The sequence below is a fragment of the Cetorhinus maximus genome, chromosome 25 (genome assembly GCF_964194155.1).
Source record: "Cetorhinus maximus chromosome 25, sCetMax3.hap1.1, whole genome shotgun sequence".
In the NCBI taxonomy this organism is placed as follows: Eukaryota; Metazoa; Chordata; class Chondrichthyes; order Lamniformes; family Cetorhinidae; genus Cetorhinus; species Cetorhinus maximus.
The window spans coordinates 4,747,830-5,036,187 of NC_135903.1; the positions used below are offsets into that span (position 1 = coordinate 4,747,830).

General features: G+C 42.9%; 4 protein-coding genes, 1 non-coding gene and 1 pseudogene across 6 annotated transcripts in view; 4 read left to right on the top strand and 2 right to left on the bottom strand.

Annotated features, from left to right (window-relative positions):
* The first annotated feature begins 16,507 nt into the window (after window positions 1-16,507).
* LOC144667823 (gasdermin-A2-like) lies at window positions 16,508-41,912 on the top strand. The gene is made up of 10 exons (XM_078529318.1): window positions 16,508-16,642; window positions 20,691-20,902; window positions 23,535-23,727; window positions 25,641-25,794; window positions 27,546-27,654; window positions 29,920-29,994; window positions 34,615-34,745; window positions 39,407-39,581; window positions 40,821-40,894; window positions 41,678-41,912. The coding sequence occupies exons 1-10, from the start codon at window positions 16,590-16,592 to the stop codon at window positions 41,894-41,896; spliced, it is 1,395 nt and encodes a 464-aa protein (XP_078385444.1). The 5' UTR covers window positions 16,508-16,589; the 3' UTR covers window positions 41,897-41,912.
* Window positions 41,913-49,643: 7,731 nt separating this feature from the next.
* On the bottom strand, window positions 49,644-129,564 carry rapgefl1 (Rap guanine nucleotide exchange factor (GEF)-like 1). Of its 2 annotated transcripts, none has more exons than XM_078529319.1 (17): window positions 129,534-129,564; window positions 104,590-105,188; window positions 87,470-87,557; window positions 83,797-83,938; window positions 79,766-79,863; window positions 78,578-78,614; window positions 75,448-75,526; window positions 74,406-74,579; window positions 72,546-72,643; window positions 65,469-65,591; window positions 64,572-64,750; window positions 60,700-60,790; window positions 58,068-58,118; window positions 56,319-56,406; window positions 53,648-53,712; window positions 52,729-52,783; window positions 49,644-51,107 (listed from the first exon to the last, which is right to left on the bottom strand). In XM_078529319.1, the coding sequence occupies exons 2-17, from the start codon at window positions 104,975-104,977 to the stop codon at window positions 50,983-50,985; spliced, it is 1,881 nt and encodes a 626-aa protein (XP_078385445.1). In that variant the 5' UTR covers window positions 104,978-105,188; window positions 129,534-129,564; the 3' UTR covers window positions 49,644-50,982. The 2 variants fall into 2 exon arrangements, with proteins under 2 accessions (XP_078385445.1, XP_078385446.1); XM_078529320.1 differs by lacking the exon at window positions 129,534-129,564 and adding an exon at window positions 112,312-112,334.
* Window positions 129,565-129,706: 142 nt separating this feature from the next.
* Window positions 129,707-200,306, top strand: med24 (mediator complex subunit 24). The gene is made up of 26 exons (XM_078529321.1): window positions 129,707-129,868; window positions 131,915-132,053; window positions 133,107-133,189; window positions 134,341-134,379; window positions 143,016-143,089; window positions 147,681-147,904; window positions 149,541-149,652; window positions 151,037-151,184; window positions 152,251-152,364; window positions 154,619-154,666; window positions 156,798-156,880; window positions 160,080-160,166; window positions 163,243-163,354; window positions 164,004-164,146; window positions 165,025-165,062; window positions 166,962-167,044; window positions 168,936-169,111; window positions 170,436-170,535; window positions 174,012-174,187; window positions 175,521-175,785; window positions 177,050-177,231; window positions 180,283-180,376; window positions 187,847-187,946; window positions 191,049-191,129; window positions 193,003-193,151; window positions 197,007-200,306. The coding sequence occupies exons 2-26, from the start codon at window positions 131,924-131,926 to the stop codon at window positions 197,121-197,123; spliced, it is 2,958 nt and encodes a 985-aa protein (XP_078385447.1). The 5' UTR covers window positions 129,707-129,868; window positions 131,915-131,923; the 3' UTR covers window positions 197,124-200,306.
* Window positions 165,512-165,620, top strand: LOC144668106 (small nucleolar RNA SNORD124). Its single transcript, XR_013573424.1, has one exon. It is a non-coding gene; the product is annotated as a small nucleolar RNA SNORD124 (small nucleolar RNA).
* A 77,969-nt stretch (window positions 200,307-278,275) lies between the features above and the next one.
* Window positions 278,276-278,638, top strand: LOC144667718 (cytochrome c oxidase subunit 6C pseudogene; annotated as a pseudogene).
* Window positions 278,639-286,141: 7,503 nt separating this feature from the next.
* The window catches only part of LOC144667719 (uncharacterized), a 6,466-nt gene continuing 4,249 nt past the window's right edge, over window positions 286,142-288,358 (bottom strand). The window contains exons 4-5 of the mRNA XM_078529171.1: window positions 287,730-287,882; window positions 286,142-286,316 (exon numbers count right to left, since the gene is read on the bottom strand). Of these exons, the coding sequence (XP_078385297.1) occupies window positions 286,149-286,316; window positions 287,730-287,882 (321 nt within the window). The 3' untranslated portion in view covers window positions 286,142-286,148. The remainder of the gene's footprint in view (window positions 286,317-287,729; window positions 287,883-288,358) is intronic.

Genomic DNA, 288,358 nt, shown 5'->3' on the forward strand with positions numbered 1-288,358 from the left:
ACTGAGATGTGGTTGAGGAAGGGGCAGGATTGGCAGCTCAACATTCTGGGATATAGAATCTTCAGGCGAGACAGGGGAGGGGGTAAAAGAGAAGGATGCATTGCATTATTAGTTAAGGGGTCAGTTACTGCAGTAAGGAGAGATGATATCTTGGGAGGGGGCATCGAATGAAGCTTTGTGGGTACAGCTTAGGAATAAAAAAGGGGCAGCCACATTGTTAGGTGTTTATTATAGACCCCCAGATAGTCAGCGGGAAATTGAGGAGCAAATATGTGCACAATTTGTGGAGGTCTGTAAAAACAATAACAATAGGGTAATTATGTTAGGTGATTTCAACTTTCCCAACATTAATTGGGATAGACATAGTGTTAAGGGCTAGGATGGAGTGGGTTTCTTGAAATGTGTACAGAAAGATTTTTAGGTCAATGTGTAGAGGGTCCAACAAGGGATGGTGCAGTACTGGACCTAATTCTGGGGAATGAAGCTGGACAGGTGGCTGAGGTGGTGGTGGGCGAGCATTTTAGTGATAGCAACCACAACATGGTACAGTTTAATTTTGTTATGGACAAAGTAATCAACAAGTTGCAAAAAAATGTTTTGGATTGGAGGAGAGTGGATTTTAGTAAAATAAGGCAGGATCTGGCCAAGGTAGACTGGGAACAGTTATTTGTGGGGAAATCTACAGAGGAACAGTGGGGGGTGTTCAAAAAGGAAATGGGGAGGGTACAGACTCAACATGTTCCCTCTAGGGTGATTGGACGGAGTAAAAAGCCCAGAGAACCGTGGATGACCAGAGATATTCAGGTTACGATGAGAAGGAAAAGAGAGGCTTCTAGCAGGTACAATGGAAGCAAATCAGCAGAGGCATTAGTGGAATACAGACAGTGCAGGGTGGAGCTTAAGAAAGCAATTAGGAGAGTAAAGAGGGGATATGAGAAAGCTGGTAAAAGTAGGGAAAGTCCCAAGATATTCTATAAGTATATCAATGGGAAGAGGATAACCAGGGAAAGAGTAGGGCCCATAAGGGACCAAGGGGGCAATCTATGAGTGGAGCCAGAGGACATCGCTAGAGTGTTGAATGAATACTTCGCATCCATCTTCACCCAAGAGAATGAGGATGAAGGTATCGAACTCGGGGAGAGAGACTGGGAGGTTCTTAAGCAAATTGATATAGGGAATGACAAGGTATTGGGGATGTTGCCAGGCTTAAAAGTGGACAAATCTCCAGGTCTGGATGATTTGTGTCCCAGACTGCTGAGGGAGGCAAGGGAGGAGATCGCAGGGGCTCTGACCCAAATTTTTAATTCCTCTCTGGCCACGGGGGAGGTGCCAGAGGATTGGAGAACATCTAATGTGGTTCCGCTATTTAAGAAGGGTTGTAGAGATAAGCCAGGGAACTACAGGCCAGTGAGTCTCATGTCAGTGGTAGGGAAACTATTGGAGAAAGTTCTGAAGGAGAGTATCTATCTCCACTTGGAGAGGCAAGGTTTGATCAGGGATAGTCAGCATGGCTTTGTCAGAAGGAGGTCATGCCTAACAAATTTGATTGAATTTTTTGAGGAGGTGACCAGGTGTGTAGATGAGGGTAGTGTAGTTGATGTATTGTATATGGTTTTCAGCAAAGCCTTTGACAAGGTTCCACATGGGGGACTTATAAAGAAGACAAATGCACATGGGATACAGGGTAATTTGATAAGGAGGATTCAAAATTGGCTTAGTTGTAGGAGGCAGAGAGTGATGACAGAAGGATGCTTTAGTGACTGGAAGCCAGTGTCCAGTGGCATACCACAGGGATCTGTGCTGGGTCCCTTATTATCTGTCATTTATATAAATGACATAGATGATTATGTGGGGGGTAGGATTAGTAAGTTTGCGAATGACACAAAGATTGGCTGGGTGGTTAACAGTGAGGTTGAGTGTCTTGGGCTACAGGAAGATATAGATGGGATGGTCAAATGGGCAGATAAGTGGCAGATGGAATTTAACCCTGAAAAGTGTGAGGTGATACACTTTGGAAGGAGTAATTTGACTATATGGGACCCTTGCCTTTATCAATTGAGGCATAGATTACAAAAGTAGCGAGGTCATGTTTGAGTTGTATAGAGCCTTGGTGAGGCCACAGCTGGAGTACTGTTTGCAGTTCTGGTCGCCACTTTATAGTAAGGATGTGATTGCACTGGAGGGGGTGCAGAGGAGATTCACCAGGATGTTGCCTGGGATGAAACATTTAAGTTATGAAGAGAGGTTGGATAGACTTGGGTCGTTTTTGTTGGAGCAGAGAAGACTGAGGGGTGACCTGATCGAGGTGTACAAGATTATGAGGGGCATGGACAGGGTGGATAGGGAGCAGTTGTCCCCCTTAGTTGAAGGGTCAGTCACAAGAGGGCATAAATTCAAGGTGAGGGGCAGGAGGTTTAGGGGGATGTGAGGGAAAACTTTTTTACCCAGAGGGTGGTGACGGTCTGGAATGCACTGCCTGGGAGGGTGATGGATGCGGGTTGCCTCACATCCTTTAAAAAGTACCTGGATGAGCACTTGGCACGTCATAACATTCAAGGCTATGGGCCAAGTGCTGGTAAATGGGATTAGGTAGGTAGGTCAGATGTTCCTCACGTGTCGGTGCAGACTCGATGGGCCAAAGGGCCCTTCTGCACTATGAGATTCTGTGATAATGCAGATTGTAATTATGGTAAGGACATGGGTGGATTTAAATAAATCAGGAGATCTTTAATTGTGTTATCTGCCTTAACATAACTGAGATTAGTCCAGCAAGAAACTCAGATCTTTGTATAATTTGGCAAGTTGGAACTGTTTAGCCAGTGGAAGCTTCATGTTACTATATATGACTCACGTTGTAATTATGGTTTTACATTCAATGACTATTTACAAGAACAGCGCTTATATTTAAATGGTGTCTTTAAGGGCCCCAAGGTGCTTCACAGAGACAGATTCAGACAAAAGTGGATGCCAAGCCAAAGAAGGAGGTATTTGAGCCGGTGCCCAAAATTTTGATTGAAGAGGCAGATTATAAGGAAGGGGAGAGAGAGAGAGCAGGAAAGGCAAAAAGTTGAAGGTGGGGGGAATTCCATACACGGCTGTAAATGTTGAGTCGATGGGAGGGTGGGTGCACACAAGGCCATTGTCAGAGAGAGTTATGGGGGCACGGGCCATGAAGGGGTTGAAAATTGAGGGTGACATTTTTGAGTTGGGGGTTTGGAAGTCAATGAAGTTCTAAAAGGACCGGAGCATTTGGAGGAAATCTGCACAATTATTAGAGCGGTTTGATATAGTTTTTTAACTTGCTCATACGGCGTAGGCATTGCTGGCAAGGCCAACACTTGTTGAGACTAGCTAAGAGTTAACATTGCTGTGGACCTGGAGTCACATGCAGGCCAGACCCAGGGAAGGATGGCAAATTTCCTTCCCTAAAGGAGAAGAAACCAGATGGGTCTTTATGACAATCAATAATAGTTTCACAGTTACCATTGCTAAGACTCGCTTTCATTTCCAGATTATTTTAATTAATTGAATTTAAATTCCACCAGCTGCCATGATGGGATTTGGACCCATGTTCAACAGTAGCCTGTGCCTCTGAATTAAGTGACATGACCACTATGTCACTGTCTCCCTTTTGTGGTCCTGTGTGTGTTAATGCACATTTATGTAGGCTGTGTGGGTAATACTGTGGGGGTATATGCATGTGTTCGAGAAAAGTGCATGAGAGAGTTGGCGTGCTTCACATGTGCATGGCTACAACGCGTTGTTATAATACGTTTATAATTAAATAAATAAAACATCATAATTATTGCAGAATAAGCAAAGCAGTTAATTGGTGCTTAGTGACTTCAACATGCAATGCCAAGTCTGGCTGGCACGGTGCCAACCTGCACTGCAGATATCTCCACTTTGAAGGCTGTTTGAAAGTTTTCATTGTTTGTCTAAATATCATTGCTACATACTGCTCATTATGCTAATATTTGCTAAGATTTGTTGAGGCAGGCAATGATTTGTTGATAGAAACAATGATTCTACTGCTACTTCTATATGATGGGAAAAGCTTATAATGGGCTATCCAGTTTTGATATCCATTTGATGAGATCTTGAGATGCTGGGCGATAAATGAGGAGTCCCCTACAAAGGATTCATTATGATCCAGTTGGGGACCAGTAACCTTTTGTTTGAAGTAGACGAAGTTTGAAATATTAGTTCCCCACTAGGAGAATAAAGCCAGAAGATTACATGGTTTTAAACAAACAAAACAAACTTTATTGTGCAAAGTCAGAAAAATAAAACATGTTGCAGTATCAATCTTACTCTCTAACAATCAGAATTATCATGAGGTAAATATAAATTAACAGTCAAACTGTGCTTGAACACCCCACACTGCACATTAAATGGCAGATGCGACCAAGACAGATCCTACGGAGTTGTCCTTTAAACTCAGTTGCAAAGGTGGCTGCTGCTGAGCTGTACCTGGAGGATGAGGGCACATCGATAACCATACGGCCTCAAAGCTGGCTATGTGGGGTCTAGAGGCACCAGAGCTGGTCAGGCAGGTTCCAGCGAGGGATGGAGGGAGTGGGGTTGCTTAGGGCAGGAGACACTGTTGCCACCGGGAGTGCCTCCCATGGGCCAAAGAGCGCCGATAAGGAACGCAAACCTCCCCACCCGGAGCATGCCGGGAGGCTACCAGGGTTTACCCGGTGATCTCCACACATGATGGAGGTCTCCCCAAACACTGGTAAAATGTCATAGAAGGCAGGAAGAGGCCCTTAATTGGTCACTTAAGTGGATCAATTGGGTGCGGTCAAGCCGTCTGCCATCTTACCCACTGCTGGGGAGGTGTCAGCTGTGGCTCAGTTCATAGCACCCTCGCCTTTGAATCAGAGGGTTGTGGGTTCATGTCCCACTCCCAGAAACCAAGAACTGTGATTGTACTCGAAAGAGTAGCAATCTGTGACTGTTGATAACTCGAAAGCATTTAAAAGATCGCTTCTCGGCCTTTTGGCTAAGATCAAGTGTTGCAGGGGCGACACCATGGTCCTGCCAAGGCAAGGTCGGGATGGAAGGGCGATAACCAATCGCAATCCAAATCCATACCGTGGGCTACCTATCACCGTCCGAGTCACGGTGAACCACAGCGAAGGAGGATCACCTATGGATCGGGGCTTCTTCACCAGGAGGATCCTGTTGAAGGCGTGCGGCTTCCAAGCTCCGGAGATCTTCACCCTGCACGACTCCCGCAAAGGTGGTTATTTTGACGTGACGTTCAAGCGGGTGGCAGACTGCATCCGGCTCCTGAGGGTGTTCGAGGAGAAGAGAGACCTGCCGGAGATGAAGATCCTGACGGCGGACCCGCACTTTTCTCTGCCGTTGCAACGGGAACGTGTGGTGATGGTGCATGTGTACAACCCCTTCGTCCCTGTCGCCGACGTGGTCACCTTCCTCACCAGGTACTTCGATAAGGTGGGGAGCGGCACCGAGATTCGAGACGACTTGGGGATCTGGACAGGCAAACGCCTGTTTAAGGTCACGCTAAGGACCGATGGTAAGGGAGCCATTTTCCACCCTCCCTCCAGTTTCGCTATCGGGGGAAACCGTGGCTACCTGGTCTACGCTGGGCAACCCAAGCATTGTCGCTCATGCGGCAAGGCTGTCATGTGGCGGCCAACTGCAGCGCCTCCCTCTGCAAGATCTGCAAACAGGAAGGGCACCAGACAAAAGACTGCAAACAGGCCAAGTGCTGCAACCTGTGTGGCGAGGCAAGTCACCTCTACAGGACCTGCCCCAAACGCTGCCGTACTTACGCACAGGCAGCCAAAGCCGACCAGGGGGAAGCAGAAGAAATGTTTCATGTCACTCCAACCACCAAGGCCCCCAGGGAGCTCAACGGGACAAAGGAGGACACAGAGAGAGACAAGGTGGAGAAAGAGATTGAGGCAACAGAGAGCCAATCAACAGCACTACCCCCTGAACCTCCCACTCCTCAGGACAGCGAATCAATGGAGGAGGAGGCAGCAGTGGAAAAGCAGCAGGGGGAGTGGCGGACGGTGAAGAACAAGAAAAGTAAGAGGGAGCGAAGAAGAAGCAAAGGCGTTTCCCAGAGAAGCGGCAAGAGGCGTCTCCCATCCGACACGGATGACAAGGGCAGCAGCTCTTCGGATGATGAAGTGCCAGAGCGGCACCGACAGAAGAGGCGGCAAAGCTCCAGGGCGTTGGAGGACGAGACACCCGAGCTCCAGAAAATTGGAGACAACAAGGAGACCAGCGCACCCCAACTTTGCCTGCAACCTGAGGAGGCCAGTGCACCACAGCCCCTGGAATCTGGGAGCAGTGAGGCAATCATCGCACCCCAGCTCCAGGAAGCCGGGAACAGCAACACCCCAGAGGGGGTGAGTTTTGGAGAAGCTTCTCCAGCAAAGGTCATCTCAAAACCCGCTCTCTACGTGAACCTCCAGATGCCACTGGAGCAGAACACAGCCAAGGAGATCTACCTCAGCCCATCCAAAGTGAAGGAATTTGAGCTCACTACGGGTATGAAGGAGCAGACTAAAGGTCTGGGACTCTCAGAGACAGTGGGTTTGGTAGGAGAATAAATGCTTCAAAATGGGTTTAAAGATTGTATCCATAAATGTGCGTAGCATTAAATCTACTACGCGATGTGTTGCGACCTTGGACTACCTAGCCAAGGTCAAAGCTGACCTGTTGTTTCTGCAGGAGTGTGCGATACCGCACCTCAGCTCCTACAGGCAATGGTCACGATGGTGGTCCCACGGGCCATCGATCTGGTCGGGCGGAAACGACTCTCGTTCCTCCGGCCTGGGTATTCTGCTGCGGGGAGGCAACTTCACCGTCTCCGAGGTCAAGGAGGTGGTGGGCGGGCGACTCCTCGTAGCAGACGTAATGTACAAGAACGCTCCACTCCGGTTAATTAACGTGTATGGCCCAGCACAAGGGGCTGAGCGGCTGGAGGTTTTTCAGCAGCTCCCACTGCTGCTGGCGACCTCCAGGCCGGTCATTCTGGGCGGTGACTTCAACTGCATCATCGATGCGGCTGGACGATCCGGCAGGGCCGACAGCAGATTGGACGCTACGTCCAGATCCCTGATGGAAACAGTTAAGGATGCCAAGCTGCACGACGTCTTCAGCAACCCTGCAGACGGAGCGCAGCGTAGATACACCTGGTCGCGGCCAGACGGGTCCATTCGTTCCAGGATAGACTTCCTGTTTGTGTCCCGTGCATTCACAGTCAGATCCACCGAGGTCAAGCCGGTGTTCTTCTCTGACCACTGCCTCCTACTGGCGGACTGCCACTTGGAGAAGGACCTGAGGGTGGGCAGGGGGGCATGGAAGCTAAATGTGCAACTGCTGACCCCAGAGAACATTGAGGAGCTCAAGAGGGATTACAAAGGTTGGAGAACCGTGAAACCCCTCTTTGAGTCCCTGACACACTGGTGGGAAGCGATCAAGGGAAGCATCAAGAGGTTTTTCATCCTCAAAGGCACCCAGAAAGCTAGAAAGGAACAGAGGGAAATGTCCCGACTCCAGAAAAAGATGCAGAATCTGCTCCGGCTGCAGTCGATGGGGGTCGATGTCAAGGAGGAGCTCCAAGAGGTGAAGGGCCAGCAAGCCTCGCACTTTGCCTCGGAGGCCTCCAAGATCATCTTCCGTTCCAGAGTCCGCTCCGTGGAGCAGGATGAGACGTGCTCACGTTTCTTCTTCCAAAAGGTACACAGAGAGCGCTCTGTGATCAGCAGCCTGAAGGAAGAAGACGGCTCAGTAAAGTCATCACGGTCCGACATTCTGAGGATCAGCAAATCCTTTTATGCCGGATTGTATGACGTGAAGCCCACGGACAGCACGGCCTCCCAGTCCTTCCTGTCCTCTATCACGGAGGTCTTAGACCACAGTACGCGGGAGAGCCTGGACAAACCGCTAACTCCTGATGAACTGACTAAGGCCCTCGAGTCCTTCGAGAAGAGTAAAACTCCCGGAAGCGACGGCTTGCCGGCGGAGTTGTATTCGGCTCTGTGGGACTTGATCGGCCCAGACCTGCTAGGAGTGTACGAGAGTATGCTCCTGGCCGGTAGTATGTCAGAATCCATGAGGAAAGGCATCATCACCCTCATCTACAAGCACAAGGGGGAAAGGGAGGAAATTAGAAATTGGCGACCCATTTCACTGTTGAATGTGGACTATAAGATTCTGTCCAAGGTCATCGCCAACCGGGTCAAATCCGCTCTGGAATTGGTGATTCACCCTGACCAGACCTGCTCTGTGCCAGGCAGGAAGATCTCTGACAGCCTGGCGCTGCTCAGGGATACGATTGCCTATGTACAGGACAGGGGTGTGGATACCTGCCTCATCAGCTTGGATCAGGAGAAGGCCTTTGACAGAATATCGCACACCTACATGGGGGATGTGCTCTCCAAAATGGGGTTTGGGGAGGGAATTAGAAATTGGATCCAACTGCTCTACACTAACATCAGTAGCGCAGTCTCAATCAATGGGTGGGAAACAGATAGCTTTCCGATTAAATCTGGAGTCAGGCAGGGCTGTCCTCTCTCGCCTGTCCTTTTCGTGTGTTGCATAGAACCCTTTGCCGAGTCCATCAGGAAGGATCCGGGCATAAGAGGAGTGACGATCCCAGGCAGTGGAGGCACTCAGGTAAAAGCCTCCCTGTACATGGACGACGTCGCCGTCTTCTGCTCGGATCCGCTGTCGGTGCGCAGACTGATGCACATCTGCGACCAGTTCGAACTGGCCTCGGGAGCCAAGGTAAATCGTGGGAAGAGCGAGGCCATGTTCTTTGGGAACTGGGCTGACCGATCCTTTGTCCCCTTCACTGTCAGGGCTGACGGCCTGAAGGTGCTGGGGATATGGTTCGGAGGGACCGGGGCATGCGTTAGAAACTGGAAGGAGCGAGTGGCTATGGTGAAAAGGAAACTGGGCTTGTGGGAGCGACGCTCCCTCTCCATTGCGGGTAAGAACCTGGTCATCAGGTGTGAGGTACTCTCGCTGTTGTTGTACGTGGCGCAGGTCTGGCCCATTCCAGACTCCTGCGCGATGGCGATCACTCGAGCCATCTTCCGCTTTATCTGGAGGTCGAAAATGGATCGTGTCCGCAGGGACGCGATGTACAAGCCTCTAGATAAAGGGGGAAAAAACGTGCCCAACATCGCCCTCATACTGATGGCCACCTTTGTGTGTGGCTGCATCAAGCGGTGCGTAGACCCTCAGTACGCAAACACCAAGTGTCACTACGTGCTGAGGTTCTACCTGTCCCCGGTGTTGCGAAGGATGGGTCTGGCCACGCTGCCGCGGAACGCTCCAAGTAGTTGGACCGTGTCGTACCACCTGTCCCTGGTGGAAAAATTTATGCAGAAAAACACCTTTGACCACAAGTCCATCAGGCAGTGGTCAGCACGTAACGTCCTAGAGGCCCTGAGGGATAAGGAGAGGGTGGACCCTGTGGGATGGTTCCCCGAGCAGACTGTCAAAGTCATTTGGCAGAATGCCTCATCGCCAGAACTTTCCAACAAGCACCAAGACGTAGCTTGGCTGGTGGTGAGAAAGGCCCTCCCCGTCAGATCCTTCCTACACGCCAGGAGGCTCACCCCCTCTGCACGTTGCCCTCGAGGTGGCTGTGGTGGGGAAGAGACCGTTGTTCACCTCCTTGTGGATTGTGCCTTTGCAAAGAAAGTCTGGAGAGAGATGCAGTGGTTGCTGTCGAGGTTCATCCCGAGCAGTTCTGTGACACAGGACTCTGTGCTCTACGGGCTGTTCCCAGGGACACACACCGAGACAAACATCAACTGCAGCTGGAGGATCATCAACTCGGTGAAAGACGCGCTTTGGTCTGCCCGAAACTTGTTGGTCTTCCAGCACAAAGAGTTGTCCCCAACCGATTGTTGCGGACTGGCACAATCCAAAGTCCAGGACTACGTGCTGAGGGACGCACTAAAGCTTGGGGCAGCTGCCGCAAAGGCGCAATGGGGAAGGGTCGCTGTCTAAGACCTTTCTACCACAGCGCACCGAGAGACTGGGAACTGTTTAGAGCTCCTCGGGCTGTACAGATCAAAATGAAAGGCTGTAAATGATTGTAATATTGTTTGTACTGATGCACCTGGTGATACATTTTGTAAAAGTTTAACCTGGATTGTACCCTTGTAATGTTGTTATTGAAATGGTTTGGAATGTGATTGAAGATATTTTATGAATAAAGTATATTTTTACAAAAAAAAAAGGTTGTAAAGAAAGCATATGGAACGCTCTCCTTCAGTGGTAGAGGTGTAGAATATAAAAGTAAGGATATAATGTTTGAATTGTATAAAACACTGGTGAGGCCACAACTGGAGTATTGTGTGCAGTTCTGGTCACCACATTACAGGAAGGACGTAATAGCTCTGGAGAGAGTGCAGAGGAGGTTTACAAGAATGTAGCCAGGGTTAGAAAAGTGTAGCTACGAGGAGAGATTGGATAGGTTGGGTTATTTTCCTTAGAACAAAGAAGGCTGAGAGGTGACTTGATTGAGGTGTACAAAATTATGAGGGGAATAGATAGAGTGGACAGGATAAAATTGTTTCCCTTGATGGAGAATTCTAGAACCAGGGGACATAGATTCAAGATAAGTGGCAGAAGGTGTAGGGGGGACATGAGGAAGAACTTTTTTACGCAGAGGGTAGTGGGTGTCTGGAATTCGCTGCCCAAGTTGGTGGTAGAGGCAGAAACTCTAAACTCTTTTAAAAAGTACCTGGATCTGCAGCTAAAGTGCTGTAAGCTGCAGGGCTATGGGCCGGGTGCAGGAAGGTGGGATTAGAAAGGGCACCTGGGTGTCCTCGGGCTGGCATGGACAAGATGGGCTGAATGGCCTCCTTCTGTGCTGTATTTTTTCTACGGTTCTATGGTTTTTTATTTGGCACTCAGGAACTGGCATGACCTTTCCATTTGGACTTAGTGTAAAGTTTTAATGCTGAAATCACACCATATATGGAGAGGGTTGAAGTTGTATCAAGTTGTAGCCATGGGATGTTGTGCTGTACCCTATGGTTGAATCTCTGGATTCATTTCAGGGTAGGGACAACATTATGCTTCACACCACTTAACCAATCCAAGTAGGACAGCGTCTTGATGTCAGTCTCCGTGGTCTTGATTTTAATACTCCCACCCTCCAAAGGCTTTGAGATCCAGGCAAGGGCTAAAATATCAGGATTGGGCAACCCACCCCCATTCTGCCTTGCTTGTTAGGTTTTTCTACTTCTTGTGCTTACAGAGTAGACAAAAATCAAGACACCAACTACAGACAAGGGATTGGTTAACACATAAGTACATAGGTTCAATTATTAAGGATTTGAGAAGTTGGTAGCAGTGTTACACGGTTGGACAACTTGCACATGTTTGAGTTGATAGTTTCCTCAGAAGACACTGAGACTAAGGCCGGATTTTCCAGCCCGCCAGCGGTGGGCTTCGTGGTGGGCAGTGGGGGGGTGGTGGGGGGATGGTGAAGAATGCATTGTGAGTGAAAAACCGGTTTCCTGATGGCGGGAAAGGTTACCTAGAAACCGTTTAGCATATTATTAACAGAATCTAAATGAGCATCTGACTGAAATTCCGGCTGGAGTTGATGAGATTGCAGACGGAGGGGACTTGGAGCACTGGACACCCTTGGAGAGTCCTGAGTGGAGGTCCCCGGGGTGTCTGCCTGCCATACCTCCTCCCTTTGGGTGCCTGAGGGCCCCTCCCTGACTCCTTGAGGGAAAGGGGCTCCTGGAGGGAGCTTGCTGGGTCCCATTCCCCTCTCTTATAGCCACTGAAAAAGCTCACCCATAGCTATATGGCAAGTGCAGGTCCAAGAGCATCTCCGGCAGAAACTGCGCGTTTTGCTGGACCAGGTTCGCCATGGTATCTGCCATCCTCCCCATGGAGACCTCCATGTGTGCACATGTCAGTGCCACTACAGCAGAGAGCAGGTGGATGGACTCCTCCGCCTCATGTGCCACTCTGTTGAGGACCTCTGACACCTCTGTCTGATATTCCCTCGTCCCTCGCTGCATCTCCAACATCTTGTCCATAACCGCTCCCAGAGGCTTGTCATCAGACTCGGAATTAGGAGAGGCCTCTTCCCCTGCACTCCTCCCAGTGCCGGGGACCGTGACTGTCACTGCCTCCTCCTACTGTGGACACGTGTGCGGTGACCACCAGATTGTGAGGTCCAGCCTAAACTAGATCTATGACCCATCAAGGAGTGTCTGGGCTGGTGGATTCTGTGAGGGTTCTACATGTGAGAATGTGCTGTTGTCGTTATAGTCCGCGGTCCCCTGTGGGCTGGGGCTTAGCTCAGGATTAGAGTTTGGCCCCACCCTCTTTCAGCTGGCACCTGTAATGGGAAGAGGAGAGAATGATTAACTGCATGGGCTGCCTCTTACATTGCACAGAGCCTCACCCTCAGGTTTCAATGTGCAGAGGTTAAGCATCCTTGCTGGATGCCTGGGGGAGGCTAACCTGCCGTTGGCACGTGCACAGTCATGATCCTCCCTTGCCAGCTCAGCAGCCCACTCTTCATATTGTGTGAAGGGGCGGACATCAAGCATGCCCCCTCCTGTCTTCACCCTCTCATGCCTGTTGCGCACTATCTTCTCTTGTGTGAAGATAGAAGATGGTTTGTGAGCACTTCTGATACAGGTGCCAATCTCCGCTGACCCATTGGCAACTGTGTGCGCCATATGAAAGATGCACTGCTGCTAGTCCCAAAGGGCACTTCAGCAGCACCCTCTTGACCCGTGAGCTCTAGTAGCTGGAAAGACAAGGAGAACAGAGGCATGGCAACGGCAGCAACATCTGCAGTTGCCCTCTATGCCAACCACCCAACTCCCGCCAAGATTTGTGCCATCTTGTGGCTGGGTCAGCAACTGTGGTTGCCTCCCTACCACAAGAGGGGAGACAGTGGCGTAGTGCTAATGCCACCTAGTAATCCAGGGGCCCAGGCTAATGCTCTGGGGCCATGGGTTTGAATCCCACCATGGTAGCTGGCGGAATTTAAATTCAAATAATAAATCTGGAATTATAAAGCTAGTCTCTCAGTAATGGTGACCAGGAAACTATCAAAAAACCCATCTGGTTCACTAATGTCCTTGAGTGAAGGAAATCTGCCGTCCTTACCTGGTCTGGCCTACATATGACTCCAGGTCCACAGCAATGTTATTTACTCTTGAAATGGCCTAGCAAGCCACTCAGTTCAAGGGCAATTAGGGATGGGCAACAAATGTTGGCCTTGACAGTGACACTCACATCCACTAGAAGAACAAAGAAAGAAAAGCAGACTATATGGACCTCATTGGGGCTATGAGCACCTTGTGAAGGGGTTTTATGCATGTGCAGCACAGATGTTGGCCTTGCCATTGAGGCCCATGTCCAAGTTCCCATTTAGTGAGGTGGGTATGAGGACTAGAGGGTTCACTGCCCTGGCAACATGGATTAGGTCATCCATTCTTTTCCTGCACTGCAGAGCAGTCCTCTGAATGAAATTGGCATTGACCACCCTGGTGACCTCTTCCCATGCAGGTGTGGTGGGCCTCTTCCCATCCCTTGGGAAAAGGACATCCCTCCCGTCCTCTACGGCTGTGTCCAGCGAGGCATTGCTGCGCCTTGGGGTCGGTGCTTGCTGTTTCCTGCCAGCCATGTCTAGATCCAAACCCTTTGCACGATGACTGAGTCGCTCTCTGGCGGGGCGCACGACTTCCTGCTGCCCCACAACGTGATTCACCAGGAAACCCCCGGCTGCATAATTAATGAGCCGAACATCGCGCAATTCAGCGGGTTTACCCACTCGGCTCCGCGGGGTGGGAGTCCCCCTGACTTCACACCCCCACCACGGGAATTAGGCTCAGAATGGAAAATCCCACCCGAAGTGTGAATCACATGATTTGTGTTATTTCCCCTCTAGTGATGTACACAGAAGACACAACCACAGTCAATTAAAGGTGCTCCACAACACCAGTCAGGACATTAATGAGGCTCCTGCAAAAGATATACCAAAGTCGTGGTCCCATGACTGAAATTTAAAAGAAAGTAAGACAGCTAGGCGGGAGATGGGACTACAATATGTTAGTGAGATAAAAGCAAAAAACTGCGGATGCTGGAAATCCAAAACAAAAATAAAAATACCTGGAAAAACTCAGCAGGTCTGGCAGCATCTGCGGAGAGGAACACAGTTAACATTTCGAGTCCGAATGACTCTTCAACAGAACTAAGTAAAAATGGAAAAGAGGTGAAATATAAGCTGGTTTAAGGGGGGGTGGGACAAGTAGAGCTGGATAGAGGGCCAGTGATAGGTGGAGATAACCAAAAGATGTCACAGACAAAAGGACAAAGAGGTGTTGAAGGTGGTGATATTATCTAAAGGAATGTGCTAATTAAGGGTAGAAAGCAGGACAAGCAAGGTACAGATAGTCCTAGTGGGGGTGGGGTGTGGGGGGGAAAGGGATCGAAATAAGCTAAAAGGTAGAGATAAAACAATGGATGGAAATACATTTAAAAATAATGGAAATAGGTGGGAAAAGAAAAATCTATATAAATTATTGGGAAAAAAAGGGGGATCGGAAAGGGGGTGGGGATGGAGGAGAGAGTTCATGATCTAAAATTGTTGAACTCAATATTCAGTCCGGAAGGATGTAAAGTGCCTAGTCGGAAGATGAGGTGCCGTTCCTCCAGTTTGCGTTGAGCTTCACTGGAACAATGCAGCAAGCCAAGGACGGACATGTGGGTATGAGAGCAGGGTGAAGTGTTGAAATGGCAAGCGACAGGGAGGTCTGGGTAATGCTTGCGGACAGACCGAAGGCGTTCTGCAAAGTGGTCACCCAGTCTGTGTTTGGTCTCTCCAGTGTAGAGGAAACCGCATTGGGAGCAACGAATGCAGTAGACTAAATTGAGGGAAGTGCAAGTGAAATGCTGCTTCAGTTGAAAGGAGTGTTTGGGCCCTTGGACAGTGGGGAGAAGGGAAGTAAAGGGGCAGGAGTTGCACCTTCTGCAGTTGCATGGGAAGGTGCCGTGGGAGGGGATTGAGGTGTAGGGGGTGGTGGAGGAGTGGACCAAGGTGTCCCGGAGGGAATGATCCCTGTGGAATGCCGCCGGAGGGGTGAAGGGAAGATTTGTTTGGTGGTGGCATCATGCTGGAGTTGGTGGAAATGGCGGAGGATGATCCTTTGAATGCGGAGGCTGGTGGGGTGATAAGCGAGGACAAGGGGGACCCTATCATGGTTCTGGGAGGGAGAGGAAGGTGTGAGGGCGGATGCGCGGGAGATGGGCCGGACACGGTTGGGGGCCCTGTCAACCACCATGGGTGGAAAACCTCGGTTAAGGAAGAAGGAAGACATGTCAGAGGAACTGTTTTTGAAAGTGGTATCATCAGAACAGATGCGACGGAGACGAAGGAACTGAGAGAATGGTTAGTGAGCCTGCCCCACACCCTCCCCGCCTCACAATTAATATTGGGTTAATGTTGCTGCCTTGCTGTTTTTAAACTTATCTTTACCAAGAACATTGCATTTTATCTAGAAAAGCTTTCATTTGGCATGTCAGTAAAATAATTATGCAAAATGGCTCTCAATCCAGCTAACATGGTAAAGATTGGTGGAATCAAGTGTTGCAAGTAGTGTGCAACTTGAATCAAGAACATGAGCACTAGCTGATATGGTCTTGGAGAAAGGGACACACTCCCTGTCTGTCTACCAGAAACAGAGTGAACACATTCTACCCAATCTGAGTCTCCAAAATTAGAAATGCAACTGTCAATTCATGTGTCACATTTAAGGTTATGGACAGCTTAACATTTAATTAATTTAACAGCTTATATTTATATAGTGCCTTTCATGTCATGAAACACCCCAAGGTGCTCCAAAGGAGATTTAAGAAGGAAAATATGACATCAAGCTGCATAAGGCGATAGTAGATCAGATGACCAAAGGCTTAGTCAAACAGGTAGGTTTTGAGAAGCTAGTTAAAGGAAGAAAGCAAGCACAGAGGCAGAGAGGTATAGCGAGAATATTCCAGAACTTGGAGCTCATGCAGCTGAAGGCACAACCACCAATGTTGGAGAATTATGATTGCTCTTCTCTTTTAAGGAATAATCACTTATACCCATAAATTTTCATTTTATTTGTGTTGTTTAACTCCTGTTACACGGAGGGAAGAGTTTCACATCAGTGAAGCCTCTGGATAAAATTGTATTGTTGAGTGTTCAAGAGAGAAATCTATTCAGAGAGAAATAACTGAACCAAATCCTCCCGTGTGAGTCCTTCTCTGTCGGCAAGTTATTCTTTCTCTTCTTTAAAATGGTGTGATTTACCCCAAATCTTTTTTTTTAAATGTGTGAAACACTTCCCACATGCACAATGTCAACTGTGTGCATTCTATGGTTATGCCTAGGATATAATGGAAGTTACAAAATTACTTTCTTCCTCTAAATCCCTTGTGCCTCCGCCCCCAACAAAAAGATTGTGAAATCATTTTCATGAAGGGAGTTCCCGATCATGTGATTGGGATTTCCCCAGCTTCTGTATATAGATATAAAAGCCTGAGAATCAATAAGCCAAATGACAATGCAACCTTGGACTGAAGACACATATTTGGGAAGGACAGAAACAAAGTAAGTGGTGTGAGTCAGTTGGATATTATTGTCGTGTCTCGGGAGGGACAGAGTACCATAATGTACCCGGGTGGTGCAACCATTACTGCAAAACTGTGTTCGTTTTGACCCATTGAAGTCAAGCAGTTCTGTATTGCGCATGTGTGAAAGAGTGGGGAGAGAGGGAGAGGGAAAGTGGAGAGTGGGAAGGAGAGGGGGAGAGTGCAGGGAAGAGAATGTGAAAGAGTGGGGAAATAGGAAGTGAGGGAGAGAAGGAATAGAGGGAAGGAAGAGAGGAGGGGGTCGGGAGATGAAGGGAGAGCCAGGAAAGGTGGGGAGGAGAGGGGGAGGGGGAGGGCAGTGGGCAGAGGGAGAGAGGAAATGGGAAAGAGAGGGAGCAGTGTGGGAGAGCCAAGGAAGAGAGAGAAGGGGAGAAAGAAGGGGGAAAGAGCCAGGTAAAGAGAGTAGGTTAGTGGGAAAGAAATGGAAATTAAGGGGGAAGGGAGATTTTTTTTTATTCGTTCATGTGGGCATCTACCAGGCCAGCATTTACTACCCCTTCCTAATTACCCTTGAGAAGGTGGTGGTGAGCTGCCATGTGGCGTAAGTACACCCACAGCATTGTTCGGGAGTTCCAGGATTTTGACCTAGTGGCAATATATTTCAAAGTCAGAATAACGTGTGACTTGCAGGTGGTTGTGTTCCTACACACCTGCTTCCTTGTTCTTCTAGATGGTAGAGGTTGTGCGTTTAGGAAGGTGCTTTCCAAGTCGCTGCAGAGTTTCTTGTAGATGTTACACACTGCAGTCATTGTTTTTTTAAAACTATTCATTGGATGTGGGCAGTTTTAGGAGTCAACCACATTGCTATGGGCTAGGTAAGGACAGCAGATTTCCTTCCCTAAAGCGGGGATGGGCCAGGTAAAGAGAGTAGGTTAGGTTAGTGGGAAAGAGATGGAAATTAAGGGAGGGATTTTTTTAAAATCATTCATGTGGGTGTCACCAGGCCAGCATTTACTATTAGGACAATGAGCAATGGTTTCATCATTTAATTCCAGATTTTTATTGGATTCAAATTTCCACCATCTGCTGTGGTGGGATTTGAACTTGGGCTCCTGGAGTATTACCCTGGGTCTCTGGAATACTAGTCCAGTGACAATACCACTATGCTACCACCTCCCCCACTGTTGGCAGAGGGAGTGAATGTTTAGGTAGTGGAAGGAGTGCCAGTCAAGCAGATTGATTTGTCTTGGATGGTGTTGAGTTACTTGAGTGTTGTTGGAGCCGAACTCACCCAGGCAAGCGGAGAATATTCCATCAGACTCCTGACTTCTGCCTTGTAGATGGAGGAAAGGCTTTGGGGAGTCAGGAGGTGAGTTACTTGCTACAGAAATCTCAGTCTCTGACCTGCTCTTGTGGTCACAACATATGTGGCTGGTTCTGTTCTGTTTCTGGTCAATGGTAACACCCAGGATTTTGATGGTGGGGACTCAGTGACGGTAATGTTGTTGAATACCAAGGGGAGATGGTTATATTCTCTCTTGTTGGAGATGGTCATTGCCTGGCACTTGTGTGGCGCAAATGTCACTTGTCACTCATCCAAGCCTGAATGTTGTCCAGGTCATGCTGCATCCAGGCACGAGTTGCTTCGGTACCTGAGGAATTGCAAATGGAACTCAAAAATTATGCAATCATCGGTGAGTATTCCCACTCCTAACTTCATGCTGGAGGGAAGGTCATTGATGAAGCAACTGAAGGTGGTTGGACAAGGGCACTACCCTGAGGACCTTCTGCAGCAATATCTCTAGGACTGAGATGCTTGGCCTCCAATGACCACAACCATCTTCCTTTGTGCTGGGGATGACTCCAACTAGTAGCTGGAGAGAGGAAGAGAGAGGGAGCTGCATTTTCAAACTTAAAGATATAATTTTAACCCACTCAATGGGAAGGAGTCGCACAGATGAATAAAATGGTGCTCGTATCTTCCCTCTGCGCTCCAAGGATTCCTGCCCATCACCATTTTAACTGCTGGATTTCTGGCGGTGCCAGGCTCTCTTGCTTTAGGCTGGTGTTAACCTCATTAATATGTAAACATCAGGGTCCAATTGCCCAATTAGGACAGTGCAATTTTAACTGCTGATTTCACATGTCATGCTTATTGCTGGGCCCGTGGGTGAAACGAACCCAAACGTGATTATATTTCAATGGTTTTTTTTCGGTTCCTCTGATGGCAGAGAGAAGCAGGAATGCTCCTTGGTTCCCAAGGGAAAATCTGGGCCTCTCCCACCTTAGGATTGGCTCCGTCTTCCCCACCTGCAATCTCCTTTGGAGCAACCCACCGACCGCTTAATCCAGTGCCGGGGAATGTTGCCAGACAACACAAGGACGGCAGCTCTCCGACTGCCTGGAATTCCATCCCTGCCCACCTGCCAGACGGAGCTTCATCCAACATGGCAAACTGGGCACGGGAATTCCAATCCTCGGGGTCTGAGCCTCTGCCCACTTCGAGTTAACATCCAGTCCAGAGTGTTTGAATGGACACCGTGCGATATTAAAATGTTGCATTAACAAAGGTATGAATCCGTTGGTCAGAATATCAGAAAAAGAGCCATTGATGCAGTTTTCACTGTTAGTGAGTAAGCTGAACATTGTGTTGGTTGTATCATAAGCTGTTATTTGAAAACATTGTAGCAAGGATCATCTTATAATTTTACTGAATAATAACAACATTTCATTAACACAGGATGCTAGTCTGGAGGTATGTTGTGTTAGTGAGCCATGATGTTTTGAGAAATTCTGGAATGCCACAGTATGTCAGTGATTTTTTGAAAATATTTTAATTGTACATTTTCTGAAGGAAATTTCTTCCCCATGACACAAACAGCCTTATACCAAAGGCTGGAAACACTGCCAGATTTTCCATACTCCCCTCATCTGTTGTTCTCCAATAACTTCCCTGGACTTCTTTTTGTATGTCTTCATCTCTCCCTCTCACATTCTCTCTCTTTGTCTCTGTCCCTCTCTCTCTCTGTCTTCACTCCTGTTAGTTTTCTTGTTCAATTATGAACTCCATTTTTCCTTGCACCATTATCACTTCCATCATTTAATCACTCCTGTCCGACAACCTATCTGATTTTTCCTTCTGTTCTTTCTCTGCCCCCTTTCCCCAACTCTGAACTTGTCTAAAAGCTTTGTTAAAAGCAGTTACAGTCCACTTTCCAACCACAACTTTTAGTTACTTAGCACCTATAATATAGTCAAACGTCTCAAAGTACTTCACAAGAGTGTTATCAGAAAAAAATTGATACCAAGCCACTTAAGAGGTGTTCAGGCAGACAACCAGAAGCTTGATCTTATTGTATGCCTTCGTCTCTCTCTCTCTCTGTCTCTGTCTGTCCCTCACTCTTGATCTCTTCTGCTTCTCTCTCTTGTTTTTAGCTCCAGTGCTATAGAGAATGTACTTGCTGACCTCTGTTCGCAACCAGTTCACAAACATCTTGATTTTAAAACTCTCACTGGCTTCCCCCCACCCACCATGTTCAAATCCATCCATGATTTCATTCTTTCCTGTCTCTGTAACCTCCTCCAACCTTACAACCTTCTTATAACTCAATGCTCCTCCAAACCGGGCCTCTTGTCCATCCCCCACATCCTGTGCCTAGAGCCACCCAAGCCCCAAGCTGTGAAATTTCCTGCCTAAAGCTCTTCGTACCTCCACCCCTCTCCTCCTTTAAGACCCTCCTTTAAATCTGTCTCATGGTCATCTGTTCCAGTGTCCCAGTCTTTGGCATGGTGTCGATTTTTGTCTGATCTTACTCCTGTGAAACACCTATGTTCAGGACGTTAAATGATTGCAAGTTGTTGATTGGACTTGCTCTTACTTCACTGCTTTTCCATGCCACTTAATTCACAGCCTCCACTCCTCTGGCTTGGGAAATTGCCAAGCAGAGCCAACATGGAGAGAGAAGTCATATCAAGCCAGCCACTAGGTTAGAAGTTCTGCCACACCATTGGGTCAGGATATATTGTCTGATGGTATCTAATTTAACATGCACCTTCCCTCGTTTTAGGATGTTTAAAAAAGCATTACAGCACCTGGTTGAACAAATCGATTCTGGAGGTGGATTGATCCCAGCCACCAGTGCTTATGAATCAGAGAAGTTTCAACCTCTACACCTGGTCTACAGGAGAACAAATGGCCCATTCTGGAGAAAACCAACATATTGCCCTACTGAATTCGAACTGAAACATGTACTAATCGATGAAGATACCTTGGTGCCAGGTAGGTCGATGTGTGTGTTCATCGAGCGATGTTGTCAGCGTCCTCAACAATGCAGGAAGGCGGAGGGCTGAATGGAGTGCTTTGTCCTTTCTTCTGAACCATTTTTATCTCCTTTCCTGGACATGTTGATTCTTGTTGGTTTACTATTTTGCCAGTAACCCCCAGTATCTCACCCAAGTGAGGCCAGATAGTGAGTCAGATGTTTGTGGGTTCAAGTCCCATTCCAGCACACAATCTATGGTGACACTTTAGTGTAGTACTGATGGAGCGCTGGAGAGTAGGGGACCGCCACATGTTAAACTGCTGTCTCAGGTGGGCATAAAAGATCCTATGGCACTATTTCAAAGAAAAGCAGGGAGATTTCCCAGGCATCCTGGCCAATATTTAACCCATAATCAACATCAATGAGAAATGGATTATCTGGTCATCATCACATTACTGCTTGAGGGATCTTGCTGTGCACATACTTTTTTTACATCAGAACAATGACTGCACGTCAAAAGTACTTTGTTGGATGTAGAGCGCTTTGGGACATTCTGAGGTTGTGGAATGTGCTGCATAATTGAAAACCCTTCTTCTCTTAAACATATGATATTCCCTTATCTGACATCATATTTGTGTCATTGGATAATGTAAAGGCTTAACTCTAACACTACTCTAATAATAGCTGCTGAGCGTGTGCATAAGGAGCTAGATCATAATGACGTCACTCAGGAAGAGGTGAGTGCGTATGACCTCAGAGAGGAGCAGTAACTCTGTCCTGACATTCTGTAATCTTGTATATAGTTAGCTATGTTAATAAAAGTACTTCTAAGCAAAGATCTTTGCCTCCAGCCAAATCTCTTACCAGAGTAAGACACCCAATGTCTTCCAAGACAGCCCAACCTAATGGGGAGGTGGTGGCATAGTGGTATTGTCACTGACTGGTATTATAGAGACCCAGGGTATCGATCTGGGGATCTGGGATTCAAATTCCCACCATGGCAGATAGTGAAATTTGAATGTAATGAAAAAAATATGGAATTAAAATATTGTTGTAAAAACCCACCTGGTTCACTAATGTCCTTTAGGGAAGGGAATTGTCTAGCCTACATGTGACTCCAGACCCCTAGCAATGTGGTTGATTCTTAAATGCCTGCTGAACTTTGGCAATTATGGATAGGCAATAAATGCTGGCCTAGCCAGTGAGTCCCACAACAAACAATCAAGAGGGGGGACTTGAGTCATTATTTTCCGCACTTTGAGTAACTGGAATACCCTGATTAATGCCTCAGCTGAGACCGCCTAGCACAACACGGACCACAGGTGGACCCCAGACCATTTTTGTGTCAGTACTTCAGGAGCCCATCATGTGGTGAAGTCAACACGGGGAGTATTCTTTGAAATCCTAACATAAGATCTTGCAGAGTCCCATCATGTGGGTTATTATTATTGATATTGCAGAAAGGATGATCAGAATTACAGGAGAGAACTTTAAAAAGTCTGTCCCAAAGTGCATTTGTACTCTGAATCTCCCATCCCACTGAATGGTTTCTCAGAGCTGTATGTGTTGCTACAGGAAAGAACTGAACAGACCCATGGAGAAGGAGTGAAACTAGGAGTGGAGAAATGGGAAAGGGGAGGGGTGTGGTGGAAAGAGGTAAAATCAAAAGGAGATCCAATGTGGGCCTCTCCATTTACCCATGAATGGGAGGTGAGCAATAATGGCTTCTTTACTCAGAAGAGCAAAGTACATACAACAGTGTCAACTTTAGAAAATCTGAACCTTTTTAATATCCATGGGGGAGATATACGACTTGAGCCCAAAAGAATGGACAATTTCTCTATACCAGCCTGAGGCCAAAGCTAAATTAAAAATCAGACCTAATTTCAGTGGGAGTGACGAGCAGTGGGACACCAAAGAGGCCACAAGGAGGCACTGGCACCAGTTCAGCTTATATTGGGCAGCCATTTCTTTGTGGGTCATTTTGACAACTATACATTATAAACCAAATACAACCTGGCAGGAGTGGGGAGTTGGGGGGTGGGGGATGGTGGTGGTGGCAGATTTTAACTCTGTGTAAGTGAATGAGCTTTGATCTGGGTTAAAATCAGGCCTGTGGTACAAGTTTATCTTCTTAAGTTGGACATGCAGCAACTAGTCCCTCTTATTGCTCCATCTTAAGGGGTATAGTCATTGTTTCAATAAACTAAATAAAGATGACAATGAATTGTCAACATTGTCGAAGAAAATTGCACACGCACACACACATGTACACACATGTATACACACACACACACATACATACACACACTCACACAAATGGGGCCCCATTTTTGCCCCCACCACCCCACCCCCACAATCCTTTATTTTGGCTTGGAATTTACAAAAGGTTGCAAAGCCAGATGTTTGCTTGTTTTCTCTCAACCTTCCCCTCACGCCTCTCCACTTCACTGCGCTGCTCCGCATTGTGGTGTCATCACTGGCAACAAGTCATTAACATCAACTCCAATAGCAGGTGGGAAAGAGATTTTGCCTGTCAATTACTGCTGTTACTGAATGAAACAGATTCAAAGAAACAACAATACCAATGAAAAAAAAGATGTGAGCCTGTGTTACATTTCAGTGAGCATTTCATCTAATTCCGTGCAGTTCAGCAGAAGGAGATGCCCTTCAGTTTCTTGGAGACAGTGGATGGGTTGATCGAAGGAAAGGTAAAGGTCAATCTTGATCGGGTAACAGGAAAAGTCGAATTATCGAAAACCAATTACGACACCGTTCAACTGCAAGGAACAAAGCAACTTTACATCAGTGTCTCCGAGCTAATCGAGAGCCTGAAAATACGGTAAAGCACATTAATGAGAATATGCAAACTGTGGTCATTTTTGGTGATGTTGCTTTAGGAAGAATCAATTGTTACTGTAATGTGAATGTGAAATTGATGGGCAGAAAAAGACCAGGTGAGACCTGTCCCACACTCAAGAGGTAATACTTGTTCCTTCCTCCATGACAGGGTTAGTAGATTGTCAACAGAGGATTTTTCAGTAGCTTTTATTAAATGCATCTAAAAAAGATTGGTGTGTATCAAAATTAGTTTTGTGGAAGTCATTAGAAGAGTATTTTTGGATTGGAGGTTCAGTGCAAATTCTCAAAGTAAGTTACATTCTTAATATTTATTGATTCTAAAGTAGTATAGCACAGAAAGAGGCCATTCAGACCATCAAACCTGCACTGGCTCTTTGAAGAAGCAATCCATTTAGTTCGACTCCTTTGCCCTTTCCACATACCCTTGCAATTGTTTCTCTTTCAAGAATTGATCTAATTCCCTTGGGAAGAACTGCTATTGAATCTCTATCCACCTCCTATCAGGCAGTACATCCCAAATCCTAACTACTCATTAAGTGAATAAGGTTTTCTTCATGTTGCCTCTGGTTCTTTTGTCAATCACCCGAAAACTGTGTCCTCTGATCATCCACCCTTCAGCCAATTGAAACGGTTTTCCTTTATTTCCTCCTCCTTCAGGTACCATGCCCTAAGACAGTGTTGGTGGCCATGGCCTTCCATTGGATTAATGTTAATGTTGGATTAGTCCAACATTAGGCCAGCCAAAGTACTGTAAAGATCTGCCATTGCCAGGAAACTCTCCTGCGCTCTATCAGGCATATTGATAGCATTTACAGGCTGATAATTCACCTGTTTAGCTACATTATGAATGTACCTTCTATGGCCATCAAGTGCCTGGAGTGGGATTGAACCTGGAGCTTCTAGCCCAGAGGTAGTGACACTACCCACTGCACACTAGACCTCCTCTTCCCTTTATTGGCTCTATTAAAACCCTTCATCAATTTTTGTCATGCATCAAATAGGTAATAGGTGAATTAGTGTAACAGACTCCAGGGGCCGAATTTTTAAACAGTTGTGGAAGTGGGATCAGAGGCAGACAGGGCTGCAATTCCCCGCCACCAGCTAGCATGCCACTTTAATGGCATAGACCCACCTTGGGGCCATTTCTGAAGAGCCTGTTTGAGGCAGGGTGGCGGGGTGATGGAGGAGGATGGCTACCTTCCCACAAGAGGCGGGTAGCCAATCAAGCCCCTATTAAGGTCAGTGAGCAGACACTGCTAGAATTTTCCGATCAGCAGTTACGACCCTTCATTGATGCAGAATCCCAGCGATGAATGATGGCAGCAGGCCAGTTTCCCATCTATAATTTTTAACCCTCCTTGGCTGGGTTTGCAAGATGGCCAGAACTGCATCTGCATGCAACCTTGTGCAATGAGGGCCAGCTGACAGCTGTGGCCATTTTTTATTTTTAAAGTTTTTTTAAAAAAGTCTTCAGAGGGTGCCCCCATCCCTCACCTACCTACCCCAGCAGCACACGCCTCTGACAGCAGGGCTGCCAGTGCGTCAGTACTGGAGGGCATCCATCCTAATGGCCCTCTAGCCTCAGGAGCTGCAAGCCATCCTTGATTGGGCAGTGGTCCCGGCGACAGCCATTTAATCGGCCTCCTCCTTAAAAATCGATCCATGGGTCCAGACTCCAGCATGTGAAGGTTCCTGACCTGCGTTTCCTCTTGACCATGGGCTCAGGACCCACAAATAAAAATTCATTCAGCCCAGGTATCATCTGGTGATGTTAGTTAGTGGTATCCTCTAATTCTAGAGCTGTCAGCTGGGTCTGCATGCCAGGATTTCTGATGTATTTGCAAATTTGATGTTCTGAATTCCCACTCATTTACAATTCTCTTCCTCTTCCAGGAAGCTTGGACGTTCTTGGGAGCTGATGAAAAATATTTACTCAGGAGATCTCTGCATAGTAACCGAAACAGTGGTGTCTGTAGAGCCCATCACACTGAAGAAAGTTAACAAAGGAGGATCAAAATTCTATGTCACCTTACCCTACATCTCCAAGGTAGGAGTGGCTGCAACCTTTGGGCATGAAATGACCAATATTACCACGTCAGTAATCCTTTCCCAGGCTGCTGCTGCTTCTCTGCAACTTAGATTAATGAAATGAAGCTGAGGTTAAAAAAATGATTTTTCATAGATAACATTTTGGACATAAAACAATCCTCTGGACTTTGCAGCCTGTCCCATAGAGATGCCTTATGCATAACAACACAACAATCTGCATTTATATAGTGTCTTTAATGTAATAAAATGTCTCCAGGCACTTCACAGGTATGTCATCTGTAGTGCTCAATGGTTGAATTCTGTGTTTGATTATGTGAGTCTGGTAACTGATCTATGCTACCTGCGCTTGATTGGTTAAGCCTGGGGGATGACTCAGAGCTAGAGTAAACAGACAATTTGCTCACAACTGAGCTGTAAGCATGAGTGCAGACGTTTTGTGATTGCAGAGATATTTTAATTTAAAACTCGTACAAATAAAACCTACTGCACACTTAGAGTCTAGTGTCATCTCTGCATTGCTCTGATATATAAAACATATACAAGAAACTGGTGAAACACAAAGTTATCAAACAAATTTGGTTGGACCACACTTAGTGTACTGTATACAGGTCTGGTCCCAAAATAAAGAAAGGATACCAAGGTGTTGAAGAGAGCAGACATTTACAAGGATGTTACCAGAAATGCATGGGGTTTACATAAGGAAAGGATTGACAAGCTGGGCTCTTTTCTCTTGAAAAAAGATGGGTTGACCTAACAGGTGCCTTTAAAATTAGGAAAGGCTTTGATGGAGTGGTAATGGAGAAAATGATTCCTCTTACGGGAGGAACAGAGCTAGAGGCCATCAATATAAGATAATCACCAAGAAATGGAGAATTTGATCAGAAGAAACTCCTTTACCCAAGGAGTGGTAAGAATACCACAGGGAGTGGTTGAAGCAAATAAGATAGATGCATTCATGGGGAAGATAGACATGTATTTGAGAGAGAAGGGATTAGATAGTTAGGATAGTAGATTTGGTTGACGAAAAATGGAAGGAGGCTCAACCACCAGCATGGACTTGTTCGGCCTTATAGCCTGTTTCTGTGCCTGAAATCCCACGTAATTCTAGGTAAACTTTGTCACCAAGTCACATCAGGGGGTATCAGGGCAAATGACCAAATGTTCAGTCAAAAATTATTTTAAGAAGTTCCTTAAATGAGAGAGAAAGTGGAGAAATTTGGGGAGAGAATTCCAGAGCTCAGGTCCTAGGTAATTGAGGACATGGCCTCTAATTGTGGAGGGATTAAATTCCAGGATATGCAAGAGACCAGAATTGGAGGGAAGCAGAGATCTCAGAGCATTGTAGGGCTGGTGGAGATTACAGAGGTAGGGTGGGATGAGGCCATGGATGGATTTGAAAACAATACAAACACTACCAATCTCACCTGAAGCCATGTAATATCCTGGAAGAGGCAGTAAACCCTAGGCCAATTAGCAGGAAGAAGATTCAAAACAATCTGCTCTGACCCCCTTAGGTAATCAAAATAAGCACAGGAGACCACCCTGGTTCTGATTAACATTATAACATTACTGAGAGGAATCCAGGGTAGGATGCCCTGCAGAAAAAAAAAATGAGAGTTCAAAGCAGTTAGATAAACCCTTGGATTCACAAAACAACTTAAGCCATTGATTTGTGCTTATTATGAGGGATGTAAATCTCCACTGCTCTGTGTCTCACAATTTCACTTCTGATGTGTCTGCCTTTTTTAGGCAGGTACAGAATGCTCTCTTTTGACAGAGAGGACACTGGAAATTCCTAAAGGAACGGTCCTTGCCTACAAAGTGTGGGACCTGACTATATCAGAAGATGATACACTCTGTAAGTGATTTTGCAATTTAAGTGTTTTACCCTCCCTTGACATTCCCCGGGCCAGACACATTCCCCTTCTGAAGGTTTGGGCAGCTAACCCTCCAGAAGGCCTCCTTCATTGGTGGTCAGTAAATGACATCTCCATGCTGGATGTCCCTGACTGACGAGGCTTTTTGATTCGTCCAAACTTTTGCCATGGTGACGTCTTTGGAGAAACTATGATAAGAAGGAAGCCAGAAAAGAATAAAACTGGAAGATTGTGTTAATCCAGAAATAGTGACTAGGCAACTCCGGAGACACAAGTTCAAATCCTACCATGGCGGGCGGTGGAATATAAATTCAATTAATCAATAAAATTAATTAATTAACAGAATAAAAAGCTAGTCTTAGTAATGGTGACCATGAAACTACCAGATTGTTGTAAAAACCCATTTGGTTCATTAACTGGTTCAGGGGAAGAAATCTGCCGTCCTTACCTGGTCTGGTCGACATACGGGCCAGAATTTTTCAGTCGGTGTGTGGGGGTGGGCCCAACTCACTGGTGCGTAAAATGACGCGCGATGACATTGGGCGTGCATCCCGACATCATCGCGCTGTCTCGTGATGTTTCGTTCGGCAGGCGTACGCCGCGGTCGGCTGCACGCCCGCCGAAAACTGATAGGCCTATTAAGGCCATTAACGAATTAATTAGTGTCATTGTTGACGCTGCCCGTCCAACCTTACGGTTTGGCGGGCAGACGAAAAGCCCAAGCGGCTTTCACGTTTTTTTAGGAAACCTCATCCACGAGCGGGATGAGGTTTCCTAAAGCTTTTATGCATCAAATAAAAAAGTTCTGTGAAATATAAAAACATGCCCCATCTCATGTGACACAGTCATGTGAGGGGACTTGTTTAATTAGATTTTTTCCCATTTATTTAATTATTTCAATAGCGATTCAGTCTCCCTGAGGTAGCTCCGTGCCTCAGGGAGATTGAAGCGCTCTTTTGCGCGCATGCACAAAAGAGCGCTGGCCCCGACTCTCCCTCCTCCCCCTCGCCCGCACAGGTAGCGCTGAGTGCTATGGCTCGCATCTTACACTGAGCTGACCTTAATTGGCCTGCCCATGTAAAATGGTGGCGTGGAGCCGATCGCGGGCGATGGTCGGCTCTGCGACCACCCCTGCCCACTCCCACCGAGCCCGCCCGCTGACTGAAAGATTCAGGCCATGGTTCCAGATCCACAGCAAAGTGGTTGATTCTCAATTGGCCTCTGAAATGGCACAACAATCCTTCTCATGGTCAATGAGTGCCAGCCTTGCCAGCAACACTCACATCCCATGAACAAATGGGAAAAAAAATGCTTGAGTTTTAAAAGATTGACGATTATAGCAATGGGGAGAAAAATCAAGGAAGAGATGGAATTCCCTTACTCGAGAAATATTAGAGTTGAAGATGGTGTAATAAGCATGATTTCAACACAGCAAGGAAGTAAACAGTTAGATGGGTGCCTGGGACAAGAGGAACAAGTGAGAAGGAGCCATAGTGTGGACAAAATAGAAACAGGTGAGAGAGGCAGTGACAGCAGGAGCTTGAACAGTGGGGAGAGGTGGGGGATCATTTAGAAACAAGAGGTTTTTTTTTTCTCATCTACTTTCTAGGTATGTAACAAGTGTCAGCCAAAGTATTCCTAGATATTTGAAGTTTTACATGGACTTGTGCCTTAGCGCTCACACACATGACCCTTCTCCATGTGTAACCTTAGAGCTCACCCACATGACCCTTTCTCCACATGTAAATATAGATAGTGAATATTGGTGAGTATTTATCCATAAGTGACATTATATCCAAGCTGAATATCCTCACTCAAAATCCTTACATTTGCAGAGATGAGTGGATGGTTTTCAGGAATGGGAACAATGGCTGATTCTTTTTTCTCTTCCTAGTCCAGGGCAGGACCAATTGTAGTGCCCCTACTTTTGCTCCAGGTAGCATGAGCTAACTCAGCACAAGCCAAAGATTGAATCTGGAACCTGCTGAGTCTGCATGAGTACATTTCCCCTGGTAAAGCGTCCTCACTTTCCTTGTCTTCTGCACTGTCTGCAAAGTGGAAGAACTTCAGAAGCAGTTCAGCCATCTGATCGCACATTTCACCCTTTCAATGAACACCTGACTCTCCATTGAGTAAATACTTCTGTATACACAAGATAGTAAAACAGTTGAAATTTGTGGCTAACAGCTCCATTAGGTTTCCAGTGTTGCTCTAATTCAACGGCTCTTTTCTCTATTCCTTTTCAGGCATCTCAGTGGCAAAAAAGAAGAAATCATCAAAGTTTCAGCTGTGTCTTGACAATATAGACGGTAAAGTTAATGGTGTAGCCACTTGGAAATTATTAAGAGGATAGACTATGTTCCTGAACAAAATAGAAGAATAATGGAAAGATTAAGCTACTGAGTTGTCGTGTATGAATGAGGAATAGAATGACAGAATAACAAAACTTAAAGTCAGAGAATGGAAGAATTAATTTCAATTCCTCCTTCCAACAAAACAGTCTTAGAACAAAAACAAAAATACCTGGAAAAACTCAGCAGGTCTGACAGCATCTGCGGAGAGGAGCACAGTTAATGTTTCGAGTCCGCATGACTCTTCATCAGAACTAAGTAAAAATAGAAAAGAGGTGAAATATAAGCTGGTTTAAGGGGGGGTAGTGGGACAGGTAGAACTGGATAGAGGGCCAGCGATAAGTGGAGATAACCAAAAGATGTCATAGACAAAAGGACAAAGGGGTGTTGACGGTGGTGATATTATCTAAGGAATGTGCTAATGGGGACATTAAGGGTAGAAAGCAGGACGAGCAAGGTACAGATAGCCCTAATGGGGGTGGGGTGGGGTGAAGGAATCGAAATAGGCTAAAAGGTAGAGATAAAACAATGGATGGAAATACATTTAAAAATAATGGAAATAGGTGGGAAAAGAAAAATCTATATAAATTCTTGGAAAAGGGGGGATCAGAAAGGGGGTGGGGATGGAGGAGAGAGTTCATGATCTAAAGTTGTTAAACTCAATATTCAGTCCGGAAGGCTGTAAAGTGCCTAGTCGGAAGATGAGGTGCTGTTCCTCCAGTTTGCGTTGAGCTTCACTGGAACAATGCAGCAGGCCAAGGACGGACATGTGGGCATGAGAGCAGGGTGGAGTGTTGAAATGGCAAGCAACAGGGAGGTCTGGGTAATGCTTGCGGACAGACCGAAGGTGTAAAACAATCTTAGATATGGCTCCATTGGTAGCATTCTCGCCTCTGAGTCGGAAGGTTGTGGGTTCACAGTTCCACTCCAGGATGAGCACAAAGATCTAGGTTGACACTCTAGAGCAGTACCAAGAGAGTGCTGCACTATTGGAGATGCCATCTTTTGGATAAGATGTTAAACCAAGGCCCTGTCAGATGGGCATAAAATATCCTGCACCATTATTTCAAAGTCTAACAGGGGAGTTATCCCCAGTGTCCTGGCCAATATTTAGCCCTCAATCAACATCAGTCAAAAAAAATTTGGTCAGTATCACACTGCTGTTTGTGGGATCTTGTTGAGCGCACATTGCCTGCTGAGTTTCCTGCAATAGAAGAGTCACCACACTTCAAAAATGTTTCATTCATTTTAAAGCATTTTGGGACATTCTGAGTCATGAAAGGCGCTTTCTTTTATTTCAAAATCTTTTGCAAACACAAGGTCAGCTTCCATGTGTAATGACGACTCTCAAACCTGCCTCACCATCACTGCCATTGGCTCCAGGGTTGTTGGTGTATCTGACAATGAGACCTGCAGCTCAACATCAACAGCTGGCCTGTTGGTGTACAGTCTTGATGGTCTCTTTGACCACGAGCTGAGCTTCATTGCCTTTTATCTGGTCTGTCACCAAAGCCATCTTCATCTACCTCCAAAATATTGTCCAATTAACTGCTGAAGCTCTAGTCTATACCATCATTGACTTGAGAATCAACTTCTCAAATGTTGTTTTTCACCTTCACCCTTCAGCTAATCCAAACTTCTACAGTTTCAATCCTCTCTAAATTTGGTCTCTTACCGCATTATCCCCAATGATTCTCTGAATCCCAAAAAGCACCTTCGAGATTCTAATACTCAGTTTTACATTCTTCTGTGGCATCTCCGAGTTTATTTGAGACATTACCAGTCATAGCCATGGCCGCTCCAGGGACTTGAGCAACAATTTAGGCTGACACTCTGGTGTAGTACTGGGAGAGTGCTGCACCATCTTTCAGTTGAGTCCCTGCCTGCCTTCCCAGGTAGACTTTAAAGATCCTGTGGCATTGTTTCATAGAATAGAATATATACAGCATCTGGCCCAACTCATGTGTACTGGTATTTACACTCCACACAAATCACCCCCTATTCAATCTACCTCTTCTCAGCCTTTCAACACTTCTTTCTATTCCCTTTTTCTTATGTACTTGAGTAGATTCTTCATGAAAACATCTAAACTATTCACCTCAACCACTTTCTGCGGTAATGAGTTCCACATTCTAACCACTCTGAGTGAAGAAATTTCTCCTTATCCCTCTATTGGATTTATTAGTAACTATTTCGGGCACCTAGTTTTGGATTCTCCCACAGGAAGGAACATTCTCTTCACATCCACCCTAGCTGTCCAATTCGATCATAATTTTAAAGATCTCTATCAGGTCTCCACTAAGGTCTCTATTTTGGAAAATCTCCCTGGTATCTGGACCAATATTGATCCTCAGCCAACATCACCAAAGAGATTTTCTGGTTTACTAGACTGATACCTGGAATGGGCGGGTTGTCTTATGAGGATAGGTTGGATAGACTGGACTTGTTTCCGCCATTGTTTAGAAGATTGAGGAGTGACTTGATTGAAGTATATAAGTTCCTGAATGGTGTTGACAAGTTGGATGTGGAAAGGATCTAGGCCAGAACTAAGGGCCACTGTTTTAAAATTAAGGGTGCGCCCTTATAGGACAGGGATGAGGAGAAATTATTTTCTCTCAAGAGGGTTGTGTGACTTTGGAACACTTTGCCTCAGAAGGCAGTGGAGGTGGGGTCACTGAATATCTTTAAGGCAGAGGTAGATAGATTCTTGTTAGGCAAGGGAATTGAAGGTTATCGGGGGTAAGTGGAAATGTAGAACTCGAAACACAAACAGATCCGCCATCATCTTATTGAATGGTGGAGCAGGCTTGAGGGGCCGAATGGCCTACTTCTGCACCTATTTCGTATATTCATATGTACTGCACTGAAGGGCTAACCTAGACCTGAAGCGGTCAGCAAAGGCCTGTAGAGTTGCATTATCATGAACGGGTAAAGGCCAAAAATGTGATCTACTGCTTCTGAAGCTTTCCCTGTGCCTGCCCACAAATAACCTGTCGTTACCTCATAATACAAGGTCAACTCATTTAAATTTTTTTCCCCTTGTGTTGCTCATGCAGAGAGTCCACAGGCGGAGGACTGTGGGTGTACCTACACCAGATGGACTACAGCAGTTCAAGAAGGTGGCTCAACATGACCTTCTCAAGGCAATCAGGGATGGGAAATAAATGCTGGCCTTACCAGCAACACCCACATCCCATGAATGAATAAATGATAAAAGAAATTCCAGTGCAGCAGTGCACGGGCTTCTGCTCCAGAGGAAAATTGGCCTTTGAGGTACCAAAGAAATGCAAGAAGTAATTTGGGTGATCCAGGCAGGGATTCAGTTCAGCAAGCTTACTGCCTGCTCCCCTTTTGTGCCTTAATTTTCTTTCACGACAGTGGCTACTCCAAACTTTGTCTCCAGTCCCTCTCTTGCAGTCCACGTTTGTGGCAGAAGCTGAACGAATTTAAATGAGTTGACCTTGTATTATGAGGTAACGACAGGTTATTTGTGGGCAGGCACAGGAAAGGCTTCAGAAGCAGTAGATCATATTTTTGACCTTTACCCGTTCAGGATATTGCAACTCTACAGGCCTTTGCTAACCGCTTCAGGTCTAGGTTAGCCCATCTTACTGAGGCTACTGCACACATTCTGCACAGACTCCTTTGCGTTAGCTGGAAGAATTGGTGTGTGCTTGTTAGTCCAGATGTACAGCCATCTTCAGGGCTTTGTGCCTGATTATACAGTGAGCTAACTCTAGATTTTGCACCATTTTGTTATTAGCCCATAGATGTTGCTCCCAATCTTCAGTGATATTTTCATGTGTTTGTGTCATAGCATCTTATAGCATGAGGAGGCCATTCTGTCCATCATGCCTATGCTGGCTCTTTGAAAAAGCTATCCAATTTTGTTCAAATCCCCCCACCCACAACACTCTTCCACTCCCCTGCCCCACCTCCATTCTTTTCCCATAGCCCTGCAAATATTTACTTTAAAGTATACATCCAATTCCATTTTGGAAGTTATTATTGATTCTGTTTCAGCCAGTGCAATAACTCAGTGTTTTTAAAAAGAAAAATCTCCTCAACTTCCCCTGGTTCTTTTGCATATGGTCTTAAATCTATATTCCCTGGCCACTGACCTTCCTGCCAGTTACTTCTTATGTACTCCAGTAAAAGCCCTCACAATTTTGAGCACCTCTGTCAAATCTCCTCTTCACTAGAATGGAAACTGCAACTGTTTTCATTCAGTAACACTTCATTCAGTGAACAGTTTCTTTCAAAGAATGGTGGCACTTGGGAGACATCAATCAGGAAATGGAAAAGATTGACCAGAGCTCCTGCTTCTGAATACCTCCCGATTGTCCCTGTCGAAAAATATGTGTGTGTGTGTGTGTGTTTTGAACTCCTCCTCTTTAAAAGCTTTCCATTTGAACTTTCTACACATCCCAGCCACTATTGTCTGATGGTTAGTGCAGTTAACACCAACACCATACCAGCGTTTAAAAAAAATCCACACAATGTTGATATCGATTCTCCAGAATTTTACTGCTTCTAACGTACTGTTCGTTGTTAAATTCTATTAAATTCTATTTCTTTCAGTTAAAGGAGTTAAAGGAGAGCAAAGTTTTGAAATCTGCTGTGAACTTAAGTGTCTGGAAAATGTTCTAAAGCGTCAACTCCTGGACCATATATGTCAGATTATTGAAGACTCTGAACTTCATTCAGTCCTCAGTGACTTGGTAAGGTGAGGTTTTGATTAAAATATTAAACGGAAAGGATTGATTCCAGGTTTACTCCCTGGTCTGTCTCAATTGGTGGTGTCATGTCCCAAGTGTCTCTGGATTAGGGAAGAGATTAGGAGATGCTTCTGATCACTATCTGTTGTCTATGCCCCTATGCCATTGTAATGTAAGGGTACTCAGCAGAGCAAGGGTTAACTTGGGACTGGAGAATAGTAGCACCCATGGTATGATGTATAGAGTCACATGGTATTAAACTCAGAGAGAACACTCTGGAAGCAGCCTACATGCATGGCAGCAGCAGCGAGCATGGCATTAACTGGAATCTGTGCATTGTTAATGATTAACAATAAATGGTTCATGGTTAAACAAACAAGTTTCAAGGTCTCACCATTGAGACATCAAACGAACCCTAACACAATACTATCCAGTAGCTCTATGTGTAAAGCATGTTTGTAGAGGGATATTCGGTGAGGACAGGATTGAATTGGGTTGCAATGTTCCTCCAATAAGCTGCTAATATTGTTGACTCAGTCGACATATGCAGACCAGACCAGTCAGTGAACATCACCAAGATTTTTCAACCATAGTTGAACTCAATCCTGTCCTTCGCGAATGCCCATTCGCATAAGTTTTGATTCAGGGTCCCTATCTAATGATTAAGCCTGGCTGATGTTACCGCCAATTCTTACCCAGCTTACACACACTGAGGCTAATTCCAACATCCCAACCACTGTCTCCTTTGAGATTGCGTAGGTAACTTAGCAGAAGTAAAGATATACAGGAAGCTTCCCTTTTCAATTGCATTAGTGAAGGCTGCTCCCTCACATTGTCCTTTAGAATGGGGATGATTGATCAGTTATATGGAACAAATCCAAGGGTAGGATTTTCCATGCCCGCTGGAGTCAGGCGTCATGTTGGGCATGAGCTTGGACAATATGGCGAGAAGGCCAAAAATCAATTTCATGACTTCATAAATTGTCAGAATCATCCTCCCCATGCTGGATCATCTGAACATGTTGGCGTGATTGCACTCCAACGTGTTTCAAACTGTACATAAGCAATGTGTACCTGGCGAGTTGCACTTGGCTCAGAACTTCCAGGTTTGTTTGCCTACCTTGCTTCGGGCAGCACTCGCAGTCATCAGCGCCAGGCTTCGCAGGCAGCACCACATCACTTTTAGGGGGGCTCACGGCAGGTCTCTACCCACCAAACCAGCTGTAAGGCGGGGGTGGCTTTTCAACGGCTTCAGAGCTAGGGCCTGCTTGGGGAAGGGGGAGAAGTGGCCTCAGGAAAGTGAAGAGGCTGCAGAGCAAGGGCTGTACTGGGGAAAGGGGGTATCCCAGGGTGTGTGTGGGTGCACAGGTTGATCTGTGCAAGTGGCCTCAAGATGGTGAGGGCTGAGGAGGCAGTCTCCAGAGGAGATGAGGCCAGATGGAGATGTGAGAGTGTGTGTGAGAGAGTGTGAATAGTGATGTCCCTTGAGCTGGCAGTGAGTGAGATGCCAATGAATGTGGATGGGCTTATGAGTGTGTGACTTTAGAGTGATGAGATGGTTGCCTTACCCTAGTGGCACGGATGAGATCATTCATCCTCTTTCTGCACTGGATGGCCAACCTCTTCTGTGCAGCCTTGGCACTGACCACCACTGCCACCGACTCCCAAGCCGGAGTGGTGAGATTGCTGGACCTCCTGTGGCCAAAGCAGAGATGGAGGACATCATGGCATTCCTCTGAAAGGCATTCCAGTGATGTGTCCTGAACTCTTCTTGGCTTACAGGGACACGACTTCACTGGAGCAGTCCTGGGCTGCGAGCATTGAGGACTGCATGGGCGGCTGCAGTTTAGATATGGCACCCAGAGTGAGGTAACGGCGTGACGGGCAACTCCGAGGCCGCCTGCCAGTATGACGGCGTATTTCCTGTGGCTGCATAATTAATGATTTGGGACTGGGGCAATACGGTGTGAAAAGCTGCCACTGCTGCCGGCAGGTAAATGTCCTCTTTCCCGCTTGCTACCACACTTAGTGCAAATCTGGGACGGTTAGTTTTGCTAGTTTTACTAGAAGTATGCAGTGACCAATCAACACTTCCATTTTGGGCACCCAAAGTTGACATCAAATACTCCCCAGGGAAGGGTCCGTTGCATGTCTCCCGTGGTTAAGCATGGAATAAGACCCTGCCTACACTGTTGCAACAATGGGGCAGGATTTGTTGAAAAAAATAATGGTGTTTGAATGACTCGTGCCATTATCAATGTGCCAATCAGCAAGCAACCTGTGGTGAGGAAAAGATACCTTGTGAATTGTGACATGCCAGGAGTTGCTGCACAATTGACAGCGTTACACCATTAGTTTCAGGAAAATTGAATCTCGCATTTAACCGCCTTGTGAGTTTTTTGAAGCTTCTGCATTTTTACATTAAGCGCCCATTAATCTCATCACAGAATGTTAAATCTAGTGATTAATACCACAGGTATCCTTTTAATTTCAAGATAATTGTTAATGACTGCTAACCAATTCCTCTGGCCCAGAAAGTGAACAATTAAATTAGGATTTAATAGTCATTGGTGTAATAGACTAGTGAATTGTCATTGCTGGATGTTTTAATGATGGGGATTTACACGTAACAATTTTTTCTTACTTTTCCTTTCTGTCTTTTTTTCCCTCTGTAAATCCAAACTGTTTTTATCTCCTCTATTTCTCTTCCTGTACCTGATTTGATATTGAATTCACCCACTGTAATTCACCCTCCTTCTCGGTTCTCCCTTTGTTTCTATCTCAATCCCTAAATCTCTTTGTTTAAGGAGATAGACTGTTCCGCTGTTCACCAAGGTCCCACATGTCCTGTTATCTTTACCACGCTATTATTAGTTTGTATTTCTATCAACTTAGAGGGCAAAAAATAAGCTGAAGGGTGCAGGAGAAAGTCTAACGAACTGGGCATGTTGCAAGATTCTCAGCTCCAATATACCGTCACTGTATAAAAGTGTGTACTACAAGATCAGTGAACATTTTTACTCAGCCAGTCATATGCTCTTGCTAACTAAAATTGTCAATTACATGTGTTGAATTGTGGGCTGCTTTCTGCTGTGGATTCAGGTCCTAAATGTAATGAAAGAAAGAAAGAGATTTCATTTATATGACGCCTTTCAGAACCTCTGCATTTCCCAAAACACGTCATAACCAATGAAGTACAATCACTAATGATAGTGTAGGAAAACACAACAGCTACATCAAGGTCCCACTAACAGCAGTGAGATAAATGACCAGGTTTTAGTGAAGTGGTGGTTGAGTGATGAATGTTGGCTAGCATACAGGGAGAACGTCTCCACTCCTAGTGACCTGGGATATTTCACATCCCCCTGGCCAGCAAGACAAATCCTTGGTTTAATGCCTCATTTAAGAGACACTCTTGGTACCACACTAAAGTGTCACCCTGGATTATGCACTAAAGTCCTGGAGTAAGGTTTGAATTTATGACCATCTTACTTAGAGATGAGAGTGCTACCACTGAACCAAGGTTGACACTTAATTTAACTTGCTCACAGCCAGGCACTTGCATTCCACCAGCATTAGCCAAACTGTTTACTAATCTATCGTGTCACTCTCTGTCCAAGAATAGTGTGGCTCTAGTTTAGGAGACAGTCACATTCCCCAATTTTTAACTGTGGAAACTAGATAATTTCACAAGGATCACAGCTTCTTTGTGACATGATTATTGGGTTTCTTGTCTGTTGTTGGAACATTCATCCATGCCCTTGATATCTCCGGGCTCAATTATTTCAATGCTGTCCTGGATAACCTTTCATCTTCCACCTTCCAGCTCCTCCAAAATTCAGCTGCCTGTATCCTATCCTACACCAAGTTCTCCTAACCTATTGCTATTGTGCTCACTGACTTACACTGCCACCAACATATTTCATTTAAAATTCTGATCCTTGTGTTCAAGTCCCTCCATAGCCTCAACCTGCCTATCTCTGTAACCTTCTCCAGGCCTGCAACACTTTGAGGCCTCAGCTTTCCTCCAACTCTGGCCTCTTGTAAATCCAGTACTTTTGTTGCCCCTCAATTAGTGGTCACATCTTCAATCATTTAGTCCCTAAACTCTGCATTCCCTTCCTAAATCACTCTAGCTCCCTCTACTTGTTTAAGGTTTTCCTTATAATTCACCATTTTGACCAAGTTTTTAGTTACCTCCTATTATGTCCTTTAGCTCAATTTTTGTTTGGTTACACTTCTGTGAATCTCCTTGGGGGTCTTTCCTCCTCCTCCAGGCACCATGCCCTAAGAGGGCATTGGCAACCATGGACTGCCATTGGATTTGTCCATGATAATGCTTGGCAAAGTATTGCAGTGGTTTGCCATTGCCTTCTGCATGGCTGACCAGTAAATTCCCCACTCCTGACTGTCTGCCATTCAGCATATTGGAAGGATTTACAGGCAAATAATCAACCTGTTTGGCTACATTATGCCTGCACCATCCATGACCATCAAGTCCCGAAGTGGGACTTGAGCCTGGAGCAGAACTTGTCCAGAGGTAGGGACACCAACCCACTGAACCACAAGACCTTGGGATGTTTATGCACATTAAAAACACTATTTAATTAGCAAGATGTTGTGGAATTGGTCGTGTTTTTCATTTACGCTCTTTTGTTTCCCAGCTTTGTGATGCTTGTGCTGGAATCAAATATAAACTCTCAGTTTTGAATAAATTTGATACAAAAGGAAGAGAATGTGCAGAGAACCTGCTGGGCATCTGGAGTGAGGCTCAGTTGCAGAACGCTGTTGAGAACAAGCTTCTTAAAGCAGTTTGTCTTCTCATTGCAGCATTGGAAGGTAAGGAACCAAATCTGAACCTTCAGCGTGGACCAACAAACCAACATCTCACTCTTCTTACTTTGAACTATCCTAGAATAGGTGCAGATAGACACAGTCTTCTACAAAGGGAAAGTTGTAGCATACAGTAATGTAATCGTTATATTCCTGAGCTAAAGGCCTGCAATAATAATCCAGAGAACAAGAGTTCAAATTTTTCCTGGCAGATTGAGTTTGAAAAAGAAAATTTGAAGATGTCACATTAGCATAAAATCTCAACTGGTTCATAAAGTCCTTATGGGGATGAACATTTGCCATCCTTACCTGGTATGGCCTGACTCCAGTCAGACTCCAACATGGTTGACTCTTAACTGTGCTTTACAGTAACCTAGTAAGACACGCAGCTGCCTGAAACTGTTACTAGCCCTCTGTCATGATGTACTCACCAGATTGCAGGATGGGAATTAATTGACACTCTTTGACACCAGAGAGTGAATTTAAAAACCCTTTGATTTTTGGAAGCTATGGCCTTGATTTTAAACCCCTGCCTCTCTACCCCACCCAACCGGACAGGAGATGGCCAGGCACAGGATTGAAATCTTGAAATTTGAAAGGTCGCTCCATTTTTTTGGACTTTTTTTTAGTTGTTCCTGGGATGTGAGCATCACTGTCTAGGCCATCCCTCATTGCCCATCCCTCATTGCCCATCCCTAATTGCCCATCCCTCATTGCCCATCCCTCATTGCCCATCCCTCATTGCCCATCCCTCATTGCCCATCCCTCATTGCCCATCCCTAATTGCCCATCCCTCATTGCCCATCCCTAATTGCCCTTGAGAAGATGGTGATGAGCCACCTTCTTTTACCACTGCTGTCTATGTGATGTAGGTACACCCACAATGTTGTCAGGGAGGGAGTTCCAAGTTTTTGACTCAGCAACAGTGAAGGAATGACCGATGTAGTTCCAAGTCAGGATTACTTGCAGCTGGTGGTGTTCCGATGTGTCTGCTGACCTTGTACTTCAAGGTGATAGTGTTTAAAATGTGGTGTCGAAGGAGCTTTGGTGAGTTGCTGCATGGCATCTTGTAGATAGGGCAGCAGTATATAGTAATGGCTATGACTTAGACCTTTGGCAAAACTCCCTCTAAAAGCAGACGAGGAGCTACTTAGGATACAGAAGTCACCAGTGCACATGTAGAAAGTCTAAGAGGAAGCACCTTACCCTCGAATCTTTGCAAACATTCTCTTCTCTTATTTTCAGATCTGCCACCAGCAACGCTGCAATTGTTAGTTCAGAGTTTGAAGATGCAGATCCTGCAGCAGCAACTTAACGTGGTAAGAAATGAACTAAGACCGGAAAAGGGGAAGAGGCAAATAAATACATTTGGATGAGGGAATACCCAGGGGTGAACTAAACTGGAAATATTGAACGTGCGGGAATTAATAAAACAGAAAATAATGAATACCTGAGAATAAATTAAAAGGGGAAATATGGATTATTGGGATTGAATAATGGAGAATAGAAATAAATTAAAATGGGAATAATTGATACCTGAGTGGGCAATGAATAAGAATAATATAGACTCAACAATTAATTAAATAGAGATAAATAAAGATCATGAATTCCAATCGAAATTCTAGATACCTGGGAATGAATTCAAAGGGAAATAAGAATGACATAATGCATCATGTTGGGAACAATGAATATCTAGGAGTGAACTAAATTGAAATCAATGGATAAGTAGGTGTGATATCCAGGTAAACAAAATTCAGCAGCTCAGACAGTTCAATAACTGTGGAGAATGACTGTACTGGGCTGCCTCTGAGAGCAGGAGTGCCTTCTGAGAGGGGTGGTGTGAGTTTCTCGTGAATCCAAGTGCTGAACGAAAATGGCAGCAAGCAGCAGCAGCAGTCATTGCTGGCACTGAGGTTGGATCTGCCATTTGGTGCCTGGCTGTGGTTAGGTTTATTGCTCAGCTTAGCCGATGAATAAATAAATGTACTTGGCTGCATCCTTCATAACTGCAACGGTGTTTCAATGCTGGACCAGCCTGTAAATCTCGCTTGTGGAACCGAAAAATTGCAACCCTTTCATTTCCCTGTTTGTCCTTTCTGAAGGTCACCAACATCATGAATGATCTAGAGCATAGCCAAGTGGGCCAGCTTCTGAAAGTGGACACCCAAGGTTTGCCCGAGGCTGCGTTTGGAATAACGGCAGGGATTCTGAATGAAATCGGAATTCAGATGGAGAGAGAGGGCATTCGAAAGATGAGAGAAACAAGTCTCTGTGAACTGTCCATCGCTTTGTACTGTCTGGAAGCACTGAGCAACCATTGAAAGGGTGAATCGGACAAACTTAATGCACTGATTTGTCTTTTTTATTGCAGTGGTCTCAGAGAAGATCCACATACATTTATTTCCATTGATTCTACCTTCATTTACATGCTTTGAGATAATAGTCTGCATGTCTCTCATAGATACCATTTTATCCACACTGAGATTACAGATGGCCAAATTTCATTTGCATTGTTCAGGAAAGTACAAAACAGGAAAGCAATCTGCAAAAGGCAAATAGGTTCATCAACTCAGAATTATAAAGGATATACAGCACAGAAAGAGGCTATTCAGTCCAAAGAGGCCATCCTGGCATTTATGGATCACTTGAGTCTCCCCCCAATACTCCCTCACCAAACTCCATCAGCCTCTGTTCCCTTTTCTCTCGTATGTTTCCCCTTAAATACCTCAATGCTATTCACCTTAACCACTCGCTGCATGCGATAGTGAGTTCCACATTCTGACCACTCTCTGGATTTAGATGTTTTCAATTCATGTTCCAAGACATTCATTGGAATATCAGAATAATTTTCCATTAGTATTGCTGAAAAAAGAGACACGCTGTCAAATCTTTTCACCTTGCACTAATCAGAACAGACACAAGAATGCCAAATTTCAAAGAAAGCAACAATTTATACTGCATGAGAAAAGGGTCCAGATTGGTTGGCAGTCAACATGCTGACCAATTTGTACCCTTTTCTCATGCGGTATAAATTGTTGTTCACGTTGAATGTCTCACTCAGCTGCACTCAGCTTGTTCAATTCTATTTACTGCATTCTTAAATCTGCAAATTTGAAACTTGTGCACAATACTGCTGAGATGTTAAATTTTGTTTGCTAACTTCAGTTCTATTAATTCATGGGATGTGGCCATCACAGGCAAGACCACCCCTTATTGCCTATCCCTAACTTCCCTTGAGGAAGTGATAGTGGGTCAACTTTTTCAAAGCTGAGCAGATTTTCAGGGGACAGTTAAGAATCAACCATGTTGCCATGGGTCTGGGGTCACATAGGCCAGACCAGGCTAGAACAGTAGATTTTCTTCCCTAAAAGGACATTAGTAATCCAGATGGATCTGTAGTTACACGGTCATCATTACTGACACTAACTTTTTATTCCAGATTTATTTAATTAACTGAATTTAAATTCCTCAGCAGCCATAGTGGGATTTGAACTCATGTCTCTGGAATATCAGTCCAGGCCTCTGGATTAGTAGCTGAATTTTACACCTCCCTGAGGGAAGGATGAAAGGCTGGCGGGGCGTAAAGTTGGGTGCCATGGCACTGGTGCCATGCCTATTACTTGCCCATCCCCTCCCACCCCCACAAATTTTACCTGCGGTGAGGGATACCACTCTCCAAGCTGCCAGATTTAACTTGGCGCAAATGTAGCTGGACCAATGTGGGGGTGGGGATGGGGTGGGGCGGGGTAGGGGTGGGGCAGGGTAGGGTTCCTCCTGTTTGGGCACCCTGTACCCGTTAGAGGTGCCCTTTTTCAGGGCATTCCCAGCAATGCGCATCTTTCCCCTCCCCCTACCTCCCCAGCCCACCTGACCCCCAACCCCTCGCTGGGATCCATGGCTCCTTAGTTTTGGGGACTGCCTGTAGTCCAAGCAGTGGCTATTTGATTGGCTGCTAGCTCTTGGAGGCGGGGCTTCCTCTGCTATGGTGGCAGAAGTTCACCTCAAGACTGTTGGCGGTTAAATGGCTGTCGGGACAAGCTGGTCAAACGCAGGCTGGCTTGCCTTTAACCTATGCACTGGGAGTGGTGTGGGCTAGGGAACCCTGCTTCCCACATAAAATTCAGCCCATGAGCTCTGTACTACCGATCCCCGAGTGGCCTGACAAGCCACTCAGTTGTGTTCGAGGAGCTGAATTACTGCTATCTTTTTTAGGTCAACTAGGGATGATCGATAAATACTGACCTTACCAGTGATGCCCACATCCCATGAATGAATAAAAATAAACTCAGCAGAGACTGAGGATTGAAGCTAGCGCCTTCTGGTCTCACACACACAGTATGTGATGGAGGACAATTATTTTTGTACGTTTACAACTGTTCTGCATTTCAATTCTAGTTTTTTTGTACATTTATATGACATTACAGTGTTATTCATATGTTTACCAGCAAATTAAAAGCTTTACTTGTTGAGACCATTGGCAAATTCAGTAAGAGTGACAAACCCACTGAGAGGGGGAGAATAGGAGAAGGAAGCCCTTGCATCATGAGCAAATGCTGCAAATTGTTGGAGAGAGAATAAGAAAAGCAAATGCTTAATATAAGGGACTGAGAACAAATGGGTTTTAGGAACGTGAAGGGCAGAACTTTCTTGACTCCGGGGTGGTGGGAGTGGAGTCGGGCAAGATGTGAAAATAGCCACGTTGGGACAGACCCCCAGTGCATTCACACCATCCGGGGTGTTTCCCTGGGGTGGTCAGGGATGTGAGAGTCTGCCTGATGCAAGGTGACAAGCAGCCAATCTACATATTTAAGGCAAAAGCAAAATACCTCAGATGTTGGCAATCTGAAATGAAAGCAGAAAATGGAAATGCTCCCCAGGACTGGCAATATCACTGGAGAGAAACAGAGTTAACAGTTCAATGTTAATTCTGTTTTTCTCTCCCAACAGGTGCTGCCTGACATGCAGAGTATTACCTGCATTTTCTGTTTTTACTGCTTATTTAAGGCTCCAACTAGGGGCCAGTCACATCACCTGCTGGAATTTTGCTGAGGGGAGTGCCTCCCAAGCCCTCACTCCGTGCAGAGGTCACCAGCTCCACAGAGGCAGCCTCTCTGTTGGGGGTGCCAGCAGAACTGGAGACTCCGTTCCCCAAAGAGTTGGGGGGTGTGGGGCTGCTGGGGACGCTGGTGTCAAAGGCAGCACCTGTGACTCAAACACAGCTGCCAGATTGGTTTCTGATCCAATCGGGGTGCGGGGCGCAGGGGAGTGGGGGGGGTCTGCCTGCTTGGCTCCCCTAAAACATTTAATTATTTTCACCCTTCCTTCATTTGGATGTGCCCTTGTTTTCTCCTATCCACACGAGGTGCACCTACCCTCCTCTCTCTCGAGGTGTCAGCTGTGGCTCAGTTCATAGCACCCTCGCCTTTGAATCAGAAGGTTGTGGGTTCATGTACCACTCCTGGAAAACCAAGAACTGTGAATGTACTCGAAAGAGTTACAATCTGTGACTGTTGATAACTCAAAAGAGTTACCCTCCTCTCTCGGTGGGGCTGCCAAGGCTCTAGAAATGCAGGATGTAGTTGGGCTGACAGCGTTGGGAACCTGCAGAGGCAAACTCAGAGAGGGCCAATTAGGAGGCCACTTCCCTGAAAAATAGCTCCCCTGGTCTGGATCCTGGCAAGTGTGGTCCCAGGACCACCATTTCACCCTGACATCAGAGTCCTGCAAACCACAGGAAATTCTGCCTTAAGAGTCTGCATTCTGTGATAGGATGCTGCCTATTATTGCTGACCCTTGCTGACATAATTTAACAGCCCGTAGTCACCGTAAGGTGCCTCAACTGAGGGTCCAATATTCACACTTGAGTCTGGTGTGTGAGTGTGGGTGTGTTGTTTAACTTTGAGGAGAGAAGAATTTCCAGCTGAACTCAATCCTGTCCTCACCACAATTTAACTGGTAAATTGATGAGCAAATAACTTAAACCTCATGAGTGGATATAATAAACCCGAGATAAATAGTGGGGAAAAAATCATCAGAAATTTCCCCAGCTTGCGGCACACCCCTTCCAATACAAGGAAACAACACAAATTCCTTCAAGATACAGACAAATATACATTTTCCAGCAATTAAAGAAAGCTACATTTACATGGCATTTTTATGACCCCAGGGCACTCCAAAGCACTTTATAGCCAATGAAGAACTTCTGAATTGTGGTCACTGTTGTATGTTAGGCAACTCACACAGAAAGCTCCCAGACATTCAACGGAATAAAGGACCAGATCATCTATATTTTTAGTATTGTTGGTTGAGGGGTTAATTTTGACAAGGACATTGGGAAGAACTCTCTTGTTATACAAATAGCTGCTTAGTATTACAGAACTTGAATATTGCTGAAAAAAGTGACATATCTTACACTCATCAGGACAAATGCAAGAATACCAAATTTCAAATGATCATAATTTAAATTACAGGATAAAGGGACGCTGATTGGTTGGCAAGACCCCATGGCAATGCCTCAGCCAATCAGAGTCAACTTGCCAACCAATCAGCACCCTTTTCTCCTGTTGTATAAATTGTTGTGATCATTTGAAATTTGGATTCTTGTGTTCGGCCTGATGAGTGCAAGATGAAAAGCTTCGGCAAGTAGTTAATAATCCCAAGGCACTTTATTGGAGTGTCACCAATAAAATTTGAAACAGAGCCACATAAGGAGATATATAGCCACATAGGACAGGTGACCAAAAGCTTGATTAAAGAGATAGGTTTTAAGGAGTGTCTTAAAAGCGCAGAGGTAGAGAAGTGGAGATGTTTGGGGGGAGCTCCAAAGCTTAGAGCCCAGGCAGCTGAAAGCAAGCTTCAATAATACACCACTTGGAGGAAGCAACGAGGGTGAAAAGGGCACAGGATGTGCTCGGGGTGGGGGACTTCAATGTCCATCACCAAGATTGGCTTGGTAGCACCAATACAGGTCGAGCTGGCCGAGTCCTAAAGGACATAGCTGCTAGACAGGGTCGGCAGCAGGTAGTGAGGGAACCAACAAGAGGGAAAAATATAGTTGACCTCATCCTCACCAACCTGCCTGTCGCAGATGTATCTATCCATGACAGCATCGTAGGAGTGACCAAGAGTCCTTGTAGAGGCAAGTGTTGTGTGGCATTACCACCGTGCTAAATGGGATAGATTTCGAACAGATCTAGCAACTCAAGACTGAACATCCATGAGGCACTGTAGGACATCAGCAGCAGCAGAATTGTACTCAACCACAATCTGTAACCTCATGGCCCAGCATATCTCCCACTCTACCATTACCATCAAGCCTAGTTCAACACTAGTTCAATGAAGAGTGCAGGAGGGCAGGCCAGGAACAGCACCAGGCATACCTAAAAATGAGGTGTCTACCTGGTGAAGCTACAACACAGGACTACTTGTGTGTCAAACAGCATAAGCAGCAAGTGATAGATCTGATCTGTTGGTTGCGGATCACTTAGCTCTGTCTAAGCTCAGCAGTCCTGCCACATCCAGTCGTGAATGGCGGTGGACGATTAAACAACTCACTGAAGGGGGAGGCTCCACAAATATCCCCAGCCTCAATGATGGAGGAGACCAGCACATCAGTGCAAAAAATAAGGCTAAAGCATTCGCAACAGCCTTCAGCCAGAAGTGCCAAGTGGATGATCTATCTCAGATCCTCCGGAGGTCCCCAGCATCACAGGTGCCAGTCTTCAGCCAATTCTATTCACTCCACATGATATCAAGAAACAGTTGAAGGCAATACTGCAATGGCTATGGGCCCTGATAATATTCTGGCAATAGTATTGAAGACTTGTGCTCCAAAACTTGCCGAGCACTTAGCCAAGCTGTTCCAGTACAGATACAACACTGGCATCTACCCGGTTATGTGGAAAATTGCCCAGGTGTGTCCTGTACACAAAATAAGGACAAATTCAATCCCGCCAACTATAACCCCATCAGTCTACTCTCGACCATCAGTAAAGCGACAGAAGGGGTCATCAACAGTGCTGTCAAGGGCACTTGCTTAGCAATAACCTGCTCACTGACGCCCAGTTTGGGTTCTGCCAGGGCCACTCAGCTCCTGACCTCATTACAGCATTGGTTCAAACGGGGAAAAAAGAGCTGAACTCCAGATGTGAGATGAGAGTAACTGCCCTTGACATCAAGGCAGCATTTGACCGAGTGTGGCATCAAAGAGCCCTAGCAAAACTGGAGTCAATGGGAATAAGGGGGAAAACTCTGCTGGGTGGAGTCATATCTAGCACAAAGGAAGATGGTTATGGTTGTTGGAGATCTATCATCTGTTTCAGGACATCACTGTAGGAGTTCCTCAGGGTAGTGTCCTATGCCCAACCATCTTCAGCTGCTTCATCAATGACCTTCCTTCCATCATAAGGTCAGAAGTGGGGATGTTCGCTGATGATTGCACAATGTTCAGCACCATTCACAACTCCTCAGATACTGAAGCAGTCCATGTCCAAATGCAACAAGACCTGGACAATATCCAGGCTTGGGCTGACAAGTGGCAAGTAACATTTGCGCCACACAAGTATCAGGCAATGGCCATTTCCAACAAGAGAGAATCTAACCATCACCTCTTGACATTCAATGGCATTACCATTGCTGGATCCTCCACTATCAACATCCTGGGGGTTACCATTGATCAGAAACTGAACTGGACTAGCCGTGTAAATACCGTGGGGAGCAGGTCAGAGGCTAGAAATTCCGCGACGTGTAACTCACCTCCAGACTTCCCAAAGCCTGTCCACATTCTACAAGGCACAAGTCAGAAGTGTGATGGAATATTCTCCACTTGCCTCCAACAACACTCAAGAAGCTTGATACCATCCAGGACAAAGCAGCCCGCTTGATTGGCATCCCTTCCACAAACATTCACTCCCTCCACCACCGATGAACAGTGGCAGCAGTGTGTACCATCTACAAGGTGAACTGCAGGAACTCACCAAGGCTCCGTAGACAGCACCTTCCAAACCCACAACTGCTACCATCTAGGACAAGGGCAGCAGGTGCATGGGAATATCACCACCTGGAAGTTCCCCTCCAAGACACTCACCATCCTGACTTGGTAATATATTGCTGTTCCTTCACTGTTGCTGGGTCAAAATCTTGGAACTCCATCTCTAACAGCACTGTGGATGTACCTACACCAGCGGTTCAAGAAGGCAGCTCACCACCATCTTCTCAAGGGCAATTAGGGATGGGCAATAAATGCTGGCCTAGCCAGCGATGCCCAGAAATGTAAATGAATAAAAAAAGTAACGGAGTGATTGAAATTGAGGCCAGCATTAGGGAGTTGCAGGTATCTCAGAGGGTTGTAAGGAAATTGAAGAGATGTGGGAGGGTGAAACCATGGACAAACTTGAAAACAAAATCACGGCGTTGCTGGACCTGGAGGCAATGTCGGTCAGCCAGCACAGGAGTGATGGATGAATGGGATTTGGTGTGATAAGGGCACAAGCAGCTGAGTTTTGGATGATCTCAAGTTTACGGAGGGTACAACATGGGAGGTGGTCGGTCTTGTTGCACAGTAGCCTGTGTCCCTGCTTCTGGGCCAGGAGCTCTGGGTTCAAGTCCCACTTCAGGGGACAATGGCCACAGAAGGTGAGTTCAAAACTTGGCTAAACAGGTTGATTATCAACCTATAAATCTTTCCAATATGGCTGATGGTAGGAGCGAGAGTTTCCTGGTCAGCCATACCACAGTAAGCAATGGCAAACCACTGCAGTACTTTGCCAAGCATAATCATGGACCAATCCGATGGAAGTCCATGGTCGTCAATGCCCTCTATGCCATGTCGGCATGCCAATGCCATTGTACCTGAAGGAATGCGACTCCATAACGACACTGCAGGTTTATTTGCAAAGATTTCCTCTGGTTTTTTTTTTCAGATAAACAGCAAAACACTTTTAAAAAAGAACCCGATTCTGCTTTTGTTACAAATCGCAGAACTATTTACAATTTTGTTGCACATTGTGTTCAGAGTAGTTCTTAGCGCCACATTCCTGTAACTGAAAAATATGAAACATTAACCAGATCTTTAAAAAAATTGTTTATTCTTATACGCATAATTTCAGTTTGATCTGTAAGTGCTTTCTTTACAAGTAGGCAAGACAGAGAAAATCTGACGAACACTGGGTATCTACACCCATAGACTCAAATGAAATCAAAATGAGATAAAGCATTCTTTGTACAAAAGTTTTTAAAAATGTGGAAATTATTTCCTAAATGCAACATTGAAATTAAAAACTGATAGAAATAACTGATCCATTTTATGTTACAATTCAAATTCTACAGCAAAAAAAAAGGATACAACTCTAAAAAGGCATCTGATTGAGTGCCAGACCAGTGTGGATGTATTCCCCTTCAACAATAGCTTAATAATGCTCCATCTGTTGGTAGTGTATGAAGTTGCAGTCATGAATCCCCAGAGAGGTGGTATACAGCAGCTTAGGGTGTTTCCCCATACAGATGGAGGCAAAGGGAATAAAGAATGTTAGTGTATCCCACCCCATCAATCTTCAGGTTGCTCTTGCATCTGTCCTCCTGGTTCAGGGTGGCATCAAGATTGAGTGAGGAGCCAGTGATCTTGTCTGTTATCTGAAGTAGGCAGTGAGGTGGGAAGTCTTACAAATAGAGGGGAAATTAATAAATATTTCAGAATTGGTGGGTGACGGTGAGTAGTGTCATTACTGGTTGCTAGTTTCACATCGATAACGAAGCAATTGGTCTTTCCCAAAGTCAGGTTTAAAACCTAAGCCATCTGTATCTTGCCAAAAGAGGGAGCCAATGTCCTATGTCACCATCTATTACAGTAGTATAAATACTGAAGGCATTAGAATTAGATCTTCAGTTAAGTGAATCATACTGGGTACAAGCAGAAATGAGGATATTCCCGAGAAAGACCAGTACACATGTATCACTCCCACTCTCTCCACTTCCCCATTCTGTTTTTGGCCTGTGTGTTGTTTGACAGTATCTCTTGGTTTCTGAACACATGACCCCATGGTTTCGTTAAACGGAAGATGACAAAAAGTAATAGTCCTAGAGAGCTTGCAGGCATTCTGTGTTCTCTGCTCAAGGTCCTACATCAGTGCACAAAACTCTTGAAAGAATACTGGGCACACACCACAAGGGTTCCTTGGCTGCACCAGTCCAGTGTAATATATTGAACGCGTGAATGGAATAGGTCTAAAGCCAGGCCTGGGTCACTTTGAGGTCAGCTTTTCTAGCGCACATTCAGCGGTATGTGGCAGATCTCTTTTGGTAGGTTGGTGGTTCTACACAGTGAGTTCAGATCAGTAGTGGCACAGCCACATACACTTTCAACGCCATTGGCTAGCATTGCAGACTGGAAGCGGAGCAGAACATTCCATGGTTATGGGTCCTTGGGCTCTAGTCTGTAAGAGAGGTCGTAAAGTAACTGCTGATTGTCGATCACATGGAGCTGACGGATGTATGCCTTAATCTCGATGTGGTTTGCAGCAGTTTCAGCTTCTGGCTCTGGCAAGGAAAAGATAAAGCTATTAGTAAGAGAATGGAAATTCTCGGTGCTAAGAGGCTGAGCAACAATCGTGGCTCAGTTGGTCGCGCGCTCACCTCAGAGTGAGGAAGGTTGTGAGTTCAAGTCCCGCTTCAGGGCTCTAAGCACATAATCTAGGCTGACACTCCCAGTGCAGTACTGAGGGAGTGCTGCATCGTTGGAGATGGCATCTTTTAGATGAGACATTAAACCGAGGGCCTGTCTACCCTTTCGCTTGGATTTAAACAGTTCAATTATACTATTTCAAAGGAGAGCGGTGTCTAACCAATATTTATCCTTCAATAAACATCACTAAAGATAAATAATCGGATCATTATCACACTGCTGCATGTGGGAACTTGCTGTGTGCAAATTGGCTGCTGCCTTTCTGCCATAATAACAGTGACTATGCTTCAAAACTACTTCATTGGCTCGAAAACACTCTTGGGAGCCCTGAGGCTGTGAAAGGTGCCATAGAAATGCAAGTTCATTTATTTTCTTTTTTTTTAAGGTACCTAATGCATCACCCAGTAACAAGCTGAGCGACACAGACTTGGCAAGGCCCAAGCTCTTTCTCAGTCTGTGTTGCTTTCGATGCTTATTGCCAATATAGTCACGGAGGGGGTATACAGGTTCTCTCAGCAATCCCTGGGTCAGGGAGGATAAATTTCAGCTTCAGGCTCTCCCAATATTTATTACCCATTTACCCTTGCTAGCACTTGGGTGTAAGGCGTGATTTCAATGTCTTTCATAGCTGATAGCCGACCAATTCTCTTACCTACAGTTCTTACTCAGGTAAGATAGAGCTGGAATGAGGCAAGAGCCAGCACCTTCAGCAATGGGACATTTGTCACACCATTGTTACTATCACAGCTCTATTGACTTTTGTATTTATTATTTGCTTTTCCAGCATTATTTACTGCTAAGTCACTGTTTACAGAGTTTTCCGAACTGATTTAATCTTCCCCCTTTCAAAATGCTGGATTGTCAACTTTGTGGAGTTATGATACCAAAATGTTTATGATACTGGGCGAGGGACCTTAAGGTCTTGTGATCAAATCCCGCTGCGCAAGCTGGGAAATCTGGTCATTTGTAGGCTGGTGCCAGACAAAATGACTATGGAGGCTGTCAGGTGGTTGTAAATACTCAATTAGTTCACTTCAGGGAAGGGAAACTGCCACCCTCTATCTGGTCCAGCCCCGTTCTGTCTCCAGTCACAGTGGCTCTCTTAAGTAGCCCAGCTAACCACTCAGCTGTAGAAACCTTCTACGCTACCACCTTCTCAGGCAAGAGTGGCCTTAGCAGTATAATTCACATCCTGAGAACAAGTCTTATTCTAAAAAGGGCAGCCCCTCATCTCAACATCAAGTACACCAACCTGGACCTGGTTCTGGGTCTGGGTCTGGATAAACCCATTAATCTCAGTCTCTCTAAGAGAGAGAAAAACCAGACGGGCAGAGTTATTTATTTAGAACAAATGTAAGTTGGGTGTGTGTCGCCAAATCACTAACCCTGAGGATGACATCTACTGTTCCCGCTAAAGTTAACAATCTAGTGTTATTGTAAAAGAGCTGTCTCTTTAGTTTCTCTCCATTAACTTACTGAGCGGGGTACTTCGATACCTCCTTATGGTCCGCACTGCATTGGCCACCATGTGCTGTAAGAGAGAAGGAGATGGTCGATCCAATGCAAAAGGTTTAGTAATGTACCAAAAGGCAAGATCCTGTTTTAACACCTAATTACACCTGAATTACTCTTGCATATAATTATTTTCCTGCTCCTTGCCAATTTTCGTCTTTTAGCAATCCTGTGAAGAGCCTTGGGACATTCAACCATGTGAGAAGTGCTATATTGTTCATTGTTGTAAGGTTGGCACATGCTATGCAGCCATTCCCTTAGTCACCTTGTCTGCTGCTGCTCTGTATTTCAGTTATCAGGACATGCACTACAGCAGCCAGGCCAACTGTTCACCCTCCTCCTCCTCCCCCAGAACGATAGGAAAGAGATAGGAAACCCACATTCTGTTAAAAATCATGAGTAATCATCTGCCGTAAGTTTGCATTACTGCTGTGTCACAGTTCTCCGAAAATACTAACGGCCCATGGATTTAACAATTTGCGCTGCAGAGTGAGTCAATATTTCAGGAACTGCTGCTTGACAAGTGTGTCATCGGACTTATCCGTTTATCTGTCAGACAGAATGACTTCCTAGTCCCTCATAGGTGCCAAGCAACTTTCACCTGCAGAGTACCCCACAGTGCAGGGTTTCAGGAAAACAGTTTTACGCAGTGAGCGAGGTCTGATTGGCACCAGGTTTAAGCTCCCTGACAGAGGCAAGTTGAAAAAGAAGGGTGTTCAATATCACTGATTACCCTTTGCAAGAACACTATCCCTTTGAAGACTGGGAGATGCAGTCTGCTAGAATATTGTCCTATTGGAGCTGGAAGGTGCAATGTGCTACAACACCTCTCTGCATTGACTATGAAGTGTACTAGAACAGTGGGAGGGGAGGGAAAACTCACCATTTTCTCAAAGTTCACCAATTGATTCAGGAACGTTTTGTTGCCCTCATGTATGAATGTCATGTCTGCAAAAGTCACCAAGAAAGAAAACCACTGTAAATAATCCAGTAATTATAACTACCTCAAACCACCTTGAGTTTTGTATTAAGCTACAGTGTCCACACACAGTACTGATCAACACATTGTCTCTGAGATGGAGTTTTAGGATGACAATTAAATTGAATCATTCAGGATTCTACAAACCTTCACCTGGATACAGGAACGTTTAGTACACGGATTTTTATGGATCTATAACCTGATATTATTTCTCACCCCTCTTTTTCCAGGGCCTCTGTTTCCCTCATTTTTCTCTGATCCTTTTTACACAGCAACTCACAATGGGCCTTATATTTCTGGGCAGAAGCCAACGGCAAATTTGCAACTATTTCTCAATAAATGTTTCTAGAAAGTTCTGCTAATCTGCCTGGAGTGACATGCAGGTTTCCTTCCCTAAAGGATATTAGTGAACCAGATGGGTTTTTATGACAAGCGGCAATAGTTTCATGGTTAGCACTAGCTTTTAATTGCAGATTTTATTAACTGAATCTAAATTCCACCAGCTGCCATGGTGGGATTTGAACAAATGTCCCCAAAGCATTAGCCTGGGTCTCTGGATTACTAGTCCCGTGACATTACCACCATGCCATCATTTCTCCCACCTTGTGCTGTGACCAAGTAAAAGAAAGACCTGCCTTTAATGTCGCATATTTCAGGACATCAGGACATCACAAAGCACTCCACCCCAAACGAAGTTCTTTTTGAAGTGTAGTCACTGCAATGTAGGAAATGTGGCAGCCGATTTTTGCACAGCAAGATCCCACAAATGGCAATGACCAAATAATCTGTCTTAGTGATGTTGGCTGAGGAATAAACATTGGCCAGGACACCAGGGACAAGTCTCCTGCCCTTCTTCAAAACAGGATCGTGGGATCGTTTAAGTCCACTTGAGGGGCCAGACGGGGCCTCAGTTTGACACTTCATCTGAAAGACAGATAACCGTTTGATATTTATAATAATTCACCTAAATTCATGTGTGAGGAATTGCAAGGAACCAGGAGGTGGCCATTGCCTATGGAACTATCTGGGCAATGTAGCAGTTGGAAGTTCCTTCAACAGTTGTTTAACTAGCATGTACAAATTTTGATGGCTCCTCTCAATGAGCAGTGCTGGTGTGTCTCCTAATATAAACAGACCCCAAGATTCAAAGCCAGCCCAGTATAAAGATCATCTTTCACCTGCAATTCACAGGCAGGCGATCCTATTCTTTTACTTGGTCACAGCACAAGGTGGGAGAAATGGTGGCATGGTGGTAATGTCACGGGACTAGTAATCCAGAGACCCAGGCTAATGCTTTGGGCACATGTGTTCAAATCCCACCATGGCAGCTGGTGGAATTTAGATTCAGTTAATAAAATCTGGAATTAAAAGCCAGTCCTAACTATGAAACTTTTGCTGCTTGTCATAAAAACCCATCTGGTTCACTAATATCCCTTAGGGGAGGAAACTTGCATGTCACTCCAGGTTCATCGTAATGTGGTTGACTCTTCACTGCCCTCTGAGTGGATAGTGAAAGCTGGAACCCTGGATTTCTCCCCCCTTTACTTCGCGCAGGATTGGTAAGGCTAATTATAGACCCCGGTGTGCAATGAACTATAAAAATCAGGAAAATCCAACTGAGCTCTGATCGTGAACCAGTTATTGGCCTAATTTTACAGCAGGTGGGGGAGGAGCTTGCTTCTGGAACCAGCCCAATTGGAGTAACTCGTTCCAGTGTTCCTGCATCGTGTCCTTCTTTAAAGGGTTTGGCGAGGTGTCAGCTGTGGCTCAGTTCATAGCACCCTCGCCTTTGAATCAGAGGGTTGTGGATTCATGTCCCACTCCCGGAAACCAAGAACTGTGATTGTACTCGAAAGAGTTTAAAGGGTTTGTAACAAGTTCTGGTTGGGGTGAAGTCAGCCACTTAGCATCAAACCGGCAGCCAGCTCTCCAGTGACTTCAACTGGTGCATGATCAAGGCTATTCGCATTGAAGTGCAGTATGCCCAAGTTCAGAAGACCTAGATAGAGTAAACAAGGAGAAATGATTGCCTCTGGCAACAGCGTTAGTGACCAGAGGACACAGATGTAAGGTCATTTGCAAAGAAACCAGATGGAGGTGTTTATAGGCAGTGAGTTATTACAATTTGGAATACTTTGACAGGACGCTGGAAGCCGATTCAGTAGTAATTTTCAAAAGGGAGTTGGATAAATGCTTGAAAAGGAAAGATTTGCACAGCCATGAGGAAAGAGCAGGGGAGTGGCACCAATCGGATAGCCCTTTCTAAAGAGCTAGCACCGGCGCAATGGGCCAAGTGGGCATATCCTGTCCTTTATGATTCTATGAAACCAATCTATATCAAGATTGAAACAAAAAACTACTGCGGATGCTGGAAATCCAAATCAAAAACAGAATTACCTGGAAAAACTCAGCAGGTCTGGCAGCATCGGCGGAGAAGAGTTGACGTTTCGAGTCCGCATGACCCTTCAGTTCTGCTCTTTCTTCGACTCTTTTCTTCTCCGCCGATGCTGCCGGACCTGCTAAGTTTTTCCATATCAAGATTGACCTGGCTCTAGTGGCAGTGCCACAATCTTACCTTTTATCAGCAAGGGAACAAAAGGAATAAGGGGAGGGTTCATCCTGGCAACTGTGTCTCTATAGGATTTATGATTACGTGAGGGATCCTGTAAAAAAAAAGGAAACAAATTTTGGTCTCAGTCATCAGTACAATGAAATCTAGAATATCCACATGAATGAACAGCCCTCCTGATTACTGGACCGAATTTTCCTGGTACAAAGTCTTGCACGAGACATTGTGTCACAAGCCAAGAGGGACTGTTGATGCAGTTTAAACTTGGAATGAACCCCAGCCAGATAACGATGGGAGGGTTTTTTTTCCCGGTGCAACTGATAATGAAACCATTAGCCTGGTGAAGGAGGAAGGGAGGAAAGTACCAGCTGTAGGTTTTAAATATTACACCAGCTGGGGTACAAGGGAAATTTCCTTTCCTGTAGTATGGAGTGGGAGGCTGTGACATTTTGCTGCACATAATTCTAAAGCTGACAGATGAGCTGAGACAGTGGGTATAATTCTTCGCTTGGCGGGCGGGGCGCGCGCCCGACCCGACTGAGTGTAAAATGACGTCAGGCGGGCGTCCCAGCGCCATCGCGCGACATTTCGGTCGGCGCGCGCCTGCCGACAATTAAAAGGCCTTTGAAGACCATTAAAAAAAGTTCATTCAAATAAATTTTCCGCTGCCTGCGTCCAACTTTACGGCCGGTGGGGCAGACGGAAGCGCCAAGCAGCCACGGGCGGGATGAGGTTCCCAAAAGCAAATAAAAATAAAATAAAGACTTTGATTTTTGATTAATAACATGTCCCTGCTCATGTGAGGGTCACATGAGGGGACATGTTTCATTACATCTTTTTTTAAATTATTTTTTTTCACACATCTTCATCTCCCTGAGGCTGAGAGCTGCCTCAGGGAGATTATGTCGCGCGCATTTGCGTGAAGATTGTGCTCACCCCGCTTGTCCTCTTCCCCCGCCCACACGGGCAGTGCTGAGCGCTGCCACTCGCCTTTCACGTTGGGCGGACCTTAATTGGCCCAACCAGCGTGAAATCGCCTTCCAGGCCTGATGGCGGGTGGCCCCACCCCCGCCAAGCCTGCACGCCAAGGACAAAATTCTGCCCAACGTTCCCTTTTTGAGGGGGGGGGGGGGGGTGGGGGCTGGTGGTGGTGGTGGGGGAATCAAGACCTAGGGGGGCACAGTTTCAAAATAAAGGGTCTCTCATTTAAGCCAGAGATGAGGAAGTTTTCCTTCTCTCAGTGGGTCGCTGGTGTTTGGAATTCTCTTCCCCAACATGCAGCAGAGGCTGGCTCATTAAATACATTCAAGGCTAAATTAGATCGATTTTTAATTGTCAAGGGAGTCAAAGGTAATGGGGGACAGGAAAGAATGCAGCAATCAGGCCACAATCAGATCAGCCATGATTTTATTGAATGGTGGAGCAGGCTCGATGGGCTGAATGACCTACTCTTGCTCCTATTTCTTATGCTCTTAGATGAATAGTCAATAAAAAACAGGGGAGCTCATTCCTCTTTAATAGACCAAGGACTAGAAGAGAACAATCTCAGCAGACTGGTCCAACCACTATGATTAGGGGCCAGTAGTTTGCAAAGGACTCCTGCTAACTTTCTAGCAATGCTAGTCACCATTCAGCCTCTGGTGAATGCCTTATTCAGGGGGATTACTCTTTATTGGTGAATGAGGTGGAAAACACAACACCTCGACCACTAAGTCAGGCCATTTGATCTAGAGCGAGAGACTGCCCGTCACTTACCGTTAAGCTCTCAAATTTCTGGAACAGCTTTTTGCATTTTGCAGGCAGTTTCTGTAAAGCAAACAGGACAAAGTGGGAATAAAAAAATGTTTCTTTTTGAAAGGTCAAAAACAGAAACTCAATCAAGGACAGTTTTCTTAGGTTTATAAGACTCTTAGTGGGGGCTTGACCAGTGTAGGTGCTGAGAGGATGCTTCCCCTCCTGGAGGAATCTAGTGCTCGGAAGCACAGGGCGGGATTTTCCACCCCCGCCCGCTCCTGGGATCGTCCAGTTCTGCCGAAAGTCAATGGACTTATGGCTGGGCCGCCAGAATGGGGCCAAAAAATCCCGGCCACAGTTTCAAAGTAAGGGGGTGCCCCACTCAAGAGGGAGATGAGGGGGAATTTCTTCTGTCAGAGGGCTGTTAGCTGTTTGGGATTCTTTTCTCAAACAAGCAGTGGCGGCCGGGTCAGTGAACACATTCAAAGCTGAGTTAGACGGGTTTTTGATTGACGAGGGTGTCAAGGGTTATGGGGGGCAGGGAAGAAAGTGACGCTAAGGTCACAGTCAGATCAGCCGTGAACTTACTGAATGGTGGAGCAGGCTCGAGGGGCTGAATGGCCTACTCCTGCTCCAATTTCTTATGTTCTCATGTTCTACTTGGGCCTGCGTGCGCTAATTACGAGTTTGCACTTCACATTGAAATCTAGTTTGTTTAAAGACTCACTGACCAACATCAAGACCTGAAGAGCTGTTGTGGCTGATGAATAAGTGATCTCGCTCACCCTTCAACCTCTTGCTTTCCATCTGAAACTTCCTTGTCTTTCTCTATTTGATCTAAGCCAATGCAGTCATTGTTTTTTTCAAACTTTCCTCTCTTGCTACACTCCACGACCCTGCACGATGTTCCTCCACTCCCTGTCTTTGCCTCTCGGACATCAGTGTCACACCACCTACTCCCTTTCCCAAGCCCTTAGCACTTATCTTCTCAACTGAAACATCTTCCTGTTTGTATGCCATTCTCTTGCTTGTACATTCAGATGTGGTGCCAGCGGTATGGGCATGGACCTCGTCCCCGTAGGCTGCTGACCACCACAGAGAGCAAATATATGAGGCTGTGCTGCCCGCAGTACAAAAATGACCCCCTTATCCCAAAGACAGGATTGTAGAAGCTCCTTTTCACTAAGACTGGTCATGTTGACACAATGGGTCGCAACAAATGGATAACTGCATGACTATGGTCAGTAGCACTTCACGGTAATAGCATCCCTTCTCCCAAAATCGAGAACTATGTATACTGCAGCTAGTACAACAACAACCTACATCCATATAGCACCTATAACGTGGCAAAATGGGCCACAGTGGTTCACAGTTGTGGGGGTAAAGCAAAATTATGTGAAGTGTAGTCAAAGAGACCAACTTTTGAAGTTAGGATGATATGGAGCCAAATGGATGACTTTAGGGAGGGAGCTCATGACGACAGTTGTGAAAAGGCTGGAGCTGAGGACTGGTTACAGAGGGGAAGGGATTGCCACAATAGGGCAGATTTTCGGAGGCTGGAGGGCACAAAGTAGGGATGTAGGGCTGTAGAAGGTTGTGGAAGTAGGGCAGGAAAAGGCATTTGAGGGATTCAAAGGCAAACATTCTGAAATGAAGGCATCGGAGGGGACAGGAGGCCATGAAGGAATTAGGGTGACAGGTGAGCTGGAGCAGAGGTGGGGAAGAGAGGTCAGGATGAGTTGAAGTTTGTGTGCGGGGGTTTATGCTTCAGTTTGGCTGCACTGGGAGCACCATCCTGCCCCAGAAGATTGTGGATTTATTCTCAGTTCTAGTAGAGGATTGTTGCCTTCAGGAGAGGAGAGAAGTCCAGGCCAGAATTTTAAGCCAAATCTTACTTGTCATAATAAATATGGTGAACTAGATACCAGAACACATGAGGTGGTCAGAAAACCTAATGGGTTAATTAGTAATACCACAGAATCGTTACAGCACAGAAGGAAACCCCCATTTGGCTGGTCATGTCTGCACCAGTTCTCTGAATGAGCAACTCACCTAATGCCATTCCCTGCCTTCTCCCTGTAACCCTGCACATTCTTCCTTTCCAGATGATAATTCAATTCACTTTTCAATGTCTCAATTCAACCCGTCTCCACCACACTCTCAGATATTCCAGATCTTAACCACGCACTGCATGGAAAACTTTCTTCTCATGTCTCCATCACTTCTTTTGCCAGTGACCTTAAATCTGTGCCCTCTCGTTCTCGATCCTTCCACCAATGGGTACACATTACCCTACCTACACCGTCCAAACCTCTCCTGATTTTGAATACCTCTATCAAATCTCCTCTCAACCTTCTTTTCTCCAAGGAAAACTGTCCCAACCCCTCCAATCTATCTACGTAACTGAAGTTCCTCATCCTTGGAACCATTCTCGTGAATCTTTTCCGCACTCTCTCTTATGCCTTCACGTCTTTCCTAAAATGTGGTGCCCTGGACCGGATGCAATACTCCAGTTGCAGCCGAACCAGTGTTTTATACAATTAATATTAATTCATTAATATATTGACTTATGTTCATAATAACCGTGACAATGAGCATAAACAGCACAGGCCACTGAACACAGGCATTCTCCGATTGTCAGTGATTTACTCACCTCCCAGGTCAGACAGAGACGACTGACAGCTGCATTGCACAAGCCCATGATGATGGCGAAGAACGAGAACAGGTTCTGCTTCTCCCTACAGCTGGGAAGCGAAGGGAGGCATTAGGATCGACACGGATGAACAGGTGAAATATTCCTGCGTATCAGGGAGGGGCAACTCAACCACAACATTTTCACACGGCTTTTTTTGAGTCCAGTAACTTGCAATTACACTTGGCACCTTCAATGTATAAAACACCCCATGGCGCCCAACACCTTGGTGTACAGAAAAGAGTTGCCGCGCCAAGGAAGGAGCAATTGAGTGAGTGACCAAAAGCTTAGTTGAAGAGATGGGTTTCGTGGAATTTAATCAAGGGTGAGTGGGAAAGCCAGAGGGTTTAACAAGGTAAAGTCTGAAGCCAAAGGTTAGGGGTGAAGAAATATCAGTTTTAATAATTGAGAATCAAGGATGCAACTGTTCATGGCTGTATTCAACGAAGCATGTCAAAGCATCAACTTACAATTACACACCACCTTTAATGAAGTCAATGTTCTGAGGCATTTCACAGGGGTGTGATGGACACCAAGGTAAGTAGCAGGGTTAGGAAAGGACTTTTAACAGCCTGGCCAAAAAGGTAGGATTGGGGGAGTTTTTGAAGGTGGGGAGTGAAGGAATGACACAAAGGAGGAGGGGCACACCAGAGATGAGGGCTGCCGTTGGCTGAGGTCTTGTGCCATTGATGGTGCAGAAGGGAGCCAGAATCAACAAGACCAAAGGCTGAAATGGACGTATAAGATCCAAGGACCCTATTTTAAAGAAAAGCAGGAAGTTCTACACCAATATTTATCCCTCAGCTGACATCACTAAAACAGATTATTTGGTTGCGAACACATTGCTATGTGCGGGAGCTTGCTGTGCGCTAATTGGCTGCCACGTTTCCTACAACAGTGACTACACTTCCTTGGCTGTGAAGAGCTTTTTTGGGATGTCCTAAGGTCACGCAAGGCACTAAAATAAATGCAAAAGAAATTCTTTCTTCCAATTGCAAAAATAAACAATGGAACAGATCTCAAAACTGCCAGGGCTACTCCTGGGTTCCAATAAGAATAACCATTCCGCAGCCAGAGGATTTCAGTCTCTTTTACGGTTCAGAGTTAGGATGTAGAGGTGCAAAGTAGCTCATCCGGGGGTAATTCTACTGCTGACACCCATGGCTGGGTACCTAAGCCACACAGCACGAGTTTGGGCAGACCCTGCCCCAGCATTTTAAATGGTCAGAAAATCGTGGGCAGTGAGTGACCAACTCTCCAATCATTTACTCTTGGGGCTCGAGGCTCACTGTGAAATCGGAAAAGTATCCTTTAAAAAAGTGTGTTTACACAGGTAAAGGCACAGGTAAATATATCTGGGTAAAAACAACGAATTTTTTAGTGCTATTGATGTTAATTATTTTTATTTTAAAAAATATTTTAATTAACATTATCTATATATGCATATTAATGTATTAATAATTTCAGACTTCCAGCATCTACAGTATTTTGCTTTTGTGATATTAATTATTACTGTTCCTGTATTGTTCAGAGGGTCAATGACCCCATCAGTGTTAGGTGGTAATGACATCCTGTTGAGTTTATCGGATTAATGGAGTTTCCAGCACAGGAATACTCTGCTCCGTGCTCACACTTGCTGCTGTGTGTATGAGAGTTACAGCAGAACGTCCAATTACTGTTGGTTAGCCATTAAGCCAGGGAAGTTTTACTGTTGACAGGAGTCCAACCAGGATTTCCAGTGTTGATGTTTAGGTTAGCTGAACAGGTGCTGAGGGAGCTGTCAGCTTAAGGAATGTGAACTTTAAACAACAGGCCTTGTCCTGTAAGTGACTGCACGCCACCTGCTTGGTGATTCACAGCCGACACTCTCACTGGGTGGAGTCAGTCAGGCAGGCACCCCCTTAAATTCTTCGAATGGCAGATGCTGTGGTTGCCCTGAAACTGAAGCCACTGATTATCTCGTGCAGTCTGTGTGAAACGTCTAGACTGCATGCAGAAAATAATATCTGATTAATGTGGGATGGAGCACTCCTCCTGCCCGATCATAAACAAGATCCTTTATCTCAACTGCTCCGGTTCATTCACCTGACAAGGGCGATTTTTATCACTTCTAGTAAACTGTAGGATTTCTTTTCCTCCTGATCCCTCTTCTCCTGAATTGGGCTGGTGAACACAGCTTGCTGTGTCTCACCTGGTCTTGATCTATCAGCCGAGCCATCACTGCGTCTGGCGTGGCAGCTGAACTTGACATTCTCATCTCACACGCACAGATTTCTAGGTTAAGGTCAATGGATAGCAATCTGGAGCGGGAACTTTGGCTGATTGTGTTTTCTATTTTCCCAGCCCAGGGCACCGAGGTCAGTTGTAGGGGGCCCTCTGCTGTGGCCTCAGGACTGCCCTTAACCGCTTAACAGACAATAAAATATTTTTGAATTGTTGTCTCTGTAACTATGTGGCTTTTGGGGACAGGCTATTTATTCCCAGTCAAGATCATTTTCTTTATTCTTTCCTGGGATGTGGGCACCTCTGGCAAGGCCAGCATTTGTCGCCCATACTTAAATGCCCTTGAACTGAGTGGCTTACTAGGGCCACTTTAGAGGATCTGGGGTCACATGTAGGCCAGACCAGGCAAAAGCAGCAGATTCCCTTTAATAAGTGAACCAGCTAGACGGGTTTTAAAAATCGATGATAGTTTCATGGTCATCGTTGCTGAGGTTAGCCTTCGATTGCATATCCGAACTCCGCCGCCGAAACGGGGCCCGCTGCCATTTTGAGTGGGCGGGCCAATTAAGGCCCCGCCGTGCGGCCTGCCCGATGGGAAGCGCTATGCACTATGCACTCCCTGTGCAGGGTGGGGGGAGGGATTCTCCATCTGTTAAAGTGCATTTTTTCGCGCATGCATGCATGAGACTCAGGGAGAGCGCTGACAGTGTAAAAAACATTAAAAATAGAAAAATATTAAAATTATTAACATGTCCCCCTCATGTGACAATGTCACACGAGATGGGACATGTTAATAAGAAACACATAAACTTTTTTGAAGTTTTATAACCCGAACATGAAACCTCATCCCGCCAGTGGATGAGGTTTCATGTTTTATCAGGAGCCCCCTGGGGCTCCCGGCCTACCCGCCAGCCTTAAGGTTGGCCGGGCAGGGCATTTAACAAGCTTAATTAACCTGTCAATGGCCTTAATTGGCCATTGACAGGTCAGCGGGCGAACAGCTGATTTTGCTGTCCACCCGCCTTCCTCAATATTTAAAGGGACCGGGATGATGTCGGGGGTTCCTCCCGACGTCATTTTCCCCTCGGCGAGTGGGCCCCGCCCCCCAAATCGCTGACAGGAAAATTCTGCCCCAAGTCCCCAGAGTATTAGCCCGAACCTCTGCATTGTGACATTGCCACTATGGCCACCGCATTAACTGAACAGCCAGTTAATCTCCTTCTGATCGTGTTTGTCTTAGACATGAAGATTGGCCACTGGGGGATTTCCCTGCTATTCTTCTACACAAAGTGCCACAAGATATTTTACATCTACCTGAAGGACCCCATGAGGAAAGTTGGCACCTGCAACCATACAGCTCAACACGAGAAAGCACCATCCTAAATTCTGTGCACAGGTTTAAAGCAGGGCGAGAACCTGCAACCTTTTGAGCCAGAAACAAGGGTGAGCCAAGCTGACACTCACTCAGCACAGATAGGGGGCAAAACAAGAGTGACTCCTGGCCTGGATGGTGTGGTGGTGAAAACATGCTGTTACAAATCTTAATACATTCTACCAGCTTCCTGGTCTCCTCTCTCACCGACACCAATGAAATCCGGGTGAGCACTTACAGAGCAGCGATATTAATGAAGGTTTTGAGAAGCTGCACTCGTTTGCCCAGGCGCTCACACATTAGTATCTCAGTCGCCACCCAGTGCTGCACCTCGCTGCAACGCTGCAGCACCAGCTCCAGGTTCGCTGTTCGCCTCCGAATGCTCTCGTTCCGGAACACATAATGGATCAGCTCCAGCTGTAAGGAAATCAGCCACACGTTAACACGGAGCAGAAAGAATTTACAGCACAAACACAGACCCATATGGCCCAACTGGTCTCTGTCAGTGTTTATGCACCATGTGAGACTCCTCTTTATCTAACCCAATCAGCATATCTTTCCAATCCTTTCTCCCTCAAGTGTTTATCTAGCTGCCCCTTAACCACCTTTTGCTATTCCCCTTTAATTAATTTTTAAAATAATTTGGATGTCGCTGCCAATGCCAGCCTTTACTGCCCATCCCTATTTGCCCTTTGACGGCAGTTAAGAGTGAACCACCTTGCTGTGGATCTGGAGACACATGTAGGTCAGACCAGGTAAAGAACCAGGTGGGTTTTTCTGACAATCAGTGGTGGTTTCACGATCTCGATTACTGAGATTAGCTTTCATTCTGAATTTCTTTTGAATAATTAATTGAATTTTATTTTTAAAAATGTATTCCTGGGATGTGGGCATCGCTGGCTAGGCCAGTATTTATTGCCCATCCCTAGTTGCCCTTGAATTTTTTAAATTTTAACTTCTGAAATTATAATGGAATTTAAATTCCACCAGCTGCCCTAGTGGGATTTGAACCCATGTTCCCAGAGTGTTAGCCGGGGTTTCTGGGTTACTAGTCCAGTGGCATTACCACTATACCACTGTCCCCCCCCAATATTACATTGAAAGTTGAGGTCTGAGATCTGAGGGAGGCTCATACCTCGTGCACACAATTTAAAAGCTCCCAGTCAAACATCGTGATCTGATTGGCCATTTCCACCATGTTCATTTCATTGATTTCTGGTCCTTCGTGAGGGAGGCGCTCGACAGCTGGTGGCGGAACCTATGATCAACACAAGATGAGAGAATCAATAATCGGCACTTACGTAGCATGTGAGTCAGCGTCACATCTGCAATAAGCAAGGGTGCTGGCATCTCTTTAATATTGATAGCCGCCATTTTAACTTCTGAAGTTCTAATGGAACCCAACAGCTGGTAAAAATCAATGGGCAATAGCCCCTGCCAGAACTTACAGGCCCGAACCCTCCCGGGGACCGGCAATCTCCTACTTTTCCGCACCACGTCGGGGCTCCGTGTTTCTGGCCGCTACTTCTGTTCCTGGCTTCTCCAGAAATGTGGAGTGTGTCAGGAATGGAGCTGCTTCTTCGTAGCACTGGACTGTACAGAGAAGGCAGGCTGGGCCCCTTTTTACAGCACCAGCTGCTGTATTCTGGTAAGTAAAGAGTTTAAGTGTCTCAAAGCTTCTTTGAAAAGTTACGGAGAGATGGTAACTGTGTAAGGGGGTAGGGCGGGTGAGGTAAGTGGGTAAGTGTATAGGGTGGTGAGGTGGGGTTGGGGGGGGAGTTGGGGGGGTCAGGGAGGGGTGTTGGGTGGTGGGGTCGAGTCAGGTCGGGTTGGAGAGGAGCTGGGGCTTCGGGGGGTGGGCGGGAAATCAGGTGGTGAGGTCGGGTTGGGGAGGAGCTGGGGCATCAGGGAGTTGGGGAGGGGGAATAAGGTGGCGAGGTAGGGTCAAATTGGGTTGGTGGGGGTGGGTGGGGTGTGGCTTGGGGGTTCAAAGAGGGGGTCAGGTGGGGGTGGGGGGCAGAGGGGGAGGGTCCAGTTGCATAGTTACCCAGGAGTTAGAGTAGGATTTTTCTGTCTAACATTTCCTTAGTAACTATCCAGGTGAGTAAGTCAGAACTGTCCGAAGTCTCTGACTCCAACTCAGAATTGGAGTCGTTTTTGTCAGATGCCAAGAAGTTGCCCATCGGAAGCTCAAACCTCCCAGGCAATTCTCACGGAGTCATTGCATTGGGACTTCCGAGGGGTCCCGTATCGCATTTTTTGATGCTACGTCTGGCCGCTGACAGTCCAGGGACCAGTAGATCTGGGGCGTGGTTTTCTTGATGATTATTGGGTTTGCTCTATTATTCCAAGGTGGACTATTCACTAGGGCAGAACTTGTATTCAGAACATCCCAAAATGTTTTACAACCAATGGGATATCTTTGAAGTATAATCACAGGGGTCATGTAGGTAAACAGGACAAGCAATCTGAGCACAGCCAAACCCCACAATTAGCAAATTAATCAATCACTGGATAATAATGGTATCGGTTGAGGGAGAAATATTTGGCCGGGGTAACTGCAAGAATTCCTCGCTCCTCTTAGTTTTGATCCATCTGTTCCATCCATCTGAATTGGCAGACAGGACACCGATTTACTATCTCGTCTGAAAGACGGCACCTTTGACCACGCTGCACTCCCTCAGTACTGCACTGAAATGTCAGCCTAGATTACATCCCCAAGTCCTGCAGTGGCGTGTGAACCTACAACCTTTTAACTCTGAGGTATCGAACTAACTCTCAGATGGTTCCAGTTAGGAACGTCCGGTGCTCCTACTACCACAGAACTGATGGTAACACTACAACCATGAAAATTACATTGATGATTTACTACATTTTTTAAAAAGGTAAATGCCATAACAGATCGAGTTTTACAGATACTGATAGACATGCTGTGTATTTCCAGCATATTTAGTGTTATATTTCAAAAGTGCAGTTCTATGTTTGACAGCATAGCCCTGATATCTGTACAATCCATTTAACACTGAGGTTAGAAAACAATAAGATAATTAGAGAAGTGGTGATGGGCTGAATAAATATATTTCACTATGCTAATTAGTTGTGGCGGGTCTAGAAAGCGTTCAGTGTACATATATTAATTGGGTAAATAGAACACGCATAGGCCAGGATTTTCAGCTCGGTGTGTGGGCACGTGCATGACATACACGTGAATGAACACGCCATGACATCAGGCGAGCGTTCCCATATCATCACGCACTCACACAATATTTTGGTTGGCGGATGCACGCGGGAGTTGGCAGTGTGCCCGCTGACAATTAAGAGGGCTGTTATGCCCATTAATTAATTAAAGTGAGAATTTCCCTGTCCGTCCAACCTTACAGTTGGCGGCCAGGCAGGCGAATAGGCCAAGCGGCCTTTGCATTTTTTTGCGAAACCTCATCCATGGGCGGGATGAGGTTTCGAATAGCGATTAAAAAGATAGATTTTTAAATATCACTTTTTTAACGTGTCCCTGCTCATGTGACAAGAGTCACACGAGGGACACGTTTTCCTTATTTTTGAATTCTTTATTTTTCACGTTAGAAATCTTCAGCTCCCTGAGGGAACTCTATGCCTTCCGGGAGCTTCCACTGAGTGCACCCTCCGCGCACGCGCAAATTTTGGCGCTTGCGCTCCTCCCGCTCCCAGCCCCACCCCCACCCCGGCAGCGCTGAGGCTATCAGCACGCGTTTCACACTGGCCGGTGGTTAACTGGCCAGCCAGCGTGAAATCGCGGTCGGGGCCCGATCGCGGGTGGCAGCCCGTCGCTGGTGCTCCCGGGCCCGCCGGACGAGGTACAGATTCTGCCCATAGTATTCCTGAAAGAAAGAGACTTTTTTTGTCAAAGTTTTTTGTCTTGCACTCATCAGGACAATCACAAGAATACCAATGTCAGGGGACACAACACATTTATACTGTATGAGCTCATTGGTTGGCAAGTGGACTCTGATTGATAGAGGCATTGTGCCCCAAAACTATCATATTTTTCATAATATTATTGTAGGCTCATGGGTGTGAGTGTGGATGGTTCTGTCTGTATGACTGCTTTAATTAGACTAGAGACGCTTAGGCTACAAGATTGAAATTATCAAAAGAGCTAGGTATAGCAGACTTTTGAAATGAAGAGAGATAAGCTAAAGCAAGGGTTCCAGAGAAAGAGTGTGAAGTAAATTTGCATTTTTAGATAAGTGAAGGGGTTGTTTGATTTTCAAAAGGATGGTGTAATGTTTGCAACTAACAAGATAAGCGAGGCAAAGCAATATGTTTATTTTTCCCAGGAGTGCTGACCATAATGATGACATGAAAGATTTTTATATATTGGGAAAAGTAAATTTCCAAAGACACAGAGACACAGAAACAAGCTTGGAAGGCTAGGTGGAGATGGCCATGTAAAATCTTGACAGGTACACCGTGTGGAGCAGACTTGGGAAATGCCTTTAGGCACTCTGAAGAAGAAGTGCTGCTCCAGTAGCTAAAGTTGTGTTAAAAACCTTTGGAATTTGACTGTCAAGTGGGTGCTGTGGTAACCTTGCTGGATTGCCTATTGAAATTTAAAATCTATTTTGGACTGTTGCCTTAAAGGAGGTGTGCAGTTGGGAGTCAGGTTAATCAGGAATTTTGGGATTTGTTATAATATTAAGTAACTGTAATCTTATGTATGTGTTTGAATTCTTTTCTTTTGTTAATAAATATTTTAATTTAATTTTTAAATTCTCTAAAGGTGTTAGTGGACTTATTACTTCTGAATTCAGTGCACAAATATTGTAATAAATGCAAATTGCAAAACTGTTGTGATAGCTTGGCCAAGTTTCCCTTGTGGATTTGGTCCACCTGGCACATACCACCTGCCACATCATAACAGTTGCCATGGAGAATGCACAGGCATACACATAATTATTTTACTCAGATCTATGGTGCCTTGATTTTGGCAGGAATACGCAAGTTGTATCAGTTCATCCTTTGATAAAACCATGGGGGAGGATCTTCCGGTCGGCGAGAGGGGGCGGGGCCCGCTCGCCGACACGTTAAATGACGCGGGATGACATCGGGCGCAACTCCCGACGTCACCCTGCGTCATTTCCATTTTCAGGTCGGCGGGGGCGCAGCCGAGTTAGCTATGTGCCCGCCGACCTGTCAACGGCCTATTGAGGCCATTAGTAAACCAATTTAGGTAATTGACAGGGCTGCCCTTCCAACCCTAAGGCTGGCGGGCGGGCCGGGGAGCCCTGGCGGGCTTAAGAAAAAGCATGGAACCTCATCCACGGGCGGGATGAGGTTTCATGAACGTTTTTAAATGTTTAATAAAGGTTTGAGTTAAAGCGATAGACATGTCCCAACTCATGTGACAGTGTCACCTGAGGAGACATATCAGGGAAATTTTTTAAACGTTTGTCTTAAAAGTTTTAATTCCGAGGTGATCTCTCTGAGGCGGCACTTAGCCTCAGGGAGATCTGTGCACTCTTCCGGACGCATGCGCGAAAGAGGCACTCCCGACTGAAGGAATTCCACCCCCCTGCCACCACCGCACAGGGAGCACATAGCGCTTCCTGGAGGACGTCACGCTGGGTGGGCCTTAATTGGCCTGCCCACTTAAAATGGTGGCACGTCCCCGATTGGGGATGCCAATCAGAGGCGCGCCTGCCCATGCTCGATCTTTCCCATGGAATAAAACAATTTGTTTAAACTCTGATAGTTCATTTTTACCAGTAAGGAAGCAGCCAGCTATTGCACCAGGAGGAATTATTTTCAAGATCAAATTTAGTTTGAAGCACATTGTTTCTAGCTTTCTCTCTATAGGACCTGCCTCTTCCTGGGGTAGAGTTGTGTAAGAGTCTGCCACACTGCTGTATCCCATTCATTTGGTCATCCATCATGAGTAATCGTCAGCACTGAATGGCAGTGGGAGAGCTGGTTTAACGTTTCATCTGAAAGGCACCACCTCCGGCTGTGCGTCATTCCCTGAGTGCTGCACTAATATGTCCGCTTTTTCAGTTAAGTGCTGGAGTGGGTCTTGAACCCAAAACCCTCTGAATTAGAGGCACGAATGCTACCAAATGAACTACAGCTGCAACCAGCAGTAACTCTATGACAATCAGAAATAACAATTTGTAGTTATATATCACATTTAACGCAGTAAAAAAGGAACAGGGCGTTTCACAGGAGCCTTGATAGGAGTTTTTCCCCTTTCCTAGCCCAGGGGTGCTGGGGCTAGGCATGAAACCTTTCCCAGGCTGAGATTAGCTAGCTCAGCACAAATGAAGGACGATCAATTATGGGTTTAAAGGTTTCTGCTTTAAGTCAACAAATTGTTTGGACATGTCAACAATGAGGCAGCGAAACATGAAAACACAATTGAAAGACATTCTCCAAACCAAGCCAGCGATTTGCTGCTAAATTAATCTTGTGCTTTCTCTTCATGGAACTGAATTAGTTCTGCAATTCTCCTCATTCTAACAACTACTGTCGTCTTGCTTAGTTTTGGGCAGTCATGTTGGACTTTGGCTTAGCACAGTTCATTATGAACAGATGTAGTTTGGGACAGGCATGACAGTTTCTCATAGGCTGATGAAGTTTGGCACTGTTTGACACTGCCAGCTATTATCTGGTGTTTGCTAGCACAGACTGGTACAGTCCTTTGTTCCTTATCATTCATGCCTTCATTAGCTCTAGACTTGACTATTCCAACACACTCCTGGCTGGTCTCCCACATTCTACCCTCTGCAAACTCGAGGTCATCCAAAGCTCTGCTGCCCGTGTCTTAACACGCAGCAAATCCCGTTCCTCTGTCTCTCCTGCTGACCTACATTGGCTCCCAGTCAAACAACGTCTTGGCTTTAAAATTCTCATCCTTGTTTTCAAATCCCTCCATGGCCCGGGCCCCTCCCTATCTCTGTAATCTCCTCCAGCCCCACAACCCTCCGAGATATCTACGCTCCTCTAATTCTGGTCTCTTGTGCATTCCCAATTATAAAGTGCTTTACCAGTGGTGGCCAAGCCTTCAGTTGCTGAGGCCCCAAGCTCTGGAATCCCCTCTCCCTGCCTCTCTGTCTCACTTTCCTTCTTTAAGACACTCCTTAAAACCTACCTCTTTGATCAAGCTTTTGGTCACCTGACCTAACATTTCCTTGTGTGGCTTGCTGTCATACTTTGCTTTTTAAAGCTCCTGTGAAACACCTTGTGGTGTTTCATTACGCTAAAGGCACTATATAAATGTAAGTTGTTATCAATATAATTAAGTTAATAACAATTAAAACATTGCCTCTTTTTACATTGATTATAGAAATAAACTGTCCCTTACTCTCCAATTTCAGTGGTCAAAAGTGCTTGCTTAACACCACAAGTGTCAAGGGCAACTAGGGATGGGCAATGAATGCTGGCCCAACCAGCGAAGCCGACATCCCATGAATGAATTAAAAAAAAACCTCCCGGGCTTCTCCTCAAACACCAACAACAACTTTGCATCTATAGAACACCTTTAACACTGTAAAATGTTTCAAAGCATTTCACGGGAGCATTACCCAACAAAATTTGACACCTAGTCATTAGGAAAATATTAGGATAGATAACCAAAAACTCGGTTGAAAAGGTGGGTTTCGTGGAGTGCCTTAAAGGAGGAGAGGTGGAGAGCTTTAGGGAGAGAGTTCCAGAACTTAGAGTTGTAGACAGTGGAAGGCATGGCCACCAATGGTGGAACAACAAAAACTGGTGCAAGAGGCCAGAAATGGAGTAGCACAGAGATCGTAGTGGTAAAGTGGTATGGCATAGTGGGCTAGTAATCCAGAGACCCAGGATAATGCTCTGGGGACCCGGGTTCGAATCCCACCACGGCAGATGGCGGAATCTGAATTCAATAAAAATCTGAAATTATAAGTCTGATGATGAGGCCATTGTTGATTGTTGTTAAAAACCCATCTAGTTCTCTAATGTGCTTTAGGGAAGGAAATCTGCTGCCCTTACCTGGTCTGGCTTACGTGTGACTCCAGGCCCACAATGCCCTCTGATAATAAATCCTGACTTAGCCAGTGACGCCCACATCCCATGAATGAATATAGAAAAAAATCTCAGAGGCTTGTCGGGTTTGAAGAGGTTACTGAGATAGAAAGGTGCAAGACCACAGAGGCATTTGAAAACACAGACGACAGTTTTGAAATGTGATGGAAAGTTTCTGCCTCACCAGTGATTCCACAGACTCCTTGGTGCAGGCGAACAGATGAGTGTTAACGCCTAAGGTCGTAAACACGGAATCCTCGTCCAGCCGAAACATCGTTTTCTCTGCAAAACAAAAGCAAAGAGTTTGAGGGTCACATCGGAAGCCCAGTATTACTAAGGCAGATGGAGAAGAGTCACATTGGACTCGAAACAGGGTTAACTTTGTTTCTCTCTCCACAGATGCTGCCAGACCTGCTGAGCTTTTCTGTTTTTATTAAAGACGACGGAGGGGCTTTTACCAGACCCAGCTGAATCTTACGGCCTCAGTTCAGGGGGGAACGTGGACACATTTGAAATTTCCACCTGGACAACGGTTGTTGGCTTTTCACCTTCCCCATGATCCAGTCTCCTTTTGAGATAAACTACTAATTTCGCCAAAAAAATGATGCAGCATCTCAGCCACAGTTACAGGGAAATCTACCCATTTGTTTTCAGAGTTTAAACTAATTTTGGCTCAGCGACAGGACCCTCTTGTGGCTCCTTGTTTGATCATGACTGTTGCAGTCAGTGCTCTCTTGCTCCCTCCTAAGTTTCAAATACACTGTCAACATGCTCCTCCTCCCTGCATTGAAACCCAGATTCGTTCCTGAGATGGACTCAACATGTTGCAACTCCTCCAGTCTACAATCATCAAATTCCAAGCTCGGCGTCAATGCTTCCTAATTTACCTGGCTGTAAGGTATTAGCTTTGGTCCAGCTGGTAACACGCTCATCTCTGAGTCCGAATGTTGTGAGCTTCAAGACTCAGTCTGGACACTTGCACACAAGATGCTCCACGATGCCTGTACTGAGGGAGTGCTGCATTGTTGGAGGTGCTGTCTTTCAGATGAAATGTTAAACTGAGGCCCCACCTGCTCTCTCTCAAGGCAGACGTAAAAGATCTCTTGACACTATTCGAAGAAAAGCAAGGGCGTTCTCCCTAGTGTCCTCCCTTCAATCAAGACCACTAAAACATGATCTGGTCATTGATTCTTGCTGTGTGAAAATTAGTTGCTGCTTTGCAACAGCGATTTTTTAAAAATTCATTCACAGGATGTGGGCTTCGCTGGCTGGGCCAGCATTTATTGCCCATCTGTGGTTGCCCTTGAGAAGGTGGTGGTGAGCTGCCTTCTTGTACCATTGGTTGTAAATGCTCTGGGGCATCCAGAAGCCATGAAAGGCACAAAAGAAATGCAAACCTTTCTTTCTCTTCTATTCTTTTTTAAAACTTGGTGGCATCCTGTACTATCAGCCTTGGCCTACAGACAGGCTACTCAGTGAACTATACTTGGACTTGACATTGACAGGTTGACTGCTGACTCACATGTATCAGATACTTCAAAACTCGAGAATATCTTATACTTCAAAGGGTTTTGTGTAAACTGAGTTCTCCAGCAGGTGTGTGGGGAGACAGTTTGACTCAATGACAGTGCTTTACTGCTTTTGTTTTGCAGAAAGCACTCTAGGTATTGTTCAGGTACCAAAAAAAATGGAAGGACGGCATGGAATAATACTCACAGAATCTTAACAGCACAGAAGGTGGCCATTCGGCCCATTGTGTCTGCACCGGCTCTCCAAATGAGCATTATGACCTAGTGCCAGTGCCCTGCCTTTTCCCCGTACCCTTGCACATTGTTTCTATTCAAATAATCATCTAATGTCCTCTTGAATGCTCTGCTCTCTGTAAAGACTACCACGACCCACTGAAAGCCAGGACACTTGCCATCCAACCAACTACAGACAGAGGCTCAAGAAGAAAGTAGCGCCAATATTTACTAAGTATCAATGCATAAGCCAGATCTACAAAGGGAAAAGGTTTCAGGCATAATGCATAACAAGGTCTTACCCCCTGATGATCTTATAGCCACCAGTAGCAGGTTCTTGTGCACTGGCTCCTTTGATTCTTCTTCAGAGTGCTGAAGTTTTTCAGCTACAGACAATACAATCTCCTGCACTGACGCTGACAGTCTGCTTTTGATGGTCACGTAGGAATGATCACTCGAGTAAACACGGCAGAAAACTGGTGGGAGAGGGAGAAATGGAATGAAGAGGAGTGTCGAGGTAATTCAAATAGAAGCTGGCTTCATAAAATCTGGTCTGCACAGAACCAGTAACAACAGAACCTTTTCTTTTAGAATTCACATACCGTTACTCATAGGATGTGTCCTGGTCCATTTAGCTATCACACTTTGCTAATATTTCACTCACTCCGTGCTATGCCTGGCTAATTACTACATTTGGTGGTTATAACTCAGATAGCCAGGCAGTGAAGGGTATAACTGGAGTCTAATCTTTAGGCACTTAAAAGCTTTTATTTACAGAGACACACATTATATATCGTGCACCTCCAATTCGACAATCAGTTTCAATTTGCTTCTACCTACATGGGCACAGGTGAATCCCCAGCACCCGAATACAATTAAACGTCCAATTAATATGCAGTTAACATAGGTTGCTTGTAATATCTTTGCACATCCAGGAGATACGTTATTACTTTGCTGGGTGATTTATAGCCCTGTTGCTCTTAACTGAATGGAGTCACATGCTTGGAAGGCTACTAAGTCAGACTTGCTCCCCTTCTAATGTTGACTCATCATCTGTCTCTCACTTGAACACATCAAAGTGCCAGCATCAGCAACTGCTTTCACATTGCTGACTCCCAACACGTGAATCAGTCCCCCTCAGCTGCAGCTCAGAGCAAACCAGTTCAGCTCGAATGTGTCTGAGTTTCAGCGAGAGGGTGTACCCACTTAACATGGGTTGCTTCAGTTTGATTGGAAGCATTTACCTGTCTAACATGAGTTTGGTTCATTTTAGTGGGAGAGTTTGCCTGGTTCAGCCCAACGGAGCTCCTCATACAGTAACAATGGCAAACCATTCAAACTTACTCTCATCTGTGCCACGTAGAGGCTCCCTCTGCTGCAGGCAGATATCGGTACGACTAAAGTGACGGAACAGAGGTTTAACCTGTTAGAGAGAGAGAGAGAGAGAGATAGAACACCAGTGCGTAAACATTTTGCTGTCTCCTAAATATCAAAGGATAGAATTTCTGTCCATTAGGATTAATATATTATTCAGCAATTTATCACTAAAAGCCTAAAGATTCTTTGCAGAATATGGAGCTTCGAAGAAGGGCTGCCTACCTTGCAGGTCTCTTTCCCTGTTGCTCCCCAACCACTTTGTATCATAGAAAGAGCAAACTGTGATGCTCTTCTTCAGAGCTGAGTTGCCCAGTATGGATTGTGCTTGTCTTAAGGCACAATCTTGATCCGTGCAGTAGATACTTTTTCTGGCCCTTCCAACGGTAGCACAGCCTTCAGCCACTGTCAGAAAAGCTCTATCTAAAGGCCGCCAAATTGCTACTTCTTTTCCTTCTTCCTCAAATCCCACCTTGAGACCGTGTTTTGGCTGCCACTCTTGCTATTTGCCTTGAGTCTCTCCTCTGGGAAGCAGATTGGAGTGGTTATGGCATTAAAAGCTACTGCTTAAATGCAGTAAATGCATAATCTAGGACAACACTTCAGTGCAGCAATAAGGGAATGCTACATGGTCTGACTGGTCACCCTTCTGGTGGGATATTAAATGAAGGCCATCTACTTGTTTGAGATGGTCAAAAATCCCGTAGCATCATCTGAATAAGAACGGGAAGTGCTCATGTTGTGCTGGGGAACATCAATAAATCAAAGTTATCACATGGTAATAAACTGCTCACCACAACCAGTCCATGCCTGTGATTATTCACCATCTGAGCAAGTAATATTCCCTTGTTCCCATATTCCTTCCCTTTCCTTTCAGCCACTGTTTCAATCTAATCTTGAATGTTGACATAGTTTCTACATGAAGCACGAACACTGGAATTAAATTCCACAGCCTCACATCTTTGTGTGTGTAAAAAAAAAAACTCCTCCTCTCCCATTCTTTTAAATCTGTTACCTTTAATCGTGTACCTATGCCCCTTAATCTATCCCGCAGCCAGCTCTACCAAAACAGCTTGACTAGTCATTCCATTTAATGGAATCTTGCTGTGCACAAATTGACTGCCAGTTTTGTCTACAAAACGATAGTGACTGAACATCAAAAATAACTGATCGACTGTGAAGGACATCCTGAAGACATGAAATGTGCTAGATGAATGAGAGTTTTCTTGGCTTATTGTCAGCCTTGTGAGACTGTTCTCCTGACCCACTAAGTGAATGAAGCCAATTTAGTTTTTCTGCAAAGATTTTACAACACGGAAACAGACTGTTTAGCCCCAACAGTTAGTGTTGATGGTTATCCTCCACACTGGCAGCTATTTTAATCCCAGAAGAACATCTGTCTTTGTTCTTCTTTCCTTCAAACGCCTCTCTAACCTATTCCTAAATATTGACATGGTCTTTGCTTCAATTACTAACTCCAGCAGTGTATTTCAGAGTCTCACAACCTTCTGTGTAAAAATGTTTCTGCTGATCTTTCATCTTAAATCTCTTACCTTTAATAGTATCAATATTCTTAATAACTATCCACTCAAAATGCTTAAGATGTAATGGAGAATCATAATTCCGTCAATATACTACAGACATGGTCTCCATATTCCTAACTCATGTTCTATGGGGAGCATGTCAAATCAGATAAGACAAACAAATAAGAACAGAGCGCAAAGCCTGGTAAAGTGTTGTTCTCCCAGTCCTAGATTTTTATTAGTGGTAAGGTATCAAATGAAATTTTTTAAAAGTAATAAGCAAGTTTAATTTATTATTCCTTCTCCTTCTAACTTTCTCTCTGCTTACTACCCTCATGATTGGGCTCGGTTCTATCGCCCATGTTGAGCAGCAACTTCTGACCAATCCAGTAAACTTGTCTCCATCCAACTGCATGAAACGTTTAACTCATTTATTTTACTAAAGTTAAATTTGTATCATCTTGGTCTAAAAGGGTGGGAGTGGAGTGGCGTCAGTGCTGGGAAAATGTCATACCTTTCTTTCAGACACCCTCTGTTTAGGTAGAGCACAGGATAGGTGAAGAGCAGAATATTAATTCAATCCCAGTATGACATTTGCATTTTTAATTGGGCTAGCTTTCCTCATGGGTTCTCTGAATAAGATCATCAATTCAGGGCTAATTTGTGTCATAGTTTTGGTCTGTGAACATACAGGGCTCACTTCACTAAAAGTATGGGCAAATTTAATGCGCCCACGTCATGACATCAATGGCATCACAATATCCTTAAGGTCAATAGCTACCCAACTCAGATTGAAACAGAGCTATAATGACATCTACAAGGCACAAGTCAGGAGTGTGATGGAATACTCTCCACTTGCCTGGGTGAGTGCAGCTCCAACAACACTCAAGGAGCTCGACACCATCCAGGACAAAGCAGCCCACTTGATTGGCGCCACATCCGCAAACATTCACTCCCTCCACCGCCGATGAACAGTGACAGCAGTGTGTGTACCATCTACAAGGTGCACTGCAGGAACTCACCAAGGCTCCTTAAGCAGCACCTTCCAAACCCACGACCACTACCATCTAGAAGGACAGGGGCAGCAGACACATGGGGAACACCACCACCTGGAAGTTCCCCTCTAAGCCACTCACCAACCTGACTTGGAAATATATCGCCGTTCCTTCACTGTTGCTGGGTCAAAATCCTGGAACTCCCTCCCCAGCAGCACTGCGGGTGTATCTGCACCACATGGACCGCAGTGGTTCAAGAAGGCAGCTCACCACCACCTTCTCAAGGGCAATTAGGGATGGGCAATAAATGCTGGCCTAGCCAGCGATGCCCACATCCCGTAAATAAATTTTTTAAAAATATGCTGCTCACATGGTCCTGGGACTGGCCTGAGACGTCAGACATCTGTTTCACATAGGTAGAGGAGGTCTTCAACCCATCAATCTTCGCTCAATTTCAACATCAAACTCATGGGTTATCCCACTGCGCCATTCACTCCCCTTTATAACCAGTCTACCCTTTAGCCCATTCTTTATAGTTTAAAAACATATCAGGAACATTAAAAAGTGAGGGGAGGTTTTTACCTGTTTCTTTCTCAAGTGGCTGCATTCCTCAGGTGGCCTGCATTTGAGGTAAATAAATGGTGTTAATGCTGGAGCCTATGTCACACTGTAGTCAGCGTCATGATGCAGATAGAGAAAACCATTTAGGCATTTAGGGCAACATCCACAGGGTGTTGTTAACAACTATGTTAACAAATTTACCATTATAGCAAACATCTCAAGATAATTCCATCAATGCCACAGGATTCTTTATTCACTCTGCAGGCATAGTCAGAAACTTTACTGACACTAAAATGTATTATAAAACATCACTTAAACAAGCTAGGATATTGATCTCCCACGGCTGTGCATCTAATCTATTCAACTAAGAAAGAATGCCAATAAAAATGTTTGTTGCAGCACTAGCATAGTTTACCCTTTGGATAGTTGAGCTATCTTTCTTTTGGAAGATAGGGCAGGGTTCCCTGGGAACGTGGCAATGAGGCTACTAGGTCTGTCTGGAAGTTTCAGCCTATAACCCCTTTTTCTAACCACCTGCCCCCATACTCCCACTGGACATGTCTATCCACGTAGCGTTATCAGCTTCCTATTGAAAGTGAGCAGACTCTTTCTTCACCAATTGGATCGTTCTTGGCTCTTAGCCAAACTATTGCCCCTCTCCAACATTTTTCTAACCAACAAAATAGCGTGCAAAGAAAAATTTATGAAGCACACAGATAACGTCAGAGGGTACAGTAGTATTCTGGTTGTGCAATCCAGATAAAATGAGTTCGATTCCCACCATGACAGTTCACGAATTCACATTTGGCTTAAAATAAATTCTGGCAATAAAAAGCTGGTATCAACAAAAGGTATCCGACAATTCATCAGCTCTTTCTGCATGAGCCTCGATGGTAAATATTGCAGGCAATCTGGCTTCGGAGGCCACCACAACCAAGCCAGATTCTCCCCTCACCTCACATCCTTTGCATAGTTGAGCAACTGCCCCGGAATCCCCTTTCCCTCCTTAGCCCACAAGCACCCCTAACAGAGCTTGGACTGAGCTTGGCCAGTTGACCATAGGCCAAGGATCAAAGTTGGAGACTGCACTTATCTTTAATTTCAATTCTACCCACTATCTCTCTGACTTGGAATTAAATTGCTCGCCTGTATGGTTCTCCTACATTGTGTTGTACGTGGCTTGTATTTACACCGTCTCTCTCTCCTGACCTGTATTCCACTGTTTCCACCATGTGCTGAAGCCTCGTCAGCTCGTCTTTCAGGTTAGGATAGAGGTGCAGGTCTTTTCTGGCGATAGCGTTCAGGTCCTATTTAATAGAAATAAATACAAAGATTTTTTAAATCAAACTGCTGGGTCTGCAAAGTTGCTGATGTGCAGCAACACCTGCTTTAGCAAAATATGGAATTGTTACACATTTGCTAGTGTGGAAATAGGTTAAGACTCATCACACTCGCAACCATTTCATTAAAGCACTGTCACAAACAATGATATTTTCTAGATTACATATAAGGCAATGATAGTAATAAGGTCATGATGGTGCCTTTGGCAGCATGGGGTACAAGAATTAAGTAGAACAGCTGAGCCAAATTCAGAATTTTAGTTTGAGTTCAGGGCAGTAGAACAAGAAAGTATAAATTTAAGATGTCTGCAGCACAAAAGGAGGCCATTCAGCCCATCGTGTCTCTGCTCCAAGAATCCAAGAGTAAACGCACTGCTTGGAGCCACTAAAAAATAAATTCAGTATAAAACTTTGAAAATAAATCTGTATTCAAGGATGATAAACGTTTGGAATGACCTGCTGGGTTGGTAGGGGGGATTGAAAACATTGGAACTAGGTTAGGAGAGCTGCTGAATCAGCAGAATGGACTATCTGGCTGGAGAAAGGCATTTTCTTTGTCCTCTCCCTGACATGACGGCCTGAGCTAAAAGAGGCTGCTGTTTATTCTCTCGGACTGAACACTCAGCCAGCCATGGTGTGTGTTTACAGGGGCTGGCTGGTATGGGCCTTCCTGCAACAACAGGTCAAGGGTGCAGCCAGCAAACCAAAGTCACTTCCCTGATTTCTCAATGACTGCGCACCAAACAAACTCCACTTGAGGCAAAACAAAAACAGAATTACCTGGAAAAACTCAGCAGGTCTGGCAGCATTGGCGGAGAAGAAAAGAGTTGATGTTTCGAGACCTCATGACCCTTCAACAGAAGTTATGAGGACTCGAAACGTCAGCTCTTTTTTTCTCCGCCGATGCTGCCAGACCTGCTGAGTTTTTCCAGGTAATTCTGTTTTTGTTTTGGATTTCCAGCATCCGCAGTAGTTTTTTGTTTTTATCCACTTGAGGCAGGTCTGCACAACGTAAATTGGCTACAAGTCGCCTGAACGGGACCCTGACAATTACTAATAGCACAGAAGGATTTGTGCAGCTATTTCAAGAGGCATTTTCTGAGGCTTCCTGTGGTTTTCCATGTGCTCTACAAGCCCTGATAGCACTGAAACTGCACACAGTAACATTGTGTGGAGTAACAGTTTAGCAACATGCATTTGATTCATCTCAGCATATTGTCATAACGTATACTAGTGATGGCTCAGTTGGTGGCATTCTTGCCTCCAAGTCAAAAGGTTGAGGGTTCAAGTCCCATTTGAGTGCGAAAATAAAAAGCTGATGCTCCTCCAGTGGGCTCTACTGAGGGAGCGATGCTGTCTTTTGTTAAACCGAGACCCTGTCTGCTCTCCAAGTGGATGTAAACGTCCCCATGATACTATTTTGAAGGGCGGGGGAGTTCTCCCTGGTGTCATGGACTATATTTATCCCTCAATCAACACTGCAGAAACAGATTACAGGTATCTGGTCATTATCACATCGCTGTCTGTGAGAACTTGCTATGCGCAAATTGTTGCTGTTTTCCTACATCATAACAGTGACTATACTTCAAAAGTACTTAATTGGCTGCAAAGCACTTTGGAATATCCTGTTGCTGTGAAAGATGCTAAATAAATACAAGTTTTTCTTTTGCTAGGTACTTCAATTTTGCTTGAGGCTTGGAAGAATAGCTCTAATTTACATTCTCCAATTATTGTAGCATCTGTTTTTGCTGGCTCCCAGAATTTCAAAGTCCCGTTCCAAAGTTCCTCCAGGATTATAACCGCCTTACCTCAGTGACCTTCTGCAGCTATACACTCCACCTCTCCAGCTCTCAATTCTTCCTTATTCCCTGCTCTCTCCACTGGCTGTCTAACTTTTAGTCACCAAGCCCTCATTCACAAACCTATCGCCGTGATGCCCCTCAAACTTCCTTCTAAAGCTTTCACAAGTACCTACTTTGACTTAGACTTTGACCTGCCTCTCCTGCCCCTCCGCCCCCAACTCCTGCAACCTGCTCAGAGACAAGTCTTGTGTTTGGAGAGCAGGGGCATTATGTAAATACAAACTGCTGTTACTGCTTTGTAAAAGGTAGTCGGACTGTTCAGCTGATGAAATGTCTTTGCTGCCTATTGGCTTCCCTCTTGAGAAACAGTTTTTCCAGTTTCTGCTTGTCACACATGCGTCACAGTCTGGTTTACAGTATTTTATAAAGGAAAGGCTTGTATTTTTATAGAGCTTTTTGTAATGATGGAAAGGTAGCAGCTAATTTGTGCCACAATGTGATAACAACCAGATTATCTGATTTTTTTGGTGAAAGCAAAATACTGAAAATCTGAAATAAAAGAAGAAAATGCTGGAAATACGCGGCACATCTGACAGCATCTCTCCGAAGATGCTCCCAGACCTGCTAAGCATTTCCGGCATTTTTACAGCCAGAGGTAATGTTTTCACCCCTACCAGACTGTAAACAATATGCCAAAAAACTAATGGTTAAATTTCAACGAAATTTGGTACACAGATAGGGTAGGCCCAAGGAAGAAATGATTAGTTTTTGATGAAGATGCAGATACTTTTTCAACTAAACAAAAGCTTGGGGGGCAGGCATTCCTTGGTATATTCCCCATGGCAATGCCTTGACCAATCAGATTGATCTGCCTGGTTTAAATTTAAAAAGCTCGGCAGTTAACTGTTCTTTGGTGGTCTATATGGCAACGCCTCTACCAGTCAGAGCCCAATTATCAACCAATCAACAACCTCTTCTCATACGCTATAAATCGTTGTTCCCTTTGGAATTGGTATTTTTGCAAATCTGTTCTGATGAGTGCACGATGAAAAGCTTTGACAGTATGTCTCTTTTTTCAGCAAAACTGGAGTTTTTTTTAAAAAGATTCATCGTTAACATTGGGAGACTGGGTGAATTGACATTTTAAAGAATGCTGAGAGTTGTTTTATTCAGAATGTTGTTGACTGTTTTAGAATGCTGTGGAATGTCTCAGCTGCTGTGGTGCAATTTGCCACAGCTGTCAAAATGTGAGCAGAGTTTTCAGAGCAGGTTGCTGGTTGTGGATTGGCCTGACGCCTCCTCAATGAGATGAGAGCTCTTAATAAAAAGATGTCTTTTTCAGCTTTGTAGTCACCGCGCTTCAGCTAGGCAGGGAAAAGGCCTCGAGGACGAGCTGCATAATTGTAATAACGTTGAGTTAACACGGCCTGGCGGAGGTATGCGTTCTACTGAGTGCCCTCTTTACTTATCTGTTTTCATTTCTGTATTTTTGTGATGTTGACTGGGGGATAAATATTGGCCAGGACACTGGGATAACTCCCCTGATTTTCTTCAAAGTAATGCCATGGGATCGTTTACATTCACCCAAGCAGGCAGATGGGACCGCTGCTTAACGTCTCATCTGAAAGGCAGCATCTCCGACCGTGTCGCACTCCATCAGTATTGTACTGGAGTGTCAGCCTTGGTTTCTGTGCTCAAGCCCTGAAGCGGGACTTGAGCCCAGAACCTTGTGATTCAAGGGCTACCAACTGAGCCACGGCTGGCACACAAATAAGTTAGCTCATAACGTCTTGAAGGACATTATCATGCTCACCTATGGCTCTGGAGTTTAGAACAGGCATATCCTTTAGAACTAACACCACTGTCTGTTTGGAAAATGAGTGTGTTCCCAGAAATCTATGAGTGAGTGTATTACAGCATAGTAGATGCAGAATTCACCCTCTAAGTGCTAAATTTTGTTTCAAACAATAATATTTATTTCAGATTTCTTGCACCTGCAGTATTTTAAATTTTTATCATGGTATATTTTTCACAGTACAGTGATATAATTTCAGTCAGGGAGTATGAAAATAAAAAATAATCAGGGCCAATCTCCTACCTTCAGCAACCTTACTGCAATTTCATCTTCCAGCAGGAGATCCTTGCATTTCTCTGCCCATTCAACTGTGATTCTCAGAACTGTCTGCTTCTTCAGTTGAGGATAGGCTTCATTCCAGTTCTCAGCTCTTTCAGAAGCACTCGTGCAGTATGTTACATGCTGTTAAGGAGAACAGCTCTGAAACCGTTTAAGGCATCCCCATTATAACTCAGTGAAGGGGAGAAGGGCCATTTGGAAAATCTGAAATCGGCTAGTTACATAAAAGATAGTTGTTGTTGAAGAGACAGTGAGGGATCCTGATACTATCATATCTTTTACTAATTTACTGAGTGTTCGTTACGATACGTGACTTGGGCAGGTAGTTTTAGGTACGGAGTTTCTTAACTTATGTACGAGGCATTGGATTTAGATGGTCAAACCTTGCATTATAGCAATCAAGACTGCTGAGCTCCATCACCCCTTGGTCAGCACTATTTATAATTTTGTTTCCATAAATCAGAAGGTAATGCCCTCTTTGCCCAGTCTCAAATTCTCCACCTGCCCTGAGGGCACCGATGCTTGTTAGTATTCTTTTCCATGGGTATGGATAGCCCCTCTGGCTTCTGGTTAGTCTGCCCATATGCCAGGGGACTAAGCACAAGCTCATCCTCAGCTAACATAGTAACATACGTACACAAGCAAACATGTGCACACACCTTTCAACAGGGGTCACAAGATGGTGACTGTGACTGTTAATTCAAGCTGATATTTTTCCTTGGCTCCATTCTAAGTTTGAGTTCAGTACTCCTACAGCTGTCTTGGCCGAGGTCAGAAAATTCAGAGCCGATTGGGAATGGAAATGGGACCCTTTCTACTCTGAGTCCTTCAATTCTCCACCGAGTGATGCATGGAATATTTCTAAATTGGCAGATGACACAAAGCTAGGTGGGGATGTGTGTTGTGGGGAAGATGCAAAGCAGCTTCAAGAGGATTTGGTCAGACTTAGTGAGTGGGCAAGAACATGGGAGATGGAATATAATGTGGAAAAATGTGAGGTTATCCACGTTGGTAGGAGGAACAGATGCGCAGAGTATTTCTTAAATGGTAGGAGATTAGAAAGGGGAGATGTACAAAAGGACCTGGGTGTCCTCGTCTGTAAATCACTGAAAGTTAACATGCAGGTGCAGCAGGAAATTAGGAAGTCTAATGGCATCTTGGCTTTTAATCACAAGAGGGTTTGAATACAGGAGAAGTAAAGTCTTGCTTCAATTGTATAGAAGCTTGGTTAGACCGTACCTGGAGTACTGTGTGCAGTTTGGTCCCCTTGCCTTAGGGAGGATATTATTGACTTAGAGGGAGTGCAACAACGGTTCACTAGACTTGTTCCCGGGATGGCGGGACTATCCTATGAAAAGAGATTGGGGAAACTGGGCCCGTACAATCTCATTGAAACCTACAAAATACTTAAAGAGATGGACAGGGTAGATACAGGTAAGATGTTTCCCCTGGTTGGGGAGTCTAGAACTAGGGGACACAATTTCAAAATAAGAGGGAAACCACTTAGGACCGAGATGAGGAGAAATCTTTTTACACAGAGGGTTGTGAATGTTTGGAATTCTCTATCCCAGAGGGCTGCGGAAGCTCAGTCATTGAGTATGTTGAAAGTAGAGGTTGACAGATAACTAAATGCCAATGATGTAAAGGGATATGAGGATAGTGTGGGAAAATGGCATTGAAGTGGATGATCAGCCATGATCGTATTGAATGGCAGAGCAGGTTCAATGAGCCTATTACTGCTCCTATGTTCCTATTCACCCGCTAGACTATAAGAAAAGCTCACGGTGTGTTGTATTTGATTACACCACCAGATGGAGGAGACCTAATTGCTGCAGGGACTGAACGTGAATGCAAGTCTCGAAGGGACTGTGTTTCAATCTTTGGTGTCACTCTTGAATGCTCCATAGAAACATAACATGCAACAACAGATTGCTATTTGTGGAATGTGTAGTCCTACAGCCACAACAACATTGTTAGTGTAGGACTAGGATGGGATTTAGGGCAGAACAGGGTAACTGAGGTTATTAAGAGAGAGCGTTATTAGGCTTAAGGCTACATACCAACACCGCTCTAGATTTTGCATTCCTCTATATCCCTTTCATTAATGGAAGTCCTGGATGACTAAGTATTGCTTGGGCTAATGGAAGCAACAATTGATGGGGAAGTACATTGTCTTCGTGGGAACTCAGCCAGGCGGGGCAGGAGGGGCTCAGGTTCGATCCCAGACAGAGCTGAATTGACTAACCTCAGTAATGAGGGTGGCCAAAGTGCAGAGTGCTGTTATACCCAGCACCAGTCAGTTGGCAAAGCAGAAAAAGACAATTCCTCTCCGAGTTGATTTCAAAGCAGCCCATTCTGACTGGACGTCAGGTGAGGACTTAGCTTTTTTGTTTTGCCTCACAACTACAACTTACATTTATATAGCGCCATTAATCTAATGAAGCATCCCAAGGTGCTTCACAGGAGGATTATAAGACAAAGTATGACAGCGAGCCACATATTAAGTCAGATGACCAAATTTTATAGAGGTAAGTTTTAAGGACCATCTGAAAGGAGCCTCGCAGTCAAACAGCCTCACTATAAAGGCTCATTTGTGAAAGTTTGCTACTTGGGCCAAGAATCGGATGGTGGCAGGGACGTGTCGAAGCATACCCCAGGAGTCGGTGGCCAGGAAATTGGCAGTCACGCCAGTTTGCCATCAACATGGGAATGAACGTTCATAGATGTTGGCCCAAGGCTCATAAGAAATTGATCCTCAGGTCTCAGTTGCACGAAACTGGCAAGTTTTTACCTGTGGGGGGAATCTATGGTGGAATGGGGGTGAGGGTGATGTGGTGTAGGGGCGATTACCAAGTTTCCAGTGGCCTCCAGTATTTTCTAGAGCCATGAGGAGGTGTCCTTTAAAGACCCCTAGTGTGGCCACTTTGGTAAATAAGTAATTAGCCATAATCCACAAAGGGCCACAGGTATCTCTCTCCATTAGAGAGAGACAACTGGTTTACACAGCTTGAGGGGCACCACTCCACATGAAGCCTGGGGCAAGGCAAGGAAGCAGGCCTCCATGAACTAACACAGCCAGCATGGGGATTGATTTCCCCGCCGTTGGAATCATTATGCATCACACCCCAACCATCTAGCCAACTGAGCTAAAACCACCACTGTAGCCCCCAAATATTTGAGCGGACCACGTGGGCACAGCGTGTGCCCCGTCCAGTTAAAACAGGCACCGGGATCCTGATTTGCAAATTTTAGGCACATAATATCTGCCCTGGGGGCATTTAGGTTTGCATCTGGTGCACTTGTGGAGGGTAGAAGGGGTGTGACAGGGCTTGACCTGAAATCCGTTCCCCCCAAAGCTCAAGAAAACGGAGGTGACGAGGTTTACTTTCTCAAAAGAAAAAATGCAGAGAACATTAAAGAGAAGAAAAAAATGAGAGTTGTGTTTATTTGCCAAAGATGATGGGAGGTCTCTAATTAAAAAAATAAAAAGACTAGGATGATCATTAATTTGGGTGTACATTCGTTTGTGGATAAAAGACATTTAACCCAATAGCTGATAGGAATATTACATATTTTGTCAGACAGACGTGGATTCCCGTTTGATTTAATAATGAGAGTGATGCAATGTTTTCCAAAGGAAGGATATTGTTTGTGCAAAACCTGAAGCAGCTTGTCAGTTGGCATGAAGACTGAGTGGGTGAGAAGGAAATCATCCAGTAAAATATCTGCAAGAAGACAGAAAAAAAATCATCAGAAACACTGCTTGAGTTCACTGCTAACATATATATATTATATATAAATAAGTATTTTACACACAATTTTAACTGCGATGATCTCGTTGTGGCTAATGACGCTGTAGTGTCCAGTTAGTAATGACGCCTGGGAACTGACTTGAAACCAAAAGAAACCTGCAGGACCTGAGCTGTTGCCATGAGGCACGAGGCACAACACAAATAAGATGTCCCGCCCGAGGAGACTTCTGCAGCCGCTAATTGGGAGGGCCTGGGCTACAGCTACAAAGAGAAGCTGTGAAAATAAATATTAACAGGAGTGGTGTAGGATTCTTGGCAGCCTGAACAAGGGTGTAGCACAGGATTTGGCACTTGGGTGGTTTTCACATCAGAGTTTCCAAGCTTCAGTTTTTGCTGTTTAATGGTGCTGGCATTCTTCTAGAATAAAAACAGAAAATGCTGGAAAAACTCAGCAGGTCTGGCAGCATCCGTGGAGAGAGGAACCAAGTTAACACTTTTGAGTCTTATATGACTCTTCCTCAGAACTGGAGAGAGGTAGAAATGTGATGGGTTTTACGCTGTTGCAAAATAATGGGGTTGGGGGCAGGGGGAGCAAACTAGAAAGTCAGAGATAGGTTGGAGGCCAGAAGAGATTAAATGACAAAGGTGTCATGGAACACAAGACAAAGAGAGTATCACGTGTCAGTGCAGACTCGATGGGCCGAAGGGCCTCTTCTGCACTGTGTGATTCCGTGATTAAAGACTAAAGCAGGCGTTAATAGCGGAATAGGTCAGCACTGTCTGAAAGCAGAATGTGTTAATAACAGAAAAAGGGTCAGTGTTGTCTGAGAGCAACTCTTGAGAACAAGATACAGACCGGCACCTGGGGGGACAGGGGGGTGAATCAAAATGGAGGAGAGAGTTCACGGTCTGAAGTTGTTGAACTCAATGTTGAGTCCAGAAGGCCATAAAGTGCCTAATTGGAAGGTAAGGTGCTGTTCCTCTTTCTTCTCCCTCACTTGGCTGTCACGCTTCTCCTGAGTTTTACTATGGAAGTTTGCGTTATGTAACTGCAAGAGAATTTCAAAATGTAATTGTGTTTAGAGAACTATGGCAGGAGGGGTAAATTCTGCACTGGTTTTTTACAAAGGCAAGTATTGATCAGAGAGGTAATCTATCTCTTGTTGCCTCACCTACCAGAGGAATCTAAGGTTTCTCCCCCTCCCCACACCCATTATCTGCTTCTTGACTGACCCGGCAGTGCATGTAAAGGAATTAATCATTCTGTACGGAGATATGATTGCCAAATTTGAATTTTGTTTGAACATACATAAACTCTTCCCGTAGTCGTGGCTTAATTGGATAATTGTGCTTCGAATTAACCTTATTCTATTGGCTTTGTGATAGGTAATATTCTTGCCTCTGATTCAGATGGCCATAGGTTTAAACCCCATTTCAGTATTGGGCAGCCAATCTAGCCTGACACTCCAGCGTAATGCTGAGGGAGCACTGCATTATCGGAGGAGCTGTCTTTCAGACGAGCTTTTAAACCGAAGTCCCATCTGGCTAGTTTTGGTTGATCTAAGTTAGACATTAAGCATAATCTGAATAAGAACAAGGGATTTCTGGCCAATGCTCATCCTAATCACCAAAAAACATAACTGGCCAGCCCTCCCAATTGCTGTTTGTAAGATTTTCTGTGCCCAGTTGACAGCTGCATTTGCTTAGGTAAGCTTGCGATGCATTTAAGCACTTAATAGGCTACGAAGTGTTGAGAGTCATCCTGAGATGTGAGGAGAACTATATAAATGCAAGAACATTTCTTTTTCTTCCTTCTATTCCACTCACTCTCTTATGTTGTATATGTTTCTCAGCACGTTCTAAAATGTGGATTCTAATCTACCAAAGGCGGAGCATTCCTCTGATGGCTGCAAGGGTTCTAAACGAAATGGTTAACCCAGTGAGATTGTGCCAAAGTGGCCCCAATTTGGCACCTGTTTTGATAATCTCAGGCAGACATCACTGTGGATTACAACCAATTGAAAAAGGAGACATTCAATCCCATCAGTCTGGCAGGATCTGAACTCAGGTTTTTGAATGATAGAATGCCCATCATTCCTGTGCTGGCCCTTTCGTAGTGTTATCTTTACAGGTAAGCCCCCAGCCTCCTTGCTCTGCACATTTCTACATTTCTAACTTCCATGATTTTCTTTCTACTTTCTACAATTTCTAACCCCTGAAAGAAAGGCTTGCATTTCTATAGCGACATTCACAACCGCAGGCTTTCCCGTAGCGCTTCACGGCTGATGAAGTACTTTGGAATCGCAGTCGCTATTTCCTATATTACAATGCTTCAAAAATACTTCATTGGCCGTGAAACACTTTGAGACGTCCTGCGGTCGGGGAGGGTGATATATAAAGGCAAACCTATTCGGAGCTACTCAGCATGCTACAATTTAGCTGTCCCCACTCCTGCCTTAAAGCCGCTGAACGCAAAAGCCTCACATGTGCCATATAAGTTAACCGTTTCCTGTGCAGGTTTCATACGCCACCATTAAACATCGTGTGTCAGGGATTGTGACAGGCACAAAAAAATTAGTTCCCATCACAGGGAAAAAAAGAATATTGTGGTTGCTACCTGCTTCTTTCACTGAGGCGTGTCACAGGAAATGCCTGTCCTCATTTTACACAGAATTCAAGGCAGCATTGTTTTTCTCTGGCCAGGCAATCACTTAATTACAAGATAAGATTCCACAAATACACAAAGCAAAAATCATTTACCAGGAATATAAGCACACCTACGCAATGACCTCTGTGGTACAATCATATTGGTTTCCCTTTGCATTTGGAGCAATTACTGAAGCAGAGTGTATACACAGATCTTTTTTTTTATTCTTTGATGGGATTTGGGTGTCACTGGCCAGGCCAGTATTTGTTGCCCATCCGTAATTGTCCTTGAACTGAGTAGCTTGCTTGGCCATTTCAAAGGGCAATTAAGAGTCAACCACATTGCTGTGAATCTGGAGTCGCATGTAGGCCAGACCAGGTAAGGATGGCAGATTTCCTTCCCTAAAGGGTATTAGTGAACCGGATGGGTTTTTACAACAATCGATGATAGCTTCCATGCCTGACACTAACTTTACATTTTAGATTTTTTATTGATCGAATTCAAATTCCACCAGCTGCTATGGTGCGATTTGAAGCCAACCACCAGAGCACGAACCTGGGTCTCTGGATTACTAGTCCAGTGACATTATCACTATTCCACATCTGCCTCTGTGGAATAAGATTTTATGGAAATACTTTGGATATTTTATACAAACACTGACGATGACATATTTGGGAGTATTGCTGCATAGTTTTGGGCACCATAGTGTCAGCCATGACTCAGTTGGTAGCACCTTTGCCTCCAGAACTGAGGGAGTGCTGTCACAGATGCTGTTTTTTGGATGAGACATTAAAGCGAGAGTGCATTGTCTAGCAAGCCACTCAGTTCAAGGACAATTAGGGATGGGCAACAAATGCTAACCTTGTCAGTGAAGCCCATATCCCATGAAAGAATAAAGAAAACAAATTATCGAGAAGAAAAACAAAGAGATATCCTGGCCAATATTTAACTCTGAACCAACATACTAAAACTCAGAACATATGGTCATTATCACATTGTTGTAACGGACCACGCCCTAATGTATGTATTTTTTGTTGAAAAATAGGTGTCTGATATGCATGGAAACCATGCTGAAGAATCTCCAAACCAAGGTGATGAGAAATCCATCAAGGTGGAGTTTCTGTTCTCTAAATAGGGAGTTCACACTCTCTTCTGTCAGGGAGATTTCCTAACTATCTGAGTCCAGTGTGCTTAGGCAGAGGCTGGTCACAGCCAATCCTCAGGAATCCTGAAGAGTGATTGTTTTGTCATCTTGCTCCTATCTGAAGCATAGGCACAAAGCAGGTTCCACTGAATGGTTATTCCAAATGTTGAAGGGACAGGGCTTTAAGTGCCGCAGTCCATTTCGCTCCAGCCTGATCACCGCAGCCACTGAACCCCTGTTTATATCACCATCTGTTATCATATCTGGATTCCGCCTAACATTGTCCAACGAGTTACTGTACGTGGGAAAGGTGACGAGACAAAATGACCCTCCTCCATATGGGATTGACATTGGTGCACTGAGTCGTTACCTTGATCAGTCAGCTCCTGTGGCATTTCTGATTCATCCTGATTTGCAAGCTCATTAAACTGGTGTGGAATAATAATGGATGGGTAGTCGGGTGGAATGTAGAAGGGCAAGAACACAATTGAAGCTTTTGGATAATCCAACATCGCTATTGACAACTAAACTTGAGTATTTTAAACAATTTTTTTAACTATGAAATTTTATTAGTGTCTACTTCCTTCCAATTTTGGGAATTTTTCCCATTTCCCCTGCCCCCCCTCTTTTACTGGAGGTAATGACTTTTGAGGGTGCAGTTGACTGTGCTGGCTTCCTTCCAGTACCTTGTCCAACTGACTAATCTCCCTACATGAGCCAAGGCTGTTTGATTGCTGGTGCATTGTGGCTAAACCCAATCCTATCCAATGTCCACACACGTTCTTTCCAACAACGGCTACTGGGTACCCGAGGAACACAGACGTACTAAGGCCAACTGAAGAACCCACTTGCTGCTCACCTCCCTTTTACTCAAAAGTGCAATTCCCTCCTATTTTTCTCCAAACCTCTTTTCACCCTTGGCTGTGCATCTCTATTGTCGGAGATTGCGGCTAGGGTTCTGGCAGGAGACCCTCAGGAGGGCAGCGGAAACATCTTAGGGAAGTCCTCAAAGTATCCCTGAAGAGGTCAAATAGACCAGCTGACCCTGGCTTTTGGCCAACCAAACTGGAGAAAGCTCATTCGGGAAGGCACCGAACACAATGAGACGCTTCATCGGGAACATGCAGAGGCAAAGTCGAGGTGTCGGAGGGAGCACACAAACCTCCAAATGGCCACTCTACCCTTCAAGCAAGCACCACTTGTCCCGCATGAGGCAGGGACTGCAGAGTGCACATTGGGCTTATCAGCAATCTCGGAATCCATTGAACTGGAAGGGAAGCAAGTCATCGTGGATCCTGAGGGACCGCCTAAGAAGAAGAGAGCACAGTGGGATGTGTGAAATTTGCCACCATTCAATAGGAAGGGAGGAGGCCCATAGCAGATGAGGGCATAAACTCAGCAGAGATTGAGGGAAATGAACCTGTGGCTGGGGGAGGGGAGGGTAGGGGGTCTCACTAATCCATGACACCACATTTAGTCTCATATACTTACATGTGACTAAGTCTGGTTATATTTATATCTAATGCATTATGATTGAACCTCATCTGTATAATAAGGCTACACTTACTGGCATAAACCATTACTCACCATCTTTCAATTAACTATTTGCAAATGACATGACTATTACACATGATTTTTCTACACATCCTCATACATATATGCGTGTTATAACCTGTTCTCTGAGGAATGGATTAAATTTCCACTTCATCATCAACATGATGTCAACCGAAGTTCAATGTAAGGAAATACGTAGATATTGGTGTGAAGAATAAGGAGGCCATCGTCATCTAATCCCTTCGACATATCCTTCTATCCCTTTCTATCCCTAAAGGGATTTGTGGGTATAGAGACACAGCTCGCTAAAAGTAGTAACCTAGGTTAACAAGGCCATAAAACAAGCAAGGAAAGCATCAAGGTCAACAATAGAATTGAAAATCGGAGAAGCTATGTCAAACTTGTACAGAACCTCGTTTAGACATCGTACCACACTTGGAGGTATTGTGAACAGCCCTGGGCTACATAGTATAAAAAAGATAAAGAGGCACTGGAGAAGTTGCAAAGACAATTTACTACAATGATACCAGAACTGTGACTTGGAGCCTGATTTTAACTCTGTGTAAGTGAATATGTTTTTAGTGAGTGTCTAGCAGAAACGATTGAAACATTTGGGGTTCATTGCTCTAGGAAAAAAAGTCTGAGGGATAATGTGACAGATGTTTTAAGGCTCTGACAGTGGTTAATAGAGTAAACACACAGGAGATGTTTCCACTTCCAAGTGAGACCAGAACCAGGGGCTGTAATTTAAAGATAGTCACTGATAAATCCAAAAGGGAATTCAGGAGAAACTTCTTTACCCAGAGGTTGATCAGAATGTGGAATTCAACAAAACAAGGAGTAGTTAAGGCAAGTCGTCTAGATGCATTTAGGGCAAGTTAGATAAATACACAAGGGAGAAAGGGATAGAAGGATATGTTGAAGGGATTAGATGATGATGTATGGAAGGAAGCTTGTGGACCATAAACACCTGCATGGACCTGTTGGGCCGAATGTTCTATTTCTATGCTGTAGATACTTCGTAATCAAGAACTCCAAACCAGGTGTAGGATATAGAGTAAAACTCATTCAACAACTGCCACTTGGGATTGCCGACATTGTTTTCATGTCAGAACTTAATGCTTGAGAGAGAGAGAGAGAGAGGGAAAAAGAAAAAAATACTTTAAGCCAATTAAACTGGGCTGCATTAGACCTCAGTTCCAAGTGTAGGATAAACAGTGAGGCATCCATCCTCACTTTGTGCAAGATTTTAACAACATAATGAACAGCCTTCAAGGGCCTGTTATATTTATTAAAATGTCCATGTTATAAGTCAAAACTCTCACCTGGCTTGTACCAGTGTCTGACATTGCAAACTTACTTTATTGTCTAATGTAACATTTGAGAACAATTCTTCAACAGTCTATCTGACACTGTTTTATGTCAAAAAGAGAATCTCCGTCCTCTGAGATATCAAGATCTTTTTAAAGTTGTGGCAATACGGAGGTGAACTGTATGTGATTCATTAATGAATCAAAATGAACCAAAGGTTATTATTTGGGACCATTGTGCCAAGTCCAGTTCATTAGCACAGCCAATTCTACTGCTTATTCATTTTGACCTTCTACGCAGTGTTAGGACTGCAACTACAGTGATTCCTCACTCAGCGTTGATTCGATCAAAATTGTTTCATTATAACGTCGCTGATACAATAGGGAACATACATCCCTTTAATGTCATTAAGTTCTACATGACGTTGTCTACTCTGTGTTGGTGCTGATTGTTCCAACTTTCTAGTAGATTTTATTACAGAATAAAAAATCTAGAAAGGACGGGTAAAATTTTTAGCTTGGCAGGCGGGCGCCCGCTTGACCCGACCAAGCGTAAAATGACTCGCAATGACGTCAAGCGAGCGTCCCGACGTCGTCGCGCACTGGCGCAATATGTCAGTCGGTGGGGGCACGCGCCGGAGTCAGCAGTGCGCCGGCCGACAATTAAAAGGCCCGTTAAGGCCGTTAAATGATCAATTAACTTGAATTTTTCGCTGCCCGTCCAACCTTACGGTGGGTGGGCAGACGGAAAGGCCAAGCGACCTCTGCCATTTTTAGGGAACCTCATCCACGGGCGGGAGGAGGTTTCCCAAAGCAGATAAAAAATAAAATTAAAAATTTAAAAACTTAATTAATAACACGTGCCTGGTCATGTGACAGAGTCACATGAGGGGGATATGTTTCATTACATTTTTATTTTCTTTATTATTTTTATTTTTAACTCCTCATCTCCCTGAGGCAGCTCCGTGCCTCAGGGAGATTATAAAGCGCGCACTTGCGCTCATGCCGTGCTCGCCTGGCTCACACTCTCCCCACCCCCTCCCCCGCACAGGCAGCCACGAGCGCTGCCCCACGCGTTTCACGCCGGGCGGGCCTTAATCAGCCCACCAGCGTGAAATTGCCACCTGGCCCCCGATCGCGGGCGGCCGTCGGCTTCCCGCCCACCCACCCGACATGGGTGAAATTCCGTCCGATATGTGGTTAAAAAAAATGCAATAAAATGGGTTGATAATTAGAAACTATTTTGTAGGCACTGTCAGTGGGCAGTAAAGGAGGCTGAATAAAAATATATAGTGGACTGTGAAAACAGCTAGTAAATCTACAACATACTGTTGCATTTCCTGTTTAACGTTTGGCAGTTTATAGCCCAAGCCATGGCCTAACAGAGTGTTTATTCTAAAACAAAAACAGAATTACCTGGAAAAACTCAGCAGGTCTGGCATGCATCGGTGGAGAAGAAAACAGTTGACGTTTCGAGTCCTCATGACCCTTTGTTTTTATCAGAGTGTTTATTCTACCCCATTCCAAAATCAAGAAAGATCACAAGGGATAATGTGAAATGGCTAGAAAGCTATAAGACAGCGACAGTAAACAAATTACCTAGACAATGAGCAGGTAAATAAATAGACAATGAGCAGGTAAATAAAAGCACAAACTATTACACTAAACCCAAGAAAAATATTGGGACTAAAACCCCTAAAAACCTAACAATGCTGGCAATTAAAAAGGTAGGAGCAGAATATTTACTCAGAGACCAACAACCTATTCAAACAGAATTTGGGCAGAGGCAAACAGCACTATTTAAAATGTTTACACATGCTCAAAAAGAGCAGATAAAGAGATACACTTCAGCTGTACGGTTACACAGGGAAGAAGTAAAGGAATGCACTTGTGTTAGACAAAAAAAATCATTAGTGCAGGTTCAAAAGGGAGGATCGGGAGTAATAGGAACAAGGCAAAATCTGACATCCTTACCTGGTCTGGTCTACAAGTGACTCCAGACTCTCAGCAATGTGGTTGACTCTGAACTGCCCTCTAAAATGGCCCCGCAAGCCATCCAGTTCAAGGGCAATTAGGAATGGACAACATATGCTGGCAAAGTGCAGGAGAAGCTGATTAAATCAGTGCTGGCTTCAACTTTGGCTCTAAAACGGTTGTCAATGGCAGGGAAAAAATGGTCAGAGGGAGGGTGTAGTTCTGGGATCTGCAAAACAGTGAATTGGAGACGACTGTGCAACAATTAGCGTGCCCGCTGTCAAGACAAGGAAGCTGCGGGCAGATGAAAAGCGAGTGTCAGGCAGTCGTTCAGTACTTCAGGCTCAGTTCAGATTGGGCTGTCCGTATGTGTGCCGATCACAAGCACCCTTGCTCGACTGCTTCACAGCACGACAAGCTGCGGTAGCTTTCCCCCCCCCCATTATTAATACTATAATAGGAGTCTAGGACTAGTTGTAGGACTTAAAGGATTTATTCTGGCTAGACTTTAATAGGTTAATGAACAGTTATCGTCTCAACATTTACAATGGTGAGAATGGAGAGTCTGGGGCTGTACAATTAAAATTAATAGACACTCCTCATTATTATCCAGAACAGTCTCCAAGAGGTATGAAGCAAGAGCAAATCTTGGCAATGAAATGCACATTTGATTTAACAAGTAGAAAACTGAATTGGACAAGAAGGGGGAGTTTGATGGAATGCATGTAAGTGCTTATTATCTATTCCTCAAGAAACAATCCAAATGGACATTTTCTCCTGATACTGGATAGAGAGATATGGGTCAAAAGCAACATATTTCTTCACTTTCAAATGCTTTATTGCCTAGGTAATTAAAAAAATACTAAGTGCGTGGAAAAGCTTATTCTTTATGTGGATTCTAAATGCATCATTTTACTATCACAGGAAAGCTTTCCATTTTAAGAAAGCCTATTAAACGTATTTCTTTGACAAACCATGTATGATTAGTCTCTTTATTAACACATTTATCTTGTCTTCTAAACGAGGTTAGGGAAATTGGCAGCTGCGTCTCCTACATTACAGCACTTCAAAAATAGTTCACTGAGCACAAGGCACTTTGGGACGTCCTGAGGTAATAAAAGGTATTGCGTAAATGGACATCTTTCGTTTTTCTTTTCGTAACTACTGGTAATACTTCCAAGAAGTAAAACCAGTGCAGAACGTCGCCCTGAACCCCAAGAGCAGAACACCATCCTAACTATACCATCTGCAAAAAAAAAAGCATTTCCAAACTCCAACATCAAGAGCCAATGCCCATCCAATAACAGCTAATCCTTTACGTAAAATTAACAACACTTAAATTTGAAATTATTTACAGCTCGGACATACTTGAGCAATGAGGAATCTACCATGAAGACAGTAAACGCACTTCAAAAGTGGCTTATTGACTGAAACATTTTGGTCTCTCTCTTGCATATCCAATGCCAGTATTACAAATTCCCAGATAAAAGCAAAAATAAAAGCAAAATACTGCGGATGCTGGGAATTTGTAACAAAAACAAAAATAGCTGGAAAGACTCAGCAGGTCTGACAGCATCTGTGGAGAGGAAGACAGAGTTAACCTTTCGAGTCCGTTCTGATGAAGAGTCATATGGACTCGAAACGTTAACTCTGTCTTCCTCTCCACAGATGCCGTGAGACCTGCTGAGTCTTTCCAGCTATTTTTGTTTTTGTTACAAATTCCCAGGTCAGGTACAGTGGAGCTGTGCAGATTAAACTCTTTTGTCCTAGGAATGAATGCACCTTAATGCTAACCCTAGAACAGCAGTGCAGAGTACATCAGTGACAAGTTGTTCCTGTTTTAGCCATTCTTTCTTACTTCCTAAATGAAACTGTTGATTCAGTTGTCCTTTAAACTCAGTTGCAAAGGTGGCTGCTGCTGAGCTGTACCTGGAGGATGAGGGCACATCGATAACCATACGGCCTCAAAGCTGGCTATATGGGGTCTAGAGGCACCAGAGCTGGTCAGGCAGGTTCCAGCGAGGGATGGAGGGAGTGGGGTTGCTTAGGGCAGGAGACACTGTTGCCACCGGGAGTGCCTCCCATGGGCCAAAGAGCGCCGATAAGGAACGCAAACCTCCCCACCCGGAGCATGCCGGGAGGCTACCAGGGTTTACCCGGTGATCTCCACACATGATGGAGGTCTCCCCAAACACTGGTAAAATGTCATAGAAGGCAGGAAGAGGCCCTTAATTGGTCACTTAAGTGGATCAATTGGGTGCGGTCAAGCCGTCTGCCATCTTTCCCACTGCTGGGGAGGTGTCAGCTGTGGCTCAGTTCATAGCACCCTCGCCTTTGAATCAGAGGGTTGTGGGTTCATGTCCCACTCCCGGAAACCAAGAACTGTGATTGTACTCGAAAGAGTTGCAATCTGTGACTGTTGATAACTCGAAAGAGTTTCCCACTGCTGGCAAGATGACATGGTGGTGGGAAGACCTTGGGTATGTCACCCGCCATCTTCTCATGCCATTTTTCCAGCCATCTAGCCCATCCCAAACGGGCTGGTAAAATTCAGCCCATCATCTTTCCATTAGGCAATAATTTACTTTCAAAATTGGTGGTTTCCACAAAGACAGCAAGACTAAGCAATGATTATTTACTTAAAAAGGAAGCAGTTAAATGCAGATCTCGATGGAGGAAACAGGCTAAAGCAGATACTTGGCACTTATATCAGTCAGGCTGATGGGTCTATGGCTTAATGTGCAATAAAGTGGCCTAGCCCCATAAGAAGCTTTGGGAGATCAGCCATGATCTAACTGAATGGTGGAATAGACTCGAGTCCCTGTGGGAGTGTGGGCAAAAATCTACTGATCTCCTATTAGTGCTTACACAACAAATCACTGCATATTAACGCTCACTTAGAGAATGTATTAACTGTTAACACGGTGTGATATTATTACTCAGCATTTTTTGGTGAATATTTCTACTGATAAAAGTGAGGGAAGTCAGCGCGATGGATCAAAAGAACTTTGCTTTTTGCAATGATTGTCAGCGTCACATTTGACCTCAGGAACTCACCACTCAGAGAGTACAACTTGCAGTTAAAATTTTGAAACAAAGTTGAAATGAGGTCATTTGTGGATGTGGAGTGTTTTGAGAGATTAGTTAAGCAGTGAATTTCTCTAAATGCAGCAGAAATCAGCAACAGGTAGCACACATTGAAGATATGCCTACACAGGGTGCAGAATACAACAATAAACTTAACTTTATTAATGCTATCATATGGTATTGCATTGGCATATAGGAAAATGTCTCTGAACAAAAGGTTCTTTAGATAGATATTAATCTTATGTAGTACGTCAGTTTGCATTTGTAAGACGCTGTACGGTAGAGCTCTCATGTGTGAGAAATTGTTAAGTCAATAGCATGCTTGAGTACATAATTGAACTGTAGAAGATGGTACAATCTGAAAATAAAGGTCACTAGCTGCTGTTATTGAATCGGTGTCTCAAACAAATTGAATTTCCACTTATGGAAAATGCTCACATTGTGAGCCCAGTCCAATAACAGAGAATTCTTTCCGTCAAATTAATGATAAGGCTGGTGCTTTAAATTATGTCTTCTTACACCGTCAGGTCCATACAGTCGTCAGGATCCTCCTGTGCTTACTCTGAAAACAATGCGGTCATTAATGACCTGCATTTATATAGGGCCTTTCATAACCACAGGACATCACAAAGCCAATGACACACTTTGAAGTGTAGTCACTGTTGTAATGTAGAAAATGCAGCAGCCAATTTGCACACAACAAAGTCCTACAAACAGCAACGAGCTAATGACCAGATAATTTGTTTTTTTGTGTGATGTTGATGGAGAGATAAATAAACAACCATGACACTGGGGATAACTCTCTTGCTCTGCTTCAAAATATTGTCAAGGGGTCTTTTTATATTCACCTGAGGGTAGATGAGGCCTCAGATTCACATCTTATCTGAAAAACAGTACCTCTGACAGTGCAGCACTCCTTCAGTACTGCACAGAAGTGTCAGCCTTGATTTTTGTGCTCGAGTGCTGGAGTGTGACTTGAATCCAGAACCTTCTGACTCACAGAAGAGAGTGCTACCAACTGAGCTACGACTGACAAAAGAAGATCCCACTTATCCTGATACACACAACAGCCTTTGATGGATGGAAAACTGCTTTCAATAATTTTTCTTAAGGATTTTTCAATTAATGGGCTGTTAGACTCACGAATATGATTTTTCTGACCTTCCTTTTCCTGGTGTTCTTTTATCTGTCAGAGCGTGAACAATGTGATTCATACCAGAATAAAGAAAACCAGGACGAGCGTTCAGGTAAACACATACTTCACACTGAGATCTGTTAAAATTACAGCTCTTTAAATCCAATTTCTCTTTCTCGGGCTGCAAGGGGAAAGAGTCTGCATTTATTTATTGTCTTGTCCTATTTGTCAGGAAGCCCCAAAGCACTTCACATCCAACAAATTATCTTTTGAGATGCAGTCATTCCTTTTTGATGTGCATCGTGCGCTCGGTGCAGCATTGAAGTGTCAGCAAAGATTATGTGTGCAAGTCTTGGAATGGGGCTTGAAGACAGAACCTTGTGACTTGGGATACTGCCACTAGTCATTCATTCATCTATATGCACATCCATTAACAAGACCACCCATGGTGTACACAACTACAAGACTACCAGAGACTTTCTTGTGCGTCCTTCACTGAATGCTTCCCCCTGATATTAAGTCAAAGGCACATTGGGAGAGTGGGGTCTGATCACGTGGGAAATCCGGGTGTAAGTTCAGTGTCTCCGTATGGCGTTTTGACGCGGTCACCTGATTATCATTTTACATTCAGGTTTGTCATCAACTGCGGGCAAGTTGAGGACCCACATGACCCGATCTCAACTCCAGTATTGAAAAGGCCAATCCAAAGATGGAATTTCAAAGAGTGGGGAGGTTTGGCACAGAGACAGCAACTGCAGAATACAGACTCAGGATGTTCAAAAGCTGTGTCCCATTTTAATGATCTCCCTTGATGTACTGTTGGGGGCTGTGAAGAGTGGAGGAAGATATTATCCCATAGCTGTAGGAGGAAGGAACCTGCTGCTGCCACTTAGAAGGCATGGATGGAGGTGGTCCATGGGGTCAGCAGCAGGAGTCTAGCGGCACACTCTAGATTCAATGCAAGAAGCTCTTTAATGACCTAACCAGGCCAGGAAAGGTAAGTAGTTGCACACTCACCTGCGCCCTGTTTTGTGCACCGTTCCACCCCGTCACTCTGCCTTCTCTAACCCATTCTATCATATCAATCATCACATTCGCTTACTTTGCACATATATCCATCCTTCTCTTTCTGTGCACTTCCTCAAAGTCTCACCTATGCTGTCACTTACCCTCATCTTTATCTCCCTGACAGCACCCTCAAATAACTTCCATTCAGTGAACAGATGCTATTACAGTCATTTGTTAGACGTTTAATAGTACAGAACTTGAGTATTGCTGAAAAAAGAGACAAGTCTAAGCTTTTCCTGTTGTACTCATCAGGACACTTGCAAGAATACCAATATATGGGGCAAAACAACAATTTATACGACATATCTTCACATATATAGGGTGGGATTTTCCTCCTTCACCCACCGCCAGGATCGTCCTGGACTTCTGGCTGGGGGGGCAGGGGGGGGGGTGCTGCCCGTGACAGAGCCGGAAAATCCCGGCCACAGTCGTTTGTTAGTTCTGCTTTTCTCACATTGCAGAAGAGAGCACAGAACAGGAGAGGGAGATGGAGAGAACTGGAGGTGCCTGGCACTGATTCCCGACTGGACAAGCGCAGGAGAGGCAGTATGAAAATCAGTGGTGTCCGTACAGTTCACAAACACCGATGTGGGGTTGAGAGGATTGACAAGCGCGTGCAAATCAGTGACACCCTGCACTTGTAGGAAGCCAGTCAGAGACTCAAACTCAGGCACCTGCTCATCCTGACTGGCATCGCTGTTTATAGAATTGCCAGCCTTGGTAAACAACTCACCTGACACCTGACTCATGCACTTTATGGGCCGCCGTCCTGGATATGTCCCTGGCAAATCCCTGGGAAGAATCCAGAGGTTGAAAGTGGTGGTTACTTTGACAGCTGCTTTTAATATGTGGTCACCAGGTGCAGCAGGGAGTCAGGCTTCTCGTAGGAGGCTGTAGGTGTCGGCCACCACCTGACATGACAACCCGAGCCTCAGGATCAGCAGTGCTTCAGAAGATCAGGCTCTGCCTGTCAGCCCTGTGCAGAGGATAGTGGCTCCTCTCCGCTGTCCAGCTGCAGCTGGTCCTATTGTTTCTTGTCCGAGGCCTGCCCAAGGCAGCTCAGGCGCCGCCCATCCTGATGCAATTCCGAAAGCCTCCGACGTGTAGAAAGTACCCTCTCAGCAAAAAAAACCCTTTCCCATTCACAGGTAAGAAATCAGCTATAAGCACAGTGTTTATTGCAGGTTTTTCCATGGGTTTGAATCAGCACTGTGGAGCTCAGGCCACAATCTGATCAGCCATGATATTACTGAATGGCAGGGCAGGATCAATGGGCCCAATCATCTATTTCTGCTCCTATTTATCATGATCTTATGATCTGTGTTCTCTCCGCGTTTTCACTGGCAAGTTTCAGGAGACCTAGTGAACCTGAAGACGCACCATTAAATTTAATGGGTTGAAATATCTTTCCAATTCAACAATTAGCAGGTTTTTTTAATTCGTTCACAGTGTGTGGGTATCGCTAGTTAGGCCAGAATTTATTACCAACTCCTAATTGCCCTCAAGGTGGTGGTGGTAAGCCACCTTCTTGAAATGCTGTAGTCCATGTGGTGTAGGTACATGCACCAACGCTGTAAGTGAGGGAGTTTCAGGAGTTTGACCGAGCAACAGTGAAGGAACGATGATATCGTTCCAAGTCAGGATGGTGCATAACTTGCAGTTGGTGGTGTTCCCACGCGTCTGCTGCCTTTGTCCTTCTTGGAGGTAGAGGTCGTGGGTTTGGAAGCTGCTGTCAGAGCAGCCTTGGCGAGTTGCTGCAGTGCATCTTGTAGATGGTATGCACTGCTGCCACTGAGGTGGCAGGAGTCAATATTTAGGGTGGTGGATATGGTGCCAATCAAGTGGGGCTGCTTTGTCCTGGATGGTGTCGAGCTTCTTGAGTGTTGTTGGAGCTGCACTCATCCAGGCAAGTGGGGATTATTCCATCACACTCCTGACTTGTGCCTTGTTGATAGTGGCCAGGCCTTGGGAAGTCAGGGGTAGAGTAACTCACTGCCGAATATGCAGCATTTGACCTGCTCTTGCAGCCACATTATTTATACAGTTGGTCCAGTTAAGTTTCTGGTCAACGGTAACCCCAGTATGTTGACGGTGGGGGTATGTAATAGGCAACCTGCTTCTCCCGAGTGGTTCACATGGACGCAGCCTCATGCACTCCAGTTAAACTGTCAGAGCCAGTTCCCGGTGTGCTAATATTTTTGCACCCCTCACTGCCCACACCCAAACCCACGCGCTCCTCCAGGTTAAATCACCTCCAATTGTTTTTCTATTACCAAGAAATCACATCCAACATGGCTGCCGGGCTTGATCCAAGTGAATGCCCATTGCCAGACTGCTGGGAAAAACAGACAACTACTCACCGACCCACTAGAGAACCAATAATAGAAACATGCAAAGCACAAAAGCCAACAAACCCAACTCCCTCTCCCTGAAGAAAAACAGCAATTAGCTCTTTAGAGTGATCAACAGCTGCCATAATACAAGCAAACTTTATGACTGGACAATAAAAACAACATTGCAGAATTTACAGGAACATTACGTCTTCCTGCTCACTATTTTGAAAGAAACTGATGCATTTAATTTAAATTCACTCAATCTTTTGGGGGTAAATTAGCATTTTGTCACTTTAGAAGTCTCAGGTTCAGCACTCATGTTTAATGGAGAGCCACATCCTGTTTACATAGGATTGTAGACCCAGCCATTATCCAATTACAAGATTTCTTTCAAAGGAGACCACAAAGTCATTTGGGTTCAGAACTAGAATGACATTTTGGAAACCCAAATGGAGCTTGAAGCACTAGTCATGTTTTGCTCTTATCCTGCCTAAGCTTTAAGCGTGCGTTCACAATCTTTGGCACAGAGCCAGAGAAAGTGGCGCCGTACTTGTGGAAATTGACCTGAATCCAGGTTTTAAAATCTGATCTACTCAAAATTTGATCAAATTGGCTTTTTTAACTCTGCTCAATCAGTGCTCATCATGAACGGGCACCTCCACCACAGTGTTTGACAGTTACATATATTCCTGTCCAAGTGGCATAGGTGCTGCTTCCTTCAGTCTTAGATATTGACAATGTTCTTACACTTACCTGCATCCACGCTGTTCTTTGAAGTCTCCACCAGTCCCTCCAGCACATGCTCCACGATGTTCTCTGGGGTGTCGGAGAGATGCCACAACTTACTGCTGAGCGTGGACCCATTGGGGCTGATTTCTCCTGACGACAGGGAGGGACTGGTCAAGTCATCCTCTGTGTCTGTCCATTTACTCTCCAGGCAAGCAATGTCTGGGCTAAACTCATCCTTGGGGCTGGGGCTGTCACTCCCGGACACTGTATCCTTTAAAAATGGAAGTATTTTGGACGCGCTCGGCCGCCGCTTCAGCGTCCCCGGGAAAAAGCCATCCTTGTCCACGCGGCTTCTGGTCAGGGTCGAGGTTTGTTTCTTCAGGAATTTTTCTATCTGCTTCATCCCTGTCATCGTTTTTGAATACTGATCGGAGCTGAATGGTTTTCAGCGAGTCTGAACGCCTGTGTCTTCTGGGTGGGGCTCTACCTCATCACCGAGGCTGTTTGTTTCAAATGAAGGCGAACATAGTGCTGGAGGGCAGTTCACTCCCATTGACTGTTTGAAGCAAAACAGGAATTTCCATGGCAGTCTGCAAGCTGATACTAGTAGGTGAGAGGGAGAACTGGGGAGCAGAAGCAAAAACAACAGAGCAGTAATCAGACAAGGTGCTAGACATTCAGCGAAATTAATTCCAAACCTTGAAAATAATGGAAAGGGAATTTCCGGAGATTCAAATGTTTGACTTTCAAAGTTCCTCTCAACTTAACCCTTTAAATCCTTCCATCTTCTGGTTATTTTCTCCCTTTTCTCAGCTCCCTCCCAGTGCCATATATCATTCTGTGCTTGAATCGGGCAGTTAAGAAAGATTTGCATTTATATAGTGCTTTTCACGGCCGCAGAGTGTGCCAAAATCAATCCTTTGCAGCCAACGCTTTTTGAAGCGTGGTCACTGTTGTACAGGATTGGATCTCTTCCCGGGGTAATGCTGCCTTGTGACTGACTACTAGGAGGGACGGTGAGAATCTCAGGGTGAAACGCACACCAACTTTTCAACCCTCCCAGGGTTAGTGCTTAACTTTCACTTGACACTTTTGCCCTATTAGCATCTCCCTGACCTTTTCTCCCGAGGACCAGGTTAAGAATGGGAACTCACCACGTGGGGAATTTCAGAGACCCATGTGATTCCACAACACGTAGCACAGAGTTGGTACAGCATTAAACTATTAAGCCTCTGGTTCCTACTTATAACAAGCTCCTGTCAAGTCAGCGCAATTCTTCAGATATATTTTTTTGAGATTGCTCAGATTGCTTGGGGAAATCCTAAATCAAATCTTTAGGTGATGTCAGCTGGAGGTTACAATAGTCCCTATATCCCAGGATTATAAATCAGCCAGGATTCCTGTTCCTGATTATGATCTAATGACTTTCACTGGAAATGTGTGCACAATCATAGAATCTTACAGGACATAAGGAGGCCATTTGGCCCTTCATGCCTGTGCTGGCTCTTTGAGAGCTATCCAATTAGTTGCACTCCCCATAGCCCTGCTATTTTTTTTCCTTTCCAAATATATATCCAATTCCCCTAAGGAAGTGACTGTTGCATCTGCTTCCACTACCCTCTGAGGCAGTGCGTTCTAGATCATAACAACTCACCGTTAAAAAAAAAGATTAACATTGAACAACGATAAGCTTCAGTTCTGGGGTCATGTTCCCCCAGCGGGTGAATGATGACCCATCTGGTCCCAACGTGAAGAATGGTCACTTGAACAAGTCACTGGAGGATCCAATATTCTTCGAAAAATCCCCAACATCTGTCAGCACTTTCAGGACAGCAGCACCGAGAGGATGACGGTAAGAACGTAAATCATACTGCAATTGGAAGTAGCACAATCTAATAGGTCCTACGGGCTTCTGCACACTCTCAAAGTAAGTTGCATTGACATGGGTTACATGAAGTCAATCCACACCACTTGCTGTCTGGCCATGCTATTATGGGAATGGGGTTAGGCTGGGAGATGGCAAGAAGGGATATGCTCAGCCCCTCAATCTAAATAATTGATAACGGTCTTATGATTAGCAGGAGAAGTTATTTTCTTTTCCAGCCATTTCTCTACACCATCCGAACCTCCTCCTCCCCCCACCACCCCCCACCCCCCACCCAACCAGCCCAAGAAAATCAGCAAAACATACTTAGTTTTAATTTGACAAATTGCTATCTCAGCCCTTTCACTGCTAACGTGTCCTGCATCAAACACGCGTTACTGGCTCGTTAAACAGTCCGGCACAAACACAGGCACATAAGCACCAGTGTAAAAATATCAAAACGGGGTGGAGGCTAAATTTAAACAAATGTTAATCATTCTTGATCACATTACTGTTCATCACTTCAAATGGTAAACTCAAGTGACTGACACGAAGAGTAAGTTGCTTCAGTCTGGTTAACCCTTCATTATCAGGATAGTTATCAGTCTTGGTGTGAATACTGCATATCACAGGTCTTGAATATTCAATCTTTCACAGCTGTAGTAGCCAATAAATTATTTTTAAACTCCACTGGGTGCAGTGGTAAATAAAACACAGAGTAAGGACGTGAACAAATTGCATTACATTTTCTTCAGGAAGCAGGGAAAAGTTTTGATGTTTTAGTGGACTTTCTGATGTAATACTGAGCAGCAAAGACCAGGAAGATCCCAGGCACAATCTTTGCACCGAGCACTTAATATGCTAATCTTAGGCCAGTGAAAGGTGGTTGCAGATGGCCGCAGTGTACCTGGGCTTCAGAGAGTGAAGAAAATAAACCTTCCCACTCCAGACTATTGGCCAGCGACCCTTGCTGGATGCGTGGATATTAGATGGGTACAGACTCCAGCTCAATGCCATGGTGCAACAGCAGTCACCTGGTGGCCTTCCAGATGAAGGAAGGCCACTGGATTGAGGTTCCAAAGGGACGTTGACACCTCTGGAACTGAAAGAAACCTCTGGAACGGAAACCGCTTATGATTCAGTGTCTTCAGGGGAGACGAGATATTTGAAGAAAGGAAGAGAAAAAAAACCAGAGGATATTTGATCTCAGTTGGTCAGATTATCCTATCTTCCTGCTTGCATATCCCTCTCTCCCTGAGCTGGCTCTGAGTTCTGCGTTGCGTCTTCTTCCTGGTTCACAACTCATGCCTCATGTCACACCAATTCAGAACCTCCTTTTTCCGACTGACTGACTACATGCCCCTCTCTCCCCTCATGATTATATACTCCCCCAAATTAGTTCATTAAGAGTTTTGAGAGAGGGTGAAGGCCATTTGAACTTTGTATTCTTTCTCTTCCGATTCCCGCACTTATATAAGACTCCACTTGTCACCCTCTGATACCTTTGCCAAGGGGACATTCTCTATGTGCAAAGCCAACATGTCTATTCAAGTGTCTTTTACTTTGTGAGCCATTCGGCTGTGTGACATTGAGTCTTAGGAGCGAATATACATGAATTTAAGATCCGTGTTTCCACTGCTGATACCAACAGACCTTAGGTTTCTGATTGAAGGTTTATCCGCCATTGAGGTGAATATATTAAATATATTCAAGGCAAAGTTAGACAGATTTTTGATCCACAAGGAGTCAAGGGTTACTGGGCGGGGGGGGGTGCAGGCAGGAAAGTGGAGTTAAAGCCACAATCAGTTCAGCCATAACCTTATTGAATGGCGGAGCAGGCTCAAGGGGGTGAATATCATTCTCCTATTTCTTATGAACTTATGAGGTAATAGCACCAAGGACAGCCCTTTCTAAAATTCCCAGCAAACCAGGGAATAGGAAATAGGAACGCAAATAGACAGAACTGCCAGCTCATGACTGCATGTTGTCAACAAACAGAATGTTGGACATCCATGGCCCAGTGAGCACCAGAGATGTATTGGACCATGGGACAGATCACAACCCAGCTGGTCCTGTCCTCACCAGATGCCCATCCATGTACTAGCATAGGTAATCAAGAATGGGAACCTAGCAGGTTATTTTCTGCTCCCTCACACGGGGATACTGAGACTGATTGTTTTACTCCCTAATGCTGCTCTTGTAGGTATTTCTAAATTAATATTTTGCACAGAATTTACGGCATAGAATCAGGCCAGTGTTTACAGTCCGCACGATATTATAGCACTCTATTTACTTCATCTCACCTGATCAACGTGCCTTTGCATCCATTTTCCTCTCATGCTTATCTAGATTCCTGGTAAATGTGTCTATAATATACTCAGCTACTCCATGTGCTAGTGGGATCCGCATTCTCACCACTCTCTGAGTGAAGCTGTTCCTCCTGAATTCTTTATTGGATTTATTCATGACTATCTGATATTTTTGGCGCCTAGTTTTGGATTACCCCACCTGTCATAACATCTTTACGTCTACCCTATCGAATCCCTTCATCGTTCTGAAGACCTTTATCAGGTCACAGCTCAGTCTCCTCTTTTCGAGAGAGAGGTGCTCCAGGCTATTCAGCCTTTCCAGATTGCTGAACCCGCTCAGTTTTAGTACCAACCTTGCAAATGTTTTTTTTGCATCTTCTCCCTCTGTATCTTTTCTTCTGTGCTAGAAATTTATCACAGTGATTTTACTTACTCTTTTTGCCAAGCGCCTACTGGCATTGGCTAGAACCTGATCCTCTGTATACAGCACTGGGAGAAAAAAAAATCCTCAACTCACCCTTTTAGAACTCCACGCTCTAGCACAAATTTAATTCGACAGGTCTGTGCAGGGAGCAGCAGGCCCATCAAATCTCACTCACTTGGATTCAGATTCATTCATATAGCCAAGTAGAAAGAAATTGCATCTGGTGTACATTTATAGGGCAGTAAATGATGTTAGGGCAAAAATGTCCCTACGGCAGGAAATACCCCAGAGAAGAGAATTAAGAATTTGGATTGGCATTCATAGAATCATAGAGTGGTACTGCACAGAAGGCCATTTGGCCCATTGTGCCTATGCTGGCAATTCATTGACTATAAAACAGCAAGTTAAAGTTTCCCTTAACATATTGTTTTTTTGACAGGCTCATCCACTCCACTGATTTAAAAAGCATGTTTTGATCAATAGATAGTAGATTTTAATTAGCTAGCTTTTTAAATAATGGGACAATTTATCATTAACAAGCAATGATTTTTGTAAAAATTTACGTGTAAACTTCACTCATTAAGATGCACCAGTGAACAACAAGGTGTCAGCTGTGGTTTAGTTGATTGCCGTCTCCCCTATGAGCCAGTAGGTTGGAGGCTTCAGGTCCACTCCAGGGACTTGGGCAAATAATTCAGACTGACACTTCCGTGCAGTACTGAAGGGGTGCTGCACTGTCAGAAGTGCCACCTTTCAAAAGAGGCGTTAAGCTAAGAGGCATATGCCCGCTCAGATGGGTTAAAAGAACCCATTGCACTGTTTTGAAGCAGATCGGGGGAGTTCTCCTCAGGGTATAAGATATTTGTCCCTCGATCAAAACCATTAAAAAGATCATCTAGTCATTATCTCATTGCTGTTTGTGAGCTTACTGTGCACTGATTGGCTGTTTTGTTTTCTACATTACAACAGTGACTACACTTCAAAAGCACTTCACTGGCTGTGAAGTGCTTTGGGATGTCCTGAGATTGGGAAAGGCGCTACTTAAATGCAAGTCTTTCTTTCTGATAGTTAACAACCACGGAAGTAACCACGTACAAGTACAGTATTGCAGTGGCTGAAAACAATTAACAAACAACATATCTGAAAATCAAAAACCTCTACTCTTGAGATGCAGTTCTTAGAATAATACCTGATGCTATCTTAACAGTAATAGCTTAGTATCAACAGCATAAAATAAAGAGGTTTTCACACCTGTGACAGTCTTCTTATGAACAGCTCTTTACTAACACTGTGCAAGGGAAGGGAAATAGAAATAAAACACATGATCAAGCCATTGAGATGAACAAATGCACATGGAGGATGCCCTTGGGAATCTCCTTGTGCTGCAGTGCCATATATGTTGATGGAACATCAAATGGAACACTTGATGTAGGCCCACGTCAATAACATCCACATCATTCAGTATCTTTGTTCAAGTAAAATGCAAAGTCTACAAATCTAGCGGCTAAAGTTACCAAATAAAATATATTTTCCAAATCTATTCTCTTTTTTTGTAGCCAATTGGTAGACATGAAATACTTTTAAAATGGCAAACCATGCAAAAATAAATGCACCAACCGCACAGAGTCATCTTTGTTGGATCCAATCAATTAAACGCCAGTCTCATCATTTCTATTGACAGTAAAATCCTGGAATAGCTCTTAGTTAAGTCAGGAAAGCATTTAACACATGTTTTATTGGTGACTCTCTGCCTTATTTAGAAGATTGCGGACCTCCTTTGGCATTGCTCACAGATAACACTGAGCACACTCGTGACCCTTAGCTGCTAACACGGAGCCGAGCTGTAAAATGGCCTGTTCCTTTAAGCGCTCACTGTGGAGTACGGGTTGCTTCAGATAATTCCCAGCTGCTTGTAAATCCCTTTCTGTTTAGTTTAAAGGTTGCTTTTCATCTGCAATAGGAGGTAACATCTGAAGTGTGACAAAAGGCGGTGTTTGAGGTGTGATAGAAAGCGACATCTAAAGTGTGACAGGACGTGATGTATGCAGAATGACAGACATGTAATTGATGCCGATTTTCTATATGTGAGTGGAGCTGTTCACAATGGGTCAGAGGTTTCACTGTTTTAAAGGGACAAGACCATTATGCCACATAACACACCATGTATTACTATGCTGCTGTATAGTAGCTGTATGCAACTCAGCGTGTCCTTTTAAGATTGCACCATCTCCCGTGGTCAATTTGAGACTAACTGTTCTTAGCTTTTTAAAAATACTTTCCTTTAAGAGTCCATTAAAGGTGTTTTTGGTGAATGTTTCTCCGTATATTGGAATTTTCTTTTGTGTTTAACCTTTTAAAGTGACACAAAATGTAGCATCGGTAACCGTGAACACCCCAAGAATGATGGGTGTGTCTGCAAACCTTTGGAGAGATCAAGGGGTAAATATATATACAGGCATATATATATATATATATATATATATGCATACAGTACCAGGTTAAATTAATAGATATGCATGGGTATCAAACATAATCTGTGGAATCTGGGTGGTAAGGCACTTAAAAAACATTCTAACTGTTATCTTTCTCCTGCTTCCTTGTCGGAAGTATTACATGAATAATGCAGCAATGCATCACATTTTCAGCTCTACCAAGATACTATGCGGACATTTGGGGCCTTTTATTGAAGGAATTGTGAAACTAAACTGAGGTGGAGGGGTGTAAAAAATTCATTCCTTCTGGTAGATGATGGGAGGGCTGAAAGGTGGGGGTGTTCTGCTGATCGAGTGTTCCTTCTATTTTACAGGAACAGCGTAGTTTACGAGTGAGATTTCAAACAGCTCTTTGCAGCAGGTGGTGGAGACCACCAGTGAAAGATTAGCTGTGGGCTAATTTGGCAGAATCCAAAGTGCAGCAATTTAAAATTCAAAGTAGCAATTTTAATCAACATGGGATCTTTTCTTAATAAATTAAGCTTTTTTTTTGTGTGGAGAGGCAGGTGGGGGTGGGGTGGGGAAAGAGAGGCAAGTTCAAAGAACAATTGTTCAAAGTAAATAATTTCCCAAACGGCTCTTGCATATTCCTCAAGGAGTGTGGGAGCATTGATCAATCAATGTGAGCTTAAACATGGTGGAAGTACTGCAATTTACCTGGATTGAAAGGATATTATAAAAATTCTCTTTTGCGGAATCCTTCATCAACCTTTAAAACGCTTACCCGTTGGTTTTTCTGGCCTACTGCCGGGGAGGGGATATTTTCCCTCTGAAGTATCATCATAAAAATGGAGGTAAGGGAGGAAGGAATAAAGAACAAGGAGGAAAGGAAGATTGATTTATTTAGTATTTAAGTTGATCGCACTTTGTTGTTATGTAGGAATACATTCCAGCTATTTTGTATCAGTCAAATTCCCAGAATAAGATGACTATTCATTCATTCTGTCACTGACAATAATGAGAGGTCCTACGGTTTTCAAAGGATTAATCGTCATGTGGAAGTATTATATAAGATACTTTGACCTCTATAGAGAATTGTCTGGCGTACAATTTTCTGCTTTCGGATGAGATGTTAAACCAACGCCCTGTCTGCCCTGTCAGGTGGGTGTAAAAGGTCCCATCGCACCATTTTGAAGAAGAGCAGGGGAGTTCTCCCTGGTGTCCTGGTCAACACTTACTCTTTAACCAACATCACGACAACAGGTTATCTGGTCAGCATCACGCTGCTGCTTGTGGGACCTAACTAACTGTGGGCCAAGTGGCTGCCGCAATTCCTACACTGAAACAGTGACTGCACTTCAAAAAGTATTTAATTGGCTGTAAAGCGCTTTAGGATGTCCTGAGGAAACTGCACATCCTTCTTTTCTCTTTTGATGCCTTGCGATTCGTCCAGACTTGAGAGAAGGAAGGGAGTTTGTTTGGGTGCCAATTCATAGGAAAAGTCCAAGTTATTATTGAGAAAAAGTTGTTTAAAGCACCTACCTTGTAATTTCACAAATGTGCTCAAACCAAAGGATGTTTCTCTTGCTTCAAAGTGGCTCAATACTTGGTGTAATGCCCAAGTTACCGACATTCAAAGTCTTTATAGCTGTGTGTCACCACTGTGCCAACGTAATAACTACATTTAGTTTAACCTATTAAATGTAATTCATGGATGTACTTGGTGAACTTAATAATTAGTTAACTTACTGCCTGCATTCAGTAATTAATTTCTCACTAACTTTAAAAATCTAGCTGTGGAATACATTTTAACTACAGCAAGGGAACTGGCTGATTTTTAATCATATTTCTGTCTGAATTTAATTTATTTCAGATGGCTGCACTAAAAAAGCAGACAAAAGGAATGTCATGAGAATGCATTAACTGTGTATGTGCTCATATCAACGACAGAGATTTTGAACTCAAGACTATTGGTAAAAGCTTGGCCATTTTATCAATGAACAACGTCATTGAGGTCAGCTGGTAAATGCAACTTATTTCACACCACTGATCTGCATGGTAGTCAATGAATAGCGACCAAGAATTCAAACCCTGACCAATAGTCCCCTTTCCTAGCTCAGAGAACATTGGAACAGGAGTAGGCCATTCAGCTCCTCAAACCTGTTCTCCCATTCAATCAGGTCATGGCTGATCTGTATTTTAGCTCCATCTAGCCACCTTGGTTCCATGACCATTGACAGCTTTGCCGAACAAAAATATTTCAATCTCAATTTTGAAATTTTTGCCACTTAAGCCAATTGCAATACCTCCATTGCTGAAACAAGGACTTGATGGGCCAAATGGTCCCCTTCTGCACCATTAGGACACTGAGGGCAGGAGACAAGAAGGGATAACAGGACCACAGTTTGGGAACAAAACATCTTTGGTGTATGGCTCTAATGTAAGTTATCTTATTCCCTCTCTGCCCCATGATAAATATTCAGCTAGTTTTCTTAAAGAGATATCATTTGGCCTACTCAACTTATTTGGACCTTGGACAGCTGAGGACAATTGCATAATTCCAACGGCATCGTTGTCAGTATGTAAAGATCATTCCAGTCACAGAGAGACATCACCTCACTAAGTAGAACTGCCTTGATTGCATGTGGTAGCATCCTTATGCACAGCTCTTCCAGTTCTCAAGATGACAATGCTCCCCGGAGTCAGACAACAGCCTTCCTGGCACAAAATAGACATGCTTTCCTCCATCAATGCACACAATCGGTGACATATCGGCAGGGGTGCAAAGGCACATGTTCCCTGTGGCGTTTCTGAGAGGGGGGTGGGGGGCAACATTACAGTCCACACTTCAAATTAATTCGGTGGAGAAACAGCCAATTGCACCAATGCTAAATATGTTGTCTGACTGATTATATTGCTTCTCAGTGCAGTCCTTGCATCAACATCTCTGCAGGCCCCTGTTTCTTTCTTTCATGCTAAATGGCACAGTTCAGAGGATGAGCTATACTGACTTCAGTGAAGTACATATAATGAAGGGAGTGTCCAGGATTATTGCCAAAGACATGCTTCGAGGAGTGCTGAATATTGGCACCAGGTAGAAAGAGACAAAAAAGACTCCGTTTTCTGTCTCTATCAAATCCCACCTGAACAGCAAAAAGAAAAATGTTAACCCAAAATCCCATTAACTGATAAACAAAAGCAATAATTTCTTTGAAGGGCTGTCCAGGTGCTGAGCTCTTCTGAGCACATTGAAAGTACAGCTGTTCCCATTTAGTCACTGAAGTGAAGGAACAAGTTGATACTTGCCTGCATTTCCCAGTAACTGAAGATGGGGCAGGTGTTTGGAGAGAGTGGCTTGTTTACCTCAACACAACCAACAGCGTGCTACAAAACTTGAATTCCTGACCCATCAATCTGCTGACAAATACAATGTGGATGTAATGGAGATAATCATCACAAGTAGTCACGTTCAGTGATTGACATGAGCCTATTAGACAGCACTGGAAATTTCCGATTTAGGAAAGATTGTGGAAGATATCATGCAGAGGATGAAAAGAACTGAGGAAGGGTTTAAATATTCATAAGGTCATAATCTAATACGACTATGAGCACTTTTACAGCATCTTTAATGTAGGAAAATGTCTTAAAATGCTTCAAGGAGTATAAGACAAAAATTGACATATTATGAGGGGCGACTAAAAGTTTGGTCAGGGAGGTAGCTTTTAAGGAGAATTTCAAAGGAGGAGAAGGAAGTGGAGAGGCCAAGATGTTTAGTGAGGGAATCCCAGACCCGAGGGCTAGCTGGAGAAGACACATGGTGCCCATGGTGGGGCAGAAGGAGTGAGGGATAAATAAGAGGCCAGAGTTGGAGGACTGCAGATTCGCAGAGGGTAGTAGGAGGTTACAGAAACAGGAAGGCACAAGGTCACGGAGGAATTTCAACATGAGAAATTCCCACTCAACCAGCAGTCACTAGTACTGCACTGAAGTGCCAGCCTAGGTTATTCGATCAAATCCTGGAGCGGGTCTTGAACCCACAACTTTTTGGACTTGGAAACCAGAGTGCTCCTAACCGAGTGCATATAAAGCGCCAGTGGTTGTGAAAATGCTGGTTTCTGAGTGGATCTGAGTGGATAATGATTACTCCCGCCCTCTCCACCCCACCACCAACAACCCCCATGCCCAACTGAATAAAGTATAAGAATTTGCACACCACTTGAGTCCAGCGCTGAAACTTGAACATGGCAAACTGTAGCGAAGGAACGTGGTCCAGTTTTATTGTGTCTGGTTTCAGAACAGCTCGTTTAGACTGCCGGGTCCTTATCTTGGCACGTATGACTTGCATTAGAAAGGAGGCCAGTTGATGTGGAGACAGATACAGTACATGGAAGCTTATGCCTGAAGGAAAGGAATATGTTTGGAATGGAAACAAATAGAACAGCAGGTAACACGACTGTAGCACATGAAGAATCACACAAACATGTGGCTCAACACATAGGACAAACAGACAGTGGTGTCACTACAAGACGGAGGAGTGCAGTCCAAACAGAATAATAGAGGTTGGGGAAAAGTTGTTTGTCTGAAATCAAGATAATCATAGAGTCATTACAGCACAGAAGGAGGCCAAGACAGGCAAAGGAAGGGATTCAGAGGCTGTATAGTATAAATTCTGAGATGGAATAATGAATGCTCTGTACACACCCTGAGACCTGTGGTTGAATTACAGATTTGTAACTCATTCTCGGGTATGCGCTTTTTAAAAATAATGTGTCATCTATAATTATAAACGATGGATTATTATTTGGGCATGCTTTGATGTGATAGCAATGTTATGATAAAGTAACCAAGGACCAAGTGAGTAAGTGAGACATTTGATCTGAAGACGTACACAATACCATATGACAGGTGGTGTGATATTAAATGGCTGTATTGAAAAGCAGGCTACCAGTTTATATTATCATATAGTATAAATTATTCATGAAAGAGGACATTTCCCTTTACTTCATTGTCAGAAATAACCATCTCCTAAACCATAATCCTGAGGCATACAGCATCTCGAAACTAAAACGTGACAGGGGAGAGGAGAGAAAGATTTTCATTAAAATATGTAAAGTTGCAATAATTCACATTTCTCTAAAAGAAACATTTCTGTTTCATGGTTTCAGGATGCCTAATGTGTATTACAGCCAATTAGTCCTTTTGAAGCGTAGTCACTGTTGTAATTTAGGAAGTGTGGCAGACAATTTGCACACAGCACGCATCCACAAACAGCAATGTAATAATGACCCTGAGATAATACCTCCAGAATTCCCCAAAGATCATTTCTTGGCTCCTTCTTCATCAATCTGTATTCTGCCACTTGGCAGCATCATCTGGAAGCACAGGGTCATCTTCCATATGTATGTTGATGACAGCCAATTGTGCCTCTCCACCACTGGCCTCATCCCCACAATCAGCTCTGTACTCTCAGATTGTCTCTGTTAATAAGTCATGAATGATCCAGAATTTCCTCCAATTTCTCTTTGGTCACCAACAAAAGCTCCACTCTCATCATTGGCACCGTTCTCCTCCTAGCCTCCTAGGCTGCTTGCTTAGGCTAAACCAGGCAATGCAAAATTTTGGCATCCTGTTAAGCAAGCCCAGAGCTGAAGTTCAAGACCTTCACATTGCCCATCATCAAAACCCCTTCATTCCACCTTGAAAACATTGCCTGCTTCATCCAGACTCATCCTGACTAACCAACACAATCCTCATCCACTTATATCACCTCTGGACTCAATCTTTCCAATATTTTTCTCGTTAGCCTCCTGGCTTCAAGTGTTAAAAATATTCCTACCTGCATCCTGTCCCAGGCCTTTAACTTTGTTCTGAGATTTGGGTGACACTGGCAAGATTACATTTACTGCCCACCCCCTGTTACCCTGAGAATAATCTGGTTAGCCTTCTCTTTAAACCACTTAGCCACTTACCCATGAGATAGATAGATAGGTTCTTGATTGGTAAGGGGATCAAAGGTTACAGGGAGAAGGCGGGAGAATGGGGTTGAGAAACTTATCAGCCATGATTGAATGGCAGAGCAGACTCGATGGGCCGAATGGCCTAATTTCTGCTCCTATGTCTTATGGCCTCCATCTCATTGACCTATGCTAGTTTTTTGTCTCATCAAATCTTTGTTATTCACAAATCCCTCCATTGTCCAACCCTACCCAACCTCTTCTAGCTTATGGCTGTCTCTCAACTCCTTCTCTAAACTCTCTAGCTTTCAAAAGCTCCCTAAAACCAATTTCTTTAACCAAGCCTTTCACCACCTCCCTTAGCTCATCCCCTGCTCTCAAAGTCTCTGTCTCTTTCTCTCTCTGTGAAATGTCTTGTGATGGTTTTCTGTGTAGAAGGTGCTATGCAAATGCAAGTTGTTGCTGTTCTCAACACTCCTGCCACCCCCCGCCTTGCCACGCCACCCCCCCACCCATCAGATAAAAATGAAACCCATCCATCCATCAGGTCCTGAGAAGAAATCTTGCCAAACAGCGAACCTCACTAAATTCAAACAGGTAAATTCAATGGTAAAATGAAATGGAGCATCAGGTAATAATAGGATTGTGCTGTTAATTAGATGCATTAGTTTTTAAATTTGAGTCTGTAATTTAGCTAGGGGGCCATGGTATGTGTATTTAGTCACATAAGATTAATTTTTAATTACACAGAGGTGTAGGGATAGTGTTTCGATATATGAACATACAAATTAGAAGCTGGGGTCTGTTTGGCCCCTTGAGCCTGCTCTGCCATTTAATATGCTCAGGGCTGATCTGACTGACCTTAACTCTACTTTCCTACCTACCCCCTATACCCTTTGACTCCATTATCAATCAACAATCTTAACTATATCTTATGTGGTTTCATGATATGTAACTGTGAGGTTTGCTAAGACAAAATGTTTAAGGGATTAATCAGCCTAGTGGATGTAAAAGATCCCAAGAACATTATTGGAAAAGGAGCAAGAGAGTTCTCCCCGGCATACTGGCCAATATTTAACCTTGAGCCAATAACACTGAAAAAAAATCCAGTCATTTTCTCATTGGTATTTGTGGGAGCTTGCTGTACACTAATTGGCTGCCATATGTACGAGGTACGAGGTGTACAAGATTATGAGGGGCATGGACAGGGTGGATAGGGAGCAGCTGCTCCCCTTAGTTGAAGGGTCAGTCACAAGGGGACATAAGTTCAAGGTGAGGGGCAGGAGGTTTAGGGGGGATGTGAGGAAAAACATTTTCACCCAGAGGATGGTGACGGTCTGGAATGCGCTGCCTGGGAGGGTGGTGGAGGCGGGTTGCCTCACATCCTTTAAAATGTACCTGGATGAGCACTTGGCACGTCATAACATTCAAGGCTGTGGGCCAAGTGCTGGTAAATGGGATTAGGTAGGTAGGTCAGGTGTCGGTGCAGACTCGATTGGCCGAAGGGCCTCTTCTGCACTCTGTGATATTTCTCTACAACAGTGACCATGCTTCGAAGTACTTCATTGGCTCTAATGACTTGCGCTGAGCTGTCCTGAGGTCATCATAGACATGTTATCAATACAAATCCCTTCTATCTTTCTTTGAAGTAAGCATGTTATTCTTTCTGACTGTGAAGGCATCTAAACACCGAAATATATTAGTATCCTATAAACGGCATCCTTCTTAAAAGCCATAGTGGAGCTTGCTTCTTTAATCCATCTGGTTGAGAAATGCAGAAAAAAAAATGAAATACATTCCAGACCTTTTTTAAAAAAAAATCAAGACTCCCTTTAATTTAAGGATTTAATTTGGTTCCCGACATGTGCAAGTTGAAAGGAATTTACTGTACTCTAAGGTGTAGTATTACTTGTCACTAATCCACTGCAGTCCTAGTGGTGCTGCAACATCACATAATTTAATCATCCTCCACCCATCAATGGAAATCCCCACCCTTTACACGGAGGCAACAGATTGTACTAAATACTTATATTGTTAATAATAACGTTGCTTATCCCAATAATACTGATGGTTTTACTTGGAGGCATGAATATCAGGAAGATCCAAGATTTTATCCCCAACCTATACTGATTAGCTAATCTTAGCCTCATACAGGCATTAAAATTTGGGGAAAGAACTTCTGGGTTAGAGAAGGCAAAAATCAACCAGGATTCTTGCTCCAGATTGCTATCCATCAACCTCTTCTGATAGTCCACGTGCATGGATGTAGGGTTCGGGCACAGTGCAGATTCAGATTCATCGCCTCTTGGCTGACAGACAATAAGAAAGTAAATTCTGCTCTGAAGAAGGGTCATATGGACTCGAAATGTTAACCCTGTTTCTCTCTCCACAGATGCTGCCAGACCTGAGTTTTTTCAGCATTTTCTGTTTCAGAAAGTAAATAAGCTCCACTTTTGCAGTTTATGTTCATCTTAATGCAATTATTCTCATTGACATCATTCCAACACACGCATTGCTGTCCACATCATAGAATCAGCTGGAAAGAGGCCATTCAACCCATCTTGTCTTGGTAAACTATCCAATTAATCCAATTTACCTACTCTTTCCCAATAGCTATGCAAATTTTTCCTGTTCAAGCATTTGTCCAATGCCCTTTCAAAGGTTACTGAATCTACTTCTTCCACCCTTTTAGGCATCGTACCTGAAAGGAAACCACACAAGAGGCTTCTCTACATGATTGAAGCCACTAGTATTAGTGGTAATATATTGAGCTTGATTGGGATCTGACTGAATGGATGTGAGCAAATCACAATTATAGATGAGTTTGGATCTGTTTGGAGCCCGGTCACTAGTGGTGTCCTACAAAGATTGGTGTTGGGATCATTGTTTTTTATGATCTAGATGTAGGCGTTTGAGGGCAGCATCTGGAAATTTCCAGAGCCTGATCCCAGGATCTGTGCAAGTGTTAGGACTGTAGAGGATACTCAATGTGTTGGGAGATTGACCTCACGACTGGTAAATAATGTCTAATTTGGAAAAGTGCAGTGTTTGAATTCAGGCAGAACGAATGCTCAACAGACGTACACCCTTGAGGGAAAAGCATTGAAGTAAATAAAAGAAAGCGATCTGGGTATTCAAGTGCATACATCCCTAAAGGCATATGAACAATGCCTTGAAGCAATAGTCAAAGCGAATGCTGTGTTGAGGTGATTTCACAGGACAATTGATTATAAGACAATGCATACTATTTTGTCTTTGTACAAAGACCTTGCTCAGACTTCACTTCGAATACTATGTCCAGTTTTGGTCTCCTCACATGCTGAGTGGATACTGGGCTGCCAGACCAATTCCAACTATAAAGCATCTTAAGTAAAGCAAGACATTTGGAACTCCAGGCTTTACAGAAACGTAGACTTAAGGTGATCTGATTAAGATAAAAGCAAAAAACTGCGGATGCTGGAAATCCAAAACAAAAACAAAAATACCTGGAAAAACTCAGCAGGTCTGGCAGCATCTGTGGAGAGGAGCACAGTTAACGTTTCGAGTCCGAATGACCCTTCAACAGAACTGTTCTGTTGAAGGGTCATTCGGACTCGAACCGTTAACTGATCTGATTAAGGTTTGTTCAAAGAGAATAAATTGTGTTCCAGATGACAGTTTGTTCCAATTAAATAGGTTAGGGAAGACCAGAGGTCACAATTTTAAATGTAAGATCTAGGTTAGATGCAGGGAGATGGGTCTTTTCCCAGGGATTAGTAGACATCAGGAACAGGCTGCCCTCTCATGTGGTTGACGCTGATTCACTGAATTCCTTAAAGCGAGAGCAAGGCCTGTTTCTGGCCAAGGCAGACACATTAAGGGAGGTACTATAGGGAACGCAGGACCAGAGTGATCCCTGGACTTATTTCGATTGCCTAGATAGTTGGAGAGGAAATTCCCAGGTTTTTTTCCCCCCAAACTGGCCTGGGTTTTAATCTGATTTTTCGCCCTTCCTTGGAGATCACATGGGGGCCAAATCTTCCAGTCTCAGGATCTTCAGAGACTGGATGTAAGACTGAAGATATGCATTGGGACCCTGCGGAAGTCCTGAAGCGCCATCCTACATGGGAATTACCTGGGGTGTTTCAACTTCTGATGGGCACTTTCCCTGCTCCTCAGTACCCGCTGTGAACGTCTCCGACTCTGAGTTAGAGTCAGAGACTTCGGACAGTTTTGTAATACTTACCCGAATGGTTACCCAAGAAATGTTAGGCAGATTAAAACCTAATCTAACTCCTAGGTAACTCCACAACTGACCCCCAATCGCTCACACTGAGCCTTCGACTACGCACCCCCAACCACCCCCTTGACCCAACCAGACCGGACTATCCCCAACCCGACCTACCTGCCCCTTGACCTGAACCAACAATTCCTGGCTCACCTAGCCACTCACCCGCTTAGCCGCCTACCCACTCAACCACCTGCCTCACCCAACCTACCATCCTACCCACTCACTCATTCACACACTAACAATTAAAGTTTGGGCATTTAAACTTACCATACAGCTAGTTCTGTAAAAAGGGGGCATGTCCTGTCTTCTCCTGACTCTATTCCACTCTGACAGAGTCCCCCGAGGGACGCTGCACTGCGCATTTCTGGGAATGCTGGGCTCAGAAGGTCCCAGAAGAAATTCGGAGCAGTGTCGGGTCAGGGGGATTTGCGAGAGCAGCGGCGAACCGACCACCATTGCCGCTGCTCGGAAGATCTGGGCCATCGTTTCTGTGGAGTGGAGATTGTGTGAGACAGGCTGGATGGGCGAGAGGGTCTTTACTTGTCCGTCATTGCTCGTGTGTCCATAAAAGCCATTATTCTCTTTACTGGGGCAGCTCTCAGGCTGCGCGCAACTCTCCTGTTGTTCAAGGAGGAATTTTTTGACTTTGAACATGGCGGCAGTAGACTGCAGTACAATTAACAGGTGGACTCAAATTTTTATGCAGGGATGAAGAGAAACGACTAGGTAAATGCCACAGCAGCACCAAAATATCCATATCTTTGGTAGATATGGCACCACCTTAACTAATACAGCCCAACTCTGGGAACAAGGCACACTCCAAGGCAAAGGTTCAAACTGTAATTGACATTTTGAGAGTAGCAGCAAACTACACAAGTGAAACCAGGTAATAGCTGTCGAGCAGGGAGGGATGATTTTAACATAAAATGATGGTAATGGCTTGGTGGGTTTCAAGTTTAATAATGCAGCAACTCTCTGATATCTCATATCTGCTTAATTGGATTTTTGGAGGCAATGACGCTGTGCAGTCATATAATAATCCATAGTTTTAAGATTTTTTTTTTAATCAGACTAATTAACTCATATCTTTCTGTCTCAATATGAGAGACTAGAGATGAGAGAAAGCAGTGACAATGGGAATGAGATGGTGCAGGATGTACTGTCCTTAGATGCACCATCCTTAAATTAACCCTTAAGATGAATTTGCCCCTTTATGGAGTTTGAGGGCCAAGGAGTAACACTAAGCCCTTTACAAGTTTAGACGCAGTGCTGAATTTTGGAGTTAAAAGCAAAAAACTGCGGATGCTGGAAATCCAAAACAAAAACAGAAACAGAAAGACCTGGAAAAACTCAGCAGGTCTGGCAGCATCGGCGGAGAAGAGCACAGTTGACGTTTCGAGGACTCGAAACGTCAACTGTGCTCTTCTCCGCCGATGCTGCCAGACCTGCTGAGTTTTTCCAGGTCTTTCTGAATTTTGGAGTGCTGTGCGATGCCAGAAGCGTTTAAAATTCGGGTGCACTGACCATCATCCGATTTCTATTTCTGGTTCCATTCCAGTGTATACTGATTACTTTTTATCTTTTGACTGTCAGCATGTAAAATCCATGTATAAATTTGTTCTGACTGATACTCATATTTCAGCGTTTTGTTCACATACAACAGAGTGGAAACCAGATTTCGAAGAGCGAGCATTAAGCAAAGCACGTTGAAGGCCAAATTGATTCCTGTGCCTTTGTGCAATGCGAGTGCATTCTTTTGCTCTAGTTATACTGAGGAAAATCAATGAGCACACCAGTGTTGCTCCTACTGAGGTGGCATTTTATTATTTAACAGGATTTATTGCATTTTGTCGGTTTGGCAGTATGCTTTTCTCAGAGTCAGAAGGTCATGGATTCAAACTTCACTCCAAGACATAAGCAGATAATCTGAACTGACAGTTCAGTGAAATTCTGGAGGACTGCTGCAATGCTGGAACAAGCATTTCGTTTTTGGATTAGACGTTAAAGCAAGGTCTGATATGTCCACTCAGGCAAACACAGGAGGTCCATTGCACTTTTAAAAGATTTGCTAGAATGGGACAGGGAATAAAGGACTTCAGTCTAGATAAGCCAAGAGTATTCCCCTTAAAGCTGAGAAAGTCAAGGGGAAATCTAAAACAGTTGTTCAAAATCAAGAAAGGGTTTTGTTTTGAAGAGTAAATAAGAATCTGTTTCCTTTGGCAGGAGGGTCAAGAATCAAAGAAAGTAATTAGCAAAAGAGCCAGAGGTATTGCACAGTAGAATTGTCTTTTTCCAGTTAACTTTTTCTATTAGTTGTCCCATCAGAAAACACAGCCTAGCTTACAAGAGAATGAAAATGGAAAATGGAGTTGCAGCGCCACAGTTCTTTGTTATCAAGTCAAGAAAACTGCTGACTACTAGGGCAAGTTATATCTAAAGAATAAATTATTAATGTCATATTCTAAAATTTTTTTGACCATTTTACACAAAGAATTTGGAAAAAGGGTGACTTTAAAATTGTAGTTTATAAACCTTGTCCTTTACCTCAAGGGGAACAAAAGGAGGGTTTGAATCAGTTGGTAGTTGAGATGGAAATGAGCCATGCTTTAAGTTGTTCAGAGTTGTTAAGTCCTCATAAAGGGTTAAATAATAAGTAATTTATTGACTTGTCTATGTAATCAATGAACATCTCGCACCCATTGTGCTGGAAAGTTTTTGGTTTCTTCTTGACTGTGAACTGTTAGGAAATAAAACATTGTCAGACACCCAGGAGGCAGTCTGGACTTTGGAAAATGGACATTGTACGAGCAGTCAAGTAGCGCAAGCTTGTGAAAAATAGGAAACTACAGGGAGAGGAGATAATACCCTCAACCACAGGACAGAACAGAATGGCGATGGGTTATTCTGTTTAAGCTATGTGAAATGGGGCTGAATAGCATATTCAGTATTTTCATGTGATTGTGCAGAAATAAGTTGCATTAACTAAACTAAAATTATTTAACTATAACTATTGTTCTGTATGTTTGTCTAACTCTGGGATATTGCAGCTTTAATGATGCAAATCATCCAGCACTGAGTCAATCTATTTTCGGAAAGATTGAAGAAAAAAAGACAAGGGGATCCAGTCCCGATCGCAAGGGAGTATTAAAGTTACACCCTTGGGCCCCAGAACTGTTCAAGTAGATATAGCGCATTGTGAGTCAACTCCCATAGAAGTAAGATACTTAAGAATGCTTAAGGTGGAGCGCGGGGAGAGCGGTGACTGGGCCCAAGACGACATGTTATAGTAGACCTGAGTCCGTGACAAAGTATAAGCTTCATCAGTTTCTGGAGTGTTGGATGCGGATTGAACATGCTATACTCCCCACATTATGATAAATGCACTCAAAATTAGCACCAAAGCAGTTCAGTCGACAAAAATTAAAAATGCTAAATGGCATTTTGGTCTGATGTTCACTTTTTAAATGAAAAGAACCAGTAAGACTTGGCTAAAGTTCACAAATACAATACAGTTGTTTCCGTTGAAGGGAGAGGAATCTGTTTTCCTTGTCAAGTTTGCTCCAAACTTCCTTTTTTGAAAAGAATAATTGGTTTTCCCAAAGCTGTCTATTTGTTGCACCTCCTGAGCACTGTTCCAAACACACAGTGTATCAGTGACAGCTGCCATCATGAAATAACAGCTCCCCCATCACCCTCAATCTTTCAAAAAATGAAGTGTACTCTTCTTTGTGTTGGCAAACCTGATTTTCCTATTGTTAAACCCTCAAAACAATGGCACAGTTTCCAAGCTGCAAAGATGTCGTGGCACTTTTCATCAAAATCTCTGAGGCAGATCAAGTCCCTTCCCAGAAAAAGGCAGGCTCATCCCAAGTGCAATCATGTGTCATATCCTAGATCAGAAACTTGCATACCTGACCTCTTAGTCTTTCCCTCCTCTCAGCCTAAGGAGGTTTGGGGGAGATATGAAGGTACGAGGAAGGAAGCTATTTCCTCAACACTGCTCACTAGGTATCACATTGATTGATTTTACAAAAGGTCAATTTAAAATAGTGCTCTTTGGGGGGGATCTCTTCCTTCTCCCTTAATGTTTTGTTATTTACTACATTATTGCCCTTTGATTTGAAAAGGTGCAATTAGAGCAAGTGATAACATGCCCTAATACAAAACAGAAAAATGCAGGAGTTCTTGTCGTTTTGACAGATCAGCAGATTAGATAAAGGTTGTACAATCTTCTTGTCAGTGTGGAAGAGCAGTAAAGAATCTTGCAGATCTCAGAGCAATGTGTGTTCAGACGTGGTATAGCTGGGGGGGATATTAACGTTTTATTGCTATTCAAATTCTGGCAGCTTCAAACCCATCCTCAACAATATGTTCACTGAGTGAATGTTTCCCAGCAGCATTCGAGTACAATTAAAGCTTCAACAGCCGAATCAAGCTTTTGTTTGGAGCTAAGCAATATGGAGAGTGAAGGAATTGGTGGCGACCCCCATCTGAACACTTCTTGTAACTCAGGATACTGAGGCCCCCTGACAAGTATCGATAGCAAAATAGGAATGATTTGACAATCCCATGTTCTGGGAGGGAGCGCTGGTTGGGCAGCCATGCTTACAGGAACACAAGCCAGAGGTGGGCTTACAACACTGTAGCTCAGCTTCCGCAATATACAATCCCTGTGTGTGCGAGACCCTGGGAACATTGGGTTGTGGAATGATTCCTAATGGATCCACAACTCACAACTTCCCCATAACCCTCTGGATATCTGCACTCCTCTAATTCTGGCCTCTTGTGCATCTCCAATCTTAATCGCCCTGCCATTGGTTACCGTTCAGTTGCCAAGGCCTCAATCTCTGGAATTTCCTTCCTACACCTCTCCACTTCTCTACCTCATTTTCCTCCTTTAAGACACTTCTTAAAACCTAACTCTTTCACCAAGCTTTTGGCCATCTGTCCTAATATCTCCTTATGTGGCTTGGTATCATACTTTGTTTTATAATGTTCCTGTGAAGCACTTTGGGACGTTTCATTCCATTAAAGTTGCTAACAAATACAAGCTTTTTGCATTATATCTGGAGATTTTTTTGTGTAGATCAAAGGAAGGGATGTTAGCACTGGGAAATGGAGCACTTTCCTACTTTTAACAATAAGTGCTAAGCACTCCCAGGTCAGGTACAGCTCCAAAAACAAGCAGCACTACTGTACCAGCGTGATACTTCCATTTCTCATACCATGTCAACTAAATGCAGAGAATTGCCGATTTAGTGGAAAATTTGGAACATTTTATTTTACCTTGAACTCATTCCACTAACAGCTGTGTTGAAATTAACCTAATTGATTTCACGTAGTACATACTGTGGTAAAGGGCTACACCCAATATCTTAACCTCTCTTTCAGATACTGAATGCCCTGCTGTATAATTCCTGAATTTTCATTTTCTCCCTCTTACTCATGCTCTTCCTGGTAGTATGTATGGCTGTTTTTTCTATAACTTTGCTGGCTTCCTTTCTGTTATACTTACTCTCCCTCTCCGAGCCCACCTCCGAAAAGGCAGTAATCATTTCATAGCTGGTGCTCACACTGTCAGGGCTATTTTGAAAATAGGCACAAAAATAAATATTTGCAAGTAGGTAGCATCTTTCATGACCACCAGATGACTCAAGGTGCTTTACAGGCAATGAAGTATTTTTGAACTGTAGTCACTGTTGTAATGTAGGAAACGTAACAGCCAATATGTCCACAATGAGACCCCTCAAGCACAGATGTGACAATAACCAGATCATGTTTTTTTTTGTGATGTTGACTGAGGGACAAATGCTGGCCAGGATTCCAGGGATAACTTCCCTGCTCTGCTTCCAAATAGTGCCATGGGATCTTTCATGTCCACCTGAGAGCATCTCGAATTAACATCTCAACCAAAAGGCAGTACAAGGGGCAGCACAAAACATCATACAACACTGGGAATTGGCATCTTTTTGTCAGGAACTACTGCCTTCTCTGATGGTCAAACCCCGGGTAAAAACACCTCCTTGTGTGGGATTATACTACACAGACCGTAGGTTCAACTCCTAGTCTGTGTTGAGTTAGCTAAAGTCACCAGGAGTGCTGATGGGGACACCAATTGGCTACAAGTGTCCCAAAGCTGAGGAAAGAGAAAATAGTCAGACAGCTTCCTTGCCCCTGCTAAAAGTGGGCACTGGGCGAGAACTAAATTGGGCTTGGCTGTGATGCCCCTAACAGCAGTGTGTGCCCAATGAAGAACTGCCCCTTTGGTGAGGGAGTGGAGAGTTATTGGCACCTGTGGGGCTTGAATTTACCTCAAGCAAATTCAGGCTGGGGGAGGAGAGAAAGCACAGCAAACTGAAAAGCAAATAGGGAATGTCTCCAACTCTGCGAATGTTTATATAAAAAAAAATAACGCAAACACGTTTTACTATTGTAATGGAAAATTGCGACATATGGAGCAAGGCATGCTATTGCGTTCATGTGTAAACAGCCCTGTTACTCCGGGCTGAATATTTAATGGCACAGGAAATAAACCATGGCTTTAATTCCAGGCTGTGTAAAACAAAAACTTTATCACGTATAGATTCAGAACTATAATGGGCACCTCTATTGAGGGGAGGGGGGGGGGGGTGCAATCGCGACTCTTTGGACTTAGATGGAGTATAATGTAGGCTCGCACCCCAAACCCACCCCCCCCCCCCCCCCCCCCACCACAAAGCAAGCTGACCCCATTTCCCGGGAAGCATGGAGAATCAATAGGACATCTGTCAGTGCAGCCAACCTGCAGGCAGGGAGGCAGGGTGGAGGGAGGCAGGGTGGGTGCAGGCAGGGTGGAGGGAGGGAGGGTGGAGGGTGCAGGCAGGGTGGAGGGAGGGAGGCAGGCAGGGTGGGTGCAGGCAGGGTGGAGGGAGGGAGGGTGGAGGGTGCAGGCAGGGTGGAGGGAGGGAGGGTGCAGGCAGGGTGGAGGGAGGGAGGGAGGCAGGAGGGAGGGAGGGAGGCAGGGTGGAGGGAGGGAGGCAGGGTGGAGGGAGGGAGGGAGGCAGGGTGCAGGCAGGGTGGAGGGAGGGAGGGAGGCAGGGTGGAGGGAGGGTGCAGGCAGGGTGGAGGGAGGGAGGGAGGCAGGGTGCAGGCAGGGTGGAGGGAGGGAGGGTGCAGGCAGGGTGGAGGGAGGGAGGGTGCAGGCAGGGTGGAGGGAGGGAGGGTGCAGGCAGGGTGGAGGGAGGGAGGGTGCAGGCAGGGTGGAGGGAGGGAGGGAGGCAGGAGGGAGGGAGGGAGGCAGGAGGGAGGGAGGGAGGGAGGCAGGAGGGAGGGAGGGAGGGAGGCAGGAGGGAGGGAGGGAGGGAGGCAGGGTGCAGGCAGACAGGGCAATCTGCATGAGGATTGCAAATGCTGCAACTGCTTAAAAACCAGAACCCAATGATTCCGAAAGACGCAGCAGCCTCGGGAGGGATGCAAGTGCTTAAAAAAAAGAGATGGGGGGGTGGTGGGAGGGGGAATGAGGCTCAACAACCTTTTTGGATCCTAACCTGCATTAATAGGTGGACAAACAACCCACATCTCATTTCTAGACAGATGTAGGCATCTGGTGCATGAATATATACCGCACACACACATATACTCACTCACACACACACGTCTACAGGCAGGTGCCCTGACATTATCTTAAAACCAGATCTCATGGATTTTTTTCAGCAGCAGAAACAAGCCTGACTTACCATCTCTGCGCTTCCCAGGCAGGTGACGGGGGGGGGGGGGGGGGGGTGGGGGAAAGCTGACCCCGGTGCACGCTGGGGGCTGTAGTTCCCTCTCCCCGCCCCCTTCCCGCGGTCCCGCCGGCCGCCGGACTACAGCTCCCAGGAGGCGCCGCGCCCGCCGCCACCTCATTGACTCCATTGGCCCGGCCCGGCCTCGCCTTCCGCCAATCGCCGCCGGCGTTGCTGGTCGGTGCGGCCTCCCCCCCGCGGTGGGCAAGATGGCGGAGTGTTTGGCTTGAGGCGCCCGGCCGGTGGGAGCGGCGCTGAGTTTGGAATTTAGTCAGAAATATTTTCAGGTAAAAGCGCCTTTCGTTTTACTGTCTGATCCACGTTATTTTTCTCTTTGGAGGGAGGGCTCGCTCTGGCAGCTTGGCACTTCCTGTCATAGTTAATCATAAACTAACGCACTGCACAGTTAATGGAGGATAACTCACTACAGCCTGGCCCCAAACCATGGATAACTCAATACAAAACAAAAATACCTGGAAAAACTCAGCAGGCCTGACAGCATCTGTGGAGAGGGACACAGTTAACATTTCCAGTCCGTCGGACTCTTCAACAGAACTGAGGAAAAATAGAAAAGAGGTGAAATATAAGCTGGTTTAAGGGGGGGGGGGTGGGACAGGTAGAGCTGGATAGAGGGCCAGAGATAGGTGGAGATAACCAAAAGATGTCGCAGACAAAAGGACAAAGAGGTGTTGACGGTGGTGATATTATAAAGCGAGTTTTAGTAAACACCAGGCGAGAAATGGAAAGCAGTGAAGGCCAATAGGGCAAACGAGAGAGGCGGGAAATCCTGTCGGGAGAGAAGAGCAACACTTCTTCAAGGTAGACATTCCTTGAAGAGAGGTGGCAGTCAAATTAAACACTGAGATAAAAGCAAAGTACTGCGGATGCTGGAAATCTAGAACAAAAACAAAAATACCTGGAGAAACTCAGCAGGTCTGACAGCATCTGCGGAGAGGAATACGTTTCGAGTCCGAATGACTCTTCATCAGAGCTGAGGAAAAATAGAGAAGAGGTGAAATATAAGCTGGTTTAAGGGGGCGGGGATGGGATAACTCAGTACAGACTGTCACCCCCAAACCATGGATAACTCAATACGGACTGGCACCCCCAAGTCAAGGATAACCATTGACTGTCACCCCAAGCCAAGGATAACTTACTACAGACTAACACCCCAAACCATGGATAACTCAATACAGACTGGCACCCCCCAAACCATGGATAACTCAATACAGACTGGCACCCCAAACCATGGATAACTCAATACAGACTGGCACCCCCCAAACCATGGATAACTCAATACAGACTGGCACCCCCCAAACCATGGATAACTCAATACAGACTGGCACCCCCCAAACCATGGATAACTCAGTACAGACTGGCACCCTCAAACCATGGATAACTCAATACAGACTGGCACCCCCAAACCATGGATAATTCAATACAGACTGGCACCCCAAACCATGGATAACTCAATACAGACTGGCATCCCAAACCATGGATAACTCAATACAAAAGCAAAAATACCTGGAAAAACTCAGCAGGTCTGACAGCATCTGTGAAGAGGGAACACAGTTAACATTTCAAGTCCAAATGACTCTTCATCAGAACTGAGGAAAAATAGGAGAGGTGAAATATATATTGGTTTAGAGGGTGGGGGGGGGAGTGGGGGAGTGGGGGGGTGGGACAGGTAGAGCTGGATAGAGGGCCAGTGATAGGTGGACTGTCACCCCCAAACCAAGGATAACGTACCACAGACTGGCACCCCAAACCAAGGATAACTCACTAGAGGAGAGCTACTAGAGCAGAGAATGCTTTACTACAGGCGCAGTTGCACTAGAGACCTGCATCCTTTGAAGAGAAGAATAGATTTTAAGCAGAGGAGGATATGGGCTACAGGGAAGGTATAGACGAGTAAGATTATTTCTGGATTGTTTGAGTGAAGCACTGACAATAGGACAATGGGCCAGATACTATCTGTTGTAAATATTTATGGTTCTACCTCTAATTTCTGTGGTTAGCACAGCTCAAAATAGGCTTTGCAGACAAAACCAAAGTTTAGAAGGATGGTATTTCTAAGTACTGCTGGGTGTCTTTCCCACTTCATTTGAAATAAACATGTCAGCCATCCACAGTTTAGCTTTAGTGAACCTGAAATCTGCATTAATAAGGCTTTTTCATTCTGGAATGTTTTAATCCTAACCATATCACATTATACATTGTTCAATACACAAACCCATCTTGATTGTTTTGATTGCATTGTTATAAGGTAATGACATCAACATGGTTGGCATGATGAAGCTGTTTTATTTTTTCCCTCCCTTTGCTGGTACTAGGGCTTACAGATGAAGGTGGTGAACCTGAGGCAGGCCATTCTTCAGGCCTGGAAGGAGCGATGGACAGACTATCAATGGGCCATAAACATGAAAAAACTTTTCCCAAAGGGTCCCACGTGGGACCTCCTTGGACTCTCAGGTCAGGCTCTCAACAGTGTGAAATCTGTTCCTGAGCTTTGGAGATGTGATGCCTTGGCTGTTTAAAACAGAAAAGCAAAAAGCTTTTTAATGGATGAATCTTTGTATCATTTTAAAACAGATTTGGGAAATAGCCCATTCTTCTGTTTTGTTAACCCTGTGACAATTTAACCTGGCTGCTGATGTGAAAAAAGAACAGATATCCAGAGCTAAACTAACTAGGCAATTGATCGGAAGCAAAAACCTGTCTGCTTTTCTAGCGAAAAAAGCAGAATCTATTGGAAACATTCACCTGGTCAGGTAGTGTCTGTGGAGAGAACACACAAATTAATGTTTGTTGTGTAGATCATTCTTCAGAACAATTTTCTAGCTGTTAAGTTATTAAGAATTGCCCATGTACCTCAATGGAACTGAGATATGGGATCTTTCTAGAATGGAGTTTTTAATCCATAACTTTAGCAGTTTACTGGAACGCTGGTACTGCCTTAGGGACACCAGCTGTCTGATTACTTTATAAGTATCCATTGTCCATGTGTGGATCTAAACAATGAACTTCTGCAGACTTTTTGACTAGATCCTGTTGAGGCCCAGCCTGATCCTAAGCTTAACTGATGTCCACATGCATCCACTTTCAGGCAGCTGCCATTAGTTAGGAATTGAGAGCAGGAACCCAGATAGATTTCTTCCCTCCCCCAGCTGAGGCATGTTGAGGCAAATTTATAGTGTCCTTACAACCATTTTAGCTACTACCGGCTAACACAGCACAGTCCAATGAAATCAAACCTAGGGCTTTTCTATCATGTAGGTCAGCATACGTGGTAAGAGTATTTTTAACACAATCATTCCAGGAGTAACTGCAATGAAATCCATCCTCAGTTCATTAATGTTTCAGTGCTGTGTTTTTGGCTGGATGAATTGCAATTCTCATATTTGAACTAGAAAAGCATCCACTGTCATGTTATGGTATTACAGAGTACCCAATATGCTTAAAGATTTTCAGAGTGCTTTTGTTCACTAAATAATGTTGCTCTGATCTTGTTTCAATTTCTTCTAGATCACCTCCTGGAACAGGCTTTGGTGGGCCCATCCCCCAATCCTCTGATTATGTCCTATTTGAAGTATGCCATTAGTTCACAGGTAATGTGACTCAAAGCTCCATAAATCAGTGGTGCCCAACCTGTGGGCTATGAGTTATACGTGGTTCCCAAACCATGGTGTTTGGCATTTGAAGCCCAGACAGCTCAATCCTATTTACACTTGTTCTCCTGATCTATTGTGCAAACTTTGCAAGTGAAAATCTGTCTTTTCGTGCTCTTTCCTAATTACTGATGAGTGTTAAAACAGAGCACCGGCATATTTTGGTCTCAGCAAACTGAGATAAATGCAAATTAAATGGGAACTCGTGGCTAAACTTTATATATGCCTCTAAAAGCTGCATGGTACTCACCTATATACCCTACAAAGGCAAAACCTGACCACCCCTACAGTGGATATCACTATCTTTCCAATAGGAAAATTCATCTGATGTACAAATGCAGTATTCAAAAAGTCATGTACCATAATTGGACACTGGGGGTCACTGCCCAAAGTATATTTGCTCATTAAAATCAGGGTTATTCAACAGTAAGTTTTAGTGTTCAAATAGGTTGATTTTTGGTGTTTTCTCATTTGCAACTTGTAACTTTGTTCCACTTCCTCCAGTTCTTAAGAACAGGTAGTTCCCATTGACATTGTAGATGTACTTCGCTGTGGCTTGGAGCATTAATAGGCCTATTGAATATCAACCTACAAATTCTTAAGAAAGCATGTACAAAATAATAATGTAGGAATTTCATCAGCTGCCTTGTCTTCCTCTCTTTCTACAACGAATGATCTAACATCTGGAAGGCCCTTCGTTTATTAGTTGATTGTCATCATATTACACGTTAAGTGTGAGGAAAAGATTTTACAAGAAATGGAAACTAAAATCCAATAATAATCTTGTAAGTTTCTCTTTCAGTTTTATTCTTGTCCATTTTATTTTAAATAATTTCCTCCTCATTTCAATTCCATAAAGCATAGCCAGCCTGCTACTTGAAATGATGTGTTTTGCAGCTGGAATGTGCTTGGCAAGCATGAGTTTGTTAACCTCTAGTGCAGAAGAGACAATGAAGAGATATCCAGTGCAATAAGTGTTGAGAGACTGCCTGTTTAATTCCAGTATGATGTATAAAGATATATATCATAACACATTGTGTTCAGAAAAGCTATTACTTCAGTTTCTCATTTTCTTCCACTTGCTTTTGCAGATGGTGTCTTATGCAAGCGTGATGTCTGCTATTGCAAAGGTCTGTATTTGAATAGTGGAACGATTTTAGAATGCAGAAATCTGCTGGTACGTCTAGTACCTGATTTCAGAGAATCCCTCTGGTGTGCAAGATAAGAGGCAATATTGTTCTTCTCTATTCTCCTGCTCTCTTTCTCACTCCCTGTTTCCCTCCTCACAGTCTGATGTGAAGACATAATGCTAGCCGACTAAATAAAATATCACCTGATCGGGTTTTGGCAGCAGTACTATTTGGAAGTATTGTTAACTACTCTTGGGACATTTGTTCTAAGGTGCCTATCCAGCTGCAAAATGTGGTCCATTTTTAATTACTGTAGTAAAAAAATCAAGAATGTAGCTACATGAACAATGCCCAACCACACCTGACATAAATAAAGAGGCATATAATTTTCATTTAGAAAGACAAGATTAATCAAAGACAGGATTTGTTAAGGGAAAGTCAAGTCTGACTAGCATGATTACAGGAGGAGGGAACATGAAAGATTGATGGGGGTAGTGTATTTGGCATGGCCTATATGGATTTTAGCAAGGCTTTTGATAAGGTCCCACAAGGGAGACTGGTCACAAAAGTACATGGATCCAAGACATAGTGGCAATTTGAATCCGAAATGGGTCAAAGGCAGGAAGCAGAAGGTAATGGTTGATAGGTGTTTCTGTAACTGGAAGGATGCTTCCTGTGCAGGATTCAGTACTGGGTCCTTTGCTTTTTGTGGCATATATTTATGGTTTGAGCTTGAATGATTAAGAGGTTTGCAGGCGGTACATAAATTGGCTGTGCAGTTGACACTAAAGAAGAAAGCTCTAATGGATTAGTCTGGTGGGCAGAACAGTGGCAAATGAAGTTCAACCCGAAGAAGTGTGAGGTAATGCATTTGGGGAAGACAACAAGGCAAGGAAATACACAATAATTGGTAGAATACTGAGAAGTATAGAAGAACAGACGGACTTGAAGTGTATGTTCACAGTTTCCTGAAGGTAGCTGGACAGGTAGATAAGATGCATAAGATGGTATACAGGAAACTTGCCTTTATTAGCCAAAGCATAGAATATAAGAACAGCGATATTATGGTGAAACTGTATAAAACACGAGCTAGGTCACAGCTGAAGTACTGTGAGCAGTTCTTGTCACCACACTATAGGAAAGATGTGATTGCGCTAGAGGCAGATTTACAAGGATGTTGCCTAAACTGGAGAATTTTAGTTATGAGGAAAGATTGGATATGTTAGCATTGTTTTCTTTGGAACAGAGGAGGCTTTGGGGAGATTTAATTGAATTATAACAGGTCCAGGAAGAGTGGATAGGAAGGCTTTATTCCCCTTGCTTAAGGGCTTCATAAGCAGGGGCATGGACTTGCAGTAAGAGGTAGGAAGGTTAATAGGAGATTTGAGGGAAAATGGATAAAGTTGATTTATGTGTGCAGTGTACCATCTACCAGTTTTCACCTCATTCCCATTTTTTTACCTGACTCTTAACGAGTACAATTATTCTCCTCAACCACCGCCCCCCCATTTAGTTTTTATTTACTCCTATTATGGGGACTATTTTATCCATTAGTTTTCATTTCTGATCAAGGCTTTACACACAAGACATGCGTCAGTCTCCTCAGATACTGATGAACAGTGTTCCCTCTCAAGCCATATAGAAGTTCTCAACATGCTGCACTGTGAACTAAAGGACAGTAGAGAGATCTTTAAACTAAGCTAAATAGTGGGGAGCGGGGATCATGTGAGAGGAGATGTGGTAAATCAAAGGGAAACAATGAGATAAAAGTACAGGGTAGCGATTTGGGTAATGATAACTAGAGTGTGGCAGGAAGAGATAAAGAGTACAAACTTAAGACTGCACCAGCAGATAAGGCCAGAGATTGCAAAAATGACTAAAAAACAGAGTTAAAGGCTCTGTACCTGATTACATGCAGCATTCGTAACAAAGTAGATGAATTGTTATCACAGATAGAAATAAGTATGTATGACCTGATAGCCATAACATAGACATGGTTGCAGGGTGACCAAGGAGCAGGCTATTCTAGACCTCATAATGAGCAATGAAACAGGATTAATCTGTTATTATCCTATCTGATATTACTACTGGGCAAGTCAGATCCCAGAGTGAAACCTGGCTTGGTAGATCTTAACTTTGTTTTCTTTAGAAACCGTGGAGATCAGTTACTGAACACATACACAAGAGCCTGCCAGTATACTGTTAAAGAATAAAATGTTTATTAAACACTAGACAAAAAGGCTGGAAAGATTTCAGTACAGATACCAGAAAATAATTCAGATTCACACTATTCCTTTTATCCTAACAACCCTTACAAACACAAAAGCCCAGTGAAGATTTACCACTGTCTCAACGCCAAGGTTTCTTGCATGGGTTAGCTCAGCTTCAAACATTTTCCTGCTGCTGTACTGCTGAGCATTTACTAGATGCTTTTCTTCAGCTGGTATCTCTCCCTGAGACACCCAAAAACCGCAATATAAACTCAGTTACTTCGACTTGAGAGCAAACACATGAGTTCCATAAACTCAGCAGACTTGCAGGATTTCTTATTAGAGAGATTAGACCTTCTGCCTGTTCTCTCTGGTATACACACTAACTGACTGCCATTCTGTGTTTCCCTGTCTCTCTCTGTCTCCTGTTGCTAGGCAACAGCACAGTTCTTTTCTACATTTTTTTTTTAGCTTCACTGCTAACCCCTTGGTAATCCATCTCTTCGCTTCAAAAGTTGTAAAACCTAATTAGAAATGCACACGTACAAACAGGGCCCTAGACTCCCTGGCACCCAGCTCACAAAAACCTCTAAATGAAACTCAAACCAAATTTCACCTTTCTTAACACCCAAATACAAAATATATATTAAACTTAAAGCTATATATTCCTAACAAACTTCATGGTCAAGGAGCCTCTTGGTGACAGCGATCATAACATCATAGAATTACACCTTCAGTTTGAAGGGGAGAAGTGTGGGCCTAAAACTAGTGTTTTAAACCTGAATGAAGATAATTATAGGGAATGAAGGCAGAGCTAGCTAAAGTGAACTGTGAAAATAGGTTAAAAGATAGGACAGTAGAGATGTAATGGCAAACTTTTAAGGAGATATTTAATAATGCTCAGCAAGGATTGATCCCAGTGAAAAGGATGCATCATCTGCGGCTAAATAAGGAAATTAAGGATTTCAAGTTAAGACCTGAAAGAAACACCGTACAGATCTACAAAGATTAGTGTTAGGCCAAAAGATTGGTCAGATTTTAAGAACCATCAAAGAATGATTTAAAAAAATATAGAGGAAGAAAGTAGAGTATGAGGAAAGCTAATTTGTAATATAAAAACAGATAGTAAGAGTTTCTACAAGTATTTTAAAAGGAAAAGAGTAACTAAAGCTAATGTTGGTCCTCCAGATGGTAAATCTGAGGAATTGATAATGGAAAACGTGGAAATGGAAGAGGCGTTGAACAGGTATTTTGTGTCTGTCTTTAGAAAACTTCCCAAAGATACTTGAAAATCAAGAGATGACCAGGAGGGAAGAACTTAAACAATCACCAACAGCAGGGAAAAGGTGCTGGGAAAACTGTTAGACCTAAAGGCTGACAAGTCCCCCAGGAACAGATGGCCTGCGTCCTAGGGTCTTAAAAGAAGTGGCTGTAGAGATAGCAGAGACATTGATTATAATCTTCCAAAATTCCTTAGATTCTGGAAGGGTCCCAGCAGATTGGAAAATAGCCAATATAACACCTTCATTAAAGAAAGGAGGGAGACAGAAAGCAGGAAATTATAGGCCAGTTAGCCTATCATTTGTCATAGGGAAATGGCTAGAATCCATTATTATTAAGAATGTTCTAGCAGGATACTTAGAAAATCATAATTTGGTCAGGCAGCGTCAACATGGCTTTGTGAAAGGGAAATCGTGTTCAACTAATCTATTGGAACTTTTTGAGGAAGTAACAAGCAAGGTGGATAAAGGGGAACCTGTCAATGTGGTGTGCCTGGATTTCCAAAAAGCATTTGATAAGGTGACACATCAAAGGTTACTGCACAAGATAAGAGCACATGGTGTAGGGGGTAGCATATTAACATAGATAAGGGATTGGTTAGCAAACAGGAAGCAGAGACTGGGGATAGATGGGCCTTTTTTTGGATTGGCAGACTATAACTAATGGAGTGCCACAGGGATCAGTGCTGGGGCCTCAATTATTTACAGGATATATCAATGACTTGGATGAATGGACTGAATGTATGGCAGCTAATTTTGCTGGTGACACCAACATAGGTAGGGAAAGTAAGTTGTCAAGAGAAGGAATAGAGCTGACAAAGGGATATAGACAGGTTAAGTGAATGGGCAAAAATTTGGCAGATGGAATATAATGTGGGAAAATGTGAACTTGCCTACTTTGGCAGGAAGAATAGAAAAGCAGTATATTATTTAAATGAAGAAAGATTGCCGAACTCAGTGGTACATAACGATCTAGGTATCTTGATACATGAATCACAAAAAGTTAGTATGCAGGTACAGCAAGTGTTAAGAAGACAAATTGAATGCTGGTGTTTATTGCAAGGGGAATTGAATATAAAAGTAAGGAAGTTTTACTGCAGCTGTACAGAGTCTTGGTGAGACCACATCTGGGGTACTGTGTACAGTTTTGGTCTCTTTATTTGAAAAAAGATATAATTGCATTAGAAGCAGTTCAGAGAAGGTTCGCTCGACTCATTCTTGGGATGAAGGGCTTATCTTATGAAGAACGGTTGAACAGGTTGGGCCTATACCCATTGGAGTTTAGAAGAATGAGAGGTGATCTTACTGAAACATATAAGATCCCGAGGGGAATTGATAGGGTGGATACCGAGAGGATATTTCTCGAGAGGGAGATTACAAGTAGGGAACATAGTTTGAAAATAAGAGAGATCTCTCTTTTTAAGACTGAAATGAGAGAATTATTTTTCTTTCAGGATCCCACTTTCTAATGACCTTCTGCAGAAAGCAGTGGAGGATGGGTCATTGAATACTTTCAAAGCAGAGTTAAATTTTTGATTGATAAATAGTCTAGGGTTATGGGGGCAGATGGGAAATTGGAGTTGAGACCACAACCAGTTCAACCATGATCTTATTGAATGGTGGAGCAGGCTCAGAGGACTGAATGTCCTCCACTTGCTCCTAAGCCCTATGTTCCTAAAACTGACCGTGTACAACAGACCTCCCTTTAACATGTGCAAGCGTGGCCACACCCGACATGCAACAAAGTAATTTGCACACAGCAAAGTTAAGAGGGCCCATTGCTAATGAACCAACATTTTCTATTGTTAATTTATAAAGAAAATTATTTTCCTTTTTCATCCTCTATTTGAACTTACAGTGGGCAAACATACAAGTGTAAATTAATTTGAATAGTTGAAACCAAGCAGCACAGCTTTTATTTGAATAGTTATGTTTGTTTTTCTGCTTGCAAATAAAATGGTGAAGAGCCTTCAAAATATCTAACTTCTTACTTACTTAATCCAAGAGCCATTTGTATTATATGTTGTTGATGGTTTCTCAGAGGAATGCAACAGGAGTCCTTGGTACCATGAGCGGCTCAGTTACATGTGAGGAGGGAGAAAAAAGAGTGGGAGAGCAATAGTGATGGGGGATTCTATCATAAAGAGAACAGATATACGTTTCTGTGGCCACAGATGTGACACCAGGATGATATGTTGCCTCCCTGGTGCCAGGGTCAAGGATGTCACTGAGCAGCTGCAGGGCATTCTGAAAGGGGAGGGTGAACAGACAGAGGTTGTGGTCCATATCGGTACCAACGACAGGTAAAAAGAGGGATGAGGTCCTGGAAGCAGAATATAGGGAGCTAGGAAATAAATTAAAAAGCAGGACTCAAAGGTAGTAATCTCAGGATTACTCCCAGCGCCACGTGCTAGTGAGATCAGGAATAGGAAAATAGACCAGATAAATGCATGGCTGGAGAGATGATGTAGGAGGGAGGGATTTAGATCCCTGAGACATTGGGATCAATTCTGGGGAAGATGGGACCTGTACAAACTGGATGGGTTGCACCCCAGCAGTACCGGGCTCAGTATCCTTGCAGGGGCATTCACTAGTACTGTGGGGGAGGGTTTAAACTGGAGTGATGGGGGATGGGAACCTCAGTGGGGTGAGAGACAAGAGTGGGAAGCAAAGATATAAATAAAAGATAGAAAAGTAAAAAGCAAAAGTGGAAGGCTGGGGAAACAAGGGCCAGCAGCAAAAATGGCCATAGTGCAAAAAAAAGTTTAAAAAGACAAGGCTAAAAGCACTGCATCTGAATGCAGAGCATTTGCTACAAGGTAGAGGAATTAACAGCACAAATAGATGTAAACGAGTGTGATAAGATTGTGATTACAGAGACATGGCTGCAGGGTGACCAAGGCTGGGAAGTGAATATCCAAGGGTATTCGATATTTAGGAAGAGCAGGCAAAAGGGAAAGGGATGTCACGTGGCATTGTTGGTAAAGGATGACATCAGTGCAATGGTGAGAAAGGATATTGACTCAGAAAATCAAGATCTGGAATCAGTCTGGGTGGAGCTGACAAGCAGCAACAGGAGGAAATCCTTGGTGGGAGTTGTCTAGGCCTCCAAACAATAGTGGTAAGGTCAGGGGCGGCATTAAACAGGAAATTAGAGATACGTGTAACAAAGGAGCTACAGTAACCATGGATGACTTTGATCTATGTATAGACTGGGCAAACCAAATTAGCAATGATACTGTGACGAATGAATTCCTGGAGTGTGTATTAGATGCTTCTTTTAGACCAGTGCGTCAAGGAGCCATCTAGGGAACAGGCTATCCTAGATTTGGTATTGTGCAATGAGAAGGGGTTAATTAATAATATTGTGCAGGGTCCTTTAGGGAACAGTGACCATAACATGATAGAATTCTCCATTAGGATGGGAAGTGAAGCTGTCCAATCCAAAACTAGGGTCCTAGACCTAAACAAAGAAAACTACGAAAGTATGAGGGGTGAGTTGGCTACGATAGATTGGGGAACTTCATTAAAAGGCATGATGGTGGATAGGCAATGATTAATATTTAAGGAATTAATGCAGCAGTTATACATTCCTTTCTGGTGCAAAAACACAAAAGGAAAAGTGGCCCAACCATGGCTAACAAAAGAAATTAAGGATAGTATTAGATCCAAAGAGGAGTCATATCAAGTTGCTGGAAAAAGTAGCAAGTCCGAGGATTGGGAGCAGTTTAGAATTCAGCAAAGGAGACCAAGAAATTGACTGAGGGGTAAAATAGAGTATGAAAGTAAACTTGCAAGGAACATAAAAGCGGACTGTAAAAGTTTCTATTAGTATGTAAAAAGAAAAAGATTAGTGAAGCCAAATGTAGGTCCCTTACAGTCTGCAATGGGAGAATTTCTAATGGAGAATAAGGAAATGGCAGAGCAATTAAACAGCTACTTTAGTTTCTTCTTCATGGAAGAAGACACAAAAAACTTCCCAGAAATACTAGGGACCCAAGGGTCTAGTGAGAAGGAGTTGAATGAAATTAGTATTACTAAAAAAAATTGTGCTGGAGAAATTAATGGGACTGAAAGCTGATAAATCCCCAGGGCATGATAATCTACATCCCAGGCTACTAAAGGAAGCGGCCATGGAAATATTTGGTTGTCATCTTCCTAAATGCTGGAGTAGTCCTGGCAGTTTGGAGGGTGGCAAATGTAACCCCAATATTTAAAAAAAGGAGGGAGGAAGAAAACAGGGAATTACAGACAGGTTAGCCTAACGTCAGTAGTAGGGAAAATGCTAGAGTATTATAAAGAATGTGATAACAGGACACTTCGGTAGGAAAAACAGAATAGCTGAGTATTGTTTAAATGGTGATAGATTGGGAAATGTTGATGTACAAAGGGACCTAGGTGTCCTTGTACACCAGTCACTGAAAGCAAACATGCAGGTGCAGCGAGCAGTTAGGAATGCAAATGGTATGTTGGCCTTCATTGCAAGAGGATTTAAGTACAGGAGCAAGGATGTCTTACTCTAGCTGTACAGGGCCTTGGTGAGACCACACCTGGAGTATTGTGCGCCGTTTTGGTCTCCTTACCTAAGGAAGGATATGCTTGTCATAGAGGGAGTGCAGCAAAGGTTCACCAGACTGATTCCTGAGATGGTAGGATTGTTGTGTGAGGAGAGACTGGGTCGACTAAGCCTGTATTCACTGGAGTTTAGAAGAATTAGAGGGGATCTCATTGAAATGTATAAAATCCTGACAGGGCTGGACAGACTGGATGCAGGGATGATGTTTCCTCAGGCTTGGGGGGCGCCTAGAACAAGGGGTCACAGTCTGATGATATGGGATAGACCATTCAGGACTGAGATGGGGAGTAATTTCTTCACTCAGAGGGTGGTGAACCTGTGGAATTCTCTTCTACAGAAGGCTTTGGAGACCAAGTCACTGAATATATTTAAGAAGGAAATAGATTTCTTGACACTAAAGGCATCAAGGGCTATGGGGAGAGAGTGGGAGTATGGCATTGAGATAGAGGATCAGCCACGATCATATTGAATGGCGGAGCAGGCTCAAGGGGCTGAATGGCCTACTCCTCCTATTTTCTATGTTTCTTGAAGGTTGTTATATTTAGTGAATAAACATCTATTGTATTTCAGTTCGAAGATTACTCCAGAGAACTGTGTGTTAAAGCTCTGCTGGAACTAATGGACATGTTCTGTGATCGACTCAGGTCAGTAGTGGTTCGTGCACTTAATTTGTTCTTCTCCCCAGCTCCAGTACCTGTCTGCCTTTTGAGTACAAAGTGAAAAGTGCCGCTTTGGAGAAGATAGGTAGGAGGCCAACTAAGCTGACACCTGGGGTTGAGCAGTTAAGCAATGAGGAGAGTTCAAGAAACCTGAAAGTGTTTGCACTGGAGAAAAGATGGCTCAGAGGAAATCTGATCTGAGATTTTAAAGCATGGAGATAATGTGAAACGTAATAACATGCATGACATAACAGCAAACACTTTAAGCACGAGGCACAGACATGAGCTCAGAAAAGGGAATGTGAATTGGATTTAACTGCTTCACCCACAGGCTGGTGTACGTATACAACACACTGTGCAGTGTAGCAGCAGATAGCATTGTAAAATTTTTAGAGAATTTTTTTAGTAAGATAAACAAATCAGGAATTACTCTTTTTGGTTCTTTTTCCATTGCGTTTGCCTTGGTAGCTCTTTTTTAAAATTTAAATTCCCAGTCTTTCTCCACATCCCTTAATCCAGAATCACAGAATTTATTTGAGTAGGCATCTGCCTCACTTCCTGCCAAAATGGACAATTTTGTATTTTCTCACGTGATACTCCATTTGCCAGATCTTTGCCCACTCACTTATTCTATCTGTATCCCTTTGTAGCATCAGTATGTCCTCTTCATAGCTTACTTTCCTACCTATCTTTGTATCATCAGCAAATCTAGCAACCATACCTTCTGTCCCTTCATATAAATCATTTACATAAACTGTACAAAGTTGAGGCCCCAGTACTGATCCCTGTGGCACACCACTCATTACATCTTGCCAACCAGAAATGACCCATTTTTGCCTATTCTCTTTGTTACCCCCTACACCATGAGCTTTTATTTTCTGCAATAAACTTTGATGTGGTACCTTATCAAATGCGTTCTTGAAATCCAAGTACAACACATGCACTAGTTCCCCCTTATCCACAGCACATGTTACTTTCTCAAAGAACTCCAATAAATTAGTTAAACATGATTTCCCTTTCACAAAATTATGTTGACTCTGCCTCATTACCTTGAATTTATCTAAGTGCCTTACTATAACGTCTTTAATAATAACTTCTAACATTTTCCCTTGTGGTGGCCTAGGCAACTACAGGGAACCCATTTAGTGCTAAAAGGGTTAATGGGGAAGTTGAATTCTATGCCATGCCTAAGAGAAAAATACTGCAGCCTTGAGAACAATACCATCTTGTCTGACCACAGTTGTAGGATGAGCCCTGAGACATTCCATTTTGTTCTTTCTCAGGCCAATGTAATCAGGATTGTGATAAACATTTGTGTAAGCACAACATCTGTTGTGCTGGGAATTAAAATTTACTGAAATATGGATTGGTCTGTTAACTTATGCAAATAAGTGAATAGGTTTGTGCAAAATTTACTGATTGGCTGTAAAAATGCTTTTGACAGGTCTGCGTGTATTCTGTTACGAGACTGTACAGTAACTCTTTTGTGTGCTGTCTCCCTTGTGCACAAGTAATAAATGGGGTTTCTATGTATTAATGATGCCTTGGTGTGATTAATCTCCGACACCCTATGACAGATGTTAAGCAGTTTCCTGCTTTCTGTCTCCCTTTTTGAGTAAAGGAGTTACATTCGCTATTTTCCAATCTAATGGAACCTTCCCTGAATCTAGGGAATTTTGGAAAATTAAAACCAATGCATCAGCTATCTCAGCCACTTTTTTGATGCCCTAGGATGAAGTCCATCAGAATCTGGGGACTTGTCAGCCTGCAGTTCTAACAATTTGCTATGTACCACTTACCTGGTGATTGTGATTTTCTTGAGGCCCCCCCCACCACCACCACCAATTCCTGATTTACAGCTATTTGAGATGTTACTTATATCGTCTATAGTGAAGACCGATGCAAAATACCTATTCAATTCATCTGCCATCTCCTTATTTTCCATTATTAATTCCCCATGCTCACTTTCTATAGGCACGACACACACTTTGTTAACTTTTTTCCTTTTTTAATGTCGATAGAAACTCTTGCTATCTGTCTTTATATTTCTAACTAGCTTTCTCTCATACTCTAATTTTTCCCTCATTATTCTTTTAGTCGTCCTTTGCTGTTTTTATATCCTGTCCAAACTTCTGACCTGCCACCCATCTTTGCGCAATTATATGCTTTTTTCTTTAAGTTTGATACTACCTTTAACTATTTTATAGTCCAACAATGGTTCACTAGGCTATCTCTAAATCCAATATTGTTAGGAAATAGAGATAGTTTAAATAAATTATATTGGTATTTGTGGGTGTTAGGAATGAATTTTAGCTTTAATGTTTAAGTTTGATTTGTGTTTCTGTATCTATGTGTTAAGAAAAAAAATCAAGTTGAGTTTTAGTTTCACTTTTAAAAGGTGCCTGCATTTCTAATGAGAATTTACGACTGTAGGAGAATTGAAGGAAACACAGGAGCAGAAAAACTGGGCTGTTCCTAGCAACAGGGGTCCAGAGAGGCAGGTCCCTCCCACAGACGCACACAGAAGAAACTAGAAACAGCAGTTTGATTTGAAAGCTGTTTGAGTTCAGATGGTTTTGAAGACAGCTGCCAGGCAGAAGCAGCCTAGAAGACTCAGATAACCAATTCCAAGCTAAAGTTGGTTTAAAGTAGCTGCCAGGGAGAGACTGGAGCAAAGGGGACAGATAGCCAGTCCCAAGCTAAAAAAGAAAGCCTCCAAGAATCTAGGGGAGTGGAACAGGAGACAGTCCCAAGCAGACCTTCAAGTCAAAGGAAGGACAGGAACCTGGAAAAGGTCCTGTCAAGTGAAGTTAAGAGTGAGAGGCAGAAAAAGGCTTCAAGCTTAAAGCTCCAAGCTGCAAGAAGCAGAGTCAAAACAATATAAAGGCTTGTGAGAAGTCAGAAGATCCAAAGGGGCAACTGAAGGCCTGTAACTCTTTCCAAGGGCATGTGAAGCAGTGGTGTACTGTTGACATCTCAGTCAGTATGGGAGAGTGCGTGGAAGAAAGCTTGAATGCATGTGGTGACCCATGGGAGAGGAACATTGGAAGGAGAGTTCGAAACCTTGGAGGTGAACCCTTGCAGAAGGCATCTGAAAGAAAGCGTCAGTTTGAGAGAAGGTTCCAAGGCGAGTTCTTGGAAAGTGAAGATTAAAAACCCTCATGTGACAGACAGAGTTCAGTGAGATTGATTGGCTCACGGTGTGACATGTGTCTGGGGGGAGTTGAAGAGAGATCTATAGCATCTGGTTGAGATGGCATCTGTCACTTGGTTTCAGAGTATGGCATGCCTGGCTGCAGGTTACCTATTGGTTTACATGGACTGTGTACTTACTGTGGGCATTAGAGTATAAGATAGCTTTTGTAACTTGCATTACCCTTACAAATCTGTATATATCTGTAAAGATGTAGTTTTGGGTGAAGGAGTATTGTAATATAATTAATCTTTTCTTGTTAAATAAATGTTTTATCCTTTTGTTAAAAGTTCATTAGCTGAATCTGGTGAACCTGTTCAGTAGTCACTCTCCACATATCTAAGCAAACAATTAAAAGTTAGGATCTATCAAACTGGGTTCCACTCTGGCATCAGGCTTTTCCAGTGGTAATATCAGCTGGGATCATAATTATGTATATTTCCTGAAGTAGGACACACAAAATTGATGATAATATTTCATGTGAGGCATGTCCAGTCCTGTGTAATTTTAGTAGCACTTTCTTTTATATTTCATATTTCTTCCGATGAAGCCCAGATCACATTAGCCTTTTGATTGCTTTTTCCGGGTACTAGTTGGCATAATGACTTATGTACAGCCTTAACGTCTGGCATTCCTGGATCATGATGATCATCACTTCAATTTCGTAAACTGTTTTTGGTGTTATTCTGCCGGCTTTGCAATTTTCTACCCTTTTCTTTCACACAACTCACTAAATATCCTAGCTCCATATCAGTTGCAAACTTGTTTTGATTGGGGATTGAGTTATATGAGAGAGCATTGTGTTTTTTGATTTAACTTTGAATTTGTCCGGATGAGTGGCTTGATCATTTTTCACCCCAGAAACTGGTGTTCAAACTCTTTTATTGGTGTGGCAAGACTCTGTTTTGCAGTACTAAATATAGTGGCCTAGGGACTGTGTAATCATTGCACTGTCTTCTGCCTGGACCCTCTGTTCATATAATTTTCCTCAGAAATCAATTTACCCACTAAGTTAAAAACAGGAAATGCTGGAAATACACTGCTCAGTCAGCATCTGTGAAGACAAAAAACAAGTTATGGGGTTTTAGGTGTTTACCCTTGAGCAGACAGTGATTGAAAAATAGGAGCCAAAAATATCATAAGTTGTCTTTTTTCTTCACAGACACTGACCAACCTGCTCTGTATTTCTAGCGTTTCTAGGTTTTGTTTCAAATTTCCAAGATTTGCAGTTTTACATTTTATTTTTCAAATAACCAGGTTTTCGGGATGTAATAATTTTGACAGACTTGGAAATTCACATTCCCACAACTCCTATATAATTGGATTATTTTCAGAGTTTCGCATAGATATGTTGGAATCTAATGTTGCTTTCTAACCCTCCAGCTGCCATGGGAAAGCAGAAGAATGCATAAGTCTTTGCCGATCATTGCTGAGCACGCTAGCATGGTTGCTGAGGTGTGCTGCTTATTGTACTGAAAAGCTGAAGGAGGGGTCAGACACAGCCTCTGGAGAAGAACAGCTCCAGCTCTGTATTAATCAGATTGAGAAGACTGTGAACAGGAGGAAAAATAGGGCTCTTCTTCATATTGCACGGTTGGAAGAGCAAGGTACATGTGCCAGGCTAAATTGCTAACACAGATAAGTTATGTGCTTTACTTCACTTTAATTAAAATGAGACTGCTCACGTGAGAGCTTAATGAATAAATGGAGCAAGCAGTGTGGTACTAAACTGTACAGCCCAGAAGGCAACAAGCTTCAATCCCAAAGCTGCTGAATTAGCAGAACACAGCAGAGGCACCAACTGGGGTACTGCTGTTAGCCTCAATGGTTCTGGGTTAGACGGATGGAAGTCCATCATTGTTTCCTCTCCTGATCACTATCCAATGATGCTTGATGGAAAATGGTGTGTATGCTGCTGAGAATAGGATTTGGCTTGGCTTTGATGTCCTCTCCCAATTGAAGAGCCTGTAGGCACTCACTGTTGAGACTCAGGCACAATGAATGGCTGTGGACAAATAACTAGAGTATCTTGCACCCATAGAACCATACCTTAGGGAAAATGGGAAGATATTCGCAAAATTGCCATTTGTTTCTTTCACCGGATATGAAAACCTACTTGGATGTAAATCTGGAAAATTCCACTCTGCCAACTAGCTAATGACTGGTTTACTTTCTGCCTTTCAATGAGCTAATAAAGTAAACTCCCAGCTTGCAAATAGTGTCACTGTTATTTGTCCCTCAATCACCATCCTCTTCATCCCCTTCTGTACTTTGAAGAATTGTTACTTGAGGGAGCAGTTGTCTCTTTAGGAACAAAGGAGCAGGAGTCAGCCATTCAGCCCATCAAGCCTGCTCTGCCATTCAGTAAGATCATGGCTTGTCATCCACTTTAATGTCTTTTTCCCACACTATCCCCATATCCATTTATCTTATTGGTATTTAGAAATCTGTCAATTTCTGCTTTAAACATACTCTGAGCTTCCACACCCCTCTAGGGTAGAGAATTCCAAGCATTCACACATTTCTGTGCGAGAGGGAAAAAAAACTCTTCTCTTCTCGGTTCTAACTGGTTTCCTCCTTGTTCTGAACTTGTATCTCCTGGTTCTAGACTCCCCAACCAGGGGAAATATCTTACCTGTGTCTACTCTATGTAGCCGTTTTAGTATTTTGTAGGTTTCAATGAGATCACCTCTCATTCTTCGAATACAGGCCCAGTTTCCCCAATATTTCTAAATAGGACAGTCCCGCCATCCCAGGGAAATATCTGGTGAACTTTCATTGCACTCCCTCTATGGTAATAATATCCTTCCTAAGGTAAGGGGACCCAAAAATGCACAAACTACTCCAGGTGCTAATCAAGGTTCTATACAAGGTTTTACATTTTAATGCTATTTTTGCTCCATATAACTTATCTTAGTGTCTCATCCATCATATTTCTACAGATATAGCTCTTGGGGCGAAAGGGATCAAAGGGTATGGGGAGAAAGCAGGAGCAGGCTGTTGAGTTGGATGATCAGCCATGATCGTAATGAATGGCGGAGCAAGCTTGAAGGGCCGAATGGCCTACTACTCCTAGTTTCTATGTTTCTGTCATGCAAGTAATATGTAACATGATCTTGAGACGTACAGGTTAAGTGACTGTTTCAGTGACTGGGTGTTGTGATTGGTACACAGCTAGTTAGTGAACATTAAGAGGGCTCTTGGAAAGAAACTGAAATGTTTTATTTTATTCTGCCCCTTTAGTTACATGGACTAATATGGAACAGGCACTGATAAAGCTTACAGAAAACCACAACAAGATAAGCAATCAGCAGCTTAGACTGAGGCTAGAAGAATGCATTGGATTGGTTAAAAGGTAAGGCTGGCCCCTTTTTCTATTATGGCAACCTGCTAGTCCCACTTTCAGTTGTCCTGTCTTCACTTGGATTTGAAGCCAGAATTACAACTTAACTTGTACCTAACATAATTGAAGGGGAGGATGGACTGAGGATGCTGCACGCTGGGATGAAATTTCATGATCTTGAGCGTTACAGAAGTGCAACACAAAAAGATTAAGGGACTGTGGGTTTAAGTGTAGCAGACCATAATACTTGCCACCTGTGGGTCAGTGGATAGCGCCTTCACCTCTGAGTCAGAATGTTGAGAGTTCAAGCCCCATTCCAGGAACTTTGAGCACACTCCAGTGTGATACGGAGGGAGTGTTGCATTGTCGGAAGTACCACCTTTCGGATTCATAGAAGCCCCGTCCACCCTCCAAGGTGGTTATATTTGAAGAAGAGCAGGGGAGGTTATTCCTGCTATGTTCTAGCCAATACTTATCCCTCAACCAACATCGCTAAAACAAATTATCTCAGGTCTGTTTGTGGGACCCTGTTTGCAAATTGGCTGCTTCACTTCCTTCACTACAGCAATGAGTATACTTCAAAAGTACTTAATTGGCATTAGAGTGCCAATCTTGAAAGGCACTATATAAATGCAAGTCATTCTTTGCCTTTGTGTAACAGTGAAAACTAAAATCCTTTTACTTAACCTTTCATAAAGCAGTTTCAGCTGATGTTCCCTATTACAAAAACCGAACACTAATTATTGCAGTTCTTTCTACTTATAAATCAAGCAGCACAGAAGTAGCATAGTTCTAGCAAAATTTTTGATGTCTGCTTATTGTTTTCAACCCAAAATTAAAAATTCACAGTTGATGTGTTTTAAAGAATTAATTTTAGAATAGATTATTGGATGAAAATTATTTGAAAAATTTAAGTCGTAGATGCTTTCAGGCTGTGACACTTTTGCTTATGTCTAACCAAATAAGCTCTGAATGTTACTTAGAGTAGAGACCAAAGCAGTATTATTGCACCTGTTCTATCATGATATGTTTGATTCAATACAATACCATTGTTCGAAACAATCCACACACAGTTAAAGCTCTTTTTTAATATATTCTCACCTTTTTAGGATTTCCTTTGGTCATTAGGATGTGGCTCACTAGCTTTGACAATTCTGTATATTATGATCTTAACCTTGACTTTGTTGTCATTTGGATATTTTTTGAACATTGAGGAAAAGTTATTTGACTAGTGTTTTAGGCATTTCTTCAAAACACATAAAGGACCACTTTAGTCTTCATTATACTGTGATATGAATAATTTATTTTTGAATATTTGGAATCTGTCTAAAAGTCACACAGTTGTTTAAGTGCTGTGTTTTTGAATCCCACATTAAGCTGTATAATTTGTTTCCAGTATTCCAGTCATAACAGCTCAGTCCGAGCAAAATACTAAGATGGAATTCCCCACTGTTCATGCTCTAATCATGTTGGAAGGGACTCTGAACCTAACATCTGACACCCAGTCACTCGTGGAACAGCTGATCATGGTGAAAAGGATGCAGGTAGCTGGAATCCAGTGGAATTTAAAGATTATTCTCATATCGAAATAACGGGTTTCGTTGCCGACCTATTATCATGTTGTTAAACAAGTTTCCAAAATTATTCCACATTAATATGGGGTCAAACATGTTAATGCTTCACAAATAAAGCTCTATGTCATTAACTGCTAAGGAGTTATATTTTAAGTACAGCATCGTTACCAAGGGCAATTATCAGTTTTCCCCACATCTTGATTTTGATGTCCATACAAGAACATGATGTTTGGGAAAAGGGAAGACTATTTGGCCAATGATTCAAGCAGCTTGTGTACAGATTCTGGGATCAGGGGCTGTATTCAAAGCGATCTTTTGAGACTCTTGATCAACAAAGGACAAAATGGTCAAGACGTAACAGTGTAATAACTTGTGGAGCCTGCAGGTAATTGGATTATGAAAGCATTATGAAAACAAATATGAATGCAACCAGTCAACATTGAATAAGGTAGCTTGTTATTATTCTGGACAGATTTCCTGGAGTTTTATTTTATTCTTTCACAGGACATGGGTGTCGCTGGCTAACCCATTGCTAATTGCCCTTGAGAAGGTGGTGGTGAACTGCCTTCTTGAACCGCTGCAGTCTATATTCTACTATAGAAGATGGAACCGAATGTGTTAGCCCTGTTATTAAAGTTAGCTCCTTCACCCCACAAACCTATCATTGTGCCACTGCTGTAAAGGAGCCAGTCATAGCAGCCTAAAGTCAGATAGTTGGTGCCACAGATACACGCTCCTTCAATCCAAACACACTAAATGTCATTGTAAGAGAAATATATGATCCTAGCAGAACTCCAGTTATAGAGCTCCATGGCATGTTTGGTCACGTATGCCTGTTCACACCCTTACTGTAGATTGATGCATAGAGCATTAGGGTTGAGCAAGGTGCAGTTGTCACTGTGGTATCTTCTGTATTGAGACACTAAATGTTGGAGAATCAAAATGCTTCCAGTACTGTGATTTTGATCAGAGGGAGTTTTATCCTAAACATACACTATTTTTAGGGAGCTTTAACTGTCCCTTTTCTCTTTCTTAGCGAATCCCCTCACCTCTCTTTTTACTGGAGATCTGGAAGGCCTGTTTTGTGGGTCTTATTGAATCCCCAGAAGGAACAGAAGAGTTAAAGTGGACGGCATTCACATTCCTCAAGGTAAAGATATCACCTTTCATTTCATGACTCAGTTAATTTATATTGATTTTTATTTTTTAAAAAGACTCTGCCAGATTTTAAGGACACAGCATGCTGTTTTCCTTGCTGCAATTCCTGATCCCACAGATCAACTGTGTGGCAATGTGTTACGGAGGAACAGGATGTATGCAAGCTATAGTATTACTCCACACCAGCTATACATGGAATCTTGTTAAGCAGCTCAGTTTGGTGTTTAGAAGTACAGTAAATCTACTTGATTACTCTTGCCCAGTTCAAAAATTAAACTTTTGCCATCTTTGTTGGCCAAAAAAAATCTGAACAGGCCTGCTTAATAGTACAAAAGACCTGATGTCTGGAAAATATATTTGTGCTTTTACAAGTTGCAGCCAATGTTACTTTCATGAATATGCAGATTTATCATGCACTAGCATACTATAATATTTAGCTGTATGTAGAATTGAGGTGTGAGTATGATATGTTTCCCATTTGAAATATGTTTATTCAGATGCATAAATTAGGATGTATGTTGTATACTCTGTCCTTGGTTAAGCAGAATATTTACATTTAAGGATATGGAGATAGTGTGGAAATATGGAGTTGAAATCGGTGATAAACCATGATCTTAGCATGAAGCAGGATGTGGCCAAATGGCCTATTTCATATGTTCTTTATGATAGCATTAGTCTAAACTTCTATCACTTGTAAATATTTTTTTTGAGTTGTGAGGGCACGTGAGCATATTGGAGGAAATGCATTCAGCCAATTTCTGATGAGTTGAACTGTTCACTCTTTCAGTAGGATGAGTTACCTGGTGTCTGCCTGGTGAGTCTTCAAAGCTCCATGCACTGGCTTACCTCCTTGGGAGAGTGCGGAAAGGGGTTGGATTGCTCCACAGAGAGCTGGTATGGACTTGATCGGCTGAATGGCTTCCTTTTGTGCCAGAATGACACTGTGGCAGGGACTGTTAAGACCATAGGACGTAGGAGCATTCGGCCCATCAAGTCTGCTCCGCCATTCAATGAGACCATGGCTTATCTAATAATCCTCAACTCCACTTCATGCCTTTCCCCATAACCCTTGACTCCCTTATTGATTAAAAATCTGTCTATCTCAACTTTGAATATACATAACAACCCAGCTTCTGCAGCCCTCTGCAGTAAAGAATTCCACAGATTAACTACCCTCAGAGAAGAAATTCCTCCTCATCTCTGTTTTAAATGGGCGCCCCCTTACTCTGAGATTATTCCCTCTGGTCCTAGACTCTCCTACAAGGGGAAATGACCTCTCAGCATCTACCCTGTCAAGCCCCCTAAGAATCTTAGATGTTTTAATAAGGTCGCCTCTCATTCTTCTAAACTCCAATAAGTACAGGCCCATCCTACTCATCCTCTCCTCATAAGAAAATCCCTCCATACCCAGAATTAACCTAGTGAACCATCTGTGGACTGCCTCCAATGCTAGTATATCTTTCGTTAGATAAGGGGACCAAAACTGTTCACAGTATTCTAGGTGTGGCTTAACTAATGCATTGTATTGTTTTAGCAAGACTTCCCTATTTTTATATTCCATTCCCTTTGAAATAAAGGCCAACATTCCATTTGCCTTCCCTATTACCTGTTGAACTTGTATGTTAACTTTTTGGGATTCATGCACAAGGACTCCCAAATCCCTCTGTGCTGCAGCCTTCTGCAGTCTTTCTCCATTTAAATAATATTCATCTCCTCTATTCTTCCTGCCAAAGTGCATAACCTCACATTTTCCCACATTATATTCCATCTGCCACTTTTTGGTTCGATATGCATAACAGATGGAGAAGGAACCAAGTTGATCTGAAGTGACACACTTGGTAGTCTGATAATTCAGCCAGGATATACACAGCACTATTGATTAGCCCCTTGGCCCATTTCATCTCATCTTTCCAGAATACTATCATGTTTTCTCATAACAGTATCTCACTCTTAAATGCCTCCTGTGTCTGGTTTTAACAGTTCTTCCGGTACACCTTTCCCACACCACCTGCCCCCCACATCCATGGAAAGAAATGCTTCTGACATCTATCAGACAAACTTACCTTGTGGTAAGAATAGTGAAGAAATCAAGTCAACTTATAATTTGCTCCATTCGGGACCATGGAAATGATTTAAATAATGTTTTTGATTGGAAGGCGTTATTTGTCTGGAATTTCAAAGATTTCCTGTGAACTTGTTTGAAAGGAGTGATGGCAACTTACTTACCTTGTGTCTAATCTTTGCAGATTCCACAAGCATTACTGAAGCTTAAGAAATATCCTCTTGGAGATAAAGTAAGTTGTTTTTTGTTTTGGGTTATACTTTTGTCAACATTTTCTCTCTGCGCCGCCACAGTAATTTAGTGAATCTCAGTAGCCAGGTGAGTTTAGCTTTTAGGTTGAAAAACCTGGATGACGAACCTAAGGCCACAGTGTAAAATACTGCCTAACTTAAAAAAGAATAGAATAAGTCAAAAAGCAGTGGTTGTGCAAGCTCATGCTTGAGTTGTAAACACCAGAAGGACTGAAGGAGGTAAAGAATTTCACAGTATTGATATCCTGGAAAAGAATGACTCGAAGACAATATGATGGGTCTTGACTTGAGCAGCTAGGGGGAAAAGACTGCAAAATGGCACATTTTGATTTTAGTACCAACTGGAGGAAAGTTGAGAGGAGCAGTGAGGGAGAGAGGGTGATGGTGGTGAGAGAAAGATCACTTGTGTGAGTCAAACCTGCATTCCCTCTGCTTTGGCACAGTAGGATATATTTTTTGATTACTGAAATGCCCCTACGACCATTTAACGCACCAATACTGCATTTCTTTTAACGCTATTTGTTAGCCCATTTCAAATAATGCTGGCCTGAAAATAGCACACAGAAGAATTCAGCACAAGTGTGTTAAGCATGGGAACATGACTTTCATCAATTGACAAATATACCCTTATGTATCTGCTTCATCAGTTTGTGCCTGTGTATGCCATCTTTAATTGAGCAGATTAATGGCTATAATAGGTTCCTCCCTCGCCATTTGGCTATGAAAGATTGGACATGGCTAAATGAACAGTAGGGTGAAACAATGATTTGAATTTCACCATAATTCTGGGAAATTATTAGATCAAATGCATATTGGTGTTGTAGCATCATTAACAGCGACTTGTGGGTGTAGCTGCTGGAGGAATCCACAAACCCGTATTATGGAAACCAATCATGAACAATGCACTTAAAAAAACACTTTTCGTAAACACCAAAAAATCTGAAAGAGTAGTCAACATAGTCTAGCCCACGTTTCTGATATGTGACCCTCAAATTCTGCGACCATTATCGGGGAATTTTACCAGGCCTTCATGCATCTTCTGATCAAGAATTCCTTAACTTTGGATACGATCCAGGTGGAAACGTCAAATAAATTTAAGGCTTGCATTTAATTCCTAATTAGCTGTACCACACCCACAATCTGATGGGAATAATTTTATTTCTCTGAGCTGATCATTTTGAGTCACTGGGCTGTAAATAAATAGCGGCATATTTTGTATCTATTGTAATTATTTTGTTAAGTACTGACTCACCCAAGCCTGGTGTATAACTAGCAAGCCTGACAATAAGCAGCTACTAGGCAGATTACAAGAAACCAATTTGATGGGGGCGCACAACATCAGCTCCTGCTTCATCCATATGTTAGGGCAAGTGCTTTAGCCCTTATTGAGAATGACACATTTTAAACAAAAAAAGGCTATCGCAAAATGAGCTTAAAGACTACGAGAATATATCAAGAGGTATTGCAGAGTGAAACAAATAGAACACAAAGGAGGCAGAAAAATATTCTTCCTAGTTTGTGGATGGGGTCAGAGAGAAGTGGAAAAAAGAAGGAAAATTCTGAAAGGGTAATCAATCTAGTCTAGCCCACATTTCTAATAAATGATCCTCAAATCCTGAGGAAAACATAGAGGAACTTTACGTTGTGACATATCCCTGAAATCTCTACACCTTGCCTGACCACACGATTTGCTGCCCAAGTACCATTGATGCTTAAAGAAAAGCAGTGAAGATGCTGGCTTTTGAATGAAAATAAATGGCTTGTTCTACCCATGGCTTCATATAGTTCTCACGTAACTTAGCTGAATAACTTTTCATGTGTCCCACCACTTTGTCTTTCGTTAGTGACATTGTCGAACATTGCAGGCTCCTTGCTAAAAGACATTCTTAAGTTGGTCCTTGTTTAATTCAGATCGCAGGAGCCTGTGGTGGTTTTATGCATTCACTAAAGTCTGTCCTCTTGTCCAAGTGGCAGAATTATAGACTCCCCCTCCCCCAAGACTATCCTTCCCCACCCCTACCCATGAAAACAATGTAATCTGACCTAAGCAACAGTATAATTTGATGCTCCTTGGTGCTTGATGAATTCTGTGCTTACTTTGTTTGGGTGCAGGATTTTACTGAAGATGTAAACACTGCGTTTGAGTTTTTGCTCAAACTTACTCCACTTCTGGACAAAGCAGATCAGCGATGCAAGTAAGTGATGCGTCAGAGTTTTCAGGTGTAACCAGGACTTTGGGCATCTCCATGTTCCATGGTGATGCTACTCTCTGGTCTTTTATTGGGTGATGGGCGTGTTAGTGCATTGGGTGGTGGTTGTATCTTTTTTTTTTCCAAAATTTTCTCTCTCAAAATTTTAACTCAGCTGTTGAAAGACACTTGCTCCACCCTAAAACAGGTTAATTCAGTAATTATGACCTGAATTTACTCATTGCAATGCTGTATTCTTCTGTCGTGCTAGATGAATGGGTAGAGTGCAGTTTCCAGGTAGGGGAGGATTTGTGCAAAGGAAGTGCTGACTTGAACTGCTGAAGTTTATCTTGTGCACAGAGAGTAGTTGGGGTGGGTGGATGGCGATGCAGTATCAGAAGCATGTGTCATGAAGCTGTTAATGTGTATGTTATTGAAAATTATTTTTTTTAAAAATAGAGGTTTAGCCTGTGGGTGTGTCTGTGTGTGTTAATTGGATTAAAGCCGGCTAGCCTGGGTGCTTTGATGTACAGTAGTTTTGAGATGTAAACAGAGGTAGAGGCACATTTACATTTTGTTGAATAGAGCATTCAAGACTGGAAGTGAAATCTTGCACCTAGCTAGGAGAGACCACGCAATATGTTTATATTACTAATAAAATTGGTACTATGAAAGGAGTTCAGAGGGCCTGGTGATACAATGAGAAATTACATTCAAAGAGAAGCGCTGGGTACAACAGCAGTTTTGTGTGTGCAGAACAGAAGCATGTAACATCTAAGCAACTGTAAGCCTACAACTGTCTGCAAAAGAACCAAAGTGAAAGGAACCTCATTTTTGAATTCGTAAGGTGGAAATGCTTTGCCTGGTGTCTGTTTAAAGTCTATGGGTTGCTGTTGCCTTAGTGGAGCTTAATTTGGGAATTTATTAAAAAGTTATGACAGTAATTTGTAGCCATGTGTGTATGTTTAACTTGTAAATTAATAAATATCTCATGTAGTTTGATATAAAACCTCTCGAGAACTGATGTCTTATTCCTGAACTTAGAGGTGCATCTCAAACATGCCAATTGAAAATATAGGTTTTGACAGTTGTTTAAAGTTTCCCTCTGGGATTTTAAATAACAGCCTTTATCAACTGTTGTGTCATAACAGTGTCGTAAATTTTCTGACACATAAGGCAATGTATGGTAAACAGAATGTACACATATAATCCTATGAAAAGGTTTGTATGTAACAAACTCACAGACTGGGAAGAGAGGGACAACCTGTTCTGGATGTCTGATTTTGATGCCAACATGCAATTTTTGAAACCCTACAACCACACAGTTTGAACACATTGCCTAAGCAATTGCAGCCACTTAACCACTTGGCCTTAATGACATCTCTGGTCATCTGTTGGAAAAGCTGCCATCACTATTATGCAGCCTCGCTGAATTTATACTTGTTACTGATCTATTTGATTCCTGGTACTTTTTGCCATCTAGTGGTCAAAGTGCAATATGCACTGAGTTGTGAATTGTATCCTAAAATTTGGAATGACAATTGTATTGCAAAGAAATATGAAAATTACTGATTGGCAGATATTGATTGACACGGAGGACTGAAAGTGAGGTTTCAAAAGCTAACGTGATTCACCAAAACAGTACTGTTTTAGTGATTTCAGCGCTAACTAAATGTAGAAAGCTGAATTTGCAAACCTTTCCAAGGGTTTGTTCATATTCCCCTAAACTGTACTTGCCTGTTACATGTCACTGTGCGTGAGAGGTGGGAATTTGGAAAATGCATTGTTCAAAGGTGCAGGGAATATATGATTTTAAATTTAAAAAATAATTTAAAAGTTTTATAAAAATCCAAAACCCAGGGAGGCATTATTCAAATATTCAAGATTCTTTAAGTTGAAATCTCACAGTTTACTAAAGATTGCCACAAACTCTTAAAATCAGGAAGCATAAACTGATAGAAGTGCGCACAGACAGTTTACATTAGAGTATCCAGAGGATGGTGAATGTGGGAAATAGACTGCCAGTGCAGGCAGATAGCTCAAAGAAATTTAAGGGGGAGTTGGAAAAGATATTTGAGAGAGTGTCAGCTGAGAGACTTTTTTTTTTGTTTTTGGACTGAGCAGATACCGTGGGCTCTTTTCCAGTCGTTAGTTTTCCATGTTCACAAGCTATGTCATTATTTAACAATATTTTTGATGTCAGTGTTTGCATTAAAAATCAGGAGGGAGTAAAGCTGTAATAATCTTGAAATTTGAGTTTGAATGCAGAATTCTATTAAAAAAAATGAAATTGAATGAAACTGGAATGGTGCAGTTGGGTAGAACATTGTTCATTGGGATCAGTGGGATGGGACAAGGGTCTTCACTGGAGCTAAGTGTCCAATGTAATCTACATAGTAATTAATCCACAGTATAAAATGTCACATTACACACTAAATTATTAATGGGTCATAGATGTAAGAAGTGGGAAGACTGACGTTGCTGTATTAGGAGATGTTCTTCTGAGGTTGAGCTGAACCATATTGAGGGGCAAAGAAACTAAATGCGCTCAGCCAGACTTGGGAACGCTTCATGTATTTCGTTCCCTGGCATAAACATTGCTCACCCTGATGTGCATATAAAATTTGCAAAGTAAGCTGCCATAGTGTAAATGCTTTCGTTATTAGAACATTCATTCATTCATGCATTCGTTAAAGTATTCATGAATGTACTCAGAGCCTGGAGAAAATAAAGATGTAGGGCTGGAGCAGCAGGGTGAAGAGGGCTAATGATTTCTGTCTCATGAACTGTAGGCATAAAACCATACCCTACCATTCCATAGTTCACTGTTTATGATTACAAAGGTCTGTGTTGCTGACAGCTTATTTGATTAAAAAACAAAGCAGTGACATTCAGCAGTGGTGTTGTGATGTACTGTACCATAGACTGGAAACGTCAACAAACAGCCGCAATTCTAGAGGACAAGAAAGCCACATATTCTCTTGAACTGGGTGGCATTTGCACGCACTGTTTTCCGGTGTCTGATGTGACATCAAACTCTGATGTTTGAGTTTGAAAAGAGAATGTTGCATGATGTGAAAAACCTGGGGGAAGGTGATAAATTTCGGGATTGGTGCTGGGAAGACAGTGGGAATGGCATAGAAGTTGAGCTTTATTAAACGAACTTCTGCATTGAATTAATGTATTTTTCTCCTTCCTGCCATAGCTGTGACTGCGTCAGTCTCCTGCTTCAGGAATGTGGAAAACTGGGGCTTCTTTCAGAGGGTAACATGAAAAACCTGGTCAACAAAAGGTAGGACCGACAGTAACAAAAACAAAAAACGCTGGGAAAACCCAGCAGGTCTAACAGCATCTGTGGAGAGAAAGACAGAATTAACATTTCAAGTCCGTATGACTCTTCTTCCAAGCTAAAGCTTTTTTTTTAGCTCTTCTGAAGAAGAGTCATACGAACTCGAAACGTTAACTCTGCCTTTCTCTCCACAGATGCTGTTCGACCTGCTGCGTTTTTCCAGCATTTTTTGTTTTTGTTTCAGATTTCCAGCATCCGCAGTATTTTGCCTTTATCGTAGGACTGATGGTATCTGTAGTGCATTTTGAAGCACGGTAAAGGCCTTTCTTTTGTCCTCCATGTGTCACTGCACAGCATATATTGCTTGGGGAGTTCTGTGCCTGAAAAGCACAGCTTACTTTAAGAGTGAAAGGTATATTTTGTTTCACAATTTTTTTGCAAATTCTGTTCTGGTACGGTATAAGTAAAAAAGATAAAGTAGAAATAAAAACAGAAAATGCTGGAAATACTCAGCAGGTCATGCACCATCTGTGAAGAAAGAAATTGCTGATGAAAGGTCATCAACCTGAAATAATAACTCTTTTTCTCTCATCGCAGACGCTGCCAAACCTGCTGAGTATTTCCAGCATTTCCTGATATTTTCGATTTCCAGCATCCACAGTATTTTGCTTTTGTATGAGGACAGTAGTAGAACATGATTCCATTGAATAATTTACTTGCACTTCCATATATAGCTGTGGAAACCTGAATGGAAATTGGAGAAAATAGTAGCCTTGATTTTTAAACCTTCCTCCAGTGGGTAACGAGAAGAAAATTATGATCCCAAGTTTCGTTAAGTGGCCAATTTTGCAGACAGATTGTGACCTGGAATTTGTAAGAAGAGATATCATTTACAGTATTAAAGAAAACCTAACCTGGGTAAGGAAGGAGAATGATCCATGTCATTAGTCACCTGCAATTGTTTTAGGCTGATCCTCAACTGTTTCAAATTTTTGCCGCTGGATGTTGCCGCATATGAGGCTCCACTTAAGATCAATCGACAAGATGAAATTGCTCAGGGATGTTCAAATTTTGAAAGTACCCCAGTTTAGTATTTTGAATGTGATCTCATTGCTAATATTAAACAAGGAATCTTTTTTCCATCATCAAAAAATTGAATTTGATTTTGTAGCATTTCATAGTATACTGTAACCTTAAGACCAGGTCATTCCTAGATTTAGAAATTTTCTGGATTATAGAATGACTATAGAATGACATTAAAATGCCTAACCACGAGTGTGTGAACTGGAAAACACCACAGATGTAAACATTCAGCTGAGTCAAATATTCACCTGAGACATAAAACAGCGATAAAACATTATAAGGCAGTAATAAAAATTGTTTTATGTATCCAAATACTGTATCATCCATGTTTCCACCCCCAAAGTACTGTACCAAAATGATGTCGGTGACATCAAAAGTCAGCTCAAAAAATTTCTGGACAACTGATGTTTCCGAACAATTGATTTCCTGACTGGAGAGGTTACAGTGTATTTGTTAATTTGTCATGTATTTGATGCACTGCAGGAACTCACCAAGGTTCTTTCAACAGCACCTTCCAAACCCGCAACCTCTACCATCTAGAAAGACAGGTGCAGCAGATGCATGGGAACACCACCACCTGCAAGTTCCACTCTAAGCCACACACCATCCTGACTTGGAACTCTATCGCCATACCTTCACTGTCGCTGGGTCCAAATCCTGGAACTCCCTTCCTAACAGCACCTACACCTCATGGACTGTAGTGGTTCAAGAAGGCAGCTCACCACCACCATCTTAAGGGCAAATAGGGATGGGCAGTAAATGTTGGCCTTGCCAGCGGCACCCACATCTGTGAAAGACTCAATTTTTAAAAAAAATTAGCACCTGGTAGCAGAAATTAAGCAGTGCCAATAGATGACCACATGCAGTGAGTCAGCTTGAAGTCCTGTAAAATCAAGTTCTTCTCTATTATTCTTACATTCATTTAGTAAGAATGCATAGCTCTTGTAGCAGGCATCTCTGTGTACAGGCACTTTCTCCAGCATATCAGGCGGACAAATCAGCTGTTGTTACTAGGGCAGTTCTGGGCTGCCCAACAGAACTCAGAGAGCTTTGGCTGTGGAGTGAATGTAGAATTGGGTAAGTTTGGGGAGCTGAGAATTAGGGCCGAACCCCTTTTTTATGCAGTTAATCAGCAGACATGGATTGTCTGATTTACCTGATTGTCTAGCCCAGCCACTTCCATTGTAAGTGGAATCCATTGTGTTACATTCATGATGGCAATTTCAAAGGATTTCTTTTCCTGAAATTTCAAATTCGTATTTTGATGTCAAGCTTGCAATGAACAGTCCAATAGATTGTGGCTGAATATTGCAGTTATCTAATTTCTTTATCCAAATAATATTTACACACAGACTTATACTTCTGTTCTTTACACAAAAATAACTGATGAAATGGAACCTGTAAAGTGTGTGAGCTGGTGAATAGCACTTTTATTTTTGTTTTGAAGGTTTGAATTCGTTTAAATTCTCAAAACCATAGTGTTGTGAACACCACCACCTTGAAATTCCCCTCCAAGCCACTCACCATCCTGACTTGGAAATATATCGCCGTTCCTTCACTGTCGCTGAGTCAAAATCCTCGAACTCCCTCCCTAACAGCGCCTATACCACGTGGACTGCAGCGGTTCAAGAAGGCAGCTCACCGCCACCTTCTCAAGGGCAATTAGGAATGGGCAATAAATGCTGGCCTAGCCAGCGAAGCCCACATCCCTTGAACGAATAAAAAAAAAATTTGCAATTTACTGGCAAGTAATTTGCAAATTTATTTAAAATGCTTGTGCTTCATGTCAAACAAATTTTTCTAGATGTTTAAGTTTCCCATTTGAAGTTTAAGCACTTGAAAATAATTTTTGTAAATTTGCGGAGTAAATCACGAGTCTTGGCAATTTTACAGTTGCTTCAGATGGTGACTGAGGTTGGAGACATGGGAGTTAAGTTATATTGTTACTCTGACATCCAAAACTGTTTCTTAAGGCCTCTTTTTCTTCATGTTGCAGAACAGCAGATAGAGAGTTGGCTCCACGACTAAAGTCTGCTGAAAATGCCAGTATTCAGCCCAATCCAGGCCTTATTCTACGAGCAGAACCCACGGTCACTAATATTTTAAAGGTGGATTTTTCTATGCTTTGCTTTCATAGACCATTTTAATTTTGAACAGAAATTTGTCAGCTTTTGCTCTTTGTTGGCACTTCCCCCAAAGATCATGGGTTCAAGAACTTCTCCAGAGATTTGAGTACATAATCTTGGCTGATACATCAGTGTAGGATTGAGAGTTTTGCACAGTTAGAAGTGCCATTTTTTAGAGGAAACCTTACACCAAGATACTATTTACTTTCTTGATGTAATGATAACTTGCAGTCTTAATTTATGAATCTGTCTGCTGAGGTTTCCAGGAAATAAGATTTTAACTTCCTCATTCTAATTATTGCTGGATATGAGTTTACCCCTGCATTGTTGATGCATGTTTAATAGAAATGATCCAATATTGTGACTCAGAGCTTGTGCCATTACTATTTTGTTTAATAGTCAAAATGTTAAATGATATGTATTAAAATACTACTTGATAGTTGGAACATTTATTCCATGTGTGTAAGCTCTCATCTATATTAATATTACTGTTGTAACTTGATATATCCTACCTACACACAATAAGCCATAAAGGGCTGCTGACATTGTAGGAATCACTGACTCATGTCAAGCATCATTTTCGTAGATACAACATGCAATGTTTTTAACTTCTTCCCCTAAACTCCTTCAGACCATGGATGCAGACCATTCCAAATCTCCTGAGGGACTTCTGGGAGTACTGGGCCATATGCTTTCTGGGAAGAGCTTGGATTTGCTACTGGCAGCTGCAGCTGCTACTGGGAAACTGAAATCCTTTGCTAGGAAATTTGTCAAGTAAGTGTAAGATGACTACACAATGAAAATATTATAATGATTGCTGACGGTAGTAATTTCCTTTCTGATGTAGTTTATCTACTAGACCCAGTTAGCGAGCATAACAAGCTTCTATGAGTGGTTTAATTCCCCAGATGAGTACAGTTTTATTTTTTCCATTCATGGGATGTGGGCTTCGCTGGCTGGGCCAGCATTTATTGCCCATCCCTAGTTGCCCTTGAGATGGTGGTGGTGAGCTGCCTTCTTGAACCTATTATAAGTGGAGAAGGACAATGCAGGGAATAAATAACAGTGAATTAGTACAGATGAATGATAAATATCTGATACATTGACCTCTCTCTTCCCTTGCTGATTGACATGCTGTATATTTCCAGTATTTTCTGTTTTTATTTTAGTAGTTGAGGTACTGAGAGCCAATAGAGGCCAGTAAGCATAGGGATGATAGACGGGTAGGACTATTGCGGGAAAAGGTGCAGGCAGTAAAGTTTTTGACGAGCTGTAGTTTACAGTATATAAAGGATGGGAGGATGGCTAGGAGTGCATAGGAATTGTCAAGTCTGGAGGTAGCAAAGGCATAGCTAAAGCAGATGGGCTAAGCCATCCAATGTATTATGACGCTTTATACATTGCATATTGTAATATTCCAGCATGCATTACATTATGAAACAGTGCGACATCTGATTTTCTCTCAGCAACAGCATGAGTGATTTGATAATATTTTTATTGCCTGCTGCTGAGTTTTCAAAATTGGTTGGTCTGTGGGAACCGTGAGACTGTTGGATTTCTCCTAGCATGGTTTATTTTGCTTTGTAGTTATCAGGGCCGCAACTTGTAACCTGTAATTTATATTTCGCCCCATTCTATTGTGTTTCATTCAGGTTAAATGAATTTGCCAAGCACATCAGTGGGGAGGGATGTAAGTATAATTACATCTCAGCCTAATGATCTTTAAAGTAAATGTGCTAACTGTCTTTAATAATTTACTGAAAAAAACTTTTTTCTGACTTATTTGCACACTTGTTCCCTAAAAACATTGGATCATGTTGGGTTGAGATGTGGCTCATTGAGTCTTTGGCCTTGTTCTGATGTCTTACCCAGCTGCCTATTCTCCCTGCGTCAGCCTAGACAGTAAATGCCAATTCCATCATGGAGGTCATCATAACTGGACACCAAGGCACCTGCCTGCACACTTGCTCTTTTTCCCGCAGGGGTGATTAGATAACAATTAGGAGTTGAAACCTTGGCTCTTCCAAGCCCGTCTACACTGCTGGAGATCAGTTAATAACCAAGAGCACATTTATATGGGTCATTATCATATATGAAACACTGACCCAGTGTTTATCTGAGTAGCCCAGTATACTTTCTGCAGTCAGAGGAAGGAATGATGTTTGTAAAAGTCCCAAGAAAAGGATTCTGATTAAACCTTCTTTGCAATGATTGAACTTTAGCTATTACTGACCTTCCTCTCACCCTCAGATGGTGATGTGGTTGCATTCCCATAACATTGGTTGGTAAAGAGACTGTATACTGCAGGCTACTTGTTGGGATTCCCATGAAAATTAGGTAAAAATATACAGATCTGGGCAGGCAAAAATATGCATTCATTGGAATGGAGTATTTTTACTAAGTTGCTATGACGTGGGGGATGATGTTTGCCAGGTGGATCAAATCCACGCGGGAAACTTAACCGCACTATCACAGCAGTCTTGCAATTTGTACTTATTTAGAGATGCGCGCCCTGAATTCAAAAATAACAAGTCCACCAAGACTTTTGAGATTTTTTAAAAAACTAAAATTAAAATATTTATTAAGAAATGAAAAGATTTCAAGTACATACATAGGTCTACATATTACTACTATAGTAACTCCTAAAATCCCTAAATAACCTGGCTCCTAGTTGCACCCCCTTTAAGGCAATGGTCCAAAAATAGACTTTAGAGTTTAAACAGATCCAGCAAATTAATACAATACTCTGGACACCGGAAATCAGAATGGCTTTCTCCAGCTTTGGTTTCTGTAGACAGCAGGCTTAATGCACAAATACTGGAGGCTTCTTGGGGGCAACTTCACACACTTCAGTTAGATCTTACAATGCCTTCCCCTGGCACACAGCCTCAATCTCCTTTATAAATGTTTCTCCCTTTTTAATATCGAAATTCCATTGTTTCCATATGTCTTTGGAACTTCTGCCTTTTTCATAATATAAATGTTTTCATATTGCTCATTAACATTCTCATTAACCTCTTTGAAATTCAAATCTCCTTCATCTATCTAAAAATTCAAAATCCCTTTACACCTTACATGCTAAGACCCCAACCACGTTTACTCATTAGCAAATTAAAGGCACCTTACTTCTTTTGATAACTTCAATTTGCAGTCTACTTGGCTACAAAATGTAATTAAGTCTCTCTCACACACATGCACGCGCGCACACGCACACACAAAAGCACAACCCCCATAAACCTACTTTACAATAAACCAGAAAAATATTATACTTTCTTGACAAGGTGGAAACTGCTCATCATATATGCCTTGGATAACATGCATTGTACTTTAATATGCTAAATTGTAAGTATTAAAATGGATAACAAGTATTATGGTTTCAGCACACAAGTGGCACCTTTTGTGGACTGCACCTACTTCTGGTAGAGTCAGCTTTTTGTGGAAAAACTGAAACTCTGAAGCCAGCTCACTGATTTGCTTCTTAAAAAGTTCTTGTTAGGTTTTACACCATCCTAGCATAAAATTTGTACTGTCCTGTGGTTATCTAACTAAAACTTATTAACTGATATGTTCTTTCTTTCCTTGTTTCCAGCAAAAGCAGCATCCGTTCGAGCGCTACTGTTTGACATTTCCTTCCTCATGCTGTGCCACGTTGCTCAGACCTATGGATCTGATGTAAGTGCAACCTGAGCTTGTAAACCTACTCTAATTCAAGTTTGTAATGTATGGCAAGGACACTGTACTTAGGCATGATCCATTATGATAGCATAGTAATTGAATGGAGCTTCACATGCTGCTGTTAACTATATCTACACCTACTTCATCACAAGCGCACTTTTACGTTCAAATAGTTTGCACTTACAAGACGCTGAATGCAAACAGTAGCCGAACTGGAAGGACTGAACATCTCCCTTGTCTCAACTTATCTTTCTGATGTATATTTTTCAATATATTTTTCAATATATGATTGCTGAAATTTCACCAGATGGTGCTAAATTGCCATAACTGTTGATAAAAAAATACTATAGGCCATGTTACTGATATTTTTTTTAAAATAATTTTATAGAGATTTAGATGTGTAAAGCAGCTAACCGTCAGCAATGTATTAAAGAAGCTTATTTTTCACCTCAATGTAATCCTGGTAAATTGTTGAAAATACAGTTTGCTGTCATAATTCCACTTTATACATCAGTGGGGGGTGGGGAGGTGCGGTGGGGGGTGGTGTGGTTTCAACCTGCAGTCCTGTGTCTCAGAATCCTGACCCTTGAAACCCAAGCAGCTCGGCTCCATTTGCACATGTTTTTGTCGTCTTTTGAGTCTTGTGGGTCTGGATGTTTGAAAAGGGCTCTTATTAGAGCTATTGTTCATTGGTGAATAAATCCTAAATCCTCAGAAGTGGAATGAATTAAAGAGCTCATTGTGTTACACTCCTGATAGCCAGTTGGTGAAGGAAGAAACCAGAGCCAGTCTCTTCTCGGAATAGGTTTATTCACAGGATGAAACATTACAGGTATATATCTCCATTCTACTCCTTTGGCAGTAAGTGTCTTTTTATACGTGCTCAAGTAGCCACGTGGAGAGGCAGCGGCATAGTGGTAAGGTCACTGGACTGGTAATCCGTAGACGCAACCTAATGCTCTGGGAACGTGGGTTCAAACCCAGTTAGTGGAATTTAAATTCAGTTAATAGATCTGGAATATAAAGCTAGTCTCGGTGATGAAAAATCCATCTGGCTCATTAATGCCCTTTATTAAATGTCCTTACCTGGCCTGGCCTACATGTAACTCCAGACCCACAGCAATGTGGTTGACTCTTAACTGCGCTCTGCAATGGCCTAGCAAGCCACTCCGTTCAAGGGTGATTGGGGATGGGCAACAAATTCTGGCCTTGGCAGCGACGCCCATATCCCATGAAAGAATAAAAAAATGTCCTCCACCTCAGTTGATACAATTAACACTGTTCCCATTTATTCATTTTTATGTAGCTGTTATATTTGCAGTGGTGTGCTCCTAGGGTTAATTTTTGCATAGTGATTTTTACATATACAGACCTTAAGCCAGATCTTCCCAATATCCATTAGAATCAACAGTTAATTGTTGTACTGCTACTATGGTTCCAAAATGGATTATTGCAGCAATTGATTTATTGAATGACTGTGCATATTTGGTTCCATGGCTCAGCAGATAAAACATTTGTATGCATTTACTTGTCTGGTGGATGGAAAGAAAAATTTCCTTTGCTGTTCTGTTTCCTCACATTGGCTGTAAGTCTGGTGCTAAAGTGTTGAAGTGCAACAATTGTCTGAGAAGGTGCGGGTCCAATCATAATGTTATAAAATTGTTTGATAGATTTTATCTGACACCATGATATAATACTTTTTTCTCCTTTACAAGATTTATGAATAACTTTTGTGAAATAATATCCTCCAGCCTTTTTTTAAACAATCTTTTGGGTATCCTGAGGACATGTAAGGTGCTATATAAACGTAGATTTGTTCTTCATTGCTGTGGTCATTTAATTATAATTTTGCAGGGTGACTGTGACTGTGCCTGTGCCTTGGTTCTAGGTAATACTGTCAGAGCCCAACACGTCAGGGGAGGTGGTGTTCTTTGAGACGTGGATGCTGACCTGCATGCCTGAGGAAGGGAAGATCTTAAACCCAGAGCAGGGATTCCGTGCCGACCCCACAAAAGTAGAGTCGCTGGTGGCTCATCTGAATTCCTCCACTGAAATGAAGCTCGTGTATGTTGATGTCTGCTTCTCAATAATCCTGTTTGATATTTATTTTCGGAATGTAGAGCAGTGAGAAGCCCCATACACATGCGCATTATCAGGAATGGTTTGTCTGACCTCAGTTGCCCTCTCAGATTGTTAAATATTTTACACGTAGGTTTGAACAGCACAGTGCACAGCTCAGCACTATACTTTCCGTGATCTTATGTTAGTTTATACACAAAATATGGTCAGGTGCCATCCATGCATCATGGAAGCAAGTATTAAATAAGCTACACAAGATGTCGGGCACAAATTCTTTTTAAAAAAAGGGCAGGAGCAGGACATTGAAACTGCCAGTAATATCAAACATTTCTACTATGTAATAAAAATGGAAAATGCTAAGCACAAAACAGGCCCTTCAGCAACGGGGAAAAGAAAAATCAGGCCAATATTTCGGTATAGATCTCCTGTCAGAATTCAATTCTAATGAAGGGTCTACTTCAGATCTAATTAGGCTAATCGTTCAGAATTTAGATCCATCTTTTCTCTTTGCAGTTATTGTAGGAGGTTCCATGCATTTCCTGCACAATGTGGTGAAAGACCTGACAGCTGTGTAGAGGTTGGAATAGTTTCTCTAGTTTCTCAGATGGTTCAATAGCTCATGTCTAGGTTGATGCATGATGTGTGCAAGGTTTGGCAGTGCACATCAGCCTGTCTTTTTTTTTCAGGTACTGTGCGTTTCTCGCTCTTCTGTTTTCGTTTCAGATTTAAATGCTTGCTGGTTTTTTATAACTCTTATTTCACGATGTGGATCAAGATATATGTTGAGCATTTACAATGTTTAAACAGTTTAATTTGTGACATGCCTAAAATATTCACAGGCTTTGCTAATTGTAGATTTTACAATCTGTTTGTGCAGTATGTGTCTGTTGAATGGCATGCTGATGCAGATCTTCTGACTACCAGTTTCTTATATAAAAGTGGAAGTTCTTGAAATAAATAGAAATTTAATCAGTATCTAACAGAGAGAGGAAAGGTTTACTGTTTCAGAAACCAGTGCTTATAATCCACATTACTGAACTTCAGTCAGTAACAGAAAGAACTACTACAAATTTATAGTTTGGCTTGTTTATGAGTTATAAAGCTGTGAAATTATTAGTTTTTTATTTGCTCTTTCTGTGCTTTAATTAGTCTTTTCAAATGTCCATCCTTTAGTGCTTTGTACAAATATCTTTATTTTTCCTCCTATCTGTATTTACTGTTTTTTAACCAAAGCTGTATTACCATTTGGAATAATATAGTACAGCATATCCAAAACGTAACCACACTTATTGTGCATTTTGCTTTCAAGCCAGGTGAAATGGCATGAGGTATGTTCCTGTACACCAGCGGCTATCCTGGAAGTTCTCAATGCCTGGGAGCATGGACTGTTGACGTTTGAAGCAGTGCAGGTAGTGCTGTGGTTTTGTTTCTCTGTGCAGGGTTGTGATGTTAGGGATGTGTACTGATTAGATATAATGTGGCTGTGCATGTCCTCATTACATACCTAGGCTCCAGATCAACATTCCCTCTAAGCTCCGTGGCTGCATAGCAACCTGGAAGTTCCCGTGCAAAAATGTAATGGTCACATGCACTTAAGTGAATAGCCCATGCACAACAAAAAGAAATTGCGGGAATGTCGCTCCAAATCCGTGTTTTTGAACCGTGTCATGACCAGAAAAAGCTCTGGGCCCCAAAGTCTAATTGGTAAAGTCACCGCTCAATTAAGCTGCACAAACCAGATGATTCCATTCCTTGTGCTGAGTTAGCTGACCTCACTAGGGTGGCAGTGAACTGTAGAAAGGAATATTAGCCTGGCACACTCCTGATTGCTAGTCAGTAATTCCTGTCGTGCATGTAGGCAAGGAAAAGATTAGGCTTTCTTATGATTCTCAAATTATAGAATAGCTTGCCACAATGAAGAATAATGACTTGAATGTTGGAACATAGGACTTTGGGTGAGGAGTAGGCCATTCAGCCCACAAGCCACCATTTGATAAGATCATGGCTAATTCGGTTGTGGTCTTAACTCCACTTTCCTGTTTGCACCCCATAATCCTTGACTCCCTTGTCTGTCAAAAATCTGTTCAACTCCACCTTGAATGAATTCAATGATCCAGCCTCCACTACTTTCTGGGAAAGAGAGTTCCACATACTAACAACCCTCAAGAGAAAAAAAATTCTCCTCCTCTCTGTCTTAAAAGAGAAACCTCTTATTCTTAAACTGTGTCCCCTAGTTGTAGCCGCCCCCACAAAAGGAAACATGCTCCCGGTAGCAGCCCTATTAAGTCCCCTCAGGATCTTATATGTTTCAATAATCTCATTCTTCTAAATTCCAATGGGATAGGCCCAACCTGTTCAACCTTTCTTCATAAGATACGCTCCTCATCCCAGGAGTAAGTTGAGTGAACCTTCTGTGACCTGTTTCTGAATTGAGTGAGATATTGGAGGGCGGCTGGTGCCAGTAGAGTTACACCCCAGCAAGAGTCAACATTATGATGAGGAGAAATAATTGCAAAATAAGCGCCCTGGGAAAATGAGAGTAGAACGCCTCCTTGTTTAGCGTACTAGAAACTTGCTGCATTCTTTGGAAGAAACCATGAATACAGAAGCAAAGAAGTTCCTTCTGAACTCTAGCTAATCTTGTATTTCTCTGACATAATCTCGGTTTCTGTTTCAATGAGTCTGAACCCCAGAGGAGGACACAAATAACATACCAGAAATCTTGGGGAACGCAGGGTTTAGTGAGAGGGAGGAACTGAAAGAAATCAGTATTAATAGGGAAATGGAGTTGGGGAAATTGATGGGATTGAAGGCCGGTAAATCCCCACGGCCTGATAATCTACATCCCAGAGTACTTAAGGAAGTGGCCCAAGAAATAGTGGATGCATTGGTGGTCACCTTCCGAGATTCTATAGACTCTGGAACAGTTCCTACAGGTTGGAGGGTAGCTAATGTAACCCCACTATTTAAAAAGGGAAGTAGAGAGAAAACAGGGAATTATAGACCAGTCAGCCTGACGTCGGTAGTGGGGAAAATTCTAAAGTCCATTATAACACATTTAATAGCTGAGCACGTGGAAAACAGTGGCAGAATCGGACAGAGTCAGCATGGATTTACAAAAGGGAAATCATGCTTGACAAATCTACTGGAATTTTTCAAGGATGTAACTAGTAGAGTTGATGAGGGGGAGCCATTGGATGTGGTTTATTTGGACTCTCAGAAGGCTTTCGACAAAGTCCCACATAAGAGATTGGCGTGTAAAATTAAAGCGGGTGGGATTGGGGGTAGTGTATTGAGATGGATAGAAAACTGGTTGGCAGACAGGAAACAAAGAGTAGGGATAAACGGGTCTTTTTCTGAATGGCAGGCAGTGACTAGTGGGGTACCGCAGGGATCGGTGCTGGGACCTCAGTTATTCACAATATATATTAATGATTTAGATGAGGGAACTAAATGTAATATCTCCAAATTTGCAGATGACACAAGGCTGGGTGGGAGGGTGAGCTGTGAGGATGATGCAGAGATTCTTCAGTGTGATTTGGACAAGCTGAGTGAGTGGGCAAATGCATGGCAGATGCAATGTAATGTGGATAAAAGTGAGGTTATCCACTTCGGTAGCAAAAACTGGAAGGCAGATTATTATCTGAATGGCTATAAATTGAGAGAGGGGAATGTGCAACGAGACCTGGGTGTCCTCATACACCAGTCGCTGAAGGTAAGCATGCAGTAGCTGCGGGCGGTAAAAAAGGCAAATGATATGTTGGCCTTCATAGCCAGAGGATTTGAGTACAGGAACAGGGATGTCTTGCTGCAATTGTATAGGGCCTTGGTGAGACCACACCTGGAATATTGTGTGTAGTTTTGGTCTCCTTATCTGAGGAAGGATGTACGTGCTATAGAGGGAGTGCAGTGAAGGTTTACCCGACTGATTCCTGGGATGGCGGGACTGACATTTGAGGAGAGATTGAGTCGTTTAGGATTATAGTTGCTGGAGTTCAGAAGAATGATGGGGTATCTCATAGAAACCTATAAAATTCTAACAGGACTAGATAGGGTAGATACAGGAAGGATGTTCCTGATGGTGGGGGAGTCCAGAACCAGAGGTCACAGTCTGAGAATACGGGGTAGACCATTTAGGACTGAGTTGAGGAGAAATTTCTTCACCCAGAGAGTGGTGAGCCTGTGGAATTCGCTACCACAGAAAGTAGTTGAGGCCAAAACATTGTATGCTTTCAAGAAGGAGTTAGATATAGCTCTTGGGGCGAAAGGGATCAAAGCGGGAGCAGGCTATTGAGTTGGATGATCTGCAATGATCATAATGAATGGCGGAGCAGGCTCGAAGGGCCGAATGGCCTACTCCTCCTAGTTTCTATGAATCCACAGTTTTATTTAAGATATATTTTTATTGCCCTTTTTTGTTCTTTTCTCTTTAATTGTTTGTTTTGAGCCTATGATGTTGAGCCCGAATTGGCTTTTATTCCGTTTCAAGTGTTGTTTGTCTGTTAAAGAGTTTAGAGGCTTTTGTGTCCGTAATCATTACAAGGTCCTTGTTTTATTGGGGGTCGGTTAGCTCAGTTGGCTGGATGGCTGGTTTGTGATGCAGAGGGATGCCAACAGTGCGGGTTCAATTCCCGTACCAACTGAGGCCCTTCTCAACCTTGCCCCTTGCCTGAGGTGCGGTGACCCTCAGGTTAAACTCACCACCAGTCGTGTCTCTAATGAGAGAGCAGCCTGTGGTAAAATTGGGTTTATATATAAATTCAGACAATTGCAGTGTTGTGTAAACTAAAATAAAATTCACAAATACTTTCCAATTAGTGTGTGGCCTGTACTAGTCAATTTGCAGGAATCATTGCTTGGTTCTTCTGTTTTTAATCTGAACCAGAAAATCACCGATAATATCAAAGGGAAGATTTGCAGCATGGCAATCTGTGCGGTGGCTTGGTTAGTGGCACACGTTAGGATGTTGGGCCTGGAAGAACGCGAGAAACCTCTACAGATGATCTGCCAGCTTGTAACACCGTTGTATGCCGAGAACACCCTTCAGTTCTACAATGAAAGGTAATTTCCTTGTATTTTGGCATCAAGAGGTGAACACAGAAAACCAGCTCTGTTTGAGTCATTTTCTCAAATTATTTCCCCTTTCTTAAACCTTCCCAAGCTGAAAAGGTGGGTGAATGATTTGACCCGACGCTGCCCTGAAGCAGCCTGTAAGTAGCTGTGTACAAGCTAACCAGGGAAGGAGTACTCCCTTCATTTTGTTTATTTCCTGTCAAGTAAACTGTTGGAGCCTGCTTTATACCCAAAGTAGTTGAGATTGGAAGTTGCTCTCATCTTCCTTACTCTGGGCACCACCCAGAGCTTTCAACTCCATACCATCCTTTTCCATTCTACGCAAGTTATAATAACCTTAAAGTTGAATGAAATGTGAAGCTGACCGCGTCTCATTTTCTCCCACTCTCCTCTCCTGCCACTCCTTTGAACTCGATAATAAATCATGAAATGCCTGTTTATTTCACCTAAAATTAGTTACAGATTGCAGCTCCCGGAATTTCTTTGCATTCCTGTGCTCAAGCCATAGAGAGATAACCTGTTGTCTCTTAAGCTATCTAAATATTATGGATTTTGTAACAGTGCATTTTCATTGGCCGCTCTTCAAGTTCAAGCCAATTAATTATATTTTAGCATCAGCTCTCAATTTGGCAATAATCATCTTACCTCAACTTTGTATTTCTCCATAAGAGAAGCACACATTGCAGCCCCTGGTTATATCAGTGCCCTCTTGTGTATTTTGTTTTAATTCCCGAGGAACCACATTTGTCTCAGTCTTTGGCGTTAGTTCTGTGACAAGATGGTAGTGGTGTGGTTAATTTGGATGCCTTTGAAGGTATTTTGGCAAAAATGACAGAAGATAATGAAGCTGTGCCTTGTTTTGAGACTGATTTATATCAGTGACTTTCTCCTTGTGTCTCCCCCACCCTAGTTTTCTCCCCTGCTCTGCTGGTCTGTTCATGGTGTGTTTTTGTTCCATGGGTGCAAGCACCCCTCTGGTACCTTACCCAATTTGCCATTTTACATGTGAGAATCTAGTCAGGCTAATCAATATCACAGCCAGGCGCAGTCTTCACCCATGTGTGCTGTTCCAGCATAAAGCGTTAGAAAAATAAGTTGAGCTAGTTGATTATTTTTATTGCTTCCTTGGTCCACAAGTACTGTACACAGTTATAACTACCATCTGTGGTCGGGTCCGCAAAACCTGAAGGTCAGATATGAGGCCTTCAGGGTTTGTAAAGCTTAGTATTTAACTATATTGGCAAAGCCAGGGTCAGTGCATTTACTCACTATATCATCAGGAAAGGCAGTTTTTACTGCTCCTATCTTTCTTCCCTTCCAGAGTGGTTATCATGAGCCTGATCTTGGAGCAGATGTGTGCTGATGTCCTGCAGCAGACTGCAACCTCCATCAAGTTTCCTTCAGCAAACCTGGATCCCATCCCGTACCGGAACCTTCTGCCAGTAAAGAAGCCAATTAAAGAGGTGCTCATTACTAACTTCAACGACATACTGAATAAAGGCTGGGTGGACAGCCGCTCCATCCACGTGTTTGAGGCTTTGCTACATATGGGAGGAGTATACTGGTTCTGTAATAACCTGGTCAAGGTAGGTGTGTCAAGTTGAGCTGAAAATTATGCCAACATAGTGGTAATTTGTCTCTTACCTTTGTGTTGAAGACATTGCTGTGAATCCGATTTGGGGAGTAATGATAGTAAGGCACTCTGTTCTGAAGTGAAGTAATGTAGCAGTGAGCTCTAACCTGTGCTGATTGATTCACTTCGTGCTATGCCAGTAGAAATTAGAAATAAAAACAGCCTATTCTATCATTGGATTACCAATGATAGAAACATCTATTGTGGTATGTTATCCGTTACACTATCAAATGTAATTAGCCTTTTTTTTGAAAATAAGAGCCAGCTGTCTACCATATGTACCAAATTCATGTTCCTGCTTCATATAATTATGGCAGCCGCAGGTTACAGATGGCTGCTACGTCACTTCAGCAAAAAGCAGTCTGAAATTCTATCTTAATCAAATGCATTTATTACCTTTACCAATAAAGTACTTTCTTAATGACTGAAAAGTAAGACTTAGGATTTTGCTGTAACATCATGTTGATTAAAAGTGAGCAACTGATTCTGAAGAGATACCCTGAAATGATTGGCTGTTTCTTGCTGGGTTTTTTTTGCCTGCGCACAGGAGAAACCATTATTTAATGGTAAATGGTTGATGTGTGAGATCCTCCAATCAGTTGGAAGGGGCAGTCTTTTCTTGCTGTTCTTTTCATATGTTTAGTAGCCGTAACAGTCAGATTTACCTGATCTGCAATGTTCTCGCTGCAACTGTAAACATATCAACCCCTCCTCTCGTGATTTCTTTTAATGTTATTCCAGTAACACAATGGAACAGAATTTTGGATTTTTTTTTTGCTCATTCATTGATTATGGGCATCACTGGCTCAGCCAGTATTTATTGCCCATGTCTAATTGCCTTGAGAAGATGGTGGTGAGCCACCACCTTGAACCCCTGCAGTCCATGTGGTTTAGGTGCACCCACAGTGCTATTAGGAAGGAAGTGCTAGGAGTACGATCCAGCACCGATGAAGGTATGGAAATTGCAGATGATAATTCATATGGTCCTACTCCATGACACTACTTTGTAATACCAGCAACCTCTTCAGCTATGCATGCATTAACGTGTAACTGGTAAATAGAATAAATCTCAGTCTATTCAGTTATGTCTTGCCATCTGCAGCGTTAATCACAATCTCTAACCTAAACCTCGAACCTGCCTCTTCTGTTCCATTTGGAGTGAATTACCCCTGCATCACCAACAGGTTGCTTGATTCGTACATTTGGTTCTCCTTTAGGAGCTATTGAAGGAGACAAGGAAGGAGCACTGTTACAAAGCTGTTGAGTTGCTCCACAGTGTGTTTTGCTTGGACATGCAACAGATCACGTTAGGCCTGTTGGGCCATATACTGCCTGGACTCCTGACCAACTCCTTGAAGTGGCAGATGCTCATGGACCCACCTGGACGAGCACTTGCCAAGTAAATCCATTATTTTCTTTAATCATTCGCATTAATAGAACAAAACCATTTTATACTGTAAATGCTGTTCATTGTTGTGGTTGATGAGAAAACTCAAGGGTTTATACAAAACTATAAGCATGTATTACAGCATTCCCAGGATCTGACAGAAGGAAAAGTTCTATATATTCATATGTTTGCCTAGCTTTATTATAATCAGGAAATGTGCTTTAAGGAAAATGGTTGAACAGAAACCCAAAACGGCTCTTTCAGGGAATAATTGGATACCCCACTGTCAAGCAAAAATAAATTCACACTTTTATTTTTCATTTTTATCTTCCTTCCAGGGTAATTTGAGGTAGACTGGGCACTTTTCAGATCCAAAAGTGGCAGCCTTTGGCCCATTCATGAGTATGCGCGACACAGAGAGCAATGATTTGATCTGGGTAACCATAGCAGGATAGCTTTGATGCACCCTATTTTGGTATCAAGCTTGCACGCTAAGCAAACGGCTGTAAGAAATTCCTTTCACACCTTAATGCGCTCTATATATCATGCTGAAATTCACCTTTGAAATGGAGCAGCCTAAGAGCTCCCACTCCTCGACGTGCTAACTCTGAAATCCGCAAATGAGTTCTCTACCACAAGCCTCCTTTCGCTGGTTATTATACGCATTGGGGTTCCTACAGGTCCACGCGCTTCAATCCCAAGTGTGTTAAGAATTAATATATTCATATGCAGGGACCTTCCACTGCAGGCAAAAAATATGTGCCCAGACATTGCACCTTAAACATGGGGCAGAATATTACGCTCGGCGAGAGGGCACGTGCCCGACACGTCCAAGCGTAAAATGACGCACAATGACGGTGAGCGTGCATCCTGACTCGCGATGTTTCATTCAGCAAACGTGCGTCGGAGTCGGCTGCGCACCCACCAATAATTAAAAGGCCTATTAAGGCCATTAACAATCTAATTAAATTCAAAATTACGCTGCCCGTCCAACCTTATGGTTGGCGGGCAGGCGAACAGGCCAAGCGGCCTTTACATTTTTTAGGAAACCTCATCCATGAGCGGGATGTGATTTCCTAAAGCAAATAGACATTAAATAAAAGCTTTATTTTTGAATTAAAAACATGTCCCAACTCATGACAGAGTCACATGAGGGGACATGTTTCATTAATTTTTTATTCTCTTCATTATTTTTTTTTACACAGCACGTCAGTCTCCCTGAGGCACAGAGCTGCCTCAGGGAGATTGAAGCGCTCTTTCTCGTACTTGCGCTAACTGTGCACTAGGCCCGGCTCCCCCTCCTCCCACACAGGCAGCGCTCAGCGCTATCACTCGCGATCCATGCAGAGCAGGCCTTAATTGGCCCGCCAGCGTGAAATCATGGGGTGGAGCCGATCGTGGGTGGTGGTCGGCTCCCTAACCACCCCCGCCAAGGGCAGAACCCTGCCCATGAAGGCCAATAGCTCCCTGGTGCATTCGCCGTGGAATTGTCTCGACCAATCAGAGCCGACTTGCCAACCAATCAGCACCCTCTTTCTCATGAAGCATATATTGTTGTTCCCTTTGAAATTTGGCATTCTTGTGTCTGTTCTAATGAGTGCAAGAAAAAGCTTTGATAGCCTGAAATTTCAATTAACAGAGGAGAAAATTCACAACTTAAAAAATAAATGATTGTTGCATCGCAGAGTTGTCCTGTACAAGCATGTGGATGGTCAGTGAAAGAGTAAAGGATATGCAGGCACTGGTTATTTAAGATTGTACTCCGTGCAATGCAGCATCAGTGAGTAATAATTTCAACCTCATGCAAGCATTAAACTGGCTGTGTACATCTGGAATAAAATCAATAAATGCTGGAAATACTCATCAGGTCAGGCAGCATCTGTGGAGAGATGCAGAGTTAATGCTTCAGGCATTTTTTTTTCATTGTTGGGGTGTGAACCTCGTTAGCAAAGCCAGCACTTGTTGCCCATCCTTAATTGCCCTTGAAAAGGTGGTGGTGAGAGTGATGGCCTTTTGTCAGAACTGGAAGAAGTTAGAAATATAACAGGCTTTAAGCAAGCACAGAAGGAAAATTGTGGGGGGAAAGGGGGAATAAGGGAGGAAAGAAGAAAAGGGAAGATCTGTGATGGGGTGTAAGGGAGGAGTCATTATATGACACAAGAGATTACGGTACACTGGGGTGGGAATGGAACAAGTAAATAAATAAAAGATGGGCCTAAGGGAACTGTAAATGGCAACAGCACATTGGGACTGTGGAGAGAATCGGGGTCTGACCTGACTCCAGAGCAAAGTGAGGCGAGAGTCTCTGGAAGGTTTGCCTGATCATTTTCCTCTTGGACAATTTGTAAACCATGTGAGCTTCATTTGAATGTTCAGTGGACAAAGATTCTACCTCCCATTCTCTAAACATTTCAGTTTCAAACATCTGAGAGGCAGGTGCGACAGTACTTGCATTCAGGCATGGACAAAACTACCTCGCCCACCCCCAACCACCACTGGGCAGGGCAGTTAAAATCTTAAAAGGGGAAGAGGGTGCCATTGTGGTAACGTCACTGGACAAGCAATGCAGAGGTCCTGGCTAAAGCTCTGGCGACACAGGTTCAAATCCTACCATTACAGCTGGTAGAATTTAAATGCAGTCAACAAATCTGGAATTGAAAATCTAATCTTTGAATGAAAAGTAATGGTAGCCATGAAACTGTCATCGATTGTTGTAAAAACCCACCTGGCTCACTAATGCTCATTAGGGAAGGAAATCTGCCATCCTGGTCTGCCCTACATGGGACTGCAGACCTACAACAAAGTGGTTGACTCATAACTACCCTCCAAAATGGCCTAGCAAGCCACTCAGTTCAGGGGCAATTAGGGATGGGCAACAAATGCTGGCTTTGCCAATGATGCGAAAAAAATAAATAAAAATCCCAACCACAAAAGAACCAAACCTTGCCTTCAAGTGAACATAATGTCACATTACGTTTTGTAATAGTTTCTTTCATTTGTTAATCTGATGATTATTAGGAGAGGAGTTCCATTGATTTAACCTGTTTCCTGTATTAAATGCAGGCTTTCGGTCTGGTGTGCCCTGAGCGCTCATTCCTCACATAACAAGAGTCAGGCCACAGCCAAACAGAGGAAAAGACACCGAGAGGATATTGAGGTGAGAAAGGTGCCATTTTAATAGTAAATTATGCATTTCCTATTGTATAAACTTATCTCTCTATTGATGCAGTTAGGATGATATGCTAGTAAGAATATTAGTTAGTATCAATAAGATCCCCCTCTGCTACCCATTAACATTTTTTTTTGAGAGCCCCAGTAATGCTCCCATAGAGCCAACAAATTATGTTTGGTTTTCTAAGTTGTAACCGCATTTAGGAAGAAACAGTTTAATTTTGCTAGTACACAGAGAGGAGCCCTACATTCAAGCATATATAAAAACATTTCCATTGTTTTGTTCTTTTATGGTAATCAAAGTGAGATATGTTGGTATTGGCTATGGAAGGTAGGAAATTCCATTTTCACTAACAATGCAAAGTCGAATTGAATCAGCTTTGAAGTCATAATATTTATTTTGTGACAAAAGGATACCAAAACCCATCAAGAATTAATTGACATACTATTTGCTGCTCTAGGATTTCCTTTACTCCTGTTAACCAGAGTTACTGATGTGTGTAATCCATATTGTTATGTAAACCATAGAGTAAGATGGATGTGCATAAATTATTCATGATATAACTTTATCAAAGTTTAATTTTCTTGGTGATTCAACTTATGAATATCAATGATGATCAAAGAACTGACACATAGGCCTAGGGGTTCTGACCCTAGGCAGCCATTTACTGACTACATCCCCAGCAATCGTCTTTTCAACCGCACTCGGGGTCATTTACAGATGTAAGGCAGGTGCACCGGCCTTTGTCGAGGAGTCACACCAGTGTGAGGTTGGAGATTAGCTGCCGCAGGCCTAAGCGGATTGCCACAGCAAATATATCCAGCTTTTAAACATGCTGGATTGCACTAATAAGGCTTGTGGACAGTCATACTCTCTTGACTGTGCTTAAATGGGCTCCTCTTTAGCTATTGTACCTGATGCCCCTCCACCAACCTCTGGTCATAGGGGCTTAATAGACAGCCTCTGCATCCAATGTTCAGTGGCTATAAATGATGGTATGACAGGCCCTGTATCCTTCATTTGCGCATGTTGCCCCTCCCTATCTACATATGGGTGTGAGCTGTTTTCGAATATCCTTTTTTGGTGCGTAGGTGATTTATTTAAGTAAATAAAATTAATTTTAATTTTTTTTTTAACACACTGCGCATTCAAGCTATGTATAGGGCCAACGTGCGTGGCCTGCATGGGTACTTGAGGGAAGCTGCACTGCCACCCAGCTTACAGGAAACATTGGCTGATTCCCTTGATGGGATTGGCCAGTTTAAAACCTTTAGGAGAAGCAGGGATGTGGCGGAGGTTGTCCCCAAGGTGCTTTCTATTTCCACCTACATCAAACCTGCTGATAAACCAGTGAGTTGGGTATTGGAGTGGGGGGTGGGGGGAGACAAAGTAATGTGCCACACTGTTGTGTTTTGGCCTCTGGGCAAAGTTCCAGAAATTTGTTCAGCGCTTTTTTATTATGGCCAAGTGAATAAAAGATGTTCATAAGTGCCCCTAATGTGCCCCAGTCATGCACCTTTTCAAGGGCAATTAGGGATGGGAAAGGAAGGCTGGCCTTGCCAGTGACGCTAAAACCCCAAGAAAGAATTGAAGAAAAATCTTAAGCCCTGCACCATTATAAGATGTAGGAGCAGAAGTAGGCCATTCAGCCCATCAAGCCTGCTCCGCCTTTCAATGAGATCATGGCTGATCTGATAATCCTCAACTCCTTTTTCCTGCCTTTTCCCCATAACCCTTGATTGCCTTACTGATTAAAAATCTATCTCAGCCTTGAATATACTTAACGACCCAGACTCTACAGCCCTCTGCAGTAAAGAATTCCACAGATCGACCACCCTCTGAGAGAGGAATTCCTCCTCATCTCTGTTTTAAATGGGCGCGCCCCCTTACTCTGAGATTATGCCCTCTGGTCTTAGACTCTCCCACAAAGGGAAACGATCTCTCAGCATCTACCCTGTCAAGCCCCCTAAGAATCTTATATGTTTCAATAAGGTCGCCTCTCATTCTTCTAAACTCCAATGAGTACAGGCCCAACTGACTCAACCTCTCCTCATAAGAAAATCCCTCCATCCCCAGGATCAACCTAGTGAACCTTCTCTGGACTGCCTCCAATGCCAGTATACCTTTCCTTAGTTAAGAGGACCAAAACTGTTCACAGTATTCTAGGTGTGGTCTAACTAGTGCCTTGTTTAGTTTTAGCAATACTTTCCTATTTTTATACTCCATCCCCTTTGAAATAAAGGCCAATATTCCATTTGCCTTCCCTATTACCTGCTGAACTTGTATGCTAGCTTTTTGGGATTCATGCACGAGGACCCCCAAACCCCTCTGACTTTTCCATTTCTAATACCAGCCATCCTATGGAATTCTCTAAGATTATCAGTTTTAGTGCCGTTATTGGACAGACAATGGGCGAGATTGTTGCCAGTACAGACTGGATTAAAATCATTCAAACTCTTATTTTGGCAGCAGAGTGAAGAAATTTGGTTAAGTATATATTTCTATCAATAATTCAAGTATCAGGAGTAAATGAGCAGAGTTATAATTCATTACGCCACCTACACATTGTAATATTTTTTGCTAACTGTGGCAAGCACAACTATTAGCATTTGAAATTCTCTATAACAGAAACAAAGACCTTGCATAAATCCTTGCATTTCTGTCAAAAAACCCACTGTAGAACACACTTCTCTAAAAGAATCCAAGACACTATTTGAAGAAGAGCAGGGATTTCCTCCCAGTTTCCATCCCTCAATCAACGTCACTTTTTTAAAAACAAAAGTACTGATCTCATTGCTGTTTTTGGGACTTGGTAGTGTAGAAATTGGCACTGGTGTTTTCTACATAGAACTGTGACTAAAATTCAAAACTTAATTGATTGTGAAGTGATTTAGAACATCCTAAGATAGTGAAAGGTGCAATATGTAAGGTGCAAATTGAGAGGTGCAGAGATTTACCAGAATGGTTCCAGGGATGAGGAGTTTTAGTTACAAAGTCAGGTTGGAATGGCTGGGACGAGCAAAGGATATTGAGAAGAGATTTGATAGAGGTGTACAAGATAATGACAGGCTTAGATAAGGTAGACAAAGAAAAACTGTTCCCATTAGCTGATGGTACAGAGGGGGGTACAGAGATTTAAGATTTGGGTCAGGAGATGCATGGGAACTGTGAGGAAAAACTTTTTTACTCAGCGAGTGGTAATGACCTGGAACTTGCTGCCCCGAAGGTGGTGGAAGTGGAAACTGTCAATGATTTTAAAAGGAAATTGGATGGACACTTGAAGGAGATAAACTTGCAGGGTGACAGGGATCAAGCAGGGGTGTGGGACTGACTAGATTGATCCACATGGAGCTACATGAACTCGATGGGCCGAACAGCTGCCTAATTTGCCTTAAATGACTCTATGATTCTATGAATTTCTTTCCACGGATATAGGAGCAGGCATAGGCCATTCAGTCCCTCAAGCCTTCTTGGCCATTCGATTACGTGTGGCTGCTTTGCACCTTTACTCCATTTTCTTGCCTTTGCTCCATTTCCCTCGATACTCTTTCCTAACCAAAATCTATCTGTCTTGAAAGTGTCCAATTTTCCATTCCATAAAAATGGAATGGATAGAGCATTTGGGAACAGTGGAAGACAAGTTCACCCTGTCTTTGGCCTTGTGGATTACAGTGCCCTGATATCACTTGCCAACTGACTTGTGAATTGCATAGTGCCTACCGTCACTCAGTCTGTTTTCCAGCCTTCATTTAGCATACACACAGTTCCCATGAGAAATAGCTCTGATTACATTGAAAGTGTTTTTAGGGGAAGAAAAAAAATCAATTATTGAATAATATTGGTATATCCACTTCCTATTTCTTCCCAGCAATTAACCACAATCACATCTGTAAGTTCAAAAGCGAAACCAGTATAAAACAAAGTAAAAAAAATTATAGACCAGCAAAATTAATCCATACAAAAAAGTGAATATTTGCAAAATAGTGTGAAAGCCTTAGAGGAAAAGAAATTTAAACAAGAAATGAAAAACTAGTGGCAAAGATGGTTTGATGGTTAAATGCACTATATGGTGCGGCATTGAACCACACTGACATTCAACTGGTTGATCTTAGCTACATTCGCATTGTGGATGTTACTGTTGTCATCAGCGTATTCAAGTAATGTTCTGACTACTAATGGCTATCTAATAATCCCTGAGTGCACATATTTGGACACCAGCGAAGAGAAGATTTTGTTGGACTTGGAAGGTCTTCATAATTTAATAGTTGGCGTTCATTGTCCAGTCAGAGAAACAACCCCTTAGACTGCTGCTGCCCAGGAACCTGTAGCCGCGAATGAGTCAGTGAACAGCAAGGAAAAACAGTTGATGGCAAGAAAATATCTCCATCCAGGTTTTGACTTTACCAGTAAACAAAGAAAATTTTAAAGATGGATCTTGAATGGGATCTACAATCATTTGAATTGGACAGTGCAGGAGGAGGCCATTCAGCCTATCATGCAGCCTGGCTAAGTTTGCAGATGATACAAAGATAGGTGGAGGGACAGGTAGTATTGAGGAGGCGGGGAGGCTGCAGAAGGATTTGGACAGGTTAGGAGAATGGGCAAAGAAGTGGCAGATGGAATACAACGTGGGGAAGTGTGAGGTCATGCACTTTGGTAGGAAGAATAGAGGCATAGACTATTTTCTAAATGGGAAGAGAATTCAGAAATCTGGAGTGCAAAGGGATTTGGGAGTCCTAGTCCAGGATTCTCTTAAGGTTAACTTGCAGGTTGACGCGGTAGTTAGGAAGGCAAATGCAATGTTGGCATTTATTTTGAGAGGACTAGAATATAAAAGCAGGGATGTGCTGCTGAGGCTTTATAAGGCTCTGATCAGACCACATTTAGAATATTGTGAGCAATTTTGGGTCCTGTATCTCAGGAAGGATGTGCTGGCCCTGGAGAGGGTCCAGAGGAGGTTCACGAGAATGATCCCAGGAATGAAAGGCTTAACATATGAGGAACGTTTGAGGACTCTGGGTCTATACTCGATGGAGTTTAGAAAGATGTGGGGGGGATCTGATTGAAACTTACAGAATACTGAAAGGCCTGGATAGAGTGGACGTGGGGAAGATGTTTCCATTAGTAGGAGAGACTAGGACCTAAGGGCACAGCCTCAGAGTAAAGGGAAGACCTTTTAGAACAGAGATGAGGAGAAACTTCTTTAGCCAGAGAGTGGTGAATCTATGGAATTTATTGCCACAGAAGGCTGTGGAGGCCAGGTCATTGAGTGTATTTAAGACCGAGATAGATAGGTTCTTGATTGATAAGGGGATCAAAGGTAACGGGGAGAAGGCGGGAGAATGGGGTTGAGAAACTTATCAGCCATGATTGAATGGCGGAGCAGACTCGATGGGCCAAATGGCCTAATTTCTGCTCCTATGTCTTACGGTCTAATAATGGTGGCGTGGGACCAATTCCAGTTCCTGACCTCGCACTTACCAGCAATGTGCCCACCATCGCAATCTTCTGGAAGGGAGCCTTCTAACTGGGTGCCACCATGTCCAATTAAGACTGGCAGATGGGTTCCTGAAGCTACAGATCCAGTCGAGGGTCCACGGCCTTGAAAGGACAGCAGCCTCATCCCCTGCAGCAGTATTTATTTTTTAAAAACTAATTGTGGCCACAGCAGCCAGGCCACCACTGGAGAGGGAGCCGCTCGACACAATGGACTGTTGTGGACCACTGATGTTCGTGCCTCCAGTGGAGGGGAGGTAATGAAAGAGGCCTCGCAGGCCCCCCACAAGCAGCCTCCGAGTACCTACCGGGCTTTGGCCTTGGCGGACCCAAGGGGAGAGGGGGTTGGGGGGCATTGGGAGGTAGGAGGAGATCCCAGTAACATCCCCAATCTGCCCACAATCAGTCTTAATTATTCAAGTTGGCTACCTGCCATTGGCAAGCCGTTGCCTTTGACCCATCTCCAGCAAGATCGCCTGGAGGCAGGAACAAGTCAGACTGCTGACCAGACACACTGGTATCTAAATTTCCCCTCGGTTCTGTTTTCAAGCCTGCCTCTGCGGGGCTGGGAAGATTCTACCCTGAAAGAGCTTTCACTCTTTCTCCATACTCCTGTAAATTATTTTCGATCCAATTTCCTATTGAATCTGCTTCCATCACCCTTTCAGGCCATGCATTCCAGATCATCATAATCTGTTATTTAAAAATAAAGCTCCCCTTAACTTCCCCTTGGTTCTTTTGTCAGATTTCTTAAATCTGTGTCCTCTGGTGATTGACCCTTCTGCCAGGAGAAATAGTTTCTCTCAACCGACTCTATGAAAACCCTTTATGATTTTGAGCTCTCTTAAATCTATCCTTAACCTTCTCTTTTAAAGAGAACCATCCCAGCTTCTCCAATCAGCTCATATAACTGATGCCCCTCACCCTGGATATCATTCTAGTAAATCTCTTATACATCCTCTCCAGCTTTTTTACAATTCTATTTCACAGTGATTTAATTAGAGGAGGAAGAATGACTTTAATTGTGTTAAAGTGAGGGATCTCTGTACTCGAGCAACAAGCCCAGATGTGGAATAAGCCTCATCTGCAGAGTTCCAACAGTGTTCCATCAGCTCAACCTTTGAAGAGCATCCTGCCACTCTATCATATATACTCTGACCCAAAGATGCGCTTTACTAATACTGCCAGTCCCATAAGAAGATAAGAAATAGGAGTAGACCATAGGGCTCGGGAAGTCTGCTCTATCATTTAATATGATTGTGGCTGATCTTCAGCTTCAACTTGCATTTTCCCATCCGCTCCCCATATCCCTTGATTCCCTGAGAGACTAAAAATCTGTCTCAGCCTTAAATATGTTCAATGATGGAGCATCCACAACCCTCTGGGTCAGAGAATTCCAAAGATTCTGAACCCTTTGAGTGAAGAAATTTCTTCGATCTCACTTCTGAACAATTGTCCCTTCATCCTGAGACTGAACTCAAATGCAAGTCAGAGGGAAAGGATAGGGTTTGCAACCACAAACTCCACTCAGTCTTTATGATATTTAACCTTGCAAGTGAAGAATGGCCACATAAGTTAGGCCTGGTACTAGAGGGTAGCTGACACCCATGGAACAGTATCCTAGTATGGGTCAATGTTGTTAAGAGTCCGCAAAGAAAACTGGAAAGGCAAAAAAAAGATGTATTATTTGCTGTTTGAGTCATTTCTGCATTAGGCTGCTACACTGTACTTGTTGGTTAGAAACCATCTTCAAAATGTGATAGGAAAAGCTATTTTAAAATGTACCAGTCTACCATAGGATGTGAAGCTAAATCTTTCTCATGCTCATTTGGACAGGTCTTTGTTCGTGGTGAATAGCATTTCTGCTTTCATTGCACTAATTGTGTCTAATTTACATGTGAAATGTGATATCTAAATCTAGTAGCACAATTAAATATGATGGGGCCCCTGTTTCAACAGGATTATATCAATCTGTTCCCACTGGATGACAGCCAGCCATCAAAACTATTACGACTGTTGAGCTCAAATGAAGAGGATCCAAATATCCTGTCCAGTCCTGGTGAGTATTCTTAACTTAAACCACAGCCCAGCCTAAAGAGCAGTGGGCTTTATTAAACATTGGCTACTTGTGCTGTTGAATTGTATTGCAGCTTAACCATATAAAAAAGGTATCATGAATAGAATTCAAAGGCCAATGTATAGTATGAATAATAGCATGAGAAATAAGGGCATAACCACGAGGAGAAACTCTGACGTGATGCATACCCTACTGGCAGTATCCCACAAGTTGAAGATGGAACTGTGATTTTCACAAAACTGTATTTAAAGAGTAATCAACACCACTCTGTATTCGTGTGTATGTGCCTAATTTGATTGCCGCTGGTAGCTATATTAATAAGCTGTTAATGTGAGAGTGCAGTGGATTCTAGAGAACATTTCCAACAGCCATTTACCTTTGAGCCTGTTGACAGATTTTTTTTATCGGACTCTAGACACCTTTTTAGAGAGTGATGATCAGATTGTTTTTTTAAAAATTAATTCACGGGTTGTGAGCTTCTCTGGCTGGGCCAGCATTTATTGTCCATCCCTAGTTGCCCTTGAGAAGGTGGTGGTGAGCTGCCTTCTTGAACTGCTGCAGTCCCTGTGGTATAGGCACACCCACAGTGCTGTTAGGAAGGGAGTTCCAGTATTTTGACCCAGCGACAGTGAAGGAACGACGATATATTTCCAAGTCAGGATAGTGAGTGGCTTGGAGGGGAGCTTCCAGGTGGTGGTGTTCCCATCCATTTGCTGAACATTGTGCAATCATCAGCGAACATCCCCACTTCTGACCTTATGAAGAAAGGAAGGTCGTTGATGAAGCAGCTGAAGATGGTTGGGCATAGGATACTACCCTGAGGAACTCCTGCAGTGATGTCCTGGAGCTGAGATGGCTGACCTTCAACCATCTTCCTTTGTGCTAGGTATGACTCCAACCAGCGAGAGTTTTCCCCCTGATTCCCATTGACTCCAGTTTTGAACAAAGCAACTCCTTGATGCCAACCTCGGTCAAATGCAGCTAAGTCTGTGGGTTGGGGGTTGGTGGCCCATTGGATGGGCGGCCAAACCCTTGGAGGAGATTGGAGACGTGTTGGGGCCCAGTGCTTGGGAAACCAGGCCAACTAGGGTTAAAGTTGAAAAATTGTTTGTTAGTTCCAACTTGCCTCTTTGGGGCAGGGTGATTGGTCACCTGCTCACTCCCAATCTCATTAAAGCCAGAATTAGGAAGGTTTAGGTCATGAATAGATTTTTCAGACTTGAACTTTGCCAATCGGACCTAAACCTCCCCTTTTTTTAGGTTAATATTCAATGCCCTCTGCTGCTCGCCCCCTCTCCCTCTGCCGCTCGCCCCCTCTCCCTCTGCCGCTCGCCCCCTCTCCCTCTGCCGCTCGCCCCCTCTCCCTCTGCCGCTCGCCCCCTCTCCCTCTGCCGCTCGCCCCCTCTCCCTCTGCCGCTCGCCCCTTCTCCTTCTGCCGCTCGCCCCCTTTCTCTCGTATTAGAGGCACACCTCATTTACTTGGGTACAAACTTCCATCAGCAGACATGTCCTCTTGTAGCCAGCTCAAATCTAAAGAAGCACTTTATTTCCTTCCCACTCTCCCCACGAGGATAGTCAGTGACCAGTCACAGAAGCAAAAATACTGCATAGAACATGGTAAAGGCAGGGCTGGCGCTACCAATAGACCAACTAGGCATTACCTAGGCAACAATATTTGGATGGAGGTGGTGGGTGGCTGGGGGCAGTAAAAAAGTGTTGGCTTTTAAAAAAAAATCAGAACTGAAACCTGGTGTTTTAAACAAATCAGCCCATAATTTGTCATCAACAACCAAGGGGGGGGGAAAACTCCAATTCTCATCATCATGAGGCATTGCCACGTAGTGCCATCATATCCAGCACAGCACTGCCCAATCAAATTCAAATATCCTTACGCCAAATAAAAAGCCAGGAGGACAGATATTGGCAGTGATTTTGGCGAGCTGTGATGGGATTGGTGGGGTTTGCATTTCATTGGGGGATCAGGCATGAGCAGCAAGCATTAGTCCAACTGTGATGGGTGCGAGCAGGGGTTCATTTCTGATTGGGCCAGTGATTTGTTTTTAAGATTTACTGCAAATGTTCCCGCATTATATCTATTAATGACTGTGACCGGAAGCTTGTTGCTCAGTTGTGTTCACAACAGGGAGTTTGAGTTCCCAAAGTGGAGGCAGTGAACCCTCACGTTAACTTGCTCCCTGAGCCTATCCCTTGGTTCCCAGGACTTACTTCCACTGACTCTCCATGACATCATTTCCGCCAATGTCTCCCAGAATATGGGGTTGGTGGGGGGAGGGGTTTGGTGCTGGGGAACAGGCTGAAGGTTTGCCTTGGGCGGCAAATACCCTTACAGCAGCCCTGGGTAAAGGTGCAGAGCAGATCATCAACATGCGAAAGAGAGGAATGTTCCGGTTGGTACCTTCGTTAGAACAGAACAGCCCAGATCTGCTGAAGGATTCTAACAAAGCTGTGTCAGCACCATTCTACATTTTATTTCACGTTTTCAGCATGCGCAGTTTTTCATTTTATTTCCACAGATTCTGCGTTCTTGAGTTCCAATTGAAAGTGCAGCTGTTTTGGCAAAGTGTGCTTGGTGGTTTGGTGTTGATTGCATTTCTTAGAAATATTTTTAGTGGGTGTCAGTGCACAGAACTCCATTCTGTTGCCTGTAGATGATACTGGAGGCATTTTGTTATTACCCGGTAACAGAGAATGATGGAAATAGATTACTTTCTCCAAGTATGCCAACTGCATTCAATCCAAATATTTTAGAACAAAGCTCTGTTTTAAAAGCCAAAGAAAAATTGCCAGATTTCACTTTTCTACAGAATTCTGAACAGTGACTAACACGGATATGAGTAGAGATCACATACCCCATGGATATAATTATGGTGGACATTTGCAACATATTTTGCATATTTTAGAACGTTATGTACTTCTTGGCAATTCAGTTTTCCTCCCTTTTATATTTTACTTTAACTAGAGATGCAGTTGTTGCATTTTGGAATATTTTTTCCACTTCTGTTGTGTTACTATTTTAAATTTTTGTCCTGTTTCCTTTTATTATCTCAACATATAATCGTTTAGGTGATCGTACAATGAGCAGCTCACTGTCTGCCTCTCAGCTGCACAACATAAACATGAGAGACCCCTTGAACAGAGTATTGGGTAAGTGATGTATTCCCACTAAAATCGATTCAGGGCCATGTTGTTACACAGGCATTTGACCATGTAACAACTGTGTTATATTCAATGTTGCCTCTAAAATTTAATAGTGTGGGGCCAGTTTTTTCAATGTGATACCTTTAAATTTTTTTGTGTGTGACATTTAACACCGAACAAGACCTGCACATGTGAGCAGCTTAGCGGAAACATTCATTGTTTATAAAATGCTTTGGGGTGTCCAAAAGTTGTAAATTTTACTATATAAAAGTAGAATTGTTTGTTTTTCTTTGGAAACTGCTTTTTGACCTCTTAGTTTTATGGCATTTTAGCTGGATTTTCTGCCAATTTATTGGTTCCCCTCCTTTGGCATTTGATTGCTAAGCAAATTTTAATAGGTTGCTAAATTGAATTTTCAGTTGGGGCTTTCTTGGAGATTAACATCCTGTGTTCTTCAATACTCAAGTAGTCTCTTCCTCGTGAGTTATGTAACTTACATACGGGCAAGGACTTCACTTAAAAAAAGGAAGTTGAGCAACATTGAGAGGGTAGGGTGGCTAGTATCATCTTTATTTGATGACAGCTTCTAGGTGGTGGAAATGATGAGGAAGAAACTTCTTCCTCTTGTCATGGAATTGGCTATGTGTAACAGTAGTGGTTTTTCCATAAACTCAGACTGCAACAAGCTGATTTGGGTGCTTATTGCTAAACTCCTAATGCCATTATACTGTGTGACAGTAGCTCAAATCAAAACTCAGGCAGGTCCCCATTTCTGTAGGCTGCAAATTTGCTTCGAAAAAGGATTTAATTTGAGATTTTTTTGTAACGATTTATATTTATTGAAGAAAGAATGAACTTGCACCTTTCACCCCCACAAGAAATCACAAAGCACCATACAACCAATGAAGTATTTTTGCAGTGTTGTTATTGTTATCTAGGCAAGCTTTGCAATCAGTTTGTGCACAGCAAGACCCCACACACCACAATAAGATAAATAAGTAGCTTGGCAGTATTTGGCGATGTTGGTTGACAAGAAATTGTTGGTCAGAACAGTTGGGAAAAACTCCCAGCATCTTTTTCAAATAGTGCTATGGATCTTTATTTACCAATACAGAAATATAGATTAGTTCTTGGAATTTATTTAAGTGCCATCCCTGTGGTCCCTTAAGAATTGGGAAGGAGAGAAATCAGGCATGCTGTAATCACTGTCCAATAACCACTCCACGTTGTTGAGTGAAAACAGAGTTGAGCGTCGCTGTGATGCACCACATGGTTAAGTAGCTCACTACCATTCAGTGCTCAACTTATGCATAGAATGACCAAGTGAGTTCAATAGCATATTAGAGGGCAGTTGACATCGATGGAATACATCCCAATATGGGCCAGTGTCTTTAAATGTTGGGAGGAAAACTGGACAAAAATAAGCCAAAATGGATGTGTTTACACTATCTTCAAATAACCTTAATTCTGAAAACTAAAATTGAACAAATTCATTATTTATTTCTAATTTTTAGAAAGGAGAACTAGCTACTGTGGTTTTGTATTCCTTTTCCTAAAAAGATAAAACTCAAAGGTTAAACTCTTTTCAAGAATGCACTGTCATGTTTACATTGCTGTGATCATCCATGTCTAAAATCAGTGGAGCACAAGACATCAGGATATATAATCCCTCCTATCTTGCTTCAGTGGATTAAAGCCAGCAGCTTGTTAAAATTTCATCTCATGAATGCCTGTGGGAGGGTCTCCCAGCTTTAACTAATCTCCTTTTGAAAGTGGATAAAGTGAAAATAATAATGCAAGGATCGGACAGACGAATTTTTAGAACAATTTGGTCAACAAGAGTTAGGAGACCCATGAATTTTCTCAATCTCTTTTTCAGCAAACTTGTTCCTGTTGATCTCTTCGATCCTGAGTTCAAAGGTGGCTGGTCCACACACCCAGTTTGTTCAGTGGTTCATGGAAGAATGTGTGGAGTGTTTGGACCAGGGGAGTCGTGGTAGTGTTCTCCAATTCATGCCTTTTACCATGGTAAGTCAAGTCTAGAGATTGACTGATGACCAAAATAAGTAATGAAATTATTATGCTCTTTAAATTAAAATCTGTCTACAGTAAAATCTTCATTCCCTGCACATACCAGGTAATAGATGGTCCCAGTTAATTAAAAATGCCAATTAACGGAGAGTTCCATTTACCATTGGAATACAATGCAATACTTGTAGCATGGACTAAGATGCAGTACTCAGGAAGTAAAGAACAGTATTCTTTTTACTTTTAAATCTTCACATTAAAACACGAAGTATAAAATAATACGATATACAGGTACAGGTTTCGGATAACGTTGTAATTGCTTCTGGTTGGTAAAGTGACTATTTGTATTAGGGGATCATCAGAAGTTCTTGTTAGTAGACAATTCCAGTTGTAGAGTGCCAGATAACACAGAGCTTACTGTACAGTGTTTATAAAATAGTGGTACGCAATTTGTCCATTTTGCAATGCTCCTTCATTGTGGATCGACCCAAGTTTAAAGCACTTGGGCTGCTCAACTGGATTGTCAATGTACTGCATCAAAATTGGCCAGACATTCAACATGTTAAGTTATGGTCTTGGCCCATCTGCACATGTACTTCCTGAAACAGATCATTCAGAACAGCCAGAATCACTCAAAAATGGAGAGCGGATACAGTCAGTTGAGTACGTAGTTCCCTCCACACCCCTCCCTATCATATGAAAAGGTTGATGAAGACCTTTAGAAATAAATTAGTATGTGATCATTCTTTATACTTAATCGGAATGAAGGGTTCATTGCATAGTATATAGCCTAGCTTTTCACAACACTAGGATGCCTTTCACCCTCTTGAAAAAGCAGGAAATAGATTGTAGATAGCGCCATATGAGATGACCCCATTTTATCAGTGCCAAAAATCATGATTAGGCCTAAACTAGGCAAATAAGCTGACCCCGATTTTCTGCTAAGATATTCTATACCAGGAATAGGAGACAACCTCAATTTTTCACTTTTAGAAATGTGTGTTTTACACACCATATAAGAAGGCGCATCGGATGAAGCAGGCAATGTGGGACACATTGCCAAGATGATGTTCGGGAATTTAAGACACCTACACACAGCAGACTACATATGAAAAATGGCGAATAAAAATGAGTCCTCAGGCAAAAAGAATGGAGCACAAAGTTGGTTTCAAGCTAAAAGTCATAACATTTGCTGACTCGTCAAATAATTGCTGCAACAAGGGAATTCGGTGTTAGTGAAGAACTGGGGCGAGAATGGAAGAGGGATCCACCTTGAAGAAGATGCCCAAGACCAAATGCATAAAGAAAACAGGGACCAGCCACTGGCCTGATCTTGAGAAGCATGGAATGGGTCCTCGAAAATCGTCAGAATGGTTACATCGTCACCAGAAATGCAGTGCGTGTATACATACTTAAGTGGGCCAAATTAAACCCTGAGCCCAGCAAGGATTTCCGAGCAATAGCTAGTTGTAGTAGCCATTTTATGGAATGAAAATGTCTGGTGTTGCAGCAGAAGACCAAGATTGCTCAGAAGCTACCATTTTAGAGACTGCTACACAGAGACCAATTTTTTTTACACTTGGTGTATAAGTCAACTCCCATTTTTGGAAGGACTTTTTGAGGCTTCAAAGGTCCAATTATATACCATGATCTATGGTAGCTGTTACACAGAATGTTATTCCTTCGAAAATGTATTGTTGTACATGGGGAGAATTTTCTCCCATGTGCCTGTGATCGGCTGCGCGCTGCCATTTTACGTGAACGGGCCAATTAAGACCTGCCCAGCATGATGCGCACCCGGAAGCGCTGAGCGCACCTTGTGCAGGCCGAGTCGGGGCCAAAAGAGCACAGAAATCTCCCTGAGGCACAGAGCTGCCTCAGGGTGATTAGATTGATGGTCAAAAATTTTAATAAAGAAAAAAAAAGAAAATTTTTAAGACATGTCCCCTCATGTGACAGTGACACATGAGCTGGGACATGTCAATGAACTATAATAAAAATTTTTACTCAATTTATAAACACTTCATGAAACCTCATCCCATCCGTGGTTCATGATAAATGCGAAGGCCACCTGGGCTCCGTTAAGTGTTTTAATTAGTTTTTAAATGGCCTTAATAGGCCTTTGACAGTTCGGCGGGCGCGCAGCCAACTCCGGTGCACACCCGCCGAACTGAAAATCGGAACGATGCGCGGTGACGTCGGGACGCGCGCCCGACATCACCATGCGTCATTGTATGCGTCGGCAAATGGGACCTGCCCCTATTCTGGCCATGTATATTTGTGTAATTTGAGCCCTGCGATTAGACCGCTAATGGGAAAAATCAACTGATTGGGATCATTTAATGCTTCCTTTCTTGTTCATTGGGAGTGTATTTTTCATAGTGGTCCTCAGCTAGTTATAAATAGATAAACATACTGGCATTTGTGAAAGGACGGGTAATATTGTGGCAGCTGTTTTCTATAATGTTACTTCATCCTCTTCCTTCCCCTGCTAAAGACACTCACTCACTTCAGGGTACAGTTCTGTAGGTGTCAGGCTATCCCCAGTTCTTTGCCCATGTGGCCCTTCTTCCTGCAAGAGCATAAATATTGAACACCAGCCTGCAGTTTGACTGTGGATGGAACCACAGATGTGGATTTTCCATCTTTAACCTCATTGGGCTCCTGTCGAAAATGCAAAAACGGTGTCTCAGCTGGATGGATGGAAAATACTTGCCAAGATGGGAATCTGACAGTTTGTTGAGCTATAGGCATTGTTGCAAAATTCAGGAATGCCCATTATTGTCAGTGGAAGCTAATTTGCTTCAGCCCATTTTTAATGAGTTGTCGATTCAGGCTTTTCAAATTTGATTTATCGTTCAAAATTCCCATCGATTGATTTTTAATTCGTTTTTGTTTGGCTTTCTAAAATGTGTTATTAAAGTACTGTTTCTGTTATGTGCTGTTTAATCACTTTTTGTAATTAGAGCTCTGAATGGGATATTTCTGTCTTCTCCATCATAACCTTTAGTAAGGTGTCGGCCTTGGCTTAGTTCTAGCACTCTTCCCTCCAAATCAAGGTTCAAGCCCCATTCCAGAAAATTGAGCATATAATCCAACTTCAGTGCAGCATTGAGGGAGTGTTGTACTGTTGGAGGTGCCGTTTCTTGATTGAGATGGTAAACCAAAGCCCCGGCTGTCTTCTCAAGTGAATTTATAAAATTCTATGGTAAAAGAAAAACATGATTCCTCTTGGTGCCCTGACCAGCATTGACCTCTCAATCACCATGATCGGGTGTTTATCTATTTAATTGCTACTTGTAGGAGTTTACTGTGCACAAGTTGATTGGTGCATTTCCTACAGTACTACAATGATCGCACTTCAGAATTGGCTGTAAAGCATTTTGAGTTGGCTTGTGGTTGTGAAAGGTGTTTTATTAATTCAAGTTTGTTCTCCTTTAAGTTGGCCAATATTCATTGTGTGAAAATCTTGGACAATCTATTGTAATGAGAACTTAAAATAATTCTGTTAATTATTTTACTGTATATGTGCAATGTATAATTATATTGCAGCATGAACTAGTGAATGTTTATGCCATTCTTTAAAATTCAATTTCCTTCCAGACAGCCTCCAGCTACAACCTGAGCTTTAGATTTTCAAAAGCTGACAGACTGCAGTGTACGTTTTAGAAGCTTCTGTTTCCATACTGGAGCAAGCACTTTCTAAGACCATTAGTTAACCATATATAGTTGAAGTTTTATCAGGGGTAAAATGTGTCTGCAGATTTCAGAATGAGGTTTTGCCACTCAGTATTATTTTGCAATTTGAAGGTATTTTCAGCCTGACATCATTTTACGTCTTTTTTTCTGAAACAGGTTTCTGAACTGGTGAAACTGCCTGCCATGTCCAAACCGAAAACAGTGTTAGCGATAACTGATCTGGGCCTCCCGCTGGGGCGCAGGGTGGCAGCAAAGGCCATTGCTGCTCTTTGAAGAAGACCAGGCACATCTCTTCAGGCCTAACTAGGAACAAAGAAATAAATATTCACTGATAAACGTGAGCTCTCCACGTGCACCTGATGCTGTTGAGATATGTCTATGTACTTTATGGTTAATGACTGTCGACATCACCTCGCACATTCACATCATTCACATACTGTTAATGAACTAATTTGCACGTCAAAGCAGTAGGCTGGAAGCAGGACAGACTGTGTCAGAAATCCAATGTTATATTTCGCATTGAATTGTGTGTCGCTGCAGTTATTCATTATACATTTTGGGGATAATCCTGCACATCCCGCAGGGAGCACACTGACCGAGAATGCAGATTGTGGAATCGGGACTACAGTACGGCAGCCAACCTGCAGCGTCTCCAAACTCAGCTTCCCTGCTGAGACCATATGGTTGTGTCTTTTGTTTGCATTAATTTATTGAGTCTCTTGGAGTCTTACATATTTGAGATATGTTACACTGAGTTGTTGAGACAAAATCATTTAAAATGTTCAGAATACAGTTGGTTACTGTAATGGGAAAGCTAGCGATGAGCTTTGGTGAGTCAAATAGCCCTTTCTTATTATCCACTTTGCTTGCATTCTATGTTTAGCACAGGATCATAAGCCAGGGTCACTACTTGAACATCACCAGTGGAGATCTTTGGTATTCAAATGTTGTACCTTTTCTGTATATATGCTTTATCCTTGTTTTTTGTCAAGTTGCTTTCATGTCCTATTTACCTCTATCAACCCTGTTCTGTGCGTGCTGCAGTCACATGCTTCATTTTATGTGTGTTTAAAATGTTCATCAAATCATTAAAACCTTACTGAGAGATTGGTATTTTCCTAAGACAACTGAGAAAACCTGTTAGTTTACTGTGATTGTTGTAGTTAGGAGATTGTTGGTTCTCAAGTTCAGTGAAGCCAATGAAGCAAATTGATTTTTGATCTAGGCATATTGTATCTGAGGTGAAAATTTAACTTTACCATCAATGCAGTTTGCCACTCCACTCGTTCTCGAGAAAATTGACACCCTCTCAGGTCTGATCATATTCTTTTCTGGTGAACATGGGGTGTTAAGCCATTGCTTCATGTCTAAGATTTCCTAGTCAGTTCCAGGAGTTTGCAGGATATCTTGTAGGCCTTCCAGTGATCAGCTTAATTGGGATCATTAGAGGCCTGAAAAGTAGTCATGGGTGTGCAGTAAGATATAAAAGAGAGGATAAATGTAACTCAAAAAGAGAAAGAAATTCAACTGTTTTCCACCTACTCAGCATGCCAATGTGATTATATATATTTTAAAACATTGTATATGAAGCCAGTTACACTCTACTCGGTTGGACGATGGGAGTTACATGGGCACAACATTTCAATAAGTCTTTGTCTTCTGTGCAGCAGCATCGAAATTGAAGAATTTCCCTTTAGAATCTACAATTCATTTGACTTCTGAACCCAATTCTGTTTATGAAGTTTTCTTTCAAGCAGTGATGAAGAGAAGATGTTTGGATGGGATTGTAGATCCATGCCAAGCACAAACTAACGGGATGAAAGTTTCCTTTCAGTGTCTGGTGTTGGAATGCTTGTTGAGCCTATGCAGTTGTGAACCAGCTCCATGTGAACAAGCATTAAACTCAACTCCTAAAATTGATACTAGTCCAAATTGGGAAAACTGCATGTGATATTGACAGATTGCATGTAAATTGTTAATTTTTGAAAGGAAAGTTACTTTGCTACTTGCAGCATTTGGTGAAACAGTACATATCTCCTTTCAAAGTAAGCTGCACTTCTGTCTGAGATGTATGTATACCTTCAGACAAACAACTAGTGATCTGAAAATTGCTAAAACTTGTCATAGCAAGGCTCTTCATGGTAGTTGCCAGCAGTTTGATCAAGTGCATTCAGATAATCCAGTGGAGTACTGGAGATTAAGCAAATGCTGTTTTTCGGCAGATGTTCATCAACCTCAGCTTGCAGTGACCCAGCACTGTTTGCTAAACTTCTGTTGACTTCTAGTTGGTTACCGAGCGATCTTGTTTATTGCATCATTTCTGCAGAATCCACATTAACTAGCTGCAATACAGAATATAAAAGTCAGGAAAGGCCACCTAGAAGAAGGAATTTGCAGGCCATTTCAAGCTACGTGAATGCCAACATTACTCAAAAGCTGTGTCTTTTAAGCAGATGTCATCAAAAGGCTAAAGCATTGCCTTCAATGCCAGTATAACTGAAGGAACACATCGTAAAGAGAGATGTTTTAGCTGTCCCATTGAAAATGATTCAACTCTAATAGATTATCAAAGGTTTTCACCGAGTTTGTGCCAACCACATTTTGTGTTATCCCTTGAACAAGGTTATCTGGTTTAATTTTACTTTTGTCATGTTCAAGTTGAGCTATTTTATATTGGCTTTTAACACTGCGCAACTGCATTAATCTAATTTGACCAGATTTTAAAATACCCTGCTTTTAGCACATGAATTTTTGAATTGAAATTAATATTTCAAAAATCTGCGATGACACCCTATCCTCCAAGCCCCTCTCATTACCTAGTCGCTGCTGACTTAGCTGCTCACAGTTAGTGTGGTCTTGGTGATGGCATGACAATTGTTCTCTCATGCCTTTTACGATGTAGTTCGTTTCAGTTCTCCTGGATAGAGGGGGGGAAAAAATGTGATGGTCCCCAGTCTAGCCAGTGGCATGTATGTGTAGCAATTGAGTACTGAACACAGTTGTGTTCTTCAAGCCTGAATAACACTGCCCTCAATGTCCAAGGTGGAGAAGACACCTGGGCTGGTTACCAGAAAGCTATTCGTTGTTGTGCAGTTATCACTTTCTGGACAGGAGGGACAAAAGGAGCAGCTTGGAGACTGGCAGTGAAGGCTGGAAATATAAAATGCCGATCACTCCTTGTTTTCTATGCAATACCCCTGTGTTTTTCACCAAAAAAAAAACAGTAAAAACTACAGATCGGTTTTTTTTCTGGCAAATTTTGTGGCACATCAGTTGCAAGATTGAGTTGTGCATTAATAACATGGCCATAGTAATAGCTACATACTGTGTGTTGGAAAATCTGTAAAGGTTTAGTAAATATTATTTTAAAATGCCATTTTGTAATTAAATGGGCAAGTACTTTGTCCTATTTAGCTGTTAGGTTGCTTAACGAAATAAAAATATTTCTTACATTTACTTTTGAAGCTGTTTTATTGCTTTCTACCAATATTATACATCAGTTTGATTAATAAATAAAGACGTGAAGACTTACCTAATTGAGCTCTCTACAGTACCGCATTCAGTTCTGCCTTGCCTAAGCTGTAATGTCCCTGATTGTACTTCACTGAATATTTCCACTTCAATGCATTGGCATCATTAATTTCAGTAGCAACTATAATGCAGATTTATATATAGACTACGCAAAGGTGGATTATGGTCATTGGTTAACCATGTGAAACCACATCTGCAGTAGTAATAGTGGGCTAGAGGAGTTAGAACTTGAAAAGTACTTAAGGGCACTATTATACTACAGGGATTGCTGTATGCTATGCAGTGGCCAGGCAAAACTCAGATGGCAGGACAACAGCTTACAATGTAATTGATGAAATGAGCATTTTTTAAAGCAATTTATACACATGCACACTGATTTCAACTACGGGATAAGTTTGCTGTTGATTTAAAACATTCTACCTGGTATTCCAATGCTGCCGTACTATTTTTGTCACCAGGGACCCTCAACAAACAACGCAGGTAGCAGAAAGACATGATTACAAAACTTATTTTCTATTTGGGTGGTAGCTGAATGATCCACTGTTCCTGGTGTGAAACTCAAAAGTCCTTGGGTCTATCCCTCTTCCTCCTAGATGATGAGATTTCCTATTTTGTGGCTGGAGGTTGAACAAAGATTGAGAAAATTGTGTCTTGCATTTACTCCATTAGCGTTATGGTCATTTTAAACTTGGCTGTGTATCCTAACTATGAAGGAAAGAAGATTAGTTCCTAGAAGTTGGAATTTACCATAGACAGTACAGGTGAAGAACACTCAATCAGCTAAGGTAAAGAAATTAAAGAAGATAATATGAGAGATGAAGGAGCTACCAATCACAGATTCTCTTCACTGCTTCATTGAATGTGAGGGCCAGAGAGGAATCTCCCAGAGCATTTTTCCAAAATTGACCTTTTCCACCACTCCTTAGAGACTGGGGCAGTGTAGACGAGGAAGGAAGCAGTGTATGGAACTTATGCCATACTATGATGGATAGGCTGAATTGGAACAACTGGTTGTTACCTGTCCAAAAGTCACTATTGTTAGGTCAACAAATGAGGCAAATGGTTTACCCACAGCAAGGACCCAAATAAAGCAATGAGCTAAATGACCGATTAATTTGTTTTTGGGGCGATGTTGGTTGAAGGATAACATCCAGCCAGGTCATGGAGAATTTTGTGCTCTTTGAGTAGACCCATGCAACTGTTCATGTCCTCCTGAACATGTGAATGGTACTTTGTTGAATCTTTCATCCAAAAGTCAGTGCCCACAATCAATGCACCACTTCCACTTTCTCAAGTGTCTGGCAGTGAGTGTTGCACTTCTGACCTGACACAGGAGGTAAAAATGGTTCTACTGAGCCGAGTTGACGTTTTGTGTTAGATTCATATGCATGTGTTTGATCCAAACCTCTTGAAGTTCAGTAAGTTATATTTGTGAAAGGAAACATCTGATGCTCTGATGAAATTTTAAAAATACTTTAGCAGTAATTGCACACTACAGCAAACGCTGACTTCTTCCTCTCAATAAAGAGTAACCTTTCTGAACAACACATTACCTTGTTTTCTATCCTTAAACCACATTACTGAGTAAAACAATGTTCCAAATCACACGTGGGTGGGGAATTGTACAGAAACCTTCACATCATTTATTTTTCTCCTTCCAAATCACTATTTAGACCAAATATCAGTAATTCCCTGAATACAGCAAAGCATATTTCTTCATTTAGTGAAGCTGTCTAAAAGGGGCAGGAGACCCACTGATGTGCTGTGTTTGCTCAAACTTGAAGGATTCAAATTCCAGAGAGATGCTAAATCATCTAGAACACTTTCAATAATAATTAGTGCCTTGATTTGACTTCACTTTCACAAAATTCATCAGCCTAATTATGATTTATTTATTAAAACTGAAACTTGAGCTGTCTTCTGTGTTTTACTTTACCTACTATATGCAACAGTTCTATTCTCAGACTTCAAAAGAATATATAATTAAGTGATGCGGTAGCCTCTTCAAAAACAACTGCTATCTTGTGACATAATCTGCAGCTTCTGTTTATTTCCTCTGTGATCTAGCAGATCAAGATTACAGTTTGGCACAGTTTCTGATTTTTTTTTCCCCAAAATTGTAAAATGAAGGTGAAAGGCTGAGGACTGTGGTGCAAGACAAGATATCAAGAATGAAGGGGACAAATCAAAAAATGTGAGTCAGAGGAGTGATTAGGTAATGCTAAGTTTGCACTAAAAACCTGAAGATTCCATGCGAATGCAATTAAGAGGCTCTGCAGTTTATAGATGCTGACAAATAATTGGGTAGAAACGTGTGATGGGTTTATTGTAAAGCATAGTATAGTTTGAGCTTGGATCAAACAAACAATGTCCAGAAGCATATTCATGTCAGTAACATCATTGAATTAAATGAGATTGGAGGAGAGATGTCAAAAAGGTTAGTTATTGAATGAAAAGCTTTTCCTACGCTTATAATTCATCTGTCTTTCAGGTAAGACATTAAACAGAGACCCTATTGCCTGCTTGGGTCAAAGATCCCATGGCACTATTTCAACGAAGAGCAGGGGACTTATTCCCAATGCCCTGATCAATATTTATCCCTCAGTCAACATCACAAAATTGATCAGTCTAATTATGATTTATTTATCATTATCACATTGCTGTTATGGGAATCAGCTGTGTGCATATTGGCTACCACGTTTCCTACATCACAGCAGTGACTACACTTGAGTTTTGAGATGGCTAGTGGTCATGAAAAGCTTGTTCTAAATGCAAGTTTTTTCTTTAAGAGACTTTCGGATGCTGTAATGAGGGGGCTCAAGGGTCTATGGGATAGATGAGTTAAAATGGGCTGAATAGCCTCCTTGATTTGTAATTATCTTGCACTCGTGAAATAAGGAATGTTAAGGGTTAGGAAATAAGCGGCAGAGGCCACAAAGGGTGAAGACAGAAGGAAGCGTGTGTGGGAGATGACAAATTCCAGGGGAAAACCCCTTTGACCATTTTGACTATTAACAAGAAACATGATCGCCGTGCAGACAATTTTGGTGGCAAAACTATAAATTACTGATTTGTTTAGAAATTCGCATTTCCAGACACCTAGGGACTGGTGAATTATCTATAGCTTGGTTATTTATCTTCATATTCAAATGCAGAGAAATAATAAAGGTATCAAAGGGAACAGCCATGCTGAAAGTACATTAAGGGTAGTGGAAAGTTTTCACAATGTCAGCAATGATAATGTCATTGAATGTCAGGAGGAGATGGTTAGATTCTCTTTTGCTGGAGATGGTCATTGCCTGGTACTTGTGTGGGGTGAATGTTACTTGGTATTTATCACTCTTGCCTGAATGTTGTTCAGGTCTTGCTGCTTGTGGGCACGGACTGCTTCATTATCTGAGGGGTTACAAATGGCTCTGTGCACTGTGCAATCATTAGCAAATATCTTCACCACTGACATTATCTGGCAGGAATTAAAGTTGATGTTGAGCAAATAGATTTTATTTTATTAATTCATGGGATGTGGGTGTTGCTGGTAAGGCCAGCATTTGTTGTCCATCCCTAATTGTCCTTCAGAAGTTGATGATGAGCTGTTTTCTTGAACTGCTGCAGTGCATGTGGTGTAGGTACACCCACAGTGATGTTGGGGAAGGAGTTCCAGGAACTTTACCCAGTGACAATCAAGGAGTGCCGATATATTTCCAAATCAGGATAGTGTGGGGCTTGGAGTGGAACTTTCAGAATGGAGAAATGTTGTTTACCAAGCTCATTGAGATTACAGCTCATGTAAAAAAATGATCAGTTTGCTCTTTAGAAGATTGAGCAACTGGATCATCAGGATGGAAATGAGGATTCAGAGAAGTCACAGGACAGGTGTTGGCAAGGGTCAAGAAGGGGTAACTGCTGAAAGAGCAGGAAGACTAATTGGCTGGTCTTTAAAGTTGCAATCATTTAGCTCTTAATAGTGGATTTGCAGAAGTTGAGAATGGAGATGAAGTTAGCTTAGAATTCTTCAGACAGGTCAAAAGAACAACTGGAAAACAAGAGACAATTGAATGACGGGCATGACTGAACAAGAAATAATAATAACTCTGATTTACGGGGAAGGGTAAAACATGACAGCTTATTTTCCAGCCAGAATATCAACTGGCACAGATAGAAAGTTCAAGGGAGTGGAAACAATAATTGGACCAAAGAAAGCGTGTAAAGAATTTTCAAACAGCAGCCCTGTTAACTAATTCAAAGCTCAAGCAAACAGGGCTAGTTTAGAGGATTTAATTTGTTGCAGAAAATTCAGCAAGAGGTGAACATGAGAGTGTAATCAGAGGACTGAGGAAGTGAAGAGAACAACTTCGATTTTATCACCCTTACATTAATAAGTGTCCTGATTCTCTTTAATCTAAAACTGCCCTCATGAAACCTGAAATAGGTATTACGGTGCCACAAGTAAGGAGGTATGCTTAACTGCTGTAAACTGTTGGTTGTCATTGTGCAGTTGTGTACAATACAATGGTATACATTATTTCTCTACACATCTTGCCTATTATTTTACAGCTGTAGTTTCCATACTTAGCAGCTTCTTTGGTTCATAGTGGCTCTTGTGCCAAACATTCTTCATATTCGTGCCTCTCTCAAACAATTACACATCTGCCAGTGTGACATTTTAGGATTCATTGACCATTTTGACTTTGAAGGACTTGGGCATAAGGAGTTTTTAACATGTAGCCTGAGCAAAAGTAGCTTTAAAAAGTGCTGAGTGGTGGATGCATTGGCAGATGAGAGGGATTTGAAAAGTGGGATGGGCTGTTGCTTTACACAAATGCCACAAAATGGTTAATTCATTGGCAATGGTTGGGCCATTTGGAAAGTCAGCCTGCACCTTAAAGTTAAAGGAAAGGACTTCCATTTATATGGCGCCTTTCATGACCTCAGGTGCTTTACAGACAATGAAATACTTTTGAAGCATAGTCATTATTGACAAAGTCACTTGTTCCCTATCAGTCAACGGATAATTTTAATAAGCAAGACACAGACAACAGAAAGCTGCAAGGGAAGAATTTTTGCTCTTGCAAGCGAAAGCTTGTCCTTTTCACATTAACAAAACAGTTCTCCGATGGGGCTGGTGTTTACATGTACTTTATTTTTGTAATCATATGTGGACAGAGGTTACACTAATTTAAACCAAGTCTCATGTCTTAAACAATTTTCCATATACTTTGCCTACCGTGGAATAAAGCAGCTTATGAATCAAATGAAGTGACCTCTCATCTATTGATAACTTGGTTCGTCTTCTGAGAGAATGTTGGAGTGCATTTGCTTAAGACGCAGAGACCCAATCTAGATCACATGGCAGTTTCATTGCTACGTTCTTGGATCCCACTATCATGTCCATCAATACAGGACAGTTGGAGTCAACTTTCTTAAGAAGCAGGTGGGAATGCTACTAAATAGAGTGTCAAACCAGTCAATCTGAGTGCTTAGCTGTGGCATATCCTAATTTGTAGTAGTTGGTTAAGCTCACTGAGCACTCTGTTTTCTAAATCAGAAGCCAGGGAGGGGTGAAACCTTTAAGAGCACAGGGTCATTGATCAGCTGGAGTCCTTTTGACAGATACCTTTCTGGAAGGAGTTTCTAATGTGGATTTATATTGAGTTACCTGCACTTGTATCATCAGCCAGTCTGTTAGCCAGAAGGGAAACTGCATTAATTTGATTCCATGACAATATTTCAGGGCATAAGAAGTGAACAGCCATTTTTAAGGTTTGATGTATGTAAGGAAGTAGTTCAGGGAAGTGCCTTTGCTATTCCTCATGACACAGAAAAATAAAGTTTGCATTTACTTAACTATTCCACATATAAATTGTATTTTGCTTTATAGCCTAAGTCTCACACCATAGCATGTTTATTAAATCTAGCTATTGAGGATGAGGAGAAATCTTTGGCAGTGTGGGGTATATTTTAGCAAACTGGCATACATAGGTAAGGGTTTCCTGTTTCAGATCAAGGTCTCACTATCATTTACTTGGATATTAGGTGGTTAAAAGCAGGCTCTGGATCATCGAGGCATCCACTAATGGGAATGGTTGGTGATGCTGAAGGCAAGTGAAATATCTATCATAAAGCATTAACATTTTGACTAACTCACCATCAGTCCTCCTTACCCCTTCTTTCTCTCTTACCCCCTCTGACCCCATGCTACATTAAATCAAAAAAATTGTGCTTTGTCACCCATTATTGTCATATACAACCCTTTCATAAGCTGAAAAATAGATCAGAGTATTACTAATAAAGATAAGCTTCCTGTGCATACCTGTAATTCTACTTTATAATGTCTGAAGAAGTTCACACGATTGATTTGGCAGATAGAAACTTTCAAATGAGTTGTCAGTCAATTACTGATACACATAGTTGGCTTCAATGGTATTAGATATACTGAAGATAGATTTAAATGTAGATCAGATCATGTGTCAAATGTCTGAGCAGAACTGAAAGTAGCACTCTAGATATTTCTGTCCCAGGCAAGTCTGAATATGTAATTTATGATGTGAAATTGGCCTCTTGACAGAAACCAAAATGAGATCTATTCGGAGATGACAGCTCAGATCGCAGAATGCTTACCACCACGGGCTCCAGGTATAAAGTTGATGTCTGCGGCTGCAAGATAACTAAGTATGAAAATACCACCTTGATGGTGGTGGATCAGTGGATTAGCTCTGAGCTGAGTAAAGCAGTTTAAGATTGTTAAACAGTAGAAAATCTAGACTGAAAGCCAGTGCTTTACATGGTTGATGATTTACCACCATTCCGCTGCCCCCCCCCCCCCCACCGCCATCTTACCATAGTGCTATTTTGTATGGTTGCATAGCATTGCTAGTGACTGGTGTCTTTGCTGTATTTCCTGCCAACCTGTAATTCTTCATATGGGCATTCGACTTTCTATAAGCTCCCCTGCTTTCCCCCACGTCCCCAAACAACCAGAAATCCATTCCAACTGAATATCGCCATGACTTGGTCACTAATTAGCCAAGGGTCCAAATAGCTTCCCATTTCCGACAAATGTATCTTGAATTTAAGAATGCTTCTTGTTTCCTGCATCATACAGTGGACATCTGCACAATGATGAGAATGCTATTAAGACTATTGAAAATTTTCATGGGTGAGAGAAAGACCGAAAATGCGGACAGTTAAAATAAAATAGATATGAGGAAAATAGATGATCGAGGTGTTACATTAGCTATGAGAAAACATCCCTTTGAGGACTCATACAGTGGAAGTAATTACGACTTTTTTTTGCTTTCCTTAGCCTTTTTTTCATTCTTTCAATGAACGTCCAAGCTATGAAACCCGATGCCTGAAGCCCAGGCAACTCAATCCGATCTATCTGCATTTTTATTTCTTATTCTCTGGTTTGTCGTCTTCATCCCTGTTGAGCCTGGAAGTTTGGAAAGGGCTATTCTCTAAACTACAGCTATATTGCTGGGTGACTCTTAAATCAGGACAGTATTGTCCGTTAATAGTGGCAACCAGACATATAATAATTAATGGGAATGTGAGTTTAAATGTTATGTATGGCTTCAAAGGTACGGACAAAAGTAACCAACAAAACAAAGCTTGGACCTCTGTCTCAAAGGGACATTTTTTCACACTTAATTCCTCTTGATTATCTATTTTCTTCATGTCTATTTTATTTTAACTTTCCTCAGTTGCTTTCATCCTCCCAACCATTACATTTTTCAGTGAAAAACGGAATATTCCAGAAATACCCTGAAGGCTCATTAGCAATTGTGAAAAAAGACAGATTCATGTTTCCTTGGATCCTTTGTCACATTTCCAATTCCTAGCATTTGTGGTTCTTTTTGTATCATTTTTTCTATTTTTGACATTTAGGTCAACCTTCTCATTATTCAGTCACTGTAGACTACTTTTATTCCTCATCCTGATTTCAATCTAAAACAGCAACTCTTGCCACTCCTCTCCTGAAAAGGTAGTTGGGATTAACACCTCATCCAAAATAAGGCAGAACTCCACACTATGACATGAGAGGCACAACCCACAAAATGAGCAGTCCTGGGAGCTTGAATTTACACATTCTGACTTGGCTAACAACTGAGGTAAGCTGAGGTGATGGGACATAACTAACCTCCCTGACTCTCATGCATAACTGGCTGCCCAATCTTCAGCTTCCCCAACGTAAACTATCAAAAGCTTAGACTGGGAGAAGGAGTTCAAAAATTGGTATCTTTGTCCCCTTCAGTTACAAAATCTTCCATCATGTTTAACTAATTTACTGAAGTTGTTTGAGGATGTAACAAGTGAAAAGGTGGATAAAGGGGAACCTGTAGATGTGGCGTATTTGGATTTCCAAAAGGCATTTGATAAGGTACCACATCAATGGTTACTACACAAGGTAAGAGCACATGGTATAGGGGGTAACTTATTAGCATGGATAGAGAATTGATTAGCCAACAAGAAGCAGACAATAGGGATAAATGGGTCTTTTTCAGGTTAGCAAGCCTGTAACTAGTGGAGAGCCACAGGGATCAGTGCTGGGGCCTTAACTATTTACAATCTATATCAATGACTTGGATGAAGGGACTGAATATATGGTAGCTAACTTTGCCAATGAAACCAAGATAGATAGGAAAGTAAGTTGTCAAGAGGAAGTAGAGAGTCTACAAAGGGATATGGATAAGCCAGGTGAATGGGCAAAAATTTGGCAAATGGAGTATAATGTGGGAAAATGTGAAGCTGTCCACTTTGGCAGGAAGAATAGAAAAGCAATATATTATTTAAGCGGAGAGAGATTGCAGAACTCGATGGTACAAAGGGATCTAGTCGTCCTAGTACATGAATCACAAGAGGTTAGTATGCAGGCACAGCAAATGATTAGGAAGGAAAATGGAAAATTGATGTTTATTCCAAGGAGAATGGAATATAAAAGTAGGGAAGTTTTACTGCAGCCGTTACAGGGCTTTGGTGAGACCACATCTGGAGTATTGTGTACAGTTTTGGTCTCCTTATTTGAAAAAAGATAAAGGCTTAGATCTTCCATTCTTTGGAGGGTCGAACCCAAGAGGTACCCTGGCAGATCCACTGGGGGATTCCCCGGAAGTCCCCAGGCAAGGACTGCACAGGAATTGCCTGGGAAGTTTCAACTTCTGTTGGGCAATTACCCTGCACCAGAAACCATCCAAAACTCTGATTTAAAGTTGGAGATTTTGGATGGTTCTGAATCTCTTAGCAGAATAATTACCCAGGAACAGTTAGGAGGAATAAAACCAGTTCTAATTCCTGGGTAACTATATAACTGACTGCCTCCCCTGCACTCCCCAACCCCCAACTAACCCTCCAATCCCTGGTGCCCAGAACCCCCCCTGACTAAGCCCCAACCCACTGAATAACACCTTCTAACCCCAACCCCATCTAACCCCCCCCACCCCACCCTTACTGTCCCGATTCCCCCACTCCGACTACCCACCCACAGTGGATACTAAGAGGATGTTTCCTCTTGTGGGGGAGACTAGAACTAGTGGACACAGTTTAAGAATAAGAGGTCTATCGTTTAAGATGGAGATGAGGTGAAATGCTTTTCTCTCAGGGTCATTAGTCTGTGGAATTCTCTTCCCCAGAAAGCGATAGCAGCTGGGTTATTCAAGGCAGAGTTAGACAGATGTTTGATAGACAAGGGAGTCAAGAGTTATGGGGGGCACACAGCAAAGTGGAGTTGAGACCACAACCAGATCAGCCATGATCTTATTGAGTGGTGGAGCAGGCTTGATGGACCAAATGGCCTACTCCTGCTCCTAAGTCCTATGCTCCTATTATAAAATTGGAAACAAATTTCCAACTATGTGTTTGTGTTGGAGAAGGTGTGTACAATGAAGCACAAAAGTACAAGGAAGCGTATGTCTTTGTCAACAGTGGTAAAAGGCACTACCCACCTAACTGCCCCCTGAAATCCCAGAGGACTAGCTGAATCAATCTCTGTCCTCAAAGGTCAACGAGATTTTTATCGAATTGCACCATTCTGACTGAAGCAGCGAATGGAAAGTTCGACCTGTGTGGCATCTACAAAATCGGCTTTCTCAGGCTAATCCTGAGGACAGACATTTTTGATTGGTATAGTGCCACCTGAAACGAAAGGTATAATTAATCTGCAAAGAAATTAAACCGTGTTCACATGTACCAGTTCACCAACATTCTGCAAAAGGATATACCTCAGAAAATGTAGGCGGGCGGAAAAAAGGTGCAACCAACAAAAGTCTGCAATACGAACACTGCCAGCCAGACAGCATCTGGTAAAGCAAAGTAGACGAACCTGAAAGGGGAATTCCACCTAAAGCATCAACTTGACTCTTGGATGCCAAATGATTTGCAGTGCTTATTTTGTTTCATCGGTAGATAACTGTGGATAGGAACAGTAAAAATGACATAGCAATGCTATCATCGATGGTCAAGTTAATTGACATAACATCAGCAGAGATTGAGAGAAGGAGAGAGAAAAGCAGCCTTGTTTTATTTTGATTTTAAAGACTTGATTTCATTAATCAGTTATTAATCTTATCTTCCTTTTAACATTATCACTCGGCATACTGAAACTTACAAGCATCTACAAAAGGAATTCTAATCTTTCGAGCCTAGATTACAATGAGATGTTTCAAGATTACAATGAGATCTTTTAAGATTACAATGAGATCTTTCAAGATTACTTTGCTATGCAGCAACCAAATGGGCCCCTGAGCAGGGCATTTTTTAAAAGTACAGTTCATTAGTGTTAGGGCTAAAAAGTAAAATGTTTTACAGTGTTCCTATGGCATGCTATGAATGTTATTTAGCTCTAGGCAACTAGATTAACCTGCTCCTCCGACAGCACCTTCCAAATCCACAACTTCCACCACCTACAAGGACAAGGGCAACAGACGCATGGGAACACCACCACCTGGAAGTTCCCCTCCAAGCCACTGACTTGGAAATATATTGCCGTTCCTTCACTGTCACTGGGTCAAAATCCTGGAACTCCCTCCCTAACAGCACTGTGGGTGTACCCACACCTCATGGACTGCAGCAGTTCAAGAAGGCAGCTCACCACCACCTTCTCAAGGGCAATTAGTGATGGGCAATGAAAATGCTGCCCTAGCCAGTGAAGCTCACATCCTGTGTAAGAATAAAAAAAAGTGTTAAAATGCAATCAATATTTGCTTTTCCTCAAAACCTTTCTCCCTGAAGGAAAGGATGAGCACCAATCACTGGAATGGGCCCTCCTGATCCACCTGATAGCAGGCTGTAAAGTAGCAGTGACATTGATTCTGGGATAAAATCTTCAGCCCTCCCTGTCCCTTGGAAAAAGTACACAGCATAGAAAGAATGCAAGAAAAAACAGGATTAATAGTGTCCTCTTACATTTCTCAGAAACATCTCATCTACAATTAATTAGTTTGAATTGTAGTGATTGCTGTGGAGGTAAATATAAGCAGCCATCTTGGGCACAGCAAGATCCCTCAAACAGAAGTGAGATGAATGCCCAGTTAATCTCTTTTGGTTGAGGAAACCATGTTGGCCAGGAGAAGAAAGAAAATTTGTAAGAATTCAATCTTGAATTTATCCCTTTTCTGATAGTTCAACATAAGTTGTGGGGTAGTTACTAGAATCTATCATCAGGGTCTCAGACAAGTATAAGCTGATCAAGGATAGTCAACATGGTTTTGTGAAGGGTATGTCATAACCAACTAATCCAGCTGTGTATTTCTGAGGAGGTCACATGTAGGCAATAGAAAGTAGCATAATTAACAGGATGTTACAGTCGTTTCTAAGGGATCTGTACTGGGACCTCAGCTTTTAACGATATATTTTCATGGCTTAGTTGGAGGAAAAGGAAGTTTTTACAAAAGCGTATGGACAGATTAAGTAAGTGGACAAAACTATAGCAGATGCCAGTCGGTACAGAGAAGTGTGACACCATCCACCCTGCAAGAACGGCAAATGGAAAAATTTCATAACGTAGAGAGACAAGAAACCGTAAAAGAGCAAAAGGAGTTTGTGTGTTCATGTATAGAAATTACTAAACGGTAGCGCACAGGTACAATAAGTGGACAAAAATGTTCAGCCTGCTATCAGGTGGAACAGGCGGGCACATTCCAGTGATTGGTGCTTTATCTTAAGGGGATTCGAATACAAAATGGAGGAAGTGATCCCTCCATTGTATGGAGCCTTGCTCAGACCCCATCTCAAGTGCTGCATTCAATTTTGGGCACCACGCCTCAGGAAAGTTATATTGGGCCGTGGAGAGCGTGCAGATTTGTTAGAACGATACCGAGACTTAAGACTGTTGATCTGCTCATTACATGCACAACAGAGCGGAGACAGGCAGGGCCACAGAAACAACAGCCTGAGCAAAAAATTGCAACTCCACAATTAGGCAGCAAGGGAGAACGAATAACGCAAATTAGTAAAGTATTTGCATCTTAAACAAAACCGCACATCACCATAAGAGGAAAACATATGTAATACATGTTTTATAATGTTAAAAGCCTTGGATTAAGGAGTTTATTTGGTGGAGGGAAAGAAATACAAGTTACGTAGATCTGAAGCAATTGTAATAGTGTGGTAGATATTTAGTATTTATGACAAATACTTCATCTGTGTATCTTTCAGTATAAGTACAATATACTTTTTGCCTTGAGTCAGAGATGATTTGTTGCTTTAATAGTGTAATTTGTTGTATTATAGCAATTTGGACAAACTTGTTTAGCCCGCAGTGGACAGGAGAGAAGTTAAAAACTGCATTCCTTGTCTTGACCACACATCAAATTGTGTTACACAAAACGTGCTAATACTGTATACATTGAAAAAGTAACATTGTCTGTCATGCACAAGATCATTGTTTTTAGGCATGTTTGAAACAAATAAGAATATCTACTTCACTGTGTGACCACAGTTCTCACAAACTTCTAGGGGCCACAATGCTTCCTTTAAAACCACTAGCACATAAAACAGCACAACCTCTGATGCACCGCTTTCGGTGTTGTCATGGTAGACTCAATCATTCCATTTACTCATGTTGTAGTGTTAACCTGCTGGCTATTTGGTTGCAATGACCCCACTTACAGAAATGCTAAAGCCAAATTAAAAAGAAAACAGAGATCTTTTACAAGAGAAAATGGTTTTTCCAAGAGCTGTTTTGGGTTTCCAATAGCCTATAATCTCTCGTTGCACTGCAGTGGGATCTCGGTAATCTGCCATAATCTAAATTGATGGATCTTGGCAGCCCTGATGCCAGCTGGTCTTGTGTACCCTAACACTTGAACTGCGACCACATTGTGTTTCAAAATTATGCCTCAAGACCAGTGAAAGGCCCAAATCAAATCCCCGACCCGATGTTACAGCACATTGCACAAGACATGATGCAATACATTGCACACAAAATACTTGACTCTCAGTCCATTGTCGCAACATCAACTGGATTCCCACCGATATTTTGTATGATGATTGTGATTGTGGCATCTAGCAAAAAGATTGCAGCTTCTTTTCATTTCAGTCAAACGATCAGCCAATCTGTAAACTGCGAGATAATCCCCCTCCTTCTCCCTCCCCTTTTTGTGGAATTTCCCAATTTGAATTTCAAGTTTTTGATGCGAGAAGGTTCTCTGAGTGAAACATGGGAACCAACAAAAATGACGTGGATTGTATTCGAATTCAGCGATTCCACGGCCTTTTAAATGTGTCATATTTTTCTACTATTTTAAAACCAAGTGCAGTGATTCAGCATTTCGCTGCAACAAGCGTGTTTCATAACTTCTTTAACAGGCAGGAGAGCATCTAATGCTTGGTAGCATGTCATAATAGTCCAGAGGCAACATCACTCATGGTATTATGATGCACTCACAACCTCCTGCTTTACTTGGCAGGTGCTGTTTATTCCCTGCAGTTTGGGTTCATTTTTTCGGGTGTCGCTCAGAATTTGTATAATAATGTTTAATTCGTCAATTTCTTCTCGTCTGTTTCCTTGTGCGAGTTTCTTCTGACTGCCCTCCTCAAAGAAAGAGAAAGACTTGCGTTTATATACGGCCATTCACAACCCTGGGAAGGCCAGAGCCCTTCACAACTCAACAAAGTGTAGCCACGTTGTAATTTAGGAGCTCCTCAGAGCCAAATTAAGAATGTTTAAGGGCTCTGGGAGAGGACCAAGAAAGAAAAAAAAGGAGGAGGTAGAACGAGAGCAGCGAGTCAGGGAATATAAATCAAATAACATCTTGTTGGGCTAGGTATGTGTGGTAATCTGATGTGTAATATACCTTTAAGAAGAATGTTATAACGGAAGATCACCTGATCTTAGTATCCAATAGCAGGGTAGCGCGGGCTACCTCAGTAGTCAGTAGTCTACAATTGGATTGTGGTGTAGAGACAGGTTTGGAGTTGAAGGCACATGAGTGTAGCTGCTGAGCACCGTTGTAAGTAAACAGAATGTGTTCCACCTTAGAACTGTCTGCTGATCTACCCTGTCTATTGTACCAGCTCAGCCAGCCCAAAAACAAGCGTGCGACCTGGATCCATTGGTCCTAACAAACTGGCGACTAGGATCCAACAGTATGAAAGTTTCTTCTATGATAAACTGTACTACTTATAGAGGTATAGAATTGTCTAAAATAGTCAAACAAAATGAGCAATAGCAAATCCACAGTCCGTTTTCACGTCTACCCAGTTTTTCCTTTAGCATCAGTGGGTGACCGAATCACCAGTACCCATCTTGTTGAGATGAAGTTGCACCTTATAGTGATTTGCATTTAAAAAAAGCATCTTTCACAGCTGCAGGACATCCCAAAATGCTTTTGTGCCAGTTAAGTACTTTAGCAGTGTAGTTCCTGTTGTCATGCAGCCAATTTGTGCTCAGTCCCGTCCCATAGACAGTAATGCAATAATGACCAGACGTTGGTTGAGGGATAAATGTTGGCCAGGACAATTGATGATATCGATTGGTGTGCCAGGTTTAAAACTTGTGCAATTTTTGGCAGCATGCAATTCCTTTTCCTAGCCCCTGACTTCTGAAACATTAGTCAAAGTGGGTCTACTATCTTTGAGTAGTTATGAATGGGGATTAACTTTCTCCTCTGTCCCAGGTGCTGACCCATGTACTCGTTTGGATGATGTTGGCTGGGATCAGTGTACATAAAGGTCCGATGAGCTGAGCAGTCAGTGCAACACCAAACAAATGTGCCTTTTAACTAAATTAAATTAACAGCTTCTTCTATTCATATCTGAGCATTGGATCCCAGATTGTAATGCACCTCAACCTTCATGATTAAATTGCCCACTACTCTGCAAGTGAGATCTTGTGGTGCTGTGAGCAGCATCCCTGCCTCTAAGCCAGAAGCTCTGGGGTTGAGGCCCACTCCGGGGCCTGATGACCAAGGAAGGTGGGTTCATAACGCAGCCAAGCAGGTTGAAATCAACCTGCAAATCCTTCCAACACATGCCAATGGCAGGTGGTAAGAGCAAGAGAGATTCCTGGTCAGCCATGTGATGGAAGGAAAGTTGGAGCCTCTACCATCACTAGCCATAGTTCCAGACTATAACATGCATGTAAAAGTGCATGTTGCCACAGCAACTCCGACTCCTTGAGTGAAATGTAACCCATCAGAACCCAATGAAGTTGTGCAGTATCCTTGAAGACCTGGATGATGTAACAATAAACAGAATTGGATCAGAGAATCACAGTCCATCCAGTTAGACCCAAAGCTCAAAAATATAATTCGCAATCAATTCAGATCTTTATGTCACTTTCTCTACAATTGTCTATCTAGTTCCATCTCAATTTTTCTGAAGTGTCCATCACCACACGCTTGGATATTTTGTTATTCTAAATTGAAAAATTCTATGAAATGCATAATTTCTATTATACTGTTATTAAAAACAGCTCATCGGGCACCTATTGGATATAATGTTTACTCAGGAGCAGATTTTATGCTTAGCTGTTTTGACCAAGGGTTATTTATCAGTCCTGCCCATTTGAACACCACGCCTAACAGATTCCTGAACTGGATCCACGCTTTCTTTCCAAACCTGTTTTAATGTCCAATTTGACAACTGTTTTTGAATTGACTGAAGTCCATGTGCATTGGCAGAGAGCATGTTTGCATATTGTGGGATGGAACAACTAGAGATAGGAGGGGGGCCCAGGAAGACTAACAGGTCACGGTTACAACCAGCCTGGTGGCATTTAATTCAAACCAAAAGCACCAACACACCTTTCTCCAACACCCAATACTTATGCAGATAGAAACACTTTAGTCTCAATGGAAGGTGTGAAAGCATCAGCATATTAACTGCCACTTAAACAACCAGTGTTCATTTTCACTGCAAAGGCACTTCCTTTTAGAGTCATAACAGTTTTTCTGGAGGATTCCAGTGATGCAAGTGTATGTGGGAATTTGAACAAGTGTTATCACACCATGACTAATCTATAACTAGTCATTTTTTCCAAAAAAAAGACTTACATACCTACCTACGAGTTTTATTGCTGCGAATAAACAGTAACCAATCTGTGGTCCCTGAAACACCAATGGACTTTCGCAATATTGGAGTGAGCAGTCTGAAACATTCTGATCAGATTGAGTTTGTTTTTGTCGGCAGTCGAACTTTTAGGATTGCGAACCATTGGGAACAAAACAGTCGTGGTCCAGATTCGAAATAGCGAGTTTAATTTCCTTCGCCATTATTGTGTGAATTGCGCTAAGGAAGAAATATTCCATGAGTATTTTTTTCCCAGGCATTGAGTCAGGCTGAGTAGGGATGGCAGATTTCCTCCCCGTGAAAAATATTAGTGAACCACATGGGTTTTTACAACAATCTGGTGGTTTCATGAGCATTATTAATGAGACTAACATTTTATTCCAGACTCAATCAATTACAACTCCCCCACCAGCTTCAATGAGTGGGATTTGAACTCATATCTCCAGCAGATTAGTCTGGGCCTCATTAACATTAACACTGTGCCACTATCCCCTTGCTATCTTGCTCTGCTCTGTGATCAGCCCTTGTGTGAAGTGCCCTGCTCCAGCAAATTCTGGGTCATATATATATTTTTAAAAAGTAGTCAATGGAGATGGCAAAGGAATCTGGTAGATGTCTGTTGGCATGAGTAGATTGCAAGGTCTGATGTTGATGATTAAAAGTGGTTTCACCCAGAAGTGCCACACTTACAGAACAATTACCAGGGAAAGGAGGATTGAGAAAATTATTGGAACTAAAGGCTAACACAGTCCACAGGTCATGATGGACTTCATCCTAGGGCCTTAAAAGCAGTGGCTGCTGAGATAGTAGATGCATTGGTTTTAATTTTCCAAAATTCCCTAGATTCTGGAAAGGTCCCATTGGATTGGAAAATAGTGAATGTGACTCCTCTAACCAAGAAAGGAGGGAGACAGAAAACAGGAAACTACCGGCCGGTTAGCTTAACATCTCTCATAGGGAAAATTCTGGAATCTATTATTAAGGAGGTTATAAAGGGGCATTTATAAATTCTCAATGCAATCAGGCAAAGTCAACATGTTTTTATGAAAGGGAAATCGCGTTTGACAAATTTATTGGTGTTCTTTGAGGAAGTAACAAGCAATGTGGATTAAGGAGAACCTGTGGATGCACTGTTCTTAGATTTCCAGAAGGCATTTGACAAGCAGCCACATCAAAGGTTACTACGCAAAATAAGAGCCCATAGTGTAGGCGGTAACATATTAGCGTGGATAGAGGATTGGTTAGCTAATAGGAAATGGAGAGTCAGCATAAATGGGTCATTTTCCGGTTGGCAAAATGTGACAAGTGGAGCGCCACAGGGATCAGTGTTGAGGACGTAACTATTGTTATAACAGGGATGGGAGAAGCACACTGTCTGTCTCTAGTTCCACTACTCCACAGTTCACAACATACATTTAAATGATTTCTCTAGCTAGCTATGCAGCCAGATATGTGTGCTTCACGTATGAATCTCAGAATGACAATTCAGTGCCCAGGTTTATTCAATAAACAAGAAATTTATTAGTTTAGGCAGAGCTTATTAACACACAGCATGAAATATGAAAGTATAACAATTACTCTTTCTAAATACACACACACACACATGACCCACCACCCCCTCAACCACCCAGAAAATAGAGGATTTCTGCCAAAAGGTTAAAAGTGAATGGTTCAAGGAAAAAGGATAGATGATGAGATGATGGAGCCCTTGAAGTGTGCCTGGGTTATATAGTTGGTCTCTCAGTGCTGGGTCTGTGAAACAATCGTTGACTCTTGAGCTACTTTTCATGCAGCCCTTCTCCGAAAACTTGCAGTCAGTCGATTTCAGAACATAGAGCGACTTTGGAGCAACTTCCATTCGCTTTTTGCTTTCGACTGGGTCTGGAGCTTCAGGGGCTGCTGCCGCCTTTACCCAAGCAGCTGACCCTTCTTGTTTTCTCTCCAAAAGCAGAACCAGCCGACCAGCTTGTAAAACACAGTTTTCAGGGCATGTTTTTTTTCAAAACCATAAACCACCATGTGATCCTTTTGTAAACAGACCACCAGATTCAAGAGGTTTCCAGCTTCTTTAAAACTGCTTAATTACCTTTTCTTGTAAGATGCTGTCTTTTCCAGGAACACCACCACAGTCCTTTAAGGGACAGTGTTTTTTAATATCAACGAATTGGATGTGGGGACCAAATGTTATATTTTCAAGTTCGTGAATGACTCGGAGTTTAGGTGGGAATGTGTGCTGTGAGGAAGATGCAAAGCAGCTTAAAGGGGATTTGGACAGACTTAGTGAGTGGGCAACAACATGGCAGGTGGAATATAATGTGGAAAAATGTGAGGCTATAAACTTTGGTAGGAAGAACAGATGTGCAAGGTATTTCTTAAATGGTAAGAGATTAGAAAGTGTAGATGTACAAAGGGACCTGGGTGTCCTCGTCAATAAGTCACTGAAAGCTAACATGCAGGTGCAGCAGGCAATTAGGAAGCTAATGGTATGTTAGCCTTTATTGCAAGAAGATTTGAGTACAGGAGTATCAAAGCCTTGCTCCAATTATATAGAACCTTGGGTAGGCTGCACCTGGAGCAGTGTGTGAATTTTGATCCCCTTAACTTAGAAAGGATTTAATTGCCATAGAGGGAGTGCAACAAAGGTTCACCAGACTTGTTCCCGGGATGGCGGGACTGTCCTATGATGAGAGATTGGGGAAATTGGGCCTGTATTCTCTACAGTTAGGAGAATGAGGGGTGATCTCGTTGAAACCTACAAAATACTTAAAGGGATAGACAGGATAGATGCAGGTAAGATGTTTCCCCTCGTTGGGGAGTCTAGAACCAGGGGACACAATTTCATTAAAAGGGGGAAGCCATTTAGGACTGAAATGAAGATAAATTTTTTCACACAGAAGGTTGTGAACCTTTGGAATTCTCTACCCCAGAGGGCTGTGGAAGCTCAGTCATTGAGTATGTTTAAAGTAGAGATTGACAGACCTCTAAATACCAATGAGATAAAGGGATAATGTGGGAGAAAGGCATTGAAGTGGATGATCAGCTATGATCGTATTGAATGGTGGAGCAGGCTCGATGGGCTGAATGGCCTACTCCTGTTCCTATGTTCCTAAAACACACAAATTATTCCAGAATGTTCTTAGCCCTTGAAGATGAACCATTTTGCATGATTAAAGTGTTTATGACATTATTATATCAATGACTTGGATGAAGGTACCGAATGTATGTTTGCTAACTTTGCTTATGATACAGAGATAGGTAGGGAAGTAAGTTGCGAAGAGGACGTAAGGAATCAGCAAAGGGATATAGATAGGTTAAGTGAATGGGCAAAAATTTGGAGGATGGAGTATAACGTGAGAAAATGTAAAATTGTCCACTTTTGGCAGGAAGAATAGGAAAACAGTATATTATTTGAAAGGAGAGGGATTACAGAACTCTGACATACTGTGGGATCTGGGTGTCCTGGTATGAGAATCACAAGAAGTTAGTATGCGGGTAAAGCAAGACAAATGGAATGTTGTCGTTTATTGCGAGGAGAATGGAATATAGAAGTGGGGATGTTTTGCTACAATTGTATAGGGCATTGGTGAGACCACATCTGGAGTACTGTTTACAGTTTTGATCTGCTTATTTAAAAAAGGGTATAAATGTGTTAGAAACAGTTCAGAGAAGGTTCACTCAACTGGTACCTGGGATGGGGGCAGGGTTATCTTATGAGGAAAGGTTGGACAAGTATTCATTGGTATTTAGAAGAATGGGAGGTGATCTTATTGAAACATATAAGATCCTGAGGGGACTTGACAGGGTGATGATGAAAGGATTTTTCCCCTTGTGGGCGAGACCAGAACTAGGGACACAGTTTAAAAATAAGAGGTCTCCCATTTAAGTCAGAGATGAGGAGAAACTTTTTCTCTCAGAGGGTCACAAGACTTTGGAACTCTCTTCCCCGGAGACGGGTGGAGGCAGGGCCAGTGAACATTTTTAAGGCAGAGGTAGATAGATTTGTGATTAACAAAGGAGTCAAAAGTTATCCGTGATAGGCAGAATGTGCAGTTGAGGCTACAATCAGGTCAGACATGATCTTATTGAATGGAAGAGCAGGCTCAAGGGGCCGAATGGCCTACTCCTGCTCCAAATTCGTATGTTCATATGTAATTCTTTAAATTAATTTTGCATATTTTAACCTGTGTGGAAAATCTTACTGAAGATAATGGATGCAGCAACAACTTGAACTTATATGACATCTTCGACATAATAAAATGTCCCGAGGTGTTTCAGAGGGATGTTATAAAGCAAGATTTGATGCCAAGTCACATCAGGTGATATTAGGGAAGATGGCCAAAACCTTTGCCAAAGAAGTGGGCTTTAAGGAGTATCTTAAGGAAGGAAAGAGAGTTAGAGAGGTTTAGGTAGAGAGGACACAGCCGCCAGTAGTGGAGCGATTAAAATTGGGGATATGTGTAATTAGCTTTCAAATCACAAAATGAGGAATTGGGGGAAAAAGCCTCAGCAAGAGGTCCTGTTGACTCCTCTACAATTCTCATGTGTACAAACACCAATTGGGGAAAAGGCTCAAACCCAGCTGCGATGCCTTCCATGAAGGAATAGCCTGCCACCACTCACTTCCTAGACTCATACTTGAAGAAAGGCAACTTCAAAGAGGTAGAGGAAGATGGTTGCTGCCAGGAGAAGAGGGTGAAAACCTGAGAGGTGGGGAGGAAGGAATGAGGACTTGCTGTAGAGTAACCTCAGTGATAGCTTTGCGGGTGCAATGTGGAAGCCATCACTTTCAATAAGAAAAATAGTGCAGATCAGGGGATTCAATGCTAAAGTGAAGAATTACTACATGGTTTACAACAAATTTACATTCCTTTGAGGCACAAAAACCCAGCAGGAAAGATGATCCAACCAGGGCTAACAAGAGAAGTTAAAGATTCAATTAGGTCAGAGGAAGTGACGTATAAAGTTGCCAAAAAAGTAGTAAGCCTGAGGATTGGGAGCATTTTAGAATTCAGAAAAGGCGGATCAAGAAACAGATAAAGAAAGAGAAAACAGGATATGAAGGTAAACTAGTGAGAAATATAAGAATGAACCACAAAAGCTGTAGAAAGGAAAAGATTAGCAAAGACAAATGTGGACCCATTACAGGCAGAGACAGGAGAATTTATAATGGGGAATAATGGAATAGCAGACAAACTAAACAAATACTTTGGGCAGGATTTTGCCCTTGGCGGGGGTGCTTGGCGGTGGCGGACAGGAGGCCAACCCACCGCCCGCAATCGGCTCCGCACCGCGATTTGACGTTGGCCGGCCAATTAAGGCCGGCCCAACGTGGAAGGTGAGCGGCGGCGCTCAGCGCTATCTGTGCGGGTGGGGGGGTGGGGAGGAGGGCGAGTGGGCCTAGCACAATCATTGTGCATGCGCGCGAAAGAGCGCTTCAATCTCCCTGTGGCACGGAGCTGCCCCAGAGAGATGAAGAGCTGTTTGAAAAAAAAATAAAGGAAATAAAATTGCCATAAAACAAGTCCCCTCATGTGACTCTGTCGCATGAGCTAGGACATGTTTTTAATTCAAAAATAAAATTTTTATTTGATGTTTATTTGCTTTAGGGAACCTCATCCTGCCCGTGGTTGGGGTTTCCTAAAAAAAATGTAAAGGTCGCTTGGCCTTTTCGCCTGTCTGCCCACCGTTAGGTTGGACAGGCAACGTAAATTTGAATAAATTAGCTTCTTAATGGCCTTACTAGGGCCTTTTAATTGTCAGCAGGCGCGCAGCTGACTCCGGGGGTGCATGCCCACCGAGCGAAATATGGCGAGACTGCGCAATGATGTCGGGACGCTCACCCGAAGTCATTGCGTGTCATTTTACGCTTGGGCGTGTCGGGCACTGGCCCACCCGCCGAGTGTAACATTCTGCCCCTTTATGTCTGTCTTCACACAGAAGATACTAAAAACCTCCCAGGAGTACTAGAGAACCAAGGGACTAGTGAGAATGTGGAACTGAAAGAAATTAGTATCAGTAAAAAGCAGCACTGGAGAAATTAATGGGTCTGAAAGTTGGTAAATCCGCTGGACCTGATGATGATCTACATCCCAGAGTGGGGGCTGTAGAGATAGTGGTCATCTTCCAAAATTCTATAGATTCTGGAATGGTTCCTGCAGATTGGAAGTTGGCAAATGTAACCCCACTGTTTAAGAAAGGAGGGAGAAAGAAAATTGGAAACTACAGACCTGTTGGCCTGACATTCGAAAATGCGAGAATCTGTTATAAAGGATGTGATGACTGGAGACTGAGAAAATAATGTTAGGATTGGGCAGAATCAATATGGATTTATGAAAGGGAAATCATGTTTGACAAACCTGTTAGAGTTTTTTGAGGATGTAACCAGCGGAGTAGATAAGGGGAACCAGTGTATGTGGTGTATTTGGATTTTCAGAAGGCTTTTGATAAGATCCCACACAAGAGATCAATAAACAAAACTAGAGCACATGGGATTGGGGATAATATAGTGGCATGGTTTGAGAATTGGTTAATTGATAGAAAACAGAGAGTAGGAATAAACGGGTCATTCTCAGGTTGGCAGGCTGTGACCAGTGGGGTACAGAAAGGATCAGTTCTTGGGCCTCAGCTATTCACAATCGATGTCAATGATTTGGATGTGGGGACCAAATATAATATTTCCAAGTTTGATGGTGTCACAACACTAGATGGGAATGTGAATTGTGAGGAGGATGTAAAGAGGCTTCAAGGAAATTTAGACAGGCTAAGTGAGTGGGCAAGAACATGGCCAGATGGAATATAATGTGGAAAAAATGAGAAGTTATCCACTTTGGTAGGAAGAACAGAAATGCAGAGTATTTCTTAATTGTGAGAGATTGGGATATGTTGGTGTTCAAAGGGACCTGGGTGTCCTTGTTCACAAGTCACTGAAAGCTAACATGCAGGTGCAGCAAGCAATTAAGAAGGCAAATGGTATGTTGGCCTTTATTGCAAGAGGATTTGGGCACAGGAGTAAAGGAGTCTGGCTGCAATTGTATAGAGCTTTGGTGAGACCACACCTGGGGTATTGTGTGCACTTTTTGTCTCCTTACCTAAGGAAAGATATATTTGCCATCGAGTGAGTGCAGGGAAATTCCCCAGGCTGATTCCTAGGATGGCGGGATTGTCCAACGAAGAGACATTGAGGAGACTGGTCCAGTATTCTCGAGAGTTTAGAAGAATGAGGGGTGATCTCAGTGAAACATACAAAATCCTTAGAGGGCTTGACAGGGTGGATGCAGGAAGGTTGTTTCCCCTATCTGGGGGGGCACAGTCTCAGAATAAGAGGTAGGCCATTTAGGACTGAGGTGAGGAGGAATTTTTTTACTCAGAGGGCAATGAATCTTTAGAATTCTGTACCCCAGAGGGCTGTTGAAGTTCAGTCATTCCATACATTTAAGTCAGAGATCAATAGATTTCTAGATATTAAATACATCATGGGATATTGAGATAGTGCGGGAAAATAGCATTGAGATAGAAGATCACTCGTGATCTAGCTGAGTGACGGAACAGGCTCAAGGGGCCGAATGGCCTACTCCTGCTCCTATTTCCTATGTTCCTAAAGTAATTTATAAAATTATGCCATCTGCACTAAAAAATGGAAAATTAGTCTAACAGTTCTGTTGGTCATAAATCATCTGATAAAGCAGTTTATTTAGAAAAATGTTCCCATTTGTTAAAGGAAAAGACATTCACTAAACTGATTAATTTATAGCGACGAATAAAAATCATCAGCTGTCATGATAAAGCAATGTCGGTTTTGTAAAATAATTCATTTTAACTTTGTAGAGAGGGAAACATGTTGATGCTGAAAGTGTAGCATCACTTATTGCTATCAGGAGTTTATTAATCGGATTTTTAGAACTGTTTTTTAACTCTTCCGTGCAATTAGTTTGAATTTGTAAACGATCTACATTGTTTTAGGTTCAATCTTTACGCAGTAACAAATGAGTTGTGCACATTTCTGGGCCTTTCGTTTGAAGAAAAGCAAAGTGCTAAAATGGTCACTGATGTGGTTAGAAACTGTTAGATGAATGGTGTCTCGCACAGCTTCGTCTTGTCCCAGTTCATTGCTCTATAATGAGTAAACCTAACTGTAAATGAATATTTTGCTAACAGTCTGAGACTAACTGTAGAGCACATGGAACATAAATGTAGAAAATGACAGTAAACTTGAAATGCATTGAAATGAATTTGCATTGCAAATCTCCATGCAAAGGACACAACTAATCAATTCAGATTGAAAATACCTGGGGCTTAGAGTGCTGTGAAGTTACCCGTTCAGATTTCAAGCATCGGCAGTGTTTTGCTTTTGTACCCTTTCTCTCGTTAGATACTGATGGACATTTTTATCATTAATAATTTTTTGCTGTTATTTATTAGGTTTTGTAATGCTGTTAAATTAACCATTGGTTGGGAAAAGTTAACAATCGTGTAGAGGTAGAATAGGAGCACAGGAGGTCGCCTAAGAGGGTTTTAAAAATGGAAATTAAATGTAGACTACTCTTCCTGTGGGTACCGAGTAAAACTGATAAGCGATGACTTCTTTGAGGTAGTTGCATTGAAAGCTGTACCTTAAAAAGAATACATCCCAGTCCAATGCCATCAGTATTGCTGGCAGTTGCATGACAAGAAACTCAGTTCCACATGCAGTATAAGAAAAGCATGTCTGTTCCTGCAGCATTCTAACCTGGATCTCCTCCCTAACATTACTTTGTTGGAAATTCAGGCAGACTAATGCAGTTCCATTGGTTTGTTTAAGGAGGGCACTGACATGTTTGAGGATTGCCCGAAGCTGAAGGCAAAACACAAGTTGGGAGAAGTGCACATCTGTGACTATGTGTCATCATCGTGTGAAGGTGAATTGGGCTTTGTAAAGAGCCATCAATAGTTGGAATGGACTCTCAAATTGGGGAGTAGAGGTGAAAGCCTTGGGTTTAATTAAGAACCAATTGGATGCTGCAACTGGAGGGACTGTAACTGGAAGGAGGAATTAAGATGAGCCAAATGGTCTTTATCACCCTTAATTCTCTTGTGAACTTATTAATACAAGGACAATCACAATGCACAGTTAAACACTTGTGTGCCTACTTCTTTGGCTGAGCCTCCTCTTTCAGTTTCAAAGTCGGCAATCTCCAGCCATCAATTGTGAAACATAAGCTGAAGACTGAGTACCAAGTCTTGTAGCTGGTGTCATGATACAGAGTCACATACTGCCTGAAGACTAGATAATCAACGCGAGCAAGATGTTTTGAAGGGAGCAGTCTCCAGATCTGGAAAGTTGTGTATTTAATTTGTAAACTTTACGTATTCTCCAATTTATGTAGAGGCTTTCCTTCATATACCATAGAACATCCCAAACTTAGGTACAAATACATCTTGAAAGCCAATCTCAGAGCCTGTATGTTGGACCTCACTACATGGGAAAAAAATAACCATGGATAGATCAAAATGGGAAAGCTGGTCATCGAGCAATCTCAACATTTAAGGAGAACAGTGTCAGGTCCTTAGAGGGCAAGTGAACACGCTGAAAAGCCAGTGCCATCACCCATCCATCCAACAGCAACTTCATATGTAATATTTGTAAAGCAAGATTTCATCACATATGAGATGAAACCAATCTAAACGGTGAACAACTGGTCACCTTGCTGAACACTCATCCAATAAAGCAATAGGAGAATGCATAATCAAGGATGGCTACAATTGTTTTACGTGTACCAGTTCAACAGTAACATCCTCAATGTAATGGGTCAAACTGCTCATTTAAAAGATATTTTAAGAACCATAGACTCAAAAAGTGGTGAAATTATTTCAATAAAAATGATTGAAAATTCAATATTGATGAGTTTCACAGTGAAAATGCTCTCCTTGTGACAGGTAATGATTGTTTTTGGATTTTTACTTCAATGTTTTCCACAGGCTTAATGCCAAAGACATTGTCTATGACCCAGAGTGAGACTGTTGCCATGTAGGGTAGCGCACCCGGGGCCAAACACAAACTGTTGTGGTCTTCAGATTACAGAATCTGTCACAAGCTCTCTTGCTTGCTCATAGATTTCAGTAAACAGAAGAATAAGCACCCTATCAGACCATGACTTTAGGCTATGCACCACTGAATGAACCTATTGACAACAAAGAGGTCAGGAAGCAGTAACAATGATGAACAATAGATTTAGAGATTTAGATTAGACTCAAACTAGCTCGGGTGCATTTGCAGGAGGGAAGGTGGAAATGTAACCAAGGATTTTCCATTTGCTGAGGTGGTTGGAGCCAGGTGACCAGTAAGACATCCAAAGCTTCGCTTCAAGAATGCTTGCAAGCGTGACATGAAGGCCTTAAACATTGATTTTCATATTTGGGAGTCACAAGCCAATGAGAGAGGGAAATAACATTGTCACCTCTGGGCTGGCTTGTGCCACCATGGTGATCAGTGGCTACAGCGGCTTAGTAACAGGCTCCAACACTGAAAACAACAACCCCCGATGACACCCGATAACCACTTCATATGAGGCACGTGTGGCAGAATCTGCCTCTCATGATGAAGCTACCTCATCCCAGTCATTGTGGAGATGAAGTCCCACCTTCACATTGAGGATATACTACATCGTGTTGTGTGGCACTACCACTGTGCTAAATGGGATAGATTTTGAACAGATCTAGCAACTCAAGACTGGGCATCCATGAGGCGCTGTGGGCCATCAGCAGCAGCTGAATTGTACTCGAACACAATCTGTAACCTCATGGCCCGGCATATCCCCCACTCTATCATTACCATCAAGCCAGAGGATCAACCCTGGTTCAATGAAGAGTGCAGGAGGGCATGCCAGGAGCAGCACCAGGCATACCTAAAAATGAGGTGAAGCTATAGCACAAGACTACTTATATGCCAAACAGCATAAGCAGCAAGTGATAGACAGGACTAAGCGATGCCACAACCAACGGATCAGATCTAAGCCCTTGAATTCAAGGGCTTCAAGTCCAGTCTTGAATGGTGGTGGACAATTAAACAACTCACTGGAGGAGGAGGCTTCACAAATATCCCCATCCTTAATGATGGAGGAGCCCAGCACAGCAGTGCAAAAGATGAGGCTGAAGCATTTGCTACAATCTTCAGCCAGAAGTGCTGAGTGGATGATCCATCTCAGCCTCCTCCTCCGGAGGTCCCCAGCCCACAGGTGCCAGTCTTCAGCCAATTCGATTCACTCCACATGATATCAAGAAACAGCTGAAGGCACTGGATACTGCAAAGGCTATGGGCCCTGACAATATTCAAGCAATAGTACTGAAGACTTGTGCTCCAGAACTTGCTACACCCCTAGCCAAACTGTTCCAGTACAGCTACACACCGGCATCTACCCGGCTATGTGGAAAATTGCCCAGGTATGTCCTGTACACAAAAAGAAGGGCAAATCCGACCTGGCCAATTACTGCCCCATCAGTCTACTCTCGGTCATCAGTAAAGTAATGGAAGGGATCATCTACAGTGCTACCAAGTGGCACTTGCTTAGCAATAACCTGCTTCCTGACGCCCAGTTTGGGTTCCGCCAGGACCACTGAACTCCTGATCTCATTACAGCCTTGGTTCAAACATGGACAGAAGAGCTGAACTCCCGAGGTGAGGTGAGAGCGACTGCCCTTGACATCAAGGCAGCATTTGACAGTGTGTGGCATCAAGGAGCCCTAGCCAAACTGGAGTCAATGGGAATCAGGGGGAAAACTCTCCTCTGGTTGGAATCATACCTAGTGCAAAGGAAGATGGTTGTGGTTGTTGGAGGTCACCCATCTCAGCTCCAGGTCATCACTGCAGGAGATCCTCAGGGTAGTGTCCTCGACCCAACCATCTTCAGCTGCTTCATCAATGACCTTCCTTCCATCACAAGGTCAGAAGTGGGGATGTTCGCTGATGATTGCACAATGTTCAGCACCATTCACGACTCCTCAGATACTGAAGCAGTCCATGTACAAAAGTAGCAAGCCCTGGGCAATATCCAGGCTTGGACTGGCAAGTGGCAAGTAACATTCGCGCCACACAAGTGTCAGGCAATGACCATCTCCAACAAGAGAGAATCTAACCATTGCTTCTTGACATTCAATGGCATTACCATCACTGAATCCCCCACTATTAACATCCTGGGGGATACCATTACCAGAAACTGAACTGGACTAACCATATAAATACAGTGGCTACAAGAGCAGGTCAGAGGCTAGGAATTGCGCAACAAGTAACTTATCTCCTGACTCCCCAAAGCCGGACCACCATCAACAGGGCACAGGTCAGGAGTGTGGTGGAATACTCCCCACTTGCCTGGATGAGTGCAACTCCCACAACACTCAAGAAGCTTGACACTATCCAGGCAAAGCAGCCCCGCTTGATTGGCACCACATCCACAAACATTCACTCCCTTCACCACTGACGCACAGTAGCAACAGTGTGTACCATCTACAAGATGAACTGCAGGAATTCACCAAGGCTCCTTTGAAAGCACCTTCCAAACTCACAACCACTACCATCTAGAAGGTTGAGGGCAGCAGATAGATGGGAACACCACCACCTGGAAGCTTCCCACCAGGTCACTCACCATCCTGACTTGGAAATATATCGTCGTTCCTTCACTGTCACTGGGTCAAAATCTTGGAACTCCCTTCCTAACAGCACTGTGGGTTTACCTACGTCATATGTACTGTAGTGGTTCAAGAAGGCAGCTCACCACCACTTTCTCAAGGGCAACTAGGGATGGGCAATAAACGCCGGCCCAGCCAGCGAAGACACATCCTGTAAATAAATAAATAAATAATCCCCAACAGATTTGATTTGCTGCATTGTCCATCATCTTATGTAGATGGAAGGATGCCGAGATCGAGAGTTAGAGGAATATACACAACCTAGCTACTCCATAGAACGTAGAAGCTAACTAATCGTTACAGTAATACCTAAATTAAACTCTGACTTACTCTGCATTGGGGTTTACTGCTAACCTTCCAAAGACTTTCCTGCTTCCAAAGAGTTCCCTGCCCCTAAATTTGAACCTTTCCATCTTGCTCTCCCTCCCTGCTGGTGTACTTTACAACCCCTTTCAAAATTTGCCTAGGAAACAAGGAAATTAAATATTAATTTCTCATGATTGCATTAAGATGCCAAACACAAGGCAGAGTGATCCATTGCACCTTTTCAAGTTTTTATTTGTGAGGTAGGGCAGCATTAACTGTACAAAGAGACAGTGATCAGAACAGCCCATACTAATGACTTCACACTTAATAGGCATTATTATTTAAAACCTTTGTTTGTTTCATTGGAGCAACATACAGGTCTTGTTCCTGTACTGATGTGTATCAACCAGACTAAGTCATTTCTTAAATTGATCCTTCATTTTAATTTCAGAAGTACCAAATAAGAAAGAAGCAAATAACTTACTGCACCATAGACAAGAATATTTCATTTTTATCATGGAGACCACCTCATATAAATTGACGGAAATGTAAAAAATAAATTAGTTCAACGTGCACGCAGAAAAGATTATTGGCATCATCTTAATACATCTACACATGCAAATAAGAGCTAGAATATTCACGACATAGAAGGAGGCCATTCAGCCCATTGGGTCTGTGCCAGTCAACCAAGAGCTGCCCAGGCTAATCCCGCCTTCGTCCATTAGGCCTGAAGCCCTTAGCTCTTCAAGTAGGCATCCAAATACGTTTTAAATGTGGTGAGAATTTCTGCCTCTACCACCCCTTCAGGCAGAGTTTCAGGTCCGCCTACCACCCTCTGGGTGAAAAAATGTTTCCTCATCTCCCTTCCTGGTAATACGTTAAATCTATGTCCCCTTCTTCTTGACCTTTCTGCTGAGATAAATAGGTCATTCTTATTTTCTATTTCTAGGTCCCCAGAATTTTATGCACCTCAGTTAAGCCATCCCTCGGCCTCAGCTATTCTAAGGAAAACAGCCTCAGCCTATCCAACCTTTCCTCATAACTAAAATCTTCCAGTTCTTTGTGAAACTCCTTTAAATGTATCCTAAGTTCTCCCCCTCCATCACCATCCCATTTTTAATAGTTTCTTTTAAATAGCAGTAGAGAGCCAGTGTTTTGATGACACTTAATAGAGGTTTTCTTCCTTTTCTTTTTAATGCAAACCCTCACCTCACTCTAACACTTCCGTGAACCTTGAGGTGGCTTTTTTAGTCCAACTCTCGCTAGGGCAAGAAGGTCTTTTTAATTCTCACGCATCCTTCAGAACAACAGTCAGACTGAACAGTTGCCTTACTGGAGCTGGCCTTAAAGTCTGACACATTAGCAGAACATGAAACTGTCTCACATCTATCAGAATGATTACTAATGTCTTCTTTTGAAAGATTCTCCATTTTCCTGCCATTTGACCTAATTTTCAAGTCAAGGAATGCACGGGAATGGACTGGTGAAAGCCCTAAAACCTCATTTCTTTACTCAATAACTGGGGCATGTCCGTGTGAGAAGGAGAAGCTAGCAATGCCGACCATTGTACACCAGACCAGGCTTTTGTGAGCATCTAGTCGGTAAACCCTATTTATTCAAAGCTCATTCAATCATTTGTTGGTTCAATGGAAACAAAATATATATAGGACGGGATTTTATGTCTCGTGGGCAGGTGCGCGCCTGACCCGATCGGGCGCTAAATCACACGCGATGCGGTCAGGCGAGCGTCCCGACATCATCGCTCACTCTCGCGATATTTCGGTCGGCGGGCACGTGCAAGAGTCAGCAGCGCGCCTGCCAACCATTAAGAGGCCAATTAAGGCCGTCAATCGAATAATTGAAAGCTATTTTTTGTTTCCCATCCAACCTTACGATTGGCAGGTGGGCGAATTGGCCAGACAGCCTTTGGATTTTTTATGGAACCTCATCCACGGGCAGGATGAGGTTTCCAGCAGTAATTTTTAAAAAATAATAATTTTTTACACATCATTTCTAAAATGTCCCTGTTCATGTGACTGAGTCACATGTAGGAATATGTTTCTCTCATTTTTAAAATCTTTATTTTTGTATCCACATACTATTTATTTACACAAACAACAGAGCATTAACATGATGTGCGCTCCTTCAGCCAAACCCTACTCTTGACTAACATTAACCTGGCAGCCCGCGCTACACAGCTACTGGGTCTTGCAGTCACATAGTGAATCTGCTCACAGTCTCTTAAAGGTGTATTACACCTCAGATTAACACAATCACTGAATATGACACAGTTAGGATAGTGTATCCAATTTTAGTTGCCTTACTTTTAGGAAGGATGTCAAGACTATTAAGAGGGTACAGCTGAGATTTAGTAGGATAACACCAGGGATGGGAGGGTTTAGTTATGAGGAGATAGTAGAGAAACATTGGCCCCCTTCAGCAGAACAGAGAAGGTTACAAGGAGATTGTTGGGACGGTATTGGTTACAGAATGGTACGTCTTAATCGTAGTCTTCTGTAGGTTAACTGTAAGTCTTTATTAACTACTAGAACAATTTACACATGTACAGTAAAGGGTACAGGCCAGGAGCTGTCACCATACTTAGGTCTTTACCAGCCTCTGCTCAACACCACACTGACCCCTGGGTCTGGGTCATGTGACTTCTTACATCACAGTGTGGGTGGTGCTGTACTCGGTCCCACATTAACCCTGTATGTGCCACACCCTTATACTACAGAGTTCCGATTGAGATGTCAAAAATTATGAAACATTTTGATAAGATCAATAGGGAAAAAAATATTTCCAGTGGTTATTTGAATTGTTATGTAGAGAACATAACCATAAAACCCTCACTCAAGGAACAAAGGGAGGTTTTTACATTCTTTTATGCAGAGGGTTTTTAGGACATGGGTGCCTTCCAGAAACCAATGGGAACAGTGTGTGCGTTTGAAAGGCAAGTGAAAAAATATTTGAAAAGAAACTTTGTAAATAATATGGGGAAACAGCAGAATACTTCTACTAAGTGAATGTCTTTCGGAGAGGTGGAGAATGTGTGATTGACTGACTTACCTCTTCCTGTGCTGCAGGATTCTGTGGGCAGGATTTTGCCTTTGGCGGGCGAGCTTGGCAGAGGCGGGTGGGGGCGGTCAGAAAGCTGACCGCCGCCCGCAATCGGCGCTGCACCGCGATTTCACACGGGCGGGCCAATTAAGGCCCTCCCAGTGTGTAAGGCGGCTGGGGAATCTCCGAGAAGGGGGCAGGCGGGGAGCAGGGGGCATGATGTCCGCCGGGTCCAATAGCGACCCTGCGGTCAATTCAAAAGCAGCCTAGGCAGCCCCTGGAATGCTGCCATGGAAGGACGCTGAAGTCTTGATGGATTCCAGCGCGGTTAGACACGGCAGGCAGGAGGGGCAGGTTGTTGAGGCAGCCTGCCCCGTGTTTCTCCAATGAGTGCCTCGCTGCCCTCCTGGAGGAGGCAGCCGCCAGGAGGGAAACCCTTCTCCCCAGAGACTGGAGGAGGAGGCCACTGCACCTCACCGAGAAGGCCTGAGAGGAGGTGGTATCCAGGGTCAGCAGCCACGATGTGGTGAGGCGCAGGAGGGGGCAGTGCCGGAAGCGCTTCAACAATCTGCTGCGATCGGGAAGGGTGAGTACCGTGTTGGCATGGGTCAGTGTGCAGAACAGTTAATGGCTGCCCACCCACCCCCCTGCCCCGTGGACCTGAGGGGTGTTGGACTGTGAGTGGCAACTGTCAATAACGCCGGAGCTGGCCAGGAAGGTGAGCCCTGGCTGCTTGGACTGAGTGCCTTGCGGCTCAAGGGCCACAAACCATGAATCAGCTGTGCCCTGCCAGATGTTCCTCGGGTGGGGTTGGCCAGGCTGCAATGGTGCTGCAGGTACAGAGTGGGCTAATCAATGCCCCTCTATCCTTTCAGGAGGAGACATCCCATAACAATATTGAGAGGTCACGGACTGGCCGGGGGACCCCACACCTCCTCATCCTGACCCGCTATAAGCAGGAGGCACTGGATCTCGAGAGACACCATGCGCCTCAGTTAACCAGCCGCGGTGAGGTTGGGGTGCCAGACGAAGGTAAGAATGCAGTGCAGAGAGTTGAGAATGTAGGTTATTGCAACCATTGTAGTGTAGTCTCTATATTGATGTGAGCCTCAAAACTGGAGTTCCCATTGAAAATGGAAAGACGAGGGCACTGTGATGCAGATATCTGTTGTCTCACCAGGGTGCCTGGCATGCACAGGGACAGTTTCACGACTTAAACTAATGACATGTCCTTCTTCTCCCTTTTAAGTTCACCAGCAGGCGCTTGCAATGAGGACCTTGAAGGCCCACCCCTGACCCTGGAGGACCAGCATCACACCCGCTCTGTCAAGCAGGCACCAGCACAGATACCAGCACCTCCGTGGGCATAAGATCGGCAACTAGTATCTCGGTGCACATTGGTGAGGGCACTTCACACTCGCTTGAGGTGCAGGCGGAGGCAGAGAGTGCCCAGGGCACTGGCAGTTGGAGGACTGGTGGAGACCAGGGCAATGCTCAGTCGATGGCTGACGTTGGGCCTCTGGAGTCGTCCATGAGGCAGTTGATGCTGGATGTCCAGCAGGGTGTGCAGGAGGACCTGGCAGAGATACATGAGGGAATGCATGCCATTGTGTCCGTTTGGGAGAGGTCCCTGTGGAGCATGACCACTGCATTGACCCCCAGGGCCAAGCACAATGCCTCCCCCACGGAGAGAGTGACAACTCATGGAGAGGCTACTCCAGGGATACAATCAGGGGTCCCTGGGGAAGCACTCAGACCTGCAAACCCTCACACTGGCAATGACCTCAACTGGTCAGCGTCAGCGTGGGAGATGGATTGGGCACCCAGTATCTCAGCTAGGGGCCCGTCCATCAATGGTGAGCAGGGAGGTCCAAAGCGACCTCATGTTGGCACACAGGGTACTTGTCGTCTCTGTGGGCTTCTCTCAGGGCGCTCCGAATGATGCCATAAGCTCCTTTACCCCTCTGCCAGTGACAGTGATGTCTGATGAGGCTGCGGCAAGTGGGGAGGTGTCAGCCATTGCACTGGCCACTCCCTCCCAGGCTGCATGGGCCAGAGGATGACCACCGACGTCATCAAGGCCAACAAGACAGCAGAGTGAGCAGGCTGTCTCCAATGCCGGTGCCAGCGAGGGGGGAACACCTAGACGTAGCATACGTAAATGTAAATGTAAAGCACCTTAAGCACAAGACAGTCGTATCACGGGTGATATTTTGTTCCCCCATTTTGCTTTAACTTTTTTAATGGTGTGATTAAAAACACCGGTTTTGTTCATTTCAGCTCTGTTTCACATGCACAATTAAATGAGATGTTATTTTTTGCTAAAATAAAAGCAAAATACTGCAGATGCTGGAAATCTAGAACAAAAACAAAAATACCTGGAAAGACTCAGCAGGTCTGACAGCATCTGCGGAGAGGAACGCAGTTAACGTTTCGAGTCCGTACTATTGGCCTCTGTCTGCTTCATTTGTTCGGTTGGTGCAGGGAAGGCCATTATGTAATGATGGATGTGTGTCTCCTGAAACTTTATTGCACAGGCACAGAGTGTACATTGCTGGCCAAGGAACTGGTCCTGTCAGGGATTGAGTATGGAGCCTGCAGCCCTGGCATGTGGTGGTGATGGTTCTTATTTGGTCAGGTAGCTGAAGGAGCGTTGGATCAAAGTGTCCCGGGTGTCCCTGCCTCCCTGGAGGTTACCCAGGTCAGCGTCCATGCCCTCAGCATTCTCCTCACTGTGCCCATCCTTGGACTCACTACTGGACTCATTACCTAGTGCCTGTGCAGCTGCATCAACATCCTCTTCTTGCACTGGGTCCCCCCTTGCCAGCGCCAGATTGTGGAGAGCGCAGCATGCAACCACTATCACCGAGACAGGATCTGGGGGGTACTGGAGTGTGCCCCCTGAATGGTCCAGGCATTGGAAGCGCATCTTGAGATGGTTCCCTCTACCACCGCCCCTATGGGGGCGCGGATCCTACTGTACCGCTGCTCTGTCCCTGTTCTTGGGTGGCAGAGAGGCGTCATGAGCCACCTTTTCAGGGGATAGCCCTTGTCACCCAGCAGCCATCCATCCAGCCGGGCTGGAGCACTGAAGAGCCCCGGCACCTGGGAGTGTCTCAGGATGTAAGTGTCATGGAAGCTGCCTGGGTACCTTGCACAGACTTGCAGGATCAGCATCCTGTGATCACACACTATCTGCACGTTCATGGAGTGAAATCCCTTCCTGTTGACGAAGACACCCGACTGACCCGCTGGCACCTTGATGGCCACATGTGTACAGTCTATAGCACTCTGGACATGGGGGAATCCAGCAATGGCCGCGAAGCCTCTGGCTCGCTCAGCCTGGCTGGCCTTGTCCGCACAGAAATGAATGAAAGTCAATACCTGCCTGAACAGAGCGTCTGTCACCAGTTTGACGTAACTATGGACAGCTGATTGGGAGACTCCACACATATTCCCCACTGACCCCTGGAGAGAGGCAGAGGCATAGAAGTTGAGGGCCACTGTGACCTTCAGAGCCACTGGCATGGGGTGTCCACCTACACAGTTGGAGCTGATCTCAGGCCCAATCATCTGACAAAGATGGAGGTCCCTGTCTCCCTTAAGAGACAGAATTTGCTTCAGCACTGCACCTCGGACATATTGAGGTAGCTGCATTGCCGCCTGGCAGCAGGATAGTGGTGTCTTCTGTAGCCCTTTCCGCCTTGGACTACCAGCTGGCCCTGCCCACCTTGTGCCTGCGCCTCTCCTCCCACAGGTCCCTCCCCTGGAAGCTGCATGGGGGACACCCGGCCTCCTCTCCCTTCTGCCCCTCTCTTCCTCCTCAGAGGAGGTGCCTCCAGTGGAGACCACAATCCCCATTCCCAGGGTTATGGAGGGCTGTCTGATACCTGGAAGGGACCACACAATCTGAATCCTCCGGGGGCCGTGCAGACACCAATGAGTCCTGAAATGAAGCTTAGAAATGCTCAGAATGCAGCTCTCAAAGCAAAATGAAGCTGTCCAGTTCACAAAATCACCCAGTGGCACACGATCTCCAAAACCCCTCACTACTCACATTGACAATGCTGCTGACCCAACTTATCCCGCCCGTGGATGAGCTTTTGCTGATTGTGGCCTGTCGTCCTGCCCATTTCGCCCGTGCGACAGCTGAAAATTCACATGGGCTACGTAAACTTGGAGACAATTGGTGTGTCAGGGGCCTTAACTGGCCTCTTAATTAATGGCGGGCGCGCCTCCATCTCCCTTCTGTGCCCACCTAGCGAAACATCGCAAGAGTGCGCGTTGACGTTGGCATGCTCAGCCGACATTTACGTGCGTCATTTCGCGCTCAAGTGGATTGGGCACGCGCCCGCCCAGTGAGCGAAAAATTCTGCCCTGTATTTCTATGATTTATTTTCCCAAAAAAACTAATCTGAAGTTATTGTCCTATCATAACAGACAGCAGTACTTCAACACCACGCTATTCTTAATGCAGTCACTTCAGCCTCACACTTGTGAGCCTATGTCAGTGGTAACAAAAGCTCAAAGCATCTGCGTATCTCACATTGTGAGGTTGAAGAAAGGTATTTGTGAGGTCCTGCAACCTGTTGATGACCGTGTGGTTAGTGAGTCTCTGAAGGCTATGGATCATTTCTTACGATATGAAATCTTGCTTCTGATTATGCTCTTTGCCCCAATAAAACCACTTCCTCTTCCTGCTATCTAAAATTTGATAAAGGGTGTTGAATGGTAAGAAATCAAGTGCCACACAATATAAAAAATGTTGGCAATTTCTCACCTTCCTTTCCGTACTGTAGTCATTTCTTTAATAAATCTGTGAACCTTCAGTATTTATAATCACTTGAGCAACAACACTTGTGGAGTGTTTTCACAGCACTGGGTGGCTGTAAAACAATGCCCAAGCCAATCCAAAGTTGACATCCCTTCTTGCAATGAACAGAGGCACTCCATGACACAAGAAAGCCTCTCTCCCTGGCAGCAGCAACACGGTAGGTACTCTGGAGTGAGGGAGACCCAAAATGAATCCACCAGAGCGGCTTGTAGTTTTCATCTTAGTGCCAAGATTGTTTTGACTCACCTCAATTTGTTTCAGCAGTTCCTCGTCTTGTCTGTTGTACAAACACTGCACAGGACATAGGAAAACAACAGCGTAGCCAACAAGTCCCATCCTAAGCATTTTGAAAGGTTTACACATTTCAATCCACTTACCTGAGCATCCACCGCATTTACAATTCGCAGACCGTACAATAGTTGGAAGGCAGCTGAAAGAAATAAAAGAAAACCAACTTAACCACGGCACTAAAGTATAAATTGTAAGCTTGTTTTGGTGGATTTCATGGGATGTGGGCATCACTGGCAAGGCCAGCATTTGTTGCCCATCCCTAATTAGCTATGAACTGAGTGGTTTGCTCGGCCATTTCAGGGAGGCAGTTAAGAGTCAACCACTTTGCTGTGGGTCTGAGGTCACATGTAGGTCAGACCAGGTAAGGACGGCAGATTTCCTTCCCTAAAGGACATTAATGAACCAGATGGGTTTTGACGACAATCGATGATAATTTCATGGTCACTATTACTAAGACCAGCTTTATGGTTATATTTATAATTTTATATTTATAATTTTACTAAGTGAATTTAAATTCCACCAGCTGCTGTTGTGGGGTTTGAATTAGTGTCCCCAGAGCATTAGCCCGGGCCTCTGGATTACTAGTCCTGTGAAATCCATGATCAAATGTGCCATCCAGTGTGGAACTGAGACACATGGGTCAGGAAGATGCTAGGTTCCACCATCCCTATGAGTAAAGGATATGGCATTTATAAGACCATAAAATGCAGGAGCAGAAGTAGGCCATTCGGCCCATCGGGTCTGCTCCGCCATTCAATGAGATCATGGCTGATCTGATAATCCTCAACTCCACTTTCCTGCCTTGTCCCCATAACCCTTGGTTCTCTTACTGATTAAAAATCTGTCTATCTCCGACTTGAATATACTTAACGACCCAGACTCTACAGCCCTCTGCGGTGAAGAATTCCACAGATTCACTACCCTCTGAGAGAAGAAATTCCTCCTCATCTCTGTTTTAAATAGGCGCACCTTACTCTGAGATTATGCCCTCTGGTTCTAGCTCTCCCACAAGGGGAAACAATCTCTCAGCATCTACCCTGTCAAGCCCCCAAAGAATCTTATATGTTTCAATAAGGTCGCCTCTCATTCTTCTAAACTCCAATGAGTATAGGCCCAACCCACTCAATTTCTCCTCATAGGAAAATCCCTCCATACCCAGGATCAACTTAATGAATCTTCTCTGGACTGCCTCCAATGCCAGTATATCTTTCGTTAGATAAAGGGACCAAAATTATTCACAGTATTCTAGGTTTGGTCTAACTAGTGCCTTGTATAGTTTTAGCAAGACTTCCCAATTTTTATACTCCATTCCCTTTGAAATAAAGGCCAACATTCCATTTGCCTTCCCTATTGCCTGTTGAACTTGTATATTAGCTTTTATGGATTCATGCACAAGGACTCCCAAATCCCTCTGTGCTGCAGCTTTCTGCAGTCTTTCTCCATTTAAATAATATTCAGCTCCTCTATTCTTCCTGCCAAAGTGCATAATCTCACATTTTCCCACATTATATACCATCTGCCAAGTTTTTGCCAACTCACTTAACCTATCTTTATCCTTTTGTAGATTCCTCGTGTCATCCTCGCCACTTGCCTTCCCACCTATTTTTGTGTCATCTGCAAACTTGGCGATAGTACATTCACTTCCCTCATCTAAGTCATTAATATATATTGTAAATAATTGAGGCCCAGCACTGATCCCTGTGGCACTCCACTAGTTACAGGCTGACATCCCAAAAATGCCCCCCTGATCCTAACTCTCTGTCTTCTATTAGTTAGCCAATCCTCTATCCATGCTAATATACTACCCCCAACACCATGGACTCTTATCTTATTAAGTAGCCTTATGTGCGGTACCTTATCGAACACCTTTTGGAAATCCAAATATATTACACCTACTGGTTCCCCTTTATCTATCCTGCTTGTTACCTCCTCAAAGAATTCTAATAAATTTGTTTGGTATGATTTCCCCTTCATGAAGCCATGCTGACTTTGCTTGATTAGATTATGTGTTTCTAAATGCTCTGCTATTATAATAGACTCCAACATTTTCCCAATGACAGATGTTATGCTAACTGGCCAATAGTTACCTGTTTTTCATCTCCCTCCCTTTTTGAATAAGGGTGTTACATTGGCCATTCATCAATCCTCTGGGACTTTTCCAGAATCTAAGGATTCTTGGAAGATTACTACCAGTGCATCTACTATCTCTGTAGCTACTTCCTTTAATATCCTAGGATGCAACCCGTCAGGTCCAGGAGACTTATCGGCCTTTAGCCCCGTTAGTTTCCCTAGTAATTTTTCTCCAGTGAAAGTTATTATATATATTTCCTCCCCCACTTTTGCCCCATGATTATTTAATATCTTTGGAATGCTATTAGTATCTTCTACTGTGAAGGCTGAGGCAAAGTATTTATTCAACTCCTCTGCCACTCCCTGGTTCCTCATTATTATTTCCCCAGCCTCATTCTCTAAGGGGCCTATGGTCACTTTGGCCTCTCTCTTCCTTTTTAAACATTTAAAGAAGCTCTTACTGTCTGTTTTTATATTACTTGCTAGTTTACCCTCAAAGATTATTTTCTCCCTCTTTATTCTTTTTTTGGTCATCTTTTGTTGGTTTATAAAACTTTCCCAATCCTCTGGCTTACCACTAATCTTTGTCACATTGTATGTTTTTTCTTTCAATTTGACACTGTCCTTAACTTCCTTGGTTAACCATGGTTGGTTTGTCTCCTTCCCTGAAACCTTCTTCCTCACTGGGATATATCTTTGTTGAGAGTCATGAACTATTTTCTTAAACGTCTGCCATTGTTCATCAACCATTTTTTCTACTAACATCCTATCCCAGTCCACTCCAGCCAACTCTGCCCCCATTCCATTGTAACTACCCTTATTTAAGTTTAACACAGTTGTTTCCAACCCAAGTTTCTCACTCTCAAACTGAATGCTAAATTCTACCATATTATGGTCACTGTTTCCTAGGGGTTCCTTTACTCTGAGATCATTTATTAAACCTGCCTCATTACACATTACCAGATCCAAAATAGCCTGATCCCTGGTTGGATTCACAACATATTGTTCTAACAAACTGTCCGAATACACTCTATGAATTCTTGCTTGTGTCTACCTGTGCCAATTTGATTTTCCCAATCTACATGAAGATTAAAATCACCCATGATTAATGTGTTGCCTTTTTTACATGCTCTCATCATCTCCTGATTTATTCTCTGTCCTACTGCATTGCTACTGTCAGGGGGCCTAGAGACAACTCCCACCAGTGTCTTCTTCCCCTTGTTATTTCTTACTTCCACCTATATGGATTTTACATCTTCCGATCCAAGATCCTTTCTTGCTACTCTAGACATTCCTGGGCTAGAGAGGAAAATCACAGCTAGGAATCTACTCTGTAATGACAGTCCAGTAGCCCTGGCTGGAAAATGCATGTCCAACCCAGTCTGCGATGCCCTAGTGGGGAATAAGCTGTTAAACTCACAGCCCATGTTTATACACGAAGAGCAGTCACTTGAGCAAGTTACTCGAGGACAGTCAACAAAATTTGTTTGGCACTTTTAGAAGGGGAGGCATCAAAAAGTATAAATTCGGACCTTTGAACAGACATCTGATACGTGCCAGATGTTTTAATATTTAGTATGACTTTGCTGTGAGATTCCTCTCTTTCAAAGTACATTCCCTGGTCTCAGTCCACAGATTTAAGCATCAATTCACATGTCAGATTCACTGTCTTGTGGAAACAAGAAGTTTGCGATGCCAAGATTAGAAATTGAAGCTGAGGAAAGTGTTGTTAGCTATTCACTTTGTTGCTGAAGCTATTTTTATATTGGAGTTTATCATATCCGAAATGACCAAATTCTTGAGCAATGGAAATCTTTTAACGAGGTGTTTATGTAGCCCCGGTTTTAACACTGTGGAAAGGTGACGTGAAATGAAGTTTGCCATGTCAGTAATGTGCGTAATGAGCATAATGGTTATTGTAAGTTGCCAGTCACATATTATTCCAATGGGTTAACTTCATTCAAATTCTTGAAATCATATAAATTTAATTAATTTGTGCGTTAACAATTATTTTCTTCCTTTCTCTTGCGAGGGCATGGAGTCAAACTGAGCCTTGGTTCCACTTGGCAGTTTGTGCCTTTCATCACTTTGGCCAAGTTTGCATAAGTCATAATAAAAACAGAAAATGCTGGAAAAACTCAGCAGGTCTAACAGCATCTGTGGAGAGAGAAACAGAGTTAACATTTTGAGCCCGTATGACTCTTCTTTAGAAATCTGAAGAAGATTCATGCAGACTCGAAACATAAATGCTGACTATGAAACTGTCATTGATTGTTGTAACCCATTAGCTTCACTAATGCCCTTTAGGGAACAAAATCTGGTCTGACCTACATCTGATTCCAGACCCACTAGCAATGGTGGACTTTTAACTGCTCTCTGAAATAGCCTAGCAAGCCACTCCGATCAAGGGCAATTAGGGATGGGCAATAAATGCTGGCCCTGTCAGTGACGCCCACATCTCATGGAAGAGGTTAAAAAACAAAGGGCAGTAACTGTGGCTATGAGTCATTCAGCTGTTGAAGGGCATTGATGCCTCAATACTGTCCTTTCCTGACATGCACATTTTCCAGTAGAGGCTATTAGGAAGGGACCAGGAATGGTAGCATGGATTGATTTTTATTCTCTGCTTAACCTCAGGGCCATTGAACTTAAATGTAGTCCTCTCCCATTCCCATGAGATCAAATGACTTAACAGAGAATCAAACCAGGGACCTTTTTGATCTGTACAGTTCAGTCCCACATAAGGCAGTACAATATAAGAACATAAAAAATGAGCTGGAGTAGGCCATTTGGCTCTTCATGCCTGCTCCAGCAGTCAACAAGATCATGGCTGATCTTGTTTCTCAACTCCACCTTCCTGCACTATCCACATATCCCTTAATCCCCTTAGTAGTTAAAAATCTATCAACACCTACCTTGAAGGATAGAGTTTCTGCAACTCTCTGGGGCAGAGACTCCAAAGATTCACAACTCTTTGAGTGAAAAAAATTCTCCTTATTTCAGTCCTAAATGGTTAACAACCCTTATTCTGTGACTGTAACCCCATGACCTAGGTCCCCCAGCCTGGGAAATATTACATGGGATTGTGGCAATTCCATACAAACATTGTATAACAAAATGGTGGGCACAACTTTATCATGACTTAACGGACAATGACTGACAGCTTACCTTTTTTTCAAATTCAGAAATCTATTTACAGGCACAAAGAGTCATAGCACAGGGAAACACTACGATTTTGAAAAGTAAAAGACAAGTTGGGGTAAATCAGGATTGAGTGATTAGTGATGCAAAGATTGGGTTTTAAATGCCTGTAGGGGTGAGGGATAACCAAAGCTGGACACTTTTGATGTCATGGGGAAGAATGGACTAAAATCAGAGACCATGTGAAAACAGTTTTAGTTTAAACACAGCTAGGAAGCAGCAAAGAGGAATAATATCACAGAATCACAGAATCTCAGTGCAGAAGAGGCCCTTCGGCCCATTGAGTCTGCACTGACACGTGAGAAACACCTGACCCACCTACCTAATCCCATTTACCAGCACTTGGCCCATAGCCTTGAATGTTATGACTTGCCAGGTGCTCATCCAGGTACTTTTTAAAGGATGTGAGGCAACCCCCCTCCATCACCCTCCCAGGCAGTGCATTCCAGACCGTCACCACCCTCTGGGTAAAAAAGTTTTTCCTCACATCCCCCCTAAACTTCCTGCCCCTCACCTTGAACTTATGTCCCCTTGTGACTGACCCTTAAGCTAGGGGGAACAGCTGCTCCCTATCCACCCTGTCCATGCCCCTCATAATCTTGTACACCTTGATCAGGTCGCCCCTCAGTCTTCTCTGCTCCAACAAAAACAACCCAAGTCTATCCAACCTCTCTTTATAACTTAAATGTTTCATCCCAGGCAACATCCTGGTGAATCTCCTCTGCACCCCCTCCAGTACAATCACATCCTCCCTATAATGTGGCAACCAGAACTGCACACAGTACTCCAGCTGTGGCCTCACCAAGGTTCTATACAACTCCAACATGACCTTCCTACTTTTGTAATCTATGCCTCAATTGATAAAGGCAAGTGTCCCATATGCCTTTTTCACCAACCCACTAACATGCCCCTCTGCCTTCAGAGATCTATGGACACGCACACCAACGTCCCGTTGTTCCTCAGAACTTCCTAGTGTCATGCCGTTCATTGAATACTTCCTTGTCAAATTACTACTTCCAAAGTGTATCACCTCACACTTTTCAGGGCTAAATTCCATCTGCCACTTATCTGCCTATTTGACCATCCCGTCTATATCTTCCTGTGGCCCAAGACACTCAACCTCACTGTTAACCACCCAGCTAATCTTTGTGTCATCCGCAAACTTACTAATCCTATCCCCCACATAGTCATCTATGTCGTTTATATAAATGACAAATAATAGGGGACCCAGCACAGATCCCTGTGGTACGCCACTGGACACTGGCTTCCTGTCACTAAAGCAGCCTTCTGTCATCACCCTCTGCCTCCTACAACTAAGCCCATTTTGAATCCACCTTATCAAATTACCCTGTATCCCATGTGCATTTGCCTTCTTTATAAGTCTCCCATGTGGGGCCTTGTCAAAGGCTTTGCTGAAATCCATATAAACTACATCAACTACACTACCCTCACCTACACACCTGGTCACCACCTCAAAAAATTCAATCAAATTTGTTAGGCATGACCTCCCTCTGACAAAGCCATGTAGGGCATCATGTTATGAATGTAGGAGGAAAAAAGAAAATAAAACACATTTGGACATTGACGTTGGACCTTCCATTTAGGTAGCCATATAATGTGGAGGAAAATGCAGTGTGACATTAACATGACCCTGAAAGCAGATTACCAGCTCAGTCTCAGACACAGCGAACACTAAAACTGAGAATAGGCATTAAACATTAGGTGAAATTATGTTGCTAACCCCCAAAAGTAGGTCCTCTCTTTAAGACCTATTGCACAAAACCTTTGCTGCTGTTTTACAAGTATGTATAGCATCTGCAAATGATTTTCTGCAAGGGCGCGGCTTGACTGCAAGATGCTAGCGTTCATCCTACGAGCATTTGTTACATTCTCAGAATAACTCAAAATACAGATTAGCACAAAGGATGTTACCGTAATCCTGGAGATGACCATCTGACTTTTGGGGACTTTCATCTTTACGTGATCCAAGGTGAGAATATATTAAGAGTAGAAAATAAACTATCTGATTTTGTACCATGTGTTGGGAAAGTCCGTTCCTTGTGGTTACTGAAATGTCTAGCTGCCATTCGGTGCTAATTGTGAAGGGATTTCAAAAGAGACAAGCTGACAGATGGAAAGGTTTAATGTCGTGCGGTTTTCAGCTTCTCGAGCTATAGGTTACCATCATGCCCCCTGCACGTCCTGCGTAGGCAGGATGCGTTCAGATGATTCCTTCCATTAACTCAATCTTGTTTATTTCATCATTAAGCTGAAAGGCGTAGAGTTCGTAGGCGCGGGTTACACCACTGACTCAATACTGCCCAGGAAACATAGAACTCTGCACTGACTTGCAGGTGTAGAACTTGGCGAACGAAATCTGAACATTAGCAAAAATTTAATGTCAAAGACACTAGTCACATCAGTGCAAGTTGTGTAATAGGAATGGCCGCTATCACTGCACAGTCTTTGTGTACAAATACTCAAATGTTAAACTTTTTGCATAGAACAACATGATGTTGCAAGGTTTTCCATCATCAAGTCACATCGTTACTCCCTGTTTAATACGCTGTGCAATTGCCCTCTTCAAAGAGTCGGTGAGAATTGAATTCTATGACACTCCATTTACAATAAATTTGCCCCCAAATCACCCACTAGTGTGATACAAGACATTTGGCAAAGATTATATCGCAAGTGTTTACTTGTGAACTACATAAAATTCAAGTCACTGAGACGACCGTGTCTATCACTTGATGACTCATACTTTATAAAGGCTGAAACACAATTTGAATACCTTTCAAATTAAATAACATGCTATTAAAATCCCCCCAAACCCCCCCAGCATGGTGAGAGTTCTTCATCTGTGGGAAAAGTACTTTGCAATTGCACATCACTAGCCATAAAAAAAGACAAGACTTTTGCCCGTATTGCCATTCATTTCTGTATTTATGATACTCATTTTTTTTAATTTGTAATTTCTTTTACTCACAATTTATGATTTTTCAACAGGGCACAGAGGTAGCACAGTTATCCGGTGCCGCACTTTTTTTTAAACCACTTTCAAAATGGTTGTCATCATGTCTTTATCTCTTTTTGGCCGGTGCAGACATGATGGGCTGAATGGCCTCTTTCTGCACCATAACTTTTCTATGGTTCTATCTCCTGGCCCTGGTTGTTACTACTTATTCACCAACACATCCTGTCAGACTTTTAAATGGGGCATGAACGGCCAAAGGAAAATGCAACCACAGAAATACATTCTAGCACGGCCATCACACACACAAAAAATCTAAAGCGAGGGAGAAAATATTGTTTTTTTATAGTTGGTAGTTGAAGTGTTATAAGTGAGAGCAATCATAGTGAGAGTACTTACTGTAGTTGAACCTGTCATGTTTTGCATTTTTGACCATTTTTCCCAAAATAAGGATTTGGGAGAAGAAGAGTGGTTACAAATAAATGTTGTTTTTCAAAAAGTGCATTCGCACAAAGAGTAAGTGGAAGGCAGTTAAAATACCAATGGGCTCGATGTTGAAATTGATCACCCCAAAACCTTCCTCACTAATCCGTAAATGTCCGTTATGCTGAAAGGTCACTGGCCCCAAGCTAACAGCAGGCACTGTCTGAGATAGGCTCTTACCTCTACCCTGTGGAAAAATCAGTTGTCAATGGGTCCAGATTTAAATTGGAATTGGAACTGGTCCCAGCTGAGCTATTCCCAGTCAGCCATTTGAGCTACTCCTGGTTGACCAGCTCCCAGTTGGCCAGTTGAGTAGCTCCCAGTTGGCGAGTTGACCAGCTCCCAATTGGCCAGTTGAGCTGCTCCCAGTTGGCCAATTGACCAGCTGCCAATTGTCCAATTGACTGCTCCCAGTTGGCGAGTTGACCAGCTCCCAATTGGCCAGTTGAGTTGCTCCCAGTTGGCCAATTGACCAGCTGCCAATTGTCCAGTTGACTGCTCCCAGTTGGCCAGTTGACCAGCTCCCAATTGTCCAGTTGACTGCTCCCAGTTGGCCAGTTGACCAGCTCCCAATTGTCCAGTTGAGCTGCTCCATGTTGGGAGGTTGAGCCGCTAGAAGCACTCAGTAATGGTCAGCTTTTTAAACAGAAAGCTGTGAGATCTTTCACAAGGTTTGAATCCTGGAGAATAGTTAGAAGTTAATTTGTTTTAAGTATTGCAGGTGAACAAAGTACTGTTTATTGTTGCCTCAGAAATGAAACCACTGAGTGATTCATTCCAGCTCTATGTCCTTAAAGTGTAACAGGTCTCTTTATTGGAAGGTTGGAGAAACACACATTGAGGTATTATTACATCCCTATGTTATGCTATCATATAGGTAGACACCTGACAGTATGAGCTGACTCTGGGAATATAGAGCTACTTACAGAAGCGACTGATGTTATTGTCCATGGAGGTGATCTTCCCACTCAGTTCATTGAGACAATCTTCTCCCCTTTAGCCCAGTTCATTGATGTTATAGCAAGTGATTAGGAAGGCAAATGGAATGTTGTTATTTATTGCAAGGGAAATGGAATATATAAGTACGGATGTTTGCTACAGTCTTGCAGGGCGTTGGCGAGACCACATCTAGAGTACTGTCTGCAGTTTTGGTCTCCTTATTTATGAAAGAACATAAATGTGTTAGAAGCAGTTCACCCAGGATTGGAGGGGGGGGTTATCTTACGAGGAAAGGTTGGACAGGCTGGGCCTGTGTCCATTGGAGTTTAGAAGAATGAGAGGTGATCTTATTGAAACATATAAGATCCTAAGGGGATTTGACAGGGTGGGTGCTGAAAGGATGTTTCCCATGTGGAAGAGACTAGAACTAGGAGACACAGTTTGAAAATAAGGGGTCTCCCATTTAAGGCAGAGCTGAGGAGAAATGTTTTCTCTCAGAGGGTCATGAATCTTTGGAACTCTCTTCCTCAAAGAGAGTGGAGGCAGGGTCAATAATTATTTTTAAGGAAGAGGTAGATAGAGTTTCGACTAACAAAGGAGTCAAAGGACTGAGATGGGGAGAAATTTCTTCACCCAGAGAGTGCTGGGGCTGTGGAATTCATTACCACAGAAAGTAGTTGAGACCAAAACATTGTATGTTTTCAAGAAGGAGTTAGATATAGCTCTCGGGGCGAAAGGGATCAAAGGGATATGGGGAGAAAGCGGGAGCAGGCTATTGAGTTGGATGATCAGCCATGATCATAATGAATGGCGGAGCAGGCTCGAAGGGCCGAATGGCCTACTCCTGCTCCTAGTTTCTATGTTTCTATGTTATCGGGGGTGGGCGGAATGTGGAGTTGAGACCACAATCAGATCAGCCATGAGATTATTGGATGGCGGAGCAGGCTCAAAGGGGTCAAATGGCCTACTCCTGCTCCTAATTCATATGTTCATATGTTATCTTTTTCCCACAGTTTAGCTATTCATCTGCTCCTCGCACCAACCCAATGCTACATCCTCCATCCGACCCCACCCCCTTTATCCCATCTTGTTCATAGAAGTAATCGTTTCTTCATCATCCTTCAATTCCTGGAACCACTTCTCTCCCTCTCATCCCGGCTCATGGTTTTAACATTCCTCCATCCCCAATTCTTACCCCCGAAAATATGATGGAAACAGTCTTTTCTTCCTTAAATGGCCCTTTGCTGCTCCTAACTCCTACCAGTCGAAACTACTGCTTTGCTCAGTGATCTGTCTCTGCTTTCACAGAATGATTTCACAGAACAGTTACAACAAAGAATGAAACTGTTCAGCACAGCCCGCAGCAGTTATTAACTTTGTGAATGTTTTGTGAGAATGGAATTCCACATTCCCCAGAAGGAAAAAAACAGTTTGGACCAGTACTTTTATTTCCCAGTTTTTACTGGGTTTTTTTTTCTCCTGGGGAATGTGGGAACTCCACTCTCACAAAACATTCACAAAGTGGAATTAAGGACGCAGAAGGAAAAAACAGTTTGGACCAGTACTTTTATTTCCCAGTTTTTACTGGGTTTTTTTTTTCTCCTGGGGAATGTGGGAACTCCACTCTCACAAAACATTCACAAAGTGGAATTAAGGACGCAGAAGGAAAAAACAGTTTGAACCAGTACTTTTATTTCCCAGTTTTTACTGTTTTTTCCTTCAGGGTCCTTAATTCAACCTATATATTTTTGTAAGATTAAGCATTCCCTCATTGCCTTTCTCTTGTGATAGCTTTGTAAGCTTAAACATTCTCACATTCCTTTACTCCAAACTCATAAAGCTTGCAATTATTTATTACAGAAAGATGTCATTTGACAGCAATTTCCTTTTTCAATTTCCTTCAACATCCTATAAGCTTCAGTCACTGGCTGACATGGGGTGACAGGAGACCCAGGATCGGCAACGTGAGGCAGGAGCTGGGAGTGGAGTGGACCATGTACTTGTGCCCTGGTGATCCATGGAGGTGACCTTCATACAGAACATCTACCGGCAAACACAGACAAATCATTAACTGTTTCTTAAAGGCGGATTGTCCGCCCTTGTGAGATTCTGTCTCTTCCTCTGACAGCAGATAACTTTCATAAGTGCAAATTGGTGCTTCAACCATGGAATCACTGCCTCATACTGACCATCGCATCACTATCCCATCCTCTCACTATCCCATCGTCTCCCTATCCCATTGTATCATTATCCCATCATCTAACTATCCCACCCTCTCACTAACCCATCGTCTCATTATCCATCGTCTCCCTATCTCATCGTCTCACTATCCCATTGTCTCACTACCTTATTGCATCACTACCCCATCATCTCACTACCCTATCCTCTCACTAACCCATCGTCTCATTATCCCAATGTCTCACTATCCCATCGTCTCACTATCCCATTTACTTCCTCAGGTGGATGTAAAAGATTCTCTGGCACTTTTTTGAGGATAACTAGGGAAGGTCTCCCCAGTGTTCGAGCCAATATTTATCCCTCAACCTACATCACTAAAACAGAGTATCCGGTCATTATCACATTGGTGTTTTGTGGGAGCTTGCTGTGTGCATATTAGCTAACACATTTCCCACATTACAACATTCATTGGCTATAAAGTGCTTTGGGACTCCCTGAGGTAGTGAAAAGTGCTATTTAAACATAAATTCTTTTCTTTTCCTTCCGCAACTGAGGTGGGTCTGTTCATGTGCAACCAACGCTATCCAATTCCCCCCTGCCAGACCTTATTCCCAGCCTTTTCCTTCATCTGGGGAAAAGAGGACAGTCTTAATCAGAGCTGGTGTTTAGTGGCAGAGGGTTATAGTGCACAGCTCTTCCATTTTAAGTTGACTTTCACGGGCAGGAGGGTTCAGTCAGATTGTTACCTAGGATCCATGGAGTAAGATCCATATCATAATTCACCAAAAAAAGCACCTGCACACATGCATGTCGTCATTCCAAATCAGACAGAATGTCCTGCAACTACCTTTAATGCCACTAGATGGGGCAGGGCACTTAATGGTGCCAGGAAACCGCTTTTGGAAAGAAGAAAAGTTCGAAACCAGCTCCCTCCTGCTGTAGATTCCTCAGGGTGATACACACCGTACTGGGACTGGACTAGGAATACAGAGGCCACCATTAAAATTTTTGAATTCATTTTTTAAAAAATAATTGGTCTCAGAAAAAGTGATTATGGAACTGTCACATTTTCATAAAAACCCAACTAGTTCACTAACATCAATTCAGGCGCCTGTTGTCCTTCCCTGGAGTGTTTTTCTGCGGCTCCAGTCACACTGTGAGCAGCACTGGCTGGGCCAGCATTTATTGCCCATCCCTAGTTGCCCTTGAGAAGGTGGTGGTGAGCTGCCTTCTTGAGCCGCTGCAGTCCCTGTGGTGTAAGTACACCCATGGTGCAGTTAGGGAGGGAGTTGCAGGATTTTGACCCAGTGACAGTGAAGGAACGGAGATATATTTCCAAGTCAGGATGGTGTGTGGCTTGGAGGGGAACTTCCAGGCGGTGGTGTTCCCACACGTCTGTTGTCCTTCAGTCCTCCTAGGTGGTAGAGGTAGCGGGTTTGGAAGGTGCTGTTAAAGAAGCCTTGGTGAGTTGCTTGGTTGACCCTTAACTGCCTTCTGGCTGGTCTAGCAAGCCACAAATAGACTGCAGCAATGCAAAGGGAAGGCCCACCACCAGCAGCAGCTTCTCAGGTCAACTAGGGATGGGCAATAAATGCTGATCTTGACACCGATGTCTGAATCCCAAACATGATTTTTTTTTTAAATTGTAGTGATGCCTGAGCCCGTACAGTCCTCCTAGCAGAATGCAGGGATGTTTTTGTGATATATTCATTCTGCGCAAATTCTTTATTAAATAATAAGTGGCCGGAGTGATGACATGGCTTTATCTAATTCAGGGCTTCAGATGGCTACACAGAACAATGGAGAAGTAATTATAGGGCTGTAATATAATGAAGAACTCCAGATAATATAAAAAGCTGTGGAATATATTAAAAAAAACTCACAAAAGCTGGAAATCTGAAATAAAACAGAAAACACAACAAAAGCACAACAGGCCAGTCAAGGAAAACAATTGGAGAGGATCATTAAATCAGCTCTTACAAATTTTTCTCTATAAATTTCCATGCTTTATTCTGGTGGTGGATTAGCAAAAGAGATTTTCTCTTGGAATGTTCTCAGCCATCCACCCCTTTCACTTTCCTACATTTAAGTCACTTTGTCTCAATTAATTGCACTCTTCTCTGTAAGCGGGGATGTTATGGGTTCAAGCTCCACTTTGAACCTGAGTACAGGTGCAGCATCTTGAAACCAGCAACCTCTGGACCGAGGCAGTGCCAGATTTCAGATCAAGCTGGATTTTGGGTCAGGCCATAGACAGTGTGGTTCAAGCTGGGTCAGGTGGGCTCAAAGCATGGGAATAGGCTGGAACGCAAGCCATGCGGTGCCTAGCCGAATGTCCAGGTAAGATTCTTTTTATATTTCACTCAATTAAAATTGATGCATGGCACATTCTAAAAATGTCTGGTTTTCAGACAGCTCTGGTTTTTGGACAATCGGATTTTAGACACATCGGAGGACTGCGTGTGGTTGCAAATGCTGGTTTTCAAATAACATACTTTCCCCTCAAGCTCTTAGATCTCAAGCCCAAGAATATTAGTTGGAGACTCTTCTGTCAGAGGTTTTTGCCCAAGTTACAATCTGCTACTCAAAACCTCACATCATGCAAGAACCATGCATCAGTTTTGCTTCCTGTATTACCCATCTTGCCATAAATGGTAAGGTTATACAATAGTTAAGTTTTAAATTTATATCCTTTATTGATATTCATATTGATATTCTTTAAATTGATATTCTTTATATTTCAATGAAAGTAGAGGTTTTTCCCTTTGCCTCTCCACTCTATAAAGATTCCTATTTTGAAAGTACTGCACTGTGACATTTGATGTATATGGTAATGCCAGTACTCAGATCTTTCACCCTTTTCTTCTGTTATGTGTGAGTAGGCAATGCAAGGGGGAGATCCGCCTGCTTAGTGTGGGTCCTATTCCACAAAATAGGGAAAGAAGGAGGGACGTTAAATAGGAACATAAAAACTGGGAGCAGGAGTGAGCCATTTGGACTCTTGAGTCTGGTCTGCTATTCATTAAGATGATGGATTAATTTCCACCTCAGCTCCATTTTCCCACACTCCCCCCCCCCCCCCCCCCCCCCCCCTTACCCCTTGATTCCCTTAAATATTTAAAAAATCTCTTGGTCTCTGTTTTGGATATGTTCATTGGCTGAGTACCCACAGCTCCCTCTGCGATACTGAATACCAAAGGTTCACAACCCTTTTGGTAAAGAAATTTCTGCTCATCCCAGCCCTCAATGGCCAACCCATTTTACTGAGACTATGACATTCTGTTCTACACTCCACAGCCAAGGGGAACCATCCTCCCAGCATCCACCCTACCAAACTCTTGAAGATCTTGCACATTTCAGGGGTACTTTTGAGTGCATAGTAATGGCCTCAGGGCTTGGCTTTGGTCATGATTCAGATTGGGTGATATGAACTTTGCAAATACTTGTGAGTTATCATTGAGCTAAATTGTGTTCTTTAAGTCCCTTTGCTTTCCTGGGATTTAACAATGTTCCAAATAAATACCCATTTTCTCCTAATTTACCCAGGCTCCTTGGGGTACAATTTTTACCCCTGCTTTTCTGTCATTTAACAACAAAATTATGGAATAAATAAGACAATAACGACACATCTTGTGATGCGTAAATATAGATTATCGTTACAGGTGAGAGTTCAGCTAAACCAAAGGACTCCACCCAAAACATGAACCTGTTTTTTTATTATTCATTTTACTGAATGTGGGCTTCACTGGCTAGGCCAGCATTTATTGCCCATCCCTAGATGCCCTTGAGAAGGTGGTGATGAGCTGCCTTCTTGAACCGCTGCAGTCCATGTGGTGTAGGTACACCCACAGTGCTGTTAGGGAGGGAGTTCCAGGATTTTGACCCAGCGACAGTGAAGGAATGGCGATATATTTCCAAGTCAGGATGGTGTGTGGCTTGGAGGGGAACTTCCAGGTGGTGGTGTTCCCATCTATCTGCTGCCCTTGTCCTCCTAGGTGGTAGTGGCCATGGATTAAAAGGTGCTGTCTAAGGAGCCTTGGTGAATTCCTGTAGTGCATCTTGTAGATGGTACACACTGCTGCTACTGTGTGTCAGTGGTGGAGGGAATGAATGTTTGTGGATGGGGTGCCAATCAAGCAGGCTGCTTTTTCCTGAATGGTGTCAAGCTTCTTGAGTGTTGTGGGAGCTGCGCTCACCCAGGCAAGTGGGGAGTATTCCATCACACTCCTGACCTGTGCCTTGTAGATGGTGAACAGGTTATGGGGAGTCAGGAGGTGAGTTACTCATCACAGGATTCCTTGCCTCTGACCTGCTCTTGTAGTCACAGTATTTATATGGCTAGTCCAGTTCAGTTTCAGTTTCTGGTCAATGGTATCCCCCAGGATGTTGATATTGGGGATTCAATAACCTTGATAGGACTAGAAAGAAGGTTCTGCTGAAAGAATTCGAACAGTTAGGAGCTAAATTAAAAAGCAGAACCTCCAAGGTAATAATCTCGGGATTGCTACCTGAGCCACGGGCAAACTGACATAGAGTAAGTAAAGTCAAGGAGTTAAATACATGGCTCAGAGATTGGTGTGGGAGGAATGGTTTTCAGTTCATGGAACACTGGCACCAGCACTGGGGTAGAAGGGAGCTATTCTGGTGGGATAGGCTTCACTTGAACTGTGCTGGGACCAGTGTCCTGGCAAATCAAATAACTAGGGCTGTAGAGAGGGCTTGAAACTAAATAGAGAGGGGGAGGGTTCTAGAAAGGGGATATGTAGGCTTACAAAGCAAAAGGACATGACAGTATTGCAGGGCAGCTACTTAGGCAATGATACCCAGAGTGTGACAGAAAGGGACAGAGGGTACAAACAAAAAAACAGCAGCAACTAAGGTCAAAAGGGGGAAAAAATGGTAAAAAGGCAAAATTAATGGCTCTTTACTTAAATGCACATAGTATTCAGGTCAAAATAAATGAATTAATGGCACAAATAGCAGTTAATGGGTATGATCTTACAGCCATTACAGGGATGTCGTTACAAGGAGTTCAAAGCTGGGAACTAAATATTCAGGGATATGTGACTTTTTGAAAGTACAGGCAGGAAGGAAGACGTGGTGGGGTTGCTTTGTTAGTACGAGATGGAATAAGTACGATATCAAGATAGGATCTTGGATCGGAAGATGCAGAATCCATATGGGTGGAGGTAAGAAATAACAAGGGGAAGAAGACACTGGTGGGAGTTGTCTCTAGGCCCCCTGACAGTAGCTATGCAGTAGGACAGAGAATAAATCAGGAGATAATGAGGGCATGTAAAAAAGGCAGTACAGGAATGATGGGCAACTTTAATCTTCATGTAGATCGGGAAAAGCAAGTTGGCACAGGTAGACACAAGCAAGAATTCATAGAGTGTATTCAGGACAGTTTGTTAGAACAATATGTTGTGAATTGAACCAGGGATTAGGCTATTTTGGATCTGGTAATGTGTAATGAGGCAGGTTTAATAACTGGTCTCAGAGTAAAGGATCCCCTAGGAAACAGTGAGCATAATATGGTAGAATTTAGCATTCAGTTTAAGAGTGAGAAACTTGGGTTGGAAACAACTGTGCTAAACTTAAATAAGGGGTAATTACAATAGAATTAGGACAGGGTTGGCTGAAGTGGACTGGGATAGGATTTTAGCAGAAAAGACAGCTGATGAACAATGGCAGATGTTTAAGAAAATAGTTCATGACTCTCAACAAAGATATATCCCAGTGAGTAAGAAGGATTCAAGGAAGGAGATAAAATCAACCATGGTTAACCAAGGAAGTTAAGGACAGTATCAAATTGAAAGAAAAAACATACAATGTGGCAAAGATTAGTGGTAAGCTAGAGGATTGGGAATGTCTTAAGAACCAACCAAAGATGACCAAAAAAATACTAAAGAGGGAGAAAATAAACTTTGAGGGTAAACTAGCAAGTAATATAAAAACAGACAGTAAGGGCTTCTTTAAATACGTAAAAAGGAAGAGAGAGGCCAAAGTGAACATAGGCCCCTTAGAGAATGAGGCTGGGGAAATAATAATGGGAACCAGGGAATGGCAGAGGAGTTGAGAAAATACTTTGCTTCATTCTTCATGGTAGAATATATTAATATCATTCCAAAAATACTAAGTAATCAAGGGGCAAAAGGAGGGGAGGAAATAAATACAATAACCATCACTAGAGAAAAAGTACTAGGGAAACTAATGGGACTAAAGGCCGATAAGTCCCCTGGACCTGATGGGTTGCATCCTAGGATATTAAAGGAAGTAGCTACAGAGGTAGTGGAAGCGCCGGTAGTAATCTTCCAAGAATCCTTAGATTCTGGAAAAGTCCCAGAGGATTGATGAATGGCCAATGTAACATCCTTATTCAAAAAGGGAGGGAGACAGAAAACAGGTAACTATAAGCCAGCTAGTTTAACATCTATAATTGGGAAAATGTTGGAGTCTATTATAAAGGATGTAATAACAGAGCATTTAGAAACACATAATCTAATCAAGCAGAGTCAGCATGGCTTCATGAAGGGGAAATCATGCCTAACAAATTTATTAGAATTCTTTGAGGAGGTAACTAGCAGGATAGATAAAGGAGAACCAGCAGATGTAATACATTTGGATTTCCAAAAGGTGTTCGATGAGGTACCGCACATAAGGCTACTTAATAAGATAAGAGCCCATGGTGTTGGGGATAGTGTATTAGCATGGATAGAGGATTGGCTAACTAATAGAAACAGAGAGTTGGGATCAGGGGGGCATTTTCGGGATGTCAGCCTGTAACTAGTGGAGTGCCACAGGGATCAGTGCTGGGCCCTCAGTTATTTACAATATATATTAATGACTTAGATGAGGGAAGTGAATGTACTATCGCCAAGTTTGTGGATGACACAAAAATAGGTGGGAAGGCAAATGGTGAGGGTGACACAAGGCGTCTACAGAGGGGTATAGGCAGGCTAGGTGATTGGGCAAAAACTTGGCAGATGGAATATAGTGTGAGAAAATGTGAGGTTATGCACTTTGGCAGGAAGCATAGAGGAGTTGAATATTATTTAAATGGAGAAAGACTGCAGAAAGCTGCAGCACAGAGGGATTTGGGAGTGCTTGTGCATGAATCCCAAAAAGCTAATATACAAGTTCAACAGGCAATAGGGAAAGCAAGTAGAATGTTGGCCTTTATTTCAAAGGGAATGGAATATAAAAATCGGGAAGTCTTGCTAAAACTATACAAGGCACCAGTCAGACCACACCTAGAATACTGTGAACAATTTTGGTCCCTTAATCTAAGGACAGACATACTGGCATTGGAGGCAGTCCAGAGAAGGTTCACTAGGTTGATCCTGGGCATAGAGGGATTTTCTTATGTGGAGAGGTTCAGTGGGTTGGCCCTGTACTCGTTAGAGTTTAGGAGAATGAGAGGCGACCTTATTGAAACATAGGGAAGAATTTTCCCGTCGTCGAGCGGGGGCGGGACCCGCTCGCCGATGCATAAGATAACGCGCAGTGACGTTGGGTGTCCCGATGTCACCACACATCATTCAGATTGTCAGTTTGCCAGGCGTGCAGCCGTGTGCCCGCCGAACTGTCAAATATCTATTACGGCCATTAACAAAGTAATTAAAGTTGTTAAGAATGCTGCCCGTCCAACCTTAAGGTTAGCGGGCAGGCAAAGAGCCCAGGCGGCCTTTGCATTTATCACGAAACCTCTTCCACGGGCGCGATGAGGTTTCATGCAGGGTTTATTATTTAAATAAAATTTTTTGAAAAAATGAATGGACATCTCCCAGCTCATGTGACAGTTTCACATGAGGGGACGTGTCCTTAAAATTTTTTTCACCTTTATTAAACATTCCAGAATTTAAACTGATCTCCCTGAGGCACAGAGATTTCTGCGCTCATTCTTGCTTCCAGATGTGCGTCATGCCCACGTAAAATGGCGGCGCGCACACGATCGGGGGCGGCGATCGGGTTTGCGTTCGGTCCCGCCCGCCCCCACACAACCCCTGTGACGTGGGGAAAATTCAGCCCATGTAAGATTCTTAGGGGGCTTGACAGGGTAGATGCTGAGAGGTTGTTTCCCTTGTGGTAGGGTCTAGGACCAGAGGGTATAATCTCAGAGTAAGGGGGCACCCATTTAAAACAGAGATGAGGAGGAATTTCTTCCCTCAGAGGGTAGTGAATCTGTGGAATTCTTCAGCGCAGAGGGCTGTAGAGGCTGGGTCATTAAGTGTATTCAAGGCTGAGATAGACAGACTTTTAATCAGGAAGGGAAGCAAAGGTTATGGGGACAAGGCAGGAAAGTGCAATCGAGGATTATCAGATCAGCCATGATCTCAGTGAATGGCAGAGCAGACTTGATGGGCCAAATTGCCTACTTCTGCTCCTACATCTTATGGTCAGTGACGGTAATGCCATCGAACGTCAAGGGGCGAATGTTGGATTCTCTCTTGTTGGAGATGGTCATTGCCTGACACTTCTGTGGCACGAATGCTACTTGCCACCTGTCAGCCCAAGTCTGGATGTTGTCCAGGTCTTGCTGCAATTGAACATGGGCTGCTTTAGTATCTGAGGAGTCACAAATGGTGCTGAACATTGTGCAATCATCAGCGAATATCCCCACTTCTGACTTTATGATGTTTCTCTTTTAGATGGAGTCTAAACACTCTGTATTTCCAGCTTGAAAATGTAGCTCAAAGATCTTCGAATGGTCATCCATACCTTTGAGTATGCAGTACAGTGTTACTTGTCATGCATCCAGTGCGGGTCAGAGCTTGGTAATCAAGCAGTAAGCATGTATCTGCTAATAACCAAATGGAAGGTTTTGATCATTATTACACTCAAGACACCTTCCATATGGCTACAACTGCTCAGTCTTACTTGCATTGCCTAAAACACATAAAAGGTGCAGGTACCTTTATGTTTGATTATATTTTGCTCTCCCAATTAGCTATCCAGGTCGTGAGCTGATACCAAGTCACACAAAGCAGGGCAGTCTTAGCTTTTGTCCAATACTTCGTTCAATTTATAGTGTGCCTTCCCACATGGTCAAATAGCTGACCAACAATCACTGTCCAGGCTGATGCTTGAATGTTGGTTATTTGGACAAGGTACCAGAGGGCAGCCAATATCAACTCCAGTTGCAGCCTGGCATCATTCACAATCTTCAGGATAGTGGGGGAGATTGTTTGATGGGGGAAGAAAGGAATAATCTGGGTTTGTGTTTCTGAAGATTGCAATCTACTTAAGCTTTTTTGTGATTAATGATAGGAAAGATCAGCCAAGAATTTTTGGTTCTTTTTATGGGATTCCTAGGTGTGTATCTTGGAGCCTCGTGCACCTTATATAAGACTGAAATTCATGTTCTCGTTCATTTACAAACATCAAGAATTGTAACACTTAAACATTTTCTGATTCAGGATTTCACTGCCAAAGAAGGGAAGAAAAGAGAGAAAGACTTGCCTTGATGTAGTGCCTTTCATGACCACCGGAAGTCTCAAAGCACTTTACCGCCAATGAAGTACTTTTGAAGAGGTGACACTGTTGTAATGTAGGAAACACAGTAGCCAATTTGTGCACAGCAAGCTCTCACAAACATCAATGTGCTAATGACCAGTTAAACTGCTTTTGGGGATGCTGATTGAGGGATAAGTATTGGTCAAGACACCAGGATAGCTCCTCTACTCTTCTTCGGAATAGTGCTACTGAAGATTTATATCCACCCAGGCATGCAAGTGGGGCCTTAGCTTAATGTTTCATCACATCCAATAGTGCAGTGCCCCCCACCCAGTACTACACTGGAGTATCAGCCTTGATTTTTGTGCTCAGGCTCTGGAGTGGGACTTGAACCTAGAACCTTGTGATTCAGATGTGAGCATGCTACCAACTGAACCATAGCTGACAAACAAGCAAGGCAACTGCCTTAAAAACAGCCTTTTTCAACCTCCGACTGGCAGAAAATTCAACCAGGAGAAACCAGGAAATCGGAAATGTAACTCCAGGAAACACAGAACTGTTTGCACTTTTGATACCTTCTTGTAGCCTGGAAAGAAAGATGACCTATCTCTATTTGTGTGCCTGGAGAGTGAATGCTATTCATTCACGGGAGGCATCACAATGGACAAGGGATCAAAGCTGGTATCTTCCATCTCAGTGTCATATCATGCTATACCCATACCCATCGAGCCATCAATCTAAGAAAGTGATTTTCATTGTAATTAAATATAAAATATTTCTTATCAATGATATGGCACTATAGCTCAGCTATTCCTGGTTTGTGAAATCACTCAGGCTATGGATATTGGAGGAAATCATGTGTCTAAGGTGCTTTATAAAGTTGATTTTGTTTAACTTTGCCAGCTCTGACATTAAGCTGTCACGACTGGTATGATTTCTGCTAATATATCAGTTATTGTGGTGCGTGATTGCTGAAGATTTGTCACAAGATAACTCACTGACATTTCCAGGAAATTTTGTGGCCAATGAATATGATGATGTGGTTTGCATATTATAACTGGATGGATTGTACATTAAACACTAACAATCTTGCTCTGGTGAAAATGCAAACTCTTTTCTTTTTACTCTTCTCAAGTGTTAGCATTTGAAAGGTTAAAAAACCACAGCAGACTTTTATTTGACAATGTGTCAGTTTTAATTTGCTCTCCCTATTTTCCCCTCCATTTTTTTTCTCCTGACAGTGCTGTGTCTCACTGGGAACAATTCCATTTTACCTGCAATAAAAGCAAAATACTGCAGATGCTGGAAATCTGAAATAAAAACAGAAACTGCTAGAAATACTCATCAGTTCTGGCAGCATCTGTGGAGTGAGAAACAGAGTTAGCATTTTGAGTTGGTTATGACTCTTCTCCAGATCTTACCTGTGTCAACTCAAAGACAATAGTCAGGCTACTGAATCATGGTGACTTCACTTAGCAGTGACCATTCCTGTCCATTTTCCAGATGGGGCCATTGAATAGGGATCAGGAACTGGTACCTATCACCTTTCTGCTCAAGATCAAGTGCATTTCAGCTAAAACCAGGAACTGAACTGGGTGTGTGTGATTCAGTTACACACTGCCTTCACAAACTGAACAATTAGGAGGCAAAATGTGTGCAAATACTCTGAGTTCACGCCATTGAGGTTTTAGTTCAAAATAACTTTGCTAAACTTTACTATTTATCTAGCAGTAATACAGACAACCACAGCATCCTAGTTTGGTGGTGCTGTGTTACAGTTCACTCTGGGAGTCCATGTTGCAGTGGTAATGTGCACTTTTCACATGTATGTTGTAGTCTGGAGCTATGGATAGTGATGGCAGAGGCTCTAATTTTCTCTCCATCATATGGGTGACCAGGAATCTCTCCCGCTCTTATCACCTGCCATCGGCATGTGTCGGAAGGATTTGCAGATTGATAATCAATCTGGTTGGCAGCATTAGGAACACACTTTCCTCAGCTGTCAAGTCCTGGGGTGGAACTCGAATCCAGAGCATTCAAAAGAGATTTGGATAAATACTTGTAAGGAATATATTACAGGGAAATGGGGAAGGAGCGGGGGAATGGGATTAATGGGCTGGCTCTGTCAAAGAGTTGGCACAGACATGGTGTGTTGAAATGGCCTCCTTTTGTGCTATATCATTCTCTAATTCTATGATTGAACTGAAATGTTTTGTTTATTAACCAGACTATTGCTGATAAGATTTAAAAACATCAGCATTTTTAAGAGAAATCAGCATCTTGATTCTGATCTTCAACTGTGTTTATACTAATATTTTTAGTGCATCTAAAAATGTAAAGAAAAAAATCACATTTTACATCAAGATAATGTATTCCTTTTTTGCTCTTTCAGATCTATATACATATTTCCCGTTAATACTTTACTGCTGTAATGAGCAGAAAGCAGGAAGACTGAACAGATGTAGTTTATAAGGGTATCCAGTGGCTTTGACCCAACTAGTGCTATCCATCAAATTTCCTTGGGACGGTGTGCAGAATGGATGAAGAGTGATCAGATATATTTTGCCTGTCATCAACAGCTCTTCAACGTTAAGCTTTTAAGATATGTTGAGATATAGAAATTAAGATGAAGAAGAAAAAATGTGTTTGTGTCAGATGTCAGGTAAATAACACAGTGGAGAACCAGGTTAAATATAGAAGGTTCAGAGAGGAACTGAAAAAGCAAATCAAGAAACCAAAGAGAGAATGAAAAGAGACTGGCAGCTAACATAAAAGGGAATCCTAAAGTGTTCTACAAGCATATAAATAGTAAAAGAGTGATTAAAAAGGGGTAGGGCAGATTAGGGACCCAAAAAAAGGATTTACACATGTAGGCAGGGAGCATGGCTGAGGTATTGAGCACTTTGCACCTGTCTTTACCTGAGGAAGACGATGCTGCCCAGGCGTGGTGATAGAGGAGGTAATTCAGACACTTTGAAGGATTTAAAATTGATAAAGAGGAGGTATTGGGTCTGTACTTGAAGTTAATAAGGCACTAGGACCGGTTAAGATGCATCCAAGGATACAGATGGAAGTGAGATTTGAAATTGCAGAGGCACTGGCCATAATTTTCCGGTCTTCCTTAGATTTAGGGGTGGTGCCAGAGGACTGGAGAATTGCAAATGTTACACCTTTGTTCAAAAAAGGGTGTAAAAATAAGCCCAGCAACTACAGGTCAGTCAGCTTAAATTTTAGTGGTGGAGAAACTTCTGGAAACTATAATTCGGGACAAAATTAATAGTCACATGCACAAATGTGGGTTAATTAAGGAAAACAGCAAGGATTTGTTAAGTTTAACTAACTTGAAGTTCTTTGAAGATGTAACAGAGCAGGCTGATGAGAATAATATTGTTGATTTGGTGTACATGGACTTCCAAAAGGCGTTTGGTACAGTGTCGTACATCAGACTTGAGGAAAGTTATAGCTCATGGAATAAAAGGGACAGTAGCAACATGGATATGAAATTGGCTGAGTAATAGGAAACAGCGAGTAAATGGTTAATGGATATTTTTCAGGCTGGAGGAAGGTTTGCAGTGGAGTTCACCCAAGGATCGGTATTGGGAGCCTTGCTTTACATTAATGACCTAGACCTTGGTTTACAGAGCACGCTTCTGAAATTTGCAAATGATATGAAACTTGGAAGCATCGTGAACTGTGAGGAGGATAGTGTGAAACTTCAAAAAGACAGACAAGTAGGTGGAATGGGCAGACAGGTGGTAGATGAAGCTCAATGTGAAGAAATGTGAAGTGACTGATTTTGGCAGGAAGAACATGGAGATAATATAAAATAAAGAACGCAACTCTAAAAGGGGGTACAGGAGCATAGGAACCTGGGAGTATATGTGCTTAAGTCATTAAAGGTGGTAGGACATGTTGAGAGTGCAGTTAATAAAGCATACAGGGGCAGAGAGTACAAGAGCAAGGAGGTTATGCTGAACTTGTATAAGACACTAGTTCAGCCTCAGCTGGAGTATTGTGTCCAGTTCTGGGCGCCATATTTAAGAAAGATGTGAAGAAGGTGGAGAAAGATTCACGAGAATGGCTTCAGGGATAAGAAACTTCAGTTATGAAGATAGATTGGAGAAGTTGGGACTGTTTTCCTTGGAGGAGAGAAGGCTGAGGGGTGATTTGATATAGAGGTCTTCAAGGTCATGAGGGGTCTGGACAGAGTAGATAGGGAGAAACTGTTCCCACTCGTGAAAAGATTGAGAATGAGAGGGCACAGATTCAAAGTAAATGGAAAAAGAAGCAAAGGTGACACGAGAAAAAACCTTTTCACATGGCAAGTGGTTAAGATGTGGAATGCCCTGCCTGAGAGTGGTGGAGGCAGGTTCAATCGAGGCATTCAAAAAGGAATTAGACTGTAACCCGAAAAGGAAGAATGTGCAGGGTTATGGGGAGAAGGCGGGGAATGGTACTAGGTGAATTGCTCACTTGGAAATCTGTACAGACATGGGCCGAATGGCCTCCTTCTGCGCTGTAACAACTCTGTGATTCTGTGTCTGAACAGTCCTTTTTGACTCAGAGCTCATAAGTGTATTAAAGCAGGGCTCCACATGTGACATCCAGGATTGACCAAGAGTTAAGGGGTCTCACATGCTCCGTCCCTACCTGAAGAATTAATTATTTCCCTTCTCACCTAATTCAACTCGTCATCAAATATTGTTCTGTCCGAGTGCCTGCTCACAAAAAAGAAATAAAAGTCAGAACCTTCAGGAAGTCCTTCATGTACACAGGGCCCAATACTTGGCATGGACTCCCAGAGAGAATAGTGGAGGTGAAAACCCTTGGAATCATTTAGGAAATTTGACGTAGCAATGAGAGAAACTACAAGATGTTTCTGAATAGATGAATAATATGTGCTGAATGAGTGACCTCAGTATGGTTATCTGATGGGCAGAGCTTTCTTTCTGGGCAAAGGAAGATTTCCAAGCATCATGATGAAGTATTATTGATCATGACTCCTGCTCTCCTTCTTGCAATAAGCAAAAGCGGCACAATACAAGACTTGTAACCTACCTGGTGCCAGCATTTCATTTCCCTGCATCACACGTTCCAAGAACAGGAAATAATGCTTGCTTGGGATTCCCCACCCCCACCCCCACACTGTTTGGAAGTGGGTTGCATCTCCTGTGTGACCTCCCCCAAGTGAGAATCGAGATTTGCCACCTGGAGAACTTGAGGTCACAGCCCTGTGGCTATAATGCTCTTGCTGCATCATTGCAATAACTCATCACTGACGTTTTTTAAAAAAAAATTGAGAACAAAAAGCTAATTTTACGATTTGCTTCGATAAAAATTACTTTTAGCGCAAGAATGTAATTCTGTCTGTAATAGGCCATTTTATCAAGCCAGAACTGATATGTCACTTTTTACTGCACTCGGAAAATTTTCACCCTGTGGTGTTTTTGAATGTGTTTCCAGGGTGTTAATATACAGAGAAAACTGTCCTTGATATCCTACCAACTTTAACACGTCGTCTATCGGAGACTGTCATTTTGGGACATGAGTAAGTTCTAGAATGATTGAAACTACACCACAGAACCCACAACACGTATCTCCACCGATAAAGATTTCCATCTTGCTCAAACAGATATTTAATAATCGATTCTAAGTTTAGTTGTATTTCTGGAGCCACATCTACTAGAAGTAAAAATATCCAAGGTCAAAAGAAGAAACCTTTCCCCATTTCCACACTACATGCATCCTGAGGTTCCACAGAAAAGTTGAAACTTTGAAAAATGGTGACTGAGTAGATGGAGTGGGACCTTTTAGATGCAACTTGATCTACTGTGCAGTTCAACATTTTTCATTTAGGTTCCAATACAAATCTTAAATCCTGCCTTTTATTTTCAGTGCCGTGTTGGTGGCTTCAGTCAAAATGACTGACACCATCTGGGCTCAAGATTTTAAAAAATTCTTTCATGGGATGTGGGTGTCACAGGCAAGGCCAACATTTGTTGCCCATTCCTTATTGCCCTTGTTAAGGTGGTGGTGAGCTGCCTTCTTGAACCGCTGCAGCCCATGTGAAGACTAACTCCTACATTAGGTGAGAAAGGAGGAACACAGCTGGATTATAGTCAAGCATAAAATGCCTTCAGGGGAGGAGGGAAGAACATTGAAAATGTGAGGTGTTGCAAAATTCATGGCTCGCAAATTTCAGCCAAGTTGTGTGAGAAATAAATGAAGTGGAAAGCACTAACAAACTATTCATTGATGTTCATTTCTGCTCCATAATCGACCAACAGTCATTAAAAAGAGAGAGGCATTTTCTTCAGGTCACTGTGGCTGAACCCGAGCAATACTCAGTGAACATTTTAGTCCATTGGAATTAGCGAGCACGATAAGTAGTGTGATTATGAAACATTGCTACACAGACAGAAGTAAGGAGTGCAAAGGAATATTTTTGTCAGACACTTTGAGTGTAGCGAGCATTGACAGGCCTATTACACTGAAGGAAGTTGAAATAATTGCTCATGAGTGCTGCCAAGATTTAATCCCATCAGAGAGGGTTCCTGCAACAAGCAGCTGCTTGGATTTACTCTGCACTTGAGAAGCACTGGTTTAACCATCATGCCTTTAACAACTTGTCTTTGAGGTGGGTTTTGTTGCTGTGTTGTTATGACAATACCTGGTGCACCAGCTTACATTTGATCTTAGTGTTCCTGACCATGATATCATTAACCCGAACCAACAGAGAATTCATATGCAGTTCGCTTGGAAAAATGTCTAGTTGTCATATTTAGTTTATCAGCACTTCCTTTGTTATATGGACCTTTTGCTTGAAAAATTTACAATTAACATCCCCATAATTGCAACATTTAATATTCTTGTCATCTGATTAATATTTGCATTTGTCTTGACATTTTGCAGTTCTTATGCTCAATGTGTCATTTCTTGTGCGTGCTTGCATGTATGTGGCTTGATTGCATCTACGCAAACCATTACTTGCAGTGCTCTGATTGGGTCACTTTTTGAGCAATTGCATTCATTATCTTATTTGCTTTCTCCTCCTATCAATATACTTGCACCCCCATTGCTATCTTCATCATCAGACATGTCTATTTGAAGACATTCGTGCAAAGGTTGCTTAAACATCCCACTATGACTTTGTTCCTGATCTTTTCTTCAAACTCAACTTGTCCATTCTCGCAGTTTTCTAATCTGTGGCCCTCCAGTGCTTTCTGCACTATTTTGTTTTCTGTAGTTTAGCCGTCATAAATCATATTTATCTTGATGGTGAAGTGTCTGACTCCCCCATCGCTAAATTATGCTTTTTATTTTCCTTAGCTGCCGGTTGAATAATAAAACATTTGCTTTCTCTCCCATAGAATAAATAGATGAGTTTACTTTGTCCTGTTTCTACTCTTCCAGCTCTGATGGGAAAAGATACCAGTTCCAGAACTTTTTCCAGATTGGCTACTTCTCAATACTGTGAAATAAACTTTCATTGAGAAAACTGCAGCAATATCAGTTTCTGCTACATTTAGGATTGCCTGACACAGGATTCACATTTTAAAATGGCCTGACAGCATTTCACTTGCAGCACAATTTGCTTTGTCTTTTTTTGGGGTCACAGGCTTCTGTTTTTTTGCTCACTGAACCTTTAATTTAATAATTATGAATTTCCCCAAATAGTTTTGCCAGATTCCTGTGAAAAGCAGATCCAAGCATATTCTCCAAAAGAAAGAAAAGCATTGAGACTGAAATTCACAGAAGAAATTCCAAATGATAATGTACAGTTTAACAGCAACACATGGTTAACCACCCAAAGGTATTCCAGAATAGCCACTGTTGCACAAAAAAAAGCTCCAGATTTACTGACGAGGTGAATAGAGTATAAAACTGGTTTGGGGAAATCCTGTACATGAAACCACAGGGTGAGGCAAGTTAAGCAGGTTGAATTTTTAAAAATAATTTATTTGTTCATGGGATGTGGGCTTCTCTGGCTAGGCCAGCATTTATTGCTTACCCTTAATTGCTCTTGAGAGGGTGGTAGTGAGCCACCTTCTTCATAGCCTGCAGTCCATGTGGTGTAGGTACATCCACAGTGCTGTTAGGGAGAGAGTTCCAGGATTTTGACCCAGCAAAGGAATGGCGATATAGTTCCAAGTCAGTATGGTATATGGCTTGAGGGGAGCTTGCAGCTGATGGTTCTCCCATGCATCTGCCCTTGTCCTTTGGGGTATTAGAGGTCATGGGTTTGGAAGGCGCTGTCAAGGGAGCCTTGGTGAGTTGCTGCAGTGCGTCTTGTAGATACCACACACTGCTGCCACTGTGCACTAGTAGTGGAGGGAGTGAATGTTTGTTGAGGGCTTTGTCCTGGATGGTGTCAAGCTTCTGGTGTTGTGGGAGCTGCACTCATCCAGGCAAGTGGGGAGTATTCAATCACACTCCTGACTTGTGCCTTGTAGATGGTGGACAGGCTTTGGGGAGTCAGGAGATGAGCTACTTGCCACAGGATTCCCAGCCTCTGAATTGCTCTTGTAGTCACAGTATTTATATGTCTGGCCCAGTTCAGTTTCTAGTCGATGGTAACCCCCAAGATGTTGATAGTAGGGAATTTAGTGATGGAAATGCCATTGAATGTAAAGGGCAGGTAGTTAGATTCTCTCTTGCTGGAGATAGTCATTGCCCGGCACTTGTATGTTACTTGCCACTTAGCAGTCTGTTATGATGCAGCAGATGTGTGCCAGGTGGATCAAATCCACGAGGGAAACGTGATCATACTATCACAACAGTTTTGCAATTTGTATTTATTTTGAGATGTGTGCCCTGAATTCAGAATAAGTCCACCAACTCTTCAGAGATTTTTTTAGAAAATTAAATTAAACATTAACAAAAGAAAATATTTCATGTAGATACATAGGTCTACAAATTACTACTATAATAACTCCTAAAACCCCTAATTAATCTGGCTTCCAGTTACACCCCATTTAAGGCAACAGTTAAAAAATAGATTTTAAACAGATCCAGGCAAATCAACACAACACCCTGGACAGCAGAATTCAAAGTGGCTTTTCCCAGCTTTGGTCTCTGTAGACAGCAGCTTAATGCACAAATACTGGAAGCTTCTCACACTTTTGTTAGATCTTACAATGCCTTCCCTAACAGAGTCTCATTCTCCTTTATACATGTAAATTTTAATGTAAATTCCATTGTTCCCATGTGTCTTTGGAACTTTACCTTTGTCATAACAAATCTCTTTTCATGGTGCTAATATTTTGTCAGTGACCTTTGGGAAAAATAAACACACGGCTTGGCCTAGCTTCTCTGGCTAGGTATAAACAATCTACCATCTCTTTGGAATTCAAACTGCCCTGATTTATCTAAAAATATAAATACTCCTCACCTTACATTCTAAGACTTCACCCATGTTTACATATTTAGCATTTCAAACCTAGCTTCTTTTGATGAGTCAAAGCCTCCAGACCAGCTGTTTCCAATTCATGCATGCACACACTACAGTTGAATGGCTTTGATAGACCTTATCAACAAAGTATTCTTAATTGTATCTCTAAGCAGTAATTTCATTACTTTTGGAAACAATTATAACAGTATTTACTTCTATTGATTCCTTGACTATATCAAACTTAATCCTCGACTTCCACTCTGAAGGTTTAATTGGAAAGAACTTAGAAAGCAATAACAAAATTAAACTTTACCTCTGAACATTAAACAATGGATACTAGTCCAAAGTGCATAGCGATAATGCAAATAAGGTGCTTAAGTATAGAATTTAGCCCTGAGATTCTTCATACCAGTTAGGCAAGCACATATTATGGTTGATATTATTCAGATATGTGAATTTAATGATTTGGTAAAGGTTTTATTTTAATATATAGTCAACATACATATTTACCTTATGCCCCTCTATGCAAGTATGACAGAATTTTCTCCTTGCACCCACATCTAAAATTCAAAGCCTCTTAGGTGGTTTTGCTATACAACTGGATAAAGTTACCATTCCCTGCAGATGAGACTGATGTCAACAAAGAACAGAGGAAGGCAAAGCTGAAGCAGATTGTAAACTTAACCCCATATGGGGCTATTCCAGGTTGGGAATCCTCCCTCAATAATCGCCTTTACTTGAGTTCAAAGTAGCCACCTGAAGCAGACACTTGCTTTTGGGTCTGAATAAATAAGTCACTTCTCCCTCAAGGAAGATAGTCATCAAGAAATGTCATCTTCTTCCAAATAGTCATTAAAAGAGCCTATCAGCTAGGTTATAATTACCCAGATATTATAAGGGATCAGAGGCTTCTCTTCAAAAATGTATCTCCCCACTTAGGAATATACAGAGGGGTTATTTAAAGTTGTATACAGAATATTACGTGAGCCGTTATATTTTTCTAACTTATTTAAAATTTATTAAAAAACCCAAACATTCAATACACTAAGTGGACAAGTACATCACAATGTTAAGGATTATAAAAAGATGGAAAGCATAATCTTAGTTCTAATATAGAATCCAAAAGTTAAAATTCTACAGTCAAAAATACCCTAGAATATCCATCAAGAATCTAAAGTAAAGCATTACCTTCAATCCCCAAACAACAAGCTGCCTGACTAGCAGGACACCCCCTTCTCAAATCAAGATTAAAAGGTGTCGAACTATTCAGTCAGCTTTATTGAGAAGCATTGATTTGAGGATTTCAATACTTGAGTTTCAATGGTACAAGTTCCTATCTATATACCATATTTAATTGAATTACATCATCCTTAGCAATTGTGGGTGTTGCTTCTTTGTTTAAGCTCCTCCATCTTTGATCATCCTTTTAAAGGTTCTATCATTCACTATAATTGATCATTATTTAATTGTTGAAGATTGCCTTATTATGCAATCACTTATCAGGTCAATAGATGTTTGTAATGTGTTCTAATGGCAACCCTTACAAATAGTTTCGCTTGTTTCTATATTTTCATGTAATGATGATTTTTAAACTTTAACGCTGAATGGTCATTTTAGAATTTTTTTTCAACTGGGTCATTCAAAGGCAACATAGCATCTGCCCTTTGTAAGGCTGTCTGATAAGTTTCAATTCTGACTTAAGCGTCCACTAGGCTTTCGTGATACAGTGCTCTGGACCAGGTTTTAAGAACTCTTCCTTAATAAATCAATGACACCAGGTTGAAGACTGAATTATCATTAAAGAGTGTCACTACACTTGTAACATTCCTTTGCTAAAGAAGTCATTTAGAACTGTGAAATAGACAGAATTAAAATGTTCAGTTTTTGAGTTAGTCTGCGTCTAGTTCTTGTGTCCAAAAAAGTTGTTAACATATTCTAGTGGATTCTAAAAACATTAAGTAATCTTCATCTGTCTTTCATTAAGTTCAGAGCTGTGCTGTTAGTGCAAAAGTATCTGGGTCAGAGCTTTCGCTCTTTTCTGCCTCTTAATGAGTGACCATTTATTCAATTCTAAAGTATAATGTCCCAATTATATATGAATTCTACCTAATTAATCTATATTTCATCATAAGACAACATTAAGACAACTTAACTTAAATGGCACAGTAAAAATTCAGTATATCAAATCATTATCCAATTTGCCAGCTAGAGGATAATTAAGATCCACGATTTCCGATTGAGGGCGTTGTATAATGGTTGTTCCTTCCTCCGAAATGGCCACTCTTTTGAAACGTCATGGGATCTTCACAATAGCTGTGTAAATTCAGGAACAATGCTGTCTTCCTGTTAGGCATGAGATGTAGCAAAAAAAAAAGAACAAAAATTTTAGCAAGGACAGGACATTTGTTTCCCAAGGAGAGTCATATTGGACTCAAAATGTTAACTCTTTCTCTCTCACAGATGCTGCCAGATCTGACCTTTGTCCAGCATTTTCGGTTTTACTTCAGATTTCTAGCATCCACAGTATTTTGTGTTTGTTAAAGAGCATTTGATTTTCACTTCTAATGTCAGAGATTAAGGCAAAGGTAGGACCCAACAAACCAAAGGAGCAAATCCTACTACGTTTCTTCTCATTGTTGCCATTTTAGTAAGTCAAATGTAACAAAATTGACACACTAAATTGCAACAAACAGGAGCTAAACTACTAAACTGTTCATATGTTTAGTAGATCAATGCTTCATAGGATTGACTTTCCAATGGTGTGTGCCATGAGTAGTGGTGCAAACTAAATTTGTCCAGTGTGCAAAAATAATTAGTGATACGTTAACCTGGATTAGGAAAGGATGCTCAACGTAGCCAACATGATAAAGTTAAAATGTGACCAACAATGACTTATGATGTTCAGTGAGATTCTACACAGTTAACTGGCAGTTGCTTCACTGAATTTATTAGATGAAGTTCCCCTAATAGCCTGGAGATAATATTCTGCTTATTAAACATTTTAAAGAATAGAATTAATTTATTAAGGTACAGTCAAATGTTTGGAGTAGTAAGAGGTGACTTGATTGAAACTTAAGATCCTGAGGGGTCTTGACAGGCTGGATGTGTTTCCTCTTGAGAGAATCTAGAGCTAGGAGTCACTGTTTAAAAATAAGGTGTTGCCCATTTAAGACAGATGAGGAGAATTTTTTTACTGCGGGTCGTAAGTCTTTGGAACTCCTCCTTAAAAGAGAATGGAAGCAGAGTCTTTAAATGTTTAAGGCAGAGGTAGGTAGGTTCTTGATAAACAAGGGGGGTGAAAAGTTATCAAGGTTAGGCAGGAATGTAGAGTTGAGGCAACAGTCAGATCAGCCATGATTTTATTTAATGGTGGAGCAGACTCAAGGGGCCGAGTGGCCTACTTCTGCTCCTAATTTGTATGTCCATATGCCCAATCTGTACAAAGGCCAACATTCAACATACAATTATGAGAAGGGACCCACTGCATAAAAAAGTGCAAGAGAAGCTCAGAGCAGTTTTGTTAATTACATGAAGAAAGCTACAGGAGGAGGAAGGGTATGCATGAGAAATTGACAAAACATGACCGAGATCAACAGGAAATTGATAACGAGGAAGCAAGCTGGAGACTGCAGGAAGATATCTGAGCAGAACAGTGGCAAGTTAAGTGAAGTCTAGAGAAGTGAGGAGAAAACTATAGAGGAGATGTGCGGGGCAAGTTTTTTTACGCAGAGGGTAGTGAGTGTCTGGAATTCGCTGCCAGAGGAGGTGGTGGAAGCAGGTACGATAGTGGTGTTTAAGAGGCAGCTTGACAAATACATGAATAGGATGGGAATAGAGGGATACGGACCCCGGAGGTGCAAAATGTTTTAGTTGATGGGCAATATGATCGGCGCGGGCTTGGAGGGCCGAAGGGCCTGTTCCTGTGCTGTACTTTTCTTTGTTCTTTGTAATGCATTTGGGGAAAGCTAACAAAGCAAGGGAATACAAATAAACTAATCTCCAGGATGTTACTCACAATAAGATGTTGTAATAGAAGAATTAGTTCAAGCTGATTTTCAAGACAACGCCTCAATGCTACTGACTTCCAAGTAACTTCCCCCACATAGTGTTCCAGCGCTATCTTTTTATTTTGTTTCGATGGGATAATCAAGGGATAATCAAGGTCAATCGCCTGTTTAACTAGCAGTTGTCTTTAACAAGGTGATTGTCATGCAGTGTGATTATTTATACAATTGACAGATTCCCCTCTTTTCTTTTAAATCTTTGAAAAAAAATTAAAGAGCATTATTTTTGAAACAAAAGGAAATAACGCCACATATCTCCAAATCTTTAGGTTCCGTATTTTCTTTGAGCAAGCACTTTTCATAAAACAGTCTGACAGTTGGTGACATGTGTTAACCCATTTTAATCTTAGAGATCTCTCTCAAATTTTTTTTATGCTGTCTAGTCTATTCTTAGTCTTTTTCAGTGGCGCTTTTTGTCGAATGAACATCATCACAAAGAGACCAGTTATCAACACATCATTCTATGGGGAAATTTCACACTGTCCCTTATTGGATAAGAAAACCCCCGTATCTAATGCTTCTAGTAAAGCCAGCATTTCAGCAGTTAAGGTGCGTTTCACTACCCTTTATTTTCTTGGCCTCCCAAGCCCGTGGGCAACATTTATCGTTCTTTCCCACCAAGAATATGATAAACCCGGCTGTGCTAGAGTTACCCATCTGGAAGATTGGCATGTGAAGCATTGCTAAAAATGACCAACCTCATATCTTCTGGATCACCCAAGGCTGGAAACTTGAGCACACATCTCAGAATTTAATTTTTTGTGTTTTATTTGCTCTCAGAACTTCCTCAACTGTAGCATGTTTGATATTCATGATACTCGGCTCCAACACATCATAACTAGCGTCAGGCCTAGTCTGAATGCATAGCCAGTTCAACTGCCCAATCAAACTTCTCTGTTCCACTTCTTCCTTGACAGCAGGGTCCTCTTTTTGCAAGGATCTAACCCGAGTTATTGGGATATGATTAACGTTTTCTAGGTAAGATTGTTGATTCAATGTCACTCCTAATTTGCTCTGCTTAATGTCTAAACCTATGTATTTAAAAGGATCCTGAAGCCTGACTTCTGACCTTGAGTTCCTTCTTTATCTTTGATTATCCATTGTTCAAATTCTACAGAGTCTCCCCACAGGAAATCATCAACATGCATGATAAAAGATTCCAGCTAGTTTCTCCTTATGGTACCAGTAGAACATCACGGGCTCTGCCTTTAACTGAATGCAACCTGTTTTCAACAGGACAGGTCTCAAGGAAAATACCAAACTCTTGATGCATCATTCAATCCATAAACACACTTGTTCAATTTCCATAGCTTTCCTTCTACATCCCCGGCTTCTTTGGGCAGTTTCAAAAAAACTTCCCTTTGAAACTTCTCCCTCTGTAAAAATGCAGCCTTTATGTCAATTGATTTGCACTCCTAGGAATAGGATGCCAGACTGGCTAAAAAAAAAAACCTTCAAGCTCGCTTTCCCCACAGCAGGCAAGTCCACGCTGACATCCTGATCCCCTAGTCTCTCTTCAAAGCCTCTGGCTACTAATCTCGCTTTGGCCTTATGTGCCATCTGGGAGCACCTTTTCTGTACAGATCCGTCTGAGATAAAGCTGGCTGCCCTCCATCAGGTATTTCAGAATATACCCCAAATTCCTTCCAACTTTTTAACTCTTTCCATTTGGCTTCCTTTATCTGCTTATTTTCCAATTTATTAGCAGCTGCTAGAGTCTCTCGGTCATAAGGACTTCTATTGAGATTCCTAGCTTGCTCTCTAGTCCTTGTTCTTATTAAGCTACGGCCTCTACTCACATTCCTCTCCCTTTCTGGGCTACTGTATGATCTTTCTCCCATGCGAGTCGAACCCTGTTGCAAGTCCATGCTTTTTTTCCCTAGGGTCACGACCACTTTCTGGTCCACTGTCAGAACTAATACTGCACTTTCTGGGTTTCCACATCTTTACCTCGGTTTGCCAATCGATAGGTCTTGTCTCCTGTCCTTTATCCTGCACATTTAGCCAATGTTTGTATTTACCAGTGGCCTTTTCTGCTCTCCCTATGATGGTGGCATCCCTCCACACACTGGTATCTTCTGGCATGTATGTTACCTTTGTTCCTACTTTGGGTAGTTGCTCTTTTGGATGAATAGTATTATCTTATCCTGTACCTCAGTGTTACTTTGTTCATAGTCAGTCGGCCCTGTATCTGCCATTGTCTGCTCCTCATAACTACCCAGTGTGTGTGCGCACGCCTGGTGCCTCTTCACATTCTATGTCCTATTCAGAACCTGTAAAAGGTATAATCAGTACCAATTAACTGCGAAGAATGTACCCTAACACTTTGATTGCCGTGTTGCACAACTATCACTCTCCCATCACTCCCTATTACCTTGCCAGGTCCTTATATCTTCTTGTCTGAACTGTATTCCCAACGGTTTTGAGCGGGGCTGGAGGGCTCACCGAATTTTCTCTGAACCCTCAGCTTTAATGAAAGCTTTTCTGCCACTTGCAAAATGTTCAGATGAGCAGAAAAGGTGGAGCTAATGATAGTTCCTTCTGGAGCAGGGGGAAAGCATCCAATAACACAGAAGGCAACTTTGGATTTCTTCCGTACACCAACTGGTGTTGACTGTACCCCCCACCGCACCCCCCGCACCCCCACTCCCCCCCCCACCCACCGCCCCCAACCATTTGCAGGGAGTTCTTTGTGTGCACTGCCCATGCTAGCACCGTTTGCAATTTACAGTCTGGTTGATCAGCCAATATTTTATGTAACAGGTCGCCTATTACCGTATAGTTTCTTTCACAAAGTTCATTACTAAACAGGTTCTCAGCTGCAGTGAGCATAACTACGATGTTTAAATTTTCACACATTGAAATTCCTCATTGGCAAATTCCCCACCATTATCTGCGAGGAAGTTTGTTGGTGCACCTAATCCTGTTCCTACTCATTTCTCCATGACCTTATTGACAATGGTCCTTTTGTCTTTACTACGTATTAGTGGATAAGCTAAATCTGGTTGCCATATCTATGGTGTCGTAAAAAAAAATACCCCTATCCTTGTCCCAAATGTTCAAGTCCATTGCCGGTGCATCGTTAAACTCCCTGGCTAATGGTCGCTCACAACAGGTGGTGTCTTGTGATATTTAAGGCAAATTTCACACTGAGCAGTGATTTGTTCAATAAGGTCATCATTTCCTTTATCAACCACTATCTCGAAGAAGAGTCTTCAGTTTCTGTGGCGCCAGATGTGCGAACTGTCTATGTAATTTCCAAATGGTCTTTTAGTCCACCAAATTCATATTCTCAGCAGTTAACAAAACTTCATTAACTTTTTGATGAGAAATCTCTGGCTTCCTTAGTGGCAAGTAGTAATGGCCCAACTGAGTAAAGTGTAACCCCCCATTTTTTTCCCCCAAATACGGCTGCTCTATCATTCTTCATATCTAGTGTTATCTGAGCCTCCTTCATCACAGACCGACTTAACAATAGTAGTATCTTGCTAGAAACCACATGAGCACAGATAAAGATTGATCCCTGCTATCTTACAAGGGAGGACCGCCCATTTGGAGGATGTTAATGTATTGTCATCTCCAAACCTGAAGCAGGTAAAGCTTTCATACTCCTTGACCTTCCACTAGTCTGCCTCAGAGAGACTCCAGATAGCAGTCAAGTCAGTCCATGCCACGCACCAGAGAAGTGCAACCACTGTCCAGAACTGAACAATAGAAGGAATCTACCATCAAGATACTCATCACTGGATTCAAACTCTCAGTGATCAATATAATTCCATCATGCAGTCACCATCTCCATTTTCAGTTTCAGATGAATCAGTCTCCTGGGTCACTTCAAGAAGATAATTCCTTTGCTGTGGGCCATTCATTGCATAATGATACTGGGAATCACACTGAAAACACTGATTAATCATTCCCCATGCATTTTTTGGGTTAAACACCTAGTCATCATCCCAGACATGACTTTTGTCCTGACTCTCAGATCAGTTAGGGTTACAACCATTTTCAGACCTCTTGTCTTTAACCCCATCTTTGTATTGGAATCTTCATCTAATACTTGGTTGACCTCAAAATTCAGCCACAATTGAATCCTCTATCTCTTGTTTCACAGCATAGTTGTTCACATTTGCTAAGAAAGTGACAGGGAACAATTCACCAAGGCTCCTTCGACAGCAGCTTTCAACCCATGACCACTACCATCTAGAAGGACAAGGGCAGCAGATACATGGGAACACCACCACCTGGAAGCCCCCCTCCAAGCCACTCACCACCCTGACTTGGAAATATATCACCGTTCCTTCACTGCCACTGGGTAAAAATCCTGGAACTCCCTCAGCATTGTGGGTGCACCTACATCACAGGGACTGCAGCGGTTCAAGAAGGCAGCATCACCACCACCTTCTCAAGGGCAACTAGGGATGGGCAATAAATGCTGGCCCAGCCAACAAAGCCCACATCCCCTAAAGAAAAAACAACTTTCCCCAGAATTTTTTTCAGGGCAGCAGCCATTCGATCTAGCAGATATTCTTTCCTCCAGAATTGAACCCCTGTTAGTGCTAACAGACTATCAACATGGGAAATACGAGCACAGTCCAGTAACTTAAATGCCAATACATATTCTGAAATTTCAAGTTCAAATCTCTGTGGTCTTCTGTACCATTTATCAAAATCCATGATGTATTCTTCCATGAACTGATCATCTGATTTCCTAAACCTATCAAAGATCCTCCAAGCTTCACACACTTCCATTAACTCATCCTTTTTGTAAAACTTATCCAAAAATTGTAACAGAAGATTCAATCCCTCTTCGCAATCCAAGTCACCCACTTTCCATTCTGAAAATACCTTACTCCTTATTTTACTCTTGGCTGGTAATGATAACACCAAAGCCATACCTTGCTCCTTCCAGGGTACGGCAGTAACCCAGGTCCACATTTCAACTTCAGCCTTCCATTGCTGATAAGGTTCAGAGTCAGAACAAAAATTGGTGGATAGTCAAAGCTCACAATTTTGCACCATTCTTCTGCCATTCTATAACTTAAATGGTCAGCAGCAGTACACTTCTTTTCTCTGAGGATTGAGACAAAAAGTTTAATATACAGCAATCATTCACCAAAGATTAAAGTTCATCCTCTGCTTCCATGTTACTCACAATAAGAGGCTGTAATAGAAGAATTAGTCTAGGCTGGTCTTTTGGTTCAGGCTGGTTTATTTTTAAGACAACTCCTCAATACTACTGACTTCAAAGTAACTTCCACCCACAAAGTGTTCCAGCTGTATCTTTTTATTTTGTTTAGATGGGATAATCAATGCCCATCACCCATTTAACTAGCAATTGTCTTTAACAAGATGATTGCCATGCAGTGTGATTATTTATACCTTGACACTGGACACTGCTGTGAGCAATCTTGGAGAAATATTGTAGGGACATAAGGCCTGGTTTCTCTGGCAGGCAGAGGCTGTGTAGATAGAGAGTAAACTGTGTTTTCTGCTGTGATTGCCAAGCCTGCGATGAGAGGTCTGTTGGCCAAATGTCTACAGTTTCACCCAGCTGTGGCTTTTACTTCAGTTTTTTCTGTAGCTGGTACCTTCAAGTTTGTAGTAGGTGATCCCAGGAATGACAGCATATGCTGACCTCTATAAGAATTATGACGCCATGAAGGCATTTGAAGCCATGAGGGACGCTGGTGTGTTTGAAAGTGTGAAACCAAAGAAGTAAATTCTTGCAAAGGAAACTGGAATGAGTGGCAGGATTGCTCCTCCAGTACACACTGGGAAATGGAGACGAAAGGATACGCTTTGTGCATTCGATACCTGATGTATAAATAAAACATTTAATTTTCTAACCGTTAAAAAAAAGGATTGTTTCTTTTTATTTTCTTTGAACATTTCTCTTTACCACATATAACAATATTGAAAATGGAGGGAGAAAGGCTGCTTGGCTGACAGTCAAGCACTTGAGTCTTTTTGCTTTCCAAGGCAGTGTGTCAGAAGGATATGGATGTGCTGGCCGACTAACGGCAAGTGTGTGGGGACTAATCATGAAACCTCCAGGAATTCATTTAATCACAGTTGGCAACCTTGGTGTAGAAGGACAGAGGGACCTTGGAGTGCATGTCCACAGGTCCCTAAAGATGACTTGAGAGGTAGATAAGGTGGTTGAGAAGGCACATGGGATACTTGCCTTTATTAACTGAGGCAGGCAGGTTATGCTGGAACTAAACACTTGTCTGTAGGCCACACTTGGAGTACATGCATGCAGTTGTGGTCATTGCACTATAGAAAAGATGTGATTGCATTAAAAGAGCATTTGCAGAATATTGCCTGGACTGGAGAATTTTAGTTATGTGAACAGATTAGATAGGCTAGGGTTGCATTTTTTTGGAACAGAGAGAAAGCTAAGGGGGTGGATTAATTGAACTGAATAAAATTATGAGGGGTCCATAAAGAGTGGATTGGAAGGACCTATTCTCTTTGGTTGAGAGGTCCATAGATTTAGGGTAAGAAGTACGAGATTTAGTGTGAATTCTAGGCAAAGTTTCTTCATCTATAGGGTGGTGAGGCTTTGGAACTCATTGGCTGAAAGGGTGGGAGAGTCACAAACCCTTATAACATTTATAAAGTACTTGGAGATGCACTTGAAGTGCCATGACCTATGAGGCTATGGACCAAGTGTGGCCAAGTGGGATGAAGCTACATGGCTCCTTGCTGGCCAGGACAGACATGATGGACCAAATGGCCTTCTTCGTGATGTAAATTCCTATGATTCTAAGTGATGAACCAAAGGAAGAGCAGTATTTCAGGAAAGCAAATTACACAGAAATCTGTTGAATGCATCATCAGATAAAGTGAAATATCAAAGTTGGCAGAGTTAAGAGGTTTGATTAAATGTCAGAATGGCCAGAGTGAGCTGCAGCAGGCATTTGGGATAAGCCATTAGCAGGGATAGAGATATTTAGCATACATTTTCATGAATATAGTTCCCTCAAAATAAGAAAGTGAAACCCAAATGAACAGAGACAATGACCAAAAACACTCCACCAGACTTTTATCGATGGCACTATGTTTCAATCAATCACAGTTTATAATGTACCATTGTGTATCATGATGTTGCTATCAGGATCTTAGTAAACGGTGTGGAAAAATAAATCTGAAATCCTAGCCCTGTATTCATAGATTCATAGAATGGTTACAGCACAAAATGAGGCCATTCAGCCTGTCATGTCTGTGCTGACTTGCTGCAGGAGCGGCTCAGTCAGTCTCACTCCCCTGCCCTCATCCTGTTGCCCTGCAATTCTTTTCTCTTCAGGTGCTTATCCAATCCCCTTTTTTAAAGCCACAATTGAATCTGCCTCCACCACATTCTCAGGTAGCATATTCCAGATTCTATCCGTTCCCTGTCTCCAAAGTTTGTCCTCACGTCGCTGATGGTTCCCGCTCATTCTGCAGCATGGTTCATGGTGTGCTGGCTAATCAGGGTAGAGTTTATGAAATGTGCAGCAATGCACTCTTCAATATTAAAACATCGTCAGCCATTTCTGTGATTGTTGGGAATCTTTACTTGGGCCATTGAGGTCGGTGAGCGGAGGGCACCCACGTAAAATGACGCGGGCTGACATTGAACGGAACTCCCGACCTCACCCCGCCTCATTTCAATTTTCAGGTCGGCAGGGGCTCAGTAGAATCAGCTGTACGCCCGCCGACCTGTCAATGGCCAACTGAAGCTATTGACAAAGTAGTTAAAGTGATTAATGGACCTGCCCGTCCAACCTTAAGGTTGGTGGGCAGGCTGGGAGCCCTGATGGGCTTAAAAAAAAGCATGAAACCTCATCCACGGGCGGGATGAGGTTTCATGTAGGTTTTAAAATTTTTCACAAAAGTATCAATGAAAGCGATGGACATGCCCCAACTCATGTGACAGTGTCACATGAGGGGACATGTCAGGGGAATTTATCTGTTCTGTTTTTAAAATTTTTTCACACAGGAGCTGATCTCCCTGAGGCAGCACTTAGCCTCAGTTCAGGGAATCCCACCCGCCCACACAGGGAGCACATAGCGCTTCCTTGCGTATGTCACGCTGGGTGGGCCTTTATTGGCCCACCCACATAAAATGGCAGCGCACCCCCAATTGGGGGTGCCGATCGGAGGCGCGCCTCCACGCGCCTGCTCCTAAACATCCCTCCCGACAGGGGAAAATTCTGCCCTCAGTGTAACTTCTGTCAGTTGTTGTATAAGGGGTGTGCCTACTTAATAATCTTACCTCCTACCTGACCGATGTGGTCTGACGGTGGCGAATTAAGTGCTCGTCATCACTTGGTTTCGAGTCTTTCAAACACTTTTTTGACTCTTGAAGAGTCAATGTTCATACTGCAGGATATCACAAACATTGAAAATAGGACTTTAAATAAAGGAGTATTTGGTGATATCAGCCTTGAGGTTATAAAGCCTTTAGATTGTAGTTGGAAGAGGGGAGAAGGAATGCCACCATTTTGAAGTAATGGGAAAGAATGAGCTTAGAGTAAGAGATGGTTGAAAAATTTTGATTTCAAGAGAGGTTTGTGGAAGAAGAGCATGAAGGGCAGCACATTTGGAGCCTAGGAGGAACAAAAGAGAACTACCGCTACAGCTCAGTGTATATTTGTGAAAATGAAACTTAGAAAGCAAGGGCAGTCTCTGGAATTATTTGGGGGAAGACCCAAATTTTTTAAGAAATGCTTTTGTTTGTTTTAAACACATGATGCAATGAAGTGCCAAATGCATCATTAGACCATGTGACCATGATGCTATTGTGATAAAATGGTACATTGCTTGATCAAATACTGTTCACCAAGGAGACATCGCCACTTGGATATACAGTTATTTTGCTTTCAGTGACTCAGTGCCGAAACCCCCTGTAAAAATCACACTTACAAAACTTCCCACTGGGATCACATTTTAATCACATTCCTCAGTGTGTTTAATTACACAGCAGAGTGAATTGTCCTGGAGTTGCAGGACATTATCTTTTTGATTGCTAGCTGCTATTTTGAAGTGATTCTATTTATAAAAAAGGGAGAGTATGTCATAGTTCAGCTTGATCCTAGTGACAGATGTGAAAGTATTTTCATAGAATACCTATTCTTTCTTTTCTCTTCCCTCACCTAGTGGCACATGTGGCAGACAAAGCATATGCTTATGTCTTTTTCCCAGGTTAGTTTGTTCATCGAATAGGTTGCCAGCCAACACCAGAGGCTATGGCTTGAAGGGCATCACTCAGCATCAAGTATGGCTGACCAGGAGACTCTCCCACTCTTACCACCTGCCATTGGAGTATTGAGAGGATTTACAGGTTGAAAATCAACCTGCTTGACTACATTATGAATACACCTTCCTTGGCCATCATGTCCTAGAGAGGGACTCGAACCTGGAGCTTCTGGTTCAGGGTCAGGGACACAACCCACTATGTCACAAGACCTCCCCAGAATAACTACAGATACCTGAATTTTGAAGATTGAGCAGTTCTTATAAAACAATAATTAAATGCTGAATTGGTTTAACGAGTTGTTAAAATTGGCACACATGAAGTTGATGCAAATACGTTAACCAGTGCAATACAGAATCAAGACAACTTTAACTGCCCCACACTTTTATGTTGCTTCTGCATCTGTTGAAATTTGCAGACCACAACTCCGTAAAGAATGCTCAAATCCCATTTACTCTGGTTAAGCATGACATGCAACATATGAGGCAGAACTTCCTGCAACTCAACTTTAGCAAGACTGAAGCCATCCTCTTTGGATTTCACCTTGCACTTTGCACCTTGACTCCTAAGCCCATTCCCTGCTCAATTATTCACTCAGGCTGAATCAAAGTTCCATTACACTGTATGTTTAGAAGGCGAGATTGTTTAATGCACCTCTGAAACAGCATTCCTACCTCACTTCCCAATGTTGCCAAAACTCTCTTTCATGTCTTTTTAGACCTAGCATCCAACTGTGTTTTCCTAACTTTCAATCTTCAGAGTCCAACTTATCCAGAATTCCACCAACTGCAACTGACCTTCTCTTTCACCTATTAATTACATCCTCACTGAATTTATTTCAGAATCCTTGTCGCCTCGCTGTACTATATGTTCACAAGCTTCTGCAGCTCTTTGTCACCACTCGCATCTTCTGTACTTCAGATAGCACCGGTGTGACTTTTCCCTCAGCTCCCTCACTGATGGCAGAGCCTGAAGTCACTACAGTCCACATTCTCCAATTCCTTCTCAAATCTTCACCACACTTCCACCTTCAAAAACCTCCTTAAAACATATATCCTTGATCGTATCTTTCACCACCTCTCCCAAATTTTCACCCTCCAATCCGACCAAGTTTTTGTGAGACACCTTGATGCATTCTTCGCTGTGTTACTGAGGGTGTGCTGCATGGTCAGAGATGCCATCATTCAGATGAGAGATTGAACTGAGGCCCGGTATACCCTCTCGGTATCCCATAGCATTATTGGAAGAGCAGCAGGGGAGGTCTCCCCAGTGTCTTGGTGAATACATCACTTAAAAACAGATAATCTGGTCATTGTCTGAGTGCTTTTTGTGTCACCGTGCGGTGTATAAATTTGCTGCTGTGTTTCTAGCCATACAATAGTGAGTACACTTTAAAAATACTTAATTGGGGGTAAAATACTTTGGAACATTGAAATCATAAAAGGCACAATATAAATGCAGATCTTTATTCCAGCTCTGAAGAAGAGTCATATGGACTCGAAACGTTAACTCTGTTGAGCTCTGAAGAAGTTATATGGATTTGGAACGTTAACTCTGTTTCTCTCTCTCCACAGTTGCTGCCAGACCTGCTGAGTTTTTCCAGCATTTTCTGTTTTTATTTCTAAATATGTCATATAAGTCTTGAAATCACTGTAAATTTCTGATGCACAAAAATGCCGCAGCTCATTCTTCTTACCCTCAATTCCCTTTTTATTGCCAGCTTCATTTCCCTTCACTGTTCACTTCACAAGTTATTTTGCTGCGGATATGTCAGTGCTATAAGCTTTAACTTTGTAACTCAGATTGGTACCAGTCTGATTCTAGTTTTGATTGTCCACCAGTCAGTGGGCGATGAGTGAAAAAATAATCATCTTACTTATTCCTCACTTTACTAAGCATCTGTGCACCAGATGGTGATTCCCAGTCCTCTGGCAGTGTGTCACTAGTTGCTGAATAATACCAATGATACCAAAGAAATAACTACAAGTAACATAAGGTTGTGAAAAATATAGAAATTTATTTGGAAAATAGATAACCTTTAAAAACGGAGTTCACCCATGTTACAAAATATTTCAAATAAATAGCAATAAAATAATTATCCTCCAATATAAATTAATAAAAATAAATACCTTGAGATGTGTGCACTTATAGAGCAAATAAATGTCCTTTTCAACAACTTGAATATCACAATATTCCAAGATCTCCAACCTTCTTATTAATCTAAGGATTGATGCTGCTTTGGGTTGGAATAATGATGCCTTACTCTGTTAAACAGTTGTCGTCTTATCTGAATAATGGAGCATAGTCTGGCTTCAGGCTATGGGCCTGATTTTCCTTTGCTGTGCCACTCAAAATTGGAGTCAGAGAGACTAGTGGGGAGCTCATTTGCTTCCAATAAAAGCTCCAATAACCCTCTGAGCTTTGAGCTCAACTGAAGACCTGGTTTAAATTCCTCCTTGAGGCTTTGCTACCCTCCTAAATCCCCTCCGCCTGTTGAACTGCTGCAACAACAGTCTCACCGCAGCAGCGGGATTTCTTCCAGTGATCAGCCCTGACCCAGGAAGTTGGGTCAGGGTTACAGCAGAGTCAAAGCAGTGGGCGGAAGTCGTATCATGCAACAAGAAAGGAAGTCTAGGTCTGTTTGTCTTCCCTTCTGACTCCTCAAGTATCTATGAACAAAATCAAATGTCATGTAACTCAGCATAAAGTCAAAAGCAATTTGCTTTCTCTTTCCATTTTTGACTGTTGTGTCAGACTTCCACTTGCGTCAGGAGTCATGCAAGTTTCCTTTGCAGGGGAACATTGGAGAATATTTGGATGGATTTTCGAGTTTGGAAACTGAACAGGAATGAGAACCGAATTTCTTTTCAGTATCAGGTGCAATGGCAGTGCTCTTACCTCAGAGTCAGAAAGTTGTGGGTTCAAGCCCCATTTCAGGACTTAAGCACCACAAATCTAAGTTGACACTGACGGAGAGAAATCAAAATGGTCAGAAGAGCCTCATATTTGACTTTGAGGTTACCTCCAATTTTTGATACTCTAGTCTTTTGTAATCATCCTTCTTTAATTATAACTTGCAAACTAGCACTTCTGTTTCTCTCCTACAAGCTACCCTTCCCTTGCTTTAGTTTTTTCCCAATCCCACTCATCCCTTTGAGTTTCTTATTTTCCCATTCCCAGACCTGAATTTTTTTTTAAAGCACACACCTCAAGTTGTCCCTGAGAGATTCCCTACGACATAAATATTTGTTGCATAATTTTCTCGTTATATAACTTAAAATTAGAGGAAATAAAATTACTTGTACTTTTAAATTATAAATAAACTTAGCATTTTTTTTAGCCAATACTGGTCAGAGAAAGTCCCCTTTCTGTCATAACTAATTTCAAAGTAAATACTCACACATGTTCTCTTGGGCAGAATTTTGCCCTCGGTTGGCAGGCGGGCCCCACCGGCTCGATGGCGGGCGGACAGCCGACCCCGGCCACCGAAATGGGGCCCGCCGCCATTTTGAGTGGGCGGGCCAATTAAGGCAAAAGAGCGCACTGCTCCCTGAGACTAAGTGCTGTCTCAGGGAGATTAGTGACAGGTTAAAAAACTCTAAAAATAGAAAAATAAAAACATTATTAACATGTCCCCCTCATGTGACAATGTCACGCGAGATGGGACATGTTAATAAGAAGCACTGAAACTTTATTATAGTTTTTAAACACAAACATGAAACCTCATCCCGCCAGTGGATGAGGTTTCATGTTTTATCAGGAGCCCGCTGGGGCTCCCGGCCTGCCCGCCAGCCTTAAGGTTGGACGGGCAGGTCTTTAGTTATCTTAATTAGCCTGTCAATGGCCTCAATTTTTAGGAAGACAGGTGGACAGCGAAATCAGCTGATTTCGCTGTCCGCCCGTCTTCCTAAAAATTTAAATGGGTCAGGATGACGTCGGGGGTTCCTCCCGATGTCATCCCGAGTCATTTTCCCGTCGGCGAGCGGGCCCTGACTCCAAATCGCCGACGGGAAAATTTTGGCCTTGTCTTACATTAGCAATGGGTTTTACCGACTGTGATATGCACTGATGTGTGCGTGATGCGTGATATGTGAGATGCTCAACGGTCTTCAAAACATATTACATTCTAGCTAAAACAAAATTAAAAACGCGGGAAGTATTTTCCATTAACTTTTTCAGTTTTTTCAGTAAACACCGCACAGCCACTTGCTCCAGAAAGTCATTCCCAAAGTTCAGCTCTTGCAGATCAATTCTAGCTGGTGCTGGGGTGACATCTAAAAAATGCATCTGTTACATAGAAATAATTCAGGTCAATTGTTATCATTTCTTACAGAATCGCAGTGTTCCCAGTCCCTGGCAGTCAAAAAAAATCATCTGCGCGTTCACTTTGAGTGTAATTTCAGACACTGAATAAAGATATTTCTGATTAAAAAAAAAAGCCAGGAACTTAAACTAACAACTGGAAGAACAGTCATATTCGATTTAAAACTTTAACTCTGTTTCTCTCACCACAGATGCTGAGTATTTCCAGCATTTTCTGTTTTTATTTCGGATTTCCAGCATCCGCAGTATTTTGCTTTTATTTTAGGAATTTAAAGCATATTATTTCAAATAAAGCTATGGTTTAAGGGCACGGGGCAGTCAATTTGCACAACATAAGAACAGCAATTTGATTGTGACCAGATAATCTGATTTTTGTGTCATTGGCTGAGAGACAAATATTGATCAGAACAATGGGGATAACTCCTTAAGTGTCAGAAGTGGCTCAGTGGGTAGCACTCTCATCTCGTCAAAAGGTTGTGATTTCAAGCCCATCCTAGAGACTTGAACCCAAAAATCTAGGTGGATACTCCAGTTCAGTACTAGGGAACGTTGCATTTTGGAGGTGAAATATTTCGGATGGGACGTTAAACCAAGGCCCCAACTGCCCTCTCAGGTAAAAGATCCCATGGTACTATTTAGAACAAGAGCAAGTGGTTATCCCCAGAGTGGCCAATTTTTATCCCTTGAACTGAAATTAATTAAATAAACTCTGGCAAATAGGTACAGAAGAAATAGCAGCAGCAATCATGGCTGATCATTGGACTTAACTTTACTTTCCCTCCTCACCCCACTCTCCATATCCCTTGATTTCCTGAGACCCCAAAGATTTGTCTGTCTCAGCCTTAAATATACTCAATGAACAGAAGCATCAATCAACTTTGGAAATAGGAAATACGTAACCTCTCATCAGTGACTCATTTCATTTTAGGTGCTCACCATTTCCAACATTGAATGGCATAAAAAAAATATATAAAAACAATGCAATGTAATAGTCACAAGGGTACGTCATCACTGCCTTAAGACATATGATAGCTAAGACGTTACTAGTTTGAATCACCTGATTAGGAATCATGGGTGTTGTTGGTCAGTTTCCTATTGAACTTTGCAACAAGTTCATGAGTATTTTTATACAGATTATGCCAAATAGTATACGCAATAATATGTTCGTAGGTGGTAACACATCCCCAGCTTTTGATAATGCCAGTAAACCACATAACCTTTGTTCTTGCTGTTTATGACACAGTGTTTCAAAATGTTACTACATGCTGTCAAATGAGGTTTCGGCATATTAAGTGGCCTATGTAACAGCGGAAAAGTAAAGGTCTCTGCATGTCTGGATAACTTTGATTTTAGAAGGAAGCACAAAAATATACTCACCAGTTCCTCGATGTTCAGTCTCAGATTGTTGAGATCCAAGGACAGGTCTTGCACTTTCTGCAGTTTTTTCCCCAAACGGTTCCTCTCAATATGTGATGTTAGGTAACCGTGGTACTGTTGTAGCACAGTTGTCATGTTAAGCAGGCAAGTTTCCTGGAGCAAAAGTTAACATACAGTCATTGATATTGCATGGAATTATTTTTCAACTCTTATATACTCATTAGATTACAGGATCCCTGACCTATGCATCTCGACCAACTTTACATCTTCTTGTTGGCAGTTTACAGATTACTAATTGAATTCATTATTTAAATTCCACCAGCTGCTGTGTTGGGATTTGACACTTTGTCCCCAGGATATTAGCCGGAGCCTCCAGATTACTAGCCCAGTGACATTACCACTACACCACCATCTGCCCTACATTATATCTAAATGTAAATAAATAAATCTGCAATAAAATCTAGTATCATAATGATAACCATGAAACTACCGGATTACTGCTAAAATCTCATCTGGTTCACCGATGTCTTTAGAATATAAGGAGGTAGAAGTCATGCTGCAGCTATACAAAGCCCTGGTTAGACCACACCTGGCATATGTGAGCAATTCTGGCACCACTGGCCTTGGAG

Bases quoted from the DNA above. Each gene is read 5' to 3' on its own strand.
- LOC144667823 (XM_078529318.1), top strand. From the start codon at position 16,590: ATGACAATGCAACCTTGGACTGAAGACACATATTTGGGAAGGACAGAA. The intron at 27,655-29,919 runs GTAAGTGATTTT...ATTCCTTTTCAG, and splicing joins ATCAGAAGATGATACACTCT to GCATCTCAGTGGCAAAAAAG. The intron at 40,895-41,677 runs GTAAGAAATGAA...TCCTTTCTGAAG, and splicing joins TGCAGCAGCAACTTAACGTG to GTCACCAACATCATGAATGA.
- rapgefl1 (XM_078529319.1), bottom strand. From the start codon at position 104,977: ATGACAGGGATGAAGCAGATAGAAAAATTCCTGAAGAAACAAACCTCG. The intron at 87,558-104,589 runs GTAAGTGTAAGA...GTCTTCTTGCAG, and splicing joins AAAGAACAGCGTGGATGCAG to ATATTTTACTGGATGATTTC. The intron at 56,407-58,067 runs GTAAGTGACGGG...TTTTTTTTACAG, and splicing joins AGAAATTTGAGAGCTTAACG to GATCCCTCACGTAATCATAA.
- med24 (XM_078529321.1), top strand. From the start codon at position 131,924: ATGAAGGTGGTGAACCTGAGGCAGGCCATTCTTCAGGCCTGGAAGGAG. The intron at 167,045-168,935 runs GTAAGTGCAACC...CCTTGGTTCTAG, and splicing joins CTCAGACCTATGGATCTGAT to GTAATACTGTCAGAGCCCAA. The intron at 177,232-180,282 runs GTAAATCCATTA...TATTAAATGCAG, and splicing joins CCTGGACGAGCACTTGCCAA to GCTTTCGGTCTGGTGTGCCC.